General features: G+C 38.3%; 1 protein-coding gene and 1 non-coding gene across 20 annotated transcripts; one reads left to right on the top strand and one right to left on the bottom strand.

The window, feature by feature from the left end:
- The first annotated feature begins 63,165 nt into the window (after positions 1 to 63,165).
- HACE1 (HECT domain and ankyrin repeat containing E3 ubiquitin protein ligase 1) lies at positions 63,166 to 245,804 on the top strand. 19 transcript variants are annotated; one of them, XR_010158120.1, is made up of 25 exons: positions 63,546 to 63,894; positions 71,130 to 71,184; positions 72,500 to 72,589; positions 74,258 to 74,362; positions 80,200 to 80,275; positions 90,347 to 90,478; positions 112,038 to 112,120; positions 128,971 to 129,067; positions 129,240 to 129,341; positions 130,301 to 130,407; positions 135,018 to 135,168; positions 141,318 to 141,652; positions 142,153 to 142,221; positions 142,465 to 142,552; positions 149,320 to 149,431; positions 149,527 to 149,624; positions 149,809 to 149,896; positions 154,255 to 154,404; positions 154,943 to 155,139; positions 175,849 to 175,980; positions 178,966 to 179,073; positions 181,716 to 181,814; positions 182,096 to 182,166; positions 195,899 to 196,012; positions 196,533 to 197,378. XR_010158120.1 is itself a non-coding variant. In XM_518654.8 (24 exons), the coding sequence occupies exons 1-24, from the start codon at positions 63,819 to 63,821 to the stop codon at positions 196,633 to 196,635; spliced, it is 2,730 nt and encodes a 909-aa protein (XP_518654.2). In that variant the 5' UTR covers positions 63,166 to 63,818; the 3' UTR covers positions 196,636 to 198,200. The 19 variants fall into 19 exon arrangements, 16 of the variants coding, with proteins under 16 accessions (XP_518654.2, XP_009449992.1, XP_016811544.1 ...); XR_008548611.2 differs by lacking the exons at positions 178,966 to 179,073; positions 195,899 to 196,012; positions 196,533 to 197,378 and adding exons at positions 238,282 to 238,424; positions 243,251 to 245,804 and having other exon boundaries at positions 63,166 to 63,894; XM_518654.8 differs by lacking the exon at positions 178,966 to 179,073 and having other exon boundaries at positions 63,166 to 63,894; positions 196,533 to 198,200.
- On the bottom strand, positions 159,404 to 159,512 carry LOC112209632 (U6 spliceosomal RNA). Its single transcript, XR_002944456.1, has one exon. It is a non-coding gene; the product is annotated as a U6 spliceosomal RNA (small nuclear RNA).
- Positions 245,805 to 255,463: the final 9,659 nt, after the last annotated feature.

Genomic DNA, 255,463 nt, shown 5'->3' with positions numbered 1-255,463 from the left:
AATCAGTCAATCTCAGTTGCAGAGGCAGAGTGCTAAGCTTGGCAAAATATGTAAATGTGTAAGAAGCATGTGCCTCTGACGACTGCCTTAAGACCATGCCCTCCCTCCCAATAATAATATACAGGAACAGAGATAAAATGATGCCATAGCAGATTCCCTATCATGTCCACCTTGCTTACAAGTTCATGTTGCTTGAAGGGATTCAGCAAATCATGTAGAATTGTAGGATCATGTATAATTATATGAATTAATTATGTGAAATCATCCAGTGGGAATTAAGATATGGTTCAAGAAGTTACATGTTGGCTGTAGAAATGAAGATTACCGGACCCCAATGTCAGTTCTCTGTGACAAGTATGGGGTTTTCCCAAAGTTAGAAGGCTATCATTACTGATTTTTTTTTTAAATACACCATGTAGCAAGGAGACCTAATTGGAGGAGTATAACAGAGTGTACAGCAATGGGGATGACAGTGGTGGCAATAGCAGCTATGACCCAGAGTCAATTAGCTTCAGGTAAAGCCTCCTAAAATGATATACACAGATGAATAAGAATGCCCTGTCCTCACATAATTTATACTTTGGCAGCTGGAGAAGATAGAAACAAATTTATTTCAGTAATATAAATAAGAGTGACAACAGCTAACATTTATTGAGTCCCTATTATATTCCAGACACTGTGTTATACAGTTGATCCTTGCTATAGAATCATGATGTAGGTATTAATATAATTATTATTTTAAGCCTGGATAACATGATGAGACACCATCTCTACAAAAAAATTAAAGATTAACAGGCGTGGTGGCACTCCCCTGTAGTGCCAGCTACTCAGGAGGCTGAGGTGGGAGGATTGCTTGAGCCCAGGAGGTCAAGGCAGCAGTGAGCCATTATTACACCCCTGCACTCCAGCCTGGGCGACAGCGCAGGACCCTGTCTTGCTAAAAAAAAAAAATCTTATTTTATAGATGGAGAAACTGAGACTTGGGTAGAGTGTGGGTATTAAGCAGTTTGCTCATGAATGTGCAGGAAGTAGATCCTTAAGTTAGAATGTAAACTCAGGGAAAAACATATAAAACATTGTGAACACAAAACCCATAGGTCAGGCTGGAAGAAAGACTTGGGGAAATGCCTAAGTGAAGTTGCTGTTAAGGCCATTTTCTCAATAGACTAGCACCTTGCCTAGAATAGTGTTAACTAGTTTTTGAATTTTTTGGGTGTGAATACTCATAATGAACTTATGTGTTTAGGGGAAGGAAGTGGCAAGAATCATACTTATGTTGGAATCCATGTTTTCCTCTATTTTTCTCTTGGTTTGAAGAGAGAGACAGGAGGGAGAGGCTTTAGCAGCCAGGCTTAAGAACAGAGGGAAATCAAATCTGCCAAGTGAGGGGCATGCCAAGAATTCAGGTCCTAGAGATTATGGTGGATTCGGGCATAGATAGCTAGGGCAATTAGAATATGCAAATAATCAGCCAGAGCTAATTAGTTAACAACAGACTTCTGGTTTAAGTTCTGAAAACCTAAAGTTGCAAAGCAGCTGAAACAGCTAAAGTAAGGTTTTAGGTGTCAAAACTATTCCCATAGTAGAATGTACAAATTGAGGCAGCAAACATAATTATGAATAGGTCTAAAATATCAAAAGTGGAAGATTTCTAGTTTTCTTAAAGGTAGCAAAGAAAACCAAAGTTGAAAGAGTTGTTAATAAATGTTAAGATTTATTCTGACAGGAATGTGATTTGTACCTAAAAGATATGTTTCTTTTATAACACTTTTTGTATAATGAATAACTAATTTATAGCATTATTTTAATAAAGGGTTACATATTTAGATTTAAACATTTACTTCTCAACAGAGCTAACTTATAGAGCTCAAAGGATTGTCATAAACAGATTCTAGCTAGGAAGCTATGCTTCTGAGTCCTGACAGGACAGCTCAACGTTGTCTTATATGAGAAACCATAAGAAATACCTGATGGAGGCCGGGTGCAATGGCTCACGCCTGTAATCCCAGCACTTTGGGAGGCCAAGGCAGGCAGATCATGAGGTCAGGAGATCGAGACCATCCTGGCCAACATGGTCTCTACTAAAAATACAAAAATTAGCCAGGTGTGGTGGCACGTGCCTGTAGTCCCAGCTATTCGGGAGGCTGAGTCAGGAGAATCACTTGAACCCGGGAGGCAGAGGTTGCACTGAGCCGAAGATGGTGCCACTGCACTCCAACCTGGGTGACAGAGTGAGACTCCATCTCAAAAAAAAAAAAAAAAAAGAAATATCTGATGGATGGGAGATGGAAGGATGGAGAGCGTGGCATTGGTTATTAATATACCCAATTCAAAGCTCAAAAGCAGGTTACAAAACTTCCTTTTTGCTTAGAGTCCCAGGATCCCTTGGAGAAAGCTTTGGGACTGACAGGTCCCTGTGATATTGAAACTGGGACAAAGAGGGGAGACAAAATCCACCCAACTTCTATGCAGGATGGGGCTGGGGGTTAATATATCAGGAAAGGAAACAATTTACCATATAATAAAAGATTCTTACTGGTCAACAGAGAAAAGATTTTTTTCAGTTGTTCAGATGGGGTGAATAATACTTATCTGTCCTCGAGTTCACTGCTTTTATCTTGTCATCTCCATTCTTGATTGGAGATTCTATGAGCTGATCTACTGTTGTGTTGTGTTGTGTTGTGTTGTGTTGTATTGTGTTGTGTTGTGTTGTGTTGTTTGAGACAAGGTCTTGCTCTGTCACCTAGGCTGGAGTGCAGTGACACAGTACAGTCACATCTCACTGCAGGCTCGACCTGCTGGGCTCAACCAATTCTCCTGCCTTAACCACCACCCCCCTCAACCCGCTGCCACCGGCCCCCAGTAGTTGGTGGCATGTGCCACCACACCCAGCTAATTTTCGTAGAAACAGGGTTTCACTATGTTCCCAGACTGGTCTCGAGCTCCTGAGCTCAAGCGATCAAACCACCTCAGCCTCCCAAAGACCCACTGCACCCCACCTCCAGTGGGTTTTTAATTTTGGTTATTGTATTTTTCAGTTTTCTATTTTCCATTTGATTTTTTAACTTCTATTCTTTGCTGAGATTTTCTATACTTTTACTCATTTCAAGTGAAATCATAATTGCTTGTTGATGCATTTTTATAATGGCTGCTCTAAAATCCATGTCAGATAATTCAAACATCTGATACGTTTCAGTGTTGGTGTAATGTAATTGTCTTGTCTCATCTAAGTTATGACTGTCCTGGCTGCTAGTATGATAGGCGACTTTCTATTGTATCCTGGACATTTGGGCTATTGTGTTAGGAAATTTTGGGTCCTATTTAAATCTTCTATTTTAGCAAGCAGTCATTCTGCATATGTTTAGCTTGCAGGTCCTGGTCTAATTGTAGACTGCGGTTCCAATGACAATTTAATTTTGTTTTCAGGGCCTTTGCTGTGCTATTTTGATCTGCTTAGTTCCTCTGATGAGACCAGGGTTCCCACTGATCCCTGCAGTTACCTCATGTGGGGACAAAAGGCACTTCCCCAGTCCAGGCCACCTGTGCCTGTACATGGGAGAAGGAAGTGTCCAGCCCCCTGGAAGAAAAAGTAGTTTCCCAGGGTGACTTGTCAGAAGAGCTTCTACTCTATCCCTCTTGTCAATGGAAGTCCTATTAAATCCAGGGGAGGAATAACCCTACTTGGGCCATCTTCTGCTACTAGATTAGAATTCATGAAAAACAGGGACTGGGCTGTCTTCTGCTGCTGAGTGGAGAGGATCATAAGATACCTGGCCACTGTGCTGCTCCTCACCTCTCATATTCTTAGCCAGCCTGCCTTCCACTTTTTAACTTCAGAGTGCTCCTGTGGTTGCATCATGCATTATTTCCAGGGTTTATAGTTGTTCTTGGCAGGAACAAAGAAGTACAAGTCTATGCCATCTTATCTGGAAAGGAAGCCTACTAGAAGGATTTTTATTTTATTTTATTTATTTATTTTTGCCACATAAGGGGTTTCTCTCTGTTGTCCAGGCTGGAGTGCATTGGCATAATAATAGCTCACTGCAACCTTGAACTCCTGGGCTTAAGCAATTCCACCTGCCTCAGTCTCCTGAGTAGATGGGGTTATAGATGCAAGCCACTGGCACAGCTCAGAAAGAATATTTTTAAAGGTAATACAGCGTTGTCATTTAAATACACTCTAACCAATCTTTGAGGGACTTGAAATGATTGAACAAATATTATTGAACACTTACTAGATGGCAGATAGTGTGCCAGAGATATGGAAATAAACAAGATGGATATGGTTTCTGCCCTCATTTTGAGGGGGGCAGGGGGAGAAATCAGTAGAGTGTGGAATTATTATTAGTGGGAAGAATTCTATTTGGAGGCCAAAAGGGTATCACAGAAAAGAGCACCTTATCATTTTTCAGTCTTCCACTGTGGGGGCAATATGACAGAGAGCAGAAGCACACTATGACTGGAAATATAAAGAAATATGCCAACACCATGATGATAGTGAAAGCAGTAGCCCAGAAAGCAGTATTAGAAAATAGAATGCTGTGATGTTTTCCAATGAAGAACATGAGCGACATTGACCAGTCAAGGGAATTGATAGTGGGTAGAGGCTCAGGCCAATTCTCATTGCCTCCCAGAACCACATTGAACAGAGATGTAGGAAATGGTATGACTATCACAAGGATTCTTTGGACAATAATAGGAAACATGAACACAAGATAACTAGGGCTGCATTTCACACAACTAATGAAAAACAAGGTTAAAAAGAACAAAGCTGGTGGCATCACATTACCCAACTTCAAACTATACTATGAGGCTAAAGTAACCAAAACAGCATGGTACAAGTACAAAAAACAGACACATAGACCAATGAAACAGAATGGAGAACCCAGAAGTAAAGCTGCACACCTACAGCCATCACTACAAAACTTTGATGTAGTCGACAAAAATAAACAATAGGGAAAGGACTCCCTGTTCAATAAATGGTGCTGGAATAGCTGGTTAGCCAGATGAGAAAGAATGAAATTGGACCCCTAACTTTCGCCATCTGCAAAAATTAACTCAAGATGGATTAAAGATTTCACTCTCTTTTTGAGACAGGTCTTGCTCTTTCATCCAGGCTGAAGTGCAGTGGCACAATCTCAGCTCACTGCAACCTCTGTCTCCCAGGTTCAAGCCAACCCCCCACCTTAGCCTTTTGAGAAGCTGGGACTACAGGTGCATGCCATCACACCTGGCGAATTTTTGTACTTTTTTGTAGATATGGGGTTTTCCTTTGTTGCCCAGGCTGGTCTTGAACTCGGGGTTCAAGTGATCCTCCCATTTTGGCCTCCCAAAGCCCTGAGATTACAGGCATGAGCCACTGCACGGATTAAAGATTTAAATGTAAGACCTAAAACTATAAAAGTCCTCTAAGAAAACCTAGGAAATAACATTCTGGATTCTGGACATCAGCTTTGGGAAAGAATTTATGACTAAGTCCTCAAAAGCAATAGCAACAACAATCTTTAAAAAAATGGCAAGTGGGACCTAATTAAACTAAAGAGCTTTTGCACAGAAAAAAAAAAAGAAAAACCAAGCTGCTGTCAACATAGTAAACAAACAACTTATAGAATGGAAGAAAATATTCCCCAAGCTATGCATCCAACAAAGGTCCAATATCCAGAATCTTTATAGGAACTAAAACAATTCAACAAGCAAAAAATAAATAACCCCATTAAAAAACAAAAGATATGAACAGACACATAGAAGCTGCCAACAAGCATAGGAAAAAATGCTCAACATCACTAAGTCATCAGAAAAATACAAATCAAAACCACAATGAGATACCATATCACACCAGTCAGAATAGCTATTATTATAAATTTTTTTAACTAACAGATGTGGCGAGGCTGTCAAGAGAAGGTGATGCTTATATACTGTTGGTGGGAATGTAAATTAGTTCAGCCATTGTGGAAAGCAGTTTGGAGATTTCTCAAAGAACTTAAAACAATGACCATTCACCCCGGTAATCCCATTACTGGTTATATAACAAAGGAAAATAAGCCATTCTACCAAAAAGACACATGCACGCATAGGTTAATTGCAGTGCTATTCACAATAGGAAAGACGTGGTCTCAACCTAGGTGCTCATACAGAAAATGTGGTAATATAAACCATGGAATACTGTGCAGCCGTAAAAGCAACAAAATCATGTCCATTGCAACAGCATGGATGCAGCTAGAGGCTGTTATCTTAAGTGAATTAGCAGGAACAGAAAACCAAATACCACATGTTCTCACTTATAAGTGGGAGCTAAACATTGAGTACTCATGGACATAAAGAATGGAACGGTAGACACCGGGGACTACTAAAGCAGGGAAAGAGGGAGGGATGCAAGGGTTGAAAAACTCCCTATTGCATACTTTGCCCACTACCTGGGTGATGGGATCATTCATACCCCAAACCTCAGAATCATGCAGTATACCCATGTAACAAACCTGCACATGTACCCCCTGAATCAAAAATAAAAGTTAAAATTAAAAAAAAAAAAAAGAAACAGACATTCAACAGACAATGAGAGGTAAGAGGGTAGATGTTCTCTTAGCACGAAATTCAATGCTGGATTGTTTCATATTTATGGTTTTATGATAATCAGTGTGCAAAAGACCTGATGATGTATTTTCATTGATAACTCATTCATCTATTTATAAATGAACAAGCATGCATGGTCATTTCTATTTTTTTTAAATTTTTAATTTTTGTGGGTACATAGTATATATATGTATTTATTGGGTACAGGAAACAGTTTGATGTAAACACAATGCATAGTAATCACATCGGGGTAAATGATGTCTTCATAACCTCAATCACATCCTTTCTTTGTGTTAGAGACAATCCAATTATACTCTTAGTTATTTTCAAATGTACAATAAATTGCTGTTGACTGCAGTCACCCCATTGTGTTTTCAAATACTAGATCTTATTCATTCTATGTATGTTTTTGTACCCATTAACTGTTCCCACTTCTCCCACCCCACTACCCTTCCCAGCCTCTGGTAACTATCATTCTGCTCTCTCTTTCCATGAGTTCAGGTTTTTTAATTTTTAGCTCCCACAAATGAGTAAGAGTATGTGATACTTGTCTTTCTTTGCCTGGCTTATTTCATGTTGCATAATGACCTCCAGTTCTTTTCATATTGTTGCAAATGACAAGATCTCATTCTTTTTTATGACTGAATAGTACTCCATTGTGTACATGTACCACATATTCTTTATCCATTCATCTGCTGGTGGATACTTGGATTGCTTCCAAATCTTTATTGTGAATAGTGCTGCAATAAACATGGGAGTTCAGATGTCTCTTCTACATACTGATTTATTTTCTTTTGAATATATACCTAGCAGTGGAATTGCTGGATGATGTGGTAGTTCTGTTTTTAGTTTTTTGAGGAACCTCCAAACTGTTGTCCATGGTGGCTATACTAATTTACATTCCCACCAACAGTGTGCAAGGGTTTCCTTTTCTCCTCATCCTCAGCAGCATTTGTTACTGCCTGTTTTTTGGATATAAGTGATTTTAACAGGGGTGAGATATCTCATTGTAGTTTTGATTTGCATTTCTCTGATGATCAATGATATTGAGCACCTTTCATATACCTGTTTTCCATTTGTATGTCTTGTTTTTGAGAAGTGTCTACTCATATCTTTTGCCCATTTTAAAATCAGATTATTAGATTTTTTCCTGTAGAGTTGTTGGAGCTCCTTATGCATTCTGGTTATAAATCCCTTGTCAGATAGATAGTGTGCAAATATTTTCTCCCATTCTGTGGGTTGTCTCTTCACTTTGTTGATTGTTTTCTTTGCTGTGCAGAAGCTTTTAACTTGATGTGATCCCATCTGTCATTTTTTGCTTGGATAGTTTGTGCTTGTGGGATATTACTCAAGAAATGTTCCCCATCTAGTGTCCTGGAGAGTTTCCCCCATGTTTTATTTTAATAGTTTCATAGTTTGAGGTCTTGTAATTAAATATTTAATCAATTTTGTTTGATTTTGTATGTGGCAAGAGATAGGGGTCTAACTTCATTCTTTTGCATACGGATATCCAGTTTTACCAGCACCATTTATTGAAGAGACCATCCTTACCCAAATGTATGTTTTTGGCACTTTTGTAGAAAGTGAGTTTACTGTAGATGTATGGATTTATTTCTGGGTTATCTCTGCTGTTCCATGGGTCTATGTGTCTGCTTTAATGCCAGTATCAGGCTGTTTTGGTTACTATGGCTCTGTAGTATAATTTGAAATTAGGGGCCAGGCGCGGTGGCTCACACCTGTAATCCCAGCACTTTGGGAGGCCTAGGCGGGCGGATCACAAGGTCAGGAGATAGAGACCATCCCGGCCCACATGGAGAAACTTCATCTCTACTAAAAATACAAAAATTAGCTGGCTGTGGTAGCACACACCTGTAGTCCCAGCTACTTGGGAGACTGAGACAGGAAAATCACTTGAACCTGGGAGGCAGAGGTTGCAGTGAGCCGAGATCATGCCACTGCACTCCAGCCTGGCAACAGAGCAAGACTCTGTCTCAAAAAATAAGAAAATAAAAAAATAAAAAAGAAAAAAAAATTAGCTAATATGATTCCTCCAGTTTTGTTCTTTTTCGTTAAGATTAGCTTTGGCTATTCTGGGTCTTTTGTGGTTCTATATAAATTTTAGCGTGTGTGTGTGTGTGTGTGTGTGTGTGTGTGTGTGTGTGTGTGTGTAGAACGTCATTGGTATTTTGATAGGGATTACATTGAATCTGTAAATTGCTTTGGGTAGTATGGACACTTTAACAATATTGATTCTTCCAATCCATGAACATGGAATATTTTTTCCATTTTTTTGTGTCCTCTGCAATTTTTTTAATCATTGTTTTATAGTTATCATTGTAGAGATCTTTCACATCTTTGGTTAATTTGTAGATATTTAATTTCATTTGTAGCTACTGTAAATGGGATTACTTTCTTAATTTTTTTTTTTTTTACCATTTGTTTACTGTTGGCACATAGAAATGCTACTGATTTTTGTATGTTGATTTTTGTGTCCTGCAACTTTACTAAATTTGTATATTGGTTCTAATTTTTTTTTTTGGTGGAGTCTTCAGGTTTTTCCAAATGTAAGATTATATCATTTGCAATCAAGGATAAGTTGACTTCTTCCTTTCCAGTTTTGATGCCCTTTATTTCTGTCTCTTGTCTGATTTCTCTAGCTAGGACTTCCAGTAGTATGTTAAATAACAGTGGTGAAAGTGGGCATCCTTGTCATGCTCCAGATCTTAGAGGAAAGTCTCTCAGTTCTTCCGCATTCAGTATGATATTATCTGCAGGCCTGTCATATATGGCTTTTATTATGTTGAGGTATGCTCCTTCTAGCCCCAGTTTTTTGAGGGTTTTTATATTAAGGGTGTTTAATTTTATCAAATGATTTTTCAGCATCAATTGAAATGGTCATATGGTTTTTGTCCTTCAGTCTGTTGATATAATGTATCACACTGATTGATTTGCATATGTCAAACCATCCTATGATCCCTGGAATAAATCCTACTTTGTTATGATGAAAGATCTTTTTAATATGTTATTGAATTTCGTTTGCTAGTATTTTGTTTAGGATTTTTGAATCAATGTTCATCAGGGATATTGACCTGTAGTTTTCTTTTATTGATGCATCTTTGTCTGGTTTTGCTATCAGGGTAATATTGGTCTCATAGAATGAGTTTGAAAGTATTCTCTCCTTCTCTATTTTTTCAGAATAGTTTGAGTAGTATTGGTCTTCGTTCTTCTTTAAATGTTTGGTAAAATTCAGCAGTGAAGCCATCAGGTCCCAGGCTTTTCTTTGCTGGGAGACTTTTATTACAGCTTTGATCTCATTATTTGTTATTGGTTTGTTCAGGTTTAGGATTTCTTCATAGTTCAATCTTGGTAGGTTGTATGTGTCTAGGAATTTATCCATTTCCTCTAGGTTTTCCAATTTATTGGCATATAGTTGCTCATAGTAGCCTCTAATGATCATTTGAATTTCTGCAGTATTGGTTGTAATGTCTCCTTTTTCATCTCTGATTTTATTTATTTGGATTTTTACTCTTTTTTTCCTTACATAATCTCGCTAAACGTTTATCAATTTTGTTTATGTTTTCAAAAAATGAACTCTTTATTTCATTGCTCTTTTCTGTTCTTTTTGATTTTATTTATTTCTGCTCTGATCGTTATTATTTGTTTCCTTCTACTAACTTTGGGTTTGCCCTGCTCTTGCTTTTCTAGGCATTTAACACACATCATTAGGTTATTTGAAATTTTTTTTTCTTCTTCTTCTTTTTTTTTTTTTGAGACAGAGTTTCACTCTTATCGCCCAGGCTGGAGGGCAATTGTGTGATATTGGCTCACTGCAACCTCAGCCTCCTGAGTTCAAGCAATTCTCCTGCCTCAGCCTCCTGAGTAGCTGGGTTTACAGGCGCCTGCCACCATGCCCAGCTATTTTTTGTATTTTTAATTGAGATGGGGTTTCACCATGTAGGCCAGGCTGGTCTCAAACTTCTGACCTCAAGCGATCCACCCACCTCGGCCTCCCAAAATGCTGGGACTGCAGGTGTGAGCCACCACACCTGGCCTCTTCTTTTTAAATGTAGGCACTTACAGCCATAAACTTCTCTCTTAATACTGCTTTCGCCGTATCCCACAGGTTTTTGTATGTTACATTTCGATTATCATTTGTTTCTAGAAAGTTTTCAATTTTCTTTTTAATCTCTTCATTGGCCTACTGCTCATTCAGGAGTGTATTATTTAAATTCCATGTGTTTGTATCGTTTCCAAAATTCCTCTTGTTTTTAGTTTCTAGTTTTATTCCATTATGGTCAGAGAAGACGCTTGATATTATTTCAATTTTTTCTCAATGTTTTAAGACCTGTTTTTGGATCTAACATGATCTAAGCTTGAGAATGATCTGTGTGTTCAGGAGAAGAATGTGTATTCTACAGCCATTGGATGAGATGTCCTGTAAATATCTACTAGGTCCATTTGGTCTATAGTGAAGATTAAATCCAATGATTCTGTGTTGATTTTCTGTCTGGATGATCTGTCCAATGCTGAAAGTGGGGTGTCGAAATCTCCAGCTATTATTGTATTGGGGTCTATCTCTCTCTTTCTCTCTAATATTTACTTTAAATATTTGAGTGCTCCAGTTTTTGGTGCATCTATATTTAAAATTATTGCTTAATTGACCCCTTTATCATCATGTAATGACCCTCTTTGTCTCTTTTTATAGTTTTTGTCTTGAAATCTATATTGTCTGATATAAGAGTAGCTACTCCTGCTCTTTTTAGGTTTCCATTTGCATGGAATATCTTTTTCTATCCCTTAATTTTTAGTCTGCATGTGTCTTTGTAGGTGGAAGTGTGTTTCTTGTAGGCAGTAGACATTGAGTCTTGTTTTTTCATCCATTTGGCCACTCTGTGTCTTTTGATTGGAGAGTTTAGCTCATTTACATTCAATGTTATTATTGATAAGTAAGGACTTACTCCTGCCATTTTGTGATTTGTTTTCTGGCTGTTTTGTGGTCTTCTCTTCCTTCTTTCCTTCCCTCCTGTCTTCCTTTGAGTGAAGGTGATTTTCTCCGGTTATATGTTTTTTTCTTGTTGTTTTGTTTGTTTGTTTTTGTTGTTGTTGAGACAGAGTCTCTGTCACCCAAGCTGGAGTGCAGTGGTACAATCTCAGCTCACTGCAACCTCTGCCTCCTGAGTTCAAGCAATTTTCTTGCCTCAGTCTCCCATGTATCTGGGATTACAGGCATGCGCCACATTGCCTGGCTAATTTTTTTGTGCATTTTTAGTAGAGATGGAGTTTCACCGTGTTGGCCAGGCTGGTCTCCAACCCCTGACCTCAAGTGATCCACCTGCCTTGGCCTCCCAAAGTGCTGGGATTACAGGCGTGAGCCACTGTGCCCGGCCTGGTTGTATGTTTCAATGTCTTGATTATGTTTTCTTCCAGTTTTATTGAGGTATATTCGACAAATAAAAATTGTATATATTTGGCCAGGCATGGTGGCTCACACCTGTAATCCCAGCACTTTGGGAGGCTGAGGCAGGCGTATCATGAGGTCAAGAGATTGAGACCATCCTGGCCAACTTGGTGAAACCCCGTCTCTACTAAAAATACAAAAATTAGCTGGGTGTGGTGGCGCATGCCTCTAATCCCAGCTACTCAGGAGGCTGATGTAGGAGAATTACTTGAACCTGGGAGGGGGAGGTTGCAGTGAGCCGAGATCACGCCATTGCACTCCAGCCTGGGCGACAAGAGCGAAACTTCATCTCAAAAAAAAATTGTATATATTCAAGGTGTACAACATGATTATTTGATATACATACACATTGTGAAATGATTGCCACAATCAAGTGAACACATCTATCATCACACTTACTGACCATGTTTTCGGGGCAGGGAGACAGCAATGAGGTCCCTGAAGATCTGCTCTCTTAGCAAATTAAAGTATACAATACATTATTAGTAACTATAGTCACCATGCCATATGTTAGACCACCAGAACTTATTCATTTTATAACTGAAAGTTTATACCCTTTGACCAATATCACTTCATTTCCCTGCCCCCAGCCCATGGCAATTACTATTCTGCTCTGTGCTTCTATGAATTCATCTTTTTTAAGATTCCACATGTAAGTGAGATCATACAGTATATGTCTTTCTGTGTCTAGTTTATTTCACTTAGCATGATGTCCTCCAGTTTTATCCATGTTGTTGCAAAAGGCAGGATTTTCTTCTTTTTTATGGCTGAATAATATTCCATTGTGTGTACGTATATGTGTGTGTATATAGTGTATATATGTATATACACTAATTTCTTGCTTTATATTTTTTATGCATTCATTTTATGATTTTAGATTCGAGGTTACCATGAGACTTGCAAGTAATATAAACCATTATTTTAAACTGATGATAACTTAATTCTAATTGCATAAACTAATAAGCAAAAAGAAAACTAATAAAGACTCTGCACTTTAACTTTGTCTCCCCACTTTTAAATTTTTGGTTGTTTCTATTTATATCTTATTGTACTATGTCTTGAAAAGTTGTCATATTTATCATTTTTGGTCAGCAATCTTTTAATCTTTTCTATTTAATTCTTTTAATCTTTTCTATTTAAGATATGAGTTATTTACACATGACAATTACAGTGTTATAATATTCTGTATCTTCAGACGATTTCTTATTACTCATTAAATATCCTTTCCTTTCAGATTGAAGAACTCCCTTTAGCATTTCTTGTAGAGGTCTGTAGAAGAACAGGTCTGGTGTTGAAACCCCTCAGCTTTTATTTGTCTGGGAAAGTCTTTATTTCTCCTTCATGTTTGAAGGATGTTTTCACCAGATATGCTATTCTAGGATAAAAGTCTTTCCTTCAGCACTTTAAATATGGCATGACACTGTCTCCTGGCCTATAAGGTTTCTATTGAAAAGTTTGCTGCCAGATGTATTGGAGCTCCATTGTATGTTCTTCATTTCTTTTTTCTTGCTGCTTTTAAGATCCTTTCTTTATCCTTGACCTTGGGGAATTTGTTGATTAAATGCCTTGAGGTAGTCTTCTTTGGGTTAAATCTGCTTGATGTTCTGTAATCTTCTAGTGTTTGGATACTGATCTCTTTCTCTAGGTTTGGGAAGTTCCCTGTTATTTCTTTGAGTAAACTTTCTACCCCTATCTCTCCACCTCCTCTTTAAGGCCAATAACTCTTAGATTTGCCCTTTTGAGGCTATTTTCTAGGTCTTGTAGGTGTGCTTCATTCTTTTTTATTCTTTTTTATTTTGTCTCCTCTGACTGTGTGTTTTCAAATATTCTGTCTTCAACCTCACTAATTCTTCTGCTTGATCACTTCTGTTGTTAGGAGACTCTGTTGCATTCTTCAGTATGTCAATTACATTTTCAACTCCAGATATTCAGCTTCTTTTTAGTTATTTCAGTTTATTTGTTAAATTTATCTGATAGAATTCTGAGTTGCTTCTCTGTGTTATCTTCGGAATTTCTGTCGGCATTTCACTGAGTTTCCTCAAAACAGCTATTTTGCATTACCTGTCTCAAAGGTCACATATTTCTGTCACTCTGTGATTGGTCACTGTTGCTTTACTTAGTTTATTTGGTGAGATCATGTTTTCCTGGATGCTTCTGATGCTTGTGGATTTTGTCAGTGTCTGACATTGAAGAGTTAGGTAGTTATTTTAGTCTTCACAGTCTGGGCTTGTTTGTACCTGTCCTTCTTGGGAAGGCTTTCCAGGTATTTGAAGTTACTTGGGTGTTGTGATCTAAGTTTTTGGTCACTGCAGTCATATCTGCATTATAGGGCACCCCAATCTCAGTAAAGCTATGGCACTTGCACACTTGTAGAGGTACTGCCTTGCTGTTCTTTGATACGATCCAGAAGAATTCCCTGGATTACCAGGTATAGACTTTTGTGCTCTTCCCTTCCTTTCTCCCAGAGTCTCTTTCTTTGTCCTGAGCTGCCCAGAGCTCAGGCAGAGGTGTAAAGCACCCCTGTGGCTGCCACCACTGGGACTGTGCTGGGTCAGACCTGAAGCCAGCACAGCACTGAGTCTTGCCCAAGGCCCACAGTAACCACTCTCATCTGCCACCGGTGTTCACTCAAGACCCTAGAGCTATGCAATTAGTGGGTGGCAAAACCAGCTAGGCTTGTTTCCTTCCCTTCAGGGTAGTGAGATCCCTCTGCGCTGGGAGGATCTAGAGATGCCATTGAGGAGCCACGGCCTGGAGTTAGAAACTTTAGGAATCTACCATATCCTCCACTACTCTGGCTTAGCTGGCACCTAACCCACAATACAAAGTCCTTCCCACTCTTCCCTCCCCTTTCCACAAGCAGAGAAGTCCCTCCCTATGACCACCACTGCCCAAGGGCCATTATTTGCCTGACTACTGTCAATGTTCACACAAATGCTCTTCAGTCAGCTTGTGGTGAATGCTGTCAGGCCAGGGACTATCCCTTCAGGAAAGTGGGCTCCCCTCTGGCCCAAGACAGGTCCAGAAATGCTGTTCAGGAACTAAGGCCCGGAAGCAGGGAGCCCAAGAGCCTACTTGGTGGTCTACCCCACTGTGGCTGAGCTGGTACCTAGGTTGCAAGACAAGGTCTCCTTTACTCTTCCCTCTTCTTTTCTTAAGCAGACAGAGCCTCTTCCCTTAAGCACCCCAGCTAGGAATTTGCTGGGTCACACTTGAAGCTAGCATGTCTCTGAGTCACACCCAATGCCCATGGCAAGTACTGCCTGGCTATATTATTGAGGGCCTAAGGGCTCTGTAGTCAGCAAGTGATGAATCCTGCCAGTACTAAGTTAAAGCCAGCAGATTCCCTTCTGCCCCAGGGTATGTTTAGAAATGTCATCTGAGCGCTAAGGCCTGGAATGGGGGCCTCAGGATTCTACCCAGTGCCCTATCCTACTGTGGCTGAGCTGGTATTCAAGTTGCAAGACAAAGTCCTCTTTACTCTTCCCTCTTTTTTCCTCAAGCAGAAAGAAGGAGTCTCTCCCAGTGCTGTGAGCTGTGCTGCCTGAGGTTTGGGGAGGCATGGCTCAAGCACTTGCGTGGCTGCCCTGGCTAGTATCTCACTAAGCCATGTACCCCATAAGTCCAATGGTTCCCAGCCCACAACAGCACCAGGACTTGCTTAGGAATTGCAGGCCTTGTAGCCTAGACTGCCTTTCAAGTTTATTTAGGATCCTAGAGCACTTTAGCCCACATTGGTGAGGCTTGTCAGAACTCAGGTTCTGACTGCTGGGATGGGCAATTCCCCTCTAGTTAAAATTGGTCTAAATGCTCCTCCATGGGCACTGCTTGAGTTCTGCCCAGTGTTGCTTTCTGCTGTGACAGGGCAGCTCTAAGTTCCAATACAAAATCCCACAATCACTGTGCTTTCCTTCTCCCAAACGCACGGATTCTCTCTTCATGCCATGCAACTGCCACTGGGGAATGGGGGAGGGGTGGTGTCAGCAATTTAAGACTGTCTTTCCTACCCTCTTCAATGCCTGCTTCAGTGATATAAAGTTAAACCAGGTACTGTGAATGCTCATCTAATTTTTTGTTCTTTTGAAGGTGCTTTTTTGTGTGTGGACAGTTGTTTAATTTGGTGTTCCTGCAAGGAGGATGATCAGTGGAGGCTTCTATTCAGCCATCTTGCTCTGCCTCTCCATGTTTCTATTATTAAAAACTTCATGTTCTTTTTTTTCCCCCCTGGCTCAGTTATAAATATATTGTCTGCCTGTTAAAAATAATAATAATTTAAAAATAAGGTTGATACTAAAGTATCTATGGTGATATGCAGTGAAAGCAGTGCTTACAGAAACATTTATAGTGTATATATTAAAAAGAAGATTAAAATTAACCATCAAACTTTCTGTCTTAGGACACTAGAAAAATAAGAGCAAATGATATCCAAAGTAAGCAGGGAAAAAAAAATTAGAGCAGAAATCAAAGAAATTGAAAATAGGAAATAGAGAAAATCAACAAAACCAAAATATGTTTATGTTTTATTTTTATTTTATTTTATTTTATTTTTGAGATGGAGTCTCACTATGTCACCAGGCTGGAGTGCAGTGCCACGATCTCAGCTCACTGCAACCTGACTCCCTGGTTCAAGCGATCCACCTGCCTCAGTCTCCCAAAGTGCGGGGATTACAGGTGTGAGCCACCATGCCTGGCCAAGATGTTTCTTGTAAAAGATCAATAAAGTCAATAAATCTTTAAAAAAAAAAAGTGAGAAAGAAAACAAGAAAAGCTGGGCGCGGTGGCTCACACCTGTAATCCCAGCACTTTGGGAGGCCGAGGTGGGCAGATCACGAGGTCAGGAAGTCGAGACCATCCTCGCTAACACGGTGAAACCCCATCTCTACTAAAAATACAAAAAATTAGCCAGGTGTGGTGGCAGGCGCCTGTAGTCCCAGCTACTCAGGAGGCTTAGGCAGGAGAATGGCATGACCCTGGGAGGTGGAGCTTGCAGTGAGCCGAGACTGCACCACTGCACTCCAGCCTGGGCAACAAAGCGAGACTCTGTCTCAAAAAAAAAAAAAAAAGAAAAAGAAAACAAGAAAGAAGAAAGAGGACACAAATTACTAATATCAGAAATGAAAAAAGGGCATCACCACAGATCCCATGGACATTAAAGGATAATAAAGGATTATTATAAACAACTCTATGCCCACAAATTTAGATGAAACAGACCAATTCCTTGAACGATACAATCTGCCAAAACTCACACAAGAAAAAAATGGACAATTTGAATAGGTCTATATCTGTTAAAGAAATTGAATCAATAATAGCCTTTCAAAACAGAAAGCACTAGGCCCAGATGGGTTCACCTATGAATTTTACCAAACATTTAAGGAAAAAATTATGCCAATTATCTACAATCTCTTTCAGAGGATAGAAACAGAGGGAATACTGTCTGACTCATTCTGTGAATCCAGGATTACACTAGGATTTTCTTGTAATACCAGACAAAGGTATTACAAGAAAACTGCAGACCAATATACTCTCATGAGCATAAATGCAAAAACCCTCAACAAAATATTAGCAAATGGAATCCAACAATGTATAAGAGTTATACACATGACCAACTGTGATGTATTCCAGGTGTTAAGGCTGATTCAATATTTCAAAATGCATTAATGTAATCCATCACATCAAAAGACTAAAAAGAAAAATTATGTCAGGTGTGGTGACTCATGCCTGTAATCCCAGCACTTTGGGAGGCCAAGGCTGGCAGATCACAAGGTCAGGTGATCGAGACCATCCTGGCTGACATGGTGAAACCCCGTCTCTACTAAAAATAAAAGCTAAAAAAAAAAATTAGCCAGGCATGGTGGCTGGCACCTGTAGTCCCAGCCGCTCAGGAGACTGAGGTAGGAGAATGGGGTGAACCTGGGAGGCGGAGCTTGCAATGAGCTGAGATCGCACCACTGCACTCCAGCCTGGGCAACAGAGCGAGAGTCCGTCTCAAAAAAAAAAACAACAAAAGTCAGCTGGGCGTGGTGGCAGGTGCCTGTAATCCCAGCTACTTGGGAGGCTGAGGCAGGAGAATCACTTGAACCTGGGAGGCGGAGGTTGCAGTGAGCCTAGATTGCACCATTGCACTCCAGCCTGGGTGACAGAGTGAGTCTCCGTCTCAAAAAAAAAAAAAAAAAAGAGAAACATTATATGATTATATAAATAGATGTGGAAAGCATTTGACAAATTCAACAACCACTGATAATAAAAACTCTCAGTAAGTAGGAATACAAGGGAGTGTCCTTGACTTGATAAAGAATATCTATAAAAATCTACAGCTAACATCATACCTAATAGTGAGAAACTCAAAGCTTTCCCATTAAGATCATAAACAAGACAAGAACGTCCCCTCTCACCACTCCTTTTCAATATTTTGCAATATTTTACTGGAAGTACTAGTTAATGCAATACAACAAGAAAATTAAATAAAAGGTATACAGATTGGGAAGAAATAAGTAAAACTGTCTTTGTTTGCAGATTATATGATCATCTATGTAGAAAATTCAAAAGAATAGACAAAAAAACTCCTTGAACTAATATGCAATTATAGCAAGGTTGCAGGATTCAAAAGTTAATATCAAAAGTCAACCACGTTTCTGTATGCCAACAATGAACAAGTGGAATTCAAAATTAAATACAAATACCCTTTACATTAGCACCCACAAATGAAATACTTAGGTATAAATCTAACAAAATATGTAAAAGATCTTTATGAGGAAAACTACAAAACTCTGAAGAATGAAATCAAAGAAGAACTAAATAAGTGGAGAAATATCCTATGTCCATGGTTAGGAAGACTCAATATTTTCAATATCCCAGTTTTCCCCAACTAAATTTATAGAGTCAATCCCAATCAAAATTGTAGCAAGTTATTTTGTGTATATTGACAAAGTGATTTTAAATTTTATTTATTTATTTGTTTGTTTGCTTATTTGAGACAGGGTCTCACTAGGCTGGAGTGAAGTGGTACAATCGTGGCTCACTGCAGCCTTGACCTCCCAGGTTCAAGCGATCCTCCCACCTCACCCTCCCACATAGCTGGATCTACAGGCACATGCAACCATGCCTGGCTAAGTTGTTTATTTTTTTAGAGATAGGGTTTTGCCACATTGCCCAGACTGGGTTCGAACTTCTGGACTCAGCAATCTGCCTTCCTTTGCCTCTCAAAGTGCTGGGATTACAGGCATGAGCCACCGCACCCAGATGATTTTAAATTTTATACAGAAAGGCAAAAGACCCAGAATAACCAATACAATATTGAAGAAGAACAAAGTTGGAGGATTGAAACTACCTGACTTTAAGACTTTCCATAAAGCTACCGTTATCAAGACAGTGTGGTATTGGTGAAAAAAATAGAGAAATAGATGATCCATGAGCAAAAACATGAATCCAGACACAGATCTTCCACCCTTTACAAAATTTAACAAAAAATGGATTATAGAGGCCAGGCACAGTGGCTCGCCCTGTATTCCCAGCACTTTGGAAGGCTGAGGTGGGTGGATCACCTGAGGTCAGGAGTTTGAGACAAGCCTGGCCAACATGGTGAAATCTTGTCTCTACTAAAAATATAAAAACTAGCCAGGCATGGTGGTGGGTACCTGTAATCCCAGCTACTTGGGGGGCTGAGGCAGGAGAATTACTTGAACCTGGGAGGTGGAGGTTGCAGTGAGCTGTGATCACGCCATTGCACTCCAGCCTGGGTGACAAGAGAGAAACTTCCTCTCAAAAAAAGAAAAAAAAAGGGGGGGGGATCATAATGGATCATAGCCCTAAATATAAGAGGCAAAATTTTTAAACTCCTAGAAGATAACATAGGAGAAAATCTAGATGAACTTGGATATGACAATGACTTTTTAGGGACAACACTGAAGACATGATCCATGAAAGAACTAATTGATTAGCTGGACTTAGTTAAAAATCGAAACTTCTGCCCCCAAAATACAATGTCAAGAGAATGAGAAGATAAGCCATAGATGGGGAGAAAATATTTGCATAGACACATCTGATAAATGACTGCTATCCAAAATATACAAATACTTCTTAAAACTCAACAATAAGAGAAAAAATAACCCAATTTAAAAAATTGGGTGGCCAGGGGTGGTGGCTTATGCCTGTAATCCCAACACGTTGGGAGGCTGAGGCAGACAGATCACTTGAGGTCAGGAGTTCAAGGCCAGCTTGGCCAACATGGTGAAACCCTGCTTCTACTAAAAATAGAAAAATTAGCCGGGCATGGTGGCCACATGCCTGTAATCCCAGCTACTTGGGAGGCTGAGGCAGGAGAATCACTTGAACCCATGAGGCAGAGGTTGCAGTGCACTCTACTATAGCCACTGCACTCTAGCACAGAGCAAGACTCTGCCTTTAAAAAAGAAAAAATGGGCCGGGCGCGGTGGCTTACGCCTGTAATCCCAGCACTTTGGGAGGCCGAGGCAGGCGGATGACGAGGTCAGGAGCTCGAGATCATCCTGGCTAACACGGTGAAACCCTGTCCTACTAAAAATACAAAAAAATTAGCCAGGCAGGAGAATTATTAAAGTGCGTCTTTTGTTCATTTGTTTTAGTAAAGATTACATGGATAATTAGAGATAGAGTTAGGGTTATTGGACATTTTTTCTTGTTTTTGTAGAGCCCATGTTTTCTTTAATCTCCTTGAGAATCAAAGCAATTATGTAAAATTTTCTTCTTCCCAAGTGTGCCCTTCACCTGCAAATTGTATCCTTTATTCCAGTCTGGTTTTGTTTCAGCATTTCTGTAGCCACCTGCGGCAGGAGAATGGCGTGAACCCGGGAGGTGGAGCTTCCAGTGAGCCGAGATCGCTCCACTGCACTCCAGCCTGGGTGACAAAGCGAGACTCCGTCTCAAAAAAAAAAAAAAGCCAAAGACCTGAACAGAGACTTCATAAAAAAATACGTGTAGGTGGCAAATAAGCATATTGAAAAGATTGAAAAGATGCTCCACATCACATGTTATCAGAGAAATTAAAATTAAAACAACAATAAGATACTACCATACTCCTATTATAATGACCAAAATCTGGAACACTGACAACACCAAATGCTAGTGAGGATGTGGAGCAACAGGAACTCTCATTCATTGCTGGTGGGAATGCAAAATGGTACAGCCACTTTAGAAGACAATTTTGGCTGTTTCTTACAAAACTAAACATATTCTTACATATTGTCCACAAATCATGCTCCTTGGCATTTACCTAAAGGCATTTACCTAAAGGAGTTGAAAACTTATATGCACACACGTTTACTGCATTTTTTATTCTTAATTGCCAAAACTTGGAAGCAACCAACATATTCTTTAGTAGGTGAATGGATAAATAAACTGTAGTTTTTTAGACAATGGAATATTACTCACCACTAAAATTAAATGAGTTATCAAGCCATGAAAAGACATGAAGGGTCTTTAAATGCGTATTATTAAGTGAAAGAAGCCAATCTGAAAATGTTGATGTATAATTCCAACTACACATCATAGAATGTGTGATGGATGGATGGATGGATGATTCCAACTATAGGGCATTCTGGAAAAGGCAAAACTCTGGAGACACTAAAAAGATCAGTGGTTGGCAGGGGTTAGTGAGGGAGGAAAGGTTGAATAGGTGGAGAACAGAAAATTTTAGGACCGTGAAAATACTCTGATACAAATGTTGGATACATGACATTAAACGTTTTTCCAAGGCATACAATGTAAAATACGAAGAGCTAACCCTGATATAAACTATGCACTTTGGGTGATTATCATGTGTCAACACAGTTTCATCAGTTGTGACAAATATGTCACTCTGGTGGTGGATATTGATAATGGAGGAATCTATGCATTTGTAGGGTGATGGGGATATATGGGAAATCTCTATACCTTCATCTTTTTTTTTTTTTTTTTTTGAGATGGAATTTTGCTCAGTCGCCCAGGCTGGAGTGCAATGGCGGGATCTCGGCTCACTGCAACCTCTGCCTCTTGGATTCAAGCGATTCTCCTGCCTCAGACTCCCGAGTAGCTGGGATTACAGGCGCCCGACATCATGCCCGGCTAATTTTTGTATTTTTGATAGAGACAAGGTTTCACCATATTGGTCAGGCTGGTCTTGAACTCCTGACCTCAGGTGATCTACCCACCTCGGCCTCCCAAAGTGCTGTGATTATAGGCATGAGCCACCGTGCCCAGCCTATACCTTCATCTTAATTTTTTTGTGAAACCAAAAGTGCTGTAAAAATAGTCTTTTTTAAAAAGATGGCAAGAAATTTAAAAATATATTATCTATGATATTGCTTCATAGAACAGTGGGGTTTTTTTTCTTTTTTCTTTTTTTTTTAGAGACAAGGTCTCTGTTGCCCAGGCTGGAGTGCAGTGATGCAGTCATGACTCAGTGAAGCTTCTACCTCCTAGGCTCAAGTGATCTGCCTGCCTCAGCCTCCCAACTAGCTGGGACCACAGGCATGAGCCACTGCACCTAGCAGAACAGTATTTTTTTTAACAACTCACTCTACTATAGTGATAGTCTGTCTTCAAAGCAAACCCGTGGGGCAGTTAGCCATACAATAAATAGTTGATTCAGAGTGGTGTGGAGATACTCAAGTTTCCTACTCTCAGATTTCTGCAGGTTTCCATAAGGGCTTGAAACACAGCCACACGTAGTTGAATTGGTGACATGCAAGGGGTTTAGATAATAATTAGTGCATTATGAGGAAATTGCCTGGTTCATATTACAGTATCCTTGTGTGTGAGAGAGCATCAATAATGTAACCATCATTTCATTGAAACACCTGTCAGGTTGTTTCAAGTGCTTATGATGGATGCCTGTGATCTACTGAGCTGAAATAGTTTTCATTGATAATTGGGGAAATCAGAGCATGTCCATAAAGCAAAAATACCTCCAGCATCCTCAAAAGTTTGAAAATTTCTAAAGTAAATCAATTAACTCAATAATAACCTCTAGCCTCCCTTTCTTTCAGTATTTTTCAATTTTATATTGATATTGAATACAATTTTCAGTACAATACAATTAGTGCCTGTCCTCTGTCTATGTACTTGCTCTAGTATATTTATCTTCATTTGGGATAATGTCCATTACTGATACTTCTTCAGTCATAATTCTATCCAATTTTTTTTGCAAAGTATTGCGCATAGCTATTCTGCATTTAAATTTCCAGTGTACTGAATTTTTATTTGCAGCAATATTAAAGTTGATTTTTAAAAAACTTGAATCTTAAGCCAGGTGCAGTGATGTGTGCATGTAGGCCCAGCTACTCAAGAGGCTGAGGTGGGTGGATCCCTTGAGTCCAGGATTTCAAAGCCAGCCTGGGCAATATAGCAAGAGATAATTTCTTAAAAAAAATTTTTTTAACCTTTGATCTTAAAACTATTGAAATGAAATAAGTTTATTGAAAAAAATTAGAACATGATGGAGTATAGAAAGTAATAAATAGAATTCACAGGGTTAAGGGTTTGTTTTGATATGGGCTTTTCCAAAGCATCAACAAAGCATTACCCTACCTGAAGTCATTTTGTAGTGTTGTAGAACTACAAGGTAATAAGGCACCCACTGTGATCCCCTATTTTGAAGATGAAAGGCTGAAAGCCTGGAGAGGCAACAAGAAAGGCAAAGACAAGCCACTTGGAGGCCATTCCCCCAATGCAGCTGGTCAGTTGTAATAGACTTTGTGATGACTAGCTGCCATATTAAACATTCTCTAATCTGACTCCTTAATCACAGTGAGAGCTCTAGAGGGGAAAAGACAAGGGATTCTATATTAGGATCCACATTTGCTGCAAAGGAACAAAAATGATTAGATGGAGAAAAGATAAGTTGGCCCACTCAATGAAAAAGAAAGGGAAAGCTAAAGGGGGCGGGGGGAAGAAAAAGAACACAACTAATAAATCATGGGATGTCACACTAACCTGATTTTTCACAAAACTGTATATAACTCATTCTGAAGCTAAAGAATAAACCAACACCTAAGGACATCCCGCTGAATAGGAAAGATACGAATGATACTTTTCATAATTTGGCATAACTGGAAAGTGGTAGATGTTTTTTAACATAAAGTCATAATACTGTGATTACTTATAACCCCAGACATTTTACTTAATCCTCTTAGGCAATGAAGGGACTAAAGAATAAAAAGCATTAAAATGAAACCTCTAGCTCATATTATAAGGTAAGAATTCAAATGGTCCCCAAATAAATAAAAAACACCCATCAAGATGATTCTATGGAAAAATTGCAAGATATGGCTGGGCGTGGTGGCTCATGCCTGTAATACCAGCACTTTGGGAGGCCAAGGCGGGTGAATCACGAAGTCAGGAATTCAAGACCAGCCTGGCCAGGATAGTGAAACCTCATCTCTACTAAAAATACAAAAATTAACCAAGCGTGGTGGCGGGCCCCTGTAATCCCAGCTACTTAGGAGGCTGAGGCAGGAGAATTGCTTGAACCCGGGAGGCGGGGGTTGCAGTGAGCCGAGATCACACCACTGCACTCCAGCCTGGGTGACAGAGTGAGACTCCATCTCAAAAAAAAAGAAAAGAAAAATAGCAAGATAATTATATCTTGATATTTTTTGACAAATACCAAGAAACACCTACATAGGACTTCTACAAAAAAACAAAAAAAGCACTTTAATAATTTTTTTCATCATCTTTAAGGGATAAACGAAAATGAATGTTCATGCTATGTAGGAAAGGACTAGTGATATATATTGAATCTTTTTAAACACAGAATTAAACTTATATAACTCTGGTAAATGGTGAGAGAGAAGAATGTAAATCTTGTAACTCTTAGAGAAGAATCTTAGTGTATAATGATAATCATTTGATTGTAATAGTCTAGGACAAAATTCTCAGAGCATGCAAACAAAAATTGCAAGTTGGAAAGCTAGGAGCCGTATTCCCTGTCAGAAAACACAGGATAGAATAGAATAGAAATACTAATTCAGTGATGTGATTTTACTATAATTTTATTTTTAAATATGAGTAAAATATGAACAAAACCACTTTCATTTTCTAAAACTAAGTTCAGGTGGTACAAGAAAGTGGGGCTTCTTAGCTTCAAGGTGTTATGGAACCTCAGCTATGGAAGAAATATCTGAGGCTATCTATGAAAATATTTAATAGCTTAACGCATTCTATTGTTTCATTTCAAACTCTGATCAAAATAATGCCAGTCAGCTGAGCCAAGTGTATACATTCCTCACTTAACCCCAGACAGCTTCATAATGGTTCATTAAGCAGCTAATTAGGCTTGTATTACTCTCAGCCACAGGCTCACAGATCCCACCCAATGGACAAACCTTTGGCATGATCCTTGCTCTTGGTGCATCTCACTTCATTTTGCTATTCAGAGGCACCTCAAGAGAGATTTTTGTGTCCTAGAAAAAAAAAAAAAAGTATTTTAAGCAGCCTTGTCCATGCACTGATTTTGATTTGTTTTGTTGAATATGTTCAAAAGAGGAGTGCTAGGAAATTTAGTGATTCCACAGCTTAAACTTAAAAGGAGAACCTCAAGTCAATTGTTGGGTAGGTGGCAAGGAGGTATATAGAGAGCATACTTCAGGACTATAACATGTGGCTCTTTTGTGAAGAGGAGTATCTTGCTCTCATGACCTGAAGAAAATCCAGAATACATAGATTCAAGTCCACTTATTCAGCTCTTGAGACGATAGGGTGTTACCTATGGAAAATCCTTCTACGTAGAATTTTACTTTGGTCCTGTGTTGTCAAAGTACCAGTTTGTGGACCTCCAGGGCTTGCAAAATGGTCATTTTAAATGAGATTTTAACGGAGTTTATTATTTTCTAAATATATATTTCAAGCAAACTTTTGTATTTTTTATTATTATTATTATTATTATTATTTTGAGATGGAATCTCGCTCTGTCACCAGGCTGGAGTGCAGTGGCACGATCTTGGCTCACCGCAACCTCCGCTTCCTGGGTTCAAGCGATTCTCCTGCCTCAGCCTCCCGAGTAGCTGGGATTACAGGCACGCGCCACCAAGCCCCGCTAATTTTTGTATTTTTAATAGAGACGTGGTTTCACCATGTTGGTCAGGATGGTCTCGATCTCTTGACCTCGTGATCTACCCACCTCGGCCTCCCAAAGTGCTGGGATTACAGACATGAGCCACTGTGCCTGGCCTTGTATTTATTTTCTAATGATCTTTTATTATAAATCATAATCTTAAAAATAAAGAAAAAATTAAACCATCGGAGCATTTGGCTGGATTACAATTCATAAGTGCTGACATCTAGTGGTTGTTACTATTCTTTAATAAAGTACTATCCAGGTAGTACAGTATTATGATGCTGGCTACATCGTGATACTTGATTTAAAAGTATTTACTTCAAAATTTAGGTCATATTATTTCTCTTTGTAAAACTGATGCATTTGAAATACTTTGGTTAAGAAAAATCATTCTGAAACTTTGGAATTAAACACAGAGTTTTCAAACTTTTTTCCCCTGCAAGTATGCGATTCACAAGTACAGTACTCTTCCATGATAACGTCCTGCTGCATGCGGTGGTTTTCAACAAGGGCCTGGAAGACAGATGAGAAGTCCTAAGAGATGGGTAAGAAGTTGTCCAAACCCCTTGAAACTTACTATTTTTAAGTTTTTCTTTTGTGTCTGCTTAGGAAGGCAGATAGAATCACTGGCTAGTCATGATGCTTAAATTCATTGGGATTTCCTGGAAGCTTAGCTTTGGTATCATTTGATAATCACAAAGAGCATTTAGAATGAAAAGATATAGGCCAGGCATAGTGGCTCACACCTGTAAACCCAACACCTTGGGAGGCCGAGGGAGGATTGCTTGAGCCCCGGAGTTTGAGACCAGCCTGGGCAACAAAGTGAAGTGAGACCCTGTCTCTGAAAAAAAAAAAAAAAAAAAAAAAAAAGAAAGAAAAGAAAAGAGAAAGAATTATCCAGGTATGGTGGTGTGTGTGCCTGTGATCCCAGCTACATGGGAGGCTGTCAGGAGGATCACTTGAGCTGAGGAGGTTGAGGCTGCAGTGAATCATGAGCCAAGGTTGTGCCATTGTATTCCAGCCTGGGTGACAGAGCAAGAACCCAAAAAAGAATGAAAACATACTTATTAGGCATGTGCCATTCCTAGCCTTGCCCTAGGGACACAAGATGAATTCGTGTGAATCTTACTGTTGACCAATTTTAACGTAAGAAAAACAAATGTCATTAAATAATTGCAATTTATTATGACAGGTAGAATAGGTGAACTATGGTAAGGAAATGAAAAACATATAGGAAGAAATTGGAGGGAAGAAGAAAAACTTCACATAGGAGCGATCTCTAAACCAGGTCTTGAAGATCATGAATTACCAAGGTGACAAAAGATAGGCATTCTAGACAGTCACTTATTCATTAGCCACTCAATAAATATTTATTGAGCACCTACCATATGCCTCATGGGGTACAGAATGTGCAAAGGCTAGAGATATAAATGATATTTTAGAGCATATTATCGCTAAAGCAGCAAATAGAAGAAATTGGGGGAGCAGTAGGAGATGAAGGTATGCAGTGGAGAAAGGCAAATCTGATATCAAATCTAATATCTACCACACTTACTTGCTATATAACCTAAGAAAGTAACATAGGCTTACAAAATATTTACCCCATCTGTACAATGCAAGACTGTTTTACAAGTTATTGTGAAAGTTAAATGAGCTAATAAATGTTAAAGTTCCTTGTGTGGATTAAAGACTAAAATGTTAGTCATTGTATCCATCAGCTTTTGCTACTTGATAAACAACCAGAAAAATATTTGCCGTATGATTTTCTTGCTCATTGATTTGCAGGCCAACTACAGATCTAGGCTAGGGTTGGCTAGGCCACAGGATTCTGCTTTAGGTTGCGGGTCTAGCCCACTTATCTCATTCTGGGCTCAGACTGTAGGGACAGAGACTACCAGGGTATGTTTTTCTCATGGTAATGGCAGAAGCAAAAGGTCTAACCATGCAAGTCCCTTTCAAGTCTTTGCTCATGTCACATCACTAACATCCCATTGGTCAAAGCAACCACATGATCGATCGAGTTCAAAGTCAAAGGGCCAGGAAGTGCTCTCTACCTCCCTAGAGCCATCATGTGGTGTATACTTAGACAATGCTACCAAGGGGAATAAGATTTTGGGATGATTTATTTTGTAATATGTCTTTTATCACAATAGCTTTATGTATCATCCTAAGGAGCTTGGACTTCATTCCACAGGCAATGGGGAAAGACCTGACCAAATCTGTGATTTTAGAAAGCTGGTTCTCCTGATACCATGAAAGGTAGAATTGAAAGGGAAAGAGACTAGAAGCAAAAATATCAGTTGCAGTAATTTCTTAGTCTATAGATGACAAAGGTCTGAACTGGAAACATCCCCTGCCCACCATATATGCATAGATGCAGGAGACTCTATTAAAAAAAGAGGAGATAGCCTGGATGTGGTGGCTCATGCCTGTAATCCTAGCATTTTGGGAGGCTCGGATGGGTGGATCACCTGAGGTCAGGAATTCGAGACCAGCCTGGCCAACATAGTGAAATCCCATCTCTACTATAAATACAAAAATTAGCTGGGCATGGTGGCAGGTGTCCATAATCCCAGCTACTCAGGAGGCTGAGGCAGCAGAATCGCTTGAACCCACGAGGTGGAGGTTGCAGTGAGCCAAGATCATGCCACTTCACTCCAGCCTGGATGAAAGAGCGAAACTCCATCTCAAAAAATAAAAAATAAAAATAAATAAATGAAAATAAAAAAGAAGAGATAGCAATACAATAAAGTTTTGGGTCTGAATCCTTAAGGATTTTTTAGTTTTATTTTATTTGCTTTGTGTTTTAAAATTATTGAATGTATCTGATCAGAGCAGTTCTTCCTAAGGCCACAGAATTTAGACTTGATAAACTAAACATACACCTAAATCACATAAACCAATTTCTTTGTCTTACAAATGTAAAAAGTGAAGCTCTAGCAGAGGTCTGCTGGAGGTGGCTCATACTGGCTTGTGAGTGTCAATTGTTAAATTTTCAGGAGTCTTATGAGGGAGCTGATTTGCACAGCCATCATTAAAAATTGTTATGTAAATTTATGATGAAATAAGTTCTACTAAAACTAAAAGTAATTGCTTCTGCTTCCAAGTAACTGGATTTACTTGCCCACCTGAAAGAAATCAGAAACTCAGATAAAACATAAGAAAGAACAGTTTTCTAGACCCTGGATATCTGATAACAAAAGACAGTGATCCCTAAAAGAAGAGAAATAAATGAGGCAAGCCCTGTAACTGTCCAAGCTTAATGCCTTGAGAAAGGTTTCAGGCCATGGAGCAAAGAGGGAGAACCCAGGCAGAGTCCAGAACTCTGAGAATTGAGGAGCTAGAGCTGAGAGCCCACGAAGACCAACACAGAGTTCTCAGGACAAAGCAGCACAGAGGAAAGATTTGCGCTGAGAGAGAACCTCAGAGTTCTGCAAAAAGCTTCTCTGGAGTAGTTAGCAGGACACTGATCAGCACATGCATATAAAGAAATTACCTGAGGCTGGCAAAATAACTATCTGAAAGGATTAGAGGGAATAGTATTCTATACTCACACAGGGACTGAAATAGTGCCAGTTATCACCAGCCAGACAGGAAAAATTCATAATTCGGGTAGAATATTCAGAAGGGTCTTGCCTCAGTAGTGGAGAATAATTAACCCTAAACTAAATGCTGCTTTGGCCCCATCTTAAAAAAAAACTTAAAATGGAGACCCAAAAAGAACAAACTGTTTTCAAGTAAACTACATCTCAGAAAAAGCTCAAGAAAGTTTATAGGAATGAAAAAAAAATGCAACACTCAACAAGGTAAGATATATAGTATTCAGGCTAAGACTATGAGGAATATAAAGCAGACAGATAAGATAAGAAAAATCAATCAATTAAAACTAACTCAAAACACATATAGAGGTTACAACTAGCAGAAAAAGATAGTAAAACAGTTATTTTAGGCTGGGCGTGGTGGCTCACGCCTGTAATCCTAGCAGTTTGGGAGGCCGAGGCAGGCAGATCACCTGAGGTCGGGAGTTCGAGACCAGCCTGACCAACATGGAGAAACCCCGTATCTACTAAAAATACAAAATTAGCCGGGTGCAGTGGCGCATGCCTGTAATCCCAGCTACTCGGGAGCTCGAGGCAGGAGAAGTGCTTGAACCCATAAGGCAGAGGTTGGGGTGAGCCGAGATTGTGCCATTGTACTCCAGCCTGGGCAACAAGAACAAATCTCTGTCTCAAAAACAAACAAACAAGCCAACAAACAAAAAACAGTTATTTTAACTATATCCCATTTTAAGCACCAACATAGAAGGTATAAAAACACCCAAATAGAATTTCTAGAGATGAGAACTATAGTGTCTGAGGTGAAAAAATACACTAGATTGGATTAATAATTGATTAGACACTGAAGAAGAAAAGACTGATGAACTTGACAACGTAGCAATAGAAACTATCCACAATGAAACCCAAAGAGTAAAAGAATTTTTTTTTTTTTTGAGACAGGTTCTCACTCTGTCACACAGGTTGGAACACAGCAGTGTGAGCACAGCTCATTACAGCTTTGAACTCCTGGACTCAAGTGATCCTCCTGCCTCAGCCTCCCAGATAGCTGGGATTGCAGGTGCACACCACCACATCAGGATAATTTTTAAAATTTTTGTAGAGACAGGGGTCTGGCTATGTTGCCCAGGCTACTTTCAAACTCCTGGCCTTAAGTGATCCTCCCAGTTCAGCCTCCCAAAGTGCTGAGATTATAGGGTGTGAGCCACTGCACCTAGCGTGGATTTTTTTTTTTTTTAATGGAAAGAACATCATTGAATTTTGGGATTGAAACAGCCCAAATATCAATAGTTGGATAGGTAAACAAATTATCAAATTATATCCATGGATGTAGATGGGTGTATATCTTATTTGCTTGACCAATGATAAAATATATAATTAATTATATGTAAATTTTAAATTCCATGAAACTATTAAGTTAAATAGTATACCAATGTGTTTAGTTCATGTTCTTTCTGATAATGGAACTGAATCTAGTATTTTTATTTTTGTGGGTCTCAGATAAATATTGAGATGGGTACATTTGAAAGGCAGGAAGAAGACCAGGTGTGGTGGCTCAAGCCTGTAATCCCAGCACTTTGGGAGGCAGAGGTGGGCAGAGCATATGGGGTCAGGAGTTCAAGACCAGCCTGACCAACATGGTGAAACCCCATCTCTACTAAAAAGACAAAAAATTAGCTGGGCGTGGTGGTGCATGCCTGTAATCCCTCTACTCCAGAGGCTGAGACAGGAGAATCGCTTGAACCTGGGAGGTGGAGGTTGCAGTGAGCTGAGATGGTGCCATTGCATTCCAGCCTGGGGAACAAGAGAAGAAAGAAAGAAAGAAAGAGAGAGAGGGAGAAAGAGAGAAAGAGAGACAGAAAGAGAGAGAGAGAATGCAACATAAAGAACCCTCTTCTTTTCCTTGTTTTAGATAACTTTAGTGTTAACTAAGATACAGATACTAGCATCTGAAATCAATTTTATAAAAGGAGAAAAATGAGGTGCTGAGGGGTTAAATGTCTTCACACAGCCCCTTAGGGCAAAAATGAACTGAGTCTGTGTCCTTTGATTCCTAGATCAACAAACCCTCTATCTTGACTGCTTAACTTATGATCTTGTATTATCCATTCAAATCACAAAATCCAATCTCTTGATAAATGTTACGGAAGAACATCTTTTTTTTTTTTTTTTCAAGACAGGGTCTCATTCTGTTGCCTAGGCTGGAGTGCAGTGACACAATATCAGCTCACTGCAGTCTAGACCTCCACGGCTCAAGCGATCCTCCTACCTTAGCCTCCCAAAGTGCTGGGATTACAGACGAGAGAGCACTGAGCCCAGCTGGAAGAACATATTTATGTTACTTTTGGCATTTATTCATGACTGCAGTCCATGCAGTTGATGGAGATTTTCATTTTTGGAGCCTTTTTACAACAGATATTATTAGGGAAATTATGAAAGCCTTACAGGGTGATAGAGAATCTTTTGACAAATCATAAACCTCTAGAAATGTAGTTTTGTGAAAGAGTATGTTTTTGCATCTCTTGTAGTTCTCTAGAGACAGAAGACTGGCAAAGAGATGAAAATTTTAAATGCTGAAGATTTAAAACATACTTGAATTTCTAAAGCTGCAGAAGCAACTGAATAATTTAGTCCAGTCAGGGGTTTTATAGGGCTCACTTCTAATATTAGACAAATCAGCTCACTCATCTCTAGCTGACCTATTTGTTCATCCATCCAAGTCATTACCCTAATCTCTCTATAGCTTCTGTGTTCTGTAAGGTAATTAGCACATATGGGATCCATTCATAGCAGGCAGTGTTACTTCCTTGACAATAAGTTTAATTAATCCAAATATATACATTCATAAAAAAAACTTCCTTCCCCAAAAGGAGTAGCTGATTGATTACATGGCAACGGGTAAGGAATACCTTGGTGATGGTGATCACGCAAATGCGAGCCCTTTTCACTCCAGACATGAGTACTGCTCTATAAGTGACCTTTTGGCTACATCACCGGGTATGTCCAGTACCTTATGGGGGTGTGCCCAGATGGCTGTTCCCACTTATCCATTATACTATATTAGCACCCTTATATATCTTTTGAAATTATATATGAGGCCAGGCATGGTGGCTCATGCGCCTGTAATCCCAGCACTTTGAGGGGCCGAGGTGTGTGGATAACTTGAGCTCAGGAGTTTGAGACCAGCTTGGGCAACATGGTGAAACCCTGTCTCTACAAAAAAAAAAAAAAAAAAAAAAAGCCAGGCACAGTGACACAGGCTTGCAGTTGTAGGAACTATAATCTAGAGGAAATATATGTGTTTATATATTGATTATTTATACATATTTTATATATCATTAACATACATAAACACATATATTTTACATATTTCACATATATAAAAACACATACATGTGTATTTTACAGCATAATATAGAAGGAAAGTTTTCTTCTCTTGGATTGTTGCTTACATAGCTCTGATGTCAGGGAATAACATCAAGAAGGATGGTGAATACTCCACTTGACTTTGTCAGCAGTCTATTAGTTTACTCCTACAAACATCATTGCCCTTATGGAAAGGACAAATCATATACTTTTCTAAGGAACAAAATAATTTTAGTTGTCAAAGAAACAACGTATAGATGGTGTGGCCGTACCATTCCTTCAAGAAAAGGAGTATCATATCTTATTTAGAAGGTTATTTCTATTTCCCTGAATTCAGTGATGTATCCTCACCCCAATACTTCCTTTGAGCCAAGCTACTTTAATCTTCCCCTACTCTTTTTCCTTGCAAGGGTTGGCAAACTATGCCCTGTGTACCAAATCTGGTTTGTGGTCTGTTTTTAGACAGACCATAAACTGAGAATACTTTTTTTACATTTTAAAATAGTTGTTTAAAAGAATTTTTAAAAGGAAAACATGTGACAGAGAAGAATATGTAGCCCACAAAGCCTATTTAGTATCTGGCCCTTTACAGGAAAAGTTTGCTGATCCCTACTCTAGGAGTTGACTCAAAGCCCCTAATCATAGCATCTGCAGAAGAAAAATGGTCTAGGCTTGGCTCTTATTAACCCTAGATTTTAGGCAAGACCTGAATATGATTTTAGAAGAAGTATATTTTTCTGTATATCACTAACCAGCAAATGATACTCTTATCTAAGAAGATATTCTATAACCAACAAAACACAAATTTGAGGAACACATGGAGCATCAAAGAAGTTTGAGGACATCCACATAGTTATGTCATACCAATTCCATCCATAGAGGTAGATGGAGAGACATATGCTAGTGCCAGAAGATATTTGCATCCATGATAATTGTGCCAGTTATGCAGCAAAATGAAGTGGGTATATGGTCCTCGGCTACTTCTTCTTGCTTATTTGCCAGACTCTTGTACTTCTGTTTACCATTTCTTCCCACTAGATTGGCAGCATTGTTAATCTCTGAGAAAGGATTCTCTGATGTTAAGAATCTTATCTACAGTACTCTTGGTTTGTTTCTACTAAGGAGACTGTCCTTTATGTGAAATATTTAGAAGGAAGGTGCAAAGATTCTCTTCTTGTCCTAAGTAATTTTATTCTTGAATAGAAAAAACTTTTCTGTATACACCATGCTTACTTGTTCTTTCTCCCAAATGTGTTGGCACCCCTTTATCCATTTTGGATAAAATCAAGACAAAAGTTTGTCTCAACATATATGCACATGTACATACACACAAACATATTTGTAGTTTTCTCCCTAAACCAGGTTCATATAAAGCCATTTTTTGGTCTTGAGAGATTTTTTAAAATGTTAAAGGGAAAGAACTAAGATGAGGGTGAGAATAATCATGTCAGTACTCATCAATTTTCCCTTTCCAAACCACTTCACTCCTATTCTCATTCAGTTTTCTTTATCATCTCTGGGTTAGTGCAGAAGAATTGGTAGTGAATTAAGATATCTGCTTCCAAATGTCAATATCGTGAGGGCTCCAGAGGACATAGGCCACAGGTATAATCAATAGCATCTATTCAATCCTGCTATGCCTGTGAGCACTGCAAATCTGTTAGCTCTTATCTGTCCACACTGAGCTTACTGCTTAACATCATGATCTCTCTATTATTGACATGCATTGAGTGCTTGTGGATTTCAATCAATTTAAATGGAATTAAATTCAGATCAAAGGGCAGGAAGACCTTACTCTGGTTGCACTGTTGTGTGGACCTGCTTGCCTGTTTCTGCACGTGAAAGTGCTGTTTCTAGTCCTTAAGTCTGAATGCATTCCTTTTTCTGTTTTATTCAGCATTAGCTTCTACCCCAGTCCTTCCCTTTGTTCTCAGATTTGATTTTTCTTTTCCTTGAGTGTGACCCTGGATACCAATTTTTGGATTTTATGAGCTTTATCATGCCTCTGCCTGAGTTTTGTGGTTGCAACATTGGCCTCTACAGTTGGCCTCTGAACCTTGCCTGCGTCTTGCTCAAGCTGTTACCAAAACTCTAGGGGTTCTGTCTGGGTCCTGCTGCTCATCACACAGAGAACCAATGACTGAGACAATAAGTATTGCCAGGGAAGAAGCCTTTAATCGGGTGCTGCAGCCAGGGATATGGGAGATCAGTCTCAAATCCATCTCCCTGACCAACTAAAATTAGGGGTTTATGTAGCAGGGAAGAAATGTAATAATGTGTTAGAAAACAGGAACTAGGGACGGGTAAGGAAACAAAATGAGCAGTCTGGCATCTCATTGTTTAGTTGCTGTGATCTGGTTGGTTTCAGTTCTCCAGTACTTTCTGAGAGGTCTGGGGGTCCTTTCTGAGGAAGCAACTCAGATAAACAAATGTAAAGGTCAATTTCTATGTTTCTTTAAAACAATTTTCAGGCTGGCATGGTGGTGCATGCCTGTAATTCTAGCACTTTGGGAGGCCAAGGCCGGCGGATCACCAGGTCCAGAGATCGAGATCATCCTTGCCAACATGGTGAAACCCCGTCTCTACTAAAAATACAAAAATTAGCTGGGTGTGGTGACATGTGCCTGTAGCCCCAGCTACTTGGGAGGCTGAGGCAGGAGAATCACTTGAACCCGGGAGAGACAGGTTGCAGTGAGCTGAGATTGCGCCACTGCACTCTGGCGTGGCAACAGAGCGAGACTCCGTCTCAGAAAAAAAAAAAGAAAAACAAAAGAAAAAAATTTTAATGGGTCTATTGGATGGGTTTCACAGACACTCCTGATACACCGTAACGGACTGTATGAGCAAATTATGCACAGTGGAGTGATAAGAGAGGTGAGGGCACGTGCATTACTGTCCATGGTCCTGAATTTGCTGAAACACTGCAGTGGTGTTGGCTTTTCTGATCTGCCTACACTCCAATCATCTTGTTTTCCAGGCTGGTTCATGTTCCTGGCCTCTGAGTTCTGCAGTGCCACACATTGAACAAGAGCACTATTTTAAGTTGTAAAGCACTTCAGGAAGATCCTATGTGAAGACATTGAAATAGTGAACTGGGCCTGCATCTGCCACTTGAGTTATTTTCATTTGGCCAAAAGATGCTTAGAATGCAAAGAAGAATTTTAAGTGTGGACACAACTTTTAAGTCTTTTTTCCAAGTTTTATTTTCTGATCCTATCTATTTTATCCAACTATTTAACTATCTGTCAATGCACCCTGACAGCTTTATATATATGACTATCATTGTAATTATTTGCCTAGGAATTTTATATTTTTGAGTTGTTACAGAGACAGAGAAAATCTTAGGAGACTTTGATTTTAAATAAGTTTGCCACAGATGATTGAAAAACCCTGATAAATAACCATGTCATTAATGGAAGGGGAATTTTCTTCTTTTCTCTCTCTTTTCTTTCTTTCTTTCTTTCTTTCTTTTTTTTTTTTTTTTTTTTTTTTTGAGACAGAGTTTCACTCTTGTGGCCCAGGCTGGAATGCAATGGCACGGTCTCAGCTTACTGCAACCTCCACCTCCCAGGTTAAGCGATTCTCCTGCCTCGGCCTCCCGAGTAGCTGGGATTACAGGCAGCCGCCACCACATCCAGCTAATTTTTTTGCATTTTAAGTAGAGACAGGGTTTCATCATGTTGGCCAGGGTGGTCTCAAACTCCTGACCTCAGGTGATCCACCCGCCTCAGCCTCCCAAAGTGCTGGGATTACAGGCGTGAGCCACTGCGCCCAGCCTGTGTGTATCAATTTTATAAAACCTGGACAATTTTTCCTGTGGAGCTGAGTTGGCTTCCACCAATAAGAGCCTCAGTGGAGAGGAGACCTGAGGTGAGTAGCTCCTACCTGCTGGCAGGTTGTCCCAACGAGTGCACAGCTCTCAGAGGAGAGGAGACCTAGAGTGGGTAGCTCCTCTCCTCAGGCAGGAGAGGAGCCTGAGGAGAGGCTGCCTAGATATTTTATAGATAAAAATATATAGGAAAGGCTGCCTATTTATTTTATAGATAAAATATATATAGATAAAATAAATGCTTAGGGGGGCCAATGGAAGCAAGAGAACTGTGAGACTTATTGTATGTAGGGGTGAACAATTCAATGATGATGCCATGATTTCTGGCTTATACATTTGAATGGATGTAGATAAAGACTGAGATAAGGAATACAGTTAGAGTAGCAAAAATAACAAAGTGAACATTTGTTATTTTTGTGGCTACCCGGCATCTGAAATCCCTTTTCTTTTCTTTTTCTTTTTTTTTTTTTTTTTGCTTGCTCTCCATAGTATATATAAGTCTTAGCTATAGTCAGAGTTCATTTCCCACTGTAGAAACTAAAAAGACATCGTCTGCCTGAGTCTGGCTGAGTCCGGGGGTTTTTATGGTCTTCAGACGGGAGGAAGGGCTTGCTGATTGGTCCTTGGGCGTCCATGGGCAGGCCTGGTAAAAGCATTGTAAGTTCCCACTCTGGTCTGCAGAACTAACAGCCTGGCCCCCAGGCCTCAGGCCATCCCTGGCTTGAAGGTGGGGTTTCACCGGGACTCGCACCTGCCTCCTGCTGCCGTTCATGGTGCCCAGGCTGTTTGTGCTGACGGGCACCTGCAGGCCTGTGCTGAGCTGCCCTCAGCCCCACCTTGGCCTCCCTCTTGTGCTTGTCGGTGCCCAAAGTTTGAAGGGCTCCGAGGCAGCAGGGGGCTGGTGTGTCAGTGCCACTCGGAGTGCAGCTCACCCAGCCGGGTCGTGACAGCACCCGGGCTCAGCCATAACCTTGCTCCAAAATCGGAGCAGCCACCGGGAGTAGGGAGAGGCCAGGCAGCCGGAAGCAGGCACTGCGGAACCTGCGGGGGCAGCAGGGATACTTGGGTCCGCAGCTGCAGCTGGCTGGTTGCAGCTGTGCCCAGGAGCATGGGGCTCCTGCCCCACCAACTCGGAAGGGGTAGGGTCTCCCATCTGTTCCGGGCTCCTGCCGGCTCCATGAAGCATGCAGCTCCATAAAGCGTGCAGCTCCATAAAGTGTGCAGCCCCGGGCACGCCTTCCCCGCTGTAGCCGGCGTCTTTGCAGCAGCCACTCCAAATGGGCCGCTGCTGCCATCAGAAGAGGCTACGCCCCCTAACTCCTCCGGGGGTAGCATGAGTTGAGTCATGAAGAAAGAGTAGGAGTTGTGCACATATATGAGAGTGCAGGGACATTCCAGGGAGAGGCAATAACAGCACATACACAGATGTGATGTGTGAGAGAGGATTATAAATTTAGAGAACAAGTATTTTTTTCACTATGAGAATGACGGGTTCATATAGTAGAATATTGGAAGAAGATGAAGCTGAAAGAAGAGTGGATCAAAATCATGTTTTGTGCCATTCCAGTCATCTGAATTCTGTTCTTAATGTGATGAAGAGCATTACTCACAAAGTAGGAGAACAATATGATCAAATATTAGAAAGGCATCTATGTGAGAGCAGTGTGGAAGAATGATTGCAGGGCATGAGGCCTGGCTCAGGGGAACAAAGTAGGATACAATAGCAATTATCCAAGGAGAAAATGATAAAGGCCCAATTGTGGTCATAGTAATGGGGACAGAGATAAAAAAAATAGATAAAATAAATGCTTAGAGGGGCCAATGGAAGCAAGAGAACTGTGAGACTTATTGTATGTAGGGGTGAACAATTCAATGATGATGCCATGATTTCTGGCTTATACATTTGGATGGATGTAGATAAAGACTGAGGTAAGGAATACAGATAGAGTAGCAAAAATAATAAAGTGAACATTTGTTATTTTTGTGGCTACCTGGCATCTGAAATCCTTTTTTTTTTTTTTTTTTTTTTTTTTTTTGCTTGCTCTCCATAGTATATATAAGTCTTAGCTATAGTCAGAGTTCATTTCCCACTGTAGAAACTAAAAAGAAAGTCTCACTTTCCTGGCCTCCTATGCAGGTAGGGCACAAGCATGTGTCCTAGGCCCAACCAATCAGACGCTCTAGTCCCAGAGTTTACACTGAAAACCAATGATATAAAGGATGAGTTCTCCAATCCCTTCTTGTGGTGGCAGTAGCAGTAGTAGAAGTTCTGCTACAGCACCCAGGGTTGCTGCCAGCAGGTAATAGTTGATAGCTGCCTTGTGGCTCTGGTAGCTGGCATTCATCATCAGTTCCATCAGCTACTTGCTGTGGAGTAATCCTCATTGTAACCCTAGCTGCTGTCCAAGTTTCCTGGGACATACCTGGTTCTCCTGCCTGGCTGTCTAGGCTTCCTTGTAACTCTTCTTCAGCTTAAGCCAGTCAGAGTAAGTTTCCATTGCATGCAATGATGTTTTTAACAGATACTAGAAAACTTGGAGAGTAAATGATATGGAGCTGCAGAGAAAATATTTTTGTTTTTGCACAATGAGGGCACAGCAAATATCACTGAAGCTTGGCTCTAACAAGCTTGAAAAGTAATTTATGGCTAATTAAATAGAGAATTCCATGGGATGACACAGTAAGAATGATACCAGAAGCTGGTATCTTGATGTTGGACTTTCCAGCCTTCAGAACTGTGAGAAATACATTTCTTTTCTTTGTAAATCACCCAGTCTGTAATATTCTGTTATAGCAACACAAAATAGACTAAAACTGAGATTAAGAATTTGGAGTGGTAATAAACTAGAAGAAATAGGATCAAAGTTGTGCTAAGAAAAAAGTTGTACTGGTTGAGGACTGGTAGTTGGGGAGAAACAGGAGCAAAGAACTGAGAGTTCAACAGCTGGGGAATACACATCCTTAAGGATAGGTTCTAATCCAATAACCAGGAAATCAGACTATGAAGACTTTTCCTCTTGAACCTCATTCATACCAACAAATACTTGTGTTCCTGCACTTGCCAGGTACTATGTTACATTTTGAAGACATAGCAGTGAACAAAAATAAACAAATGTCCTGCTCTCAAAGATCATACATTTCAGTGGGAGGTGACAGATATACAACTATACGTGTCAAGTAGAGATAAATATAATTGGAAAAAATAAAACAGGATGAAAGGTCCAGAAAATGACAGGAGTAGTCAGATGGAAGAAAGAGTAGTATTAATTTATACAGGATAGTGGTCCAGAAATATCTGTCTATCATTGAGACAGAAAGTAGGCCAGGCATGGTAGCTCACGCCTGTAATCCCAGCACTTTGGAAGGCTGAGGCAGGAGGATCACTTGAGGTCAGGAGTTCAAGGTTAGCCTGGCCAACATGGTGAAACCCTGTCTCTACTAAAAATATGAAGAAAACATAGCCAGGCGTGGTCGTGGGCGCCTGTAATCCCAGCTCGGGAGGCTGAGGGAGGAGAATCACTTGAACCCAGGAGAGGGAAGTTGCAGTGAACCGAGATTGTGCCACTGCACTCCAGCCTGGGCAACAGAGGGAGTCTCCATCTCAAAAAAAAAAAAAAAAAAAAAAAAAAAAAAAAAAAGGCCAGGTATGGTGGCTCACACCTGTAATCCCAGCATTTTGGGAGGCCGAGGTGGGTGGATCACGAGGTCAGGAGATCGAGACCATCCTGGCTAACATGGTGAAACCCCATCTCTACTAAAAACACAGAAAAATTAGCTGGGTGTGGTGGCGGGCACCTGTAGTCCCAGATACTCAGGAGGCTGAGGCAGGAGAATGGCATGAACCTGGGAGACAGAGCTTGTAGTGAGCTGAGATTGCGCCACTGCACTCCAGCCTGGGCAACAGAGTGAGACTCCGTCTTAAAAAAAAAAAAGAAAAAAAGTAGAATGGAAGTTGCCAGGGGCTACAGGTAGGGGAAAATGAAGGAGTTAGTATGTAATAGGTAAATTTCTATTTTGCAGGATGAAAGAAGCTCTGGAGGTGAATGGTGGTGATGGTTGTACAACAATGTGTATGTGCTTAATACCACTTGTCTGCACACTTAAAATGGTTAAGGTGGTCGATTTTATGTTATATAAATTTTGCCACAAATTTTTAAAAAGAGAGAAAGAAAGATCTCTCTGATAAGGAGATATTTGAGCAGAAGCCTGAGGGAAGTGAGAGAGTAAGCTGTGTGAACATCTGGGGCAGAGCAAGAAGAGATTGACAGGATAATAGTAGCTCTCAGCACCATTTGGGAGCATAGAGTGAACCCCAGCTGAAAGCTTCAGAAAAATGAAAAAACAAAAAAAACAAAACACTTGTTCACAAACTTTTTTGATACCTCCGTTCCAATTAAATGTCAGTGGTGTGATTTGAGTTCCTCCAATGACATCATTCTCTTGTCTGTGCTGGGAGACATCCTCTCTGCGTGCAGGAGAGAAAAGAAATTTATCTGCCATTTAAAGTCTGATAAGAGAAGAGAATGAGTCTGTTTTCTGGGATCTGTGCTCATCACCCAGGCTGGCTGCTGATGGGATTCTTTCTCTTACTCAGCACACATATGTGCTCTTATAGCCCGGGCTGGTAAGGCAAACTGTAAACTCAGGTATATGAGAACTGAGAGGATGCCTTGAAGAATGCAAAGTTAAAATATCTTTGACCTTAATCTTATTTTGTTTCCTAGTCAGTAGTCTCAGGGCTCTTTGTACTGGGGACAGTGAACACATTTAACATATGAGAAAAAGAGGAAGAGGATTACACCATTAACAAAAAGGAATACCCAAGTTAACCAGCAGACACGTGTATTTTTTTGTTGTTGTTTTGTTTTTTTTGAGACACAGTCTTGCTCTGTCACCCAAGCTGGAATGCAGTGCTGCAATCTTGGCTCACTGCAACCTCTGCCTCCTGGGTTCAAGCGATTCTCCTGCCTCAGCCTTCCGAGTAGCTGGGACTACAGGTGTGCGCCACCATGCCTGGCTAATTTTTGTATTTTTAGTAGAGACGGGGTTTCATGATGTTGGCCAGGCTGGTTTCGAACTCCTGACCTCATGATATGCCTGCCTCGGCCTCCCAAAGTGCTGGGATTACAGATGTGAGCCACTGTGCCTGGCTGACACGTGAATTTTGTGATTCCATTTGGGTCAATATGACTACTAAAAATTGCACCAAGGCCTGTTTCTCACCGAGTATGCTTTTCACTGAAGACAGTCCACACATACAGCAACCAAACAACTTCAGAAGGAGCCTCATGCTTCCAAAGGTTGTGGAGCATCACAAGTAACCAGTTCAGTTCAGCTCCTTTAACCTTAGCCTTGCTTGGCTTCTGACCCTTGTATATGGCTCATGGACCAGCCAGAGATATGAGCAGAATTTAAATACAAATTGGGGCTCTCCTGCATTGGCTCATCCTTTCCAGAATATCCCTACTCACTTTCTAACAGCTGAGCTTGCCTGTAATCTGTTTTCTGGTTCTTCAAGCTGGTAAGGCAGTGATTTTCTACTTTAGTTTTAGCTCTCATGCCAATTGGAATCTGCTTCAGTTCCTTCAAGGGCAGGAAACTCACTTTTTGATCTCTTCTTCCAAATGTTGACTCCCTTTCCATTTCTGCCTGGTTTATTCCCTTTCTAGTGCCTTTAGGTAGCTCTTTTTATATATATTTTCCACCATTTCCTGTAGGAATGTAGGTTTGGTGGGAGCTAGACAGCCAAGCTCCTTACTCAGTTTTCACTCCTTGGTTCATCAGTATAGATACTCCCTTGCACCTATTTTGAACTTCTTTGCCCCTCTCCTCCCTCATCATTCTCACCGGCAATACCTGAGGCTTGATTAAATACAACTTTCCACCTGCTCTGAAATTACACCCAAGCAGCTGAATTTGATAAAAATACAACCCTCTGCTGACTGATCTCACATTAAATGTATGTCCTAACAGAACTAGTACACTTCCTTAGTTGATTCCTGCTCTTATTCTCCTAAGCAACTATCTCCATACTGTCTTCTCTTTCTACTAGCCCCAACATCTGTTTACTACACTCCAATTTCAGCTTGCTATTTATTTAATGATATAATAGAAGTAATAAGAGAATATCTGCATGTTCCCACTATCACATCTACTAACTGCTGTTTACTGTGCTCCACTTTCAGCTTGCTATTTATTCAATGACATAATAGAAGTAATAAGAAGAAAATGGCTGCCTGTTCCCAACATCACATCTACTAACTGTCTGCTCCTATACTGATGAATTTTGCACCCCCTCCCTCCTGTTACATATGGTATCTGTTCATGTTCCTCACTGAGGCCTCTCTTAAGCACTGGGCTCCATCCTCACTTCCCTGTTCACAAAGGGTAACTGTCTTCTCTCTGGTATTATCCATTTTTTCCCTCTAAATTTATTATTTCTATCAGTATACAAACATGTTATAATATTGTCCAACTTAAAAAAAACTACCTGCTGCTGCCTCCTCCCGCCATTGAGCCTACCTGCTATCCCCATTTCTCTAGTCCCTTTTAAAATAAAACGAATTGGGTTGGGCATGGTTGCTCATGCCTGTAATCCAGCACTTTGGGAGGCCACAGAGGGCAGATTGTTTGGGCTTGGGCCCAGGAGTTCGAGACCAGCCTGCAACATGGTGAAACCCTGTGTCTACAAAAAATACAAAAATTACCCAGGCATGGTGGTGCCTCCCTGTAGTCTCAGGTACCTGGGAGGCACACGTAGGACCACCTGAACATGGGGAGGTTGAGGTTGCTGTGAGCCGAGATCGTGACACTGCACTCCAGTCTGGGCGACAGAGGAGACCCTGTCTCAAGTAAAATAAAATAAAACAAATTGTGAAAGAATTATTTATTCTGGGCCGGGCGCAGTGGCTCACGCCTATAATCCCAGCACTTCGGGAGGCCAAGGCAGGCAGATCACAGGTCAAGAGATTGAGACCATCTTGGCCAACATGGGGAAACCTTGTCTCTACTAAAATACAAAAAATTAGCCAAGTGTGGTGGTGCATGCCTGTAGTTCCAGCTACTTGGGAGGCTGAGGCAGGAGAATCACTTGAATCCAGGAGGCAGAGGTTGCAGTGAGCCGAGACTGCGCCACTGCATTCCAGCCTGGTGACAGAGCAAGACTCCATCTCAGAAACAACAACAACAAAAAGAATTATTTATTCTGTCTGCCACTACTTCACCTCTCACCCTGTCTTTTTATTTTAAAAGTCATTAGGCAATACTTTTTAAAAATTAATTATTTTTTTTTTTGAGATGAAGTTTTGCTCTAGTTGCCCAGGCTGGAGGGCAATGGTGTGATCTCAGCTCACTGCAACCTCCGCCTCCTGGGTTCAAGCAATTCTCTTGCCTCAGCCTCCCAAGTAGCTGGAATTATAGGCCACCACACCCGGCTAATTTTTGTATTTTTAGTAGAGACGGGGTTTCACCATGTTGACCAGGCTGGTCCTGAACTCCTGACCTCAGGTGATCCACCTGCCTCGGCCTCCCAAAGTGCTGGGATTACAGGTGTGAGCCACTGCACCCAACCCTGGCAATAAATTTATATAAGTTCACAATTCAGAAGCTAAAAGAGTGCACACAGTGTTTCTGTCTCTCAAGCAAGTCATCTTTCAACCTAGAGACAAGTAATGTCAGTCAGCAGTTGTGCAAGCATATGGCATATACAAGCAAATATGTAGTCTTATCCTTATTTTCTTTTTTCTTTCTTTTTTTTTTTTGGAGACAGAGTCTTGCTCTGTTGCCCAGGCTGGAGTGCAGTGGTGCAATCTCAGCTCACTGCAGCCTCCACCTCCCAGGTTCGAGTGATTCCCCTGCGTCAGCCTCCCAAGTACCTGGGATTATAGGTGCATGCCACCATGCCTGGCTAATTTTTTGTATTTTAGTAGAGACGGGGTTTCACCGTGTTGCCTAGGCTGGTCTCAAACTCCTGACCTCGTGATCCACCTGCCTCAGCCTCCCAGTGTTAGGATTACAGTTGTGAGCCACTGTGCCTGGCCCTTATTTTCTTATAATGTTAACATATTCTAAATTCTCTTCTGCACCTTGATTTTTTTCTCACTTAATCTGTCTTGGAAATTATTTTGGATCAGTGAAGACTTCCATGTCATATAAAGAAATAGATTCCTCATTGTTTTTATCACACATGGAAGCATATTATACATCACTATTTAACTAGTTACAGTACATTTGAGTAGCTAAAATTATATTATTTATTTTTCTTTTTCTGTTTTCTGTACTAGAATGTAAACCCAGGAGGAAAGGGATATTGTCTTTTTTTTTTTTTTTGGAAACAAGGTCTCACTCTGTCACCTAGGCTGGAGTGCAGTGGCACTATCATGGCTCACTGCAGCTTTGACCTCTTAGGCTCAAGTGACTCTTTTGCCTCAGCCTCCCGAGTAGCTGGTACAAAAGGTGCCACAATGCCTGGCTAATTTTTTATTATTTTTTTGTAGAGATGGGTTTTTGCCATGTTGCCCAGGCTGGTCTCAAACTCCTGGGCTCAAGTGACTTGCAAGCCTCAGCATCTCAAAGTGCTGGGATTACAGGCATAAGCCACCATGCCCAGCCATCTGTCTTATTTAATACTATATTCTCAATAACTAGAACAGTATCTGGAATGAAATGCACAATAAATATGTGTTCAGTGAATAAAAATGTACACGTCTTAATTGTTTTTGTGGTATCTTTGCTTCTTTCCCATCTGCACCACCAGCTCTGATTTGTTATTTTCTTGTGGATAAGGACAGTACCTTATATGTGTCAGAATCTCTTTCAGCCTGAAACACAGGCTTTGCACCTGTTTCATTCGTTGACTACATGATGAAATAAAGATTTGGAGTAATAAAGAGGCGTCAACAGGATGAAATCCCGTTTCTTTTAGTCTCGCAGTCCGATTATATCTTCCAAAAATATTTAAAGTTAAAATCAATATGATTATAAAAAGCTGTTCAGGAATAGAATAACTATGCAGTTGCCCTAAGCCCATGTGCTAGCCTAGTAGCACTTCTCTGAGTATCAGGGTATGCAGTACATGGCCTTGTGGTCCCTGAGTGTGAATCAGACCCCTTCCCACCCTCAATGCTCCTGGGCACATTTCCTTCCAGAAACAGGGTGGTCAGGATCATAGATCCTCTGACAGAAAGCTCTTCCAAGCAGCACTAGATATGAGCACAGGAGTGCAGCTGATTATTACTCCTGCTGTTGCACAGGCATTTGATCTAGAGCATCCGCTTCTCCATTCATCTGCCCTCCTATCCCCATCCTTACCTAAACTCTCCCCACAATGACTCAGGAAGTATAAGTGGATCTATTGTGTTGAAATTCAGGGAGAGAGAAACTAAAGATTCTGTATAGATTATTTAGGAAGATGAGAGAAAAATCACTTATCTTTAGTGCTCAACCAGGAAAGTGCCATGAAGTATCAAAGCTTTGCTAAATTCTACTTATAAATCTGTGTAATTGCATTCCCAGGTAGACATGTTACAGGTAGTTGTAGAGAAAAGAGATCCAACTATCTCTGTTGTCTTTCTACACGGATTTGCATAAGAAGTTGAGCCCCCACCTTTGTAAATGCTGTAGGCATATTAAGTCATAGGTGAAATTTTAAAGAACAAGTGCCCTAAATGTTGAAATGTCGGGGTTAAACTCGAAGTGTGGGATTAGGCAGGGAGCAGGTTAAGGAACAGAAGTCAATAATTATGGTAGAGCTGAGATTAAATAAGGACTTTGGAATAGTGAGATATATCTAGCTGAAACAAAGCTATTAAGGAAATTTCTCCATTTTTGATCACCTGAAATTTACCACCTCCAAGGCTCAGAGTGGGGAGGCTGATCAGGTAGTCTTGACCTTGTCTGAAATGGCCAATTTGGATCAAGACAGTTGTGGGGAAGCACAGCCTTCTATGGTGGCTGTTGCAGAGGACAGAGGAGATGGCAACTTCTGTTACATCGCTTATTTTTTCCTAAAAGCAACAAGTGCTAAGATATTCATTTAATTGAGACTTCCTGGGAGCTAAAAATGAAGGATTCAGGGGATAAATGCAAGGCTGGAAGGATAAATAAAAGAAGCAAAAAAATTAGCAGATGATTTCAACATGATAGATGTCAAGGATGTGCCAAATATGTCAAGACTGGGTGCAATGGCTTATGCCTGTGATCCCAGCACTTTGGGAGGCCAAGGTGGGAGGATCACTTGAGGCCAGGATTTTGAGACCAGCCTTCACAGCACATTGAGACCCTTGTCTCTACAAAAACAACAACAACAACAACAAAAAACTACCTGGGTGTGACAGCCCATGTCAGTAACCCTAGTTGCTTGAGAGACTGAGGCAGGAGGATCGCTTGAGCCCAGCACTTCAAGGTTACAGTGAGCTATGACTGCCACTGCACTCCAGCCTGGGTGATAGAGTGAGATCCTGTCTTAAAAAAAAAAAAAGAAGAAGAATGTGCCAAATATGGATGTTATTTTCTAGACAGAGACTTTTAGAATTGAATAAATAAGTGCATATCCTCTGCATTAGCCAAATTATTTTACAAGTCTAGGCTCCCAGCTTTTGAGGAACTGCATCTCTCAGGCATATGTTTCCTAAGAGAGGAGCTTATTTAAATAGTTTGATCTTGCACTCTGGTTCAAGAATGGGTAATGAAGAAAAGATCTGCACATGCCGGTAATTCCAGCACTTTGGGAGGCTGAGGCAGGCAGATCATGAGGTCAAGAGATGGAGACCATCCTGGCTAACATGGTGAAACCCTGTCTCTACTAAAAATACAAAAATTAGCTGGACGTCGTGGTGCGTGCCTGTAATTCCAGCCACTTGGGAGGCTGAGGCAGAAGAATCACTTGAACCCAGGAGGCAGAGGTTGCAGTGAGCTGAGATCGTGCTACTGCACTCCAGCCTGGGCAACAGAGCAAGACTCCGTCTCAAAAAAAAAAAAAAAAAAAAAAGAAAGAAAGAAAAAGAAAAAGAAAAGATCTACAATGTGAGACTGTTTTTGTCACCATGAAATGCAAAATGAAATAAGGGAAATAAGACAGATACTGTTATTATTCTCATTTTGCAAATGACAAAAATGGAAGCTTCCCGAGGTTAAGGAAGTTTTTCCAAAGTACAAGGTTAGTAGGGGCAGAACCAGGAATTCTAACTCAGGTTGTTTTCCTCTGAAACCAAAAGGGCTCAATTAACTGGCAATTATTATAAGACTGAAAAGGTTTATTGAAAACAGAGAGTGCCAGACTTTGAATAGCATTCTTAGGAGTTTAGATTTTTATTTTACTTATTTATTTATTTATTTTTCTTCTTTTATTATTATACTTTAAGTTCTAGGGTACATGTGCACAACGTGCAGGTTTGTTACATATGTATACATGTGCCATGTTGGTGTGCTGCACCCATTAACTCATCATTTACATTAGGTGTATCTCCTAATGTTATCCCTCCCTGCTTCCTCCACCCCACGACAGGCCCCGGTGTGTGATGTACCCCTTCCTGTGTCCAGGTGTTCTCATTGTTCAGTTCCCACCTATGAGTGAGAACATGCGGTGCTTGGTTTTTTGTTCTTGGGATAGTTTGCTGAGAATGATGGTTTCCAGCTGTATCCATGTCCCTACAAAGGACATGAACTCATCCTTTTTTATGGCTGCATAGTGTATTCCATGGTGTATATGTGCCACATTTTCTTAATCCAGTCTATCATTGATGGACATTTGGGTTGGTTCCAAGTCTTTGCTATTGTGAATAGTGCTGCAATAAACATACGTGTGCATGTGTCTTTATAGCAGCATGATTTATAATCTTTTGGGTATATACCCAGTAATGGGATGGCTGGGTCAAATGGTATTTCTAGTTCTAGATCCTTGAGGAATCACCACACTGTCTTCCACAATGGTTGAACTAGTTTACAGTCCCACCAACAGTGTAAAAGTGTTCCTATTTCTCCACATCCTCTCCAGCACCTGTTGTTTCCTGACTTTTTAATGATCGCCATTCTAACTGGTGTGAGATGGTATCTCATTGTGGTTTTGATTTGCATTTCTCTGATGGCCAGTGATGATGAGCATTTTTTCATGTGTCTGTTGGTTGCATAAATGTCTTCTTTTGAGAAGTATCCGTTCATATCCTTCGCCCACTTTTTGATGGTTTTTTTTTTCTTGTAAATTTGTTTGAGTTCATTGTAGATTCTGGATATTAGCCCTTTGTCAGATGAGTAGATTGCAAAAATTTTCTCCCATTCTGTAGGTTGCCTGTTCACTCTGATGGTAGTTTCTTTTGCTGTGCAAAAGCTCTGTAGTTTAATTAGATCCCAATTGTCAATTTTGTCTTTTGTTGCCATTGCTTTTGGTGTTTTAGACATGAAGTCCTTGCCCAAGCCTATGTCCTGAATGGTATTGCCTAGGTTTTCTTCTAGGATTTTCATGGTTTTAGGTCTAACATTTAACTCTTTAATCCACCTTGAATTTATTTTTGTATAAGGTGTAAGGAAGGGATCCAGTTTCAGCTTTCTACATATGGCTAGCCAGTTTTCCCAGCACCATTTATTAAATAGGGAATCCTTTCCCCATTTCTTGTTTTTGTCAGGTTTGTCAAAGATCAGTGGGTTGTAGATGTGTGGTATTATTTCTGAGGGCTCTGTTCTGTTCCATTCGTCTCTATCTCTGTTTTGGTACCAGTACCATGCTGTTTTGGTTACTGTAGCCTTGTAGTATAGTTTGAAGTCAGGTAGCGTGATGCCTCCAGCTTTGTTCTTTTTGCTTAGGATTGTCTTGGCAATGCGGGCTCTTTTTTGGTTCCATATGAAGTTTAAAGTAGTTTTTTCCAATTCTGTGAAGAAAGTCATTGGTAGCTTGATGGGGATGACATTGAATCTGTAAATTACCTTGAGCAGTATGGCCATTTTCACGATATTGATTCTTCCTATCCATGAGCATGGAATGTTCTTGCATTTGTTTGTGTCCACTTTTATTTCGTTGAGCAGTGGTTTGTAGTTCTTGAAGAGGTCCTTTAAGGAGATTCCTAGGTATTTTATTCTCTTTGAAGCAATTGTGAATGGGAGTTCACTCGTGATTTGGCTCTCTGTTTGTCTGTTATTGGTGTATAAGAATGCTTGTGATTTTTGCACATTGATTTTGCATCCTGAGACTTTGCTGAAGTTGCTTATCAGCTTAAGGAGATTTTGGGCTGAGATGATGGGGTTTTCTAAATATACAATCATGTCATCTGCAAACAGGGACAATTTGACTTCCTCTTTTCCTAATTGAATACCCTTTATTTCTTTCTCCTGCCTGATTGCCCTGGCCAGAACTTCCTGGACACATACACCCTCCCAAGACTAAACCAGCAAGAAGTTGAATCCCTGAATAGACCAATAACAGACTCTGAAATTGAGGCAATAATTAATAGCCTGCCAACCAAAAAAAATTCCAGGACCAGAAGGATTCACAGCCGAATTCTACCAGAGGTACAAGGAGGAGCTGGTACCATTCCTTCTGAAACTATTCCAATCAATAGAAAATGAGGGAATCCTCCCTAACTCATTTTATGAGGCCAGCATTATCCTGATACCAAAGCCTGGCAGAGACACAACAACAAAAAAGAGAATTTTAGACCAATATCCCTGATCAACATCGATGCAAAAATCCTCAATAAAGTACTGGCAAACCGAATCCAGCAGCACATCAAAAAGCTTATCCACCATGATCAAGTGGGCTTCATCCCTGGGATGCAAGGCTGGTTCAACATATACAAATCAATAAACGTAATCCAGCATATAAACAGAATCAAAGACAAAAACCACATGATTATCTCAATAGATGCAGAAAAGGCCTTTGACAAAATTGAACAGCTCTTCATGCTAAAAACTCCCAATAAATTAGGTATTGATGGGATGTATCTCAAAATAATAAGAGCTATTTATGACAGACCCACAGCCAATATCATACTGAATGGGCAAAAACTGCAAGCATTCCCTTTGAAAACTGGCACAAGACAGGGATGCCCTCTCTCACCACTCCTGTTCAACATAGTGTTGGAAGTTCTGGCCAGGAGTTTAGATTTTTAAATGTTGGAGAAAAAGGGACAGCTGCAGAGATTCTGAGGTGGGAAATGAAATGCTTCAAGTGGTTCTATAGGAAGATAACTCTGACAGAGACCAGAGAGTTCTGAAGGTGCCCCCTGCCCTTGGCATTCGTGAGCCATCTTACTGTATTAATAAATTCTTATTTAACATAAGCTAGCTGAAATTGCGTTTCTGTCAGTTAAAGCTGAAAAAATCCTGTTTAATAAATCTCAGTTTGCAGAGGAGGAAACTTAAAACTAGACAGTATAAGTGAAACACAGTTTTTTGGTGTCAAGGTCAGCACTAGACTGTCCATGTCCCCACTCTCCTAAACCACTGTACCCTGGGCAGTTAGACCTTTTACTTTTTCACTGCACTATTTGTCTTGAAGAAAAAGTGAACAAATCAATTCTTCATAGGCAATTCAAAGTGATGATTTTATGTAAATTAATTCCATACTAATAGATGTGGAAAACCAGTACTCAGATGACAGGTGCATTTGTTAAATGAATCTGGTATAGAACCATCCCATGCTTCAGATCAGGCTTGACAAGGCTCCTCAGAATTCTGCTACCTAATGATTTGGAGTTAGAAACATAGCATGTTGGCTGGGCGCGGTGGCTCATGCCTGTAATCCCAGCACTTTGGGAGGCCGAGGCAGGCGAATCACGAGGTCAGGAGATCGAGACCATCCTCGCTAACACAGTGAAACCACGTCTCTACTAAAAATACAAAAAAATGACAGGGCGTGGTGGTGGGCACTTGCAGTTCCAGCTACTCGGGAGGCTTAGGCAGGAGAATGGCGTGAACCTGGGAGGCGGAGCTTGCAGTGAGCCGAGATCGCGCCACTGCACTCCAGCCTGGGCAACAGAGCAATACTCTGTCTTAAAAAAAAAAAAGAAAAAGAAAGAAACATAACATGTTCACATAAATAGTGAAATACTGAAATACACAGTAACACATGTTCATGAATAAGTCTACTGCACCAAAGTGGAGGAAAGACAGAACCAAACATACATAATACTAATTTCAATGCCTATAACCTAGCTTTATGAGAAATGGATGACTTCAAGTTAAAATAATTGTTTTTCTCCATAAAAATCTGTTAAAAAGGGTCTTAACAACTTTTGAACTAATCTTTCTCCCTCAAAAGAACTACTCTACTCCTGTTACTGACTTTGGAGTCATCCCAAATCACTCTAACCCATTTATCCCATTGATCATCTAGATTCCAGATTCTGCATCCTGCCCATCTACAGTATGCTCACAAACATCTTTCTTTTTCACCCTCACCTTAATACAGTGTCTTGTATCCACTCACTTGTATAATTTCAATAGCCTCTTAACTCATCCAGCTGTTGCCACTCTCTCCCACTGCCACCTAATTATGTTGCTCCTCACTGCTTATAGAACTGGCTTCAAGCTGCTAAGCATGTCATTCAAGGCTAACTGAAATCTGACTCATATGTTAGCCTTAATTCCCCAATTACCCATGAGCCTCAGCTAAATCAGCTATTAATGCTCAACAAGTATCAGCTGTTATTATTTGTTGTTAATCAGATTGTCCTGCTTGTTTCTATTCCCCATGTGTAAATATGACGTCTTTCAGGCATGAAATCTCCCTGATTCTACTCCCTTACTACACTGAAGTGATGATTCTCTTTCTCACCTCCTCAGGGTTTTTGGTACAACTTGAAGGACTCTCCACAGTTTGCTGTGTATTACTGTCAGATTTGTACATGTCTTAACTCTCTTTTTGGAAGTTGAACTTCTTGAGCATAAGAAAAAAATGTCTTTATTCTGGGGGTGCATGTGCAGGTTTTTATTCTTCAGTGTACTTCTACCTTGCATTTTGAACATACATGTATGTATTGAATTTGAAACTAAGTTACTGATGATGGAATGAAGTCTATGACACCCTTTATCTAATTAAAACGGAATGTTTAAAGAAGGCAGCATTTCACTGAAATGAAAAATAAACTCAACACAAATTAAAATAATTTTAAATACACAAGCTAAATGATACTATTTTTCTTTCTTTCTTTTCTTTTTTTTTTTTTTTTCAGACTGAGTCTCCCTCTGTCCCCCAGGCTGGAGTGCAATGGCACAATCTCAGATCACTGCAATCTCTGCCTCCTGGGTGCAAGCGATTCTCCTGCCTCAGCCTCCTGAGGAGCTGGGATCACAGGTGCATGCCACCACACCTGGCTAATTTTTGTATTTTTAGCAGAGACGGGGTTTCACCATGTTGGCCAGGCTGGTCTCAAACTCCTGACCTCAAGTGATCCACCCGCTATGGCCTCCCAAAGTGCTGGGATTACAGGCATGAGCCACCTCGCCCGGCCCATACTGTTTTTCTTGACACTATTACTTTTTATGTAGGAAACATGATCTTTCACGCTGCTCCCTGAAGTGATTACTAAGGTCATTGAACTTACTACAAAATTCAGAAAACACTTTCATAGGACTAATTACTGATTTTGTCTCATTTATTATGAAAGTCACAGACTTCTACAAATGTTTTAATGGTTTAAAATGTTTAATTTCTCAGTATGAGTTGCATTTTGTATGTTGTCTATCTATTGATATCCTAATGCCTCACTTTGGAAAACATAGCACTGCTTTTAATATTAGCATAAAACATGAAACTTTTGCGATAGATATATGAAAATTTGAAACATCAAACTTATTTAGGCATAGCCAAAAGCTTCTACTTTAGGCAATCACAATTTATGAATTTTGATTCATGGAAATACCAAAATTTACATTTCTCCTGCGAACTAATACACTTTAAATCCTAACCTAAGATGCATGTAGGGTTGCAATAATCTACTCCTGAGAAAGTTCTGGTGGCTTGCAATTTATATCCATGAGGAACAGCTGCGGTTAGTTAGCATGTACTTCTTCCCATTGTTGATATACAGGGAAGAAGATTGACATCTATCATGCTCTAAATACATAGAGTTAGATAAGGATTTTTTAATTTATTTGTCTTCAGTATTTGTAGTGTGTTTTCTCAGGACTCAAGAAAATGAAATAATATTTTAGTGCAGTGAGATTTCTCCAGTATGAAATCTCTCCTACATATTAAGCAATATGTGAATTCTGCAAGGGTGAACATCTTCTATTCTATCCCTGTATATTATTTCATCATGGTCTCAGAGAATAAACTTTTGCATTGAGAAAATATGCACTTATTAACTTTGCGTGTCATGAGAGGTATTCGGATGTCTTTCTGTTCAGAGACTGTATTTACTGAGTAGCATGAACATCTTCAATTTACTAGGTTGTTTTTGAGTGATAGGAATCCTTTGTACGCAAATTCTTTATGAGATACGTGTTTTCTGAATATTTTCTCCTTGAGAGAATTTACCTATTCATTTTCATAATGGTATATTTTGCTGAGAAGAAGCTTTTAAGACGAATATAAAGTTTTTGCTTTTATGCTTTTTTACTTTCTGTGTCCTGTAAGAAGTCTTTGACTTCTCCCAGGTCATGAAAATAGTATCCTATGCTTTATTCTAGAAGCTTTATAGTTAGCTCATATGTTCAGATTTATGATCCTTTTTGAATTAATTTGTGTGTGATGTGATGTAGGAATTGAGGTGTTTTCTTCTCCCAAATGAATATACAACTATTCCAGAATCATTTTCACTCAGTAGGACTTCCAGTACAATGTTGTATAGAAGTAATGAAAACAGATATTGTTGCCTTATTCCTGGTTTTAGAAAGAAAGCAATCAATATTTTACCATAAATATAATGCATAGAGAGAGGGGGGGGGAGAGAGAGAGAGAGAGAGAGAGAGAGGTTCTGGTCCTCAGAAGAGTAAGAAAGCTTGTTTTCCAGAAAGTTCTCAGCAACTTCTCTCCATTTCTCATTGATCTGAATTCTGAACTATCTACTATCAATAGTGGCCTGGGATGAGATTACACCTTAGCCACATGACCCTAGAGTCAGAGTTAGAGTCAGCATATGGGCAGCGCGGAAGTGTAGACACCTGAATGAAACTAGGACTTATAAATATATGTAAAGAGGGTTAGGGAAGAGGAGAGCTATTTTATAGAATAAAAGAGGCTTGAGGCTTTGCAATCATAACAACAAAATGTGATATGTGGGTGTTATTTGGATTCTGATTCAAATAAACCAGTTATTAAAAATGTCTAAGACAATTGGGAAAATTTGAACATTCTCTGGATATCTGACAATATCATTACATCTTTTTAAATATTTTATGTGTAGTAATAGTATTGTAGTTATTTTTTGGACTCATCTTACAGAGATACATAAGAAATGGTAACAAATGAAATGCTATGATGTTTGGGAATTACATTAAAATAACCCAGTGTGACAGTATTGGGAATATGGGCAAAATAAGATTGGTTGGGTGATGAGCATATCAGATTTCATTTTTGCTATTTTGTTTACTTTTTTTTTTTTTTTTGAGATGGAGTGTCACTCTGTTGCCCAGGCTGGAGTGCCATGGCATGATCTTGGCTCACTGCAAGCTCCGCCTCCCAGGTTCATGCCATTCTCCTGCCTGAGCCTCTCGAGTAGCTGGGACTACAGGCGCCTGCCACCACACCCAGCTAATTTTTTGCGTTTTTAGTAGAGATGGGGTTTCACTGTGTTAGCCAGGATGGTCTCGATCTCCTGACCTTGTGATCCACCCGCCTCGGCCTTCCAAAGTGCTGGGATTACAGCGTGAGCCACCGCACCCGGCCTTGTTTACTTTTATGTAGAAAATTCCTTAATAAAATTTAAAACCATCTACCTAAAAAAATGAAAATAGGGATTGTCACCAAAAATAGGGAGACAATGTTTTGGAGGCAACTGCAATTCCCACTCTATTGATCCTTTTCATTTATATTACTGTTTCTGATTATTTAAAATTATTTTATTTATTTTTACATATTTGAATAAACAATGAATTTACAGAGGTAAAAATTAGAAGGATCTAAAAAGATATACAGTAAGAAGTCTCCCTCTCATGCGGGGCCCTTGTTACTTCGTTTTCCGTCCCCATAGCTGCCCTCTCCACTTCTCTTGTAATCAGTGCTATCCTTTTATCATATACACCATTTTTAGTGGCTGCAAAATATTGCATATATAAACATACCATAACTTATTGAGCAATTTTCTTATTGTTAAACTTTTATGTCGTTCTTACTTATTTAGAGAGCTTTCTGTATTTTTAGATCTTACACTATCAATAATTTCTCCTTCTCTGAAATATTCAATTAATTAAAATATCTTTGGCTGGGTGAGGTGGCTCACGCCTGTAATCCCAGCACTTTGGGAGTCCAAGGCGGGCAGATCACCTGAGGTCAGGAGTTGCAGATGACTCTGGCCAACATGGTGAAACCTTGTCTCTACTAAAAATACCAAAATTAGCTGGGCGTGGTGGCACACACTTGTAATCCCAGATGCTCAGGAGGCTGTGACAGGAGAATCACTTGAACCCAGGAGGCGGAGATGGCAGTGAGCCAAGATTGCACCATTGCACTCCAGCCTGGGTGACAAGAGCGAAATTCCATCTAAAAAAAAAAAAATCCTCAATTACCTGGTAACTTGAAAAAACAAAACAAAAAAACCCCAAAACTTTCTCTCAACCCCAATCCCACTCCAGCTACCTTTCTGTTGCTCTTTTTATTCCACAGCCTGGTTCAACTATCAATATTTTACCAGGACAGACTGCCTGAACAATTGAGCCCTTCAGGAAGCGAACTCCCTTTGGGAGGTCAACCTGCAAGGATTAGTCTTGAACAAGTTGATGCTTCTTTTCTACTTTATATTATCTCCCTAGTTTCCAAACACTATCTGTAGAGTTATATCTCCAAATGTATATTGTAAGCCCAGAATAGCCATGTATGTCGAGTCATCTATTTGATATCTCCACTTCAGTACCTCAAAGGCACCTCAAACTTTCCATGACACAATCTCCTTTTCCATACCTGGTTCTATTCAGTGTTCTCTTTTCCCAGGAATGGTGCCATCATACATAAAATTGCATAATCCATTTTCTGTTTCCCATTTCCCATACGCAGTCCATCATTAGGTGTTACTGATTTTATTACAAAAATATTTCTCAATGTTATTTTGAAAACATTTTACTCTACTGACATAACCACTATGCTGTCCAAAAGACAATCATCTTTTGGACTAAATAGTAAGTAGCCCACAAACTATTTATTGCTTATCTATTCAACTGTCAATCTAATTCATTCTTCATCCTTCAGGTGGAGTAAACGTTTTCCTTCCAAACACAAATCTGATCATATTATTCCCACTTGCTTAAGATCCTTTAATGCCTTTCCACTGCTCTTATGCTAAAGGCCCTATCATGGCTAGCAAAGCCCCACATGGACTGCTTCCTCTCTCACCGTTTCGTAGTGTACTCCCTTTTGCTCCTTGACTTTCAATGACATAACCAAAATACAACTTTCTTTAGATTCCTTGAACATTTCATGCACCATAGGATCTTTGCAAATTCCATTCTCTCCATTGAGCACTTTTTTTTTTTTTGAGATGGAGTCTCGCTTTGTCACCCAGGCCAGAGTGCAGTGGCACAATCTTGGCTCACTCCAACTTCTGCCTCCCAGGTTCAAGCGATTCTCCTGCCCCAGCCTCCTGAGTAGCTGGGATTACAGGCACATGCAACCATGTCCGGCTAATTTTTGTATTTTTAGTAGAGACAGGATTTCACCGTGTTAGCTAGGCTGGTCTTGAACTATTGATCTCAAGTGATCCACCTGCCTCAGGCTCCCAACGTGCTGGGATTATAGGTGTGAGCCACCACACCCGGCCTCTTTTTTTTTTTTTCAAGCAGGGTCTCACTCTGTCACCTAGGCTGGAGTGCAGTGGCACAAACATGGCTCACTGCAACCTCATTCTCCTAGGCTTGAGTGATCCTCCTGCCTCAGCCTCTGGAGTAGCTGGGACCACAGAGGCACGCTACCATGTCTGGCTGATTTTTAAATTTTTTTGTCAAGACAAGGTCTCGCCATGTTGCTCAGGCTGGTATTAAACTCCCGGACTCAAACGATCCTCTTGCCTCAGCCTCCCAAAGTGCTGGGGTTACAGATGTGAGCTACTGCGCCCCACCAAGAATATTCTTTATCACCCTAGCTCCTTTGCCTAGATACCTTCTATTCATCTTTTGATTCTTAGGTTAAGTGTCTGTTTTTTTGGAAATCCTCTCTAGATGTTCCTAGCCTTTCACAGAATGTTTTTTCCAGCCTTTCAGAACACTTATCTCTACTTACAATTATATATCCGTGAGCATAATTATTTGAAAAACATTATTTAAGAAATATCTCTATTCCCCTCCTACAGGCAGTATGTTTTTTTGTTTACTAGGAATTTAGTAATACTTCTGTATAAATAAATGTTATATTTATCTATACATCTTTGTTTCTATTTCAGGTTGTTTCTTTGGACTATATGCCCAGAGGTGAATTGAATGAATCAAAAGGTACACAACAATTCTTTTTTTTTTTTTTGAGAGGGAGTGTCTGGGTCTTTGCCCAGGCTGGAGTGCAGGGGCACGATCTCAGCTCACTGCAACCTCTGCCTTCCGGGTTCAAGCCATTCTCCTGCCCCAGGCTCCTGAGTAGCTGGGTTTACAGGCACGTGCCACCACACCTGGCTAATTTTTGGTAGAGACAGGGTTTCACCATGTTGGTCAGGCTGGTCTCCAACTCCTGACTTCGCAATCCACCCGCCTTGGCCTCCCAAAGTGTTGGGATTACAGGTGTGAGTCACCGCAATCAGCCTGTACACAACGTTTCTAATGGCTTTCAGTACACAGACAGTTAGATGTGTTAATAGGCGATGACATATTCTCCCCTAAAGAACCCATTAATGAATCAAAGATAATTTGGGAAAGTTTTAGGTTGTAATTTCAATGAGGTTTTTTTTTTTTTTTTGCTTTCTTTTGTTTCAGCATTTTAATCTGTGACTTCAATCCCTATATAGAGAGGGAGCTTGTCAAGTCTGCACATGATACACAGCACAGAAGATACCAGACAACTGATTAATAGATGCAGGACCCAGCAATATCTTTTCAGGTTATACTAATGACCTCAGGCTGGGTGCGGTGGCTCATGCCTGTAATCCCAGCACTTTGGGAGGCTGAGGTGGGTGGATCACCAGAGGCCAGGAGTTTGAGACCAGCCTGGCCAACATGGTGAAACCCCGTCTCTACTAAAAATACAAAAAATAGCCGGGTATGCTGGCGCTAACCTGTAGTCCCAGCTACTCGGAGGCTGAGGCACAAGAATTGCTTGAACCCAGGAGGCGGAGGTTGCAGTAGGGGTTGCAGTGAGTGGAGATCATACCACTGCACTCCAGCCTGGGCAACAGAGCAAGACCCTATCTCAAAACAACAACAATAACAACAACAACAACAACAAAAACTAATCAAGATGAAATCCAGCAGGACAAATGTAGGATCCTTCACTTTGATTAAGAAATTCTGTAGCATGGGTACTGGATGAAAGTGTAGTTTAGTGAGACCTGTGGCTGCCTCTCATTGCTAACTCCAAAGTCCCTTCTACTGGCTTATGTGTCCCCTGCATTTCCTGCCTCTACTTCCAGACCTACAGTCTGCTTTGTTTTTCCTTTGATAGCTTCCTCCGTCCACTCCATTTCTTGGGATTTTCAACCTACCCTACCCTGGCTTTGGCCATGGTCTTCCTAGTTGCCACCTCAGTGACACTGCTCTGAGGAAGGACACTCGGATGCGTTGTATTTTTGTAACTGTAATATATGTGCTTTAAAAGGATGTGTATTCCCTCTTCATTAGTAGTGAAGTGAATGTTCACACATGCCCTTTAATGAGACTTGTAGTTGAAGTTTTTTAATCTTCTGTATCTTTAACTGTCTTTTTCTGCTAGCTTTATTCGTTTCAGAGCGAAGGGTGTGAAAAATCTAGCACCATGGTGTGGAACTTATACTTGTAATTCTGTCAAGTGTAGCTTTATTTTTAGTCTATGTCTTTAGGTGTAGGTTCAGGACTAGTATAAACTTTCTGGTAACTCTCTTTGACTCTAATAATGTTTTTTCCTTTAAAATTTATTTTGCTGATATTAATATTGTTCATGATAGTTAATTTTCTGTGCCAACTTGGAGGGTGTTTTTGGAAGAGATGAACATTTAAATTGGTTAAAGCAGATTGCTCTCCATAATATGGGTGGGCTTCATCCAATCAGCTGAAGGCCTGAATAGAAGAAACAGCAAGAGGGAATTTTTCAGCAGACTGCCTCCAGACTTCATCTGTCTTACTAGCTGCCCTGGCCTTTGACTGGAATGGCATCATCAGGTCTCTCGGGTATTGAGACCGCTGGTCCAAACTGTAGATTTTGGATTTGCTAGCTTCCATAATCACGTGAGTCAATTTCTGATAATAAATCTCTTTCTCTCTCCATATATATACACACATTCTACTGGTTCTGTTTCTCTAGAGAACCCTGATATATTTTTATATCACATTTATTTGGCTAATATTTTCTATGGTATCCCTTTTTTCCATTTCCTTTTGGAAATGGTGGTCCCTTAGAAACAGCAAATAGCTGTTTTATTTGATCTTTTCAGATGTAAGAAATAAATCAGATCAAGTACAAATTGCGATCCAGGATATTTTGAGTCAGTGTTGAGAAGCTTGCCTTACTGCATTTCCCGTACAGTTTATAAAGCGTAAAGATGAAGTACTTTGGCCTTTTTTTCATGATTGTCTGTTATACATTAATTTTTTTAGGGAAACTATTTAAGCTGATTTGTCTATAGCTGATTGGCTTAGTTTCACTGAATCATGCTGACAAGGATGTAAACCTTGCGTTTTGTGTTTATTATTACAGATGGTGTTTTGGGGAAATGAGGATGATGAGTTTTGGTTTGTGGTTATACACAGTTGGACTTGGGTATATCTAAACTGTGGCCTCCATTTTTATTTTTCTTTAACACACTGTCTAAGACCTCTATGTTTTAGAGTAAACATTGAGTTTACTCTGTTTATATTTTCTGTGACCATGGATATATTTAGATTTATTTCTACCGCTACTTTATGTTTTGTTTTTATGACCATTTTTCTTTGCTTCCCACCCATTTCCTGCCTTTTGTTGAACAGATTGTTTTTCTCTTCTCTTTCCCTTAATGCTTGGGAATCTTCAATAAAACCAATTTCCAGGAAGAAAAAAATACCAGATATACAAAAAAGAAAGTTAAAACTGTCTGGGCCACAGAAGAACCTGGGTTATCATTAGTGAAAAACTCTACGCTTTTGTTAATGGAACTTATGATACAAAGTGCCCTTTTGAAACTTCCACTTGATGTTTTTGGTGTTGGTGACAGGTGAGAAAATCTACTCTTTAGCTAATAATAATCTATAAGAAGCTGTTTAGCTGTTTTGGTGTTCTCCTGGGCAGCTTTCTTCTTCGTGTGATAAGTTGCCCTGTCTAATACGGTAACCACAGGGCACATACAGCTATTTAACTTAATTAGTTTCATTACTTATACTTTAATACAAATTTAAAATTCAGTTGCACCAGCCACATTTCAAGCACCCAGTAACCCCATTTGGTTAGTGGATGCTATTTTGGGCATTGCAGATTATAGAATATTTCTATCATTGTAGAAAGTTCTGTTGGACAGGAGGTGATAAGCTGATAGTAGTACTGCAGCTTTATACATTTTGAAGCAGAGCTATTGGGAGACTGCATCATATTGCAGAATTTGGAACTGACAATTTACATCAGCATTACCTGTTCCATTATCTTCTGCTCCTGTGGTGAACAGTGACCAGCATGAGATGCAATGCCCACCATGGAGGCTGCTGGGGGCTCCTACCCCTGCCCACAAACTCCAGGCTTGGTCCTCACAGGACGTTGGAGGTAATTTATATGGAGCAACAGCCTAGAGAGCAATGGTGATAACAGCAGCTGAGAGAAGCTGAGGGGCCAACTTCTGTACAGCAGTGGGAATCCTGACTTTTTGAATAGCATAAGAGGCCAAGCAAGACTGGAACATTTTTAGTTGAAGCCAGGTTGCAAACGGTTGAGCCTGGGCTAGACTGGTCCATAACGTCTGGTATTTCTTTCTTCCTTTCCTTTTTTTTTGAGACAGGGTCTCGCTCTGTCACCCAGGCTGGAGTGCAATGGCAGGATCTCAGCTCACTGCAGCCTCCGTCTCTCGGGTTCAAGCGATTCTCCTGCCTAAGCCTCCTGAGTAGCTGGGATTTCAGAGGCACACCACCATGCCCGGCTAATTTTTGTATATACATATTTTTAGTAGAGACAGGGTTTTACCATGTTGGCCAGGCTGGTCTCAAACTCCTGACCTCAAGTGATCCGCCTGCCTTGGCCTCACAAAGTGCTGGGATTACAGGCATGAGCCACTGCGCCCAGCCTCTGGTATTCTTTTGAAACTTTGACCTCTACCACCTTGTTGCCAGACTGGTTTAGGTATCATCTGATTAGGTGAAGATTACAGAGGTCTTCCCCGAGCCTGTGGCACCACTGGCACAAATGGTCACTAGCTGGAACTGATTTAGGACGGCACTGGCAGGAAAAACACATGCCAACCACCATCTGCCCCTTCATATCCTGAATGGGCAGGTGAGACTCTCTTTCTCTTGGCCAGCCAACATACATCATCAACGTACACGTGCCCATTCATTTCAGGAACAGCTTTGTCTCTTTGAGGAAGAGAAGCTGAAAAAGACAAGCCTTTTGTTTCTCCCTCACTCCAGCATCATCTTGGCACTGGTAATATATCCAAGATATATTGGTGTTAGCCAGGCTCACATTTACCCCTTTGATTGGGTTAATTTTTTCAAGTTCCAACTTCTGTTGTTTCAAGTTTCAAGTGTTCAACTTCTGTGCAGAGCTTATGAATATGATTTTTCGCCACTGAGTTCATTTCTTCCACAATGTAGGTATCCAAATTTTTTTGTAACTTACAAAGTCAAATCCTTTGGATTTCCCACTAGGCTGTGTCATCACATAGACACTTTAGCATTGTACCAAATAAATGAAAAATTTTTTTCAGGTTGTCATCATTCGTATCTTCCCCAGAGCTTTAACTTTGTGCTAGGTGCCTTGTTAAATACAGGGATACAACACAGTTCAAGATTAAATGTCCCTGCCCTCATAAAGCCGCCCGGCAGGAAAAACAACTAATTAAGCTATTGTCAAGTTATTTACAATGAAGACAAAAGCATATTGTGCTTTTGGATTTGTTTGATTTTATTACTCTTTAAGTTTGACATATGAAAATACCATACTTAAACAGTTCATGTAGGGTACCTGAAACAAAGGCACTAATACAGTACTAGAAAGGTGGTGACGGATTTAAGAACAATTGTGCCAATTTCTAATCTGTTTTATAGTAAAGTTATAGAATTGGAGGAAGCTGCTCCTGTACAACTTTGGACGAGGGTAGGAGGAGCAGGGCGTCAGAATGCCTTTCCAGGAACTTAGGAGTACGCCCAGTCGCTGCGTGGCTTCCCGCATACTCAGCCCTGCGCCCGCGTTGGCGTGGCCTGGGCGCCCCCAACGTGACTCCGCCCAGGGCGCTCCGTTCTGCCAGCTGGAAACTACAGTTCCCAGAAGGCCACGCGAGCCCGGGAGGGACGCGGCGGCGGGGGCTGCAGGAAAGGCGCGAGCAGAGGCGGCGGCGGGTGTACCGTAGGTGGTCGGTCCGGCAGCAGCCCGGCCCCCGGACGCTGGACGTGGCCCCAGGCAGCCCTCGCAGCTCAGTCCTCTAGCCGGGGCAAGCCCGCGTCTCCGCCTGCTGGACGGGCCCAGGCGAGATGTAGGGCTCTGGGCGCGGAGGCCGCCGGTGGGGCGGCTGATCGCGGAGGATCGCGGAGGGCGCGCCGAGGATGGAGAGAGCGATGGAGCAACTCAACCGCCTGACGCGCTCGCTGCGCCGCGCGCGCACCGTGGAGTTGCCCGAGGGTGAGCCGGGTCGCGGGGCCAGGCTGGCCGCGGGGCTGGGGGCGGCTAGTGGGGCAGGAGCTCCGGCCGCGTCAAGGTCGGGTGGAAAAACTAACTGAAAGCTGAGAAAACGCCCACTTTTACTTTCCAGAGCTGAGAGGCGGCCCCGGGCCCCGAACTCCCGTGGCCCGACGCTCCCACCCCGGCAGGTGGGAGTTTTCGGGAGGAAACTGGGTTGGTGGGGGTTCCGCTGCTGGGAGGAGCGAGACAAAGGTCTCGCAACGTCTGTCGATTAGGGGTCTTGGCAAAGGGGCAGGAATACCAGCCGGAGGCCCGAGACCCGGAGTCAGAAAACATGATAATTGCGGGTCATTTAACAGTAGCTGGGGATAGAGATGATCCAAAGATAGTGTTTACTTTAAGCTGCATCGGGGGGCCAGGCGGGCTTTTATTTTTGTTATTTTTTAAAACGTGGGGCACTGCCTTGTTTTGATAACAGGCAAACAAAGGGTTGTCAAACATCAAACAGGTACTCTTAAAGTACTGTATGGGTAAACACAATATGTTTTTCTTTAATATGCATGCCTGCCTTCATTCTTCATTTATTCATCAGACTAGTATTGAGTGGGCTAGCTGGTAACTAGGACGCATCTGCAAAGAGGAATAAGGCATGGTCCCTGAGGATCAGGACTTTTAGTTCACCGTGCCAGGGTTCCCTCAGGACAGGTAAAACTCTGCTAATAACAAGGAGAGAAAATAAGCAGTTTTGTTTGCAGCGTCAGGAATTCAGACATTTTAGTGGTGATGGGAGACAGCAGTGCTGCTTCTAAGAAGCTTTTGGCTCTTTATGCCCAAGTGAGAGAAGGGTTGGGAGGAGGTTGTAGCTGGTGAATAGCTTTTTTCTTAATTGTAGTACTTTATCTTACTTTTTCAAAACTCTCTTTGAATTGCTGCTGGGTGGTTTGTAGGATAGGGAAGGAGACCTTGGCAGACGGTCATGAAAGAAATGTGGGATTGGGTACTTTGGCGATAATTTTCTTTCCTTTCTTTTATAGAGATGAGGTCTCACTATGTTCCCCAGGCTGGTCTTGAACTCCTGGGCTCAAGTGATCCGCACCCTGCTCCCCCCAAAGTGTTGGGATTACAGATGTGAGCCACCGCGCCTGGCCTGGGGATAATCTTCTTGAAAAAATGGTCTCTAGTCTCTATTTAGAATTCAGATTTTGGTAACTAGATTCTAGCTTCAACTTTTTGTATATTTTCTTTCCAACTTCCACCTTTGAATCCATTTCTTAAGTGCTACTCTTACTTATTTTTCGTAGTCGAATTATTGGTATAGCTTTATGAAGACTACATGTATAATTTATATTGTCTAGTTTGAATCCCGATATTTTTTACATAAATGTGATTTAGAAGACTTTGATAATGTTACTTGGTTTTAAAAGTAATATAGTTTCATTGTAGAAAATTTGGAAAATAAAGAAAAACAGAAAAAAAATGTCATTCCACCATCCAGTTATAAACAGTGTTACCATTGTTATTTCTTTTTCCCTCCCTAACAAGTTAAAATCATGTTGCATATAGTCTTTTATTTTGTGTTTAGAAAACATCCTTTTTTTTTTTTTTTGAGACGGAGTCTCACTCTGTCGCCCAGGCTGGAGTGCAGTGGCGCCATCTCGACTCACTTGCAAGCTCTGCTTCCGGCGTTCACGCTATTCTCCTGCCTCAGCCTTCCCAGTAGTTGGGACTACAGGCCCCTGCCACCAGGCCCGGCTAATTTTTTGTATTTTTAGTAGAGACGGGGTTTCACCGTGTTAGCTAGGATGGTCTCGATCGCCTGACCTCGTGATCTGCCCGCCTCGGCCTCCCAAAGTGCTGGGGGATTACAGGCGTGAGCCACCGTGCCCCGCCCCAAATGTTGTTTTTTTTTGTATTCTTCAATAGGCTTAATGACTTCAGAATTTCATAGGATGCATGTAACAAATGTTGAATCTAAATACTGTTTTTAAACTGATTTTATGAGAAACAGCTTTGTATTTAAGACATAGTCTGCCTCTAAATACTTCCTTAGGGTTAATTCTTACAAGAAGAATATCTACAATACATTTCTAAGGCTCAACATATCAGTTTCTCAACTTACTCCTTGGAAAGTTCCACCAGCAGTCTGAGAGTGCCCAGAAACTAGAGTATGATTAGTAAAAGTAAAACTTTTCCACATAGGCAAAAATGGCATCTTGTTTGCATTTGCTTTTCTTTGATTATAATGAATTTGTTCATTTTGTTCCTTGAATTTAATTTATCTTTGTCTCTAAGCTCTGATGAGTCTTTGAATTCTCTGAGCTTGGCTCTTTAAAGTATCTCATACATATAGGAATGTATATATATGTAAATATATATGTAAATATATATGTAAATAAATATATATGTAAATATATATGTAAATATATATGTAAATATATATATGTAAATATATATATAACATTCCTACTGATACAAATCCACATTTGTGCTTACATTTTAAGGGCTGAATGGAAACTCTGAGATCTCTCTAAATTTAGAAAATAATCAGATTTTTTTTGCTTTGTTAGAATTCAGTAATTAATAAGCATCTAATTACAACAAACTATTAAACTTGTAAACTTTTTAGTCAGCTTGTACTCTAAAATTAATTTTGTTGCAAAGGTTGAAACTATAGATGTTTGATAAACTGAGTTGGATGCTATGTTTCCTTGAGATGATGAAAACCTGAGTATTACCCTAAGTAATGGAGTGCAGGTAGTTGAGTCCTCCTAGGCAGGCCTAACACAGGAATATTCTTGAGAGAAAAAGAGGTGAAGAGTAAGAAATTACTTTAGGGATATGGATTCTTAGTAGTGTTTAAAAGTTGGAGGCCGGGCGCAGTGGCTCACACCTGTAATCCCAGCACTTTGGGAAGCCGACGTGGGTGGATCACCTGAGGTCAGGAGTGTGAGACCAGCTGGCTAACATGGTGAACCCTCGGCTCTACTAAAAATACAAAAAATTAGCTGGATGTGGTGGCGGGTGCCTGTAATCCCAGCTACTTGGGAGGCTGAGGCAGGAGAATTGCTTGAACCTGGGAGGCGGAGGTTGCAGTGAGCCAAGATCGCGCCACTGCATTCCAGCCTGGACGTCAAGAGCGAAACTCAGTCTCAAAAAAAAAAAACCACATAAATAAAAGGAAGGTGTATGTTGTTAGTGTATGTAAAGTTTGAACTACTATATAGTGAATGCAGTTTGTTTAATAAAATAATAAAATTTGAGCCCATTTTAGCATATGTGATTGGGATAATTGTGTTTAAAAAAATTACTCCATGTGATGGTTTGAAGAGAAATTGTATATAATTAATTACTCTGAGCACCTTTTTTTTGTTAACAGTTGGGTTTTGAAACTGTAGTGATAAAAATGACAAACATGTCTAATAAAGTGATAGATTAAACTTTTCTTGTCACCCTGGAGACTTTAATTACATACGTAATCCTGAAGGTGTCTTCAAGAGTAGACAAGGAAGTATCTGGCAACAAATTGTATTCTGTCCTTTCTTAGTATAGTATTTCTTGGATAGTCTCCTTCTAGCACCACAGTTGTGGTTAGATTTATTTCTTCATACTTACCTGTTAATGTATGTGACCTACTTTTTTCTTTAGGTTAGATGTGACTTAAGATGTAAATCTAATTTTTATCTAAAAAATAAAAACCTTACAAATACAACCATTGTGAACCTTATTATGCTCACTAACGCTCACTTAAAATTATGCACTATCTTGATTTAAAGTTTATCTTGATTTAAGTTTAAACCCACAAATAACAAGTGTTTTTTTATGACTTTATTATGGGGTGACTTAATGGAAATTCTCATGGTTTAGAAGTTCAGATTTTTATTGGGACATGTATTATTATATGAACGATAAAGAATGTTGTCATGCCAAGGGAGGCTTAGTGTAGTATTTTCAACTCCTGGTGGTGACTCATTGGTAGTTTCTGAGAGCAATTAGTGGGTTGCAGTCAGCATTTAAAAAAAGAAATATAAGAGGATAAAACAGAGTCTATTTTACATATTAAGAATAGTATTCTATTGTAGACCTTCTGGTTATGTGGTATATACTGGGTGCATTGTAGGATATATTTTTATTTTTTATCTTTATTTTTTATTTTTTTTTCCGAGATGGAGTCTCGCTCTGTTGCCCAGGCTGGAGTGCAGTGGCACGATCTCAGCTCATTGCAAGCTCTGCCTCCTGGGTTCACGCCATTCTCCTACCTCGACCTCCCGAGTAGCTGGAACTACAGGTGCCTGCCACCACACCTGGCTAATTTTTGTATTTTTAGTAGAGATGGGGTTTCACCTTGTTAGCCAGGATGGTCTTGATCTCCTGACCTTGTGATCTGCCTGCCTTGGCCTCCCAAAGTGCTGGGATTACAGGCGTGAGCCACTGCACCCAGCCAGGATATATTATTTGTAGAGGCTCTGGAATCAGCCACATAATGCCACTGTTACACAGCTTGTTACTTAACTAGTACTTCAGTTTTCTCATTTGTAAAATGAGGATAATAGTACCTACTTCATAGGGTGGTTGTGAGGAGAAAAGCAATGATACATGCAAAGTGTTTAGAAAAGTGCCTTTAAGATAATGGTTCTTAAATGTTATTAATAGGATTTATTAGTATTTTACTTTTATAGTGAAAAAGTTGTTGCATCTGCATACTGAACTTGTGAATGTTGCCAAGGACTAAATTGTTTTTCATGTATACACTCACAGTAAAATAGTGAACAAATATGTGAAGGAATATTGATAACTTTTTTCCATTTCCCCTCTAAATAGCTCAGTTTATATTTCTAAACATATGAATTATGTTTTTCAAACACAATTATAATACCATTACTAGAGCCAATACAATTAACAGTAATATTGTATTATCTTGAAATAAAATACCAAGTCCATATACAGTTTGTCCTCATCTCAAAAATTGTCTCAAAAATGTCCTTTTACAGTTTTTTTTTTTTTGAATCACTATCCAGATAAGGACTACATATTGCGTATGTTGATGTGTCTCTTAAGACTCTTAATGTATGACAGTTCCTCCTCCTTTTAAAAAAAGTGTTTTTTAAAGTAATTTTAAACTTACAGAAAACTTACATGATTAGCCCAGAGTTCCTCCCATGTAACTTCCACTCACCTTTCCCTAAGGTTAACATCTTGTACAACCACAGTACAGTTGTCAAAAATAAGAAATTAACATTTGTGTATACTATTAACTATACTACAGAGTTTGTTAAAATTTCACCAGCTTTCCCACTAATGTCATTTAAGGATCCAATTCAGGATAACACATTGCCTTTAGTTATGTTTCTTTAGTCTCCTCCAAACTGTGGTAGTTCTTTAGTTTTTCTTTGTGTTTAACGGTCGTGAGACTTTTAAAGAGGACCGATCAGGTGTTTTGTGGAATTCCCTTTAATTTGGGCTTTTCTGACATTTTCTCATGATTAGATTGAAGTTATGCATTTTTGGCAAGAACAGTAGTCCACCCTTATCTGCAGCTTTGCTTTCCGAGGTTTCAGTTGCGGGAGGCACAGCACGATATTTTGAGAGAGAGGGAGAGAGACCACATTCACATAGCTTTTATTACAGTATAGTGTTATAATTGTCCTAATTTATTATTTATTGTTGTTAATCTCTTACTGTGCCCAATTTATAAATTAAACTTTATCATGTAGGGAAAAAAATCATATACATAGGGTTTGGTACTATCCATGGTTTTAGGCATTGACTCGGGGTCTTGGAATGTATCCCCTGCGGATAAGTGGGGACTGCTGTACTGCAAAAGTGATGTGTCCTTTTCAGTGGATCATATCAGGAACTATATGATATTGAGCATATATTATTTTTGGTGATGTTACCCTTTGTCAGTTGATTAAGATAGTGTCTGCTGGGTTCTTCACTATACATTTTCTTTTTCCTTTGTAATTAGTCAATATTTTTGAGAGGTACTTGATACTGTGTAAATATCCTGTTTCTCCTTAAACTTTAACCTATTAACTGAGCATCAGCATTAACTTTTAAAAGGGCTGAGTGGGGGTTGTCAGGGTTTCATCTTTGTAAATAATTTATTTAAAAACATAAACCTCCAAAATACATTGAATTGAGAAATGACCCTTAGTAATATATAAAAATCAATTCAAAACACTAGCTAAAATGTACATAAGTATAATATGGCATCATAGATGTTGATTTTTAACCTTTTGGGTCATGTTTTTGTGAATTTATTGTGTAAAGGGTCTCTCTTAGCCTGTTTTCTGCTGATAGAACAATACCACAGACTGGATAATTTGTAAAGAAAACAAATGTATTTCTCACAGTTCTGGAAGCTGGGAAGTCCAACAGTGTGGCACCAGCATCGAGTAAGAGTCATCCCATGGTGGAAGGCAGAACGGTGAGAGAGGAAGGGTGCTGAACTTCATTATAACTAACCCACTCCTGGATTAACAGAATTAATCCATTCATGAAAGAGGAGCCCTCATGGCTCAATTGCCTCCCCAAAGCCTCACCTCTTCACACTGCCATAATAGCAACCAAATTTCCAACACATGAACTTTTGGTAGATGCATTCAAACCATAGCACATATGAATAAAAATGTTGTGAGTAAAGTGGTAAGTACAATGAAGACTTCAGTGCTCTTTCATAAAAGCTTCTAAACTAATTTCTTTTGTAATAATATTGACAAGAAGCCAGTATTGTGTATATTTAAGGTTTTAAAATTATTTTAGCATATATATATTTAATATCCATATATATTTAAAATTCCCCCAAACTACATGTAAGTATGATAAAACATGATGCCTATAAATACCTCTTTGGAAGTAAAAGAAATTTCAATTGTTAAAGCTACAGAAAGGTTTTTGGATGATGATGCGCGGGCTACCATACTACACTTAGAGAATTGTTTTTTGGTGGATAATGGGACAAAACCTTCTGAAGAATCAGTCTTTAATTTTCCTTTTACATCCAGAAGCTAAGCTCTTTTGTAATGATGTAAAAGGGATAAGCAGTGGAGGGGATGAAAGATTCTGCACTATCGTAAATTCTGAAATACCTCTGGTATTCTGCATTATTCTTTCCTCCTTCTTCCTCTCCTTTTCGCTTTTTGTATAGAGTTAGGAAAATTCTAAACTAATCTTAAGTATCACCCCTTGGACAAAGTAGGGGATAAATGAACTCTTTCTGTTTTTTTTTTACTCAGATAATGAAACTGCTGTTTATACATTAATGCCAATGGTTATGGCTGATCAACACAGGTGAGTGCTTGTTTCAAAAATTTTTGCTTTTTAAGAAGCATACATTGTTCTAAATGTGTACTGCATGCCCGCGCATGCGCGCGCGCACACACACACACACACACACACACACACAGACAGTTTGGACATAGATGTTGTTCTGGGGCAAGTTATTTAACTTTTCTGTTATAATTTTGTGTGTGTGAAATAAGGAATAAGATTTTCCAAGATCTATATGAGCTGTAACATTTTATGATAGATTTTCTTAATGAATATTGAAATATTAAGTATTTGGTTGGTCACTCACATAGAAAAATACATTGTCATGATTTCTTTTAGAGGTCACTACTGATCTTTATAGTAAAAGATTATGGCTGAGGGACAACTTATTTCCCTTATGTGCTACTTACTTTTGTGTTCCTTTTATTGATGTAGTGTTGACATTCTTTTACAGGGCCATATATGAAATACAATTATTTGGCTTTGTGAGGGGGTCTTTACACTTACACCAGTCAGCTCTGCCATGGCTAGCCATTGAATTTTTTGATATAAGAAGAAGAATGTAAAGAGAAATTATTTTGAAACAAGTTTAAAATTTTTTTTTTTGTTTTTAATTTCCTACCTGGTATAATTAAAAAATGTTTTTTGTCTGATTTTCTTTATTTGGCCAAAATTAATATAGCTAGGCTCAACTTTTGGCAAGGGGAGCAGCCAGGCCTACACCCTTTGTTTCTCAAGAATCTAAGGAAAGCTAAAGCCAGCTTAGTCTGTTGTGTGTCCTAAGAGCAGGTAACATAGGATTATCCAAGTGGCAGATGAGGAAACCTTCAGCACCAGCTTATTGGTCAAGGCGTTTGGTTTTTGGATGATACTGAGCTGGCTAACATACTAAGAGAATAGTGCAGTATTTTGTGGTGGGTGTGGGACAAAACTGGAAGAATCAGAAGAATAGCTAGGCCAGGTGGGGTGGCTCACGCCTGTAATCCCAGCACTTCGGGAGGCCGAGGCAGGCAGATCACGAGGTCAAGAGATTGAGACCATCTTGGCCAACTTGGCGAAACCCCCTCTCTACTAAAAATACAAAAATTAGCCGGGTGTAGTGGCATGCGCCTGTAGTCCGGCTACTCGGGAGGCTGAGGCAGGAGAATTGCTTGAACCAGGGAGGTGGAGGTTGCAGTGAGCCAAGATCTCGCCACTGTACTCCAGCCTGGTGACAGAGCAAGACTCTTGTCTCAACAAACAAACAAACAGAGCAGCTAAAGAGTTGTTAACTTGATTTATTATGTTTTTAAAAACTTTTTTTACACGTTGATTCCTCATTTTTATTTTGGCATAGGTCTGTTTCTGAACTACTATCAAATTCAAAATTTGATGTCAATTATGCGTTCGGACGTGTGAAAAGAAGCTTGCTTCACATTGCAGCAAAGTAAGACTAAAGATATTTTGAGTTAAACTCTGATCTAGGGCAAGGATCAGTAAGCTTTGAACAGCATTATCACACAATATTTCTGGGGAGAGATGAGAACAGACAGCTGAGTAGTTCTTTATCCTGTTTGAGGGCATGGTGTGCTATCCGTTCTGTCTCTAAACTGTTAACTTTGGGATTGTATGTAAGTCTCATGTCCCTCTTGTCTTGTTTTATATCAGATGAGAGTAGGTTAGACATGGAGATTGTCTTTCCTGGATGTACTTACTGGTACAGTTCACCAAAATTTTCTTTTTATCCCAGCAATATGAGATTTTATATGCTGTCTGCAGATGAAGTCATTGGCTTTATATTTTTTACATAGGTGGAGAATGATTTTTATCTATAGTCTCCTGGTATGTAATCAATCAGTTAACTAATTGGTACCTATCCTCTTTTCAGGATTTAGGTAGATGTGTTGAAATTAATTGTTCATGAATAATTTGGCTTATGAAAGGCCAGAAAGTTGAAAGTATCATATGGTTTCTTTGAAGTATTTGAATTTCTCAAATACTTTATAATTTTCATAGTAGAATGGACCATCTTGAAAGTAGAGAATGTTTACTGTTTGTGTCAGAAGTTAAATCAAATTATAGGTAAAAATAATGTGTTTAAAAGGCCATGCACAGGGGCTCACACCTGTAATCCCAGCACTTTTGGAGGCTGAGGTGGGTAGATCACTTGAGGTCAGGAGTTCGAGACCAGCCTTGCCAACGTGGTGAAACCCCATCTCTACTAAAAATACAAAAATCAGCTTGGCGTGATGGCGTGCGCCTGTAATCCCAGCTACTTGGGAGGCTGAGGCAGGAGAATTGCTTGAACCCTGGAGGCTGAGGTTGCAGTGAGCCAAGATTGTGCCACTGCTTTCCAGCCTGGGTGACACAGCAAGACTCTGTCTCAAAAAAAAAAAAAAAAAAAATGGACGGGCGTGGTGGCTCACGCCTGTAATCCTAGCACTTTGGGAGGCCAAGGCAGGCGGATCTTGAGGTCAGGAGATTGAGACCATCCTGGCTAACACGGTGAAACCCCGTCTCTGCTAAAAATACAAAAAAAAGTAGCCTGGCATGGTGGCAGGTGCCTGTAGTCCCAGCTACTCAGGAGGCTGAGGCAGGAGAATGGCATGAACCCGGGAGGCGGAGCTTGCAGTGAGCTGAGATCGCACCACTGCACTCCAGCCTGGGTGACGTGCGAGACTCTGTCTCAAGAAAAAAAAAAAAAAATGTGTTTAAGGCCAGGCATGGAGGCTCACACCTGTAATCCCAGCACTTTGGGAGGCTGAGGTAGGAGGATTGCTTCAGTTCAGGAGTTTGAAATCAGCCTGGGCAACATAATGAGGTCTCTTCTCTACAGAAAAAAAAAAAAAAAAAAATTACCCAATTGTGGTGGCTCATGCCTGTAAGTCCCAGCTACTTGGGAGGCTGAGGTGGGAGGATTGCTTGAGCCCAGGAGGTCAAGGCTACAGTGAACTGTGATGGTGCCACTGCACTCCAGTGTGGGCGACAGAGCAAGACTCTGTCTGAAAAACAAAAAGAAAATTGTGTTTAATAGAATATTTTGTTTTTTAATTAAACTACATCAAGTATGGCTGTATGTTGAATGTATCTGAACTGTCTTTTAATATTGTTTTAGTTGTGGATCGGTGGAATGCTTGGTTTTGCTGTTAAAGAAAGGAGCAAATCCTAACTATCAAGATATTTCAGGCTGTACACCCCTTCATTTGGCAGCAAGAAATGGGTAACTATTTAGTTTTCTTAAGTGGCTTAAGTTGTATTATCAGTTATTCAAGGCACTTTGCCTTCGTTTGATGATTCCTCCCGCATCCCTGTTATTTACCTTGGGAAAAACTACAATAATGGTGCAAATTTTATTTTCTATATATTTTTTGTATCTCAAAGATATTATTGATGATATTGTTCTTCTTTATTAGTGGATCTGGGGTCATTATATTCAATTTAAAAATAGCTATCATATTTATTAATTTATTAGATTCTTACTGATTTTCTTCTTGAAAATATATGTGGAAGTTCATTATTACTTGTATTATAGTGACATTGTATTTTCTGAAAAGCATAATTTTCATCTCTATTTTAGTGTGCTTTTTTTCTGCTAATCTTTTGCCACTCCTAACTCCATGGCTCATTTTGCAAATTGCTTGTTTAGCTAATTTTATTAATGGAATTATACACAGACTTAATATATTGTACACAGTTTATTTGTAATTATTGTGAATGAGCTGTACCAGACTAATCTTCCTAGATACTAGGGTAGTTTACTCCTTTTAGTGCTAACATTAGTTTTTATTTAGTCTGAGAAATCAGACCAAAATGATTGGAATTATGTTTAAAATGAAAATAAGTATTTTTTGATTCAGGACTTGAAGAACTTATATTTTATAAACTCTTTCTTTTTTTTTTTTTTTGAGATGGAGTCTCACTCCGTCACCAGGCTGGAGTGCAGTGGCACAGTCTCGGCTCGCTGCAACCTCTATCTCCCGAGTTCAAGTGATTCTCCTGCCTCAGCCTCCTGAGTAGCTGGGATTACAGGCACGTGCCACCACGCCCAGCTAATTTTTGTATTTTTAGTAGAGACGGGGTTTCACCATGTTGGCCAGGATGGTCTCGATTTCCTGACCTCAGGTGATCCGCCCACCTCGGCCTCCCAAAGTGCTGGGATTACAGGCGTGAGCCACCGCACCCAGCCTAAACACTTTCAAACACTGTAAAACTTCTTTACGGAGTCCAGGCCTGTAATCCCAGCCTTTTGGGAGGCCAAGGCAGGCGGATCATCTGAGGTCAGGAGTTTGAGACCAGTCTGACCAATGTGGTGAAACCCTGTCTCTACTAAAAATACAAAAATAATCCAGGCATGGTGGCGCATGCCTGTAATCTTAGCTACTTAGGAGGCTGAGGCATGAAAATTGCTTGAGCCTGGGAGGCTGAGGCATGACAGTCGCTTGAGTGCCCGGGAGAGCTAGGTTGCAGTGAGTGGAGATTGCGCCATTGCATTCCAGCCTGGACAACAGAGGGAAACTCTGTCTCAAAACAACAAAAACAACAAAAAAACCCCAAAAAACTTCTCTATGGACACAGTATACAAATGCATTGTGTCTTTTTTTTTAAATTACTCTTGAAGATGTTTTTGTTTCCTGTTCTCAACTGTGCTTCTAGATATTTGAGTTGACTGCCTAATAAGATGGATATGGAGCTAAAAATTGTCCATTACATCAATCCAAGGCCAAATTTTTGCGTATAAAGATTAAAACAGAGCAAAAAAGACAACAATAGTGTTGCCTAGGTTGGACAGGGGAAGGGCATAGTCCTTTGACTCTTGCTGATCTGTTCCATTTCCTGATTTAGCATGTGAGCCAGTTTAATTGTCCACTGTTCTCATAGGTAACAATGTGCTGATTAAACAGTTGTTTTTATAATTAGCCATGTTAGGTATCTTGTAATGTGTCACACCCAAGGTCATAGAGTAAATCATTCATTCCCTTGCTGAATTGATCTCGGGTCTAGGTATATTATCCCACGTGTTGATAGGGTATTGACAAAGGTCTTGAAAAGGTTACATGTAGAAAAATATCAGTACTCTGTTTCAACAACTATGTTAATGAAAGGAGAGATTAGTGCAGAGCAGGGATAAAAACTCTGCTGTCATTTCAGTAGGCGACTTAGTCATAAGACTTCAGTGTGAGGAGCAAGAAATAAGTCTTAGACTTGAAAGGCAGGATGTTCTTGGTCTGCTGAAAAGAATTTTCATGTACTGTTTTTCAGAAACAAATAAAGTGGCACAGAGAAAAGAAATAGTTTTGATCACTCTTTCTGTCAACAGTGATTGAAGACCATTACATTTTAAAGGTGAAGAAATATGGCAGATATTACATGATTCACATAGCTATTCAGCAAGGAGAAAAGGAATAAAAAGAATTCATGACCCTGTCTTTAATTTGGATACCTTTCTGTTTCTATAAAGATTACTCTTGATATTCAATACTTAAATATTTTGGTTTTTATTATTTATTGAGTGGAAGCCTTGTACAACTTAGAGGTGCTCAATGTTTGCTAAGTGACTTGAGTACTTCCTGTAGTGGCTGATGTTTTCAGAAATAGCTTTTTACTGTAATTTCTTTATGAGTTCACATTTATCCATACTGAAGTAGAAGTCATAGTAGAGTTCTTCCCATTTTGTTGGTCAATCTGCGTTTTGGGGCCAGCTTTTTGTTTTGTTCCCTCAGCTGTCATCAGATGGCTGCTATATTTCTCTTGGCTTGCTTTAGCATTTTTCTCTTTGCCATTAGTGCTGTATTGGATTGTCCTCCTTTCCAAAAGAAGCCCCATTAAGCTTCCACAGAGCACTTGGGTGACTGGTCCCTATGTAATTTGGGTTGCCATAAGCTCCCTATAATTGGGGCAATATCTGAGCAGGAATATAGTTGCTTCCTTGTACAGGGGGATTCAGCATTGCTCATGCTTATGTGAGAATGTTAGAAGGAGAGGCTTTAAAATTATTGTGTGTTCTTAGGTTGTGTTTTGGTCAGTTTTGAAAGAAGAGTTTTTCTTTATTTTTTAGGTGATTATGAGCTCATAAAGGGTAGGGCCCATGTGTTACATAATATTTTAGTTCTGTTAGCAAAATAGCTACTTATTTATTGGGTTGATTTGACTTATTCAGACCCTGGAAAATAGTAATAATGGTTGTTCAATAGAAAGATAGGATATATTTCTCTCCTACATTCCCTGTACCTTTTGCAATTCATTTTTGGAAGGGGAAGCATTATAGATTACTGCTTTTCTTCAACAACCCCTACCATAAACACTTTTTTGGGTCTATTTCCCTGGCTCATTCCTACCTAATGATTTATTTTGGCATTATTGGCTTAGGCCAGTGGTCCATAATAGGCTTCTGAAAGGTTTTAGAAATCCACCCATATAGGTATAGACACACGAACACACATTTAAACAATGTATTTATTTTAATGGGACTATCTGGTTTGTGGTCTCATGATTATTGAATATTTATTTCTTAAGGTTTTCCTAACAGTGTGTTAGATAAAGGAACTTTGTAAATGTTTTATCTTAAAAGTTTACCCAGAGTTGGCTGGGTGTGGTGGCTCAAGCCTGTAATCCCAGCACTTTGGGAGGCCGAGGTGGGCAGATAACGAGGTTAGGAGATCGAGACCATCCTGGCTAACACGGTGAAACCCCTTCTCTACTAAAAATACAGAAAATTAGCCAGGCATGGTGGCGGGTGCCTGTAGTCCCAGCTACTCAGGAGGCTGAGGCAGGAGAATGGCGTGAACCTGGGAGGAGGAGCTTGCAGTGAGCCGAGATCGTGCCACTGTACTCCAGCCTGGGCGACAGAGTGAGACTCTTGTCTCAAAAAAAAAAAAAAAGTTTACCCAGAGCTTTATTTTCCTCAGTTTCTTTGATTATAATGCTAATTTTAAGTGATATTTAACTTCATTACAAGTACAAAAAGCAAGAAAAGTAACTTGTCAGTTGTTTTTTTCTAAAAAGTTTTATTCAATCAATGAGAATTTTAGCTATTGACTTACAAGATTGAATATTAATAATCAAAGTTTTATTGAGAGCTACTATGAGCCTGGCTATGCTTACTACTGAGTTGATTAAAGAAATATGATATAATCCATGGTATGAAGATGTTTATGATCTAGTTGAATAAATAGTAATATATTCATGTATAGTATATACTCTGCCATTCAAAGTAATGGCAAAAACCACCATTACTTTTGCACCAACCTCATATTACTACTATATTTATTATATAATATGTATACAATACATATGTATTTAACATATACACACTGTATTGTATGTATTACTGTTTACTCCCTGGACTATTTACCAGTGAACTATACACTTAAAAATGGTTGTGATGGGGGCCGGGTGTGGTGGCTCACGCCTGTAATCCCAGCACTTAGGGAGGCTGAGGCAGGCGGATTGCCTGAGGTCAGGAGTTAAAGATGAGCCTGGCCAACGTGGTGAAACCCAGTCTCTACTAAAAATACGAAAAATTAGCTGGGCATGGTGACGGGCGCCTGTAATCCCAGCTACTTGGGAGGCTAAGGCAGGAGAATTGCTTGAACCCAGGAGGTAGAGGTTGCAGTGAGCCTAAATTGTGCCATTGCACTCCAGCCTGGGCAACAAAAGTGAAACTCTGTCTCAAAAAAAAAAAAAAAGGTTGTGATGGAGGCTGGGTGCAGTGGCTCACGCCTGTAATCCCAGCACTTTGGGAGGCTTGTGGGGGTGGGGGTGGATCACCTGACGTCAGGAGTTCGAGACCAGCCTGTCCAACATGGTGAAACCCTGTCTTTACTAAAATACACAAAAATTAGCCTGGCGTGGTGGTGCATGTCTGTAATCCCAGCTACTCGGGAGGCTGAGACAGAAGAATTGCTTGAACCTGGGAGGCGGAGGTTGCAGTGAGCCGAGATCGCATCACTGCACTCCAGCCTGGGCAACAAAGAGTGAAACTCCGTCTCAAAAAAAAAAAAAATGTTTATGATGGGCCACCGTGGTGGCTCACGCCTGTAATCCCTGCACTTTGGGAGACCTAGGCGGGCAGATCACGAGGTCAAGAGATCAAGACCATCCTGGCCAAACATGGTGAAACCCCGTTTCTACTAAAAATACAAAATTAGCTGGGCATGGTGGCATGCGCCTGAAATCCTAGCTGCTTGGGAGGCTGAGGCAGGAGAATCACTTGAACCTGGGAGGCGGAGTTTGCAGTGAGCAAAGATCTGCCACTGCACTCCAGCCTGGGCAACAAGAGCGCAGCTCCATCTCAGAAAAAAAAAAAAAAAAAAAAAAAACCCATACAAAAATTAGCTGGCGTGGTGGCACACGCCTGTAGTCCCAGCTACTCGGAAGGCTGAGGCAGGAGAATCACTTGAACCCGGGAGGCAGATGTTGTAGTGAACCAAGATCGTGCCACTGCATTCCAGCCTGGCAAGACTCTGTCTCAAAAAAAAAAAAATGTTATGATGGCAAATTTTATATGTATTTTACCACAATACAAATAACTTAAAAAAAAAAAGAATCTCTACATCCCCCTCCTCACCCTCCAGTGAGTAGAGGGATGCATAGACATGCATTTTAGTGATATTCTGAGTATGGTTTTGTAACATCTTAGTGTTATGTTTTAAATGTTTTGCTGTCAAGAATGTAAGATACAATGTTGAGACATCATTTTTCTCTATCCATTCCCCTTCCATTAGACTTGTATTTTGTTATATTTCTAATGAATATTACTATTTCATGAACTTAGTCAATACTAGAAACTTCTCTACAGTTTGAATGTGATTTGTCCCAATGATATGAAAACCTGACTGTGTCATTGTTTTATCCTGTTATCTTTGAGTCATAGAAGCAGTTTTGTATCTTGTGTCAAGTAGTGTTTGTTTAAATATTGCAGATATGGCTTGATATTACAGATAAAGATGTTATGATGTCATCAGCTGTTATTGATTGTTGCTAATATTTCAGTAAATTAATTGTCATTTGCATATATTTTTTAAGTACCAGTTATCCATGACTCTTTTTTCTTTTCAGGCAGAAGAAATGTATGAGTAAATTATTAGAATATAGCGCTGATGTCAACATTTGTAATAATGAAGGCCTTACAGCAGTAAGTGCTATCAATTTCATCTGATGTTTTAAAAGTATGTTTTAGAAAATGATATTGAATGTGACAGTTAGGCAAAGTGTAGTACAAGTGTTTCTGCAAGTTACTTTTTTTTGAGACAGAGTCTCGCTCTGTCACTCAGGCTAGAGTGAGGTGGTCTAATCTGTGCTCACTGCAGTCTCTGCCTCCTGGTTCAAGTGATTCTTGTGCCTCAGCCACCCAAGTATCTGGGATTACAGGTATGCGCCACCATGTCCAGATAATTTTTATGTTTTTAGTAGAGGTGGGGTTTCACCATGTTGGCCAGGCTGGTTTCTAACTTCTGGCCTCAAGTGATTCACCTGTCTCAGCCTCCCAAAGTGCTGGGATTATAGGCGTGAGCCACCGCACCTGGCCTGTGTTACTTCTTTATAGGGATTAAGAAGGTGTAGAATGATTTGAGATAAAGTTTTAAGCTATATTAAGATAAGTTATGGCTTACCATATTTCTCTCTTCTCCTTTTTAAGTTTATGACTTTTGTTTATTTTGAAGCTTATTCCCCTAGCCTTTGTCACTGACTTTTAAGGGACTTCTTAGGAGCATCTCTGCTGAGGTGTGTTATGTGTTCATTCTTGGAGAGCTGTTTTTCGTTATGTTCTTTTAAATACTTTTAGTATGTTCATTGTAGAATTAGATAGCTAGTCAGAAAGGAAGAAAAAAGGTAACAGAGGGAATGAGCACTCCCTGTATTCCTTGCACTCTGAGATAATCACGGTTAAAAAAAAAAAAAACTTTTGTATTTTCAGTAGAGACGGGGTTTCACCACGTTGGCCAGGCTGGTCTTGAACTCCTGACCTCAGGTGATCCACCCGCTGGCCTCCCAAAGTGCTAGGATTACAGGTGTGAGCCGCTGTGCCCGGCCAATAAAACCTTTTTTTAGAGACAGGGTCTCACTGTCACCCAGGCTGCAGTGTAGTGGCATGATCATAGCTCACTGCAACCTCAAACTCTTGGGCTCAAGAAATCATCCAGCATCATCCTTCCAAGTAGCTGGGACTATAGGTGTGTCTCACTACCCTTGGCTAGTATATTTTATATTTTTTTGTAGAGGTGGGGTCCTGCTTTGATGCCCAGGCTAGTCTTGAACTCTTGGCCTTAAGCAGTCCTTTCACTTCTGCATCCCAAAGATAAAATTACTGTTAACATTTTGTCCTGTTATTAGACTTATATTTTATATAAAGTAGTATTGGCCATTTTGCCATACCACTTTCTTTGCAAAAATAAGTTTATGTATTTTTGAATCACATGGAGGTGGTATGGGATATTGCTGAAGAGATTGTTGAAATCCCAAAGTTTTAACCAAATTGTCATTATTTAATGGAGCATTATTAATTTTAGAAGTAGAGATAACATAGAATTATGTTACTGTTGAGCAGTTGTTTTGAAATCATGGCAGAAAATGTTAAGTTTTATTTATTAAATTATACATTCCTTTGATAGTATTTATATTTTGAATCTTTTAATTTTTGAATAAAGAATAATATTGAATATTTACTTACCATGCTGGTTTTCAAGGCCTTTATGATTAAAAATTGGGGAATGAGGTATAGAAAAACAACTTTCCTAAAATTTTGAATGGCTTATTATAGAATAAACTCAATCATGATTATTATATGGAATCTACAATTCCTGTAAAAATTCAGATTTTGTTATGTATTAATAATATAATACCACCTATTCTGTAAGGAAAGACTGTATTCTGAATATCCGTAGGATGCTTAGTGACACGGTACGTGCAACAGAGGATTATGAAACCCTAGAAATGACATAGATCTTTCCTTAGGACACTAACCAGTTTAGGCATGATGGTTCAGTGTTAATATAATCTGTTTTAATTGCATAAGATGTTTTCTGTTAATTTCTTCCCTTCCTTCCTGTACTTTAAGGGAGGTGGAATAGAAAATTTGTAAAAATAAAATTTTTATTTAACAAAATTATTCATGTATGTATTTAAAGAATCAAATATTCTACCTGGCTTGTAGAAAACAGTCTCTTGGCCTTCCTCCCCAACCTCCAAACTTCCCACTCCCTAAACAACTTCTCTCAGCTATTTTTTTTTTTTTTTTTTTTTGAGACAGAGTCTCACTGTCGCCCAGGCTGGAGTGCAATGGCGCAATCCCAGCTCACTGCAACTTCCACCTCCCGGGTTCAAGTGATTCTGCCTCAGCCTCCCGAGTAGCTGGGAATATAGGCGCCTGCTACCACGCCCAGCTAATTTTTTTTGAGACAGAGTTTCACTCTTGTTGCCCAGGCTGGAGTGCAATGGTGCTGTCTTGGCTCACTGCAACCTCCACTTACCGGGTTCAAGCAATTCTCCTGCTTCAGCCTCCTGAGTAGCTGGGATTTCAGGCATGTGCCACCACGCCCGGCTAATTTTGTATTTTTAGTAGAGACGGGGTTTCTCCATGTTGGTCAGGCTGGTCTTGAACTCCTGACCTCAGGTGATCTGCCCGCCTTGGCCTCCCAAAGTGCTGGGATTACAGGTGTGAGCCACCGCGCCCAGCCTTTTTTTGTATTTTTAATAGAGACGGGGTTTTACCAGGTTAGCTAGGCTGATCTCGAACTCCTGACCTCAGGTGATCCACCCGCCTTGGCTACCCAAAGTGCTCGGATTACAGGTGTGAGCCACCGCACCGGGCCTCTCTCAGCTATTTTAATGGATTTTAAAATGTTGTCTCTATATATAAATAGCAGGCTAAATGCTACTTCCTGGTTTTTTGGTTTTAGGTATCACCTGTTGACTTTCTGGAAGATGAGGCTATTGTTCTCTTTTTCAGCCACTCCTCCCACCCTGTGGTGTATAAGCACATTAGCCTTGTGTCCCTCCAATACAATTATTGTAATTTTAGTTAGATCATTTTTGTGTGTTATTATTTTTTTGAGTACACGAAAACTATTCATAGTTAAGCCAAATAGTTGGTTATAGTTGCTTTCCTTTCTTGCATAACATTTTATTTTCCCTGTAGTTAATGATTGTCTTTTTTTAGAGATTAAGATAATTGTAGATTCACATGCAGTGCTAAGAAATAATAGAGAGAGAGAGTTGCCCTGCACTTTTTGCCGAGTTTCCTCCAGTGGTAACATTTTGCAAAACTATTGTATAATATTACAGTAAGGACATGGACATTGATACAATCTGTCTTACTGAGATTTCCTCAGTTTTATTTTATTTTATTTTTTTGAGACAGAGTCTCACTCTGTTGCCCAGGCTAGAGTGCAGTAGTGCAATCTCAGCTCACTGCAACCTCCGCCTCCTGGGTTCAAGCAATTCTCCTGCCTCAGTCTCCCGAGTAGCTGGGACCACAGGTGTGCGTCACCATGCCCAGCTAATTTTTGCATTTTTAGTAGAGATGGGGTTTCACGATGTTGGCCAGGCTGGTCTTGAGCTCCTGACCTCAGGTGATCTACCCGCCTTGGCCTTCCAAAATGCTGGGATTACAGGTGTGAGCCACCGCGCCTGGCCTTCCTCAGTTTTAATTGTATGTGTGTGTGTATGTTTATGTATTTTAAGTTCTATTCATTTTTATTACTTGTGTAGGTTACCTGTGTAGTTTTATTACCTGTGTACATGGTAGGTTTTCACCACCATAGTGAATATTCTGAACATTTCTAACACCACAGAGATATGTCATGTTGCCCTTTTGTAACCATACCTTTCCCTTTGTCCTTCACATCCCATGGCTAACCTATAGCAACCATTAATTTGTTCTCCATTAGTCATTTCAAGAATGTTACAGAGATAGAACTATATTGTATGGAACCTTTGGGGATTGGCTTTTTTTGTTTGTCACATTCCTTGGAGACTTATCTAGGTTATACTTATCAATAGTTTGTTCCTTTATAATGCTGAATAGTATTCCATCCAGTAGTGGATATACCACCATTTGTTTGACTATTCACCTGTTAAAAGACATTTGGTTCACTTCTGGTTTGAGGCTATTATGAGTAAAGCTGTTAAAAACATCAGGGTACACATTGGGATAAATGTCCAGGAATGCAGTTGTTTTCCATAGTGGCTATACCAATTCACATTCCCACCAACAGCATATGATAGTTCCTGTTTCTTGACATCCTTGCCAGCATTTCTTATTGCCTGTCTTTTGGATATAAGCCATTTTAATAGGGGTGAGATGATACCTCATTGTAGTTTTGGTTTGCATTTCTTTGATGATCAGTGATGTTGAGCACCTTTTTATATACCTGTTTTCCAGTTGTATGTCTACTTTTGAGAAGTGTCTACTCAGATCTTTCATTCTTTTTTTAATCAAAATTTTTTTTTTTTTTTACTATGGAGTTGTTTGAGTTCCTTATATATTCTGGTTATTAATCCCTTGTCAGATGGATAGTTTGCAGTTATTTTCTCCCATTCTATGGGTTGTTTCTTTACTTTGTTGATTTTTTCCTGTCCTGTGCAAAAGTGTTTTAACTTGAAGTGATCCTATTTGTCCGTTTTTGCTTTGGTTACTTTTGCTTTTACTTAAAAGCAAATTTACTCAAGAAATTTGCTCAAGGGGTATTACTCAAGAAAGCTTTGCCCAAACCAATGTCCTGGAGAGTTTCCCCAGTGTTTTATTTTAGTAGTTTCATGTCTTAGATTTAAGTTTTTAATTAATTTTTGTTTGATTTTTGTATATGGCAAGAGATATAGGAGCCTAGTTTCATTTTTTGTGTATGGATATCCAGTTTTCCCACACCATTTATTGAAGAGATGGTCCCTACCTCCAATGTGTGTTCTTGGCACCTTTGTAGAAAATGAGTTCACTGTAGATGTGTGGATTTATTTCTGGATTCTCTGTTCTGTCCCATTGGTCTGTGTGTCTGTTTTTATACCAGTAACATGCTGTTTTGGTTACTATAGCTCTGTAGTATGATTTGAAGTCAGGTAATGATATTCCTCCAGTTTTGATCTTTTTACTCAGGATGGCTTTTGCTATTCTAGATCTTTTGTGATTCCATATAAATTTTAGAATTATCTTTTCTGTTTCTGTGAAGAATGTCATTGGTATTTTGATAGAGATTACATTGAATCTATAGATTGCTTTGAGTAGTATGGACATTTTGACAGTATTGATTCTTCCAACCCTTAGGAATATTTTTCCATTTTGTGTGTGTGTCTTCTTCAGTTTCTTGCATCTTTTTCTATAGTTTTCTTTTAGACATCTTTCACTTCTTTGGTTAAGTTGATTCCTAGGTATTTTATTTTATTTGTAGCTGTCATAAATGGGATTACTTTCTTTACTTCTTTTTCAGGTTGTTTGCTGCTGACATCAGAATGCTACTGATTTTTGCATGTTGATTTCGTATTTTGCAACGTACTTATTTACCAGTTCTAACAGTTTTTTGTTGGAGTCTAAGTTTTTCCAAATACAAGATCATATCATCTGCAGACAAGAATAATTTGACATCTTTCTTTCTAATATGAATGTCCGTTATTTCTTTCTTTTGCCTGATTGCTCTAGCTAGGTCTTCCAGTACTGTTTCTAATAATGGTGTTAAGAGGGTCTTTTGAAGAGCAAAAGTTTTTTAACTTTGAAGTCAAATTGATCAGTTTTTCGCATTATGGATCATGCTTTTGGTATCAAGAACTCTTTGCCTAGCACTCAATCCTGAAGATTGTCTCATATATTTTTTTCTACAAGTTTTATGTTTCTGTGTTTTACATTTAAGTCTATGATCTCTTTTGAGTTACTGTTTGCATAAGTTATGAGGCTTAGGTCAAGGTTTACTTTTTTTTTCTGCCTATGAATGTCCAGTACTAGCACTGTTTGTTGAAAAGGCTGTCCTTCCTACATGAATTTGCTTTTGCATCTGTTTCAAAAATCAGTTGGGCATATTTGTGTGGACCCACTTGTGGACTTTATATTCATTCCACTCATCTGTGTGTCTCTGCTAATCTCTCTGCTAATACCACACTGTCTCTATTACTGTAGCTGTAAGTCTTAATACCAGGTAGAATAATTCCTCTCACTTTATTTTTCTTTGTCAAGATTGTGTTAGCCATTCTGATTCCTTTGCCTTTCCATATAAATTTTAGAATAAACTTGTCTGTGTCTACAAAAAAACCTTGCTGGGATTTTGATTGGAGTTGCTTTAAACTGATAGGTCAATTTGGGGAGAATTGTTATCTTTACTGTGTTGATTGAGTCTTTTAATCCATAAACACAGTATATCTCCACACTTACTTAGGTCTTTGATTTTTTTCATTAGAATTTTGTACAGCACAGTGGGGATTTTGTGCATGTTTTGGTAAGCATATAACTGTTTCATTTTCTTTGGCATAATTATAAATGGCCTTGTGTTTTTAATTTGAGTTTATGCATGTTCAGATGGAAATGCAATTGGTTTTTGGTTTTGCAATCTTGCTGAACTCACTTATTAGTTCTGGGGGACTTTGGGCAAATTGCTTGAGATTTTCTACATAGACAGTCATGTTGTCTGCACGTAGAGACAGTTATTTGTTTATTTATTTATTTAGACAGAGCCTCACTCTGTCACCCAGGCTACAGTGCAGTGGCGCAATCTCAGCTCACTGCAACCTCTGCCTCCTGGATTCAAGCAATTCTCCTGCCTTAGCCACCCTAGTAGCTGGGATTACAGGTGTGTGCCACCATGCCCAGCTGATTTTTGTAGTTTTAATAGAGACGGGGTTACACCTTGTTGGCCAGGCTGGTCTTGAACTCCTGACCTCCGGTGATTCACCCGCCTCGGCCTCCCAAAATGCTGGCATTACAGGTGTGAGCCACCGCGCCAGGCCTTTATTTCTTTCTTCGCAGTTTGTATGTCTTTTGTATTTGTTTCTTGCCCTACTGCAACTTTATTACTTTAAAGTTTTCTTATAACTTTTTACTAATTCAGTTCCAAGGTCTCTCTCAGCTTTGTAAATATCCTCTTAATACGTATTCAGTACCTTTCATGTGCTTGATTATGTCTTGAAGGAGTCTCTTAGGGAGACTTCTGTGCTCTCTTGGCTGGATTGGTTGATACCTAGGTCTGCTGCACAGTTGTTTGGAATGTCTCATCATCTGGGGATTCCTTTTGCTTTTTTCTTGCTTTGGGTTCTCTTGTTATATGGGTCTCATATCCATCTTTTCTGATAACTATTCTGTCACTCTGATGGAGCACAACCCTGAGAGTTTCCTGAGAGTGTGCATGGGAGATGTGTTGCCACCTTGCATGTTTGATATGACTTGAGTCTTTGAGTCTGATTATGTAATTGACAGTTTAGCTGACAATCTAGACAAGATATCATTTTTCCTTAGAATTTTGAAAGCATTGCTTTGTTGTGTTCTAGCTTTGTTTTGAAGTTTAGTGCTATTTGGATTCTTGATTCTTTATATGAAACCTGTTTTGATTTTTCTCTCTAGAAACTTATAGAATCTACTTTGTCCTTAGTGTTCTAAAATCCTGTGATTATTATGTCTTGCTTTGGATTTATTTTATCCATTTCGATGGATAATATTGAGACACTATCAACCTGGAAACTCATGTAATGGGAACTTATGAGAAATATTCATAAATTATTACTTTCATGATTTCTTTTTCTGTCTTTTCTCTGTTTTATTTTTTCCCCAACTCCTATTATTTAAATGTTAGACCTATTCACACTAGCCCTTTAATTTTCCTACTTTTTCTCATTTCTTTTCTTTGTACTTTTAGGGAGACTTCCTCAATATTATCTCCTAATTCTTCTTTTGAGTTTACACGTCTCTATCATAGTATTAATTTCCAAGAGTTTTTTTCCTTGTCTCTTTCAAAAAATAGTATCCTTTTCTCATTTCAGGGATGCAATCAGTATGTTCTCCCTCTGACAGTATTAAATATAGTTTTTTCTTGAATATTCATGGTTCCTTTTTCCCCCTACTTTTTGCTTTAAAAAAATTTTGTAGTTTGTCTTTCAAATTAGATGCATTTATCAGATGTTTGGTGGAAATGGAAAAAGCTATTTGAAGGCTGTCAGCATGAGTGAGGCTTTGTTCACTAGAGGCTTCAGTGTAGGATGATCTCCTTGGACATTTGCCTCTTAGACCTTGCAGTGTCGATTTCTTTAGGCATTTACTCTTGAGCTGGTCATATTCCTCAGAGAAGACTCTTCCAACTGCCCGGAAGATGTTAACAGTCTGCGTGCTGGATAGAGAAGAATGCTTTGTAAAATCAATATTCAATATTTAAACTTGCACTTAATCTCCCCTTTTTAGTGTGGTATTCTTTGTTCAATGTGCCTGTTGTCTCTTACCTAGAGACTGTTTTCAAGCCTCTTGCATTCTATCTGGTTGAGTGGGGGCCATTACTGGCCTTGCACAGTTGGGGAGGGGTAGAGATACGAGGCTCTAAATCTTATTAAATAAACTTTCAACCTCTTTTCAAGAGGTGCATGGTACTTACTATTGATTCTTGAGCCTTTTGGGAGTCCTGTGATCTGAATCACATTTTTTGGGGGGTTTCTCTAATACTGGTGTAGCATTCTGACAAGTCAACAAGTATAATCTGACAAGATAAAAAGCATCATCTACTTTCTTTGCTTCTAAAACTTGCTGTTCTCTCCTCTGTATCTTTATGGATCTAGTCTTTTAAGGAAATACTCTTTACTCTCATTTCCGTGGGGTTTAGGGAAGAAGTAGAGACTGATGCATGGATTAAACCTGCCATTTTAAAACAGGGATTTCATGATTTTCTTTTTAATGAAAAAAAAATCATGTGAAAAATTAATGGATAGCATAGTCCAAAGTTTTAACATTGATTATCTTTGAGTGGTAGACTTATAGGTGTTTTATATATTTTTTACCCTCCTTTTTTTATTTATGTAAGATACATGTGTTACTTGTAAAATACAGGAAGTAAGGAATATAGCATTGCTATGTTAATTACTTTTTAACTTATGTTTGCTTCTGGGAAAAGAAAAATATCTAACACCTTTTCTCCAGAGACAAACTATGCATAGAGTCCAGGATTATCTGAGAAGCAGAGTATTTGATGATTGGGAGCTTAGTATACTTACTGTTTTGAACCATTATGAGTTATTTTAAAACAATTTTTTTTTTTTTTTTTGGAGATAGGTTGTCATTCTGTCACACAGGTAGGAGGGGTGCAGTGTCACCATCATAGCTCATTATAGCCTCAAACTCCTGGGCTCAAGGGATCCTCCCACCTTAGCATCCTGAGAAGCTAGGACCATAGGTGTATGCCACCATGGCCAGCTAATTTTTTTTTTTTTTTTTTTTTTTTGAGACGGAGTCTTACTGTGTTGACAGGCTGGAGTGCAGTGGCACGATCTCAGCTCACCGCAACTGCCGCCTCCTGGGTTCAAGTGATTCCCCTGCCTCAGCCTCCCAAGTAGCTGGGATTACAGGCACGCACCACCACGTCCAGCTAATTTTTTGTATTTTAGTAGAGACAAGGTTTCACCATGTCGGCCAAGATGGTCTTGATCTCCTGACCTTGTGATCCGCCTGCCTCAGCCTCCCAAAGTTCCGGGTTTAGAGGCTTGAGCTACCGTGCCCGGCTGCCCAGCTAATTTTTAAATTTTTTGTAGAGACAGGTTCTTGCTACATTGCCCAGGCTGATCTTGAACTCGTTGCTTCAAGCAATCCTCCTGCCTCAACTTCCCAAAGTGCTGGGATTACAAACGTGAGTCACCACCACTTGGAGCCCCACTGAGTTCTTGATTTTGAAATCTGTGGTAATGTAATCTGCATCTTGATACCGAAGTTTTCCTCATATAAAACCTAATTTCAGCTATTTAGGAGGCTGAGGCAGGAGGATCACTTGAGCCCAGGAGTTTGAGTCCAACCTGAACAACATAGCAAGACCCCAACTCTAAAAATCCCCAAACCTGTAAATAAAACTTAAACAAATTAAAAAAAGGAAAAAAATGACATGGACTTAAAATACCTTTAGTTTTAAACCATTACATGGACTTAAAACACCTTTAGATTTGCATGAGCAAATCACGCCCAGCTGAGAAATAACATTATTTATCTGCTGTTTTTATATAAAACACTATTACACAAATGTTAAGTAACTAAATGACTTCACAGATACATTGGCTGGCTGTGAATGGGCGGACAGAACTACTCCATGACCTTGTGCAGCATGTCAGTGATGTTGATGTTGAGGATGCCATGGGGCAGACAGCACTGCATGTTGCCTGCCAGAACGGTCACAAGACGGTAAGTTGAGCCATGAGGACTTTAAGCTGCATGTGTTTGTTTTTTAAAATTGATTTCATGAAAAGTTTTTCACTGTGCATATTTGGGAACATGAAGCATTATAGCAAAATCTTATTTTCTGCATCATATGGACTTTTTTTTTTTGAGACAGGGTCTCACTTTGTTGCCCAGGCTGGAGTGCAGTGGTGGGATCCTAGCTCACTGCAGCCTTACACTCCTGGGCTCAAGTGATCCTCCCACCTCAGCCTCACGAGTAGCTGGGATTACATGCGTGAACCACTGCACCTGGCCTATATGGACTTCTGATAAATATATTCTGTATGGTTAGAAGAAATAGAAAATAGTGCTTTTGGGCTGGGAGCCGTGGCTCACAGCTGTAATCCCAGCACTTTGGGAGGCTGAGATGGATGGATCTCTTGAGCTCAGGAGTTCAGCCTGGGCAACATAGCGAAACCCCATCTCTACTAAAAATACAAAAAAATTTAGCTGGGTATGGTGGCATGCATCCGTAGTCCCAGCTGTTCCGGAGGCTGAAGTGGGAGAATTGCTTGAGCTCAGCAGTCAGCGGTTGCAGTGAGCTGAGATTGTGCCACTATACTCCACCCTGGGTGACAGAGTGAGAGTCTGTATCAAACAACAACAACAACAACAACAACAACAACAACAAAAAACAGGAAAATAGTGCTTTTATATCTGTTCAAAATATTTGTAATTTGCATTTTGATTTTATTTCTAATTCATAGGTTTTAATAGCCAAACATACTAAATTTTTAAATGTAGTATATTCACACTTAATTTTAACATTTATAATGTTCATTCTGTTCTCAGTTTTAGCAAATAAAACTTCATATTTTATTTTATCTTTTGCTGTTAAGCCTCAATTTTGGAGATTAGATAGTGAGGAAAGTGAGCAATGACACTGGTTAATAGTATGAGTCAGGTTATCCTATTTTTCTACTTGCATTGTGTATGGTACAAGTAACAGTTCTTTCTTTTCTTTTTCTTTTCTTTCTCCTTCCTTCCTTCCTTCCTTCCTTCCTCTCTTCCTCTCTTCTCTTCTTTCTCTTTTCTTTCTCTCTCTTTTTTTTTGATGGAGTCTCACTCTGTTCCCCAGGCTGGAGTGCAGTGGCGCCATCTCGGCTCACTGCAAGCTCCGCCTCCCGGGTTCATGCCATTCTCCTGCCTCAGCCTCCCGAGTGGCTGGGACTACAGGGACCGGCCACCATGCCCGGCTAATTTTTTGTATTTTTAGTAGAGATGGGGTTTCACCGCGTTAGCCAGGATGGTCTCAATCTCCCGACCTCATGATCCGCCTGCCTTGGCCTCCTAAAATGCTGGGATTACAGGCGTGAGCCACCGCGCCCAGCCTCTTTCTTTTCTTTTTCTTTCTTTTTTTTTTTTTTTTTTTGAGACAGAGGCTCGCTCTGTCACCCAGGCTGGAGTGCAGTGGCATAATCTCAGCTTACTGCAACTTCTGCCTCCCAGGTTTAAGTGATCCTTGTGCCTCAGCCTCCTAAGTAGCTGGGATTACAGATGTGTGCCACCACACCCAGCTACTTTTTGTATTTTTAGTAGAGATGGGGTTTTGCCATGGTGGCCAGGCTGATCTTGAATTCCTGGTCTCAAGTGATCTGCCTGCCTCAGCCTCCCAAAGTGCTGGGATTACAGGTGTGAGCCACCGTGCCTGGCTATTTTCTTTCTTACTCTAGGTTTCTAAAATCATGCATTTGTTTTATGACAATGCTTTCCTGTTATTCCTGTGTCCAGACATTTGGCTTTTGAAATTGCTATTTCTCTCTCATTTGAGACTTTACTGCCTTATATAAAGATGGAGAGCTTAAGATTTTAGATTGAATTTCTGCTTTGCTATAATTTTCTACCTTGTTTATGTTTTTAAGTTTTTTCTTTTTTTAACATTTAACATTATTGGTAATAGAATGTACAGGTGTGTGCCAGTAGTCTCAGCTGTTTGGGAGGCTGAGGTGGAGAGGTCAAGATTAGGTGGAGAGATCCCTTTGCCCAGGAGTTGTGGGTTGTAGTGCACTATGCTGCTTGGATGTCCACACTAAGTTTGGCATGAATATGGTGCCTCTCAGGATGCCAGATAGCTTAAGGAGAGGTGAACCAGAACAGGTCAGAAACAGCAAGTCACAACCCCCATGCTGGTCTGTTTGTGGGATCATGCTAGTGAATTACCACTGCACCTCGTCTCTTCAAAAAAAAAAAAAAAAGAAGGTAATTAATTTTCTTGCTGACCATAATAACAACAACAAAACCAACTCAAAGTCAGTACCATTAACTACAAGGATACAAAGTTTGTTTATTTTTTTGGTTACAAACTTTCTGAGTCTTATCTCTTGTTGGGAGAAGGGAGAATTCCTAGTGGAATCTGGATTTTTATCTCTTCAAACACTTTTTCCTTAACCTGGTTTCAGGATGTATGATCACAATTCACAGAATATTGGACTTCTTCAAGATAGTAGGCAAAGGTGACATTGTCTTATGTTTAATATGGTGTTGGAAAAATGGAGGGTTATAGGATCCTTTTTCTGTTTCCTGGAATTTTTTCTGGACACCATTGTTCATTTGCATTTTTTGTCTTTTATCATCTGAAAACCAATGCAGTGTTTTCAAGTATATTCTTCTCATTAGTTTTTACTTAGAGTCAATATTATTAAATTTAAAACGTATTCTATGTGGGAAAAAAAGATGTGAAATGTCCTAATCTTGAGTGACCCAGGTTTTTAAGGCACTATTGCATATTAGAGAATGAGTCTAGCCGATAGCTCTCAGAGGACAGAAGAGCACCTACTTTAATATAAACACCCTTTGCTATAACAGGTGAGCAGAGTGTCATTTACTAAGACTTGCACACCCTACCTGTTGCCCAGGAACTTGGATAGGAAAATACTGGGATTCAGATTAGAAAAAGATTTATAAAAGCTAATTTTAGCTGCTTCGAACCAGTATAGAAGCAAGAATTACTAAGAAAACCTTGTTCAAAACATGTGCATTACAGGCTGCATTAAAAATTTAGAATTGCCTTCTGAAGTTACTGAAAATTAGGTGGTATAAGTATAACATACTCCATATGTTTTACAACCTAAAGCAAGTGTGGTAAAATAATGGAGAATTCCTCATAGTCAGATGCCTTTGAACAATTGTATTCTCAGAAGATTTATAGGGAGTCTGACTTCATTGTGATGAGTTTCACAGAATGAGATTTTGCAGACAGAGTAGAGGAGGAGGGGTACAAAAAGTCATGTTGACTTGTGGTTGATTATGTAATGGCCAACGGGATTTATTCTGTCATAGTTGGTCAATTATAGTTACCTGCAATGATCATATACAGGTAAAGGGAATGCTTAGCACTGATTATTTTCTGGATCGTTACCTATGATGATCATATAAACATAAAGGGAATGCTTAGCACTGATTATTTTCTGAATCATTGTGTGTATCTTTATTCCTTTTTCAATTAGGACAAGAGGGAATCTTGAAAAATTAGTCTATTTCTTTTCCTCCTGGCTGAAGTATAGTTCTACAAATCTGTGTTCATAGTTGTGCTAATACTGCCTGTTTCAGAATTACTCATATATTTCTGGGACACATTCACATCTCAGTGTATAAGTGTATTGTCTTGAGTTGCATGTGATTTACTGGGCTATGAAATATGATGTTATAGGATAAAGTTTACTGATTTATTAAAAACCATTTGTATATCTTTCCATAAGTTGAACACTGAGTGTATAATGCTTTGTCAGGTATCCTAGTGACTCAGTGGCAAGTCAGAATGGCCTTTTTGTTGTTCAGAACTGGTGTCCATGTAGACATATACCAGTGCATGTAAGTTTCAATATTTTATTTTTAAGCTTAGGAGCTTACATAATTCTGATTATATATATTTTATAGAATAAAATAGAAAACTTTAAATGGGGAAAAAATTCCATTAAGAAATAAAGCACATGAGCTCTTTTCAAAGAGGCATGGATGATAAATCCTCTGAAATTCGCCTTCTAATCTCATCTTAGAGTAAATCTGAGGAGTGCATGAAAACATTTTGAGCAACTAGCTAAGCGCCCTAAAACTTTGTAGAATATATAGCTAAATGCTATATTCTTGCTTCAATTACAAGAAGTGCTTTTTCAAATTTATATTACATTTTTTAAGGATAAAAGATTCGGAAGATTCATTTTTGTCATAACTAAGAAATTGAGTAATCTTAAATATGATTTCATATAGATGCAGCTGTTGCATTAGAGGTAAACATGATAAAGGTCTCATTTTCCTCTTGGAAGGAAGTGGTTTGGGCAGTTGAAGAGTGCACTCTGTTTTTTGTCATTGTAGCATAATAGCACCATGATTTTAAACTACTTCTATCCGTATTTAATAATGATCAGATGAAAGGAATCATAACTTCTTAATAATTTTATTTTTATATAACTTTTCTTAGATCAACTGTTAAACTCCATTCTTAGCTGTATCATACCAGAATTCTGGTATGTCTTTGGATACTGATTTCAAAAAATCATTTCAAAGTTTGGTTATTCAACTGGAGATATAATTTTACTGGTGATATAATTAAGGAAAATGTGAACACTTTGGAAGGCATTTAACAGCAATAATACCTACTGCTATTATGATTGTTATTAATATGTGTGATGTGATTCTGTAAAAGTACACAGATCAGTGTCTAGAGCCTTTATTTATTTATGCTTATACAAGAAGCTGGGCCCAGTGTGTTGTTTTTTAATTTCAGTTTTAGCAAGTTGAGTAAAACCTAACACTATTCTCTGTAGGTATAATTTATTAACACTTTTTGGACCATAAATTAAACCTAGTTTTTGGTAACTTTTTCTTTAAGATTTATAAATGTGTTGAATTGCCAAAAATGATTAATTACAGTCTTCTCAGAATAACGTGGATTTAGAAACCGTAGAGAACTGTCAAATAGTTCAGTCTAAATTTCTGTAAGTTAGATTACATGGCAGGATTAGTTAGGGACTAATTTGTAATTTATTTAAAAATAATTTTCACTTTTATCAGAATAAACCTTATTAAGTTTATGTAACTAAACACAAAGCTTCACAACATAAAATGATAGTTGAACCCTTAGTATAATAGACTATATTAGATAGAACTGACTGCATTTTTTTACTAAAATCATAGACTTGTTAAGGAACAGTGCTCAACTATGTTCAGTCAGCTCTCTTGGTATCTTTAGCCAGCTTCCAAGTTTTTCATCCAGTTACGGACAGCCATGTAAACTTAATTGAAAACATTTTCCAGACATTAATTAGATTCAGCCTTGCGGCACAAAGGTAGGTAGACTAACATTTCAGAGTATATTCCTAGGGTCAGAGTAATTGTATTTATTCTAATGCTAGAATTCTCCTTTAATCATTTCTAAGAAGTTGAAACAAATAGTAGAAAGTTCTCTTACCACTGTTACTTTTATAACACAACCAGATGATAATGATTTTTGCCAGATACTATGTAAGAGTTCAAAGTTCTCAATAGGTGAAGGTGGACAGGTTTTTAGAGAAGACGTGTGTAAACCAGTCACTGATTAGTGAGTTGGGAGTTTTACTTAGTGTATAAGTTATTTGTGCATTGCCATAACTCATGTCATCAGAATTATTTTTAATAAAAAAAGTAAGGACACTTTTTTTGTTGTTTGGTCTCCTTTTAGCTAGTGATAATACCACAACTTTGATTTTTACTTAGAGTTTTATTATTGAATATCTATTCCTTTTTACTTTGATCAGTGTTTTGAGAGTTAACATTGATAAAGTAGGGCTGCCTTGGATTTCTTGCTTTGTAATTTATCAGTGTATTGGGCACAGGTGGTCTTGGTTAGTCACCGCCTTCAATTAAATGACTTGAGATTGACCTACACATTAGGTTTGTATGTTCGTTTTCCACTCAGGATATTGTTTTATCACTTGAAAGGTTATGAAGTCTGTTGAAATATGTTATTTCTTCTTAAGGATCTCTTGAAGGCCATATGAAAATCCCCTATGCTTTTCTTTTGCGGTTCCTCCTCAATAGTTTCTTATTCTGTAAGGAGGAGGGAACCGCATTCTAGATAATCAATGACTAGGGGAATAGATAGTTTTTTTTGGTGGGGAGAGAAGGGGCGGAATTGGGCAGGGAATTTGCAATTCTAAATTTTTTTAAAAGTCTGTTTTGTCGATCCAGTTTTAGGCATGTAGCTCTTAAAATTATGTATATTAATGTAGCGTAGCTCTTAAAATTATGTATATTAACTTGAAAAATACATAGGTAATCATTTATCAGTCACCTATTTATGTTGGCATACTTTTACGTGTTTGCATTTAGTAAATTGTAAGCCACTGTGCTTAATTTTAGCAAGTAAATGAGAAGCCATGTAATTTTAAAAATAGAAGGTATGACCATCATTGTAAATCACAATTGTTAGGTTTTTTGGGCTTCATGGCTTATAGATCAGTGCATTTTTCACAGAAGTATTTGTGGGATTTTAGGGGCAAGAAATTTGCTAAAATAAATTGAATCCAAATCATAGAAAATCCTGGTTTATTTTTCTGGATAGCACTGATCACCATCTAGTACACTACAAATTTTGTTTATTTACATCTTGTCACTTTATCTTCCCTTTCTACTATAAACTTCTTGAAGGCAGTTTTTTTTGTCTGTTTTGTTCATTGTTGTAACTCGAGTATCTAGAGTCGTGCATAGCACATAATTTAGAGCAGTGGTCTCTAACCTTTTTGGCACTAGGGCCCAGTTTCATGGAAGACAAGTTTTCCACAGTCAGAAGTCGAGGGGATGGTTTTGGGATGAAACTGTTCCACTTCAGATCATCAGGCATTAGATTCTCACAAGGAACTTGTGCCTAGATCCCTTTCATGGGCAGCTTACAATAGAGTTCATGCTCCTATGAGAATCAAGTGTTGCTGCTGATCCGACAGGAGGCAGAGCTCAGATAGTGATGTTCACTTGCCTGCCACTCACCTCCTGCTGTGTGGCCTGGTTCCTGATTTAGAGTAGTGCATAACACATTATCTAGAGGAGGGCATAGCACATAATGGGTATAGATTTTTGTTGAAAGATGGAAGAAACTGGTGGAGGGTGTCCAGATTCTTGGCATTTTGAACAAAGAATTGGACAAAATACACAAACAAGTAATGAAGCAGCAAAAGCAGATATTTATTGAAAACAAAAGTATACTCCACAGGGTGGGAATTGGCCCCAGCAGCTGCTCAAGGTTCTGGATACAGAATCTTCTGGGGTCTGAATACCCCATATATGTTTCCCATTGGCCACTTGGTGTTCGCCTCATGTAAATGAAATGGTGGCCTGCAATCAATCAGAGGCTGAAGTTACAAAGGTCACACCCCTATGCAAACATCTGATTGGTTGTGGGAAGCAACTATCAGAGGCTAAAGTGAAGTTACAAAGTTGCACTTCTGTGCATTTGAAGACTTGGCCCTCAGTCTGATTGCTTGCACATAACTACCTTCAGTTAGTCTGATTGGTTGCTATGTGCAGCCAATCCGAGGTTGGTTGCTGTGTGCAACCAATCTGAGGCTGAAGTGAAGTTACAGAGTTAGACTCCTATGCAAACGTCTGATTGGTTGCTTTTTACAACCAATCAGTGGTACTTTCAATTTCCCATCTGCCTCGCAAAGAGGTGGGGGTTTGCAAAGGTCGCTGGTCCTTTTGTTACTTAGGCGTGGAAAGTTAGGGTTTTCCTTCCAATTTATTTCTAGGAAGTCAGGGTGAAGTGGCCTTAGGTTCCCTGACTCCAGACCCTATTCTCCTGCCTCAAAACCACTCAAATGCAGGATCATTTTGATCCATATATTCTGCCATTTTCTTTGCATTTCTTTTTTTTTTTTGAGACGGAGTCTTGCTCTGTCGCCCAGGCTGGAGTGCAGTGGCGCATCTCAGCTCACTGCAAGCTCCACCTCCCGGGTTCACTCCATTCTCCTGCCTCGGCCTCCCGCGTGGCTGGGACTACAGGCGCCCGCCACCACGCCCGGCTAATTTTTTGTATTTTTTTTTTTTTTTTTTTAGTAGAGACGGGGTTTCACCGTGTTAGCCAGGATGGTCTCAATCTCCTGACCTCGTGATCTGCCCGCCTCGGCCTCCCTAAGTGTTGGGATTACAGGTGTGAGCCACCGTGCCCGGCCTTCTTTGCATTTCTAAATGTTTGTCACTTTTTTTCCTTTTGTATCTTTAAGTGGAGTGTATATTGATAGTGCTGATTCTTACAAAAGGTTGTATCTGTTTGTATCTATTGCTGAAAATTTCTCCTTTTGAGAATCCTTAGGGATTTTAAAAGTTTAATCCAGAATTTATTCTCTTGAATTATGTTGTGCCTTATGCTTTGATACAATTTAAAACTCTCAGGTAGTGTTGTTTCTTCAAGAGCCTTTATGTATTTATTTTAACTTAATAAATGCTCAGAGTACATTTTCATCTAAGTTTTAACCTTTGGGCACACATGAACAGTTTTCACATAGTTGAAAACATTGATTATCTTGTAGCACTTTGGAAGAGTGTATGTGGAGTCTTGAAACTCCGTTGTTAAATTCCAGTTGTTAAGACCAGGCAATAAATACATCATTATAGTTCTACATAGCTATTTATCATTCATGATATCTCAATATCGTATGTGTGTATTGTCAACAAGAAAATAATTTGTTATTGTGGTTAGACCTTTTGCTTTACCACTGAAATATTGTTACTCTGGATTATTTGAGAATGAGACTCCATTTTGCACACTACTGTATGTCCAATTAAGGAGTAGTAAGAGACTTGGGAGGGCTCACCTTCCGAACAAGCCTCAGTAGAAACAGCCAGACTAGTAATGGGATGGGTTGGATAAGTGTTAACAGCCTCTGTCCCCTCGCCTAACACTAAGTAGACCTTCCTTATTATCCTTACTGCTCATCACTGTGCAGTCTGCTAATTGTTGAGGTGAGTACATTTAAGGTTTCTTCTGTACTTGAATTGTCTTTACTTGCTGTCCTCAGAGAAATGACTGGAGAGTTTCTTAAAACTGTGATTCAGGTTGTCTGTGACTTTCTAGCAGCTTTTCTTATTATGCCATTTAATCAATAATTGACTGAATTCTGCATTTTCCTTTCCCTTCCTATTTTAGAGCTTTTACAAAAAGAAAACTGCCAGCAAACATCTTTTTTTTTTTTAATTCACAAAGATAGATGACTTTGCACTCATTTCAGTGCTGCAAGGCAATTTTTTATTCTTTAAAATTCCTTTATACATTTTTATCCTAATTCTAAGGGAAGTAGGTTTTTCTCTGTTTTTTGATTTTTGGTTTTTATTGGGGGATTGGAGCAACATTTTATCTGCAAGTGCGCTATTGAAAACTTTAAAAATATGTTTCTTTTAATAGTTGCATATTTTGAGGATCTTCATTGGGCTGTTTTTTTTAAAAAAATAGAAAAGTAGAAAGATTTATGAATGGAAAATAAAATGCTGGAACAAGTAATTTCCAATTTTTTTTTTTTTTTTGAGACAGAGTCTCGCTGTGTTGCCCAGTCTGGAGCAGTGGCATGATCTTGGCTCACTGCAACCTCTGCCTCCCAGGTTCAAGCGATTCTCCTGCGTCAGCCTCCGAAGTAGCTGGGATTACAGGTGCCCACTGCCATGCCCAACTAATTTTTGTATTTTTAGTAGAGACAGTGTTTCACCATGTTGGCCAGGCTGATCTTGAACTCCTGAGCTCAGGTGATCCACCTGGCCTCCCAGAGTGCTGGGATTGCAGGTGTGAACCATTGTGCCCAGCCTCCGATTTTTTAATCAAGTGTTTTTCTCTCTTAAAAAAAAATTAATGTCTTTGTAGGATATATTAAAAGTGATAGCAAAAACCACAATTACTTTTTCACCAACCAAATACAAGGCTATGACAGTTTATATTGTAAATCATGCTTTTTTTCTATGATTTGCTTCAAGTTTGTCTCACCAGTTTGATGAGAACAGTAGAGGAGTATGTTAGTCTAATGGCTAAATTGTTTTTATATTGTAAGCGCTACAGTATAAATAGAAATGCGAAGCAGTATAAAAAATACATGGTTTAAAATACCATTACTTTTTTTTTTGGAGACAGGGTACAGGCTGGAGTGCAGTGGCGCGATCTCTGCTCACTGCAACCTCCGCCTCCTGGGTCCAAGCAATTCTCCTGCCTCGGCCTCCTGAGTAGCTGGGATTACAGACATGCACCACCACGCCAGGCTAATTTTTGTATTTTTAGTAGAGACGGGGTTTCATTATGTTGGCCAGGCTGGTCTTGAACTCCCGACCTCTAGTGATCCGACTGCCTCGGCCTCCCAAAGTGCTAGGATTACAGGTGTGAGCCACCGCGCTCGGCCTACTTTTTTTATTTTTTATTTAGAGACAGGGTTTCACTCTGTTGAACCGGCCGGAGTGTAGTGGTGCGATCATAGCTCACTGTAACCTTGAACTCCTGGGCTCAAGTGATTCTTCTGCCTCAGCCTCCCAAGTAGCTAGGGCTACAAGCACGCACCACCACACCTGGCTAATTTTTTTTTTTTTTTTTCCTGAGATGGAGTCCTGCTCTGCCTCCCAGGCTGGGGTGCAGTGGTGTGGTCTCGGCTCACTGCAAGCTCTGCTTCCTGGGTTCACGCCATTCTCCTGCCTCAGCCTCCTGAGTAGCTGGGACTAGAGGCTCCTGCCACCACGCCTGGATAATTTTTTTTTTTTTTTTTTTTTTTTTAGTAGAGACGGGGTTTCACCGTGTTGATCTCCTGGTCTTGATCTCCTGACCTTGTGATCTGCCTGCCTCAGCCTCCCAAAGTGCTGGGATTACAGGCGTGAGCCACCGCACCCGGCCCACGCCTGGATAATTTAAAAAAAAATTATAACTTTCTTTTGTAGAAATGGTGGTCTCACTATGTTGCCCAGATTGGTCTTGAACTCCTGGCCTCAAGCACTCCTCCCACTTTGGTCTCCCAAAGCCCTGCGGTTACAGGCATGAAAATAGCATTACTTTAAAACCATACACAAGTAGCTGTCTAGGTACTTAAGCTTGACTCTGTAATAGTTATTTAGTAGGAAGTTACTAGATTATCTGTGATTAATGTAGTTTATGAAGATGTGTCAGATTAGCCGTTAGTACTAAATAAATACTATTTAGTAATCTGAATTCAGAAGAATTATAATGCCTACTTTTTGATAAATAGAATAGTGATTATGAACATGGACTTGGGTTTTAATCCCTGCTTCACTGTTTACTTATGTGTTAGGGTACAAATTACATGATCTCTTTGACACTCAATTTCCTGCTTATAAAAGTGAAGAGAATATCACCTTCCTCGAAAGATGCATTAAATGAAATGATAAATGCTTATTAGCACACTGTCTGGGTACATATTAGTGTTATTTACGTTATATCATTACATAGTTTTAACAGTATAGTTTTTATAAATAGTATATTTTGTTAAAATTTCTTTATTACAGTTTCTGGATTGTTAGGTTTTAATTGCATGCTAATATATATTTTCAGTGTATTGGCTTTCATCTCTCCTGAGCCAGTTGAGAGTTGAAGACTTATTTTCTATAATTTCTTTTTTTTTTAACTTTTATTTTGAGTTCAGGGGTACAAATACAGGTTTGATACACAGGTAAACTTGTGTCACAGGGCTTTGTTGTACAGATTATTTCATCACATAGGTAGCCTAGTATACATTAGTTATTTTGCCTCATCCTTTCCCTCCTCCCATCCTCCACCCCTTTGAAAGGCCTCAGTGTATATTGTTCCCCTCTGTATCCATGTGTTCTCATCACTGAGCTCCCACTTATTAGAGAGAACATGTGGTATTTGGTTTTCTGTTCCTGTGTTAGTTTGCTAAGGATAATGACCTGCAGCTCCATTCATGTCCCTGAAAAGGACATTGTCACGTTCTTTTTTATGGCTGCATAGTATTCCGTGGTGTATATGTACCTCATTTTCTTTATCCAGTCTACCATCGATGGGCATTTAGGTTGATTCCATGTCTTTGCTATTGTGAATAGTGCAGCAGTGAACATATGTGTGCATGTATCTTTATAACAGAATGATTTATATTTCTTTTGGGTATATACCCAGTAATGGGATTGCTGGGTCAAATGGTATTTCTGTCTTTAGGTCTTTGAGGAATCACCACACTGTCTTCTACAATGGCTGAAATAATTTACTCCCACCAACAGTGTTTAAACCTTCCTTTTTCTCTGCAACCTGGCCAGCATCTGTTGTTTTTTGACTTTTTAATAATATCCATTCTGACTGGTGTGAGATGGTATCTCATTGTGGTTTTGATTTGCATTTCTCTAATGATCAGTGATGTTGAGCTTTTCTTTCACATGATTGTTGGTCACCTATATGTCTTTTTTTGAGAAGTGTCTGTTCATGTCCTTTGCCCACTTTTTAATGGGGTTGTTGTTTTTTTGTAAATTTGTTTAAGTTCCTTATAGATGCTGGATATTAGACTTTTGTCAGATGCATAGTTTGCAAAAATTTTCTCTTGTTCTGTAGGTTTTCTGTTTATTCTGATGATAGTTTTTTTCGCTATGCAGAAACTCTTTAGTTTAATTCGATCCCAACTTTCAATTTTTGCTCTTGTTCCAATTGCTTTTAGCATCTTTGTCAGGAAATCTTTGCCTGTGCCTAAGTCCTGAATGGTATTGCCTACATTGTTTTCCAGGGTTTTATGGTTTTGGGTTTTACTTTTTTTTTTTTTTTTGAGACGGAGTCTCGCTCTGTTGCCCAGGCTGGAGTGCAGTGGCACAATCTCGGCTCACTGCAAACTCCACCTCCCGGGTTCAAGCGATTTTTCTGCCCTAGCCTCCTGAGTAGCTGGGATTACAGGCATGTGCCACCATTCCCGGCTAATGTTTGTATTTTTAGTAGAGATGGGGTTTTGCCATGTTGGTCAGGGTGGTCTCAAACTCTTGACCTAGTGATCCACCAGCCTTGGCCTCCCAAAGTGCTGGGATTACAGGCGTGAGCTGCTGCACCTGGCCTGGGTTTTACATTTAAGTCTTTAATCCATTTTGAGTTAATTTTTGTATATGGTGTAAGGAAGGGTTTCAGTTGTTTTCCTATAGCTAACCAGTTATTACAACACCATTTATTGAATAGGGAATCCTTTCCCCATTGCTTGTTTTTGTCAGGTTTGTGGAAGATCAGATAGTTGTCAGAGTGCGGTCTTATTTGTGGGTTTTAGATTCTGTTTCATTGGTCTATGTGTCTGTTTTTGTACCAGTACCATACTGTTTTGCTCACTATATCCCTGTAGTATAGTTTTAAGTTGGGTAGCGTGATGCCTCCAACTTTTCTTTCTGCTTAGGATTGCCGTGTCTATTTGGGCTCTTTTTTGGTTCCATATGAATTTTAAAATAGTTTTCTCTAGTTCTGTGAAGAACATCAATTGTAGTTTAATAGGAATAGCATTGAATCTATATAAATTGCTTTGGTTAGTGTAGCCGTTTTATTGATACTGATTCTTCCTGTCCATGAGAATGGGATGTTTTTCCATTTGTTTGTGTCATCTCTGATATCTTTGATCAGTGGTTTGTAGTTCTCCTTGTAGAGATCTTTCGCCTCCCTACTTAGTTGTATTCCTAGGTTTTTAATTCTTTTTGTGGCAGTTGTGAATGGGAGTTCATTCTTGACTTGGCTCTCAGCTTGACTCTTGGTGTATAGGAATGCTAGTGATTTTTCCACGTTGGTTTTGTATTCTGAGACTTTGTTGAGGTTGTTAATTGGCTTAAGAAACTTTTGGGCTGAGACTGTGGTATTTTCCAAATATAGTGTTATGTCATCTGCAAACAGGGATAGTTTAACTTCTATTCTTCCTATTTGTTTGGCCTTTTGTTTTTTTCTCTTGCCTGATTGCCCTGGCCAGAACCTCCAATACTGTGTTGAATAGGGGTGGTGAGAGATGGCATCCTTGTCTTATGTTGGTTTTCAAGGTAATGCTTACAGGTTTTGCCCATTCATTATGATACTGGCTGTGAGTTTGTCATAGATGGTTCGTATTATTTTGAGGTATGTTCCTTCAATACCTAGTTTTTTAAGAGTTTTTTTTTTAAACATAAATCGATGTTGAATTTTATCAAAAGCCTTTTCTGCATCTGTTGAGATAATCATGTGGTTTTTGTCTTTAGTTCTGCTTATGTGCTGAATCACATTTATTGATTTGTGTATGTTGAACCAACCTTGCATCCTTAGGTTGAAGCCTACTTGATTATGGTGTATGAGCTTTTTGATGTGCTGCTGGATTCTGCTTGCCAGTGTTTTTGTTAGGGATTTTTGCATCAATTTCATCAAGTATATTGGTCTGACATTTTTTTTTATTGTATCTCTGCCAGGTTTTGGTGTCAGGATGATGCTGGCTTTGTAGAATGAGGTAGGGAATAGTCCCTTCTCAATTTTTTGGAATAGTTTGAATGGGAATGGTAGCAGCTTTTCTTTGTATATCTGGTGGAATTCAGCTGTGAATTCATCTGGTCCTGGGCTTTTTTTGGTTGGCAGGCTTATTTTCTGTAATTTCTATAACAGTAGTGAACACCGTTGCTACTTTCCATCTCATTCCTATTTTGGGACCTTACAGACACCACTTCTAGGTCAATGATCAGAGGAAAGCCATGATTAGAAGGCCCACGTAGTCCTTCTCTTATAAAATAGTGACCGAAATACTTGTTTTTCTTATATTTGAAAGCTATAGTTGACTACTTGTTTTCAGTTTAGAGGAATTACATAGATTATAATATAGTTTTATATAACAGTGTTTTTATTACATAGATTATAGAATTCATGTTGGGGTAGAAGTAAATTTAAATAGACATGTGAATACTATGTCTTAAAAATATTTTATTAGTATTAAAATCTTCTGATAAGAATGCTAGTCCCTTAAACCACCTGTCCTCTTTGTTAAGTCATGATCACCAGAGGCAACAATTTTCAACTTTCTAAACTTTTCCTTTAATATGTATTTCCAAATAACAAGCTTCCATGGCTCTTTCTCAGTTTATGACTTTTAGATATTATGTAATCATTTCTTGTTATGGTAAATGATGATTTATAAGTTTTGATTAGACAATATTGGTTATATATAGTTAAGAAAGTATTGTTTACTGCTCAGTCAAGTAGTGAACTGTAATAACGTTCTTTTTTGAGGATGGCTGTTTTTCTTGAAGTTAATAATTGGGTTTGCTCAGTTTTCTTTGTATGAATCAGCGTTTCTTCATCTATATGCTCCTATAAAATATCTCTTCCTACTCTCTACAAAGACAGATTCATTAGATAGTTTATCAGTTCCATCTTTCTTTCTCCTCTATATTAATTCATTTTACCTGATATAAAGAACTACCTGAGGCTGGGTAATTTATGAAGAAAAGAGTTTTAATTGACTCACAGTTCTGCAGGCTTAACAGGAAACATGACTGGAAGGCCTCAGGAAACTTACAATCATGGTGGAAGGTTAAGGGGAATCAGACAGCTTCTTCACATGGCAGCAGGAGAGAGAGAGTGTGTGCGAGGGGGAAGTGCCACACACTTTTAAACCTACAGGTCTTGTGAGAACTCATTCACTATCACAAGAGCAGCAAGGGAGAAATTTGCCCCTATGATCCAGTCACCTCCCCCCAGACCCCTCTTCCAATTTGACGTGAGATTTGGCGGGGACACAAATCCAAACCATATGATTCCACCCCTAACCCCTCCCAAATCTCATGTTCTTCTCGTATTGGAAAATACAATTATCCCTTCTCAACAGTCCTCCAGTCTTAACTAATTTCAACATTAACTCAGAAGTCCACAGTTCAAAGTCTCATCTGAGACAGATAAGTCCCTTCTGCCTATGAGCCTGTAAAATCAAAAACAAGTTAGTTACTTCCAAGATACAGTGGGGGTACAGGCATTGAGTGAATGCTCCAAGTGGGAGAAATTGGCCAAAACACAAAGGCTACAGGCCCCATGCAAGTCTGAAACCTAGCAGGGCTGTCATTAAATCTTAAAGCTCCAAAATAATTTCCGTTGACTCCGTGTCTCATATCCAGGGCACACTGATGCATGGGTTGGGATCCTGAGGCCTTGGGTAGCTCCACCCCTGTGGCTCAGCAGGGTACAGCCCCCTAGACTGCTTCCACAGGCTGACATTGAGTACCTGTGGCTTTTTCAGGTGCACTATGCAAGCTGTCAGTGGGTCTCCTATTCTTGGGTCTGGGGGGTGGTGGCCCTCTTCTCACAGCTCTACTAGACAGTGCCCTGTGTGGGGTTCTAACTCCACATTTCCTGTCTGCACTGCCCTAGTAGAGGTTCTCCATGAAGGCTCTACTCCTGCAGCAGACTTCTTCCTGGACAGCCAGGCATTTCCATACATTCTCTGAAATCTAGGCAGAGGTTTCAAAACCTCATCTCTTGCCTTCTGCACACCTGCAGGCCCAACACCACGTGGAAGCTTCAAGGCTTGGGCTTGCACCCTCTAAAGCAGTGGCCTGAGCTGTACCTTTGCCCCTTTTAGCCATGGCTGGAGCTGGAGCTGGAGCATCTGGGACACAGAGCACTAAGTCCCGAAGCTGCACAGAGCAGTGGGGCCCTGGGTCCGGCCTGTGAAGCCATTTTCCCCTCCTAGGCCTCCAGGCCTCTGACGTGTGGGGCTGCAGTGAAGGTCTCTGACATGCCCTGGAGACATTTTTCCTGTTGTCTTGGTTATTAACATTCAGCTCCTTGTTACTTATGTACACTTCTGCAGCTGGCTTGAATTTCTCCCCAGAAAATGGGTTTTTGTTTTCTACTGCATGGTCAGGCTGCACATTTTCCAAACTTTGTGTTCTGTTTCCTTTTTTTTTTTTTTTTTTTGAGTTGTAGTTTTGCTCTTGTTGCCCAGGCTGGAGTGCAATGCAGTGATCTCGGCTCACTGCAATCTCTGCCTCCTGGGTTCAAGCAATTCTCCTGCCTCAGCCCCCCGAGTAGCTGGAATTACAGGTCCCTGCCACCACGCCTGGCTAATTTTTGTATTTATAGTAGAGATGGGGATTCACCATATTGGGCAAGCTGGTCTCAAACTCCTGACCTCAGGTGATCTGCCTGCCTCAGCCTCCCAAAGTGCTGGGATTACAGGCGTGAGCCACTGTGCCTGGCCCTCTGTTTCCCTTTTAAACATATTCCAATTTCAAACCATCTCTTTGTGAATGCATGTAAGTGAATGCTTTCAGAATAAGCCAGGTCACATCTTGAATGCTTTGCTGGTTAGAAATTTCCTCCACCATAGTCTGGGCATGCTGGGTCAGGCCTGTAATCCCAGCACTTTAGGAGGCCAAGGTGGGTGGATCACTTGAGATCAGGACTTAAGGACCAGCCTGGCCAACAGGGTGAGACCCCATCTCTACTAAAAACAGAAAAAATTAGCTGGGTGTGGTGGCGCACGCCTATAATCCCAGCTACCTGGGAGGCAGGAGAATCACTGGAACCTGGGAGGTGGAGGTTGCAGTGAGCTGAGATCATGCCATTACACTCCAGCCTAGGAGACAGAGTGAGACTTTGTCTCAAAAAAAAAAAAAAAAAAATTTCTTCCACCAGATACCCTAATTCATCTCTTTCAAGTTTAAAGTTTCACAGATCTCTAGGGCAGGGGCAAAATGCTTCCAGTTTCTTTTTGCTAAAGCATAGCAAGAGTGATCTTTACTCCAGTTGCTATTAAGTTCCTCATCTCCGTCCGAGATCAACTCAGCCTGGACGTCATTGTCCATATCACTATCAGCAGTTTGATCAAAACCATTCAACAAGTCTCTGGGAAGTTCCAAACTTTCCCACATCTTACTGTCTTCTTCAGAGCCCTCCAAACTGTTCCAACCTCTGCCCCTTACCCAGTTCCAAAGTCGCTTCCACATTTTCAAGTGTCTTTATAGGAGTGTCCCACTCCTGGTACCAATTTTCTATATTAGTCAATTTTTCACACTGATATAAAGAACTACTTGAGACTGAGTAATTTGTGAAGAAAAGATGTTTAATTGACTCAGAGTTCTGCTGGCTTAACAGGAAGCATGACTGTGAGGCCTCAGGAAACTTACAATCATGGTGGAAGGCAAAGGGGGAAGCAAGCATCTTCTTCACATGGTGGCAGGAGAGAGAGAGAAAGAGCGTGAGGCGGGATGTGCCACACACTTTTAAACCATGAGCTCTCATGAGAGCAGCAAGGGGGAAATCTGCCCCCATGCTCTGGTCACCTCTCACCAGGTCCCTCCTCCAATTCAACAGGAGATTTTGGCAGGGACACAAATCCAAACCATATCACCCTCTAAACCTAGAAATAATCTTAGTGTCTCTCCCATGTTTGATCTCCATATTCTAGATTCCATATCTTCTATTATGGTTTATTCTCTTTCTTTGGAGGAGGATATGCTTCAGTAGCTTCTTGAGAAAAGGTGCATTGAAGGTAATTTTAAAAATCTTATAAAATAGTTAAACATGTTTTTTATTTATAACCATCTATTTGAATAATAGTGTAGTTGGCTATAGAATTCTGCATATAATTTATCTTACAATTTTGAAGGCTTTTTACCTTTTAGATTTCTGTGTTGCTGTTGAGAAGTTTTAATGCCCACATGATTTCTGTTTATCTCTGGAATCTTTTATCCCTGATGTTATCAAGAAATTTCACTTTGACATGCCTCGTTGAAGGTCTTTTAATTTAATAGACAAGACACTTGTTGAGCCTTTTAAACCTGGCACCTGATGTCTTTCAGTTCTGGGAACTTTTTTGGTATTATTTCTTGGTTATTCCCCTTTGGTCCCTCACCCCCTTTCTTTTCTTTATTCTTATTTTCTGCAGTATGTCTCCCTTGATTGATTCACAAATTTTCTCATCTTTCCTATTTTCTACTTTGTCTTTTTATTCTACTTTGTAGAATTCCTGAACATTTTCTTTTTAAACTTCTGTTGAATTTTTATTTATTGCATTGTATTTTTGATTTCTCATTTCCTAAATGTTTTCTACCCAACATCCTTTTATCATTCCATGGTATAATTTCTTTTCTGTTCGAGGTTATCAGTTACTTTTCTAATTTTTGTTGTTTTCTTTGGTTCCCTTTACTGTCTTTGTTATTCTGAGTTTCATTTTTCGGTTTGTTGTAATTTTTGTTTTTCAGGTTAGAGGCCTGCTTCAGTTGTATTTTTAATATTGTCTGTTCATTCATGTGTAATGGTGAGGCACTCAAATGTTGGCTGGAAGCGTTGTGTACATGAGTTGAGTTTGTTGACTACTTGGTTTGACTGTACACCAATGTTTCTTGGTCTCAACACTGTTGATATTTTGGATCTGATAATTCTTTGTTGTGGGGGCTGTCATCTGAATTTTAGGATATTTAGCTGCATCCCTGACCTCTACCCACTAGCTGCCAATAGCATTTTCCCTTCCCTGGTCATGAAAATAAAAAAGTTGCCTCATGTTCCCAGGGCAAAATTTAACCTTGGTTGGGGACGACTGCTATAGACCCATTGTCCCGAATTGGGCTGTTTCTTTATTTTTAATTTTTGTTTCTTTTTAGAGATAGGGTCTTGCTTTACAGATAGCGTCTTGCATGCAGCACCATGCATGGCTAATTTTAAAATTTTGTTGTGGAAATGGGATCTCTCTAAATTGCCTAGGCTGGTCTTGAACTCCTGGCCTTAAATGATCTTTCCACCTTGGTTTTCCAAAGTCTTAGGATTACAGGCATGAGCCACCATGTCTGGCTGAACTGAGCTGTTTCACTGGGGACTTTCTAATGCCAATATCTGTAAGATTCTTTTCTGATGCAAGTCTTGAGAGGAAGCTTTTAATTCCTTCTACTTGAGGTTTTTAAGCCTGCCTGCTGGATTTCTGGGAGCCTAGTTGGAACATGGAGGCTGGAGGTTTTCACTTAATTTGTTGTTTTCATGATGGCTCCTCATCTTTGCTCTACCTGTGTGTCTTGTCTCCCAGTCCAGAGCCTCCCTGTTCACTTTGTGCAGAGAATAAACTTCCCATCTTCTGAGACAGTGTAAAGAGGGATAGTAACTAACTGGATAGGATGGGAAGAAAGGTCCTAGGGGGAGAGTCTGTTTCTTCTATTGACTTTCAACTATTCCTCCTATTTTTAGCTCTACATAACCATTCCTATATTCCAAGGTACCTGGTACTTCCAATTCCTCTATTCCTTTTTTGTTTTCTTAATGTGTGTGTTCTGTAGTAAGAATTGAGTTGCTTATTGTTGGAATCCCCATTTGTGGGCAGTTAGACTTCAGCTTTCTTTGATCTGCTAAGTCAGTTACTATTTCTCCATTTGCTTGCTATCTTTCCAAAACTTACTGACTTATCCAGTATGCTGTTGTTTTCTTTCTTGTTCTTCCTTTGGGTGTTTAGTTTTATTATTTTACTGACATTGTACTTTGTTTAAAAGCGGCAAAAAAGATGAACAGATGTGTTCAATCCAGAAGTAATAAGCGTCTAATTTCAAACTATTTTGGTTTTTTTTAGGCATGGGGTCTTTCTCTGTTGCCCAAGCTGGAGTGCAGTGGTGTAATATAATTCATAGTAGCCTTGAACTCCTGGGCTCAAATGATCCTCCCACCTCAGCCTCCTGAGTAGCTAGGCCTACTACTATGATGTGCTGCCATGACTAGCTCATTTTTTAATGTTTTTGTAAAAATGGGGTCTCACTATGTAGACTAAACTGGTCTCAAACTACTGGCCTCAAGCCACCTATTGCCTCATATTTTATGTTTTTACATTTTCTTCCTTTTTGCAGGAAAAACTCAAATGAGGATTTTAGGAATAAAACCATGAAAGTTTTTTTTTAAAGGTTTTCAACTGGGCCCTGTCCTGTCCTTAATCAACAGATATGTATTTTTAAGATTTTATAGTAGCGTACTCTCTCTTAGTATGAGTCAAATGATTGGAGGAGTAGAGCTTAGGGGACTAAGTATATATTAATGGCAATCAGTGAAATTGAGCCTGTATATGCTACTGTTAATAGCAAAAGGGCTTCTTAGCTTTTTAAAATTTTATATTTTAATAATTATGCTCTTGACTTTGGGAAAGTTATTATTCTGGTGCTTAGTTTTTTAGAGGTGAAAAGTTCTGGTATTTAAAGCAATTTAAATTCAAGTATCTGAAGCAATAGGGTCCAATTCACTAGCCACATGTGGCTATTTAGATTCAAATGAGCTATAATTAAATACAATTAAAATTTTAGTTCCTTAGCTGTACTAGCCACATTTCAAGTACTTGGTAGCCAATATGTAACTACTGACTACTTTTGATACAGTGCTGCTCTAAAGACTCCCAGATTAACACAGTTTCTATTACACTGATAATTCCACATATATGTGTGTTGTGCCTGAGAAACTTAGAGCTTACAAAAAGTTGAATTTGCTCAGCCATAGTAATTGTCACGTGCCCACTCAGTTCCTATGTAAAGCTTCAAGTTGTGGGAAGAACTTCCCTTATATGGATTAAAATTGTGGTAATTGTATCTTTTGTTTGATTCCTCTGGCTTTACTTTTAATTATTTTTTTCCCCCTCAGACAGTGCAGTGCTTGCTAGACAGTGGTGCTGATATTAACAGGCCAAATGTATCAGGAGCAACTCCATTGTACTTTGCTTGCAGGTATGATATTTTATATTTCCAGATGCTATATATACTGATATATATATAAAGAAATATATATATTTCCAGATGTATATATACTCTATTTCTAGACACACACGTTTCTGTGTATTTTCTAAAGCTCTCTTGTTTTCCCACAAATATGCTGTCTTTTAAGAGGAAGTACAATCTCTTTTTTAAGATGAAGTATTATGGTTCTATTACTTAACTGTATGAGGAAAAGTATTTTCTGTTATATTTAATTGCCATTGCTTTTATGTTACATGTGGAGCTCTTGATTTGCTTGATTACTTCAATTTTAGACTAAGTACTTATTAACAAAAGATAAATCAGTAATCTGGTAATTCCCATCGTTTACTGTGTTATGTAACCAGGTCATTTCCAGTGGGATAAGCTGTTGGAATATATCTTGATCCAGAGCCATGTCTTTTCTTTCTCTGTATCTATAACCAAAAAAAAATCTTGAGTCAGTCTTGTTAGATATTGTTATACATTAAGTTATTTTTGTATTTCTTTATTGGTTCATTTTCTTGACGTGTACATTTTGTTCACTTATTCATGTATTCGGCAAATGTTTAGTTAACGCTCACTGTGTCATGCATTGTTGTAGGTGTGTAATACAGTAATAAATAAACTCTAGTCCCTAAGGAGCTATCAGTATAATTATACACATGCTGTCACACCCACACACATATGTAAAAATATATACACACCTATATATTATGTATTATGTAAATGTAGTTTGCAATTAGCATCAGTTCATAGAATACTATAGTGATTCTTCTTTTTGATTTAAATTATATGAATTGTAATATTTATTTAGGCCTTCATATTCCGATATAGAGCTCTCCAGAAAGTTCCTCTCTTCTTCTTTTTTTCTGTTTTATATCATTTTATTGGAAGTTGGTTTTAGGTTGAAAGACCAGCTTTTTTTCTTGTTTAGCTTCTTGTTGGGGTCTCTGATGTGCCTTTGATGAGACCAATTCAGATCATCTATTTAACAACCCTGTATTAGAATTCAGGGGCTTCTGGGTTTCTAGACTTCCAGATCTTTCTGATTCCAGCCATTTTCTTGCATTATATTTATGATTTGGTTGCTTGGCTAGAAAACCAGTTCTTTCCATAGTGTCCTGAATTTATGAATAATATCATCATTTGATTCCCTGTAATCATGTTGTATCTTGAAGGGTTATCTTTAGATCAGACCTTTTTTGAACCTCCAGATTTGAATGTCCATCTGCCTGTTTAACATCATCACTTAGAAGTACCACAGAATCTCACATATTAACATGTCAAAATACAGCTTCAGATTTTCTTCCTCAAACCTTTCCCCCAGTTTTTCCTCATCTTAATCAATAGAAACCTTATTGTCTCAGTTGTTTAAATTAGAAATAATTAGGTTATTTTTTATTTCTCTCTCTCTCTCTCTTTGTGAACTTGGAATTTATTAGTAAGTTCTGTAAATTCTACCTTCAGAATATGTTTGGAATCTGAACTTCTAACTCAACCAAAACCACCTTAATGTTGTTACCTTTTGCCTAGAGTACTGCAGTAATCTCTTCACTGGTCTCCCTGATTCCTATGTTGTTTCCCTCCAATCTCTTCTTTCCTCAGCAAAGTGATCTTAAAAAAAAAAAAAAAAAAAAATCTGCTCTTGTTACTTTGTGTTTAAGCCTTGTATATAAAACTTTTCAATGCCTCGTTGTTACATTTTAAATATAATTCAAGTTCTACCTTGGCCTGTGAGACCTCCATGATTTCACTCCTGTTTAGCTCACTGTACTTGAACCACAGTGATTCTCTTTGCGTTCCTTAAATGCAACCAACTCTTTCAGCAGGCTTTTCTACATGGTATTTGTTTTGCCTGAAATGTTCTTCCTTAGGCTTTTTACAGGGCTATTTCTTATTCATGTTACTGCTTAATTAAGTAACTTTTTAGGAAGGCAGTTCCTGACCAATCTAAGCAGGTCGTTCCCCAGATTTTTGATCGCAGTATCACAGTCATTTCCTTCATAGCACTTCCTATTTTGTAGTTGTTTATTTACTTGCTTATAGTCTGTCTCCCCTACATGCCTAAAAATTCAGTGAAAGCAAGAATAGTGTTTATTTTACCACTTTATGTCCAAAGTGTAGTACAGTGTTTTGCACTTAGATGCGTAGTAGATGTTTTTGAATGAATGCATCACTATGAAAAATATCTTATAAAAAACAATGCCATTTATAATAGTTAAAATAGAGACATGTTAGTGTTGTGCAGAACTGGGATATCCCTATGGTTAGTCTGAGCTTAGGGATATGGCAGAAGGATTTTTAAGAAATACTTTCTCCTAGTACTGTATTCCCATCATTTAGTTTTAATCTAGCAAATATTAGATCTTTTTGAACAAAGTTGGTTAAGCAAGTCTGTGATGAAATGTGACACCAAAAAATCATTGTTGTAGAAGAATAATAGATATGGAACATGGTTCTTCTGCAGGCACACTTTTAATTTTACTTGTGATATCTTGATACAGGTATAAATTAAAAATATAAGTTATTCCCAATGTGTTATTTCTGATAAATGAAAGGGAAAGGAATATAGGAAATAGAACAAGTTAACCCCCAGGACAAATTATAGGGCTCTAAGATAAAGGTTAAATGGAATGTATAGTTTTTATTGGTTGAGAAGTATTACTAGATATAATATATCATATTCAAGGGTCAACTACTGAAACTGTTTTCTTTGTATTTGAATTTTGCAATTAAATTTAGAATGGTATTAAGATACAGGGGAAAGAAACTAGTTTGTGTAGGCAGGTTCAAATCCCAGCACCAGAGCTATACAACATTAGTCAAAATTCTTGATCCCTGAAGCTTTGTTTGTTTGTGAAATGGAAGTGCTGATATCTGCCTGGTGAGATTATTGTGAAGATTAAATGTGATGGCTTCTGTAAAGCATGCTGTAGAGTATTCAACACTTAGTAGTTGATAGGTGCTCACTAAGTTCTGACATACTTCTTTCACTCTTCAGTGAGCATAAAGTCGTGTTGTCCTCATTTAATTTAATTGCTCTACAGGGTTTTCTTTTGTTTCTTGTCTAATTCTAAGCACTTTTTTTTTTTTTAAGTTTTTGAGACAGAGCCTCAATCTGTTGCCCAGGCTGGAGTGCAGTGGCGTGATCTTGGCTCACTGCAATCTCTGCCTCCCGGCTTCAAGCGATTCTCCTGCCTCTCCCTCCCGAGTAGCTGGCATTACAGGCATGCGCCACCACACCCAGCTAATTTTTATATTTTAGTAGAGATGGCGTTTTGCCATGTTGCCTGGGCTGGTCTCGAACTCCCGACCTCAGGTGATCTGGCTGTCTCATCCTCCCAAAGTGCTGGGATTACAGACGTGAGCCACCGTGCCTGGCCCTGGGCACTGTTTTATAATGTAGTGTTTCTGTGAGTCTTTTTCAGATGGATTTTGACCTAAAATTATGATAGAAAGGGTTTTCCAGCCAGTTTTCTTCTCTGGATACTCTGGACAGGACATTATAACTCATGTAAACTATATAACTAATTAACTCATTCTTTCTGTCATGTAAAATATAGGCACACATTGATTTTTTTCCCCCTGCCATCTTTACACACCTTTAAGTCTTTTATATGACTTCTACCAATATTTCAAATCCTGAAATTATTAGATTGGTTTTATATTCAATCCTTATGTTCTCAGTTCCTTCAACTGAGTTCTTCAAATAAAGGTTGGGATGTATAATGGTTTTCAGGTATTTTCTGTGTTTGTAGATAACTTTTATTCTATTAGGAAAAGCAAGGTTTAGTTAGAGTTGTATAGATACAGTAAATTAGTAAGATGTTAATGGAGTTTTAGAGGTCTCTACTAGAGTCAGAAAGGGCTAAGATTTAGAACATGGATTTGTAGCTACTGCGAAGCAACTCGTTTCAGTTAGAGTATTCAAAATCAAAGTAGCCATATAAAAGAGTTCTTAGACTTGGCCAGGCACAGTGGCTCACACCTGTAATCCCAGCACTTTGGGAGGCTGAGGCGGGTGGATCACGAGGTCAAGAGATCGAGACCATCCTGGCCAACATGGTGAAACCCCGTCTCTACTAAAAATACAAAAATTAGCTGGGCGTTGTGGCGCACGCCTGTAGTCTCAGCTACTCCAGAGGCTGAGGCAGGAGAATCACTTGAATCTGAAAGACGGAGGTTGCAGTGAGCCGAGATTGCACCACTGCACTCCAGCCTGGGCAACAGAGTGAGACTCCATCTCAAGAAAAAAAAAAAAAAAAAAAGAATTCTTACACTTAAAATTGTAAACTTTCAGCATAGGAACGGACCTTTAGAAAATACAATCTGTTTCATACGCCATTCCCAATAATATTACAACTGTCTGGACTATTTATACTTATGCCAAATTCTCAAATTTATAAGGATGAAAGAGTCCAAAGTTAGGGGGCTGAAAGTGTTTGAGAAATCAGATCTAAGTGCTTTAGAAGCCACCACAAGTTTCTTATTAGTTAAATTTTTGTTGACTTCTTAGTTTTCATAAAATACATTGGCAATTTCTTGAAGAGAGTATTATCTCAATCAATATTAAAAAATTGAGACTATCTCAAAAACAATTAACTTCATTTATAAAGAATGATTATTTGTTGAGTACTTTTTTTTAGTTATTTAAACTGAAAAATCTTTTATGCAACACTCTGAGCAGTCTGAAAGAGGATCGTTGTAATTGAATTACAGGTGAGGCACTTGAGCCCCTAACTGCGTTGTGCAGATTTTGTATGTTATTAGCTATTTATTGTTTTTAAATCTATTTTAAAAATTATTCTTATTTTAAATTATTAGTTTTTAGAGACAGGGTCTTGTTCTGCCACCCAGGCTGGAGTGCAGTGGCGTGTTCATAACTCACTGCAACCTCCAACTCCTTGGGTCAAGCAATTCTCTCATCTCAGCCTCCCAAGTAGCTGGGACTATAGATGTGCACCACCATACTGAACTAATTTTTAAATTTTTATTTTTAATAAAGTCAAGGTATGTCATCCAAGCGGGTCTTGAACGCCTGGCCTCAAGTGATTCTCCAGTCTAAGCCTCCCAAAGTGCTGAGATTACAGATGTGAGCCACGACACCTGGCCCTTAATCTGTTTTTGAAATGAAATGCCAACTGAACATAAATGAGATTTCTGTGTAGTTTTAGAAATTACTCCAGCTTTCTAAAAATGTTATAGTAGTATTTCTTTTTCTTCATGCTGATTATCCTTTTTTGTTATATATGGCACAGAGTTATTTTGAGGCTTTATTATTTACCTTGTGTATTGAACATTGTCCTGCTTATACATGGTGATCTTGTCTGTTCATCCTGTCTGATCCCCAGTCCATTGTTCTCATAGCACATATCCTCCTGTGTATGATACCATAATTTTTTGAGTACTAAATTGGTTTTTTTTGTTTTATTATTATTATACTTTTAAGTTCCAGGGTACATGTGCACAATGTGCAGGTTTGTTACATAGGTATACATGTGCCATGTTGGTTTGCTGCACCCATCAACTCGTCATTTACATTAGGTGTTTCTCCTAATGCTATCCCTCCCCCAGCCCCCTGACTTCCCGACAAGCCCTGGTGTGTGATGTTCGCCGCCCTGTGTCCAAGTGTTCTCATTGTTCAATTCCTACCTATGAGTGAGAACATGCGGTGTTTAGTTTTCTGTCCTTGGGATGGTTTGCTGAGAATGATGGTTTCCAGCTTCATCCGTGTCCCTGCAAAGGACATGAACTCCTCCTTTTTTATGGCTGCATAGTATTCCATGGTGTATCTGTGCCACATTTTCTTAATCCAGTCTATCATTGATGGACATTTGGGTTGGTTGCAAGTCTTTGCTATTGTGAATAGTACTGCAATAAACATGTATCCATGTGTCTTTATAGTAGCATGATTTATAATCCATTGGGTATATACCCAGCAATGGGATGGCTGGGTCAAATGTATTTCTAGTTATAGATCCTGGAGGAATCACCACACTGTCTTCCACAACGATTGAACTAATTTACACTCCCACCAACAGTGTAAAAGCATTCCTATTTCTCCACATCCTCTCCAGCACCTGTTGTTTCTTGACTTCTTAATGATCGCCATTCTAACTGGCGTGAGATGGTATCTCACTGTGGTTTTGATTTGCATTTCTCTAATGACCAGTGACGATGAGCATTTTTTCATGTCTGTTGGTTGCATAATTGTCTTCTTTTGAGAAGTGTCTGTTCATATCCTTTGCCCAATTTTGATGGGGTTGTTTGTTTTTTTCTTGTAAATTTGTTTGAGTTCATTGTAGATTCTGGATATTAGCCCTTTGTCAGATGAGTAGATTGCAAAAATTCTCTCCCATTCTGTAGGTTGCCTGTTCACTCTGATGGTAGTTTGTTTTGCTGTGCAGAAGCTCTTTAGTTTAATTAGATCCCATTTGTCTATTTTGGCTTTTGTTGCCATTGCATTTGGTGTTTTAGTCATGAAGTCTTTACACGTGCCTATGTCCTGAATGGTACTGCCTAGGTTTTCTTCTAGGGTTTTTATGGCTTTAGGTCTTACATTTAAGTTTTTAATCCATCCTGAATTAATTTTTGTATAAGGTGTAAGGAAGGGATCCAGTTTCAGCTTTCTGCATATGGCTAGCCAGTTTTCCCAGCACCATTTATCAAATAGGGAGTCCTTTCCCTATTTCTTGTTGTCAGGTTTGTCAAAGATCAGATGGTTGTAGATGTGTGGTGTTACTTCTGAGGGCTCTATTCTGTTCCATTGGTCTATATCTCTTGGTACCAGTACCATGCTGTTTTGGTTACTGTAGCCTTGTAGCATAGTTTGAAGTCAGGTAGCGTGATGCTGCCAGCTTTGTTCTTTTTGCTTAGGATTGTCTTGGCAATGAGGGCACTTTTTTGGTTCCATATGAACTTTAAAGTAGTTTTTTCCAATTCTGTGAAGAAAGTCATTGGTTGCTTGATGGGGATGGCATTGAATCTGTAAATTACCTTTGGCAGTATGGCCATTTTCACGATATTGATTCTTCCTATCCATGAGCATAGAATGTTCTTCCATTTGTTTGTGTCCTCTTTTATTTCATTGAGCAGTGGTTTGTAGTTCTCCTTGAAGAGGTCCTTCACATCCCTTGTAAGTTGTATTCCTAGGTATTTTATTCTCTTTGAAGCAATTGTGAATGGGAGTTCACTCATGATTTGGCTCTCTGTTTGTCTGTTATTGGTGTATAAGAATGCTTGTGATTTTTGCCCATTGATTTTGTATCCTGAGACTTTGCTGAAGTTGCTTATCAGCTTAAGGAGATTTTGGGCTGAGACGATGGGGTTTTCTAGATATATAATCATGTCATCTGCAAACAGGGACAGTTTGACTTCCTCTTTTCCTAATTGAATACTGTTATTTCTTTCTCTTGCCTGATTGCCCTGGCTAGAACTTCCAACACTACATTGAATAGGAGTGGTGAGAGACGGCATCCTTGTCTTGTGTCGGTTTTCAAAGGGAATGCTTCCAGTTTTTGCCCATTCAGTATGATATTGGCTGTGGGTTTGTCATAAATAGCTCTTATTTTGAGATACGTTCCATCAATACCTAGTTTATTGAGAGTTTCTAGCATGAAGGGCTGTTGAATTTTGTCGAAGGCCTTTTCTGCATCTATTGAGATAATCATGTGGTTTTTGCCGTTGGTTCTTTTTATGTGATGGATTGCATTTATTGATTTGCATATGTTGAGCCAGCCTTGCATCCCAGGGATGAAGCCGACTTGATCGTGGTGGATAAGCTTTTTGATATGCTGCTGGATTTGGTTTTCTGGTATTTTATTGAGGATTTTTGCATCAATGTTCATCAAGGATATTGGTCTAAAATTCTCTTTTTTTGTTGTGTCTGTGCCAGGCTTTGGTATCAGGATGATGCTGTCCTCATAAAATGAGTTAGGGAGGATTCCCTCTTTTTCTATTGATTGGAATAGTTTCAGAAGGAATGCTATCAGCCATTCAGAGGAATGGTACCAGCTCCTTTTTGTACCTCTGGTAGAATTCGGCTGTGAATCCGTCTGTTCCTGGACTTTTTTTGGTTGGTAGGCTATTAATTATTGCCTCAGTTTCAGAGCCTATTGTTGGTGTGTTCAGAGATTCAACTTCTTCCTGGTTTAGTCCAATTTATTCGTTTCTTCTAGATTTTCTAGTTTATTTGCATAGAGGTGTTTATAGTATTCTCTGATGGTAGTTTGTATTTCTGTAGGATTGGTGGTGATACCCCCTTTATCACTTCTTATTGTGTCTGTTTGATTCTTCTCTCTCTTCTTCTTTATTAGTCTTGCTAGCAGTGTAGCTATTTTGTTGCTGTGTTCAAAAAACCAGCTCCTGGATTCATTGATTTTTTTGAAGGGTTTTTTGTGTCTCTATTTCCTTCAGTTCTGCTCTGATCTTAGTTATTTCTTGCCTTCTGCTAGCTTTTGAATGTGTTTGCTCTTGCTTCACTAGTTCTTTTAATTGTGCTGTTAGGGTGTCGATTTTAGATCTTTCTGCTTTCTCTTGTGGGCATTTAGTGCTATAAATTTCCCTCTACACACGGCTTTAAATGTGTCCCAGAGATTCTGGTATGTTGTGTCTTTGTTCTCATTGGTTTCAAAGAACATCTTTATTTCTGCCTTCATTTCGTTATTTACCCAATAGTCATTCAGGAGCAGGTTGTTCAGTTTCCATGTAGTTGTGCAGTTTTGAATGAGTTTGTTAATCCTGAGTTCTAGTTTGATTGCACTGTGCTCTGAGAGACAGTTTGTGATTTCTGTTCTTTTACATTTGCTGAGGAGTGCTTTACTTCCAATTATGTGGTCAATTTTAGAGTAAGTGTGATGTCGTGCTGAGAAGAATGTATATTCTGTTGATTTGGGGTGGAGAGTTCTGTAGATGTCTATTAGGTCCACTTGGTCCAGAGCTGAGTTCAATTCCTGGATATCCTTGTTAGCCTTCTGTCATGTTGATCTGTCTATTATTGACAGTGGGGTGTTGAAGTCTCCCATTATTATTGTGTGGGAGTCTAAGTCTCTTTGTATGTCTCTAAGGACTTGCTTTATGAGTCTGCATGCTCCTGTGTTGAGTGCATATATATTTAGGATAGTTAGCTCTTCTTGTTGCATTGATTCCTTTACCATTATGTAATGTCCTTCCTTGTCTGTTTTGATCTTCCTTGGTCTAACGTCTGTTTTATCAGAGACCTGGATTGCAACCGCTGCTTTTTTTTTTTTTTTGACTTTTCGTTTGCTTGGTAGATCTTCCTCTATCCCTTTATTTTGAGCCTATGTGTGTTTCTGCAGGTGAGATGGGTCTCCTGAATACAGCACACTGATGGGTCTTGACTCTTTATCCCGTTTACCAGTCTGTCTTTTAATTGGGGCATTTAGCCCATTTACATATAAGGTTAATATTGTTATGTGTGAATTTGATCCTGTCATTATGTTAGCTGGTTATCTTGCCCGTTAATTGATGCAGTTTCTTCATAGCATTGATGGTCTTCACAATTTGGCATGTTTTTGCCATGGCTGGTACCTTTCCATGTTTAGTGCTTCCTTCAGGAGGAGCTCTTGTAAGGCAGGCCTGGTGGTGACAAAATCTCTCAGCATTTGCATGTCTGTAAAGGATTTTATTTCTCCTTCACTTGTGAAGCTTAGTTTGGCTGGATATGAAATTCTGAGTTGAAAATTCTTTTCTTTAAGAATGTCGAATATTAGCCCCCACTCTCTTCTGGCTTGTAGAGTTTCTGCCGAGAGATCCGCTGTTAGTCTGATGGGCTTCCCTTTGTGGGTAACTGACCTTTCTCTCTGACTGCCCTTAATATTTTTTCCTTCATTTCAACCTTGATAAATCTGACAGTTATGTATTTTGGGGTTGCTCTTCTGGAGGAGCATCTTTGTGGCGTTCTCTGTATTTCCTGAATTTGAATGTTGGCTTGCCTTGCTAGGTTGGGGAAGTTCCCCTGGATAATATCCTAAAGAGTGTTTTCCAACTTGGTTCCATTCTCCCTGTCACTTTCAGGTACACCAATCAAACATAGATTGGTCTTTTCACATAGTCCCATATTTCTTGGAGGCTTTATTCATTTCTTTTTAGTCTTTTTTTCTCTAATCTTGTCTTTTCACTTTATGTCATTAATTTGATCTTCAATCACTGATATCCTTTCTTCCACTTGATCGAATCGGCTATTGAAGCTTGTGCATGCATTATGAAGTTCTCTAGCCATGGTTTTCAGCTCCATCAGGTCATTTAAGATCTTCTCTACACTATTTATTCCAGTTAGCCATTCGTCTAACCTTTTTTCAAGGTTTTTAGCTTCCTTGTGATGGGTTAGAACATCCTCCTTTAGCTCGGAGAAGTTGTTATTACCAGCCTTCTGAAGCCTACTTCTGTGAACTCGTCAAAGTCATTCTCCATCCAACTTTGTTCCATTGCTGGCAAGGAGCTGTGATCAGTTGGAGGAGAAGAGGTGCTCTGGTTTTTAGAATTTTCGGCTTTTCTGCTCTGGTTTCTCTCCATCTTTGTGGTTTTGTCTACCTTTGGTCTTTGATGTTGGTTACCTACAGATTAAGTTTTGTTGTGGATGTCCTTTTTGTTGATGTTGATGCTACTCCTTTCTTAGTTTTCCTTCTAACAGTCAGGTCCTTCAGCTGCAGGTCTGTTGGAGTTTCCTGGAGGTCCATTCCAGACCCTGTTTGCCTGGGTATCACCAGCAGAGGCTGCAGAACAGCAAATATTGCTGCCTGTTCCTTCCTCTGGAAGCTTCGTCCCAGAGGGGCACCCGCCTGTATGAGGTGTCTGTTGGCCCCTGCTAGGAGGTGTCTCCTAGTTAGGCTACACAGGGGTCAGGGACCCACTTGAGGAGGCAGTCTGTCCGTTCTCAGAGCTCAAAGGCTGTGGTGGGAGAACCACTGCTCTCTTCTGAGCTGTCAGACAGTGACATTTCAGTCTGCAGAAGTTATCTGCTGCCTTTTTTTCAGCTATGCCCTGCCCACAGAAGTGGAGTCTATGGAGGCAGTAGGCCTTGCTGAGCTGCGGTGGGCTCCGCCTAGTTTGAGCTTCCCAGTCGCTTTGTTTACCTACTCAAGCCCCAGTAATGGCAGATGCCCCTACCCCCGCCAGGCTGCATGCAGCCTGGCAGGACTATCTCAGACTGCTGCGCTAGCAGTGAGGAAGGCTCTGTGGGCATGGGACCCGCTGAGCCAGGCACGGGATGGAATCTCCTGGTGTGTCGTTTACTAAGACCTTGGGAAAAGCGCTGTATTTTGGCAGGAGTGTCCCGTTTTTCCAGGTAGTCTGTCACGGCTTCCCTTGGCTAGGAAAGGGAAATCCCCTGACCCCTTGAGCTTCCCAAGTGAGGCGATGCCCCGCCCTACTTTGGCTCACCCTCCGTGGGCTGCACCTACTGTCCAACCAGTCCCAATGAGATCGACCAGGTACCTCATTTGGAAATGCAGAAATCACCCGTCTTCTGTGTCGATCATGCTAGGAGCTGCAGACCGGAGCTGTTCATATTCGGCCATCTTGGAATGGGAGTCTTGAGACTAAATTGTTTACTTTTAAAGGTTATGAAACATAAAGGGCAATCTCTGTTTATCTTGCTAGAGCAGCATGATATTGTTGAAGGATTTTGGAGTCAGACTGATGCAGATTCAAATTCTGGTCTGCCATGTAACTTTTCATCTTGAGCAACTCCATTATACTCTTGAGCCATGGTTTTCTCATCTGATAAATTGGGTGAATACTGTTAAAATAAAAATCTTAGAAAAAATAAATTTAAAGTTTATTTAAATGAAAAACAATTCATGAATCAGGCAGCACTCAGAATCAGAAGCGGGTGAGAGAGCTCTTCCCAGCAATTTGTAAGTAATGAGCTTTTGTAGGCTGAATACGGAAGCAAAGTAGAGAAATCACCCGACTGACTACCCTTATGTGTGTGTTTGCCTAATTTGGTCATGATGTGAAGAATTGGCTGTCTGATTCATTGAAACTGCTCTTTGTTGCAAAATATATACTCCCAAGTTAGGTTGAAGTTTGTTACAGAGGAACTCAAAAGTATAGTGACAGTCTCAGGCTAATGGCCTCCTGTTTGCTTAATTTAACAATGCTTATAACAGTGTCAGCATTAAGTCAGACTTTGCACAGAGGATTGAGCATAATGCTTGTTACCTAGTATATCCTAAATAAATTGTGTTTCAGGTCTCTTGTTATTTTCTAGAGTGCAGCGTTGTCTTTAATACTTATTTGTCAAATGAATGGTGTCTGAAATTAAAGCCTATAATACAATTCATTGAATGTATTGAGTACATGTTATAAGACAACTGCCATGCTTGGTGCTATGGAACAAGCCTACTGTCAGGAAGTTTACAATTTAATTGGAAAAAATTGGACACAGGGATATTAAAGAACTGTAAAAGAGATATCATTAAAATTGAACTCTGCAGTTTTATAAGATGGATTCCTCAGAACCTTGGCTACTAGCAAAAGTATCACTATATCCCTAAATAAATTAAGCTCAAGTTAGTTGCTTTTCACTTGGCCTCTATTTTTAGGCATGTTAAAGAATGGAACAGTGTAAATGAAACATTAACCACTGTTAGCTATTGTTTATAACATCTTGACCAACACTTTGAGCTTAATGACAAGCGATGCTTGATGAGGACTTCTTGCTTGATGCTGGTAAAGCTGATTATTGTTGCTTTCAAAGGGATTGCTAATTTATTTTTTGATTTTTCTAGAATAAATTAGATATTATTCTTAAGTTAGGGCTTATTGGTATTAAGGAAGATAATCAGTATAATAATAAAGTATCAAGAGAGTGATAGACGTATAATAACGTTGCAGAGTTTTCTGGCACTAGATTCGTAGTAGGATACTATTAAGTTTTTTTAAAAAAAAACTTTAATTCCAATTGGTTTTAAATTATTCTTCATACAGTGCCGTTTTTTTTTTTCTTTTTTTTTTTTTTTGTTTTATTTATTTATTTATTTATTTATTTATTTTTTATTATACTTTAAGTTTTAGGGTACATGTGCACATTGTGCAGGTTAGTTACATATGTATACATGTGCCATGCTGGTGCGCTGCACCCACTAACTCGTCATCTAGCATTAGGTATATCTCCCAATGCTATCCCTCCCCCCTCCCCCCTCCCCACCACAGTCCCCAGAGTATGATATTCCCTTTCCTGTGTCCATGTGATCTCATTGTTCAATTCCCACCTATGAGTGAGAATATGCGGTGTTTGGTTTTTTGTTCTTGCGATAGTTTACTGAGAATGATGGTTTCCAATTTCATCCATGTCCCTACAAAGGATATGAACTCATCATTTTTTATGGCTGCATAGTATTCCATGGTGTATATGTGCCACATTTTCTTAATCCAGTCTATCATTGTTGGACATTTGGGTTGGTTCCAAGTCTTTGCTATTGTGAATAATGCCGCAATAAACATACGTGTGCATGTGTCTTTATAGCAGCATGATTTATAGTCATTTGGGTATATACCCAGTAATGGGATGGCTGGGTCAAATGGTATTTCTAGTTCTAGATCCCTGAGGAATCGCCACACTGACTTCCACAATGGTTGAACTAGTTTACAGTCCCACCAACAGTGTAAAAGTGTTCCTATTTCTCCACATCCTCTCCAGCACCTGTTGTTTCCTGACTTTTTAATGATTGCCATTCTAACTGGGGTGAGATGATATCTCATAGTGGTTTTGATTTGCATTTCTCTGATGGCCAGTGATGATGAGCATTTTTTCATGTGTTTTTTGGCTGCATAAATGTCTTCTTTTGAGAAGTGCCTGTTCATGTCCTTCGCCCACTTTTTGATGGGGTTGTTTGTTTTTTTCTTGTAAATTTGTTTGAGTTCACTGTAGATTCTGGATATTAGCCCTTTGTCAGATGAGTAGGTTGCGAAAATTTTCTCCCATGTTGTAGGTTGCCTATTCACTCTGATGGTAGTTTCTTTTGCTGTGCAGAAGCTCTTTAGTTTAATTAGATCCCATTTGTCAATTTTGTCTTTTGTTGCCATTGCTTTTGGTGTTTTGGACATGAAGTCCTTGCCCACGCCTATGTCCTGAATGGTAATGCCTAGGTTTTCTTCTAGGGTTTTTATGGTTTTAGGTCTAACGTTTAAATCTTTAATCCATCTTGAATTGATTTTTGTATAAGGTGTAAGGAAGGGATCCAGTTTCAGCTTTCTACATATGGCTAGCCAGTTTTCCCAGCACCATTTATTAAATAGGGAATCCTTTCCCCATTGCTTGTTTTTCTCAGGTTTGTCAAAGATCAGATAGTTGTAGGTAAGCGGCGTTATTTCTGAGGGCTCTGTTCTGTTCCATTGATCTATATTTCTGTTTTGGTACCAGTACCATGCTGTTTTGGTTACTGTAGCCTTGTAGTATAGTTTGAAGTCAGGTAGTGTGATGCCTCCAGCTTTGTTCTTTTGGCTTAGGATTGACTTGGCGATGCGGGCTCTCTTTTGGTTCCATATGAACTTTGAAGTAGTTTTTTCCAATTCTGTGAAGAAAGTCATTGGTAGCTTGATGGGGATGGCATTGAATCTGTAAATTACCTTGGGCAGTATGGCCATTTTCACGATATTGATTCTTCCTACCCATGAGCAAGGAATGTTCTTCCATTTGTTTGTGATACCAAAGCCTGGCAGAGACACAACCAAAAAAGAGAATTTTAGACCAATATCCTTGATGAACATTGATGCAAAAATCCTCAATAAAATACTGGCAAACCGAATCCAGCAGCACATCAAAAAGCTTATCCACCATGATCAAGTGGGCTTCATCCCTGGGATGCAAGGCTGGTTCAACATACGCAAATCAATAAATGTAATCCAGCATATAAACAGAGCCAAAGACAAAAACCACATGATTATCTCAATAGATGCAGAAAAAGCCTTTGACAAAATTCAACAACCCTTCATGCTAAAAACTCTCAATAAATTAGGTATTGATGGGACATATTTCATAATAATAAGAGCTATCTATGACAAACCCACAGCCAATATCATACTGAATGGGCAAAAACTGGAAGCATTCCCTTTGAAAACTGGCACAAGACAGGGATGCCCTCTCTCACCGCTCCTATTCAACATAGTGTTGGAAGTTCTGGCCAGGGCAATCAGGCAGGAGAAGGAAATAAAGGGTATTCAATTAGGAAAAGAGGAAGTCAAATTGTCCCTGTTTGCAGACGACATGATTGTTTATCTAGAAAACCCCATCGTCTCAGCCCAAAATCTCCTTAAGCTGATAAGCAACTTCAGCAAAGTCTCAGGATACAAAATCAATGTACAAAAATCACAAGCATTCTTATACACCAACAACAGACAAACAGAGAGCCAAATCATGAGTGAACTCCCATTCACAATTGCTTCAAAGAGAATAAAATACCTAGGAATCCAACTTACAAGGGATGTGAAGGACCTCTTCAAGGAGAACTACAAACCACTGCTCAAGGAAATAAAAGAGGATACATACAGTGCCGTTTTGTGAAAGAGAATGAATAGTGTTTTGTTTTTTAAGTTTCTGAGAAATCTGTGTAGTGTTTTTCTTTGTGAAATGACATGCCTCTTTAGGTAATGTTATTGTGGAAAGAGTATAGGTCTAGAAGCCCAGGTACCTGAGTTCTAGTTTCACCTGTGCTTAGATTACTTGCTTTTCTCATCTACAGAGTTCTTTTTGGATTCATGCTCTTCCAAACTGTACAACTTATTTGGGCATTTCTTTTCTTTTCTTTTCTTTCTTTCTTTTTTTTTTTTTTTCGAGACGGGGTTTTGCTCTTGTTACCCAGGCTGGAGTGCAGTGGGGCATTCTTGGCTCACTGCAACTTCTGCCTCCCGGGTTCAAGTGATTCTCCTGCCTTAGCCTCCCAAGTAGCTGGGATTACAGGCACCGGCTACCATGCCCAGCTAATTTTGTATTTTTAATAGAGACAGGGTTTCACCATGTTGGCCAGGCTGGTCTGGAACTCCTGACCTCAGGTGATCCACCTACCCCGGCCTCTCAAAGTGCTGGGATTACAGGTGTGAGCCACCATGCCTGGCCCTGGGCATTTCTTAAGAATCAGCCGTTAACATTAATTTCCCTGGAGTGATAGTTACACAATTCTACTTCTACAAGAAGGAGGGCAATCAGGGAATGAGGCATATGGATAGGAGAGTTCATTCTAGGGCAGATTGAATACCTATCTGCAGAAGCCAAACTGAGTGGGTTGATAAAATGAAGATCGAAAGCTAGATAGTATTTTTGGCTAATAACCCCACTTCATGTTCCCTTTTTCCCCAGATTCTCTTACATTGGTTTTACTTTTCTCCTTCCTTCCTTTTAATTTTTTTTTTTTTACAAAGTATTACAAGTGTGCCATAAAATGTACTTTTGTTCTGACTCTTGAGGTTCTTTTGGATTAAGAAGCCTAGAGACTTGGATGTGTGTGGTAGGAAGAAGGTCAGGCTAAAGTTGCAAATGGTCAAGTTAAGGTGGAGAGAGGGATTAGGAAGTGAATGTAAGAAAAAAAAAAAAAAAGCAGAAGCCTGACTAGTAGTTACTTATCCCCAAAATATTATGACTTATTTTAGGAAATGTGACACAAATTCAATTCTAAAATTTAATAGGTCACATTCTGGTCTACGTAGTGAAAGCATGGCTTAACATTGAGAAAAGTTTTTGTGATTATGAAGATGTATTTCACATCCTCTTGTCTTAATTTTTAAAAGTGATACTCTTCCATTGACTCATATTAACTATCCATAATTCATAGAGAAAGACTTTAAAAAGATTGTATTTTTAACTTGTTTCTATTTCCACACAGTCATGGTCAGAGAGATACAGCACAGATCCTACTATTACGAGGAGCCAAATATCTGCCAGATAAAAATGGAGTAACTCCTCTGGATTTATGTGTACAGGTGTGTTTTTCATTTATATTCTGAGCCCCTTATCTTTATAATAGAAACTGGAATGGTAAAAATTATTATTTTTTCAATGAAAGGGTAGGTGCAAAGATTTTTATTGTGTGAAGAATATGAACTTTAAAAGGGACTGTTTTTAAACCTGGATAATTTTAGATCTTGTTTTTAGGGTGGATATGGAGAGACTTGTGAAGTATTAATTCAATATCACCCGAGGCTTTTTCAGACTATTATTCAAATGACACAGAATGAAGACCTCCGAGAAAACATGGTAATGTGTTTGTGATAGTAGCTTGTAAATGAAGAAGCTTTATTCCTGCTCAGCATATATGACATTTTACAAATGTGCTTAGCTTAGTAATTTTGCTTATTGTCACAAATATCTTAATAATTAGCTTATCTGCATTATAGGATAAGTGTGAATTAGATAATAATTAATATAGTTTTTGCTAATATTTGGCCATATAAATCTTCTGCCCTCTGGGTCTTTGGTCTCTCCTTAAGATAACTAGAATAGGCTGGGCGTGGTATCTCACGCCTGTAATTCCAGCACTTTGGGAGGCCGAGGTGGGTGGATTGCTTGAGCCCAGGAGTTTGAGACTAGCTTGGGCAACAAAGACCCAGTCTCTTAAAAACAAATTACAAAAATTAGCTAAGTGTAGTGGCATGCATCTGTAGTCTGAGCTACTTGGGAGGCTGAGCTGGGAGGAGGGATTGAGCCCAGGAGGTTGAGCCTGCAGTGAGCTGAGATCATGTCACTGCCCACTACACTCTAGCCTGGGCGATACAGTGATGCTCTGTCTTTAAAAAAATAAAAAAAAAAAAATAATATTCCCATGGCAAGAGGAAAAGACGCTGTGGAGGAATATCATTATGATTGGTAATCACTAGTTTACTCAGCTATGTGTTTGTGATAGTTTTAGTCTTAGAAAAATTGCGGAGTTTAAATTTCTCTTTTGTTTTAGAGGTTTAGAATTAAATTTCCAAAACTATACTTGGTGATTTTTAAATTCTATCTATATTTACTATTGTTTTGTAACTGGGTGATTTTCAACAAAGATTTTATTATGTATCATCATATCTCTATATTAGCTTTTAAACTTATGCAAGACAAAATAACTAAAGGACTTGATTTAGACTAATTGGCTTTAAGATACTTAATAGGTACTTGTTTGATAAGATTTAATGGATTACTATGTAATCACATTTTTTTATTTGTAAAAAATTTAGTTACGGCAAGTTTTGGAGCATTTGTCTCAGCAAAGTGAAAGCCAGTACCTAAAGATTCTAACAAGCCTTGCTGAAGTTGCTACAACAAATGGTCATAAACTGCTTAGGTAAGTGTTTCGCAATAAGAGGAAATCAATAGGTAGCAGTGTCTGTTGGCTTCACCTCCTGAGTAGTTTATTCTGCGGGATACCTTTTGTCAGTGATAACGATGTTATAAAAATTTGCTGACTTCTGGTTTGTTTTGTTTGAAAGGACCGGGGTAATCAACTATTGCTAAAGAGATTTTAGTCTCTCTAAAGAGACTAAAAATAGAGCATACTTCAGTGAATTTGGGCATATGTGTCTAGAATTTTGTGAAATGATTACTTACCTAGACATATAAGTAAATGTACATGAAGAAGAATTGAGAAAGTTCAGGAATCTTGACCACTAATTAATAAAATAAAATTAGGTACAAGCTACTGTTTAACCTTTCATTGTACTTTCATGACTCCTTATAAAGTTTTTTTCTCTGACCTGTCCCCCTCAGTTAAGTTCTTTATTATTTCTAAAAGATCCTGTGGTTTTATCATCACTAAGTTCATGGAGTTAATGCCTTATATTACTTGAATTTATATATGAAGTGTTTTCCTGTAGCTACACTTCTTTCTATGTGGCTGGCTACCCCAATTAGGAATAAGCAGCCACTGAGAAATGATTATTATCTTATTATTTCTTAGCCTGCAAATTTGACCCCCTTCTAATTTGGATGCTTCCCCCTTCATATTATTCGTTTTACTAATTACTTCCACTCTTAGTAGATTGATAGGTCATGATCTTCTCCCATCTCTGTAGTTGCAACTGAAATTTTTTCCACCCAACACCATGCTACTTCTTTAAATCAGCTTTGTTATTAAATTTATTATTCTAGCCATTTGTTTCAGTCTTCTTTGGGACATTTCATGTATTTCAGATCAGAATCACGTTCTGTACTGTTTACTTAAAAGGCCCTTTGCTAGGTTCCTTATGCTTCATGATTCCAAGATCACCTTCTTACGTTCTTTTAACCTTTTAGTCTTTCTTCAGCAATTCTACTCAATATACCATTTGCTCATTTTAAAAATTATTCTATTTCTACCTTTGAGACTACTCATAGACTCTGTCTATAACAGTCACTGAATTCCAGCTTTCCATAATGCTCTTACTTAGTAATTCCCAGTAATCCATGTATTTCATGGAACCCTTGTAAGATTCAGATGTACTAATTAAAAGCATGGGCTTTGGAGTCAGCCAGACTCAGGCTTATATCCAGACATCATCATTTACTGTGTGACCTTAGCAGCTAACTTTTTGGAGTTTCCCTTCAATATCCACCCATCCATCGAATATATATGTGTATATATGTATGTGTATATATGTGTGTGTGTATATATGTATACACACACACACACACACACACACATATATACAATTATTTTTTTTTTTTTGAGACAGAGTCTCGCTCTCACTCTGTTGCCCAGGCAGCACAATCTTGGCTCACTGCAACCTCCGCCTCCCAGGTTCAAGCAATTCTCCTGCCTCAGCCTCCCAAGTAGCTGGGATTACAGGCACACACCACCACGCCCGGCTAATTTTTTGTATTTTCAGTAGAGATGGGGTTTTACCATGTTGCCCAGGCTGGTCTTGAACTCCTGAGCTCTGGCAATCCGCTCATCTCGGCCTCCCAAAGTGCTGGGATTACAGGCGTGAGCCAATGCGCCTGGCCAAATACATATTTTTGAGGGCGTACCATCCATTAGGCCATCTGTGAGGTGATCATGAATAAAACAGACAAGATCTCTATGTTGAAATTACAGTCTAATCAGGATTTTATTGGATTTTATTCCATTTTGTTGGAAACTGGCAATATCTTTATGAGTTGTGAGAGTGAAATAAGATAATTCTGTAAAATGCAAAACAGTGGGTCCAGTATATAGTAGAGGCGATGATGGTTATAATTTTAAGTACCCCTATAATACCATTTAGCCTGTTTTCCTACATTAAAAAACTTGTTTTTTCTTCTTAAATATTTGTCATATTATATATACTTCCACAGTAATTAGAAAGCATTTATGTTTTGATGTATCTATGTTTTTAAGTTTACCTTCATCACTTATTAAGCAGGTACCAAGCTAAGGAGCATTCGAATATATTATTTCATTTATACCTTACAGTAACTTTATAATTTAGATGTTATCTCCATTTTACATGTAAAAAAATTGAAGTTAAATGATTTGCCAAGCTAATAAATAAACCTGGATTTATATCCTCATTAGTAAATAGCAGATTCTAGGTTCTAATCTAGCTTCTAAAAATGACAGGGGTGGTTGGTGGGACAGGAGAAACAGGGTAGGAAAAAGGAACCCATGACCAAAACAATAGTAGTTTTTAAAAAATTACTCTGCTAAACTGTGCTCTCTCACCACTTACGGTGCTACCTTCCAAGTGCTTTATAGAATCTTATTTTTATGGCCATTTTTGGCCTGTAAATATCTCATTGTTGGGGTTGGTAGTGAGTATTGGTTATTAGTTAGAATTTATTGTACTGTAAAAAGGTAATTCTTAAGATGATTTCAAATACAAATTGTTTCCCCCTGCTGATTTATGTTTAATGGTATTTTTGTAGAGTATCTCATTTGTGTTTATTTGTGAATCATTTTATGTTTCTTAACCCATTATGTGAAGTAATGTTGACCCTTGTTTTAATAGAAATTTTCATTAAGAAAATAACTGATTCAAATATATGTTAATTAGTGACAACTAAGGTGTTATCCAGCACACTTTTGGGAAAATTTGTAGCCTATTATCTAACTGATTTCAGGAATATTTGCTAAAGATAATAAACATTTACTGAGGCGTTTGCACATAATGTTATGTTTATATTGAAATGAAATTTTATCGTCCTTTCTGTATATTTATGATTGAAAGTAAAGGTAGTTAACAATGTGGAAATGAACAGAGAAATCATAGCTATATGCTAAGTAAGACACTGAATAAGAATATACCCATATAAACCAAAGGCGAGGATTTTACAATGATAGGGGTTTGAGTTAGGAAATTAATTTTTTTTTTTTTTTTTTTTTGAGACGGAGTCTCACTCTATCGCCCAGGCTGAAGTGCAGTGGCGCGATCTCGGCTTACTGCGAGCTCCACCTTCCGGGTTCATGCCATCCTCCTGCCTCAGCCTCCCAAGTAGCTGGGACTACATGGGCCTGCCACCACGCCCGGCTAATTTTTTGTATTTTTAGTAGAGACGGGGTTTCACCGTGTAGCCAGGATGGTCTCAATCTCCTGACCTCGTGATCTGCCTGCCTCGGCCTCCCAAAGTGCTGGGATTACAGGCGTGAGCCACCACGCCCGGCAAAAGCAACTATTTTAAAGGAAGGGGCCGGGGAAGAAGAGAGCTCCGTGCTTCTAATGAGCAAAGGCAGCAACAACCTTGAGCTTCTGCAGCCCTTGGTATTTATTGGGTAGAAAGAGCAGGGAGGAGGAGCAAATGATTGGTCAGCTTGATTGATCAGAGGTTCATATTATTGCTAACAGGCTTCAGATATACCTAATCACAAGAAACACTTATGCCTGGGTCGTGACTGCCCTCAGCATTCCTTCTGGGTGGCAGACGCAGTTTGTCAGTTTGCCAACATCCTGCATTTATGAGAACAGTTGGCTGTTTACTCATATAGCCTCCAGTGGTATACTGAGTTGATCACGACCTTCACCCTTTTGGCCTCCAACATACAAAGCTAATCCTGCTGTTCTGCGCAGAAGTTCATGCAACTCTTTGCTTTGCTCCGACATTTGTAATACAAGATAACTGATGTTAGAGATTTCAAAATAAAACCACCATCAACCAACAAAAATACTGTGTTTAAAGATATATTATTAGATTCAATACAAATTTAGCCTAACTCGTACAGTTTTTCTGTGGAAAGGTAATTATTGGTGTTCATGATGTTGACCAATACCAAGGTACTGTGGGATTCTGAAGGGCTTTCTGATCAGTAAAAGTGAGTTTATGTTAATTTAATATGATCTAGTGTTAATTGAATTTTAGTCTTTTCTTTTTTCATGGTAGGCAAATATTTCCTATATTTGTGTATAGTCATAAGGCAGCCCGTTATGTAGAGAACAAACCTAATGCAGATAGCAGCTTTTAAATTTTTCAATTTGTGAATGTTCTATATGTGAATAATTTGTCACTATTGTGTGGTGGGAAGGGGATATGGGATTATGGATATAGTGGCAGAGTTTAGTTTAGCTTCTTCGTTAAAACAGTTGTGGGTTGGCCTAAGAATATGATGATTTATACCATTGCTTCTCTGTGAAATACAATCAGACTTCTAAAGTATAAATTTAATTTACAAATATACTTCTGAAAGTAAAAATTTAGGAGTTGCCTTGAAGTTGTTGCCACAAGAAACCAACTATTCTAAAGGAGTGATTTTCTTCATGTTTTATGCTTTGATCATTGGCTATATTCTGGGTGCTTAAGAAATAGTAATTCATTTATATGCAAGTTAAATAATGTAACTTCCTGTTAAACTATTCTATCTCCTATCATGATAGGAAAGGAATTGTACTCCAGTTACATTATAATATGAAACAGATGGTCAGTGGGATGAAAATGTTTTAAAATAAGTATTTTAATATGTAATTTGTTTTACTCCATCTAATCTCATATTTTAATTTTTATTTTCAGCCTCTCTAGCAATTATGATGCTCAAATGAAGAGCCTTTTAAGGATTGTGAGAATGTTTTGTCACGTCTTTCGAATTGGTCCATCCTCCCCCAGTAATGGAATTGATATGGGCTACAATGGGAATAAAACTCCAAGAAGCCAGGTGTTCAAGGTGAGAAAAGTATATGGCATTGTTAGGAAGATAGACGTAAAAGAGATGAATTTGACAAAGCATGCATTCATTAATCAGAAAGCTCATGAACAGGTTGTAAGTTTGGTTTATACCCATATCACTTTCAAAATTAGGCACACCTTTCTCCTCTCAACTCTGTCTAATCAACAGCAAGTTGGTGAGCTTTCTGTATTTTTCTTACAAATAAAATTTTTTATTCCATTGGTGTTTTATTCTAACGGTAGAGATATTTAGTGTTTAAAATTAATTTTATTAAATTATAGGTTTTTAATGTAATATGCAGCCAGCATGCTTTTGAAAGAAATGTATTTCTTATTAGTAAGGAAATAAAATGCACAGTTTTTATTTAGATTTTAATATGATATGTGTGTTAGATGTGTGTCTGTATGTGTTTTCAAAGTAAGGTACTTTCATTTACTGGGTTTGCTAACAGTTAATTCCTGAGATAACTGCAAGGAAGAGTTGTTGAGATATTTTCTTAAAATATTTTGTATTGCTTCAGCTGCCTTTCTAAGCACATATGGATGAAGTCCTTGGAAGATTCATGTAAAAACCAAGGGAGTGTTGCTACTCATGTTAAATTATAATTTTATGAAGTAAACAAAATGAATAGGACTATAATTGCTCTTGTTAATGTTTTTTTGGTTGACATTTTAAAGTAACAGATTTTAGAAAAATGTGTAATTTAATAACTTTGTGTTTTTTATTTATTCATGTATTTATTTTTTGAAATGGAGCCTCACTCTGTTGCCTAGGCTGGAATGCAGTGGCACAATCATGGTTGACTGCAGCCTCTACCTCCCTGGGCTCAGGTGATGCTCCCACCTCAACCTCCCCAGTAGCTGGGACTAGAGGTGCATGCCACCATACCTGGCTAATTTTTGTATTTTTTGTTAGAGATGGGGTTTTGCCATGTTGCCCAGGCTAGTCTCAAACTCCTGGGCTCAAGCAGTCTGTCTGCCTCTGCCTCCCAAAGTGCTGGGATTGCAGGCGTGAGCCACTGCACCCAGCCAACTTACATTTCTTTAAACAATGGTTTGAGTATAAAATATAGGTTATTTATCAAAAAAGTGATATAAATGTTTTTATGTGCCACTTCCTTGAAAACTAGTTAGGATTGAAAGCTTTGCTGTCTCTAAAATTCAAAGCTAAACTAGTGTTCTATACTAAATGATTCTTTCCTTACATGGAAAATTTTTGCAAAAAGGTAAAAATAAAGTTTGCAAGAACTTTGACACTAGTAGATTAATACTTAGAATAGATATGGTAGTCTTTTAGAAAGGTTATGTATGAATGTCTGTCCATCTGTTTTACTCTCTTTAAAAAAATCAGTCTAGGAAGGAAAGTTTTTAGCCATATATGTACGTGTGTGTGTGCACGTTGAGTGTGTATTTTTGTTTTCTTTTTTTTTTTTCTTATTGTGCCACCTCCTGGAAGAATGAAGTTATGCATTCTTGTAATTCATGTGGCTTTTCATGTACCACTTCCTTGAGCTCTAGTTAGGAGTGACGACTTACTGTCTTTGTAAAATTTTGATCTACATTATTGACCTACTCTTTTTGTCAGGGCTGTTTTAAGCAAGCTTTACTGCTTCAAACGTTCATATCACACAAAGTTGTTTTTAATGTGTTCTGGCGTGGCTCACTTTGTTAGTGACGGAATCTACCCATGATTTGACTTTGACTCATACTTTCTACTCATCAGTAATGATGAATATAAAATCAAATCAGGTATAGATGTGGTCAATATTATTCAATTTGGGTTAGATTATATTTAATTTTGTCTGATTTCTTTGGTTAAAATTTCGATCTGCTACCTGTTAGCTAATATCAGAAAATATGTGTTAAGTAGCCTCTCTATAGGTGATTTAAATGATTTAAATATTGATTTAAATGTTAGTTTTCTACCTACACAGTCAATACAGACATAATAGAGTAGAAAAGGATATCTGTTTTTCCTTTTTAGCTTATGTTTAAAAAATAGAACCCAGACTTTATGTTTTGTCATGTGTCTATGATATATATATACTTTCTTATTTCAAGAATTTTGTTGGTATCTTTGTTTCATTTTTTTAAGGTGGTGCTTTCTACAGCATTGACAACTACTATTTCTTCTCATCACTTATTTTCTCTTAAATTTTGAACTTCCATTTTGTAAAACACTAATTGTAAAACTCAGCTAGTTTTTAAACACATTAATAAGTATTAACTGTTAAAGAATTTATTAGTCTCTTTTCATTCAGTTTTATGAATGAAACATGGAATCTTTGGGGATTGGCAAAATGATCTGCCCTTCCATTTACAAGGATAAAAATAGAAACTGTACATTGTCATCCATGGGAATCAGATCTCCTGTTCATTGTGGGGGTGATTTCAAGTAAAAATCTTTGCTAGTTACTGAGTTGCTGTGATGTTAGACTGGAAATACCATTTTAATTCTTACCACATTTTGTCTGAGGTAGCAATTGATCCCTAATTTCCATTTCATTAACAAGGTACTCTAATGCTACTTTATTGTTCAAATTAACTAATGGGTTTTCCATTAAGAATGAGTGGGTTTATAGGCCATGTGTTTTTAGTAGGTGAAATTGTTTAACATCCTGTTATTAGTTTTCTGATTTATTTTAGAAGTTCTTCAAGTTAGTCTTAACACGTAGCCATTCTTTCAGCATTAAGAGATGTTTATCTAGTGCCTTGGGAACTTTGGAGCATTTGAAGGAGAAGATCATTTTTATTTTTGAAGCACAGTGAACATGGGGAAGACAATTTAGGCTTCCTGAGTCTTGCTGTGTTCTTTTTTTGTGAATAGTAAGCTGTGACTATTAATGGTTTCATAGACTTACAATTTGGAAATTTTGGTAACCAAGAAAGATTGTGAAACTTTTAACTTCAAGATCTTATCTTGTGGGTTGTGGCATTTGACATTAGGTTAAGAATAGTCAGACTAACAGGATATCAATATACTATGAATGAACATTAAGTTAATAATACTTTTCTGCCAAATTTATTCCTCATTTCAGCACTTCTTGAAATTTTAAAAAATCATTCAGTAAGCTCGAGATTGTATATTTTGAAATACGACTTAAAATGCTTATAAATCATGTATGATTGTCATATCATTGTTACTATATGTAGAATATAATTCTTCGGTAAGGATCACTCAATAATAATGAATGAAGCAGTATTTTCACAGTACCAAGAAACCTGCTAATATTTTCAGTAGTAATTAACTCATTGTTCGGTAACAATTGGTATGTATGGTGTTTCTTATTTAATGTATTTTATTATTTATGAATATAGAAAGTATCAGATATAGTATGCAATGGTTTATTTTTAATTTTAAAATTTATTTGAATCCTTTTTGTTGGTGGCTGCTACCATAGTTAGAAATTAAAGTTATTTTCATAGTATTCTTTTTTGTGATTGAAGAATGAATTTTCTGAATAGATCTTCAAAGAGAAAACTTCCTAGGTAAACTCACCTCAAGGTTGGGATTTAGTTTTAATGTATGTATGATTGAAGAAATAAAAGGTAAGAAAAGAGAGAAAAGTAAAGAAAGGTCCAATGTGGTGTATTACTTATTTTTTTTCTCATTCTTCTAATTATTTGCTGTGTTCCTTTATTAAAAACTCTGGCTTTTCGACATCTTTGTTGTCACTTTTACACATATCCATTTTTTTTTCTTTGGTGTTATTTCTGCACCACTGAAAATTTGTCTTTCATTTTTTACACATTGTCAGTATTTGAAAATAGGATCGCTGTTGGTTTAGACTCAGTGCTCATCTGCATGATCAGCCTGTGTCATTTCTTGCCTTAGGCCTTACCTCCTTTCAGTGTGTTGATTTTCTAGGTTTTATCTTTTCTCATTTAGAGGCCAATTATTCTTTTTTCTTTTTGTTTCAAGCAGTTTTATATCACCACCTGTTCTTTCCATTTCAGAAGTTCATTTTCTGATATAAAGCTAAATAGTTTTGCTGACATAAGTTCTTTTCATCTTCTACAGCAGGTTCAGTGTTTTGCTCATAAAGAGAAACTATAGTTTCAACTTGGATCATGATTAGAATTTTCAGTGAAGGTATCTGTCAGTATTTATGGCAGCTGGGTGCTTCTTGCCCTTCTTTAAGCAGTTCAGGGACTCCAAATCTGTCAACCGTTGTGAGTATGGAAGAGCCCTCATTACGGGTGAGAGAGATGCTTACTTTAACTTCAAAGGAGGGTATAATTTCTCTTAAAAAAGGAAACATTGTACTTAACCCGACTACCTAGTGCATAGTACTGGTTGAGTGAGTGAACTAGGTTTTTGTTGATTGTAGTAGTGGTGGTTTTGTTGGTTTTGTTGTGTTTTTCTGCTTTTTGGTTGAACGTGTAAATGAAGGCCTGAGGTTATTTAATTATTTGCAAATTCAGTAAGTAAAATATTTTCAAAAAGAGAATATTACGGAAATCTGAAGAAAGGCTGAAAGTGGCAGTGAAGGTATTTGTTAGATAATAATTGGGAAGAATTTCCTGGCAGAATAGTTCAAACATTTTCTAAGGTTCCAAATATGGTTGTATAATCTCCTTCCATGGCGGTCTTTAAAAGAAAGATTATTTCTTTCCTTGAAATATTTTAAAGGTGAGTCTTTCTGTAGCACATGGTGTAGTTTGTAGCATTCTGTAATCATGTCAGATTCAAAAAGTGAGATTAACTTTTATATTTATTTGCAGAAGGATAGCTAATCATTCTCAATAAGAATATTTAAAATAGTGTAGGATGAAGGGATTGTTTAACCACTGTACCACTTATAAACTATTAATCTTTATTTGGGATTAAAAATATCCTAGCAGGTTTTTTTTTTTTTTTTTTTGGAGACAGTATCTCACTCTTTCACCCAGGCTGGAGTACAGTGACATGATCACAGCTTACTGTAGCCTTGACTTCCGAGACTCAAGCAATCCTCCCCCTTCAACCTCCTCAGTAACTGGGACTACAAGTGCATGCCTCTGTACCCAGCTAGAATAATAATAGGAAATAGTTTATTCTCTCCTCATCTTTTTTTTTTTTTTAATAGAAAGGTGTTAATCTTTACTTGGAATTAAGAATTTGCTACTCAGTATTTTTTTTTTTTTTTTGAGATGGAGTCTCGCCCTGTCACCCAGGCTGGAGTGCAGTGGTGTGATCTCAGCTCACTGCAACCTCTGCCTCCTGGGTTCAAGTGATCGTCCTGCCTCAGCCTCCCGAGTAGCTGGAATTATAGGTGTGTGCCACCATGTCTGGCTAATTTTTTGTATTTTTAGTAGAGATGGAATTTCAATTCACCATGTTGGCCAGGCTGATCTCGAATTCCTGACCTCAAGTGATCTACCCACCTCGGCCTCCCAAAGTGCTGGGATTACAGGCGTGAGCCACCATCTCCGGCCTGCTAGTCAGTATTTTAATAGAAGTTTGGTAATTGTATCTCTTGTTTTAAAAAAACACTATTAGAAATGGATTGTGTCTGTAAGTGTATGTATATACATAAATATGCCACATTTTATAATTTCTTGTCAAAAATTATCCAAATTCTAGGAATTATATGTAATGAAAGGAGCACAGTAAAAAAGCTGTTCATTAGGTTCTTTAGGGATTCTCATTTTTTAATTGAAAAAAGACATTTGTTTAATTGAAAGTTGTTGACATTGATCATATTAATACAGAAAATGTTGAGTGATTATACTTAGGGGTTCTCATTTTTTAATTGAAAAAATCTTATTTGTTTAATTGAAAGTGGTTGACATTGATCATATTAATACAGTAAATGTTAAGGGTGATTATATATAGTAGTAATGTGTGCTTTTAAAACTAAACATTTGAAAATTAAAAGAAGAAAGATTGTGAATTTTTTGTTAGATTTAGTTTTTCCTTTTTATTACAAGGAATACATACATACAAATTAAATTATTGCCGTAAATGAAGAAATTGTCATTTATGTAGCATTTGTATAATTTTATTACTTACCTTTAGGCATTACTATCACGTTAACTTGGGAAGATAGAAATGACTAGAGTAAATTTTCTCTTTTATAATATTTGTCTAGTTGTGTTTTGTTTGTTTTTTTTTAATCCTGTAGTTTAAGAATGATGTTTAAAAAACACTTTTGTTTCTCTCAGCCTCTGGAATTGCTTTGGCACTCGTTAGATGAATGGCTAGTTTTGATAGCCACAGAATTGATGAAAAACAAAAGAGACTCAACAGAGATCACTTCTATTTTACTGAAACAAAAAGGCCAAGATCAAGATGCTGCTTCCATTCCTCCATTTGAACCTCCAGGACCTGGGAGCTATGAAAATCTGTCCACTGGCACAAGGGAATCTAAACCAGATGCTCTTGCAGGGAGACAGGAAGCCAGTGCAGATTGTCAGGATGTTATTTCTATGACAGCTAACAGGCTAAGTGCTGTCATTCAAGCTTTTTACATGTGCTGTTCTTGTCAGATGCCTCCGGGGTAAGAAAGTTTTGGCTTATTATTTTTTTTTTCTCTGATAGATGATGAAAAGCAGTGATACTTTTGTAATTTCAAAAACAACAAATAATAATTTGTTGATTTGAAGTTTTCTCCTTGTTTTAAGATACTCATACTAATCTAGATCTAGTAGGGAATATTTAAATATTAAGCAGTATATATTATTACTTTGTAGAATGGTGAATGTCATCTTGTATAGGATCTCTTAATTATGTATTTGAAATGTGTAGAGCAGAAATGCACCAAATTTCAAGATTTTTAAAAAGTCACTTGTTGATATCGTCTGCTGATGAGAAGTTAGAATCATTTTACAAATTGGCTAGGGATACTTCAGTTTCCTAAACTTACAAAGAAGATTCAAAACCAAATTCTTTTTTTTTTTGGTTTAGAAGCCAGTCCAGTTCAATATATATTTATCAAGTTTGCTATATTATATCACAAACTTTTGCCTGTGTATTCTGATTGATATTTACCCCCCACAGAATGACTTCACCTCGTTTCATTGAATTTGTCTGCAAACATGATGAAGTTTTAAAATGCTTTGTTAATAGGTAAGCTTTCTGGGTTTGTGGAGTACCCTGCTAGCCTTTCCTCTCTTTACTTACAGTTTCATCTAAACAGAAAAAATACTATTTCTCATACTATTCAAAATATGCTCAATAACAAATGAAACTTTAATAGATATGGATTATTATGTGTTTTTCTTCTGTTTCAGTGTCAGTGTATCTGAATTTGCATTTCACTTAATGCTACTCATTCTTCCTGTCCATTTAAACAAAATATTTTTCTTTTAGAAATCCCAAAATTATATTTGACCACTTTCACTTTCTCCTTGAATGTCCTGAGTTGATGTCAAGATTCATGCATATCATAAAAGCACAGGTAGAAATTTTTCTTCATCTTTTTAGTCTATCTAATGAAATTAATTTCTAAAATTCTAATATTGTTTAGTGGAATAATTATTACACTTCAGACATTCTATTGTAAGAGGAATGATTGCATGTTACTTTAATATGAGGAGTAAGTTTTCTTCAAGAAATATGTACTGAGTGCCTACTATGTACAGAGGTCTGTACAAAAACAACAGAACACATTGCCACATTGCCTGAAAGGAGCTTAATGAAACTCTTTAGTTCTATAACGCTGATTGTCCTTTTGAAAAGGATTTTAGCCCCCAAATACATTTGGGAAATTACATAACATATGCCCTTTGGAAATTTATAAATCACATTGGCACATGTTAAAAGGCTTTGAGAAGCCCTTTAGTAAAAATAGTGATTTAGCTTTGTTAATCCTCCTAACTTATTTGACCTGACCACCTTTCCCCTACCAGATGTGTACCTGTTCATTCCATACATCTCATGTTACATGAAGCTAGCTGGAGGAAAGCTTGTTTTGCTCCTTACCAGCTATGTGAACTTTGGGCACGTTTCCTAATATCCTTGAGCCCTTGGTTTCTTCATCTACAAAATGGAGATAACGACAGCAGCCTCATAGAACTATTGTCCAGAATAAATTGTCAAGAATGACTGTGATATATGCTCAATAAATGGTAGTTGTTTTGGAGATAGAAAACTTACTTCCTTTCTCTAAGAGGATTCTAATTCAGTCTGGCTGGGGAGATAATAAACATAGGTATAAAATAGTAACTACAACATAACCTGGATCTTTAGGAGTTTAAGGGAGGAAGAGCTGGCTCTGGCATCTGTAGTCAGGGGACATTTCAGAGGAGGCAGATTTTAAGTTACCTTGAGAAAGCTTGAAAAACTATGCAACATTTTGATGGGAGTAAACAAAGAGGGAGAACTTTCTAGCCAGCATGTGGGCTGGAGCATGTAGACCGAAAAGTATGTAAAACTGCAGTATTGCAGCAGAAATTTTGTGTTGATAGGAGCAAGATAGAGTTCTGGAAAGGTAGATTGAGGTCATCCAATGATGAGCCTTGATTTCCAGATTGAAGAATTTTCTTTGTTTGCTAGGCTCTTAGGAGCCACTGATACCCTTGCTTTAGGAGAATGGCATAATTCTGGCAAAGTTTTAGAAAATAATTTGCCAGATATGTAGGACAGACTGTAGGCAATGGTTTGGTTAGTAGTTGTAAGATAATAAATATGATAAGTGGTTTTTAATGTCTTTAGGGACACTTGTCCTTTCAGAAGTTAAGCTATGAACTAATTTTTTATAAAATTATACATAAGTATATAGAGGGATCTTTTGACATCTGTTTAATAATGATAATGTGAAACAGAAGGCAGTAATAATGACTTACATTTACTGATTTTAGGTCAGGTACTATGTATTTGCTTCTATGAATGACTTTATTTTCTTAACCATTGTATAAGATGGCTACTCTTTTTTTTCTAAGCTGAAGTGGTTAAGTAACTTGTTTAAGTCATTCTGCTACTAAATGGGAGAACCAGAATTTAAAAGTCTGTCTGGTTCTCAAGTTCAATTTCTTTCTTTCTTTTTTTTTTTTTTTTTGACACAGGGTTTTACCTGTCACTCAGGCTGGAGTATAGTTGATCTCAGCTCACTGCAACGTCTGCCTCCTGGGCTGAAGCGATCCTCCCAGCTCAATCTTTCAAGTAGCTGGGACTACAGGTGCATACCACCACACCTGGCTAATTTTTGTGTTTTTTGTAGAGACGGGATTTTGCCATGCTGCGCAGACTGGCCTTGAACTCCTGAGCTCAAGTGATCCACCTGCCTTAGCCTCCCAAAGTGTTGGGATTATGGGCATGAGCCACCACACCCGGCCAAGTTCAATTTCTTAACCTACACTATATGATACTGTTCTGGGGCAAATGAGATAATAGGTGAAAGAAGATTTTAGTTTTTGAGAGATAGTCTGCTGTTTTTAATATAGGTTGGTGCAAAAGTAATTGCGGTTTTTGGCAGTTACTTTTAATTGCCAAATTAAAATTGTCAAATTAAAATAGCAAAAACCGCAATTACTTTTGCACCAACCTAATACTGTCTCTGCTTTTTACTTTCTATTCCTTCTTCCCTTCCTGGACAATTTAGTCAAAAAGCATCTGTATTAGGTATCCACTTTCTTGACCCAGAGAGGGAGGTGTTTGTTGCCTGACTAGGGTGAAGAGGGTGTCTACATGTGTAGTGGTGGCCTAGTGTGGGGTTTTGGAGTTTGGATGTGATTAAGAAGTGTGTCTGTGTAGAAGAGGGTCCCAGTGTGAGTCATGTGGGTTAGAGTGGCATAAGGAGGATGTCCATGTTGGCGGTGGTTGCAGCTGATCTGTGCTGTCTGATGGAGCCTCAGTGGGGTGCAGGGGCCATGTCAGTGATTGGAGATTGGTTACATACCAAGGGAGTGGGGTTGCAGGTTGATCAAATAAGCAAGTATGAGAGTCTAACTTCTCGTTGTTGGAGAAATGAGTTACAAAATGGAGGAAATTAGAAGGAACCTTGTGTTGAATTGGAGTTACCAGTTTGAATTTAGTTTTAAATTTACATAGATACATGTAGCAAACCTGGCACCTAGCTCTTGGTCTCTCAGTGCCATTCTCAATGAACCAGGGCTCCTTGGAGAAATGGCTAATTCCAGGGCTAGATCAGGGAAAGTATAAAATAAGCCTGCAACATCTTATTGTGTAAGAAAGTAAGGAAGTGTTCAAAGACTGATGGGGTTATGTTAACATGACTCAGAAGACAGCTTGAATGGACTCCCACTACCAAATTTGGAAGAATTTGAGCATCAAAATAAATAATGATGGCAACATAAACAGGAATCTATGAGTCTGTGCTGAAAAAAGTTAATGAATAAATGGAAAGTCTGATGAAGGGTAGGATGATTACACAGTCTCAGATTATCTCCCAACAGAATAATTGCAAAGAGAAAAAGGGTGCCTTACAGTAGAGAAGCTTAGCAGTGATCAAAGCAGACATAGCAGTGTGCCAGCTGATAGGATGCTCTGAGGACAACATGGCATCACTTCTGTGGTATTCTTGCCAAGGATACACACCTTAAATCTAATCAGGAGGAATCATCAGACTAAATACAGTTGAGGGACATTCTACAAAATTAACTGACCTGCAGTCTTTAAAACTATCAAGGTTATGAAAATTAAGAAAACATTGAAGAAATGTACCAGAGTGAAGGAGACAGGACAGGACAATTAAAGGCAGTTCATGAATCATTTTGCAATAAGAGGACATTATTAGAAAATTGGCAAGACTTGAAATGGGATCTGATGTAGTAGTGTTATCAGAGTTAATTTCTGATTTTGATGGTTGTTATCTAGTTATAGAGGAAAATTCCCTTGTTTGTAGGAAATAAATGCCTAAGTGTTTATAGGGGACTGGACATTATATTGGCAACTTGCTCTCACATCAGAGGAAAAAAAAAATACTTTGTACTCTACTGTACTTAGAAGTTTTCTGTAACTTGGAGTTTGTCCTCCTCTAGAAAGTTAAAAAGAACAACTACCTCTGCTAAGGGATTGACTTCTTCTTCTGTTGGTGGTTTTCAGGTGGCCAGTAGTTAAAGGGAGAAACATTTTGTATTGCTGTACAAATGCTATTAAGAGGAGCCTCTATAATCAGTCCTGTTTTGTGAATTATTTATGGAAATGCAGGTACTCTAGAAAGTTTACATACAAAAATGTACCATTTGGCTGTGTAGGTGTTTGTGTGTGTGTGTGTGTGTTTGATCTGATTGTATTAGCTTTTGAAGGTAGCAGTTTGTACCTTTTAATGTTCCACTTGAATTACTTGAAAAGGTTCCATTTGTTTTTATTTCTTGGTTCACATTTCATAGATAAATGATATAGTTTAATATCTTATAATGGGCAGTAAGTTTTCTTTTAAATAGTTATTGACAATAATTTTAACATTGCTGTGAATGACAATAAGAACAATATTTATTGAGCATTCTAGGTATTGAGTATTAGAGCATTAGTATAAATGCTTTTAATGTATTTTTCTCTTTGGTAAAATGGGGACAAAAGTTCCTTTTTCTCGTAGTGTTGTGAGGGTTGTATGTGGTAATGCATTGTAAAGTGCTTTGAAAAGTACCTGGCTTATAGGTGCTTAATAAATGATTGCTAATTTATTATTATGATTATTATAATTATCATAATTACGTTCTTTATTTGAATAATTTAATCCTAACAGTTAGCTCTTGAAGTAGGTATATTCTTTTCTCTGTTTTACAGATGAGAAAACTAAAGTTCTGTGAGGATTAATAATTTCCTTAAGATAAGTCTAGTAAGTCACAGAGTGAGGATTTCAAACCATGTTTATCTGACTTCAAAGCCCATACTTAAATAATTGCTTCTGTGTAATGTTTTTTCTCTCCTCTTAAACCAAACTTTTAGAAATAGTCAGCATTAGAATTTCAAGTACTTTATATTCCAGCTTGTTAACTGAAAATGAGATATTTAATTTATATGCACAGTAATGCATATAACATATAACACCAGTGCTTTATAAAAAATGTGGAAGACTGTTAGAAGTATGGACAAAATTACACATTTAACTTTAAAAAGGTAGCATTTATTCTTTTCTTACTGAAAGCAAATATTAAAAGGCAGAAGTTCATCTCTCATCAATCGTATTGTTTTTATTAAGAATTAATAACAAGTGATATTTGAATCTTTTAAAACAAACCTATTTAATTTAGCTCAGATGAAGAAATTTATTGGTGTCCTAAAAGCCACCCGGAAGATAACCTTTTTGTGGTGTTGGATGGTATTTATCATATTTATCTCTTGAAACTCTTAGCTTTTGTGATGGTATTGCACCACCTTGCTTCTCCTTTGACTTTTCTTGCCGTCTGTATCATTTGCTAAGCAAATTCTCAGTCATGACTTGTGATCATAAACTTCTTTGTTCTTGGTATTTGTTCTCTGTATCTTTCATCTCTTGAACCTTATCCTGTCTCCAACTTTACCTTTGTTCATGGCTTTATTTTCAGTGTCTCAGCTGCATCACTGTCCAGTATCTCCTCCTAAATCCCTAATAGTTACACCCCACTATATCTTTAAACTCACGATACATAAAATCTTACTCATATTTCCACCAGTACCTTCTAGGAGTGTGGGGGTAGGTTATGGGGAAAGGGCTTTTCCACTTTAAGTTATTTCTATTCATAAGTTCTATCTTGCAGAGATCTTACCTTACTTTTTTTTTTTGTAGAGATAAGGTCTCACTTTGTCACTCAGGCTGGAGTGACAAAGTGAGCACACTACAATTATAGCTCATTGCAGCCTTGAACTCCTGGGTTCAAGGTTTCTCCCACCTCAGCCTTCTGAGCAGCCAGGACTGTAGGCACATACCACTATGCTTGGCTAATTAAAACATTTCTTTTTTTTTTGGTAGAGACAGGGTCTCACTGTTGCCCAGGCTGGTCTCAAACTCCTGGGCTCAAGCGATCCTCCTGCCTTGGCCTCCCAAAGTGCTGGGATTGCAGGCATGAGCCACCATACCCAGCCTCTTCTCTTACTTTTAATGCTTATTCAAAGAAGTAGTATCTCTCGGATTGGCTTCATTGTTCCTCTTTGCTACCACGACCAGGACTTCTATAGCTCATGCTTCATTGTTGAGAAATTGATATTATATATATATATATATATAGTGTTACTCTGTGTTAGTCACATCTCTTTAACTCTATTAAACAGTTTTTAGCAAGTTCTTGGAGTTTTTACTGCTCTTATGTTACATGCAGTGTTGGTACATAGTAAGTACTCAATACTTTCTGATTAATCAAAAATTGTAGATAACTCACAGTTTGCTTACCTGGCAGATGAACAAAAGGGAGAGACTCTCTTTGCTATTCAAGAGATCTTATTCTTCAATTTTTAGGGTGGAGAATGGGAAGGGATAACAAATTACATTCCAGTTTCTGCATGTATTCTAAAGGATAGAAGTAAGAATAAAGTTAGGAGTAAGAGGCCGGGCGCAGTGGCTCATGCCTGTAATCCCAGCACTTTGGGAGGCTGAGATGGGTGGATCACCTGAGGTCAGGAGTTCAAAACCAGCCTGGCCAACATGGTGAAACCTCTCTCTACTAAAAATACAAAAATTAGCCAGGCGTGGTGGTGCGTGCCTGCAATCCCAGCTACTTGGGAGGCTGAGGCAGGAGAATCACTTGAATTCAGGAGGCAGAGATTGCAGTGAGCAGAGATCGTGCCACTGCACTCCAGCCTGGGCAACAGAGTGAGACTTTGTCTCAAAATGACAACAACAACTACAACAATAAACCAAAATAAATAAATAAGATTAGGTGTAAGAGATTATTTTCATGAAAAATTAAATGGAACATGCAACGTAATTTTTCTGGGTGTGAAAATTCATTGTAATAAGGCTTGGATTTAAAAGAAATTGAGAATAAATATATTCAATTACATGTCTGATATTAAGTTCTGAGACATAACCAAATTTATCAAGTCTTTTGTGTTGAAAATGTAGGAATTAAAAAAAATACATTTCTCTAGGTAGTCAAACTATTTCAGCTAAGTTCTGTCTTTTTGTAAATAGTTATTGAAATGTTCAAACATTACCCAGTAACTCCTTATTGTAAATAAAGATCTAAGAATGATTATTTGTAGAAAAGGCATTTAGCAAGCTAGTAAATCTGATAATTAGATGACTGATACACTGCTAACATATTTTACTCTTATTTTTTGAGCTAGCCTTTTAAAGATCGCTGTGAATGGTTCTATGAACATTTGCATTCAGGACAGCCAGATTCAGACATGGTGCACAGGCCAGTGAATGAAAATGATATCCTGCTGGTTCACAGAGGTATGCTTAACAAAGAAACTGATATATGTGTGAAGCACAAAGTGCTTTTTATTGTAAATTTTAATATGTAAAATTAACCAATGCTACATATTTAGATTCTATTTTTAGGAGTAGCTGTGAAGTTGTGTCAAAAGCAAATTGTGCAAAGCTAAAGCAAGGGATTGCTGTACGGTTCCATGGAGAAGAAGGCATGGTGGGTATAAAAGAAGATGATATAGAAATCACTGTATGTAAAGAAAGATTGAAATGCCTTTTGAATAAAGTTTAATATTTAGTTGATAAAGGAAGAAACTTTATATTTAAATTTTGTTATTTAGAAAAAAATTTCCCAATATAACATATTTCTGTTGATGCTTAATTTTATTTCTTGAATTCAGGGTCAAGGTGTTGTGCGTGAGTGGTTTGATATTCTGTCCAATGAGATAGTCAATCCTGATTATGCATTGTTTACCCAGTCAGCTGATGGTAAGTTGTACAGTCTAGATGACTTTTTCTGCAACTTGTCACATTTTTCACACTATTTCAGTACATTTTATTTTTGATTTCCACAGCAGACCTGTGAGCTAGGTGGGATATTCTTATTTTATAGATGAGAAAACTGAAATTCAGAGTTTTTATCTGCATTCACACAGTTAATAAGTAGTAGAATCATAAGTGGAACCTGACTCAGTCTAACATTTGTTCCTCTGAACAGTTGGTTCCCAAATGCTTGTCTCAAGGACTAGTGTTGGCCCAAAGGAGGTTTCTTATCAGTCCTTTGTAAAATAAAACTAAATTTGTTCAATTTAAGGATTATCCTTGAGTCTACATTTTTTGAATTAAATGTTTTATTTCATAAATTAATGGTGCTTGTAGATGGCCTTAAACAAATAAAAGTCCCTATTTGGAAAAATAAAAATTTGCTAACTCTATTTGAGTTTCCAAGTTTTAAAATATATTGGTTAGGAAAACCCAAGTCTAGAAATCATGATATAAAATTTCAACTCTTAATCTATTTATGTATACTAACTTTATTTTCAGTCATTTTGAGAGATCAAGACCTGGCTACTATAAAGCTCTTATTTAACCATGTAAAACAGATAATTAACTCTCCTTGTTGAAATGGTGCTTGTGCCCTATAGAGTCGTAATTTGCTGTTGTAGACTAAATGGAATTAGTTATCACCTCATTTGTGTGAGGCATATTTGAGAGCTCTCTAACTTAATAAAGACATATTCCAAGTGAAGGTGGGATTTCAGTTTTCAAATGCTTTGCACAGTCGCTTGTTTTTCCTAAAAATCTTTTCTCTCCCCAAATGTTTACATTCTTTTATCAGGAGAGAATGCTTCATTAATTGTAGCTTCTGATTGCTTCCAACCAAACTAGCAGCAAATCCCTATTTGATCAGAAGGATGATTTTAGGGGAGGCAAGTGGGAGTGGGCTGCAGTAGAGCTAGGCAGCTGCAGGCATTCATCCCTGTGATGGGCTTTGTGGATACACTTTGAGTATTTGAAATTACGTAGGAACATGGAACTGCCTGCTTTAACTCTGTAACCTTTAATTCTTTGCTCTGAGGTGAATTTGGTGTCTTTGTGAATGACGAGTTCAGTGAAGTCATGAGTTTAATTATTTAGGCCTAATCTTTGAAGCTAGATCTAGCATTGTATTTTAGACTTATTTCTTCTCTTTATATCCTTTATTCTAAGTCTACTTAGCTTAATATCTGAAAAACAGATTTGGTGTGGAATCATTAGTTGAGGTACTTCCTTAATGTTACAGATTTATAGCAGAGCAAATGTTGAAGTACATAGACCCATAAAGTTTTTTTTTTTTTTCTTTGAGACAGAGTCTCGCTCTGTCACCCAGGCTGGAGGGCAGTGGCGCAATCTTGGGTCACTGCAGCCTTGACCTCCCGGGCTCAAGGGACCCTCCACCTCAGCCTCCCGAGTAGCTGGTATGGCTGAGGTGGGAGGATCACTTGAGCTGGGAGACGAGCCATGGCGCCTGGCTAGTTTTTGTATTTTGTAATTTCTGTATTCTTTTTGTGGAGATGAGGTTTCGCCATGCTGCCGAGGCTGGCCTCAAACTCTTGAGCTCAGGTTATCTACCCGCCTCGGCCTCCCAAAGTTCTGGGATTACAGGTGTAAGCTACTACATCTGGCCAAATATTTTGATTTATCTTTTTTGTAAGCCGTATCAGTCTCCTCTTTGGGGTCATAGTATTAATAAATTAAAATCAAGCTGAAATATTTTCACGTTCTCAGGTTTAGTTGACAAAGAGAATTACATATAGGAATCAAGAATTTCTAAATGTGGGGAATGTTTGGGTAGACCCGATATCTATAATAATTTTTTAAAGAACTTGTTTTCTAATGAAATTAAGATGCTTACTGTAGTGAAATAGTATATTTGTTATGAATTTGTCCTTTGGGTTTATACATGGTGAGAATCTTGACTGCTATTCTTTTGATACAATCTTGGGGCCAGTAAACTTAACTATTCTGCACCTTTGTGTCCTCATTTAAAAATGGTGATACCTGCTCGGGCGCGGTGGCTCATGCCTGTAATCCCAGCACTTTGGGAGGCCGAGGCGGGCAGATTACGAGGTCAAAAGATCAAGACCATCCTGGTCAACATGGTAAAACCCCGTCTCTAACTAAAAATACAAAAATTAACTGGGCATGGTGGCATGTGCTTGTAGTCCCAGCTACTTGGTAGGCTGAGGCAGGAGAATCTCTTGAACCCAGGAGCTGGAGGTTGTAGTGAGCTGAGGTTGCGCCACTGCACTCCAGCCTGGTGACAGGGCGAGACTCCGTCTCAAGAAAAAAAGAGAAAAGATGATAACCTATTTTTTGTAATGTGGTAAGAACTCAGTTAGCTGATATGTGAAAATGCTTAGTTGGTGCCTGGCATATAGAAAGTATAAATATTATATGCTATTATTATTACATGAAAATGATATTATTGTATACTAGGATTTTTCTGAGAGCATGAAAATAGTTGGGGGAGTCACAGCTATATATATTTTTTGAACTTAAAATTTATCATAAACTTTTAATTCTATTTAAAATTTTCAAGTTAAAAACTGTTACTCCTTTTCTGAAGATTTTCTCCCTATATGTTTCCTTTTTTTTTTTTTTTAAAGTCTCCTTATCTATTCTTTTTAAGCATCTAGATTTCTCAGAAAGTAATTAGAGAAGGAATTAAACACAGAGCTAGGGGAGGAAAGTAGAATCATCAGAAATCTTTGTTGGTCCATAGCCGTAATCATTCATTATTTTAACAGGTAAAAAATATTTGTGATTATTCTCAGAATATTATATTTTTGGGATTATGATTATATTTGTCTTTGAAGTCTGCCTTTATCTCACAAAGCTTTGCTTTGGCTTTTAATACCAGGTCTTGCTTCATGACAGTGAATTATTCTCCAAAGGTCCTTAACAGTGAATGATGAGACTCACATGACTTATTTAGGTTATTCCCATAGGCTTGCAAATTTATACCTTATATCTAAATAAACTAGTCAGCAGGTTAACCTGGTGTCAGCACCGAGAAATCAAAGACCAGTGAAACACAGAGTGAATTATTGTCAAAATGACTAAAGATTTCACTTTCCAATACATTTCTACCTTTTATTTTTCTTTGATGCTATTTCATTAGGTTTATCCATTGTTTCTTTTAGCCCAGGCATTTACAATAGTAGTATATAGCATGAGCTCATTATGTGTTTGTTGAATGGATGAGTAAATTTGTAATATGAATTAGTGGCCATCACAGAAAAATAGGAAAAATAGGAAAAGAAAGTTATTTAAAGTTGAGGTTTTGGCATTAGGTTTTAACTTTTAACTAGTAGTATTTTTTTTTTTTTAGACTTTTTTTTTACGGTGGTGAAATACACATGTAAATTTACCATTTATGTTATTGAAAGTGTACAATTCAGTGGCATTTAAGTACATTCACAGTGTTGTGCAGCCATCGGCCACTATCTATTTTCAGAGCTTTTTCATCACCCCAAGCAGAAATTCTGTACCTGTTAAGCAATATCTCCCATATCCCCTTTCCTCAGCCTTAGGTAACTACTAATCTACTTTACCTATCTATAAATTTGCCTATTCTAGATATTTTATAAAAGTGGATTCATATTCCATTGCACTGGATTTTCATAGTAATTGGTAACTTATTGCCCTTGCCATTTTTACTTTCACCTCAGAGGTAATTGTTTAAACTTAATTGTTTGCCATTAGAAAGACTTGGTTACTTTGTGGACTGAGGTGATTTTCTAATCATTGTTAACAGGCATCAAGTTCATTGACTAGGCCTGTCACTTAAGAGCAGTTGTACATTTACAGTTTTTAGTTATTCTCATAGTGTTCTACTCCTGAAGAAGCAAAAACTAGCAAATACTTACTGCACTGGCACATACAGATGAATGGGATAATGTCTGTCCTAGCGAACAGCCTATTGCCATACTGCCTAGGAAACTGTGTATATGTGCGTGTGTGTGTGTGTGTGTGTGTGTGTATGTGTATATGATCCTCTGCTGTATTATTTCCAGAGTGTCTCTGATGATCTTCCAACTAATTTCTGTCAAAAGTACTCTAAAATTTTCTCTCTGCCATAGATTACTGTGACAAATATATATGAATAAATGATTATCATCTATACTTCCAATTCTACTTACCACTTGTTATATTTTCCACAAAGAACATTTCTCTGGAAGTTTGTACATAATGTAACCTTAGCTTTGCTGAAGTTGTATGTGAATTAGTTTATCTGCATCGAAGTAATCTTTCTTCTGCATATAGATTCTTAATAATATATTATTTTGTATTTATTTCAATAGGAACAACTTTTCAGCCTAATAGCAACTCTTATGTAAATCCTGATCACTTGAACTATTTTCGGTTTGCTGGGCAGATCTTGGGATTAGCGTTGAACCACAGGCAGCTGGTCAATATTTACTTCACACGATCCTTCTACAAGCACATTCTTGGTATGGCTCTATTATTATTTCTGCAGACATTTATTTATATTGTTTTTCTTTCAGTTTGAGGAAAACTAGATAAGCAGTAGTATTTTGGATGAGATAATTTTTATTTTGATTGGAGCCCATCTGTATATGTAAGCCATTCGGGGTTTGAAGGAGAAAAAAATGACCTACCTTTTTTTTTTTCCAAACACCTCTAGTTAAGTTAGCCTTTTTTTTTTTTTTTTTCAATTTTAGTGTGTGTATTTTTATGCTAAGAATACATTTCAGTATGAGTATACTTAAGATAATTGGCATTTTTGAAGTTTATAATAACTTCCTGAATAGTTATTTCAAAGAAAGATTACATTGTAGCAATGTGAAAGAAACACAGAATTAATTTAACAGACTTTCAAATTCAGGAATCCATTTAAAATATGCTGTGAGTAGGATTGTATTATATTTTGCAGTTTTTCAGAATATCTGTAGAGGGCAGTATTTTACCATTAAATAGATAAGGGAAGGCAAAACCAGACTATAACTGCTGTATGTTTGCATTTTTTAGGTATTCCTGTAAATTACCAAGATGTGGCATCCATTGATCCAGAATATGGGAAAAATTTGCAATGGATTTTAGATAATGATATAAGTGATCTGGGTCTAGAACTAACTTTTTCTGTTGAGACTGATGTGTTTGGAGCAATGGAAGAGGTGCCTTTGAAACCTGGGGGTGGGAGTATTCTTGTGACACAAAATAATAAAGTGAGTATTTCAGTTTTTACCTTAACCATTGTTTGTAACTTGGCCCTGATAGTTTGCTAGTTACTCTAAATTCTTCTGGCACTTGTAGAAAAACTTTTACTATTACAGTATCATAACAGATAAAACGTTTAAGTTAATAAAACCATCAAATGTTAAATTTTGAATTAGAAAGGATTATTTTGATAATTGTGCTAGCTGTGCTGAGGTGGTTCCTAAAAAATCTAGAGCACTTCAGCTGATAGTATAAATTGGGCATATGCATTTTGAGAAATTTGATTAGAAATATAAGCTTAAATGAAGATATTTGCAAAAATTGCTCTTTCATGTTTTTAAAGTGTAATATTAAAGAATTCTAATAGAGAAAAGAAATGCCAGTGTTTAAGCTTTCCACATACTTTTGGGATCCAGTAAGTTTTTTCGACCTTTTGATATTTTTTTGACTGTATAACTTGATTATTTATTTATTTATTTATTGAGACGAAGTCTCACTCTGTCACCCAGGCTGGAGCGCAGTGGTATGATCTCGGCTCACTGCAACCTCTGCCTCCTGGGTTCAAGCAATTCTCCTGCCTTGGCCTCCTCAGTAGCTGGGATTACAGGGGTGCGCCACCATGCCCAGATAATTTTTGTATTTTTAGTAGAGACGGGGTTTCACCATGTTGGCCAGGCTGGTCTCAAACTCCTGACCTCAGGTGATCTGTCTGCCTCGGCCTCCCAAAGTGCTGGGATTACAGGTATGAGCCACCACTCTCGGCCTTATTTTTATTTATTATTACCTCTCCTCTATATGTATTATTTAAAAATCTTTGCATATGTTTTAAATTTCACTGTTCAAAGTCATAATATGACTTTAAGATTTAATATGGCTTGATGTTTTAATATGTTGTATGAGGTATTTGGAGTTAGAAAATATCATATGAATTCTAGTTCTGTTGCTTACAAGTAGCAGCTTCTGGTTGAACAATACTAAACTGCCCCCCTCCCTTTTTGTTTAGCTGAATTATAATTCCAAGACATCTTCAGAATCAATTTAACTATAAGAAACAATGTTCACTGAGCCATTTTTTAAACTATAGATTTAGTAAAATGTGGATTATTTTAAAAAGGGTTATGTTTAACAATTCTTCGAACTCAGTTTTCTGTAGAATTGGAATAATAATACCTCCCATACAGAATTGTTATTAGCATTTTGTAAAATGAAAAACACAGCACAAAAGTTAGTTGTATTGGGTAGTTTTCTATAAAAATAGGTTCTTAGTTTCAGATATATAAAGGGAATTGGAAACTTATTAGCAAGCGACATAATTTTACCTTTTGAAACTTAAGATACTATAGTGTACAAAAAAAAGAGATTGAATTCTTGGAAATAAAGTCAGGAGTGAGTTCTTACACATTCATACTTAGAAATTTTAAATTCTACCCTCTCATTTTACATGAAATGACACTAATCCTAAAGAGTTAATGGCAAAACTGGGACCAAAACCCAAGCCTCCTAATTTCAAGTCTAATGTTCTTCATACTGTATGCAAAATTAATTGTGTCGAGGAAGAACTTACTTGATTTTTAATGTAAGTCATGTTAAGCTCTAGAAGATTATAATAGTACAACACTTAATTTTTAAACCTATATGATTTGCCAGTGAGTGAAAATATTTTTAGAATCTTTTTTTAGATTGTTCACCTTGTAGCATGTTTATTATTTTATTTTACACTGGAGACCTACCCTCAATTAAGGGTAATGAAGTCATAGAATCTTTATTAAGCAATGATTGCCTTTGATAAGAGAACCATAAACATGATTCTTATCTGTGAATACTATATCTGGTGAGGTTTGTCACTCCTTTCAGATATATATGACAAAGTGGAAAGATCCAGTAACAATTGTATTCCAGTGCTTTGGGAGACTAAGGCAGGGGGATTGCTTGAGGCAGGAGTTCGAGACAAGCCTGGGCAACATAGTGAGACCTCATCTCTATAAAAAATAAAAAAATTAGCCAGGCCTAGTTTTGTGTGGCTACAGTCCTAGCTATTCTGGAGGCTGAGGTGGGAGGATCACTTGAGCTCTGGAGGTCGAGGCTACAGTGAGCCAAGATGACACTACTGCCCTCTAGCCTGAGTGACAGAGCAAGATCCTATCACTTAAAAAAGAAAAAAAAAAATGTGTATGAGGTATATCTATATTTATGCTTGCATCTCCTAGCAGCACCCCCCCCTTACTATGACATGATTTTTGTTTAGATTTTTAAAATATTATTAATTTTTTTGTATTTGTGTATTTTAATGAAATCTAGAAAGATGGAAAATATTGAATAAATAAGAATAAGTAAGAATATGCTCACATTGAGGATATACCCTTCATTGTGCATCTCACCAGAGGTGGGAATACTATTTTAATATTAAAGAGCTTGAAACTTTTGTTTCTCAGTTTAATACTTTATATATTTACATTTTGTTTAATTGCTTGGTTGATTAGAGGCTAACTTTTTTAAGTAATTAGGAGTGTTAATAGCAGGGTCTTGATTATTAATGTTATACATTCTCAGCTTTCATTTTTTTTTATATAAACATTTCTCACAATAAATTGAGCCTTTTTTTTCTAATGTTACCAGTATAGTAATTGTGTATCAAATTGTTGAGGTTTCAACATATAATGCTTATTTAATAAGTAACCTGATTCATATAAAACTCTTAAAAATCTTTAGAAACACATCACATTTTACCTTGCTTAAAATTGTTAAGATATTCAGTTTACAAAATGTTACTTTAAAATTTTCAAACCCTGTTTCTTAGAAATACTATTGATTTTTGGTTTGTTCTTTTATTTTGCTTATACATTCTGTTATGAACTTTTCTGTTACTTTAGAGTCAGCTTTTTACTTTATAGGTAGAAAGTTTTTTTGTCATGTTTAGAGTTCGACTTTATAATTTTGAACTATTGAAACTTAAATGACTTGCTAAACTTGTTAGAGGGCCTTTGTAAACTGATCTCCACATGGGGGAGTCACTTATTCCCAAGTTTTATTAAAAGGCTTTGGTGATTATAAAGTGAAACCAAATAGATGAAAATACCTTTAATTTAAAAAGCAATATGTTAAATAAATACAAGTAATATAGGCAGATGTATATATATTAGTTCCACATTTGAAATATAATACTCTTAAATTAGTTAGATATGGCCTCTTTTGCTCATATTTTCAGTTCTAGCATTTAGAATTGAAGCTGTAGGGGTTTAAATGTTTGCATCACTTTTATAATATTAGTCATAAAGTTCATCCAGGCTCGGAGAAAAAAAAGAAGATAAGAGTAAGATGGGGCAGGTATCAGGGAATGGATGAAGTGGTATGGAAGTTGAATTATAGAGGTGAAGCATTAAGTGGTCAAGTAGGAGTAAGGATGGGAAGAAGGAAATGTTCTGGGTTTACAGGAAGGCACAGAGGTGACAGAGCATGCTTTGGGAAACCACAAGTAGATCAGAGTTGTGGAGCTTAGCTTAGATGGAAAAGTAAGCAAGTAGAAAAAGATGATGTGGGGAAGGGAGAAAGTGGCCAAATTCTGAAAGACTTTGCATCCACAAGTAGTACTTTGAAAATTATTCTGAAGTCTGTGGAGATGATTGCAGATGTTAAAGAGGGAAATGACATGATCAAATTTCAGTTAAGAAAACAAAAAGAAGCAACCAAACTCAGCTTGGAGTGTGAAAAATGGGTTGAAATGGGGCAGTACTAGAGTCAGGACAACTGAGAGGAGGCTGTGGCATTTTGGTTTGGGGAAGCATGCATGAGGAATTATGTAAGGCAAGTGGCAGTGAAGATGGAGAAAATGGGATAGCTTTTAAGCTTTTGAGGATAATAGAATTTATAGAACTTGGTAATTGGGAAGATGAGAAAGAGGAAGGACTCAAGGATAACTGCCACTGTTGTGGATTGGGCCACCTAATGTCTGATAGTGTTGCCATCATACTCTTCATAAACCTCATTATCATTAATTCTGTTTTTTAGTGACAATAATTACTACTTATTGAGTACTTTGTGTTTCATGTATCTGAACCATGTTCTTTATGTTTCTCATTTCCTGTAACAGCCTCTTGAGATAGCTATTTCTCTTTATTTAGTGTGGAAACAGCCTTAATATTAAAACATTTGACATTTATTAGGTTTTTATAATGTGCTAGGCACTGTTTGATGTGCCTTATGGGTATTATACTTAACTCTGTGAGGTGGAGATACCCCTTTCTACAGGTGAGGAAACAGAAGCATATAGGAGCTAAGTAGCTTTCTCCATGCAGTCTGTAAATTTCAAGCCTGCTTGTGCAGGGGCCATCCAGTCTTCTCTGTATGGTTCCAATATTAGCATATGTGCTGCTGAGACAAGCACTTGAGCCTGCTTGTAACTACAACACTGCATTTCTTTAGACGTTAAATAACTGCCCGAGGGCACAAAACTTGTAACTGATGTTTTCTTATTTTAAATGGATGTCTACAAGACAGTGTAACTGCTAGGCTTCTCATTTACTAAGGCAGTGAATGTGAACAAAGTAGCAAATACAAATTTAGTATGTTTTAACGATTTCATTGTAATATGGTTTTATTGCTAGTCTTATATGATTAAATTTTTAGTGCTAGCTTTGCATGATTATTTAACATACACATTTAATGCACATACGAGCACAAAATACAGACTTTTATCCATAGATTATTGACTTAAAGTGGATTCTTTATATGCATCTTTAGAAAAGTATACAGGTTGAGCATCCATAATTCAGAGTACCCCAGAGTCTGAAACTTTTTGAGTACTGACATGAAGCCATAAGTGGTAAATCCCATACCTGATCTCATATGACCAGGGGGCACTCAGAACACAAGCATACAACATACAGTTGTTTCAGCATCCCCAAAGGAAAAAAGACCCTCCCAGCCCCCTTCTGCTGCATATATATTTTTTCTTCAACACACCAAGATTCCATCATGCAAGCATGCCCACAAGGGTAATAAAATGACATGTGCAGGACGCATATGCCAAGAGCAGGTTCCCCACTGTGCCCCACGTGGGGCCAAGGCCTATGTGCATTTGTGCATTACTCATGTCTTTTCTTTTCTTTTGCTTATTTTCTGCTCTGTGGTGCAGAGGTATTGTTGGGAATGTCAAAAAGGCCTGCAGATACCCCTATGGGTAACAGTGACAGGGAAAAGAGGGAGCATTTGTCTTTATCCGTAGCACAGAAAGTCAGGCTGTTGGAGAAACTGGACAGCAATATAAATGTGAAATGTCCTACAGAAGAGTATGGTGTTGGAATGACCACACTATATAACTTGAAGAAACAAAAGAATAAACTGTTGACATTCTGTGCCAAAACTGATGAAAAGAAGTTAATGAAAAATAGAATAACACTGCATAAAGCTAAAACTGAAGATCTCAATTGTGTATTTAAAGAGTGGATTTGTCAGCCTAACAGTGAACACGTGCCACTTAATGGTATGCCGATCATAAACAAGCAAAGATCTATCATAATGAAGTGAAAATTGAAGGGAACTCTGACTTTTCAACAGGCTGGTTGCAGAAATTTAAGAAGAGACATGATATTCATTTTTTAAAGATTTGTGGCACTAGAGCATCTGCTGATCACAAAACAGTGGTGAAATTCAGTGAGGAATTTGCCAAGGTCATTGCTGATGAAAATCTGATGCTAGAACAAGTCTATATTGCTGTTAAAATATCACTATTTTGTTGTTGTTGCCTCAGAAAGACACTGACTACAGCTGATGAGACAGCCCCTATGGTAGGCTACCAAGGACAGAATAAATGTGCAGGGATGTCCTAGTGCAACAGGCAAGTGTAAGTGTAAATTTGACGTGATAGGCAAAAGCCTGTGTTCTCAATCTCTTCAAGGAGTGAATTTCTTACCAGTCCATTATTATGCTAGCAAAAAGGCATGGATCACCAGGGAAAATATTTTATACCAGTGGCTTGTGTTTACTGCATGGTGACTGCAAGACTTTGTTATTCCCTAACAACTGCTCTGCTCATCATCCAAATGAAATTCTCATCAAAAATAATGTGTTTGCCATGTATTTTCCCTCAAACGTGACTTCATTAATTCAGCCATGTGACTGAATTAATCAGTCACATTAGATCAATGAAGGATAAATATAACACTTCGTTGCATAGACTGCTAGCATCAGTGAACAGAATTGTAATTGTGGAAGGTTATCAAAGGGAGTTTAATATGAAGGATGTTGTGTATGCTGTTGCCAGTGCTTGGAACACAGTGAGTAAAGACACAATTGTGCATGCCTGGCACAACCTCTGGCCTGCAACTATGTTCAGTGATGGTGACGAGCAAAGGTGTGACTTTGAAGGATTCTGTATGTCAAGTGAAAGAAATGATGTTTGACTGCCTTACATATGCAAAAAAATATACCTTCAGAGTTTGTTAGTGAACTGAAAGAAGTGGATATTGAAAAAGTCTGTAACACTGGTTATAAGGCTCCAATTGCTCATTCATTGATGATGAAGTAGCCAAAATGGTTCTGAATGAAGGTGATGGTGATAATAGTGATGATGAAGATAACATTAAAACTGAAGAAGAAGTGCCTATAGATGACATGGTGAAAATATGGCATTCACAACAGAACAAGAAATCATGTTAGTTTATAAAATCAAAGAGAGATTTCTAAGGCAAACACCATTGTTAATGAGGCAGATAACCCTGGAGGAAACATTTAAAAATCCATCCAGCAGAATGACTCTTCATTCCTAGAAGACCCACTTGCTGTCCTCTCAACTGCTTCTTCTCACCTTAAAACATAAAATAATGTACAGGCCGGGCATAGTGGCTCACACCTGTAATCCCAGCACTTTGGGAGGCCGAGGTGAGTGGATCACCTGAGGTCAGGAGTTTCAGACCAGTCTGGCCAATATGGTGAAACCCCGTCTCTACTAAAAATACAAAAATTAGCTGGGCATGGTAGTGCGTGCCTGTAATCCCAGCTACTTGGGAGGCTGAGGCAGGAGAATTGCTTGAACCTGGGAAGTGGAGGTTGCAGTGAACCAAGATCACAGTGCCACTGCACTCCAGCCTGAGCAACAGAGTGAGACTCTGTCTCACAAAAAATAAAAAGTGTGCAGTACTTTTTTTTTTTTTTTTTTTTTGAGATAAAGTCTTGCTCTGTCACCCAGGCTGGAGTGCAGTGGTGGGATCTCGGCCCACTACAACCTTTGCCTCTCAGGTTCAAGCAGTTCTGCCTTAGCCTCTCAAGTAGTTAGGATTACAGGCGCCCACCACCACACCTGGCTAATTTTTGTATTTTTAGTAGGAATGAGGTTTCACCATGTTGGCCAGGCTGGTCTCGATATCCTCACCCCAAGTGATCTGCCCACCTCGGCCTCCCAAAGTGCTGGGATTATAGGCGTGAGCCACTGAGCCTGGCCTACAGTACCTTTTAATCAAAACAAAGCATTCCAGGTGGAAACGGAAAGCCTGCTGTTGTTTGTTGCTTCTGTTTAACAGCTGGCACAGATATTCTGGTGATGCCTCTGTGCTGCTGTAGCTACCCTGAACATGCGATTTTTTTCACTGTATTAATGGTATGCCTCCTTTTTTTTTTTTAACCATTAAGTAGTTAGGTGTAAGTGTAAGAAAATGGTTGCTTATTGGTAACATGTAAATTTGGTCAGGAATAATGGTGATGTCAAACAACCACAGATTGTGTCTACATGGGTGGCTGAGATAGTGATCCCTTTACTTTCTGATGGTTCAATGAAACAAATTCATGTTTAGACTTGGGTGTCATTCCCAAGATAACTCATTTTGTATATGCAGATATTCCAAAATCTAAAACACTTTGAAATTTGAAACGCTTCTGGTCCCAAGCATTTTGGATAAGGGATACTCAATCTGTACTATGAGATTTGTTTTTTTACTACTCTGAAAACTTTTAAAACAGGTAGTGTAAGTCTACAGTTTTTTAATGTTGAGTATACGTGTGTGTTATTAGGTGGGTTTGAATGATCTTTTTGGTATCTTCCTGTCAACAATGAAAACATGAAAACACACTTCTCCTTGCATTTTAGATAGTATATTCTAGAAATTAACTTTAAAAATTACCAAACCTATAAAATGGTAACCTGATCAGTATTTTCTTTTTATTTGCTGGGAAATTTGTTTATTTTTTATTTGACTGATTCTTTTTTTTTTTTTTTTGAGATGGAGTCTTACTCTGTTGCCCAGGCTGGAGTTCAGTGGCGCGATCTCAGCTCACTGCAAGCTCCACCTCCCAGGTTCATGCCATTTTCCTGCCTCAGCCTCCCGAGTAGCTGGGACTACAGGTGTCCACCATCATGCCAGGCTAATTTTTTGTACTTTTAGTACAGACGGGGTTTCACCGTGTTAGCCAGGATGGTCTCGATCTCCTGACCTTGTGATCTGCCTGCCTCGGCCTCCCAAAGTGCTAGGATTACAGGTGTGAGCTACCGCGCCCGGCCTTTTTTTAAAATTATACTTTTAAGTTCTGGGTTACATGTGCAGAATGTGTGGGTTTGTTACATAGGTATACACGTGCCATGGTGGTTTGCGGCACCCATGAAACCGTCAGCTACATTAGGTATTTCTCCTAATGTTATCCCTCCTCTAGCCCCCCACCCTCAGCAGGCCCTGGTGCGTGATGCTCCCCTCCTTGTGTCCATGTGTTTCTCATTGTTCAACTCTCACTTGTGAGTGAGAACATGCAGTGTTTGGTTTTCTGTCCTTGTGATAGTTTGCTGAGAATGATGGTTTCCCACTTCATCCATGTCCCTGCAAAGGACATGAACTCACCATTTTTTATGGCTGCATAGTATTTCATGGTGTATATGTGCCACATTTCCTTAATCCAGTCTATCATTGATGGACATTTGGGTTGGTTCCAAGTCTTTGCTATTGTGAACAGTGCCGCAGTAAACATATGTGTGCGTGTGTCTTTATAGTAGCGTGATTTATAATCCTTTGGGTATATACCCAGTAATGGGATCACTGGGTCAAATGGTATTTCTAGTTCTAGATCCTTGAGGAATCGCCACACTGTCTTCCACAACGATTGAACTAATTTACACTCCCACCAACAGTGTAAAAGTGTTCCTATTTCTCCACAACCTCTCCAGCATCTGTTGTTTCCTGACTTTTTAATGATCGCCATTCTAAATGGTGTGAGATGGTATCTCATTGTGGTTTTGATTTGCGTTTCTCTAATGACCAGTGATGATGAGCATTTTTTCATGTGTCTGTTGGGTGCATAAATATCTTCTTTTGAGAAGTGTCTGTTCATATCCTTTGCCCATTTTTTGATGGGGTTGTTTGTTTTTTTCTTGTAAATTTGTTTAAGTTCTTTGTAGATTCTGGATATTAACCCTTTGTCAGATGGATAGATTGCAGAAATTTTCTCCCATTCTGTAGGTTGCCTGTTCACTCTGATGATAGTTTCTTTTGCTGTACAGAAGCTCTTTAGTTTAATTAGATCCCATTTGTCAATTTTGTCTTTTGTTGCCATTGCTTTTGGTGTTTTAGACATGAAGTCTTTGCCCATGCCTATGTCCTGAATGGTATTGCCCAGGTTTTCTTGCAGGATTTTTATGGTCCTAGGTCTTACGTTTAAGTCTTTCATCCGTCTTGAGTTGATTTTTGTATAAAGTATAAGGAAGGGGTCCAGTTTCAGTTTTCTGCATATGGCTAGCCAGTTTTCCCAAAACCATTTATTTAAAAAGGAATCTTTTCCCCATTGCTTATGTGTGTCAGATTTGTCAAAGATCAGATGGTGGTAGATGTGTGGTGTTACTTCTGAGGGCTCTGTTCTGTTCCATTGGTCTATATATCGTTTTGGTACCAGTACCATTCTGTTTTGGTTACTGTAGCCTTGTAGTATAGTTTGAAGTCTGGTAGCATGATGCCTCCAGCTTTGTTCTTCTTGCCCAGGATTGTCATGGCTATGCGGGCTCTTTTTTGGTTCCATATGAAGTTTAAATTAGTTTTTTCCATTTCTGTGAAGAAAGTGAATGGTAGCTTGATGGAGATAGCATTGAATCTATAAATGACTTTGGGCAGTAAGGCCATTTTTATGATATTGCTTCTTCCTATCCATAAGCATGGAATGTTTTTCCATTTGTTTGTGTCCTGTCTTATTTCCTTAAAGCAGCAGTTTGTAGTTCTCCTTGAAGGGGTTCTTCACATCCCTTATAAGTTGTATTCCTAGGTATTTTATTCTTTTAATAGCAATTGTGAATGGAAATTCACTCATGATTTGTCTCTCTGTTTGTCTCTTATTGGTGTATAGGAATGCTTGTGATTTTTGCACATTGATTTTGTATCCTGAGACTTTGCTGAAGTTGCTTATCAGCTTAAGGAAATTTTGCGCTGAGACAATGGGGTTTTCTAAATACACAATCATGTCATCTGCAAACAGAGATAATTTGACTTTCTCTCTTCCTATTTGAATACACTTTATTGCTTTCTCTTGCCTGATTGCCCTGGCCAGAATTTCCAATACTATGTTGAATAGGAGTGGTGAGAGAGGACATCCTTATCTTGTGCCAGTTTTCAAAGAGAATGCTTCCCGTTTTTTTCCCTATTCAGTATGATATTGGCTGTGGGTTTGTCATAAATAGCTCTTATTACTTTGAGATGCATTCCATCAATTCCTAGTTTACTGAGAGTTTTTAGCATGAAAGGCTGTTGAATTTTCTCGAAGGCCTTTTTTGCATCTATTGAGATAATCATGGTTTTTGCTGTTGGTTCTGTTTATTTGATGGATTACATTTACTGATTGTGTATGTTGAACCAGCCTTGCATCCCAGGGATGAAGCCGACTTGATCGTGGTGGATAAGCTTTTTATGTGCCACTGGATTTGGTTTGCCGGTATTTTATTGAGTATTTTTGCATTGATTTTCATCAGGGATATTGGTCTAAAATTCTCTTTTTTTGTTGTGTCTCTGCCAGGCTTTGGTATCAGGATGATGTTGGCCTCATAAAATAAGTTAGAGAGGATTCCCTCTTTTTCTATTGATTGGAATAGTTTCAGAAGGAATGGTACCAGCTCCTCGTTGTACCTCTGGTAGAATTTGGCTGTGAATCCACTGGTCCTGGACTTTTTTTAGTTGGTAGGCTATTAATTATTGCCTCAATTTCAGAACCTCTTATTGATATATAGAGAGATTCAACTGCTTCCTGATTTAGTCTTGGGATGGTGTATGTGTCTAGGAATTTATCCATTTCTTCTGGATTTTCTAGTTTATTTGCATAGAGATGTTTATAGTATTCTCTGATGGTAGTTTGTATTTCTGTAGGATTAGTGGTGATATCCCCTTAATAATTTTATTGCATGTATTTTATTCTTCTCTCTTTTCATCTTTATTAGTCTTGCTAGCCGTGTATCTATTTTGTCGATCTTTTCAAAAAACTAGCTCCTGGATTTATTGATTTGTTTGAAGGGTTTTTCGTGTTCCTGTCTCCTTCAATTCTGCTCTGATCTTAGTTATTTCTTGTATTCTGCTAGCTTTTGAATTTGTTTGCTCTTGCTTCTCTAGTTCTTTTAATTGTGATGTTAGGGTGTTGATTTTAGATCTCTCCTGCTTTCTCTTGTGGGCGTTTAGTGCTAAAAATTTCCTTCTACACATTGCTTTAAATGTGTCCCAGAGATTCTGGTACGCTGTGTCTTTGTTCTCATTGGTTTCAAATGACATTTTTATTTCTGACTTACTTTCGTTATTTACCCTGTAGTCATTCAGGAGCACGTTGTTCAGTTTCCATTTAGTTGAGCAGTTTTGAGTGAGTTTCTTAATCCTGAGTTCTAATTTGATTGCACTGTGCTCTGAGAGACAGTTTGTTGTGATTTCTTTTCTTTTACATTTCCTGAGGAGTGTTTTACTTCCAATTATATGGTCAGTTTTAGAATAAGTGCGATGTGGTGCTGGGAAGAATCTATATTCTGTTGATTTGGGGTGGAGAGTTCTGTAGATGTCTATTAGGTCTGCTTTGTCCAGAGCTGAGTTCAAGTCCTGGATAACCTTGTTAACCTTCTGTCTCACTGATCTGTCTAATATTGACAGTTAGGTGTTAAAGTCTCCCATTATTATTGTGTGGGAGTCTAAGTCTCTTTGTAGATCTCTAAGGACTTGCTTTATGATTCTGGGTTCTCCTGTATTGGGTGCATATATATTTAGGTCATTTAGCTCTTCTTGTTGCATTGATCCTTTTACCATTATGTAATGTCCTTCCTTGTCTGTTTTGATCTTCTTTGGTCTAACGTCTGTTTTATCAGAGACCAGGATTGCAACCCCTGCTTTTTTTTTTTGCTTTCCATTTGCTTGGTAGATCTTCCTCTATCCCTTTATTTTGAGCCTATGTGTGTCTTTGCACGTGAGATGGGTCTCCTGAATACAGCACACTGATGGGTCTTGACTCTATCCAATTTGCCAGTCTGTGTCTTTTAATTGGGGCATTTAGCCCATTTACATTTAAGGTTTGTATTGTTATGTGTGAATTTGATGCTGTCATTATGATGCTAGCTGGTTATTTTGCCCGTTTATTGATGCAGTTTCTTCATAGCGTCGATGGTCTTTACAGTTTGGCTTGTTTTTGCAGTGGCTGGTACCGGTTGTTACTTTCCATGTTTAGTGCTTCCTTCAGGAGCTCTTGCAAGTCAGGCCTGGTGGTGACAAAGTCTCTCAGCATTTGCTTAACTGGAAAGGATTTTATTTCTCTTTCACTTATGAAGCTTAGTTTGGCTGGATATGAAATTCTGGGTTGAAAATTCTTTTCTTTAAGAATACTGAATATTGGCCCCCATTCTCTTCTGGTTTGTAGGGTTTCTGCAGAGAGATCTGCTGATAGTCTGATGGGCTTCCCTTTGTGGGTAACCCGACTTTTCTCTCTGGCTGCCCTTAACATTTTTTCCTTCATTTCAACCTTGGTGAATCTGACATTTTATATGTCTTGGGGTTGCTCTTCTTGAGGAGTATCTTTGTGGTGTTCTCTGTATTTCCTGAATTTGAATGTTGGCCTCCCTTGCTAGGTTGGGGAAGTTCTCCTGGATAATATCCTGAAGAGTGTTTTCTAACTTGGTTCCATTATCCCTGTCACTCTCAGGCACACCAATCAAATGTATATTTGGTCTTTTCACATAGTCCCATATTTCTTGGAGGCTTTGTTAGTTTCTTTTCATTCTTTTTTTCTCTAATCTTGTCTTTTCACTTTATTTCATTGATTTGATCTTCAATCATTGACATCCTTTCTTCCACTTGATCGAATCGGCTATTGAAGCTTATGTATGCTTCATGAAGTTTTCATACTGTGGTTTTCAGCTCCATCAGGTCATTTAAGCTCTTCTCTACACTGGTTATTCTAGTTAGCCATTCATTTAACCTTTTTTCAAGGTTTTTAGCTTCCTGGTGATGGGTTAGAACATGCTCCTTTAATTTGGAGAAGTTTGTTATTACCAACCTTCTGAAGCCTACTTCTGTCAGTTCATCAAACTCATTCTCCATCCAGTTTTGTTCCGTTGCTGGCTAGGAGTTGTGTTCCTTTGGAGGTGAAGAGGTGTTCTGGTTTTTGGTATTTTCAGCCTTTCTGCTCTGGTTTCTCCCCATCTTTGTGGTTTTATCTACCTTTGGCTTTGATGTTGGTGACCTATGGATGGGGTTTTGGTGTGGATGTCCTTTTTGTTGATGTTGATGCTCTTCCTTTCTGTGTGTTAGTTTTCCTTCTAACAAACAGGCCCCTTAGCTGCAGGTCTGTTGGAGTTTGCTGGAGGTCCACTCCAGACCCTGTTTGCCTGGGTATCACCAGCAGAGGCTGCAGAAGAGCAAATATTGCTGCCTGTACCTTCTTCTGGAAGCTTCGTCCCAGAGGGGCACCCGCCTGTATGAGGTGTCCAGTCAGGCTACACGGGAGTCAGGGACCCACTTGAGGAGGTAGTCTGTCCGTTCTCATAGCTCAAACACTGTGCTGGGAGAACCACTGCTCTCTTCAGAGCTGTCAGGCAGGGATGTTTAAGTCTGGAGAAGCTGTCTGCTGCCTTTTGTTCAGGTATGTCCTGCCCCTAGAGGTGGAATCTAGAGGGGCAGTAGGCCTTGCTGAGCTCCAGTGGCCTCCGCCCAGTTCAAGCTTCCCCGCCTCTTTGTTTATACTGTGAGCATAGAACCTCCTACTCAAGCCTCAGCAGTGGTGGACGCCCCTCTCCCCGCCAAGGTCCAGCGACCCAGGTCAATCTCAGACTCCTGTGCTGGCAGCAAGCAAGGCTCCATGGGCATGCGACCCTCTGAGCCAGGCACAGAAGGGAATTTCCTGGTCTGCCAGTTGTGAAGACTGTGGGAAAAGTGCATTATTTGGGCAGGAGTGTACCATTCCTCCAGGGGCAGTCAGTCACGGCTTCCCTTGGCTAGGAAGGGGAAAACCCCTGACCCCTTGCGCTTCCCGGGTGAGACGACACCCTGCCCTGCTTTGCCTCGCCCTCCGTGGGCTGCACCCACTGTCCAACCAGTCCCAATGAGTTGAACCAGTCACCTCAGTTGGAAATGCAGACATCACCCGTCTTCTGTGTCAGTCTCGCTGGGAGCTGTAGACCAGAGCTGTTCCTATTCGGCCATCTTGGAAATGACTCTTCGATCACTATTTTCAATGACTGAATTTGTCTCAAGGAAGCTGAAGTAATAGGATTTTTATCAGACTATCAATTCTTATAACTAGTTTGTGACTTTAATAATAAGTGTGTGTGTGTGTGTGTGTGTGTATATATATATATATTTTTTTTTTTGAGATGGAATCTGGCTCTGTCACTCAGGCTGGGGTGCAGTGGTGTGATCTCAGCTCACTGCAACCTCTGCCTACTGGGTTCAAGAAATTCTCCTGCCTCAGCCTCCTGAGTAGCTGAGACTACAGGCGTGCACCACCATGCCTGGCTAATTTTTTGTGTTTTTAGTAAAGATGATGTTTCACCGTGCTGGCCCAGCTGGTCTAGTATCCTGACCTTGTGATCCACCCACCTCAGCCTCTCAAAGTGCTGGGATTACAGGCATGAGCCACCGTGCCTGGCAGGTTGTTTATATTTCTTTGGCGTCAGTGGTGATATCTACCTTATCATTTCTGATTGTGTTTATTTCATCTCACTTTTCTTCATTAGTCTAGCTAGAGGTCTATCTATTTTATTAATATTTTCAAAAAATCAGCTCCCGGATTCATTGAATTTTTTGAAGGGTTGTTTTGTGTCTCTGTCTTCTTCAATTCACCTCTGATCTTGGTTATTTCTTGTCTTCTGCCAGCATTGGAGTTTGTTCACTCTTGGCTCTCTAGTTATTTTAGTTGAGATGTCAGATTGTTAACTTGAGATCTTTCTAGCTTTTTGATGTGGGCATTTAGTGCTATAAATTTCCCTCTTAACACTGCTTTAGCTGCACCCCAGAGATTCTGGTACATTGTCTCTTTGTTCTCATTAGTTTCTGATAAATTCTTGATTTCTCCCATAATTTTGTTGTTTACCCAAGAGTCATTCAGGAGCAGGTTGTTCAATTTCTATGTAGTTGTGTGGTTTTGAGTGAATTTCTTAATCTTGAGTTCTAATTTGATTGTGCTGTGGTCTGAGAGACTGTTTGTTATGATTTCATTTCTTTTGCATTTGCCAAGGAAAGTTTTACTTCTGATTATGTGATCAATTTCAGAATAAGTGTCATGTGGTGATGAGAAGAATGTATATTCTGTTGAATTTCAGTGGGAAGTTCTGTAGATATCTATCAGGTCCACTTGATACAGAGCTGAGTTCAGGTCCAGAATATCTTTGTTAAATTTCTGTCTTGATGATCTGTCTAATATTGTTAGTGGGCTGTTAAAGCCTCTCACTATTATTGTGTGGGAGTCTCAGTCTCTTTGCAGTTCTCTAAGCACTTGTTTTTTGAATTTGGTGCTCCTGTGTTGGTTGTATATATATTTATGATAGCACTTCTTGTTGAATTGAACCTTTTACCATTATGTACTGCCCTTGTCTTTTTTTAATCTTTGTTGGTTTAAAGTCTCTTTTGTCAGAATCTAGGGTTGCAACTCCTGCTTTTTTCTGTTTTCCATTTGCTTGGTAAAATTTCCTCCATCCCTTTATTTAGAGCCTGTGTGTGTCTTTGCATGTGAGATGGGTCTCTTGAGGACAGCATACTGATGGGTCTTGGCTCTTCATCCAGCTTGCCATTCTTGGTCTTTTAATTGGGGCATTTAACCCATTTACATTTAATGTTAGTATTGTTATGTATGAATTTGATCCTGTCATAATGATGCTAGCTGGTTATTTTGCAGGCTTGGTTTATGTGGTTGCTTCATAGTGTCACTGGTCAGTGTACTTCAGTGTATTTTTGTAGTGGCTGGTAACAATTTTTTCTTTCCATATTTAGTTCTTTCTTCAGGAGCTCTGGTAAGGCAGGACTGGTAGTAACAAATTCCCTCAGCATTTGCTTTTCTGAAAAGGATCTTATTTCTCCTTTGCTTATAAAGCTTAGTTTGTCCAGATATGAAATTCTCAGTTGGAAATTCTTTTCTTTAAGAATGTTGAATATTGGCCACCAGTCTCTTCTGGCTTGCAGGGTTTTCACTGAGAGGTTTGCTATTAGTCTGAAGGGTTTCCCTTTGTAGGTGACCTGGCCTTTATCTCTGGCTGCCCTTAACAGCTTTTCTTTCATTTGGACCTTGGGGAATCTGATGGCTTTGGGGAATCTGATGTGAAGACACATCTGATTATATGTCTTGGGGTTGATCTTTTTGTGGAGTATATTACTGGGGTTCTCTGCATTTCCTGAATTTGAATGTTGGCCTGTCCTGATAATCTGGGGGAGTTCTCCTATATGATATCCTGAAGTATGTTTTCCAACTTGGTTCCATTCTCCTCGTCTCTTTCAGGTACCTCAGTCAGTCGTAGGTTTGGTCTCTTTACATAACCCCATATCTCTTGGAGGTTTTATTCATTCCTTTTTGTTCCTTTTTCTCTATTATTGTCTGCCTGTCTTATTTTGGACAGATAGTCTTCAAGCTCTGAGGTTCTTTCCTCTGCTTGGTCTTTTCTGCTATTGATACTTGTGATTGCATTGTGAAGTTCTCATGTTGTGTTTTTCAGCTCCATTAGGTCTGTTATGTTCCTCTCTAAACTGACTGTTGTGGCTGTCAGCTCCTGTATTGTTTTACTGTGATTCTTAGCTTCTTTGCATTGGGTTAAAACATGCTCCTTTATCTCAGTGAAGTTTATTATTACCCACCTTCTGAAGACTATTTCTGTCAATTCAGCCATCTCAGCCTCAGACCAGTTCTGTGCTTTTGCTGGAGAGGTGTTGCGGTCATTTGGAGGAGAAGAGGCACTCTGGCTTTTTGAGTTTTCAGCATTTTTGTGTTGATTCTTTCTCATCTTTTTGGCCTTAATCTACCTTTGTTCTTTGAGGTTGCTGACCTTTGACTGAGGTTTTTGTGGGGTCTTTTTGTTGATATTATTGTTGTTTTCTGTTCATTTGTTTTTCTTTTAGTAATCTGGCCACTTTACTGTATATAGGGCTGCTGTGGTTTGCCAGGGGTCCTCTCCAGACCCCAGTTGCCTTGGTTTCTCCCATACCTGGAGGTACCAGCAGAGAAGGCCATGAAGCAGCGAAGATGGCAGGCAGGTCCTTCCTCTGGAAGCTCTGTCCCAGGGGGTAGGTACTTACCTGTTGTTGGCCTGCATGCACCTATAAGAGGTGGCTGGAGACCCCTGTTGGGAGATCTTAACAAGTCACAAGGAGTGGGATCAGGGACTTGCCCAAAGAAGCAGTCTGGCTGCTTTTTGGTAGAGCACATGTGCTGTGTTGAAGGGGACCCTACCTTGTCTGGACCGCCTGTATTCTCCAAAGCCAGCAGGTGGGAGCAGCTGAGTTGACTGAACCCCAGACATGGCGGTCACCCCTCGTCCCCGGAGCTCGGTCCCAGTGAGATACCAAAGCTCTGTCCTTAGAACCCTTAGCCAGTGTATTTCTACACAACATGAACACTTGAAATGTTACTGGGTAACAGTAGTGGGTGTTCATAGTAAAATTCTATTGTCAAGATAATATTAATTTGTTTTATTCTGTTTGAAGGTGTACTGTTTAGCGAGGCAGGGAAACATTTTAGAAGCAGTTCGACTTAGATTTTTCCATTAAACACAGCTCTTTCAAGTATTTGAAAAACTCTTATATTACTGAAAAATTAAGTGTTTATGATAGCTAGGATTTCATTATTTTATTGAAAAATAATTTAGTTCAACTGCCATCCACATTTGAATTACTTAATTAGCATGAAGACTGGGATGTGAAGGAGCTGATTTTCAAAAATTGGTATCAATAACTATGAACTGGGTTACTGAAATACATGTGGAAAATAATAAATATTAAAATAAATGGAAGGAAAAGTGTGATAAAGAGTATTATATTTGTAAAAATAATTTTAAAAAATGTAGGAGGAAATAATAGGGATTAATTGGTAAAAAATAGAGTATATACTATTCTGATAGATATGGAATGCAATTAAAATAGGTAATGTTCACATGAGCAAGTCATAAATCTTTTATTTTCATGCTTCATGACTTATTAAGGTCTTCCACAGAGATTATTGAGTCACACTTTAAGATGGTAAAGCCAAAACCTCTTGGGAAAAAGTCTCTTTAGGGAAGAATAGGGTCTTTCCTGGCATCTTAAAAAATATAATATATAATTAATTAATTATATGAATGGGGCAGAAAACTTTTAGTACATCCAGTGAACAATTTTAGTGAGAGTAGACATAAACTGAAATATAGTCATGTGCTAATGCAGGTATCACTGCTGTAATCACTATGAAATATTTTATATATGTTATTTCCCGGGTTGGACTCCAGAAATTTAGTGTATGTTTCTGTTTGACTGTTGGGTACACATTTCTGTCTCCCTCTCTATAATAAGTACCTGTATGTGACTTGTAGCTAATTAATTCCTATATAGTAGAGAAAAACTTGCACCTTTGGTTGGTGGGAAGTGGGATTTGGGGTGAGACTAGATTGAATAGCAGAGATGGTAGCTTTCCTTGTGTTAAATTGTAAAAGGAGCCACACCGGGTTTTGGGAGAGCTGTATGGAATCTACTGTGACACTTCTGTAGCTCTGAGAGCTGTGAAGAATTCATAGCTAGCAGTCATATAGAACTTGCTGGCTCAGTGCCTTTTTATGGTCTTTTTTTCCCCTGTTTTTTTTTTTTTTGTTTGGTTTTTTTTGTTTGTTTGTTTTTGAACAGAGCATCAGATTAGTGCCAAAAAAAAAAAATAAAGGAAGAGGGCTAAAACAGAGTTTCTTCCCTGTTAGAGTTTTAATTCCTAGTAGGTAGGAGCTATATACCTGCTATAGCATATTGTTTTTAACTCACAAAGTTTCACTTATAACTAATTAAAAAAAATATAAATGATAACCTAATAGTTTATATGTGTATACAGACACATACTCTTTCTCTCTCTGTATATAATTCATTTTGTTCTAAGCCAAAATACATTTTTTAAATTACCAGTTATTATTAGTATTTTTTTCTTTAAGAGACAGGATCTTGCCCTGTTGCCCGGGTTGGAGTGTGGTGGCACGGTCATAGTTCACTGCAGACTCGAACTCCTGGGCTCAAGCAATGCTTCCACCTCAGCCTCCCCTAGTAACTAGGAGTACAGACATGTGCCACCATGCCCTCTGCTTATTACCAGTTAAATTTTAAGTAACAATATTTTCTATGATTATCACGTATTTTAAAATAAAGTGGGTGAATATATAGATTACCTTAACTCAATTGAATTGACTATGCTACAAAGAATGATTTTACCGAGTTCTAAGTATGTGTTAAGTGAATTTGATGATGGTATGCATTCATTCTTCACATATTTTTTGAATACTTTCAAAGTGGCAGCCACTTTTTAGGAGTTGGTATATATCCTGGTAAAACAAAGTTCCTGTCTGCAGAGAGATTACATTCTAATGAGACATTTCAGTGAGAATGATCTAGAAGTATAAACACATTGGGGCCCGGACAAGCTTGTGTTTTGGGAATAGCCAGAAAGCCAGTGAAACCAGAATTGAGTGAATGAATGCACTAGGGGGAGAATGGAAAGAAGTGAGATCAGAGAGCAAGGCAGAGGCCAGATCATTTAGGGCCTTAGAGACCAGGAAAGGAATTTGGATGTTACTCCAGATGTCATGAGAAGTCATTATAGGGTTTTGAGCAAGAGAGTTGCCTGATCTGAGTTATTTACATGTACATACACACACATATATATCTATGTGTATATATACATATATATATTTTTAAATCACTCTGGCTAAGGTGTGGAGAAGCATCAGTACAGGGGCAAAAATGGAAACAGGGACACCAGATGTTGCAGTAATCCAGATAAGAAGTGATGATAGCTTGGACTGGGGTGCTGAAATGGAGGTAGTGAGACAAGGTAAGATTGAGAATTTTTTTAAAAGGTAGATCTGATAGTATCAGCTGAAATAGGGTGTGAGAGAAGTCATGGATGATTGAGTCCCTGGAATTTTTTCCTCAACAGCTTAGTGAATAGTGGCTTGCTGATTTGCTGAGATGTATGAGTGTTGGTGTCAATTTTATTTTAAACCTTTACCTCTTAAATAAGAAATAATTATATTAACATTAAGTATGTAAAAAGTTTCTGAAAAGTCATTATGAAAACTTCTTTTTCAACAGGCGGAGTACGTCCAGCTTGTTACTGAACTTCGAATGACAAGAGCCATTCAGCCTCAGATCAATGCTTTTTTACAGGGCTTTCATATGTTCATTCCACCCTCCCTCATACAGCTTTTTGATGAATATGAATTGGTAAGGAAAAACATCAGTTCTTATGTTGTAACACAACAACACAAAACTAGTTGATGTAATTCAGAAATAATTGTGGAGTACTATGATGAATGAAATAATGTATAAATGAGACAAAATGGTTTAATGTCCATTTTTAGGGATTTGATATAAAATTTATGGATGTGCATCTCTTAAGCTTAATAACCAGATAAGCAGCTCCTTAATGTGAAGTGAGGTGAGGTGGTGACAAACCAAAATGGAATATATTCCTGTTTCTTCTATATGGGAGATGTTGAAGGCCAGTCTTCCTATATACACAGTATTCTACATTATTTCTGAATTTTTTATTTGACCACATGACGTAAAGGGCGCTGATACTAACTTCGTAAACTTCTAAAAAGAATTAAGAAGGTTTTTCTTATTGTATAGTATTGTCTTCTCCAGTTTCTTATATTGCCATATATATAATTTTATAATTCTTTATTTCAAACCTATGGAGTCCATCGTCTTTGCCATCCTCTAGTCCCTAATGAATGTTTGGTTTTGCTACTTTAATTTGCCTTTATTGTACTGTGATCCAACAGAATTTCCAATTTTATATGATTTATGTCTGCATTTTTCTCCATTTTCTTTTTCTCTTTAGTTTTGGTAATTTGGAGAATTATTTTTAAACTCTTTGAGTTGTCTAAATCTTAATAAAGCACAGTATTTTAAATAGCATATAGCTGCTTTCTTACCTAAAAGTATATAATTTGGAATAGTAAGTTCCAGATCAGTGGAAATGTTTTATTTACTTTTTATTCTGTCTCAGAAAATTAGTTTTACCCCATGCCTTTCATTTTAATATATGGATACAGATACGGATATATACCTTTAATTTTACATATGTATCAGTATTTTTAATTTATCATTCATAGTATATCTTAGTATAATAGTGAATAAAATTTGCTAATTAATTTTGAAGTCCATTGTGATTTAGTTTCATTAAATGTAAGTTTTGAGGTTTTTTTTTATTGTTTTTAAGCTGTACAGTTAATGGCTTCAGTTAGCATAGATTTGTCTAGTTTTTATGTAACAATAGAAGTGATTTTCAGCATTTAAAAATGGAGGACTATTCGAGCTATTATATTATTAGACCTGACTGAAATATGGCTTTTCCTGTACTGTGCTTGGATTAAATTAGCCTTTTGAAATTCAAAACAGAGCATTAGTTATTTGCTGGACCTATATGTATGTAAAAAACAAATAGCAACAACAAAAATAATTGATGAAAACTTTGCCTTGTAATTTACTGATATCAATAAGTTTATAAAACTTTGGGTTATGATATACATGCAGAAAAGGACACACATCATAAATGTATAGCTTGATAAGTTTTAACAAACTGAACATACCCATGAAACTAACACCCAGATGAAGAAACAGAAATTCTAGCACCCCATATGTCACTCTGTCATCCCCCTCCAGTCATTCTCCCACCTTAAGGGTAACCATTCTCCTGACTTCTAAAATCATAGACGAGATTCGCCTATTTTAGAATTATGTAAATAGAATGTATCTGGCTTTCTTAGCTCAAGTTTTTGTTTGTGGGAATCATACATATTGTTGCATGCAGTTGGTAATTTGTTCATTTTAATTGCTGTATAGCATTTCAGTTTCCTTTAGTCTTTTCTACTCTTGATGAACATTTAGTGGGTACTTTTCAGTTTCAGGCTCTTTCAAGTACTGCTGCTATAATCATGCCTTTAGGAAAACATAAGTTTGCATTCTGTAGGTTATATGCCTTGGAGTGGAATTGCTGGGACATAGGCTGTGCATGTACCCCATTTCAGTAGATAGGAGCAGATAGTTTCCCAAGTGATGCATCAGTTTACACTCCCATTAGGAGGTGTGAGAGTTCTGGGTGTTCTGCATTCTCACTAGCATTTGATAATTTTCCATCTTTTTCATTTCCATTCTGGTAATTCAGTAGTGGTCTTTCCTTGAGATTTTAATTTGTATTTACCTGATAGCTAATGAAGTTACACACCTTTCATGATTATAGCCATTTGTGTACTGTTTTCGAAGTGTCTATTTAAGTAATTTGTCCACTTCTGTATTTTTTTTTCTTTTTACTGATTTGTAGGACTCTTTATGTATTCTTTTATAAGAGTCTTTTATCAGATATATGTATTACGAATATTTTCTACTCAGGTCTTTTCAGTGAATAAAAATTTTGGGGTTTAACATAGTTCAGTTTATCAGTTTTTTTTGTTTTTGTTTTTGTTTTTTTTTGATGGAAGAAGCTTTTTGTGTCCTGTTGTAGAAACTGTTTCTTACTCCAAGGCTGTGAAGATATTTTTCTGTGTTTTCTTTTAAAAGCTTTATTCCTTTATCTTTCACATTTAGGTCTGTTACTGGTAAGTTTTTAACTGTGGCTCTTACATTAAAATTTAGATCAGGTTCCTAGTTTGTCTTGGACTCTGACTTTACTAAGTTGAGCTGATTCACATTTGGGAAGAGCAACATTGTAGGCATGGTCTTGATTTATACAGTGATAATAATAATTATTAAGCATTTAGTATTTGCCAGGTATTTTATATGTATTACTTTTAAAAACGCTCACAAAAAATCTCTTGAGGTGAGTACTATTGTCCCCATTTTACAGATGAGAAAACTAGGCCAAAGAAGATATGGAACTTGTTCATGGTCATAGAGCATGTGTTAGTGGTAGGCTATGAACTCATGTTCCCTGACCCCAGATACCATCACTGTTGCCAGTCTGCTGCTTGGTGGCATGAGTAATCAGAGGGACTTGGCTTTAGAACTTTTTGTGTGACTTTGTGTCTTTCATAGGGGAGGGCTATGCTGCACTGAGAAAGGAAACTTTTAAAAAATTTGGTGCAAACGTCTAAACTGGATGTGCATCTGAGTTAAAGGATTCAGGTTAAATTCTAGAGTTTTAGTGAGGAGAAGGTATCGAGTAGCTCCAGTGTACTGAACTGGAGGTGTGGTCATCCATTGTAGACAGAAGGCATCAAGAGATGACTGTGGACTCTTCTTCCATACTGTGCTGCTTGTGAATTTATCCATGATAGAACCAGAATATAAAAACACTGAATCGTGTGATGCTAGGTAAGCTGATGCCTATGAATACTTTCATGATTCAGTTTCTAACTATTAGTATGAGTTATATACCTTACACATAGTTCCAACAGATGAATTCAATTATTTTGTTGTATTAAAAAAATTGATTGGTACTTAAAATATTTTTCTTAATATGTACATTTTATTCTGGAATTCTCATTTCATCTGTTTGTTTTTGGTCAGTTTAGTAACCAGATGGGATAATAAAGATCCTTTCTTTTTCTTCTTCTTGAAAAAAAATCATAACAATTAATGTGATATTCATGAAGTGCTTCAAATTTCTTGAGAGAATATAATGTTAGTCATTTTTATTCATAATTATGAATAATGAAAGCATACTTAATATTATTGAAAGCTTATCTTCAGCCTAGAAGGGAAAAGGATTAAACTCATGAATTGTAAGACATGCGTAAAGCCTGTCCCACTCCCTTTTAGCAAACCTATATCAGAGTCCTGCCAGGGAACAGAATTTCTCCAGATGGTTCAAATATCGAAACTTTAACAAAGAGACTATGACAGAGGTATGGGCAGTGTTAAGAATAAACAATGTCTAGTGAGACATCCACAGACTGGCAACAGGGAAAGCCTTTATCATCCCTAGGACTGAAGAGACAGGTAGAGGAATTACTGTGAAGAGCCCCGTGGGAGCCTGAACCGCCAAGGAGGGGCCACCTGATGGTAGCCATACATACTTGAGGAGCCATAGCTACTGCAAAGAGGTGCTGAAGCAGTGGGGGAGCAGAGAGTACCCTCACCTCCAGACTAACTGCCTATGTTTCCCAGGCTCCAAACCCAAACCAAAGCCAGCTGGCAAGACAGCCAGCAGGCAAAGCAGCCAGTCTGCAGCGCAAAGGAAGCTAGAGAATGTATTTGGGGGTGGTCAATGTAGACTAGACTGTCTTCATCTAGGAAAAGGATTCTATAACACTGTGACTAGGACTAAAACACACCCTATACTAGCAGTTGTAAAACTTTTTGGTCTTAGGACCCCTTAAAACAAAAGAGTTTTTGTTTATGTGGGTTATTTCAATGGATATTTACTTGAAATTAAAACAGAAATGTAAAATATTTTATTCACATAAAATAATCCATTATTATATTAACATAGAGAACATTTGAAAAACTAAAATTGCATTTTCCAGAACAAAACAGAAACAGTGGGAAGACTGGTACTGTTTTACAGTTTTGCAAATTTCTTTAATGTCTAGCTTAGTAGAAGACAAATGGGCCCTTATAACTGCTTTTGTGTATAATCTGTTTTGGTATGTTGTTTGGTTGAAATATATGAAGAAAACTCAACCTCATACAGATAAGTTGGAAAAGGGAGAACCTCATGGACCCACTGAGTAGATCTCGGAAACCCTCAAGAGTTCTCAGATGTTGCCTTATATCAATCTTATTTAAGGTACAAGGTCAGGTATATGTTATGAGTAGTTTACTATAGGAGACATGATTTTGAATCACAGGGTATCTACATCACTGTAATAAGAAATCCTGGCCGGGCACGGTGGTTCACGCCTGTAATCCCAGCACTTTTGGAGCCGAGGTGGGTGGATCACAAGGTCAGGAGATTGAGACCATCCTGGCTAACACGGTGAAACCTCATCTCTACTAAAACTACAAAAAAATTAGCCGGGCATGGTGGCGGGTGCCTGTAGTCCCAGCTACTTGGGAGGCTGAGGTGGGAGAATGGCGTGAACCCGGGAGGTGGAGCTTGCAGTGAGCCGCGCCAGCGCCACTGCACTCCAGCCTGGGTGACAGAGCCAGACTCGGTCTCAAAAAAAAAAGGAAATCCTGATATTCTGAATCATCAGTGTAAAGTGTAGGCCAATCATTGCCTCCCCTGACTATGTAAGCATCTCTAACTGTGATATATGGACTGATTCAGAGAAGTGGACAAGCTCTTTTCATGTCCTCTTTTCCCTTGAAAAACAAAAAGGTAAATACTTTGCCATTCTTAATTTCATTTTTACTTATACGATTGAGATTTTGTGTCTTTGATGATCTTCCTGGATAAAATAAACCTATCAAGTCATTAGGAAAATTGCATTTTTTTTGACTTTGGAGAAAATTGACTTTACAGGATCCAAATTATTCCAGAATTGAATTCCTAAAAGGCCTAAATATTTTTTAAAAATCGTAACTATTTTTATATTACCTCCTTTTTCCTCATGATAATGATTTCTTGATGATTTTCCCCTTGTTTAGTCAAGTATTTATTCAGGTCTTTGTTGTCACTTTCATGTTGAGAATACTGTCTCCTTACAGAAGTTAACAAAATTGCAAAAAATTGTAAAAATATAAAGTAAACCAAAGATAATGTTCATAAAACTTTTGCACATATAAACTTGTTGCATATGTTCACACATAAACATATAAACTATAATCTCTTATGTTTTAATGAAATTGTATCAATGTGGAAACATCTCCACATCTTATAATATTTGAGATTATCAACGTCAAGGATTCTCTCTCATGTAATGCTTGTTGTTGATGACATGCAGGAACTGTCACAAAAATATATCAGTTTTACATGGGATTAGTTTCTAATTAAGGCAAATTTACCACTTAAATATAATAACTTTTTTCCCTAAAGAAAATTATTGAAATATTTTTCGTCTTCCCCCAAGGAGCTACTGCTTTCTGGCATGCCAGAAATTGATGTGAGTGATTGGATAAAAAATACAGAATACACAAGTGGCTATGAAAGAGAAGATCCAGTTATTCAGGTAAAATTTCTCTAGAGCTTAGAATGAAGTTAAGTTTTGCCGTTTAATTTTGTAAGCTTTTCAGCACTATTGGATGAAAACTTACATTAATTAACAAAGTAAAGTGTTTACCCAAATTATTCTTGTGGGAATAGTGCATATGAAAGCTTTGCATGAAATCATTTTTGGTAAACGAGTTTCATAGAATAAAATGTGCTTTATGAATATTGCATATTTCTCTGGTATTGAGAAGTCTACAATTGCTCTGAAATATGAGCTAAGTTTTTTGTTCTTGTTGTTAGTGGTTCTGGGAAGTTGTAGAAGACATTACTCAAGAGGAGAGAGTTCTTCTCTTACAGTTTGTTACGGGCAGGTAAGCAGTATTTTTATGATAATATGGAAATAATTTAATGTATTCTGCTTTTAATGGCTTAGAGATAACTAAAATAAGGAATTATTACTCTGAATTGTCAGTAACTTATCACCCTTTCCACTGTTTTAGGTATTAAAGAAAGATTTATTTTGGTATTAAAGATAAGACATTTATAGTAGTGAGCAATCATGTTTACTTAATATATTAAAAAGCATCTCCAATTAGGATTATCAGTATATTGTACTTTATAATTTGGAAATCTTTTCGCTCTGCAGGTAGGTCAATGATAGTAGCCAAATTTTTAATATTTGTATATTATTTTAATATTTTAATATTTGTATATTGCTGGTTTGGTTTAATAGTAAGGCAATTCAGTTTATCCTGGTTAACTCTGTATTACCCATACACAACAGTTTTTCTGTAATTCAAAGTAAACTTTAAAGTGTCAAGATTCATGGCCTAAAAAATAATTTGTAGTACTACACTTCTCTGAAAAGTTCACTTTTGGAACCAGTTAAATATAATAGATATTAGAAAACTAGATGATTTAACCATCTTTTAGCTTGTATTTCTGAAAGATGTAAAAAAAGTCTGATTTTCATTTTGGATAACAGAATTTTATCTTCTATTTACGAAAATGTAGTTCGTTTTTTTCATTATAAATGTACATATTTCTCCTAGGAAAATTAGAAAATAGAAAATTAGAATAAGAAAAACCATAGCCCATCAGCCATAACCACTATAAACAATTTAATATATTTACTTCTATGTTTTTTCTGCATATTTAAAAAGCATAATAGTGAATATATATCTACATAAAATACATATATATAATTTTTTTTTAATTATTATACTCTAAGTTTTAGGGTACATGTGCACATTGTGCAGGTTAGTTACATATGTATACATGTGCCATGCTGGTGCGCTGCACCCACTAACTCGTCATCTAGCATTAGGTATATCTCCCAATGCTATCCCTCCCCCCTCCCCACCACAGTCCCCAGAGTGTGATATTCCCCTTCCTGTGTCCATGTGATCTCATTGTTCAATTCCCACCTATAAATGAGAATATGCGGTGTTTGGTTTTTTGTTCTTGTGATAGTTTACTGAGAATGATGATTTCCAATTTCATCCATGTCCCTACAAAGGACATGAACTCATCATTTTTTATGGCTGCATAGTATTCCATGGTGTTTATGTGCCACATTTTCTTAATCCAGTCTATCATTGTTGGACATTTGGGTTGGTTCCAAGTCTTTGCTAATGTGAATAGCGCCGCAATAAACATACGTGTGCATGTGTCTTTATAGCAGCATAATTTATAGTCCTTTGGGTATATACCCAGTAATGGGATCACTGGGTCAAATGGTATTTCCAGTTCTAGATCCCTGAGGAATCGCCACACTGACTTCCACAATGGTTGAACTAGTTTACAGTCCCACCGACAGTGTAAAAGTGTTCCTATTTCTCCACATCCTCTCCAGCACATGTTGTTTCCTGACTTTTTAATGATCGCCATTCTAACTGGTGTGAGATGGTATCTCATTGTGGTTTTGATTTGCATTTCTCTGATGGCCAGTGATGATGAGCATTTTTTCATGTGTTTTTTGGCTGCATAAATGTCTTATTTTGAGAAGTGTCTGTTCATGTCCTTTGCCCACTTTATGATGGGGTTGTTTGTTTTTTTCTTGTAAATTTGTTTGAGTTCATTGTAGATTCTGGATATTAGCCCTTTGTCAGATGAGTAGGTTGCGAAAATTTTCTCCCATGTTGTAGGTTGCCTGTTCACTCTGATGGTAGTTTCTTTTGCTGTGCAGAAGCCCTTTAGTTTAATTAGATCCCATTTGTCAATTTTGTCTTTTGTTGCCATTGCTTTTGGTGTTTTAGACATGAAGTCCTTGCCCATGCCTATGTCCTGAATGGTAATGCCTAGGTTTTCTTCTAGGGTTTTTATGGTTTTAGATCTAACGTTTAAGTCTTTAATCCATCTTGAATTGATTTTTGTATAAGGTGTAAGGAAGGGATCCAGTTTCAGCTTTCTACATATGGCTAGCCAGTTTTCCCAGCACCATTTATTAAATAGGGAATCCTTTCCCCATTGCTTGTTTTTCTCAGGTTTGTCAAAGATCAGATAGTTGTAGATATGTGGCGTCATTTCTGAGGGCTCTGTTCTGTTCCATTGATCTATATTTCTGTTTTGGTACCAGTACCATGCTGTTTTGGTTACTGTAGCCTTGTAGTATAGTTTGAAGTCAGGTAGTGTGATGCCTCCAGCTTTGTTCTTTTGGCTTAGGATTGACTTGGTGATGCGGGCTCTTTTTTGGTTCCATATGAAGTTTAAAGTAGTTTTTTCCAATTCTGTGAAGAAAGTCATTGGTAGCTTGATGGGGATGGCATTGAATCTGTAAATTACCTTGGGCAGTATGGCCATTTTCACGATAATGATTCTTCCTACCCATGAGCATGGAATGTTCTTCCATTTGTTTGTATCCTCTTTTATTTCCTTGAGCAGTGGTTTGTAGTTCTCCTTGAAGAGGTCCTTCACATCCCTTGTAAGTTGGATTCCTAGGTATTTTATTCTCTTTGAAGCAATTGTGAATGGGAGTTCACTCATGATTTGGCTCTCTGTTTGTCTGTTGTTGGTGTATAAGAATGCTTGTGATTTTCGTGCATTGATTTTGTATCCTGAGACTTTGCTGAAGTTGCTTATCAGCTTAAGGAGATTTGGGGCTGAGACAATGGGGTTTTCTAGATATATAATCATGTCATCTGCAAACAGGGACAATTTGACTTCCTCTTTTCCTAATTGAATACCCTTTATTTCCTTCTCCTGCCTAATTTCCCTGGCCAGAACTTCCAACACTATGTTGAATAGGAGTGGTGAGAGAGGGCATCCCTGTCTTGTGCCAGTTTTCAAAGGGAATGCTTCCAGTTTTTGCCCATCCAGTATGATATTGGCTGTGGATTGTCATAGATAGCTCTTATTATTTTGAGATACATCCCATCAATACCTAATTTATTGAGAGTTTTTAGCGTGAAGGGTTGTTGAATTTTGTCAAAGGCCTTTTCTGCATCTATTGAGATAATCATGTGGTTTTTGTCTTTAGCTCTGTTTATATGCTGGATTCCATTTATTGATTTGCATATATTGAACCAGCCTTGCATCCTAGGGATGAAGCCCACTTGATCATGGTGGATAAGCTTTTTGATGTGTTGCTGGATTCGGTTTGCCAGTATTTTATTGAAGATTTTTGCATCAATGTTCATCAAGGATATTGGTCTAAAATTCTCTTTTTTTGTTGTGTCTCTGCCCGGCTTTGGTATCAGAATGATGCTGGCCTCATAAAATGCGTTAGGGAGGATTCCCTCTTTTTCTATTGATTGGAATAGTTTCAGAAGGAATGGTACCAGTTCCTCCTTGTACCTCTAGTAGAATTTGGCTGTGAATCCATCTGGTCCTGGACTCTTTTTGGTTGGCAAGCTATTGATTATTGCCACAATTTCAGATCCTGTTATTGGTCTATTCAGAGATTCAACTTCTTCCTGGTTTAGTCTTGGGAGAGTGTATGTGTCCAGGAATTTATCCATTTCTTCTAGATTTTCTAGTTTATTTGCATAGAGGTGTTTGTAGTATTCTCTGATGGTAGTTTGTGTTTCTGTAGGATTAGTGGTGATATCCCCTTTATCATTTTTTATTGCATCTATTTGATTCTTCTCTCTTTTTTAGTCTTGCTAGTGGTCTATCAATTTTGTTGATCCTTTCAAAAAACCAGCTCCTGGTTTCATTAATTTTTTGAAGGGTTTTTTGTGTCTCTATTTCCTTCAGTTCTGCTCTGATTTTAGTTATTTCTTGCCTTCTGCTAGCTTTTGAATGTGTTTGCTCTTGCTTTTCTAGTTCTTTTAATTGTGATGTTAGGGTGTCAATTTTTGATCTTTCCTGCTTTCTCTTGTGGGCATTTAGTGCTATAAATTTCCCTCTACACACTGCTTTGAATGCGTCCCAGAGATTCTGGTATGTTGTGTCTTTGTTCTCATTGGTTTCAAAGAACATCTTTATTTCTGCCTTCATTTCGTTATGTACCCAGTAGTCATTGAGGAGCAGGTTGTTCAGTTTCCATGTAGTTGAGCGGTTTTGAGTGAGATTCTTAATCCTGAGTTGTAGTTTGATTGCACTGTGGTCTGAGAGATAGTTTGTTATAATTTCTGTTCTTTTACATTTGCTGAGGAGAGCTTTACTTCCAAGTATGTGGTCAGTTTTGGAATAGGTGTGGTGTGGTGCTGAAAAAAATGTATATTCTGTTGATTTGGGGTGGAGAGTTCTGTAGATGTCTATTAGGTCCGCTTGGTGCAGAGCTGAGTTCAATTCCTGGGTATCCTTGTTGACTTTCTGTCTCGTTGATCTGTCTAATGTTGACAGTGGGGTGTTAAAGTCTCCCATTATTAATGTGTGGGAGTCTAAGTCTCTTTGTAGGTCACTCAGGACTTGCTTTATGAATCTTGGTGTTCCTGTATTGGGTGCATATATATTTAGGATAGTTAGCTCTTCTTGTTGAATTGATCCCTTTACCATTATGTAATGGCCTTCTTTGTCTCTTTTGATCTTTGTGGTTTAAAGTCTGTTTTATCAGAGACTAGGATTGCAACCCCTGCCTTTTTTTGTTTTCCATTTGCGGTAGATCGTCCTCCATCCTTTTATTTTGAGCCTGTGTGTGTCTCTGCACGTGAGATGGGTTTCCTGAATACAGCACACTGATGGGTCTTGGCTCTTTATCCAATTTGCCAGTCTGTGTCTTTTAATTGGAGCATTTAGTCCATTTACATTTAAAGTTAATATTGTTATGTGTGAATTTGATCCTGTCAGTATGATGTTAGCTGGTTATTTTGTTCGTTAGTTGATATAGTTTCTTCCTAGTCTTGATGGTCTTTACATTTTGGCATGATTTTGCAGCAGCTGGTACCAGTTGTTCCTTTCCATGTTTAGCGCTTCCTTCAGGCTCTTTTAGGGCAGGCCTGGTGGTGACAGAATCTCTCAGCATTTGCTTGTCTGTAAAGTATTTTATTTCTCCTTCACTTATGAAGCTTAGTTTGGCTGGATATGAAATTCTGAGTTGAAAATTCTTTTCTTTAAGAATGTTGAATATTGGCCCCCACTCTCTTCTGGCTTGTAGGGTTTCTGCCGAGAGATCCGCTGTTAGTCTGATGGGCTTCCCTTTGAGGGTAACCCGACCTTTCTCTCTGGCTGCCCTTAACATTTTTTCCTTCATTTCAACTTTGGTGAATCTGACAATTATGTGTCTTGGAGTTGCTCTTCTCGAGGAGTATCTTTGTGGTGTTCTCTGTATTTCCTGAATCTGAACGTTGGCCTGCCTTGCTAGATTGGGGAAGTTCTCCTGGATAATATCCTGCAGAGTGTTTTCCAACTTGGTTCCATTCTCCCCATCACTTTCAGGTACACCAATCAGACGTAGATTTGGTCTTTTCACATAGTCCCATATTTCTTGGAGGCTTTGCTCATTTCTTTTTATTCTTTTTTCTCTAAACTTCCCTTCTCGCTTCATTTCATTCATTTCATCTTCCATTGCTGATACCCTTTCTTCCAGTTGATCGCATCAGCTCCTGAGGCTTCTGCATTCTTCACGTAGTTCTCGAGCCTTGGTTTTCAGCTCCATCAGCTCCTTTAAGCACTTGTCTGTATTGGTTATTCTAGTTATACATTCTTCTAAATTTTTTTCAAAGTTTTCAACTTCTTTGCCTTTGGTTTGAATGTCCTCCCGTAGCTCAGAGTAATTTGATCGTCTGAAGCCTTCTTCTCTCAGCTCATCAAAGTCATTCTCCATCCAGCTTTGTTCCGTTGCTGGTGAGGAACTGCGTTCCTTTGGAGGAGGAGAGGCACTCTGCTTTTTAGAGTTTCCAGTTTTTCTGTTCTGTTTTTTCCCCATCTTTGTGGTTTTATCTACTTTTGGTCTTTGATGATGGTGATGTACAGATGGGTTTTTGGTGTGGATGTCCTTTCTGTTTGTTTGTTTTCCTTCTAACAGACAGGACCCTCAGCTGCAGGTCTGTTGGATTACCCTGCCGTGTGAGGTGTCAGTGTGCCCCTGCTGGGGGGTGCCTCCCAGTTAGGCTGCTCGGGGGTCAGGGGTCAGGGACCCACTTTAGTCAGTCTGCCCGTTCTCAGATCTCCAGCTGCGTGCTGGGAGAACTACTGCTCTCCTCAAAGCTATCAGACAGGGACATTTAAGTCTGCAGAGGTTACTGCTGTCTTTTTGTTTGTCTGTGCCCTGCCCCCAGAGGTGGAGCCTACAGAGGCAGGCCGGCCTCCTTGAGCTGTGGTGGGCTCCACCCAGTTCGGGCTTCCTGGCTGCTTTGTTTACCTAATCAAGCCTGGAAAATGGCGGGCACCCCTCCCCCAGCCTCGCTGCTGCCTTGCAGTTTGATCTCAGACTGCTATGCTAGCAATCAGCGAGACTCCGTGGGGTAGGACCCTCTGAGCCAGGTGCAGGATATAATCTCGTGGTGCGCCGTTTTTTAAGCCTGTCGGAAAAGCGCAGTATTCGGGTGGGAGTGGCCCGATTTTCCAGGTGCCGTCCGTCACCCCTTTCTTTGACTCGGAAAGGGAACTCCCTAACCCCTTGCGCTTCCCAAGTGAGGCAATGCCTTGCCCTGCTTCGGCTCGCGCATGGTGCGCACACCCACTGACCTGCGCCCACTGTCTCTCACTCCCTAATGAGATGAACCCGGTACCTCAGATGGAAATGCAGAAATCACCATCTTCTGCGTCGCTCACGCTGGGAGCTGTAGACTGGAGCTGTTCCTATTCGGCCATCTTGGCTCCTCCCCCAAATTTTCTTTTTCTGTTTTTTTTTTTTTTTTTGAGAGAGTCTCACTCTGTCCCCCAGGCTGGAGTGCAGTGGCCCGATCTGCAACCTCCGCCCCCTGGGTTCAAGTGATTCTCCTGCCTCAGCCTCCCAAGTAGTTGGGAGTACAGGTGCCTGCCACCACGTCTGGCTAATTTTTGTATTTTTTTTTTTTTTAGTAGAGATGAGGTTTCACCATCGTGGCCAAGCTGGTCTTGAACTCCTGACCTCAGGTGATCCACCCGCCTCGGTCTCCCAAAGTGCTAGGATTACAGGTGTGAGCCACCGTGCCCGGCCTATAATTTTTAAAAACCGTGGTTTTTATTTTAAAAGTAGTGTTTAATCATTGTAGAAAATTTGGAAAATGGAGAAAATAGAAGAAAATTAAAATCCTTAATGTTAAGTGATCCCACTATTCAGAGATATATACAATTAACATTTTGTTTATTTTTTTTAGTCTTTTTACTGTATAGTTAGAAAAATAGTTGGACTCACACTATAAATCTAGTTTTAAAGAATAAATAGGCTGGGCACGGTACTTCTTTTGCAGTTTGTTACTGGCAAGTAAGCAGTATTTTTATGACAATATGGAAATAATTTAATGTATTGTTTTTGTGGCCTAGAGATAACTAAAACGAGGAATTATTACTCTGAATTGTCAATAACTTACCACCCTTCCCACTGTTTTAGGTATTAAAGATTTGTTTTGGTATTAAAGATAAGACATTTATAGTAGTGCCTGTAATCCTAGCACTTTGAGAGGCTGAGGTGGGCAGATCACTTGAGCTCAGGAGTTTGGGACCAGCCTGGGCAACATGGCGAAACCGTCTCTACAAAAATACAAAAATTATCTGGGCAGGGTGGCACATGCCTGTGGTCCCAGCTACTCAGGGGTCTGAGGTGGGAGGATCACTTGAGCCTGGGAGGTGGAGATTGCAGTGAGCCGAGATTGCGCCACTGCACTCTAGCTGGGGTGACAGTGTGAGACCCTGTCTCAAAAAATAATAATAATAATAATAAATAATAAATAAATAAGACATAACTATTAACAGGTTATAGACTAAAAATAGAAAAACTTTTGTTTTTGTTTTTTGCCTCTGAATGCCAAGAAATACTCAGAGGCTTGAATAACTTAATAAAAAGGATGAAAAAATAATTATATTTTTTATGTAAGAAAGTTGATAATTTGACAATTCAGATAGGAGGAGAAAAACCACTCCAATCTGTATTCCTAAAAATAATCACTGATAACATTTTTGTTATTCTTCTAGAATTTTTAACACATATACATTTTTTACTTTTAAAACCATTGTTATTTTATAACTTTTTGAATTTAGCAATATGTTACTAAATTGTTCAATTTATAGATCTATGTAATTTTTAATGGCTATCTAGTTTTATTTTTAGGGACTTCCTTTAATTGATTCTTTATTGCTAAATTTTCCTATTTATGAATAAGGAATATTTTGTGCTTCTATCCTTGTGGGACAGTCTGATTATAGAGGATAAATTCTTAGGATATTTTTGTGTATGAGAATATATAAATTTTTATAATCTCGATATATATTCGTTTATCTTCTAGAAGGGTACTGATGTCAGTAGAGAATGAGAGAACGCACTCCTTTTATCAGCACAGGGTATAGTCATTTTTACTTTTTTTTTTTTGAGACGGAGTCTCGCTCTGTCGCCCAGGCTGGAGTGCACTGGCGCCATCTCGGCTCACTGTAAGCTGCACCTCCTGGGTTCACGCCATTCTCCTGCCTCCGCCTCCCAAGTAGCTGGGACTATAGGCACCCGCCACCATGCATGGCTAATTTTTGTATTTTTAGTAGAGACAGGGTTTCACCTTGTTAGCCAGGGTGGTCTCGATCTCCTGACCTTGTGATCTGCCCGCCTTGGCCTCCCAAAATGCTGGGATTACATGTAGGCGTGAGCCACCGCACCCGGCCCATTTTTACTTTCATGTAATTTATTTTATATAGTTTTTTGTGTGTGGTATGAATTACCTATCTTTATTATTTGGTATTCCACAATCATTTTTAAAAATTCAGTTTTAAGTGTTGTTTATATATTAAGGGTATTAACTCTGCAAATAGTTTTCTTGGTGTATCAAAGCTAAATATAGAGATTTCCATGTAATTTAAATTTATAACTTGAAAGTTTTAAATTACCGTATTGCCAAATTGATTATCATTACTTTCCTTTGTGGTTTTTGTAAATCCTTCCCTACTCCTAAGATTTTATATATATGTTTATATAAATTTTTTAATGTAAGTTTTTATAATTTCTGTTTTTACATTCCAATTTTTAAACCATCCGGACCTTATTTTGGTTTATGTTGTCAAGTATATTTTTCTAAATGGTTTATACTTCAACACCATCTAGTGAATTACTATATTTTCCCCATGATTTGGTCAGTATGAGTCTTTAAGATGCAGAAATCAGTTATTCAAGTTTTTTAGTACTAAGTTGTCTCTTAGGTGGCTGCTCCTATAGAGTAAAACACTAGAATTAGTAATATGCAAGGCTTCTCCACTTTAAATAGTACAGTCATTCTTAGCAATGCTGAAAAAGAGGTGTGCTATTTATTATTTAGTTATGAAGTGTGGCAAATCCACACTTGAATGGAGGTGAAAGATGTGGGTGAAGAGTAGAAGCCAAGGAAGCTGAGGGGAAACAACACGGAGCTAGCTTCACCCTTGGACTGAAGAATTCACCTTTCAACATTGAGTGTAATTAGAGCTCTATATTTTGAGTTCAAACTGAGAAAGTTTTAAGCTTTTTAAAATCTTAAATTTTACCTCGAACTCCCAGTCATTAGTATAGGTATAGTACTTGTCATTCAAAACCGAAAGTATAAATTTTTTTTCTTTTTTAATTTTTGGATTCTGTATTCTGTATTCTGTATTAGTTTATATTTAGATACTGAAGTATCTTTCTACAGGTCTGTAGTATAATTTAGTGCAAGCTTACTGAAAAATCAAATGTGTTCCAATTGTTGAACCAAGAATTAATACAAAAAGTGATTTTTAAATATTTTTATAGTATTGACATTAATATTTTGTTGCTCTATAAGGCCATCTTAAATGTTTTACTGTTTCATTATCCCTTAGGAATCAGACTTGATGATTTCTTTTTTTTTTTTTTTTGAGAAAGAGTCTTGCTCTGTTTCTCAGGCTGGATCTCGCTCGGCTCACTGCAACCCCCGCCTCCCAGGTTCAAGTGATTCTCCTGCCTAAGCCCTCCCGAGTCGCTGGGATTACAGGCGCTTACCACCATGCCCAGCTGATTTTGTATTTTTAGTAGAGATGGAGTTTCACCATGTTGGCCAGGCTGGTCTCGATCTCCTGACCTCAAGTGATCCACCTGCCTCGGCATCCCAAAGTGCTGGGATTACAGGCGCGAATCACTGTGTCCGGCTGAGTTCTTTTTTCTTTTCTTTTCTTTTTTTTTTTTTTGAGATGAAGTCTTGCTCTATTGCCCAGGCTGGAGTGCAGTGGTTGATCTCAGCTCACTGCAACTTCCACCTTCTGGGTTCAAGCGATTCTCCTTCCTTAGCCTCCAATTACAGGTGCACGCATCACTTCGCCTGGCTAATTTTTGTAATTTTAGTAGAGACGGGGTTTCACCATGTTGGCCAGTCTGGTCCCTACTGATCTCAAGTGATCCACCAGCCTCAACCTCCCAAAGTGCTGGGATTACAGGCGTGAGCCACCGCGCCTGGCCAATTACTTTTTAAATAAAATAGAAATATGCCATTTTTGTTTACTGTAATTTTATACTGTATAATCTAAGTGTCATAATATTCAACCAAAGACTGTTTTATTTATTTTTCTCATATATACTTATGCCTGATGAATTATGATCTTAACATGATCAGATCTGATTATATAAGTATGGGGCCAGCCATATTTATTCATAGTGTAGGAAAAGAGGAATAAGGTTTCAGGAATGGTTTATCAGCTTATAGAATAATTTTAATTAAGATGTTAAAACTAGAGGATCTTCTGAATTTTTAACTTACCGTTCAAAATTTACTTGTGTGGAGGACATTAGATTGATCATATTGATATTGAAATACTGTGCTATAATTTGTATAAAAATCAATGTCAACATTTATTTTCTCATCTTGCCTTGATAAAATAGTTACATTTAATTTGAAATTCGACATCATAGGAAATTCAGAACGGCTTGATTTTTATCCCTTTTTATGTTTGGTCACGTTATTAATTTTTTAGGCAAAAGTTAAATCTATAAATTAACTAATGTTGAATTTTATTTAAACTTACAAGGAGATATAGCCAGGTCTTCTGTATATATTCTCTTGCTGTTAATAGGAATTGTTTATGCATTAGTGTCTTATAAGCAAGTTTCAGGCATACTTTTAATATTGCCTTGGTTTATTAAAGTAAGCTCAAGAATTTCATCAGTAAACCAAACCAGACGACTTCCCAGATAGAAGAGAAAATTGCTGTTTTTAGGGATTCTTTCATATTGGATTGTTAAATGTTTTTTTCCCTGTGGATGTATACATATAAGTGATTTCAAATAGACAATCCTGGTGCATATTTTCAACCATTTGTGTGTGTGTGTAAATGCATATCATAAAATGTATCATTTAAACAATTTTTAAGTGTACACTTTGTGGCATTAAGTGCATTCGCATTAATGTGTGACTATCACCACCATCCATCTCCTGAATTTTTTCATCTTTCCCAACTGAAACTGTACTTTAAACACTAACTCCCCATCCTCCTTTCCCACCCGCCTCTAACAACCACCAATTTTATGTCTACGAATTTGACTACTCTAAGAACTTCGTATAAGTGGAATCATACAATATTTGTCCTTTTGTGATTGCTTTATTTCACTTAGCATAAGGTCTTCTAGATTCATCCATTTTGTAGCACATATCAAAATTTGCTTCCTTTTTAAGGCTAAATAATACTCCCTTGGCTAAATAATAATCCAGCCATCTGTTGATGGACACTTGGGTTGCTTCTACCATTTGGCTATTGTGAATAATGCTGCTGTATGCGCAGATACTTCTTTGAGTCCGTGCTTTCAGATATATACCCAGAAGTGGAATTGCCTGATCATATGATAATTCTGTATTGTAATTCTGTTAATTTTGTTGAGGAACCTGCATACTGTTTTCCACAGAGGCTGCATCATTTTACATTCCCAGCAGCAATTTCTCCACATCCTTGCCAATACTTGTAATTTTCTGTCTTTTGTTTTTTTGATTTTTTGCCGATAGTCATCTTAATGAGTGTGAAGTGGTTTTGATTGGCATTTCCCTAGTAAATGGTGATGTTGATCATCTTTTCATGTGCTTATTGGGCATTTGTTTATCTTTTTTTTTGGAGAAATGTCTATTTCAATTGTTTGCCCATTTTTAATCGGGCTTTTTTTTTTTTTTTGCTATGGGAATTCTTTGTATGTTCTGGATATCAATTTGGTGTCATATTCAATAAATCATTGCCAAATCCAGTATTATTAAGCTTTTCCCTTATATTTTCTTCTAAGAGTTTTATAGTATCAGCTCTTACATTTAGGTCTTCAATCCATTTTGAGTTAGTTTTTAAGTAACTTAGTGTAAAGTAAGGGTCCAACTTCATTTTCGTTGTAGTGAATGTCCGGTTTTCCCAACACACTTCGTTGAAAAGACTGTCTTTTCCCCTTTGAATGTTGTTGGCACTCTAGTTGAAAATCATTTCATTATGCATGTGAGGGGTTATTTCTGGCCTCTATTCTGTTCTACTGGTTCATAAGTCTCTTTTCTTGGCAGTATCACACTGTTTTAATTACCACAGCTTTGTAATAAGTTTTCAAATCAGGATATGTGAGTCTGCCACCTTTGTTCTTTTTTTTCTAGACTGTTTAGGCTATTTGAGGTTCAACTTTTTTTTTCAGTGACCTAAACTATGCTTTATGTTATAAATCATATTTTTAAGAAAGCATTTTAAATTTTATTCAGATGTTTGCAAGTATGTATTTAGTAATCTATACATTAAACGTTCCTTTGTCATTTTTCTAATTTATCCAAAAAGCACTACAGCACCTCATTTTAAAAGCAATAGAATTTTTTTTTTGTATCAGTTTAATCATGATACATACACGGGCAAACTTTAGAAGAAATATTAATTTTCTTTTTGATGTGTATAGAACTTGAGAAGTTGTAATTACATCCTCTACAGCCATGTACCCAAGATTAAATTTTCTACTGATGTGTTATGCATTATATGTTAGCCTTCCTGTGGCCTCATTATGTTAGATGATGTTTGAAAAATATATTTGATATTCTGAATATCAAATCAAAGAGGAACATAAAGAATTTTTCAGTTTTTCCACTATAAAAACAAAACAAACCTTTAGGGCCTAGATATTTTTCACAAACAAGGAAATCATTTGGATTACATGTCAGAGCATTTATTGCTTGAATTAGTCAATCGAATATTAATCTATTCAACAAACATTTAATGAATGTCTACTCCAGGCATTTTGCTAGCCCCAGGGATATAGATGTAAATATGACTTGTTTGGGCCCTCAAATCAGCCCCACTTCAATAGAGAGCCACATGAAAGCAAATAATTGTAAATGTAGCATGCTAAATGCAATATTGAGGTATGTGCTGTGGCCAGTTGCAAGCATAGTATAGCTTATGGAAATGTGGAGGGGTGTCTCCATGGAAGCTTGCTAACTAATCACAAAGCAACTTACAGTAATGAATTGGAGTTTTGTAGACTAAAAAGTGTCGTGTTGTCATTGTCCTAGAGTTGGATATATTCCTACCCTAACTTAGAACTTGAAATTTATCTGTCACAAATATCTTTCTTTCATGATTACAATGTATTAAGATATAAACTCTTAGTTCCAGGGTCCCACATGGTGGGTTTGCTAATATCATGGGTGGAAGTGGATTGCAAAACTTTACAATCGCTGCTGTGCCATATACTCCAAATCTTTTACCAACTTCAAGCACATGGTATGTTGACTTGGTTTATTTAAATGCTTTACAAATTGTTTTGATTAATTTTGAATGATCAGAGGTCTAACTGTTGCTGCATTGGGAGGAAAACCTCAGCTGTGATCTCTCTCCAGGATTTTGGAATCACTGATGAGTAATTATGTAGTTTTTTGTGCCCCTGTTTTTGGTAGGGAAAATGTTTGAGGAAGCCCTAACTCATAGTTCAAGTATCACTAAAGTTACACTATCGTAAGTAGCACTGAGTTACACACCATCACTTCAAACTAAATTGCCCTATTGCTTATTTATTTTAAGCTGAAAGGAACGTATTTTCTTCCACTGCATTTGCATGCTGAAAGAAACTGCAATGCAGCAGATTTTTTCTTCTTTTTAAATACCACTTTAGGGTTTTTCAATCTGAATGCAAATTTGGGAGGATGATTTTATGTTAATTATGAGTAGTGTTTTCACTGCTAGACAAAACAATCAGAAATTTTATAGATTTCCTGTTTAATGGTGGTGTATTTTTCTTTTAAAGCATCAACATGCTCAAGTTACCTGAATACCCAAGTAAAGAAATACTCAAGGACAGACTTCTTGTGGCACTACATTGTGGCAGCTATGGTTACACAATGGCATAATGAAGTCTGGAAAACTCCTCTGACTACTGATGCACAATTCAGAATGGCAGAAGTAATTTGGGAAAATGTCAACAAAAAAGCAGCCTAAATGCAACCCATAGGCAGGGCTGATGCTTCCAATTTATAAAGGATCATCAGGTTTTCTGTTTCTCTCTTTTCCCTTTTATGTTTTCTCTGTTTGTGATACAATTAGAAAATATAAAATCACAGTAGATTTTATTTTTTTAAATGCTAACGGAAAGTAATAGAGACTGTCCTTTTTCATAATTAATTTTATCCAAGACTGTATTAAGGCAAAATCTGATTCTACATTCCACCTCTGCTATGTAACTGTCTTGTTAAAAGGGTGTTTTCTCTTAATTTCTGATATATTATATGAGGTCATCCAGCTGGTATGTTCTTTTGCATGTAAACTGCCATTTATATTTTAGAAAATTATTGTATAGAATGGATTTAGATTGTCTATAAAGCCACAAATACGTATTTTGCCACAGTGTATTCTATATTGCAATGATTTTTTTAGCATTTTAATATTTTAATATATATTGTAAAATTTAGACTGATGATACTAACAGTTGATGAAATGACATATAATTTATATATTAAAGCTTACACTATATTGTATGAATTACTTGCATCTTTCAGTGGCCAGTTTTCCATATGTATATATTATGGTCTCAATGTTTTTCTTATGCCTCATTTTAATTTTTAATGAAGGTAAAATTAAAATGTATTTTACCACATTTCTTTTCCTTACTTTTATCTGTGAGCTCTGACACATCTGAAAAAGTAATCTGATGTGCAAATTATAATTTAAATATGTTAATTTTTTTGCTTCTTAAATTTGCTTTTCATCATTAAAATGTCAAGTTCAAGTGATATGTGCCTAATATCACTTGGATGTTGGTGGGTTTTTGAATTTTTGGGTGGTTAATCAGTTTTATTTTGAAAAGACGTACTTGAAAAGTTACAGCATATGTTTGAACAGGAAGTAGGAACATGCATACACGAAGAAATGCTAACGGAAGGATTTGTAATGTTTAGGATCTTCCCTTGGAAACTAAAAATAGAATATTAATGACATTACTGTTTGTAGAATGACATATGCAGATTTTCTTATAAGCAGTCATTATGTTTGCCAGTAATGTTTGAGAGACATGTAAGTTGAAAGTTTTGCTAAATTATAAAGCTCCTTTAATTCATTGGTTTTGGTTCTCTTGTTCTCTTGTCTTTTCTAAATGTTAACAAAATATATCTTAACAGATTACATGAAATTTAGGAATTATTTAAAAGTTACCATTAGCTCTAAAATTAAGATTCAGATGCTTTATTTATAGTAACTGAAGCTAATAATGTTTTATGTTTTGATTTTTTGAAATTTAATTGTAGAAGTCACTGCCTTCTGAGTTTTCAAATAGATAACCACCTTTAATATTACACTGCTTATAATACTAATGTTTACAGATATGTTTCTGTTTATAACCATACAATACATTGGCTTTGTCATATTAGTTTTTTTTGCAAGTAGTTGTGTAAAAGAGATAGATAATAAAATATTAAATAACTGAGTGTGGTGGCTTCTGTCTGTAATCTCAGCATTTTGAGAGGCTGAGGTGGGAGAATTGCTTAAGCCCAGAAGTCAAGACCAGCCTAGACAACATAGGCAGACCCCATCTCTACAAAAAAATAAAAATAAGCTGGGCATGGTGGCACGTGCCTGTGGTCGGAAGGCTAGGTGCGAGATCGCTTGAGTCCAGGAGATTGAGGCTGTAATGAGCCATGATCATGTGACTGCACTCCAGCCTGTGAGACTTTGTCTCAAAAAATATATATATGTATATATTCATATACATATATATGTATATATTCATATACATATATGTATATATTCATATACATATATATGTATATATTCATATACATATATATGTATATATTCATATACATATATATGTATATTCATATACATATATGTGTATATTCATATACATATATGTGTATATTCATATACATATATGTGTATATTCATATACATATATGTGTATATTCATATACATATATGTGTGTATATTCATATACATATATGTGTGTATATTCATATACATATATGTGTGTATATTCATATACATATATGTGTGTATACACATATATACGTGTATATACATATACGTGTATATACATATACATATATGTGTATATACATATACGTGTATATGTGTATATACATATACATATATATGTGTATATCCATATACGTGTATATGTGTATATCCATATACATATATGTGTATATACATATAGGTGTATATGTGTATATCCATATACATATATATGTATATCCATATACGTGTATATGTGTATATCCATATACATATATGTGTATATATATCCATATACATATATGTGTATGTATATCCATACACATATGTGTATATATATCCATATACATATATGTGTGCATATATCCATATCCATATATGTGTGCATATATCCATATCCACATATGTGTATATATTCATATACATATATGTATGTATATTCATACACATACATGTGTATATATATTCATATACATACATGTGTATATATATTCATATACATACATGTGTATATATATTCATATACATACATGTGTATATATATTCATATACTTGCATGTGTATATATATTCGTATACATGCATGTGTATTCATATACATACATGTGTATATATATTCATATACATATGTATGTGTATATACCCATATACATATATGTGTATATATATATACCCATATACATATATATACACACACACCCATATGCATGTATATAAAATAGTATTTTAACCATGAATTTGAATATTTTAAAATATAGATCTGGTTATTTTAGGATTTATTTTTTCACATTTTTAAAATAAGAGTGTAGTTAATATAAAGAGATTTTACAAAGATTAAAAATACTATTTAGAGGTAGCATCTTTCTAATTTACTCCATTCCCACAATTTCTTCTATATGTAGATGGATATGTTGAATGCAAGGTAGTATAGAAAAATGGTTAGATTTTCCCCTTTGGGAAAAAGATTATATTAATAGGAAAATGACTCAATTCTTAAAACATGGTAGTTTCATATAAGGAAGAAAACAGAAATAAAACACTCGAATATAAAGCAAGGGAATGTATTATAGGAAACTGATTAATGAAACTATCTGGGCAGAGTAGATTAAGTTATCCAAATAGTTTGAGAAGATAGTTATTAACCACGTAGTTAATAAAATCCATTTTCAAGTTAACCCCAAAACAAAATGTAATAGAAGGAAATCCCAGCTTGGAAATAATCTGCTGAACACAGTCTCTACTATTCAGGCAGTCTTTTGGGTATCGGGAAAGGCAAGCTTTAAAGGATAGCTCACAAGTTGGAGGCCCAGGAGATGATTCCTACTCACATGTTTTGTTTGTCATACTGTTTCTAAAATTTTGAATGAGTTACCAACATTTTACAAAACCTGAAGATTTCATGCGGAAGTCAGGAGTTTTGGGTCCTTTTGAGCAGTGAGACAATCTGACAATATTGGGTGCATGGGTGCATATTCCTGCAAAGCATTATTATTACTCTGGAATTGAGTAAATGCTGCTGCTTTGAATAACTAAATGCCCTCTCCAGTTTGCCATTTCCTCCTCTCTCTCTCTCCCCCCTCCCTCCCCCCTCTTTTTTCTACCCTCTTTTTTTTTTTTTTTTTTTTTTTTAACTCTGTTGCCCAGGCTGGAGTGCAGTGGCATGATCTCGGCTCACTGCAACCTCCACCTCCTGGGTTCAAGTGATTCTGCTCCTCAGCCTCCCGAGTAGCTGGGATTTTAGGCATGCACCATCACACCCGACTAATTTTTGTATTTTTAATAAAGACGGGGTTTCATCTTGTTGGTCAGGCTGGTCTTGAACCCCTAGGGACCTCAAGTGATCCACCCGCCTCAGCCTCCCCAAAGTGCTGAGATTATGTCACCACATCGGACCAGTTCGCCATTTTCTTAGCCCAGCATGCTTCACTACTCTATGTTATCTTCCTGGCCATTGAAAGCATTGGAGTCTGCTTTAAAGAATCTATGTTGATCAGAAATGTTCCCTTAGATTGTAAATTGGTACAGATTCTTTGGAAGGCAATTTGGTAGCACCACCAGATTTTTTCAATGTACGCATAGTCTTTGACACAAAAATTCTAAGAATTTATATCTTAGGCATCCACTTGTTCATGTATATAAGGATATTTGTCCAGTGATATTCACTGAAGCCTTGTTCGTGATAGAGGAAAACAGAATAACTTCAGTGTCTATCAGTAGGGGGCTGACTAATAATGTGTTACAACCCTAGAATAGAATACTAATTAGTATGTATAAAGAATGAAATGTATCAATACATACTGGTATGTAAATGTTTCTAAGGTGTTAGTGAAATAAAGTGTATAGAAGAATGACTAATGTGAAATAGAATATATATGGGATTACGTGCAACAAAAATTTCTGAGGAGGTGAATAAGAGACTATTGCTGTATCTGGGAATGAGTTGTATAGTGGGATGGACTTCTCCCACTTTGTAACTTTTTTTTCCCTGTTTCTCCAAATCATATGCCTATGTTATTTTCTGTATGATACATTTACATATATGTGTGTGTGTGTATATATATACACACACATATATATAAACATCCACTATCTTTAATCCAGAAAAGAAGTATCATTAATAGGTTTTTTGAATCTATAAAGTGCCATAAACAGTATTTTATGTAGTGATAAACAGTATTTTCATAATCACAAAACTTATAATTTTGTTTAGTGTGTTTAATTTAAAACAAGTTTAATTGAACTCTTTGTAAACAGTTAAAAAAAAAAAAAAAAGGAATGCTCTCTTGCCCACAAAGTTGTTTCCACGTTGCCTGATAATTAGCACTGTTTTTAGCTCTCTATAATTCTACCAATTAGAGATTTATGAACATTTCTCTCCCTTAACTTTTTTAAATAACAAAAGGGGTACTTAATATGGGAACATCTGCAAAGCATAGATTAGTGTATGAACTGGTAAAAAGCAATAAATTATAATTCTACTACCCAACAATTGTGTTATATTTTCTTCTATAGCAATTCATTTTTTACACAGTTGAGTTCATAAAGAATATAGCACGTAGTATCTTCTTTATTTACTTAGCATTTTGTTTTAAACATTTTTCATGTCATTAAAACTTTTTTAATTAAAAAAAATGCGTTATCTAGAGATGGAGGTCTCTCTGTATATGTTGCCCAGGCTGGACTCGAACTCCTGGACTCAAGCGATCCCCCCACATCAGCCTTCCTAGTGGCTGGGACTGCAGCTGCATGCTATTGTGCCTGGCTTGTTTGTAAACATTTTGTGGAATGGTGGCATAATGTTTTGTTGTATGGATTCATCATTAATTTACTTGACCATGTCTTTAAAATTAACATTTAGATTTCTAATATTGTTGCTTTTATAAATAACAGGTAGCCTCTTAAAAACTGCTTATAGTCTAGGAGGGATAATATTGTCTGGGTTATTTGTTGAAATGTCCATCAATTACTCTGTGGTCATAGAATTACTGCTTGAAGGCTCAAGAAAGGGGTGTTGGAAGGAGGAACCCTTTGGTAGGTAGGACAGCAGCACAGTTAGGGCTAAGCGCCCTACCAGAGTGTAAAAAGTTATAAAGGGAGCCAAAGCTGTGTGATGAAAGTAAATTATTTTAATCATTGCCAACCTCCAGTCTCCTACCCAAGAACAGGGGAGGAAACTCATCTTTATGACACAAGCCCCATTCACAGGACTCAGCATTTGAGCACTTGCTATTGTAATATATTGTATAGTTCAGCTATGTCAGGGATCATTTATGCTCTTGTGAGCTGAACTAGGAACTTAGCCTTCATTTATAACGTTTCCAAAACTTAGACTTACAAGCTTTTGGAGTGCAACCCTTTTGTCAATTGCAGAGTGTGTAATAGTTGTCTTTATGAATAGGTGCTTAGCTAATAATGAAATTTTGAGGCCAGATACAGTGGCTCACTCCTGTAATCCTGGCATTTTGGGAAACCAAGGCAGGAGGATTGCTGAAGGCCAGGAGTTCGAGAGCAGCCTGGGCAACATAGTGAGACCCCTGTCTCTGTAAAATAAAAAAATATAAAAATTTGGTTATTTTTACCACAATTTAAGGTACGTCAGTGTGTATCAGCAGTCAAGATTTTTTCATGTGAAACATGTTTCTCTGTTCTCCTGCACTTCCACAGTTCTTAGACAACAAAATTCACTTTTAAGGTTAACAATAGCAACAGAAATTCCAATGTTATGGTTTGTTTTAAGCTATTTTAATGTGAGCAGATTTCTGTTAGAATGTCCTTGGTAAAAGTCTTAGGTACTGAGTTATTGTAACCTGCCTACCGGTATGGTGTAAATTGGCACATACTTATTTCTTCCATTTATAATTAGTCCCTTCACTTTACAGGTGAGAAAATTGGAGACCCAGAGAGGTGGTGACTTGTGCAAGGTTTCTGGGATACTTGTTAACCAAATGAGAATTTAAAACTTAGACTTTCTGATTCTTAGTCCACTAGGGTTTCTGTTATTCCATGCTGTCTTTTTATGACATAACTGCATTATAAAAAGACTTTTAGAGAAACACCTGCAGCCTATTAATAGTCATGTATGACAAGCCTGTTGAGAAACTATAACTTAATAAGCTGATACTTAAGAGTGATTAATAGGACTGTATTTCTTCTCTCTCACTGTGCCACAACAAGCTAGTGTGGGTATTTTATCATCTCAAAATTAGAACAGATGTATTGTCAGATCATAGATCATGGGTAGTCATTAACTTTTATTATCTTTATAAAAATGTTCAATTTCAAGCATACTTGGTGCTTCAAAATATATTGTGCATCTAATGTTGCAAAACCATTGAACTATAAACTGAGAATCTAATGACTATTACTATATGTAGTACTTGTGTGAGTGAATCGAGTCTGTTTGACTGAAATAGAGGAAAGTGGTCCTGAGCGGGTGCTGGATATATAGTTAGTGCAGAAAACTTTTCAAATCAACAAATTCCATTGACTGCCTCCCATGTACTTAACCGTGGTTTAGGGACTGTGACCCAGTATTTACCCTTAAAGGAAATAAAATTCACCTGGGTAGGTGAAAAGTACATTTGAAACAGTTTTAAAAACTGTGCAGTATAGCATATGTTTAGGTGTAAAAAACCAGCTACAGAAACATTGGCGCGGCGGCTTGATGTAAGCTCTGTGTCCAGTGCAGCTTCAGGTATCTGGCTTAAGTGAATTACTACATTATTCTCTAGATTTAGAGACAAGTAAGTTGACCAACCTGTTGATTGAGCAAATAACTGAAAAGGATAAAAAATGCTAACCATAGTAAAATAAGGCTAATGCGTGGCAGTCATTCATTAAATTGTTCTCAAATTTTTCACTGGTGAATTATTAGCTTGCTCAGTTCCAGCTTCTGGGCATTCCTTGAGAATTCGATATCCTGGTGGTTTTCATGATTTGGAGACTGTTATGTGTTCATATAGCAATCATATTTGGAGATGGCTCTACATTTTTCTCAGAAGATTGGCTTCTTGAAAGAAGCTTATTGTAGGAGTGGGGAGGATTAATTAAAATGGTATGTGTACAGTGTTCCTTTATATAATATTTCTGTTTTCCTAGTATCTAGGAATAGAGAAAAAATAAATTGGTATTCAAATTCCAAGATTCTATATACAGTGGCCTACTTTACATCTTCACTTGGATGTTTTTTTAGGAATCTCAAACTTTAAATATGTCCAGAGAGGAGCTCTTGTTTCCCTGTGGTCAGCTGCCATCTGTCACCCCATCCCAGTCTTTCCTGTCTCAGCAAATGGGTACCACTTAATTGCTCCAGCCAAAACCTGAGATGATGACATCTTCTCTTCCTCTCATCTAGTATATCCAACCCATCACCAAGTCTTGTTGAACTTACCTGTCTAGTATATATTTTAAATTAGCCAACTTTTATTACCCTTGTCCAAGCCACCCACCTTCAGTTTCTCAGACTGCAATAGTCTAACACAAAAGAGGGCAATATAGCGCTGTGGCTAGGAGCACAGACTGAGGGGCTAGACTACCTGGATTTGAACTCCAGCTTTGACTCTATTAGCTGTTGTCAAGGGCTCAGCTGAGCTGGGAGAGAGATGAGCTGTTAGGTGTTGGAGTAGCCAATTAAAACAAGCCAAAAATGAAAGAGTTAAGTCTTAAATCGCTGTGATGGGATAAGCAAGAGGCTAAAAGGGGAGAAGGCACCAACTTCCTGTTCGATGTCCCCCAAGGAACTGTGCACTGATTGAGGATTAGGCAGATAAGTACAGACGTGGGATCATCTCATTGCTGAAGGAACCCCTGTGGTTTTATGGACTCGGGTTGAGTACAGTGAATGAGAAGATGGGGAGGAGGGTGAAGGGGGAAGAGCTGGGAGTTGAAAACTACTGGGGACTGAGTCAAAGTGGGGAAACGTGTTTTCAAGCCTCCCCACCATCACTCCCCTCTCCTCCCCTTTTGTTTGAGAAGGAGTCCTGCTCTATTGCCCAGGCTGGAGTGCAGTGGGGTGATCTCGGCTCACTGCAACCTCTGCCTTCCGGGTTCAAGAGTTTCTCCTGCCTCAGCCTCTGGAGTAGCTGGGATTACAGGCGCGTGCCACCACACTCGGCTAATTTTTCATTTTTAGTAGAGACCAGGTGTCACCATGTTGGCCAGGCTGGTCTCAAACTCCTGACCTCAGGTGATCTGCCTCCTTGGCCTCCCAAAGTGCTGGGATTACAGGCGTGAACCACCGCGCCCGGTCCAAGGTTTCCCTTCTTAGGGAGGCTTTGACAAGAAGATCTTTGCCCAAGGCCTCAGGTAAAGAGACTTAGGAATGAAGGTGCCTGGGCTAGTAATGCAAATATGTTTGTATAAGAGAGTCGCTGGGCCGGGCGCGGTGGCTCAGGCCTGTAATCCCAGCACTTTGGGAGGCCGAGGCAGGCGGATCACCTGAGGGCAGAAGTTCTAGATGAGCTTGGCTAACATGGTGAAACCCCGTTTCCACTAAAAAAAAAAAAAAAAAAAAAAAAATTAGCTGGGCGTGGTGGCACACGCTTGTAATCCCAGCTACTCGGGAGGCTGAGGCAGGAGAATCATTTGAACCCGGGAGGCGGAGGTTGCAGTGAGCCGAGATCTCGCCATTACACTCCAGTTTGGGCAACAAAAGCAAAACTCCGTCTGGGGGGGGGAGGGGGCGGGGAAGAGCGTGGCTGCCCGGGAATTTCAGAGTTTGACTGCAGCTCCCTCCAAAGACTGCAGTGCATTTGCTGCGCACCAAGTCCATATCCGCAGGTTCCACAGGGCCCACGGCAGAATTCGAGTATTCACAGATTTTGAGATCCTTGGGGGTCCTAGAACCAATCCTCCACAGATACTGAGTGTAATAGAATACTATTCAGCAATATAAAGATACAGGCAACAACATAAAAGAACCTCAAAAGCAAGACACGAAAGACAGCATATTGTATGACATTTAGAAAAGGCCAAATTACTGGAACAAAAACCAGATCAGTTGTCATCAGGGGCTCAAGATTAGGGGAGTACTTTACAAAAGGACACAGGGGACTTTCTAGAATGAAGAAAATGTTCTGTATCTGGATCGTAGTACTGGTCACATGGCTGTGTGCCTTTGTAAAAAGACATCAAACTAAACTTCAAAAAGGTAAAGTTTATTTCTGGCCGGGCGCAGTGGCTTCACGCCTGTAATCCCAGCACTTTGGGAGGCTGAGGTGGGTGGATCACGATGTCAGGAGATTGAGACCATCCTGGCTAATACGGTGAAACCCCGTCTCTACTAAAGATACAAAAAATTAGCCGGGCGTGGTGGCGCATGCCTGTAGTCCCAGCTACTCGGGAGGCTGAGGCAGGAGAATGGTGTGAACCTGGGAGGCAGAGCTTGCAGTGAGCCGAGATCGCCCCACTGCACTCCAGCCTGGGCAACAGAGTGAGAGACTCCGTCAAAAAAAAAAAAAAAAAAAAAGTAAAGTTGATTTCTATAAATTACACTTCAAGCAAAAAAAAAAAAAAAAAAAAAAAAAAAAAGAAAAGAAAAGAAAAATCTATCTACTCAATTCACAGAAAAGGCCTGGAAGTTTCAGAGGTATACAGAGGGAAAACATGAGCCATAAGCTAGAAAAGGAAGTTTGTTACATCTGTCTGACAGGATTTCTGTGCATAAAATATTAACACCTTGTTAATAAAATTATTAAGTAAAGCAATCTCTTTAAGAAATGAGACCTACACACATATAATCAATTGATTTTAAACATGTTCATTACCTCCCAAAGTTTCCTGCCCTCTCTTTATTATTACTTTTATTTTTTGTGGTAAGAACACTTATCCTAAGTTCTACCCTCTTACTAAATATAAGTATACATAGGATACTGTTAGCTATAGACACTACATTGTCTGGTAGATCTCCAGAACTTATTTATCTTGCATAACTGAAACTTTATACCGTTTGACCATGATTTCCACATACCCCTCACCCGTGTTAGGGCTCTTTTTGTCCTATGGCAGAAATCTTTTTTAAAACATTTAGTCATGAAAATGTTTTCCAATATTATCTTCTCAAACATTTTTCGTTTTCCCATTTAGATCTATAATCCACCTGGAATAGGTATTTTTATATCTTTTGTGAGGTAGGAGCATGTTTCCTGTCTGTTGATTGATTGACCTGTCATCTATTTAGTGTCCATCTGTGCATGGGTCTGTTTCTATTGTGCTGCCTTGGTCTATTGTCCTTGTATAGTCTCTTAATTACTATAGCTCCATAAGTAAGTCTAGATATCTAGTAGTGCAAATACTCTTGTCTTCTTTTTCTTTTTGGGATCTTCTTGACTTTTTGCGTTTCCATAGAAATTTTAGAGTCAGCTTGCAAAATTGCACAAATGATCCTGTTTTACAGTGAGACTTACAAAACATTTAACGAACAGCCAATTCAAGTTATTCCATAAAAGAGAGGATGTAGAAAAGTGGTGACTCATTTTATGAGGCTAGGGCAATTCTGATTCAAATTCCAATAGGATAATTTTTAAAAACTACATGCTTATTAGACTTACAGATATGCTTATGAAAATTCTAGTGAAATATTGGCTAATTGAATCCAACAATGATGAATTAGGTTTGAGTTCAGAAGTATGTGATGGTTCAGCATTGGAGAATCAGTGTAGTCTGTTATTGATACATTTTTGGAATAGGGAGAAATCCTATGATTACATCAATTGCTGTAGAAATAAACACTTGATAAAACTTCAGCCCCTCTTGTTAATAAAAACTATAATAAAATTCAAAATATAAAGGCATTTCCTTCATTTTATAAAGACAATATATCACAAATTCTTCAGCAAATATCTTGTTAATGGGGAAACTGCCCTTCTCATTAAGATCTCTTTAAGATTGTTACTAATTGACATAATACTGAAGGTTTGACCAATGCTATGATGTGAGAAAAAGAATTAAGAGTTATCAGGATTGGAAACGAAGAGATGAAATTGAAATTCTTTGCAGATGTTATGATTTTATATATATAAGAAATATGTGGAATGAGCAGACTGTTGGAACTGTTGGGAGATAAGAATGATAGCATTCATCTTTATCAGCAGTAACCAAGCAGAAAATGTAATTGGAAATTAGATGCTACCTATAATAGGGGCTAAAGCTGTAAAGTTTCTAAGAAATAACTTTTCAAAGAACACACACAAAAAAATCTACAGATAAAATCTTGAAACTACTTAAAGGAATTATGGCCTGAGAGTGGGGAAAAACATAAATAAGACTCCAAAAGCACAAACCTTAGGATGAAAATTGATTACTACAAAATTAAGGGTTTTTTTTTTTCTCACTTGAAGGATATCACAAAGTTAACAGAAGATGGCAGATCGGGAAAGATATCCATAATGTCTAAGTCCAATGAGGGGTTAACATACAGAATATATGAACAAATCTTGCATAGTGATAAGAAAGACAGGAAACTCGATAGGCAAATGGACAAAGGATATGGCTATGCATTTTATAGAAAGATAAGTCTGACTAGCTAACAAGTATATGAAAAGATGCAAATCAAAAGAGGCAAGTTTAAAATAAAAATTAGATTCCATATCAGAATAGCAAATACAGTATTAGAAAATAGAAAATACCAAATTTTAGTGAGGATATAGCACAATGAGAACTCTTGAACCAGGCTGTCTAGAGTGTTAACTGGTAGGGCCATTCTGGAAGGAATTCTGAAAAAGTTTAGTGAAATTCAATATGTATGTACCTATGACCCAGCATCTCATGCTTCCTACTTCCCAGAGGAATTTTACACATGTTCATAGGGGGACACTATTATTTGTTTATTGTGGCCTTATTTATGGTAAACATTTAGATTGCCTCCAGTTTTTACTATTAATATTGCTGGCCGTGCGCAGTGGCTCACGACTGTAATCCCAGCACTTTAGGAGGCCGAGGAAGGTGGATCACCTGAGGTTGGGAGTTCAAGACCAGCCTGACCAACATGGAGAAACCCCATCTCTACTAAAAATACAAAATTAGCCAGGTGTAGTGGCACATGCCTGTAATCTCAGTTACTCGGGAGGCTGAGGCAGGAGAATCGCTTGAACCCGGGAGGTGGAGGTTGCAGTGAGCCGAGATCACACCACTGCACTCCAGCCTGGGCAACAAGGGTGAAACTCTGTCTCAACAAACAAACAAACAAACCACAAAAAAAACCCAATATTGCTTTGAATATTCTTTTACATCTATATACGTGCCAGAGTTTTTCTGGTGGAATTGCTGAGTCATAGTTAATGTACATCTCCAACTTTAATAGATGATCCCAATTGTTTTCCAAAGGGGTGATACTCTCTAGCAGTGTCTAAGAGATGTGGTTTTGCTAGATTCTTGCCAGCACTTGAGACTGTCAGATTTACAAAATCTTGCCAATACAGTTGGTGTCAAATGGTATCGCTGTATATTTTAATTTTCATTTTCCCAATTATTAAAAAGTTAAGCAGCATTTTTATAATTTACTGGCCATTTGTGCTTCATTCTATGAAGTGCTTTGTGGCAAAAAATATAACCTGTATGATATCAATCCTTTAAAATTAGTTGAATTTCGTTTCACGGCCCAGAATGTGTTCAATTTTTTTTTCCTCGAGACGGAGTCTTGCTCTGTTGCCCAGGCTGGAGTGCAGTGGCGTGATCTCAGCTCACTGCAACCTCCGGCTCCCGGGTTCAAGCAATTCTCCTACCTCAGCTTCCTGAGTAGCTGGGATTACAGATGCCCACCACCACAACCAGCTAACTTTTGTATTTTTAGTAGAGACGGGGTCTCACCATGTTAGCCAGGCTGGTCTCGAACTCCTGACCTTGTGATCCGCCCGCCTCGGCCTCCCAAAGTGTGGGGATTACAGATGTGAGCCACTGCACCTGGCCGAATGTGTTCAATTTTTATAAATTACTGTTTCAGCTTGAAATGCTTCTCCACTCTTTGAGTAAAATGTTCTATATACATCAACACGTAAAGCTTGTTAACTGTATTGTTCAAATCTTCTATATCCTTACTGATATTTTTCTGCTTTATTGAGTGAGCTTTCAACCACTGAGGCATGTTAAAATCTTCAGCTTTACTGGTACATATATATTTTTGCTTGTAATTCTTTTAAGTTTTACTTTCTATAGCTTCAAGCTATATTATTTAGAACTTAGTTTGGAATTTTTATATCTGGCTGGTGAATTTAACCTTTTTTCATTATTTAGTTTCATTGTCTTTTGCCTTAAAGTCTATTTTGTTTGATATTAATATAGTAATATCAGCTGCACTCTGATTGTTCATATTTTAAATATATATATATTTTTAAACAACTTTTATTTTAGGTTCAGGGTTACATTTGTGGGTTTGTTATATAGATAAACTCATGTCATAGGGGTCTGTTGTACAGATTATTTCATCACCCAGGTGCTAAGCTTAGTACCCAATAGTTATTTTCTTCTGATTCTCTCTAAAATATGTATATATTTTCATCCTTCTAATTTCAACCATTTGTTATCCTTATGTCACAGCCTTCTTTTTAACATACCTCAATGGTGGATTTAAAATTTTTTATTCAATCTGATAATTTTAACTTTTAAATAGGTTTATTTTCCCATTTGCATTTATTTATTGTACATTTATATTTATTTCCATATCTTAATTTATTATATTCCATATCTTCTTTATTTGTTCAGCTTTTCTGTGTGTTTTCTTTAGCGATTTAGGATTTGTCAATCTGATTTGAGTCATTCAATCTGGAAAATTCATCCATTACTTCTTTGAATATTGTTTCCTCAAAATTTCCTTATTCTGTCCTTCAGGAATTCCAGTTTGACTTTTGTAGATATTTGCACTCTACCACCTTTTTCATATTTTACATATGCTTATGTCTCTGTTCTGCATTATGCAAAATACTTTTATTTGTCTTCCAGTTCATTAATTCTTTCTTATACTGTATCTATTCTTTTGTTTAACCACCCTTTAAATTTTAAATGAAAATGATTTTTTTATTTCTAGAAGTTCTATTTGGTTATATTTTCCAGATACTTCTGTTTGTGTTTTATAGTCTCTCATTCCTTATTCATATTTTAAATTCTCAAGCAGATAGTTTCTTGAAGTAATCCCAGGGGACAGGAGTAGGGGACTGGAGAAAGTGAAACAAGGAAGAAGAGAAAGCCAACACGAGAGTGCCTTAGATATTGTCCACTATGGACAAGTGGGGCTTAATTTCATCAGGACCTTTTGAAGAGCTGACATCTCAGAATTGTCCACCAAGAGTGAAAGATGGGACTTATGTATTAGCTTTCATATCCCATCAATCAAAGATTACCCCAGGGATGACAACGTCCCTGTGCTTCCAGATAATACAGGTATGAGTGCCAAATTATTTCTGAAGGCTTCCTAACTGATATCAGAGAAGTGCAGGGACAGAGCAAGAAATAAGTGCAAAGCACTACCAGGTTATGCCCCTCATTCTCTATAGTATAATTGCACTACTTGATGTCTTTTGGGGTTTGATTCTTATGATTATAATTTCTATTGGCTCTACACTCATGGTGCTTTGTTTATTTGTGTTTTATTGGAGCTTATTCTGCTCTAAGCTTTTATTCTTTGCTGGTTTATCTGTGGGAATTGTTTGATGACTGATTTTAAGTTTGACTCCTTTCCAGTGGATTTGCTTTTTGATTCTGCCAAGTGTCTGTCAACCTAATAATAGGCAGAGAGAGATTCTCCAAAGACAATCAGTTTATTTGGGAATGTACAGGGGATTTGCAAATGTGGGGTATGTGGACTATGGGGACCAGAGTCATATCCAAAGTGGTTAAGGCAAGGGGAAGGTTTTAAAGGTAAAAGAGAGAAGTACAGGTAATTTGTTTTTGTTTTGAAACAAAGAGAACATTGGTTACTGGGGCTTATTTCAGGAGTCGAAGTCAGTTCTTTAGTGGAGATAGTGTGTCAGGTAAGTGTTCTTTTGCATCCTGCTCTCTGTCCTTGTGACACATATAGCAAGCTGCAATTTTGAAAGTCCTTGGCAAAAGTTTTTGTTACAGGCATATGTTCATGAGGGCCCTCACTCAGTCTTATCATAGGCTTGTGTATGTGAGGCTCTTTTCTTAACCTCCTATTTTATTTGGGTTTGACACAAGCGATTCCATCTTGATATTGACAACTTTCACACATCTGAGTGCATTTCCAACAAAGAACGATTTTAAACCACATTCTTAACCTGAAATTTTGGGTGGAATTTGGATTAGAAACCCAAATGAAAGTCTGTTTTGTTGTTATGAATTCTTTACATTGAGGTCTCTTATTAGACTCCCCGGCTTGGGCAGGCCCTGGACTTTGCCTTGTATCCCCGTATCCTATGACCTTATGAAAAACAAAAGCCAGGGTCATCAAGGATCAGTGCATATCATTAGAGTGAAAACTGACTTTGGTGTTGAGCATGCCTCTCTAGGTCCACATTTTCATGTAATTTTAGGCATCTCAGTGTTCCTTACCTCCTGCCAGCTTATCAGCACATCTTAAAAAGTTTTTTTCTTTTAATTTTATGCATCAGTTTTGGGTGTTTTTAGTGGAAGGGTCAATCAGACTAGGTTGTAATACTGCCTGAAATGAAAATATTCATTATTGTATTGTCAGAAAACGAATGATATTTCCCGTAATTCAGAAGGCCATCTCAAATTCATTATTAGCATCACGCCATTATCAGAGCACAGGTTGGCTAATCAGTTTGCCTAGGATGGAAACTTGGCTCTAATATTTACTAGCTGTGCGGTCACAGGTAAGTTAATCAACCTCCAATTGTCTTGGTTTTCTCAGCAGAACAATAGTACCTACTTCATAGGCTTGTGATAAGCATTTAATAAATTAATATATATAAAGCATCCAGATTTATGGAAAATATTAAGTGCTCAATATATATTAGCTAGTATAATTATTATTATTCTTTCAAGGTTACCTTTGAGCCAATCTACTCTTTCATTGCCCTTTGATTGAACTAAGTGTATATTATTATTTCTCTTAAAACAATCCTCCAACTGTTAATAAGAGGAGGTCATTCTCAAATAACACCTAGCCCATCTCTTAGGGAGAATTTTCAACCCTGCCCCCAACCAGACACCACTCAGCAAGCTGCTTCCCCATTTGCTGTCTTCGTTTCCTTATCTAATGTTTGATAGGGTTGTCTGTGGGAGCAGAGGGACCCCAGAAACCAGACCCCAGTCAGGCACAGGACTCTCAACATTGCTATCCCACTCTATCCCCTTACTTGTTCCCTACCTCATTGTCCTAGCCTGTTTTGTGCTGCTATAACAGAATACCTGAGTCTGGATAATTTATAAAAAATATAAATTTATTTCTCACAGTTACAGGGGCAGGGAGCTCAAGATCAAGGAGCTGGCAAGTTTGATGTCTGGTAAGGTCCTGGTCTCAACTTCCAAGGTGACACCTTGAATGCTGTGTCCTCCACCAGTGGGGAAATGCTGTTCCTTACATGGCAGAAGAGCAGAAGGGGATGAATTCACCCTCAAAAGCCTTTTTTTTTTTTTGAGACCGAGTCTTGCTCTGTCGCCCAGGCTAGAGTGCAGTGGCGTGATCTCGGCTCACTGCAACCTCCGCCTCGCGGGTTCAACCAATTCTCCTTCCTCAGCCTCCCAAGTAGCTGGGATTACAGGCACCCACCATGGCGCCTAGCTAATTGTTGTATTTTTAGTACAGACAGGATTTCACTATTTTGGCCAGGCTGGTTTCGAACTCCTGACCTCATGATCCACCTGCCTCAGCCTCCCAGTGTGCTGGGATTATGAGTGTGAGCCACCGCGCCCAGCCAAAAGCCCTTTTGTTGCAGCATTAATTCACTCACAAAGGCAGAGCCCTCATGACTTAAACATTAGACCTCCAACCCCCAACACTGTTGCATAGGTGATTAAGTTTCCAGCATGTGTTTTGGAGGGGACAAACGTCAAATCTTACTACCCAATAACCCTAACAATAGAACAAAAACTCTAATAATATGATTTAAAGTATTGGAAAGACCTTAAAACCTGAAACCATCAGATCGAAGTTTGAGTCTTAGTTCTGTCACTTACTAATAATGTAAATGATGTAACCATCTACTCACCTCTCAGTGTTGTTGTGATAATTAAACAAGGTAGAGTTCTTAAAGTTCGTGGTAACTGCAAAGCCCTACATTGATACAGGTATTATTAAGAGGTTGGAGACCCTGTTTAAAAGATAGGAGGTGAGGCTGGGCTTGGTAGTTCACATCTATAATCTCAGCATTTTGGGAGGATGAGGCAGGAGGATCACTTGAGGCCAGGAGTTTGAGACTAGCCTCAGCAACATAGCAAGACCCCAGTCTCTATAAAAAAAATAAGTAAATTAGCCAGGGGTGGTGGCCCATGCCAGTGATCTTACCTACACAAGAAGCTGAGGCAGGAGGATTGCTTGAACCCAGGAGTTTGAGGCTGGAGTAGACTATGCTCGCACCACAGCACTCCAGCCTGGGCAACAGAGCGAGACCCTGCCTCAAAATAAATACATAAATAAAAAAATAGGAGGTCATTATAAACAACAACCACAACCCTTTATTTTCATCTAGGAGAATCAAGCATACTGTTGATCAGTGCTTGTGAGGACAGTGGGTTATGCAACTTGAAGCCCAGTTGCTGCAACATCATTAAACATGAATTGACATCACCACACACAAGAGTGTGCTCCTCTACCAGACTAAATGCAGTGATCATTAACTTATGCACGAGAGGCTAGAGTGTGTGTGTCAACACAGAGTTCAGCTGTATGTACTTATTCCACTAAGTACTTGTGACACGCTATGTCAAGAGTTCAGTGGCTGAGTTTCACATAGGGCAGCGTGACTCATTGGGATTATTAGGATCCTCCTGGAATAACTTCCCTGAGTTGATTGTCTTTGACAGATCAGTTTGCTTAGATTAAAAAGCAATTGCTGCTGTCTAGTCAAATTTAAACACTTTGGGTGGAAGAAGCTGAACTCTAACTCTGTCTAGTCTATAGAAACACCTTGATGTGAAAATTACATCGAATGTAGTGAAGAAAAAAACTGAGTTAGCAAGACTCCAGGGTATGGTTTTGTAATAACATAAGGACACATAGGTGCCAAACACAAGTGACCCCAGGCATATGTGAAGGAGGCAGGAGTACATTGCTTTTAATAGCAACTTGATCTGTGCCCAATGTACTGCTAAGTCAATAACAATGTTTGAGGTACCACTCTGCTTTGCGTTCATGTAACATTGACCACCAGTAGAATCTGGATAGAAAAGATTTGTCTTCTGGGAAGAACAATGAAAGGTATTTTGGAATCTAGGCATCTCTCTCTTTCCTCTTTCTGAATGGACTCGGGAATTTAATAGAAGAAACAATAGCATCAAGGGGAATGAAATAGTAGTATGCTAAAATCCAATTCCTGTTTTAAAAAGCTGAGTGGAACATCCAGTTTAAGTGAAATTTAAGCCTAATGCCTGAAATTACATTCCTACAGCCTGCATGAGCTGTAGAAGAAATGGAAGCTGAGATGACATTAAGCTGACGTCCAACTTATCTGTGGTGGATCAGCAAATAAATAGAGTTTTGAAACTAGTATGAGCAAGATTTCATACATAGCCTCACTTTCATCACAGCCTTCTTTTATGTTTATGTTTCTTGATCTCTGTGACTGTAGAGGCTAACTGGGATGCTCAAAGTGAAGAAGATGAGAAGCCGGGTTTGTTGGGCTCCTCTCCCCTTAGTATAAGATCCCCTAAGAGTGTAATCCTTACATGGACCAAGCCTACAGAAAGCATTGGTTATACAGAATTTTAATTGTAGTAAATTTGGTGTCCATTATCCTCACAACGAAGAGCATTGCTACCCTTTCCATCTGTTAGTATATTCATGGAGTTATGCAACCATCATGATTATCTAAGTTTAGAACATTTTAATCATCCAGAAGAAACCCAGGTATCCATTAGTAGTCACTCCCATCCCCCTTTCCCCAGTCCTAGGCAGCGACTAATCTACTTTCTGCCTCCATAGATTTGCTTATTGCGTACATTTCATTTGAGTGGAATAATATAATATAAGATGTGCCCTTTTGATACAAGTTTCTTTTACTTAGCATAATGTTCTGATAACTCATCCATGTTTAGCAATGTAGCAGTACTTCATTTCTGTTGCTGAATAATTATATATTAATTGTATGAATTAGAGAACATTTTATTTATCTACTTATCAGCTAATAAAAATTTGTATTATTTGGCTACTATGGATAATGGTGCAATGAACACTCATATACATTTTTTTTGGTAGAAGTTTGTTTTCATTTATCTTGGGTATATCCCTAAGAATGTAACTGCTGGTCATATATTAGTAGTAACCCTATATTTAACTTTTTTGAGCAATGACCAACTGCTTTCCAAAGGGCTAGAGCATTTTACATGTATGAGAGTTCCAATTTCTTCACATTTTTTGCCAACTTATTATTATCTGTCTTTTTGATTATAGCCATCCTAGTGGGCATGAAATGTTATCTCACAGTGGTTTTGATTTGCATTTCTCTCGTGGCCGATGAGGTTGGTTGTATTAGTCCATTTGCATCGCTATAAAGGAATAACTGAGACTGGATAATTTACAAAGAAAAGAGGTTTATTTGGCTCAAGGTTCTGCAGGCTGTACCTGAAGCATAGTGCTGGCATCTACTTCTGGTGAGGGCCTCATGAATCTTACAATCATGGCAGAAAGCAAAGGAGAGCCAGCATGTCACATGGCAAGAGACAGCAAGCAGGGGGTTGGAGTTGGGGTGGGAAGGTGCCATGCTCTTTTAAGCAACAAGATCTCATGTGAACTCATCACCACTCATTACTGCAGGGAGGGTACCAAGCCATTCATGACAAATCCACCCTCATGACCCAATATCACACATCAGGCCCCACCTCCAACACTGGGGATCACATTTCAACACGAGATTTGGAGGGGACAAACATTCAAACTATATCATTGGATGAACATCTTTTCATGTACTTTTTGGCCATTTTATATCTCTTCTTTTGGAGAAATTTCTATTCAAATCCTTTACCCATTTTAAAGCTGAGTCGTTTTTATTATTGAGTTGAAAGAGCTCTTTATATATCTTCAATACCAGTCCTTTTATCAGATACATGATTTGCAAGTATTTTCTATCATTCTGTGGTTGTCTTTTCACTATCTTGAAGATATTGGTTTCAGCATAAAAGTTTTAAAATTTGGTGTAGTCCAATTTATCTATATCTTTTTCTGTTACTTATGCTTTTGGCATTGTATCTAAGAAAACATTGTCAACCAAGGACAGAGATTTATATCTAAGTGTTCTTCTGAATTTTATAGTTTTAGCTCTTACATCTAGGCCTATAATTCACTTTGAGTTAATTTTTGTGTGTGGTTTAAGGAAGGAGTACAACTTCTTTTGCTTTTCATGTGGATATCCACTTGTCCCAGGACCATTTGTTGAACAGACTATTCTTTCCCCATAGAATCATCTTGGCACCTTTGTTGAAAAATCAATTGGCCATAGATGTATGAGTTTATTTCTGGACTCTCAATTCTATTCCATTGATCTACATTCTTATCCTATTCCAGTCTTGTACTGTCTTGATTACTGTAGCATTGTGGAAAATTTTGAAATCAGGAAGTGTGAGTTCATCAAAATTGCTCTTCTTTGTGAAGTTTGTTTTGGCTATTCTAGGTCCCTTGCATTTTTATATGAATTTTAGCATTATCTTGTCAATTTTTGTCAAAAATATAGTTGAGATTTGACACGGATTGCATTGAATTTGTAGATAAATTTGAGGACTATTGCCATCTTAACAATAACAAATCTTCTAGAGACCCACAAATACAGGATGTCTTTCCATTTATTTAGGTCTTCTTTATTTTAACAATGTTTTGTAGTTTTCAGTGTACAAGTGTTGCATTTCTTTTGTTAAGTTTATTCTTAAGTACTTTATTCTTTTCGGTTCTATTTTAAATGGAATTTTTCCTTAATTTTACTTTCAGAATGCTTACTGCTAGTACATAGAAATAAATACAACCAATTTTTGTATATTCATCTCAAGTCTTGCAAACTTGTTGAACTCATTTGTTATTTCCAATAGCTTTTTGTAAATTCCTTAGGATTTTATATGCACAAGATCGTATTATCTGTGAAGAGAGATAGTTTACTTCTTCTTTTCCAATATGAATGTCTTATTTATTTTTCTTGCCTAATTGCCCTAGCTAGAACCTCCATTATGATGTTGAATAGAAGTGGTGAGAGTGAACATCCTATTCTTGGATGGACATCCTCATCCGTTCTTGCTCTTATGGGGAAAGCATTCAGTCTTTCATCATTAAGTGTAATATTAACTGTAGGTTTTCATAAATGCTGTTTTTCAAGTTGAGGGAGACACCTTCTGCCATGGGTTGAATGCGTCCCCTCCCAAATTCATGTTGAAACTTAATTTCCATTGTAATGGTATTAAGAGATGAAGCCTTTTGGAAAGTGGTTAGGTCATGAGGGCCTTGCCCTCATCAGGGATTAGTGCCTTATAGAAGGGTTGGGGGGATCTAGCTCAGCAGACCTTTTTGCCTTTCTACCTTCTACCATTTGAGGATACAGCGTTCACCTCTTCTGCCATGTCAGGATGCAGCAAGGAGGCCTTCACAGACACAGAATGAGGCCTTCCCAGCCTCCAGACCTGTGAGAAATAAATTTTTATTGTTTATAAATTACCCAGTCTATGGTATTTTATTATAGCAGCACAAATAGACTAAGGCATCTTCTATTCCATTCCCAGTTTGGTAAGTGGTTTTATCCAGAAGGGTTGTTGGACTTTGTTAGATACAATACTTTTACTGTGTCTATTGAAATGATCATGAGGTCTTTGTCATTTATTCTGTTTATATGGTTTATTACACTGATTTTTGTTTGTAAACAAACTTTGTAAACTTGCATTACTTGGATAAATCCCACTTGGTCATGGTGTATAATCCCTTTTATATGTTGCTGGGTAAGTTTGCTAGTATTTTGTAGAAGATTTTCTAACTTATATTTACAAGGAACCTTGGCTTATAGTTTTCTTTTTTGTGATGCTTTTGCCTGGTTCTAGTATCACAATAATACTGGCCTCATAGAATGAGTTGGGAAGTGTTCCCTCTTGTTCTGTTTTTTTTTTTTAGAAAACTGCAAAGAATTGGTATTGTTTAAATGAGTGGTAGAATTCACTCAGAGAAGCTGTCTGGTCCTGAGATTTTCTTCATGGTAAATTTAAAATTAGTAACTTAAGCTTTTTATCTGTTATAGATTTACTCAGATTTTCTATTTCTTCTTGAGTCTTGTTTTGTGTTTGCATTTTCTAGGAGTTTTTCCATTTCATCTAAGTTATCTAATTTATTGGTATGTGGTTTTTCATAGTATTCCTTTGTAATGCTTTTTATTTCTGTAAGATTGATAGTGATCTTTCTTTTTTTCCTGATTTTGGTAATTTGAGTCTTTTTTTTTTCTTTGTCAGTCTACACAAAAGTTACAGTAGTAATTTATCTATAGGACTTTTATGTGTAGAGTTTGCTTTAATACAGGAATTAAACAAAAATTCCTGAAGGCATTTCTTGGTCTTCCCAGGATGTAACCTCCCCCTTTTCTCTCTACCATGCTCCTAAGGATTGTTTACTCCTTCCTTTTATCCCCCAGTTATGCCATCCTCTTCTCTGTCCTTCAGGACACAATTTTGATCTCACATTCCAACATCTAGTCAAATCAAGGGGTCCAATGAAGTACATTTCAATGTCTGTGTGTGTTTCTTTGGTGTCTTTGCCCAATCTCGTGTAGCACTACTGACTCCAGCCTTTTTATTTTAAATTATCACAATTCAGAAATTCACTTTACTTCATAGATGTATTCTAAGTTTCATGCTTGGGAAGTCTATTTTGTTCATGCCATTTGAATTCAAAGTTTAACAACAAACTTGCTGCATCATATTTAGACACCCAGGATTTTGTTTCTGGAAGGATTTTAGAGGTTATCCAGGATTAAGCAGCAGCCACTCAGTACCAGTCAGTTGTTGCCAGATGGGAATGAGAACCTACTGTGGCTGGATCTTCTCATTAAAACAAACAAACAAACATAAATCTGGATATTCGTGGGAAACCTCCAAATTTTTAAATGAAAGCAATGAATTAAAAACTCTTAAAACTCTGCTAACGTCAAGGACCCTGTTCTTTTAGTTTATTTGTATCCTGTTTTGTCCTCAGCACGCAATGGATTGGTAATGTTCCTGAAGAGTTTAGTTTAAGGAATTCTAGGAGATTATAGGTCTTGCTGTATCTTAAGAATGACATAAACAAAAAAAAGTTATTATCTTCAGCCCTTTAATATAAATATAGGCTATTTGGAACCAGATGGGTATTAAGAAGCTATGTGAGTGAACTTTCTTCCCTCCTTAAACTTTTACACTTGATTAACTAGTCATTTATGAAGTTGGATCTTCAAAGACACTTTATATTAGCCCTGGGAGTTGTCCCTTCTACTCAGCTAGAAATTGAAGTGATACTTTAAAATTAAGCATCTGTTCTCCTATTCAGCTCAAGCTTTAAGGATTGGTGTCTTCTGGAAGTGAGGTGTCCATAAAGAAGCATCCTGGGCAATTTGACATTCAAAGAAAATGGCTTGGAAAACATGCCCATGGTGAGTCCAGCACCATTGTTCGAGGCAAAGCTGTCAACATGTTTAAAGCCATCCTGGGAAATGACTAAAGACACGCACATTTTAAAAACTGAAAACGAGTGCTATTTGTTTTGGAGCTAGAGACAGAATATCCCTTTTGATCTTTTTCTTTTTCTCGCTGGCTGATCTCGGGATTTGATTTCTCTATTCAGAAAAAGAGCGTGGTTGAACATTTTGCTCTCTTAAGAGTTTTTGAGCCCTTTACAGCTGACTGGCATAGTCCATAGTTTCCTGATACCTTTCTTAAGATTTCCTTCCTGAGGAAACTGTGTCTCACAGAGGAGGAATGACGCCTCTGACCACATCCTGCTGTTCTTGTGTGTGGTTGAGCAGTTTTTATCAGATCTCAGGGAAAGGCAAGGTGAAGTCACCTCCTAACACTTCTCTTTTTTCCCTATAGACGTTTAGAACTAGAAGCCTTAGAGCTGGCACAACTGGATGTGTAAATATGTTTTGCCAAGTAAGGAGATCCATTTAAACAGGGACCATTTAATGGTGAAAATGAAAATCTTGAACATTCAGCCTGGGAGATGGCTGATGCTGGAGAATGCCAATGAATGTATAAAAATCTCTCTATTGAAAAATCAAAGTGCTTTTACATCCTTGTCTGTGACTTCTGTTTTTAATCCATTTAGGCAATGTTGATTTTTTCGCTCTTAATGAATAGCAATTGAGCTGTACATTTTACATACCAGTAAGTGACTATGAGATGCTATTGAAAATTAGCCACCAGCAAGTACATTTCACATCTGAAGCAACATTTTGGCAGATGGACTCAGCTTAAAATTGGGACTGCCGTGAATAGTCCCAATTTCAGAATCAAGTTAATTCCATGTGGAACCCCACCAAACCTTTAGGCATTAAACGGAGCATGGTGTAAATCCTCGATGTGTACATTGCACTTGATGAGATGGCTGGCCATCCTAGTAAAAAGTGAGTCCAGAGGCTAGACATCTGGTGTGGTTGTTTTTGCAAAATACATTGTCACATTGCAGCATATAGAAAAATAATAATTGTCATTCTCTTTTGCCGCCATTCCTCCCAGGAGTGTGTTTTTGTCTGCTCTCCTGTCAAAATTATGTTAAACAGTAAAAATAAAAAATATGCTTCATAGTTTTCCAAACTTATCTTTCTCAGTTGGTTGCTCTTAAGGAATGTGACTTATGACCTCTACTTCTGGATGCTGCAGTTTCTTTCTTTCTCACGTATATAAGTAAGGTCTGCTCACAGGGTAAAGGAGGAGGATGTATGTTTTTCCAATGCCGACTTTCTTTTATTACCTGCTTGTATTTATATCAAAGAACATGTTGTATTTCCTCTTTTTCTGAAAGTCACTTACTCCACTTCATTTTGCTTTCCAGTTCTGGTGAATATTTATTATTTTGAAGTCTTAGTTTTATTTTCGTAAACGTTGAGACCTGTGACTTCAAATTATTATTCATTTACCCATTATAAATACCTTTTTTTTTTTTTTTTGAGACAGTCTTGCTCTGTCACCCAGGCTGGAAGATAGTGGTGCAATCTTGGCTCACTGCAATCTCTGCCTCCCAGGTTCAAGTGATTCTTGTGCCTCAGACTCCCGAGTAGCTGGGATTACAGGTGTGCACCACCATGCCTGGGTAATTTTTGTATTTTTCGTAGAGACAGGGCTTTGCCATGTTGGTCTCGAACTCCTGGCCATGAGTGATCTGCCCACCTGGACCTCCCAAAGTGCTGGGACTACAAGCATGAGCCACCGCGCCCGGCCCGTTGTAAATATCTTTTAAGTGTTTAATTTACTGGAGCATCAAAATACTTAAATTGATGAAGCTAGTATGGCTTGTTTACCATGAATTCTAACTTTGAGATGTTCTGAATGTGAAGTTAAGTAGAGTGTAATGATTTGATCCATATATCTCACCTCTTCAGTCCAAGGGCTGTAGGTTAGAAGTTAGAATGGGAAAGGAGTAGAGGTGTTTTTTCGTCTCTCTTCTGTCTGGAAAACTAACCCTATCCTGTTGTACATTTGTCAAATCCTACTTGTCCTTCAAGCATCTTGATACACTGGTAGCATTAATCATGTATTCTACAACTCCTTACACTGATGCAGTATGAAAAGCTGCTTTCATGCAATGTTTCCTTAAATATAGGAAGTTTTAATGGACATTTGGGGCCATGCTTTCAATTACACTTTGAAGAGACTTTCCCCAAATTGCTACTGTCAAAGAGAATCCTATGTTAAAAAAGAGAGGACAGAGCAATTTATATCAATGAAAAAAATATCTAAACTTTATTGCAATCACTGTATTGTTCACCAACAAAAAGGTAGACTGTATTTTGAAGGCTTCTACTAGAGACTGCGCTGCCACTTGGCTGAATTGCTGTGGCTTTACTGTGAGTGAATCTCTGCCCCTAAAATGAAATCTCTTCCTTACTGTGGTTATAAGTTTTCGTTCTTTCATAATAAATCTAGCCCAAAGACATTTCTTTACTGTAAATTTGCCTCCACAGAAGTGCTCATAAACAGTATCTGCCTCCATTAGCTGTGGTAGACCCAAGTTTGACCATTTTGTAGAGTAAGCGTATGCACTAAGAATCAATATGTGTTTCATTAGCACCAAGAGACTCATTGGATTGATTTTTTTTTCTTTTTACCTTTATGGGCAATTGCTATAAAAAGGTAAATTAAAAAGTTAACCATCTGCTACCTCACTTTTCATTTAAAATCTTTTATTTGATTACTCTTTCCAGGTAATCAATGCTTTCTATTTTGCTATTATGCTAGCTAGTGAATGAAGGTGGTTTTAATTTATAGCTTTTATTTATCTAACGGTATTGTCAGAGTCACAATCTTTATGCGTCCTATTAGTAGTCTGGAAAATATTTCTTACTACATCGAAACAGAACAAAATTCAATTTAGAAATATAATTTCCTGCCATGGAGACACTTGATAACAGGGGGGAGATTAATGGAGCCCAGTGACAGAAACTTGATTTAAGGCAGGAGATTAATACTGCTTTATCAGCCTACACTGCAAGTGAATTGGCTCCTAAAGAAAAAAAATCTGTTTGAAGTTGCTGAGTTGTCTGCTTGTCGGTTGGAAAAAGGTCCCTGGACATCTATTTTGTTATTGCTGAGTATTTGCTGCAAGCTTGTCCATTTGACAACATAGGAACAAACCTGCTCACAACACCAGTCTTGCTTATTTTACAGTAGTAACATGTTTCTTATTATTCCTTTTGATCCCACAGGAAGCTTGGATGCTGTGGAGGTCAGCCTCTGACTTAAGGGGATTATATTCAGTAAATCATGTCAAAATTAACGAATAGAATTGTGCTGACACTTCAGTTTGGTTGGATTTAAGTAAAATGTTTAAATGGTATTTTTAATTGCAAAGCTCCTGCCCCTAAGTCCCATTATAAATATTTTTTTCTATCCTTGACAGAAGTCATTAATTTCCTTTTCCAACTAGAAAAGTACGAATCTTCCAGAACAACCTCAAGTAAATCTGAAGATTACCTTAATAGATTGAAACGCTCACTATATATGTTCTGAAACAAAATTTGGAGCTTAGTGAACTGTTAGAAATAAGTGCTAAAGGAAGTGGGTCCAAATTTTGAGTTTGATTCCCAGGAAATGAACGCATTTATATTGCTGGAATTAAATTTTTAAACTTGCTCTTGAGCTATGTGAATTTTTTAACTTGATATTTGTCTGGAAAATAAAAAAGAAATAGAATGAGGTCCTCACCCAGTGGCTTCACAATAACGGCCATATGTTTTTCAAAAGCTAGAAATTTTAAGTTAATAGCCTAGTTACCTTATTACTGAGGGAAAGAGAAATGTTTAACAACTTCTGCTTGTTTTTACTGACTTTGAAATTTTGTAGAAATGAACTGAAAATGTTTTTCATTAATTTAAGTTCTGTAATAGAGTATTTTGCCGGAAGTCAGAATATCTAGATTGTAGTACTAGGTCAGTTAACAACTTTCTGGGTTCTTACGGTAATTTTTAAACCACTTTCTATTTCCAAGAGAGCTGAAGGGTAATAATATTACCTATCTTACCACATCACACAGTTACTGAGAATATCAAATGAAATGATTTCTGCAAAATATTTAGACACAGAAAGGGCTATAGGAATATAAACAGTGTTACTTAAAATATCATTAGTATGTATAAACTACTTTAAATGTATTGCATTTAGGATTTTCTTAGGGGAAGATGCATAATTTCACAGACATCTACCTTAATTTTATGATGATGTGACTGAAACCATTAGTAGTTATTGGAATTGATCCACTGAAGGTTGTTTACTTTTTAAAAAATATCTGGAGAATAACTAACCTGTAGTGCATTTGTTCTTGGAACCAAACGTGTGGAATAATTGAAATAAGAGAAATGTGGGGTTCATTTCATTTGCTCACTGTGAGCTCTCAATACATGGAAAGCAGGAATGGTATGACTGAATAATAGTGAAAATGAACAGCCTGGTGGACATGAGTTCTAAGGACTCCAGGCCAGATTCTTTGGGTGCTGCCCTGTCTGATGTCAGCTGTGTGACCTCTTTAGGCTTCATTAGCTTGTCCACTTCGTTTGGTGCTTGAGAAAACACATAAGCCTGCAGGGAACATTAGGCCCTGTTAAAACTATTTTCCTGGCTTGCAGGCACATACCAAACTCCCAGGTAAAGCACATTAAAGTGGCTAAACATTCACTCAGAGGGGAAGGAGTTGCTTTCAGGAATTTAAAATCATTTCTAAGCCTTAGAATTCAGCAGAGGACGACCTAAAAACGTTTTTAATTTCAATGAACATGCATATGCTTTTCTTTCCTCTTGTTTCACTGATCCAGAGGGACCCTCAGCGAATATGCCCCTTTGACCTTTTCCTAGTCATGCAATTACCCTCATCCTGCTTTTTCTCTTTTGCACTTCCTTTCCCAAATAGCCTTTCTTTGGTGGTGTGGTTTAAATTGTGCAGCGCCTACTTCAGACATGGCCACCTGGATTAACTTTAATCCTCCACTCTGACTTGGCTGGGACCTGACCATCAAGGGCACTGCCCTCTTGGGAGCCAGTCTGGGTTTTGCCTGAGGTTCACAGCAACCCAAAATATTTACAAACATTTCGTTTTCCATCCTTGGGAATGCAGTATGGAAGATTTTAGTTTCTCTCTCTTTTTTTTTTTTTTTTCTTTTTAAACTCCCTCTTCTCTGTGCTGAGTGACATTTGGGAACAAGAGAAACAGGTATGAAGATTACCAACTGCGACAGTTCAGTAGTGGTTATGAGTTTGAGTTGGCAAATCAGGCCCAGGAGACACAATAGGCTTTAATCTAACACCACTTTTATTCAGCTTTCTGGAAGGAAACAAGGCAGGAGACACAGCAAAAAGATTCAGGATCGTCATCATGGGGAGGCCCACCAGCTACACCAGTGACAGCTTTCTTTTTTTTTTTCTGTCTTTTCTCCCACACATGGCCAAGGTGTGACAGCCAAGGTGTGTGGGGTAACCTTGTCACAGAGAGGCCAGTCCCTTTGCCTCACCAATGTTGTGTATGGTTTTCATCAAGCCCGAGGTCTGCATGCCAGCTCGCAGATCCCTCGACCTGGGTTTTTTTTTTTTTTTCCACACAATAAGGAGGGAGAGACCCTCATTTATCTCAGCTCTACTGTTTCCAAGGAAACAGGGCCATGCAAGCTGAGGTCATTCTCAAGCAGGCCTGCCTCAGCCGAGGGAGACCTGATGTTAACCCTTTATTCATACTCACGCCTACTGCTGTAGAAATGGTAGCATCACTATGTACAATGCTAATGCGCAGCTTCCATGTGCTAGTAGAATGTCTTTAATATCAACTTTACCACTGTCTATTTTCTAGGGCAACAAATAGAAAGGAAAAGGCAGAGATAGAGATCTAGCCATCTATCCCTTCATCCAACCATTCAACTCTCCCGTTACTGAGGGTACATTGCGTGCCTCACCTGAGTGTAGGGACTGAGGATGAAAAAATGGACAGAATGCAGACCTGACCACTGAATGCTTCAGAATCAGCAGGGCAACCTCTCCGCATGTGGGTTACTGTACTGCCAATCTCCAAGTTCCATACAAAACAGAGTGCTGTGAGAGCACAGAGAAGACAGCAACTCACTATTTGGCCAACATTTTGTATCTTATAGACTTTATTCAGCATTTCTGTAACAAACATGTCCATATAGAATAGTAACTGATCTCCACAATGGTAACTCTGGGATATTGCAAAATCCTAAGGTGCCCTCTGAATCACTGAAAAAAGACTTTAGAGTTATCTGTATTTTATTATATTCTAGACCATAAATATTAAAATAAATTTTGTATTCCCCCCAAGAACATTAACATAGTATTATGTGTCTAGGAAATGAATGATAAGGGTTTGTTGAACTAAGTCTAAATAATACCACTAGGGGCATTTCCTGATATTCAAGACATGTAGTTATGGACAAATAAGTAAGATATGCTTCAAATTCAAACTTTTGGAGGTTATATCTTCCAAGAGTTCATATCTACTGAAAAAAGATAACAATATTAAAAAAAAACATGTTAAGGCTGGGGGCAGTGGCTCACACCTGTAATCCTAGTACTTTGGGAGGCCGAGGTGGGAGAATTGCTTGAGGCCAGGAGTTCGAGACCAGCCTGGACAAAATAGCAAGACTCCATCTCTACAAAAACAAACATATAAAAACACTTTAGGTAAGTCCATTAATTGTTTTTCTGTAATAGGCTATGGGAGAGTAGTGCTGAGGCATGTTAAATTTCTAACTTTGAAACAGATGTCAAGGGCGTAACTGCTCCCTTCTTCAACACGGTTCTTGATGTCATCATCAGATGCAGTTCTAAGCTGGGGAAGCCATTGATCTGATCCAGTCATTCTGATTTCATTACTTAGGAAACTTGTTTGTGACATTCACATATATTTTTTCCTTTTATTATTTTCTCCAAATACAATACAAATTCATGAGTCTTTTGCCAGCTTGGGGGAGAATCCAAGTTTATTGTTAGCTTATAACATGATTAAGATCCAGGTTTAGTTTCAACAAAGAAAGGAGGATAAAATTAAAGAAATCAGCCAGAATGTAAACCAAAAATAATTTAAATATAATTTAAAATACCCTAAATTTAAGGTTATGCATTTCCAGAATCCAAGAGCTCACAGACCCATGGGAGTGTTAAGGGACTCCAACTAATTTGGAAAACAGTTTTTCGTTGCCTGTGGAGTGGAAAGTAGGCATAACATAAGGAATAGTGCTATCATAACAAGACCGACAGCCTAATTTGACCATTTAAACTATATGCATGTATAACTTCATTAACAATAGATTATTTTCAAGAATGCTATTAATAGTTTCTTGCTTTTCATAATAATAATTACTCTTTACTGAAGACATTCTGTCAGGCATGGAGACAAACTTTTTTCAGACATTATTTGTAAGTTTTATATGACCCTGGAAGTGAATTATTATCATCAACATTTACAGAGACAAAAACTACCCCTAAGAGAAGTTAAATTACTTTTCTAATACTACATCTATCTTGCTGTAAAGCTCACTCTCTGGCCAGGTGTGGTGGATCACGCCTGTAATCTCAGCACTTTGGGAGGGATCACCTGAGGTCAGGAGTTCAAGACCAGCCTGGTCAACATGGTGGAACCCTGTCTCTACTAGGGTGTGGTGGCAGGTGCTTGTAATCCCAGCCACTCTGGAGGCTGAGGCAGGAGAATCGCTTTAACTCGGGAGATGGAGGTTGCACTGAGCCGAGATCATGCCGTTGTGCTCCAGCCTGGACGACAAGAGTGAAACTCCGCCTCAAAGAAAAAATAAACATAAAAAATAAAATAAATAAATAAAGCTCACTCTCTGTCCTCTAGACCAGTCATTCCTCTGAGGTAGTTCCCTAGGACCTAACTTAGGAATATTCCTTTTATGGTATTCCTGGGAACTGAGGCTCACATAACTTTGCTGTGTGACATACATTCATGATGGTGGCAGCAATAACAGGATGTTCTGAATTTGATCACTAGAAGTGACAACTTTGTTCTCTTCTAGCAGCTGGAGGCATTTAGAGGGCTTTTCTGATGGCCACTGAAGGAGAGAGAGCCCTCAGATGTCAGGGGCCTTCCCAGTAGAGAAAGATACTGAGTAGAACTGCAAGGGTGGATGGCAAGTGTCAACATGTGGATGAACTATGGCTTTTGATTCCCTTTTTTGGTGAGCTAGTTTCAGACTGCTGGGTTCTGTACAGGCAACTTCTAAGTAAACTAGAACTGACAGATAATAAATATATAGCTAGGGCTGTAGCAACGGAAATCGATGCATTTCAAGTTCCACATAAGAGAAAGCAGTCAAGGTGTTTCAAGTCCTTTTAGAGTGATGAATGCAATTTACGCAATAAGCAAGAAAACATGATTGGGAATAGATGGTGTAAGATCTCATCTAGGAGAAGGAAAAGAAGTGTCTGATGGGGTGATGTTGCTAACCTTAGAAACCGCCGGCAAAATCAGCTCTGAAAGTTATCAAAAAGACAAACACACACAAAACCCTGTGAATATAAGCCAAAGAAACAGAAAAGTTCAGATTGTGTGTTGATCCACATCACCCTCATAAAAGATATGGCCCAGCCTGGAACGTGCAGTTGACTGCATTTGTTTTAAGTGAGTCTACCTTTCTTGCCTGATAGAAGTGGAAGCAAATGACAGCCAGGTCTAGAGACAAATAAAGACATTTTGTGCAAGTAGGGGCAAGCGGACCCTATATGTTTCCAGAGAGCTTTTGCCATGTCACTGCCAACTTAGGCTAGTAGCTAATCAGAATGGCACAGTCCTCTGATGGGAGGCCTTATGGGGCACAAAATAAACTCACTGAAGTTTTTTTTTAATGACATCTCTTATAAAATAGGCCTCGTGTATCCCCCAAACTGTAAAGTCCATGTATTTCAATAATCTAATAACAGTGATGGGAGTTGAGGGAGATGTCCCCCTATGCCCTCCAAAGACCAAACTCCTGACATTGGGGTAAATCCTTCCCCTTTCCTCTTCTGCAGAAGGAGCTTTTCAAGGAGGCAATAGAGTGTCCCTTGGGCTGAGCCTGGGCTTTGGAGTTGCCCTAGGAGACAGACTCTGTGTATAGTTTTGGATCAGCATCCCTGCTCTGCTATTCTGTGACCTTGGGCAAATTACCTAACCTCTCTGAAGGAGAGTATAATCTGTTGTCAATGGGGATGGTGTGATCCCCTCCTTCAGAGCATGACTGTGAGCATTCAGTGGGGTAATGCATATGGAACACGCAGCAGAGCTTGCACACAGTCAGCACTCAATAGATGTTACCTTTATAAAGCTACTTCATTATTCTAAGCTTCCCTTCCTAACTTTTAAACTGGGCATAATACAACCCCCCCACCGCCCCCACCATGGGGCTGTATGTGAGATTCAAGCTAGTGTAGGTGAGGAGTCTGGCTCACGATGAGCCCTTGATGAATGGTGGCCATTATTCCTTAGCCCTGCAAACTCTATCAGAGGTTAGAAATGCAAAAGGAGGGCCAGGCACGGTGGCTCACGCCTGTAATCCCGGTGCTTTGGGAGGCTGAGGTGGTCGGATCACGAGGTCAGGAGATCGAGACCATCCTTGCTAACATGGTGGAACCCCATCTCTACTAAAAATACAAAAAAATTACCCGGGTGTGGTGGCGGGCGCCTGTAGTCCCAGCTACTCGGGAGGCTGAGGCAGGAGAATGGCATGCCTGTAATCCCAGCACTTTGGGAGGCCAAGGTGGGTGGATCACTTGAAGTCAGTATTTAGAGACCATGTTAGAGATGGTGAAACACCATCTCTACTAAAAATACAAAAATTAGCCAGGCATGGTGGTGGGCACCTGTAATCCCCACTACTTGAGAGGCAGAGGTTGCAGTGAGCCAAGATTGCACCACTGCACTCCAGCCTGAGCAACAGAGCGAGACTCCATCTCAAAAAAAGAAATGCAAAAGGATTCAGCAGTCTGAAGTTTGATCCCAGGACACATACAAACCGAATGAAGATGAATTAGGTGAATAAGGTTCTGTTTCTCTTCACACTCTGTGCCTCATTCAATTAGGCTCTTCACATTGATGCACCATTGGTTCATCTGGCTTCAGGTTCAGGCTCCACCCTAGGAAGTGACTTGTCAAGATGTGCTGCTTTCCTGGGTCCCAGGGCTATGTGCTCTCCTAAACTATCTCCCTTTCTTGCTTAACAGCTAATAGCTGGAGAAAATGGACTAAAGAAGTGTTTCCACCTGTCCTTACTTGCGCCTCTCTTGTTTATTGCACGCAAAAGATTAAGAACTCATGGTTTAAAAAATCAAATCTGGTCTGACATAATCCCATGTTCCAAATCACTATTGTTTTGTAAAAAATCAGCCTAAAACTTTAAGGCTTAGAACGTGGACAACCGTTTTATTATCCTGCTGATCAGGACTTGGGAAGGGTTCAGGTGGGTAGGTCTGGCTCTGGGTTTCTCAGGTGCTTGCAGTCAAACTATGGCTGGAGTCTCAGCACTTCTCCATCTGGGCTCTTGGAATGCGAGTGCTCCTAGGGTGGCTTTAACTCTCCGACATGAGTGTTCCAGAGAACAAGGAGGAAGCTGCATCACCGTTTATGACCTAGCCTCAGAAGCAGAACTGATTCTATACTTCGTGGGCCCAAGGCAAGGTGAAAATGTGGGCCCCTTGTTCAAAAATTATCAAGAAGCTCAAGACTGCAACAGCAGAGCATTATACCAAGTGCAGGGCCCTTTGAGCATGCGGCCCTCTATGATTTCATAGGTCTCATGCCTGTGAAAGTCATATGGTGTCACTCTAACCATACTTTATTGGTCACTAAAGTTAAGTCAGATTCAAGGGGGAAGGGATGTAGAACCTACATTTAAAAAAATTTAATTTTTGTGGATACATAGTAGGTATATACATTTATAGGGTACATGAGATATTTTGAGACAGGTATACAATGTGTAATAATCACCTCAGGGTAAATGGGGCATCCATCACCTCAAGCATTTATCCTTTGTATTACAAACAATTCAATTGTTTAGTTATTTAAAGTGTGAAATTAAGTTATTATTGACTATTGTCACCCTGTTGTGCTATCAAATACTAGATCTTTTTTATTCTTTCTATTTTTTTGAATCTGTTAACCATCCCCACTTCCCACTACCCTATTACCCTTCCCAGCCTCTGGTAACCATCATTCTACTCCCTATCTCCATGCATTGAATTATTTTACTTTTTAGCTCCCACAAATAAATGAGAAAATGTGAAGTTCATCTCTCTGTGTCTGTCTTACTCCACTCAACATAATGACCTCCAGTTCCATTCATGTTGTTGCAAATGACAGAATCTTTTTTTTTTTTGTGGCTGAATAGTACTCCATTGTGTATATGTACCACATTCTCTCCATCCATTCATTTGTTGATGGACACTTAGGTTGCTTCCAAATCTTGGCTATTGTAAACAGAGCTGCTACAAACATGGGCATGCAGATATCTCTTCGATATACTGATTTCCTTTCTTTGGGGTATATAGCTAGCAGTGGGATTGCTGGATTAGATGGTAGCTCTATCTTTAGTTTGCGGAACCTCCAAACTGTTCTCTATAGTCCTTGTGCTAATTTATAGTCTCACCAACAGAGTATGAAGAGAACTTGCCTTTTGCAGACAGGAGTACTGAATATTTTGCAGAGATGTATTACAGTCTTCACATCCAGTTTCCTGCGATGCCGCCTCTCTTTTACTTTTCTGTGTTCTGCTGATCATTCTCTGTTTTACATTAATTCTTGCTGCCTGTGGCTTATCGTTTCCTCATACAGCCAGCGTCTTCTGTATCTGCGGGTTCTATATCCTCAGATTCCACATCCTCTGATACAAACAACTACTGATGGAAAGTATTTGGGAAAGAAAAAAAAACTGATATAACAATAAAAATAATACAAATCAAAAACAATACAATATAACAACCATTTACATGGCCTTTACATTGTTCCAGGTATTATACCTAATTTAGAGAATGTGCATAGATTATATGCAAACACTATGCCATTTTATACCAGGGATTTGAGCATCTGTGGATTTCAATATCCTTGGCAGTTCCTGGATCCAATCCCTCGAGAAGACAGAGGGATGACTTTATTAGGGTCCTTAGTACTAATCTGCAGAATTTTTTTTTAGTTTTCATATGAAATTCGTTAAATAGCAAGCCTTTAACAACTTTATGGGAATATGACTTTCTAATTTCCTTGACAAAATGCTTCCCACCTACCTGGAAAAGGCTTGTCAGAGTTTTCTGCCTTTCACTGAGTTCTCTGCTCCATGGTCAGCTGCCTCTGGGCTGTGTCCCTTTGTGTTTAACATCTGCCAGTATAGAGGGAGGGGTTGAATTCATTGAATTACTCAAAGAGAAAGAATAACTTCTTTATCGGGGTTAAAACTGAAAAGAAAAAATGTATGCGTTCTACCCCCACCCCAGCGCGCGCACGCGTGCACACACACACACACACACACACACACCACTCTTTGGACAGATGTGTGAACAGTGCCCTCTACTTGGACACATTGAGCATCTTTGTCTGCTGCAGCTGAGGGGTCTATTTAATCTTCATTGTCATATGGCCTTCACTAAGATTTTCCAGATTATTTTCTTCCACCCAGGCCACTGAGTTTCTAACTTCCTAAAAATTAATTAGATATGAACTAGCTTGTTTATGTCACTTTAAGTTTACATGGCATTAAATTCTTAGAAATTAATTAGATGTTAACTAGCACGTTTATGTCACTTTAAGTTTATATAATACTTTCAGCTATATTACCCAGTTGCAACCTCAAAAGAAACCCCTTTCTTATTTGTCCCTATTGATAGTTGAGAAACTCGAGGTTCAAAAGTGTAAGTGCCCTTTTCAAGATCACACAGCTTTTAAGACATGGAACTGGGAACTAAAGCACATCTTCTCACTCCAAATACCTGCTGTGCATATGCAGTGTATCATGCTAGTGCCTACTGAATTTCAGCGCAAAATTCTTCATTACTTGTGTCAACAAGGCTCAGTGGTGCTGACAATGGATAATCTGCCCGAATATTTCAAGGCCTTGCTTAACATTTTTTCTTTCTTAATTTTTTGATAGATAATATGTGAACATGATAAAAAATTTAAAAAAATACAAGTTTTCCTCCATCCTTGATCCTACAATGTACATATATAGCTGTATACATATACATCTAATACATACACAAATGGTAGAATACTGTATGTTCTGTTCTACACCTTGATTTGTTTCACATAACAGTATAACTTGGAGCTCATTCAGCGCACCTAGAGCTATCTCACTCCTATTAACAACTGTAGAATCTTTTTCTTTCTTTCTTCCCTCCCTCCTTCCTCCCTCCTTTCCTCCCTCCCCCCTTCCTTCCTTCCTTTTCTCCCTCCCTTCCTAGCTTCCTCCTTTCTTTCCTTCCCTTCCTTACCCTCCTTCTACCCCTTCCCCCCTTCCCTTCCCTTCCCCTTCCTCCCTTCCTCCCTTCCTTCCACTCCTGCTCTTCCTCCTTCCCTCCCTCCCTCCCTCCCTTCCTTCCTTCCTTCCTCCCTCCCTCCCTTCCCTTTTTTCCCTTCCTCTCTTCTCTTCTCTTCTCTTCTCTTAAGACAGGGTCTTGTTCTGTCACCTAGGTTGGAGTGCTAGGTGTGATTATAGCTCACTGCCCCCTCAAACTCCTGTGCTCAAGAGATCCTCCTGCCTTGGCCTCCTAAAGTGCTGGGACTACAAGCATGCACCACCCCACCTGGCAACTCTTTAAATATTTTGTAGACATGGGGTCTTATTTTTTTTGCCCATGCTGGTCTTGAACTATGCATTGGGTTCCCAAAGTTCTGGGATTACAGGCCACCATGCCTGGCCAAGAATATTTCATTGCATGTAAGTGCTATCACTTATTTAATCAGTCTCCAACTGAAAGACACTTGATTTGCATTATTTTCTATTACCAAAAAATATTGCATTAATTTCCCTTTTTGTATACTGTGAAAATATTTTTATTAGATATACTAGGATCAGAATATGTATATGTAAAGGTTTCACAGATATTTAATTTTGATGTAAGTAGAATTTGTGGGTCAAAAATATGTACATTTATATTTTTGACAGATATTCCCAAATTTCCTTGTATAAAGATTGTTCTAATCACCTTCCCACCAACACTGTATAAGAGCCCTTGTTTCACTTTTCTAATATGTCATCACATTTTTGTTTTTCACCAATGTGATAGTTAAAAATGGGATCTTATAGTGTTATTTGAATTTCACTTATTTTGAGTAAGATTGACTACTTTCTAATATGCTGGAAAGCCATTTGTATTTCATTTTTGTGAGTTACTATTTTTACCCATTTTTTTCTTTTGTATTGTTGATATTTTCTTAATGATTTGTTGGAATATTTTATATATTGCAAATAATTTTTTCTTTTTGTTATATGTAAGCTGGAGAAAGAGCATTTTCAGGCAGAAGGAATAGCAAATGAAAATATCTTGAGGCATACAAGAAGAAAAGAAAGAACCATGGGGCAATTTTTCTCCATGTTGTGGTTTCTTTACATGTAGAAATTAAAAATATTGTATAGTCAAATTCATTTTTTTAATATTACAGCAGATTCTACATAGTTTCAAGACCAACTGATTCTGAAGTTGTAAAAATTTATCCCATATTTCCTTTTAGCAATTTTAATGGCTTCATTTTGTATGTTGAAATCTATCCATCAATAATTTATTTTTTGTGAAAGGCCAAAAGTCAAAATATATTTCCCTCAGATGGCTGTTCAGTTGTTCTGACAGTTATTGGACAATCCATCTTTTACCTACTGATTTGAAATGACACTTTGATCATATCTTAAATTCCTGCATGTATTTGAGTCCATTCCAGGACTCCCTGTTGTGCTCTATTGTTCTGTTCTTCCAGGCATAATACCATATTGTTTTAATTAGCATAGCTTTATAATATCTTTTGCTCTCTACTTGGACTTACCTTCTCATTACTCACTTTTCTCAGAATATTCTTGACTGTTCATTTTTCCATATTAACCTTAGAGTTCATTTTTCCATATTAATCTTAGAATCAGCTGGTTTCATTCTAAATATTCCTGTTGGTGCCTTTATTGAGATAGCTTTGAATGGACATGTTTAATTTAATATTGAGTCTTACTAGTTATTCCTCTGAATTTTAAGATGAGTTTTCTTGAAGTCAACAACTATATGAGGACAAGCATTAATAATATTCTCATTTTACAGAGGCAGCAGAAATCTTCTGAGAGTTTCAAAACATTTCTTATTCCTCAAGTTCACAAAACTGACAAGCCTTGGAGAGGGCCTAGGCCCAGATGGTCTCCCTTATATACTTGATCTTCCATCTACTCAGTCTCATCTATGCCCTTATGACAGGGAGAGGCAGCTCCTGGAAACCAGTGACACACCTGTTGTGGCATGCAGTCAGGCAAACCAGCATGGGGTGGCAAAATAGCGTGGGCTTTGTGCCTAGCAAGATCCCAGTTTCCTTCATGACTTTGCTATTTCCTATCTGTGAGACCTTCCAGAAACTCTTTCTTAGACAGTATTTAATTTACAGAGGATTAAGAGACTATGCCCTACCTAATACTTGGCACTTGGAAGCACTCAATCAATGGTATGTTCCCCAGACCCCTTCAGAAAGGCGTTAAATTCTTTTCCCATGTGACACTGATCTTAGTGATATCTTTGTGATGTTAAGCTTACCATGCTGGTGATTTTCCCTCACAGATGAAGTTTCAGGCTACATAATAAGGGGATAATCTTTAGGCCACAGAGGGAAATAATCTTTAGGCCACCTAAGCTATGCTTAAGGTAGCACGTGGCCTTGCTCTCCACAGCTTCCCCACTCAGCTGTGCTAAGACATCCTGTCTGCCCCTTTAGGATGCTTTTTGGGGGTCTTCATTGGAGGCTTTCCCCTGCTCCCCCACCCTTTCTCTAGGGCTAATTTTTATTAGAAAACAGCCATTTAAAATGAATCCACTTAGAATAGGGACTAAAACTTTATAGTAAATAGTGAAAAATGTCTTAATTGGTTATTGGTTATCTTGGAAAATAAAACTAGAATTTATAAAAATAAGTTCTGTTTTGGGGATAAAATTAACACAATAATTATAAGTTTAGAGTGAACAGAGAATGAATCATGATTGATTCATTTTTGGTAAAAAATGTTTCAAAGATAATTGTATGATTATATATATTTATTTCACATTTTTGCATCATAAGGAAAAAGTTGAGCACTTCATTAGTTTTCCTAAGGGTCTCTCTTCATCAGGAGGAATTTCAGTAACACTTGCTTTGCTGGATTGAAGAGTTCTGTCTCTGCAGGAGCCTCATTTGTCAATGGCTTTGCTCATAATTCCAGCAGCTCTCAACCATAACTTTGGTCAACTTTATGAATTCATTCATCTTTTGCAAGTTTGGCAATTTCACATTGCAATTTTGTTGCATGAATTTGTACTGATTTTTTCAAATGAAGTTTGTGGCATGTGAGAGCCAGTGTAGTAAACTGAAATAATTGTCCCCCAATCATGTCCATGTTCTAGTTCCTGGAACTGGTGAATGTTACCTTATAGACAAAGGGGACTTTGCAGATATGATTAAATTAATGATCTTGAGATCTTAAGGATCTTATCCTGGATTATCCAGATGGGTCTGATGTAACACAAAGATTCTTAGAAGAGGGGGACAGGAGATCAGAATGAGTAGTAGGAGATGTGTTCATAAAAGCAAGAGATTGAAATGAGAGATCAGAAGAGACTGGAATTTCCCATCAGCCGGGAAAAGCCCACAGCCTCTAGAAGTTAGAAGAAACAAGGAACAGATTCTCTCCTGGAACTTTCAGAAAGAACAAACTCTGCCAATACCTTCATCTTAGCCCTAGAATTCTTTTCAGACTTCTGACCTTCAGAACTGTAAGATAATAAATTTGCGTTGCCTTAGGCCACTAGGTTTGTCTAGTTTGTCTCAGCAACAATATGAAACTAATACTGTCAAACAGTGACCAAAGTTCTGATGAGAGCACAGGAGTGAATGAATCTTGTCATGAGGAGTGTCAGTTCATACTGAATACTTTAATGACTTTGTCTTCTTCATATAGCCTATTGTGATGTATGTGTCTGTAGGTGTACACGTGTGTGTGTGTGTCTGTGTACAAAGGAAAAGTAATATTCAAAGGGCAATTGGTATAAACTTTTCCTCTCTTCTGTCTTATCAGGAGTGGGGATTCTTCCTCGCAGGATGCCTGTATTCAGTTAGGGAAATGGTTGAAGACAAAAACTGAAGAAGCCACGGAGGACTGGTGATTGCACTTAAGAAACAGCCTGAAACTATCTGAGGCCTAAAGGAAGATGCTGACAGGTTAGTGAGACATCCAGCCAGGTGATGCCAGAATATTTTCAGAGACAGAGAATGAGAATAGGTGCAGCTGTGCCAAGAGGGAGGACTCTGGGGTGGGAGGGGCAGGGTGGGGGCAGAGAGAAGTCAGGAGGATGTTAGAAAGTTTTACTGTGTGTTTTGTATTATAATCTATACCTCTGCTGCTGCCCAACCAGCCCCCCTTCATGGAAATCTTTAATAACGATCCAGGGTTAGGCTTTTGTTTATTTTTAAAAGTAGCTCTGGAGTGCAGCTGGTCCTCAAGCAGGAGGAGGCACAATTTTATCTGGATGGCATGTTATCAAAAACTTTTATTATTTCTTACCAGAGGCTTCTCAGCCTGGTCTTTCTGACCTATAATCTAGGCTGGGTCCCAAAATGCCTGCAGCTCTGGTCTTCAGCATTTTGAGTAAAGCCTTCTTGTTGACTGTCTTCTTAGAAGCTGCCTTTATGGCACTTTGTGCTTTCTGAGCAACTGCTTTGTGGGAAAGGCCTTCGAGAGAGAAGCCTTTTTAACCTCAGCTTTATGCTTCTGTTTCTTATTTTCTCTGCTTTTCTGAACTTGTAACAAATATCTGTCATTTTGGAATTCCTTTCTCTGGCCACTCTCTTTTTGGTTTATCTTGTAACTGACTATTTTGGATGGATACTCCTTTCTGGGGCAGCTCCTATACTGTTTGATGAGCACTCTGGAGATTTGCGAGTAAAGTCAATGAACTGTGTATGTTTGCACACCAAAAGCTCACATCATTATACTACTTCATACACCATCAACCAAGGTTCAGTTCTGATCAATAATAATGATGATTACAACCAGACTCCCAGCATGTGGCCCTCAGGAAATGCAGACTCCCCAGCCAGCTTCCATATAGTGTTTGGTGACTTCCAGCCTGAAGCACTGGAGGCTTCTGTGCAGTTTCAGTTAGATGTCTCCTTTACTGTGTCCCTGCCTTGGCCCCAGAGAGAATTAAATATGGTTTTCGACTTTGAAATATCCTCTGCATGTTATTGGGCTTGTGGGTTCTGCTTGAAATTATCCTAAAATGTGCTATGTGATTTGAGTGATTTAATTTTATTACTACTTTTTCCCCAATTGAAGTTTGGCTGAATGATTAACAGTTGGTTAGAGAGGTCATTCAGGAGGCACAACTCACTGGGAATTCCATTGCAGATCCTCACGTGTTCAGCTTCCCATTCCAGCAATGACTTCCTCCCTGGAAAGAGGGGCTCTGTCCATGTATTTATGATCTCAACGGATCAAGTCAGGGAGAACATAATGGGATTTATTTTTCTCTGGGGTCTGAAAGTCCTGCACTGCAGTGTCCATATGGACCATCTTGCCTTGCCAGTGCTCCATGAAATGCAGCTGAGTCCAAAGAGCTGGGTCCTCCAACTGGCCTGTGTACCAGGAGGCAGGCACGTGGTGTGGCTGGTGTATGGAAGTTTTATGGCTTTAAGGGTATAATTAAGTCCTGAGTGATGACTACAGAAAACTAATAGCTCTGGAAGCGCAAATAAGAAAGGAGTCTTTAGCACAAATGAAAAGCAAGGACTTGTTTCAGGAAATTTTTGACAAAGGTGAAACAAATGGACAAGCCTGAGTTACTTTTTTTTTTTTTAATAGATTTGGTGAGCAGAGGAATCTGTCACCCAACAGAATCATTTACTAAGCAAAGATGAAAATTCTTAGATAAACATCGATGTTTTGCCTGGTGGCTGGCATGCTAGGATTATTTTGACAGAAAGTAAATAGCAGGGTAATATATGTGACTTGAGAGAAAAAAATTTGGGTCAACTCATGTTATTCTGTGAAAAGATCCAATCAATTTCACTCCCATTGCCAGAGGAAGAAGTTATGTAGCCACGTTGGGTAAGGCTCACAAATTACTCTACAATCAAGAAGTAAATAATATCTAAACCCTACAAATTGAATTTTTATTAAGAAATTCATCTCTGCTTACCTCAGGGTTTATAAAATCTTTTAGAGCTTGTGAGAAAGGCAATATATCTCAATGTACAAAACCAGATTGATTGGGGTGAGGAATTTTAATTCTTAGGGTCGGGAATATGCCTCACCTTTTAAAACAGGCTTAATGAGAAAGGAGCAGACAAATGTTGCTTTAAAAGCGATTCTAATTCTTCTTGTGTTGTCTTTTATCTATATTACAACTCCTGTTGCTAGTTTCATATACTCTACAAATTGGGATTAACGGCTTTTTTTTGCATAAGAGTTTCAAGGTCACGATTTCATAAATTGAGTAAATAAATAAATCCCTCTCTATCATTGACTTTCTGTATACTTAACATCTATATGTTTATTACTTTCTGCATTCGTAAGATGCCAGTACTGCTATTAATAAAATTTGTATTTCCTGTACCAGGGCTTGTTGTTTAACCAAAAAATATAAGTGGCAAGGCTTAGCATAACCTTTTTCCAAGGTGAACAAGTGAAAATGTTTATTCTGCTTTTGTGCTGCCCATTGTCAGATTCTCTTCTATAAGAATGGATGATAAAAATAGCAGCTACAGTTTGAGAAATTATGTGAAAGGTATTTTGCTTGTAGGTGCTCATTTAAGAAAGGTATTATTATTCCTATTTTATGGTGGAGGAAACTGAGATTGAGAGAGTTTAAGGAACTTGTCTGTGTAATTAAGGGTGGTTTCAGAGCCAAATTTTGAATGCTGAGCTGTGTTTGCTCTGAAAGCCTGGCTCTTTCTACAATTTCCCACCATATTTCAAAAACTATATCCCTTCTGACCTATGATCTGGGTCATATATCCCTTTACAGCTCTGCCCCTTGACCCCTTCCCTGACCTCTACCAGTTACAGAGGTCTGGGTCATGGAACATTGTTGAGGCAAGAATTTCTGATGTGGCATCAGTAGGGTAGGCTGGATTATGCTGTGGTATAAGCAACCCTAATATCTCAGTGGCTTGAGATAGCAAAGACTTATTGCTTGTCATTTGTCTAAACTGCGTGTCCAACTTGGAGGTGTCTCTGATTCAGGATTTCCCTAGGATCAGGCTGTTGGAGCCTCCAACATATGGTACATTGCCAGACCCTGTGACAGGGTGAGGTAACAGGGTCAATCAGGCATGGGCTTTCCAAGGCTTCTGATGGGAAGTGACACATGGACTTCCTCTCTCATGTCCTTGTCTAAAGCATTTCACTTGGCCCTGCCCAACTTCACAGGGTACTGCCATATCCCCAGAAGGGAGGGAACAAGCAATGTCACACTACTTGGCACACTACTATGTAGATCCAAAATAAAGCTATGTTGATCTTAAAATAAATACATGTTAGCTTTAAAAAATTGCAATACATAATAGTTACAATTTAAAGAGTTCCCTAGACCCATTCCAGAAAAGACATGACTACTCCAGAGATTGTTCTAATTCAGTAACCTACATTAACGACTTCCTTGTAGCAGAATTGAGAGGTGACATGTTTTCCTTCTCTAAAAAGGTACTATTTATAATGACTTGTTTGTTAGCTGGATTTTAAAGAAGAGATAGAGGTAGATTTAAAAGTAACCAGCACAGATGTGTTGAAAAAATAATTGAAAGGACAGAAAAATTTTCCTAGTTCATCTGGGCTTCTCCCCAAGGGTTCCCATTTATATAATCCATATAAGACTGGAAACTGAAATTTAGTGTTTTAATTCAAATGAGATAGATCGCTAGGTACCTTCTAGATTGTTTTTGTAAAACAGGAAGGTGTAAATTAACTCTCAGGTGTCAATTTGAACGAGCCCACGAGGCAAATGACAGGAAGATTGGTTAGAGAAATTTCTCCAGCAGAGAGGACTACGTTGGTTGGGGCTTGGAGGCAAGAGAAACCTTAGCTGTCCTAAATAAAAATTCTGTGCAGTGATTGCAATTAATAGCCCGTCACATGAAAATAGAATGAAATCACTTGGAACTCTGTCCTGTAGTTGAGTTCAGAATTTGTGATTTTTAACTTTGGCATTTTAATTTTGTGCTGCTTTCAATATAAGCTAAGCATAGCAATCCCACAAAGGCATAATATAACTACTGGAGCTCTTAGCTTCTGCCTTGCAGTGCCCGGCAGTGCTCTTGCATGCTCTGTGAAAGATGCAATCACACAATCGAAGTAATATTTTCCCTGAGGTTCCCTGGGGCAGACTGGTTCTGCAATTTTCCAGTAATTGTTTTAGAAGGACAGCCCTGGATTTGGTTTTTCTATTAGATCTTTCCCCCTGGATTCTTCACACTGTGAAGAATCTTCTCTGTTGCCAGCCTCACTTAAGTACCCGAGATTGGGGTGGAATGGCGTGTACCATTAATTACCCAGTGGGATTTGGTGCCTCTCTGAATGGACTCCCTACTCCACAAATCCCCACTATCTGTGCAGGCTGCAACATAAGTATCTTTCCGAAGTACGTGATAAGGCATCCGGATTCTGTGGCATGAGGAGTGAGTTGCCCTTTAAGATTAATATACTTTTTTTGAGTTCACAACCCCAGAAATAACTAAGGTTTGTGCTTATAGATCTTTTTTTCCCCTTTATTTATCAGCCTTCATAGCAAACCTGTGAAGTTGATAAGCCACACACCATTGCTACAATTATTATTTTTTCCTTCGATTTCATAGGTAAGAAAATAAATGGAGGCTCTGGGTGTTTGGCCAAGCCAAAAAGCTACAAAATGCTAGAATCTGGCTTTTCAGACTCCAAGTCCTGTGCTCTTTTTTTATACAATGCTTGTTAGTGTTCTGGCCATGAGGTTTAATAAATAACATGGGAACAATAATAATAATCCAGTGTCCCCTCCCTTCATTGTCCCCAGAGTTACCAGTGGTTACAGACCCGGACTTCCTGTGAGGCGCCGCTGGTGGTCTGGCGCCCTCTGCTGGTGAAGTTGCCTGGCTTTCTCGTTGCTTGGTTTGCTCAGGATTTTATCTCCATCTTGCTGGCGCAACATCTTTCAGCAGAATGTGCCATTCTTATACGAAGGTAAGAAGCCATTCTGCTGGGCACCTTATTTGAAGAAACACTCAAAGAGAATCAAAGAAAGCAGGACTTGGCATTTCTTCAACAGTATACCCCTGTGTGTGAATGCTCCCCTTTTCCTGCCATCCGCCGAGGGGGCACTTTCAAGTACTCAGTTCCCAATGTAGCCCTGGCCCCCCTCAGCTCTGGCACTCTTTAAATTCCTTTGGCAAGAAAGTGAATATTCTTCTCCAGAACACACCAGGGGAGGCAGCCAAGAGGAAGAGAAGTCTGGGAGCCCTGGAAGAAGTTAGGCAGAAGCGCCTCATCCTCAGGGAGCCAAGATGGAGACGACCCATGACTCGACCCTAGAAAGGCGGGTCAGCTTCTGCAGAGTGGTAGGGAGCACGGGCTCCTGGTGGAAAGAGGCAGGTCTTCATGGACTGGGACCAAATCCAACAGATCAGCTGAGACGACAAGGCAGGCAAGTAGAAATTGAGTGGAAGTGCTTAAGCCAGAGACAGATGAGTGACTCAACTGGTTAAGATTTGGTTAGTAAAAGGCTAGGGTTCTCACATGCTCACTTGAAATTTTTGTTTCATAGTCTTCTGTGGGAAAATAGAAAATAAATTGTGTGGCGGCCCTGCTGCTGTCAAAAGCAGTTGTCAATTTGCATCAGTTGTCAGTTTGCATAGTTTCTAATACACCGTCTAGAAGTTGTTATTAATAATTAGGATTTTCACTCTGATGAGTCACGGAGCAATTTATATAAATTAAAACACACAACATTATCTGGAAAAAGCATCAGAAGAAAGATGGCAAATTACTTATATCAGTGGTTCTTAAAGTGTGGTCCCTGGACCACCATCATCATCATCATCTGGGAACACATTAGAAATGCAAATTCTCAGGCCCCATCCCAGACCCATTGAATCAGAAACTCTGGAGGTGGGCCCGGCAATCTACAGTTTAACAAGCCCTCCAGGTGATTCTGATGCACACTCAAATGTGAGCAGCACTGCCTTAGATTATAGTATAAATGATGAATACTAGATCATTTTCACTAAGGAAGGCCTATAAATGTGATGGTTGGAGGGAAAGGAGGCAGGAATATGAGCCAACAATTTGAAAGACACATGTCTGCTATGTACTGAATAGTAAAGATTGCTTGAAGTTTGACCGTGAGATAAATTGAGCTAATAACAATACCATACAGCTTAAAGTTAAATTGCCATGATCACAAAAGGACAAGGTGGAGAGTCTGAAAGAAATGATGATAACTGGGATTGTTCAGGTCCATTCTGTGATTGTTCTAGGGCATTGCTGTGAGGCTGCCCTGTGTTCTGACACTGTGACCTTCTTTGATAGAAATGCAGGAAAATTATATCTTCTTGAAAAGGTCAAGACCAAAACGATTTCATAGAAATTAATTTTCTTAGAGGGAAAAATGAATTGACAATGTCATGTGAAAATTTTATTGAAAAATGTTTATTCAATTTAGGTAATAGTAAATGATAAAGCATCAGAAATGTCTTCTTTAATCTTTTATTAAAAGTGTGATTCATAAGACTTCAATGAAAAAAGATACAAAAGGGCCATAAGCATCATTCTTGTCTTCACCATCCAGTTATTTCTTTCTTGAAAAAACAGCATTTCTTTAACATAGTGTGAGATAATAAAGGGCTTCTGGAGAATTTAGTCCCTATGGCTGAGATTCCTGAAATTGCCAAATAAGTCACTGACTGTCATTTTGTGTGAAGGAGATGAAGAAAAACCTGTTCTCAATTACTGGGCAGCTGGTATGTTTTAATTGTTTGCTTTTTATAAGCAGTAAAATAAAAGGAGTATTCCTTAAGTATCCTTATATGTTATTAATGCAGTGCTTCTCACACGCATTGTGCATCATGATCCCCAGTGAACTTGTTAAAAATGCAGATTGGTTGCCTTTTGAGGTTTTGATTTAGTAGGGATATGATTTTTAACAAGCATCCAAATGATTTTGGTGTAGGTGGTTTGAGGACCACACTTTTAAAAACCCTGCCCAGAGCCTACCCATAATTTATGGGCTCATTATTTGAGCGTATCTGAAAGTGACTGACAATTTATAAAAGCCAGTTTAGTGTAGATAAAGCCTTAACAGTGAGCAACAGCTGCTTATTCCAGTAGAGCCTTGTTGTTTGGCATTTGGGGAAAATGAGCATTATACATAAGATAATTTCTTTAAATTAATACTTTATTTTTTTAGAGCAGTTTTAGGTTTACAGGAATTTGAGCAGGTAGTACAGAGAGTTCCCACATATTTCCTCTCACCTACGTCTCAGTTTCCCTGGGTACACTTGTTACTGTTGTACACTAATACTTGTTAGTATCAAACTGATACTGATACCTTATTATTAAATGAAGTTCAGAGTTTAGGGTTTTACTCTTTGTGCTGTACATTCTATGGGTTTTGACAAATGTACACTGTTCTGTATCCACCATTACAGTGCCCTACAGAATAGTTCCAGTGCTCTAAGAATCCCCTGTGCTCCACTTATTCATCTCTTACCCACTCCGCTGTTCCAAAGTTTTGGCAACCATTGATCTTTTCATTGTCACTATCCTTTTGGCTATTTCAGAGTGTCTTCTTGTTGGGGTTCAATTAGGTTGGTGGGAAAAATATTAAAGATAGTTGTAGTAATAGTCAAAAACTCTCTTGGAAGGCCTGAGAGTTTTTGACTATTACTATAACTATCTTTAAAGGCCTGAGAGTTTTTGACTACTACTATAACTGTATTTAATATTTTTCCCACCAGCCTGATTGAACCCCAACATCTTCTATAGTTGAATCATATAGTATAGTATATGTATAGTTTGGTAGCCTTTTCAGATGGTTTCTTTTCACTAGGCAACATGAGTTTAAGATTACTTTATGTCTTTAAGTGGCTTGATAGCTCATTTCTTTTTATTGCTGAATAATACTCCATTTTATGGATATACCACAGTTTGTTTATCCATTTGCCTTTTGAAGGACATCTTAGTTGCTTTCAGTTTTTTTGCAATTATGAGTAAAGCTACTATAAACATTTGTGGGCAGGTTTTTGTGTGGACTTGAGTTTTCAACTTACTTGGGTAAATACCTAGTTGTGCAATTGCTGAATTGTATTGGTAAGATGAGGTTTCAGCTTTGTTAAGAAACTGCCAAGCTATCTTCCAAAGTGGCTGTACCATTTTGCATTCCCACCATCAATGAATGAGATATTGTTCCACATCCCTGCCAGCATTTGATACTGTTAGTTTTTTTGGATTTTCACCATTCTAATAGGTATGTGGTAGTATCCTACTGTTATTTTTTATTTTATTTTATTTTATTTTATTTTTTTTATTTTTATTTTTTTGAGACAGAGTCTCACTGTGTCACCCAGGCTGGAGTGCAGTGGTGTGATCTTGGCTTACTGCAACCTCCGCCCACCAAGTTCAAGTGATTCTCCTGCCTCAGCCTCCTGAGTAGTTGGGATTACAGGCGCCTGCCACTGCACCTGGCTAATTTTTGTGGCGACAGGGTTTCACCATCTTGGCCAGCCTGGTCTTGAACTCCTGACCTCATGATCCACCCACCTCGGCCTCCCAAAGTGCTGGGATTACAGGCGTGAGCCACCACACCCGGCCTATCCCACTGTTATTTTAATTTACAACTCCCTAGTAACATATCATGTTGAACATCTTTGCATATATTTATTTACCATATGTATATCTTTTTTAGTGAGGTGCTCTGTTCAGATATATTGGCCATTTTGTAATAAAGTTGTTTGTTTTCTTGTTGAGTATTGAGTTCTTTGTAGATTTTGGATACAAGTCTCTTATTGGATATGTTTTGCAAATATTTTCTCTCAATCTGTGGCTTGTTTTTCATTCTCTCAATAGTTTCTTTTGTAGAGCAGAGTTTTTAATTTTCATGGAGCCCAACTTACCAATTTTTTATTTCATTGATTATGCTTTTGGCGTTTATCTAAAAAATTATTACCATACAAAATATCATCTAGAGTTTCTCCAATTTTTATTTCTAAGAGTTTTATAGTTTTGAATTTTACATTTAGCTCTATGATCCATTCTAAGTTAATTTTTGTGAGGGTGTAAGGTCTGTGTCTGGCTTCATTTTTTTTATGCATGTGGATGTCCAGTTGTTACAGCACCATTTATTGAAAAGACTATCCTTTCTCCATTGAATTATCTTTTGCTATTTAGTTTAATATCAGTTGACTCTATTTGTGTGGGTCTATTTTTGGGGTCTGTGTTCTGTTCCCATGATCTATTTGTCTGTTCTTGTACAAATACCACACTGTTTTGATTATTGTAGCTTTATAGTAAGTCTCAGAGTCAGGTAGTGTCAGTCCTCCAACTTTGTTCTTTTTCAGTATTGGCTTTTGTAGTCTTTTGTCTTTTCATTTAAACTTTAATTTACATGTTTGTCGATACACAAAATAAGTTGTTGGGATTTTGATTGGGATTGTGCTGAATGTATGTTAGGAAGAACTAACATTTTAACAATATTGAGTATTCCTATTCAGATAAGTTTTTTAATGTGTAAAAATATTTCTCTGTAAGCTTTAAACCTTTAAATATAACAATATTTTAGCTAATACTTATAAAATATGTTAATTTCCTTAACTTTCCAAAAGTTTATGAAACAAAACTTGACCTTTTCCTTATGACTTAGGACCATCCCTGTAAGCTTTATCGTATTGGATGTTAATACAGTTGTATCAACTGCTTATTCTTCTGTCTCTCAATTAGGTGTTTAGTTATCATTATGGTTGTTTGGGTGTCGCTGCCACCATCTGCACTGTGGACTCCTTCAAGGCTAGGATCGTATTTTGGCTGTTGATGTTTCCCCAGTCCAGCAGACACTTTATACTTGTTTGTTGAATGAATTGTGATTGTCTCCAACATCCATTTATCTTTTCTTATTTTTCTGCTTCTAATCTGTTGTACTCTAGAAAAACAGAAAAAACTTCATTAAGAACTGTATGTTTACAAAGAGTCAATTAGGTTCAAAACAAAGCCCCTCGTACAATCTTTGTGAGAGCTATTGTGGCTTTTAGAGAAGTACAGTGCTACTGTGTATATTCAAACATATAGAAAATTTGAATATCCATGTGTCTTCCATCTAAAAAAAATTGTTAATGTCCTATCATATTTTCATGTCTCCCTTGCATATATTAATACACACATACACATGTGCTGTGCCATGTGAAAATTAGTAATGAGTTGTAAAGTCCCATATAATTGAACATGCATCATCTAAGAATAAATATGATGGAAATACTTTACTATACCTAAGAAATTAATCATAACGATGTAATATCATGTAGTAGACATTCCATATTTAATTTTTTTCAATTGTTACAATAATATCTTTTTTTGTAATCTGTCCTAAATTCCCACATTGCAGTTGGCAAGTGTGTTGTGTTGTGTGGTGTGATGTGTTGGGTGGTATGATATGTTGGCTGTGCTGTGTAGCCTTATGTAAGTCATTTCACATTCCTGGTAGTATAGGATGATCTCTAGTGTCATTTTGAGCTCTGAGAGTCTATGAGTCTATAATTATAGGCCATTTTAGTTCTATAATGTTGTGATTTTATTTATTTTTTTGTTAGAGACAGAGGCTTGCTCTGTTGCTCTGAAGTGCAATGGTTTGATAGGAGCTCACTGCAACCTCAAACTCCTGGGCCCAAGGAATACTCCTTCCTTAGACTCACAAGTAGTTGGGACTACAGACATGGATCACCATGCCTGGCTAATATAAAAAAATGTTTTGTAGAGACCAGGTCTGGCTATATTTGCCTAGGCTGATCTCAAACTCCTGGCCTCAAGCAAAACTCCCACCTCAGCCTCCCAGAGCGTTGGGATTACAGGCAGGAGCCACTGTGGCAGCTTTTGTGATTTATTTTATTTATTTATTTTTCTTTTCTTTTCTTTTTAAATTATACTTTAAGTTCTGGGTTACATGTGCGGAACGTGCAGGTTTGTTACATAAGTATACATGTGCCATGGTGGTTTGCTGCACCCATCAAACGGTCATCTACATTAGGTATTTCTCCTAATGCTATCCCTCCCCTTGCCCCCTACCCCCTGCCAGGCCCCAGTGTGTGATAGTCCTCTCCCTGTGCCCATATGTTCTCGTTGTTCAACTCCGACATGTAAGTGAGAACATGCAGTGTTTGGTTTTCTGTTCCTGTGTTAGTTTGCTGAGAATGATGGTTTCCAGCTTCATCCATGTCCCTGCAAAGGACACGAACTCATTCTTCTTCATGGCTGCATAGTATTCCGTGGTATATATGTGCCACATTTTCTTTAGCCAGTCTAACATTGATGGGCATTTGGGTTGGTTCCAAGTCTTTGCTATTGCTAGTAGTACTGCAATAAACATATGTGTGCACGTGTCTTTATAGTAGAATGATTTATAATCCTTTGGGTATATGCCCAGTAATGGGATTGCTGGGTCAAATGGTATTTCTGGTTCTAGATCCCTGAGGAATCGCCACACTGTCTTCCACAATGGTTGAACTAATTTACAATCCCACAAACAGTGTAAAAGCATTCCTATTTCTCCACATCCTCTCCAGCATCTGTTGTTTCCTGACTTTTTAATGATTGCCATTCTAACTGGTGTGGGGTGGTATCTCATTGTGATTTTGATGTGTATTTCTCTAATGACCAGTGATGATGAGTTTTTTTTCATGTGTTTGTTGGCTGCATAAATGTATTCTTTTGAAAAGCATCTGTTCATATCCTTTGCCTACTTTTTGATGGGGTTGTTTGTTTTTTTCTTGTGAATTTGTTTAAGTTCCTTGTAGATTCTGGATATTGGCCCTTTGTCAGAAGGATAGATTGCAAAATTTTTCTCCCAGTCTGTAGGTTGTCTGTTCACTCTGATGATAGCTTCTTTTGCTGTGCAGAAGCTCTTTAGTTTAATTAGATCCTATTTGTCAATTTTGGCTTTTGTTGCCATTGCTTTTGCTGTTTTAGTGATGAAGTCTTTGCCCATGCCTATGTCCTAGGTTTTTTTCCTAGGGTTTTTTTATGGTTTTAGGTCTTACGTTTAAATCATTAATCCATCTTGAGTTAATTTTTGTATAAGGTGTAAGGAAGGGATCCAGTTTCAGTTTTCTGCATATGCTAGCCAGTTTTCCCAACACCATTTATTAAATAGGGAATCCTTCCCCTATTGCTTGTTTTTTTTCAGATTTGTCAAAGATCAGATGGTTGTAGATGTGTGGTGTTATTTCTGATGCCTGTTCTCTTCCATTGGTGTATATATCTGTTTTGGTACCAGTACCATGCTGTTTTGATTACTTTAGCTTTGTAGTATAGTTTGAAGTCAGGTAGTGTGATGCCTCCAGTTTTGTTCTTCTTGCTTAGGATTGTCTTGGCTAGACAAGCTCTTTTTTGGTTCCACATGAAATTTAAAGTAGATTTTTCTAATTCTGTGAAGAAAGTCAGTGGTAGCTGGACAGGGATAGCATTGAATCTATAGATTACTTTGGGCAGTATGGACATTTTCACGATATTGATTCTTCCTATCCATGAGCATGGAATATTTTTCCATTTGTGTCCTCTCTTATTTCCTTGAGCAGTGGTTTGTAGTTCTCGTTGAAGAGGTCCTTCACATCCCTTGTAAGTTGTATTCCTAGTTATTTTATTCTCTTTGTAGCAATTGTGAGTGGGAGTTTGCTCATGATTTGGCTCTCTATTTGTCTATTATTGGTGCACAGGAATGCTTGTGATTTTTGGACATTGATTTTGTATGCTGAGACTTTGCTGAAGTTGCTTATCAGCTTAAGCAGCTTTTTGGCTGAGACGATGGGGTTTTCTAAATATACATTCATGTCATCTGCAAACAGAGATAATTTGACTTCCTCTCTTCCTATTTGAATACCCTTTATTTCTTTCTCCTACCTGATTGCCCTGGCCAGAACTTCCAATACTATGTTGAATAGGAGTGGTGAGAGAGGGCATCCTTGTCTTGTGCTGGTTTTCAAAGGGAATGCTTCCAGCTTTTGCCCATTCAATATGATATTGGCTGTGGGTTTGTTATAATAGCTGTTATTATTTTGAGATATGTTCTATCAATACCTAGTTTATTGAGTGTTTTTAGCATGAAGGTATATTGAATTTTATCAAAGGCCCTTCCTGCATCTATTGAGATAATCATGTGGTTTTTCTCATTGGTTCTGTTTATATGATGGATTATGTTTATTGATTTGCATATGTTGAACTAGCCTTGCATCCTAGGGATGAAGCCTATTTGATTGTGGTGGATACACTTTTTAATGTGCTGCTGAATTTGGTTTGCCGGTATTTTATTGAGGATTTTCGTATCGATGTTCATCAGGGATATCGGCCTAAAAGGTTGTTGTTGTTGTTGTTGTTGTTGTATCTCTGCCAGGTTTTGGTATCAGGATGATGCTGGCCTCATAAAATGAGTTAGGGAGGGTCCCTCTTTTTCCATTGTTTGGAATAATTTCAGAAGAAATAGTACCAGCTCGTCTTTGTACCTCTGGTAGAAATTGGCTGTGAATCCGTCTGGTTCTGGGCTTTTTTTGGTTGGTAGGCTATTAATTACTGCCTCAATTTCAGAACTTGTTATTGGTCTATTCAGTGATTTGACTTCTTTCCAGTTTAGTCTTGGGAGGGTGTATGTGTCCAGGAATTTATCCATTTCTTCTAGATTTTCTAGTTTATTTGCATAGAGGTGTTTATAGTATTCTCTGATGATAGTTTGTATTTCTGTGGGATCAGTGGTGATATCCCCTTTATCATTTTTTTATTGTGTCTATTTAATTTTTCTATCTTTTTTTCTTTATTAGTGTGGCTAGTGGTCTATCTATTTTGTTCATCTTTTCAAAAAACCAGCTCCTGGATTCACAGATTTTTTGGAGGGTTTTTCATGTCCCTCTCTCCTTCAGTTCTGCTCTGATCTTAGTTATTTCTTGTCTTCTGCTAGCTTTTGAATTTGTTTGCTCTTGCTTCTCTAGTTCTTTTAATTGTGATGTTAGGGTGTTGATTTTAGATCTTTCCCACTTTCTCCTGTGGGCATTTAGTGCTATAAATTTCCCTCTAAACATTGCCTTAGCTGTTTCCCAGAGATCCTGGTACGCTGTGTCTTTGTTCTTATTGGTTTCAAAGAACTTACGTAATTCTGCCTTAATTTTGTTATTTACCCAGTAGTCATTCAGGAGCAGGTTGTTCAGTTTCTATGTAGTTGTGTGGTTCTGAGTGAGTTTCTTAATCCTGAGTTTTAATTTCATCACACTGTGTTCTGAGAGACTGTTTGTTATGATTTCCATTCTTTTGCATTTGCTGAGGAGTGTTTTACTTCCAGTTATGTGGTTGATTTTAGAATAAGCGCAGTGTGGTGCTGAGAACAATGTATATTCTGTTGATTTGGGGTGGAGAGTTCTGTAGATGTTTATTAGGTGTGCTTGGTCCAGAGCTGAGTTTGAGTCCTGAATATCTTTGTTAATTTTCTGTCTCATTGTTCTGTCTAATATTGACAGTGGGGTGTTAAAGTCTCCCACTATTATTGTGTGGGAGTCTATGTCTCTTTGTAGGTCTCTAAGAACTTGCTTTATGAATCTGGATGCCCCTGTATTGGGTGCATATATATTTAAGATAGCTCTTCTTGTTGCATTGATCCCTTTACCATTATGTAATGCCCTTCTTTGTCTGTTTTGATCTTTGTTGGTCTAAAGTCTGTTTTATCAGAGACTAGGATTGCAACCCCTGCTTTTTTCCTGCTTTCCATTTGCTTGGTAAATCTTCATCTGTCCCTTTATTTTGATTCTATGAGTGTCTTTGCATGTGAGATGGGTCTCCTGAATACAGCACACAGATAGGTCTTGACTCTTCATCCAATTTGCCAGTCTGTGCCTTTTAAGTTGGGCATTTAGCCCATTTACATTTAAGGTTAATATTGTTATGTGTGAATTAGATCCTGTCATTATGATGTTAGCTGGTTATTTTGCCCATTAGTTGATGCAGTTTTTTCATAGCGTCAATGGTCTTTGCGTTTTGGTTGGTTTTTACAGTGGCTGGTACCACTTTTTCCTTTCCATATTTAGTGCTTCCTTCAGGAGCTCTTGTAAGGCATGCCTGGTGGTGACAAAATCCCTCAGCATTTGCTTGTCTGTGAAGAATTTTATTTCTTTTTCACTTATGAAGCTTAGTTTGGCTGGATATGAAATTCTGGGTTGAAAATTCTTTTTTTAAAGAATATTGAATATTGGCCGCCACTCTCTTCTGGCTTGTAGGATTCCTGCAGAGAGATTTGCTGTTAGTCTGATGGGCTTCCCTTTGTGGGTTACCTGATTTTTCTCTCTGGCTGACCTTAACATTTTTTCCTTCATTTCAACCTTGGTGAATCTGACAATTATGTGTCTTGGGGTTGCTCTTCTTGAGGAGTATCTTTGTGGTGTTCTGTGTATTTCCTGAATTTGAATGTTGGCCTGTCTTGCTAGGTTGGGGAAGTTCTCCTGGGTAATACCCTGAAGAGTGTTTTCCAACTTGGTTCCATTATCCCCGTCATTTTCAGGTATACCAATCAAATGTATGTTTGGTCTTTTCACATAGTCCTATGTTTCTTGGAGGCTGTGTTCATTCCTTTTCATTCTTTTTTCTCTAATCTTGTCTTCATGCTTTATTTCATTAAGTTGATCTTCAATCTCTGATATCCTTCCTTCTGCTTGATCGATTTGGTTATTGATACTTGTGTATGCTTCACAAAGTTCTTGTGCTGTGTTTTTCAGCTCCATCAGGTCATTTATGTTTTTCCCTAAACTGTTTATTCTAGTTAGCAATCACTCTAACCTTTTATCAAGGTTCTTAGCTTCCTTGCATTGGGTTAGAATATACTCCTTTACCTTGGAGCAGTTTGTTATTACCCACCTTCTGAAGCCTACTTCTATCAATTCATCAAACTCATTCTCCAACCAGTTTTTTTCCCTTGCTGGCAATGAGTTGTGATCCTTTGGAGGAGAAGAGGCATTCTGGTTTTTGAATTTTCAGTTTTCGTGCTGGTTTTTCCTCATCTTCATGGATTTAATTACCTTTGGTCTTTGCTGTTGGTGACATTTGGATGGTGTCTTTGTGGTCATCCTTTTTGTCAATGTTGATGCTATTGCTTTCTGTTTGTTAGTTTTCCTTCCAACAGTCAGGCCCTTCTCCTGCAGGTCTGCTGGAGATTGCTGGGTGTCCACTCCAGACCCTGTTTACCTGGGTATCACCAGCAGAGCCTGCAGAACATCAAAGATTGCTGCCTGCTACTTTGTCTGGGAGCTTTGTCCTGCTAGATGCCAGTGGGAACTCTCCTGTATGATGTGTCTGTCGACCCCCGCTGGGAGGTGTCTCCCCATCAGGAGGCATAGGGGTCAGGGACCCACTTGACGAGGCAGTCTGTCCCTTAGCAGAGCTTGAGTGCTGTGCTGGGAGATCTGCTGCTCTCTTCAGAGCCAGCAGGCAGGAATGTTTAAGTCTGCTGAAGCTACACCCACAGCTGCCCCTTACCCCAGGTGCTCTGTCCCAGTGAGATGGGAGTTTTATCTTTAAGCCCTTGACTGGGGCTGCTGCCTTTCTTTCAGAGATGTCCTGCCCAGAGAGGTGGAATCTAGAGAGGCAGTCTGGCTACAGCAGCTTTGTGGAGCTGTGGTGGGCTCCGCCCAGTCTGAGCTTCCTGACGGCTTTGTTTACACTGTGAGGAGAAAACTGCCTAATCAAGCCTCAGTAATGGTGAACGCCCCTCTCCCCACCAATCTCAAGCGTTCCAGGTCGACTTCAGACTGCTGTGCTGGCAGCGAGAATTTCAAGCCAGTGGATCTTAGCTTGCTGGGCTCCATGGGGGTCAGATCTGCTGAGCCAGACCAGTTAGGTCCCTGGCTTCACCCCCTTTCCAGGGGAGTGAATGGCTCTGTCTTGCTGGTGTTCCAGGCGTCACTGGGGTACGAAAAAAAAACTGCAGCTAACTCAGTGTTTGCCCAAACTGTCGCCCAGTTTTGTGCTTGAAACCCAGGGCCCTGGTGGTGTAGGCACCCAA

This window comes from Pan troglodytes, chromosome 5 (assembly GCF_028858775.2).
Source record: "Pan troglodytes isolate AG18354 chromosome 5, NHGRI_mPanTro3-v2.0_pri, whole genome shotgun sequence".
NCBI lineage: Eukaryota > Metazoa > Chordata > Mammalia > Primates > Hominidae > Pan > Pan troglodytes.
Note: the sequence above shows the minus strand (reverse complement) of the source record. Positions and strands in the feature narration are given on the sequence as shown.

Bases quoted from the DNA above. Each gene is read 5' to 3' on its own strand.
- HACE1 (XM_009451717.5), top strand. From the start codon at position 63,819: ATGGAGAGAGCGATGGAGCAACTCAACCGCCTGACGCGCTCGCTGCGC. The intron at 149,897-154,254 runs GTAAGTTGTACA...TTATTTCAATAG, and splicing joins GTTTACCCAGTCAGCTGATG to GAACAACTTTTCAGCCTAAT. The intron at 155,140-175,848 runs GTGAGTATTTCA...CTTTTTCAACAG, and splicing joins TTGTGACACAAAATAATAAA to GCGGAGTACGTCCAGCTTGT.